The sequence below is a fragment of the Chiloscyllium punctatum genome, chromosome 26 (assembly GCF_047496795.1).
Source record: "Chiloscyllium punctatum isolate Juve2018m chromosome 26, sChiPun1.3, whole genome shotgun sequence".
NCBI lineage: Eukaryota > Metazoa > Chordata > Chondrichthyes > Orectolobiformes > Hemiscylliidae > Chiloscyllium > Chiloscyllium punctatum.
The window spans coordinates 2987820-3248038 of NC_092764.1; the positions used below are offsets into that span (position 1 = coordinate 2987820).

Genomic DNA, 260219 nt, shown 5'->3' on the forward strand with positions numbered 1-260219 from the left:
CCGCGGCAATGAATTCCACAGGCCCACCACTCTCTGGCTGAAGAAATGTCTCCGCATTTCTGTTCTGAATTTACCCCCTCTAATTCTAAGGCTGTGTCCACGGGTCCTAGTCTCCTCGCCGAACGGAAACAAGTTCCGAGCATCCACCTTTTCCAAGCCATGTATTATCTTGTAAGTTTCTATTAGATCTCCCCTTCTAAACTCCAATGATTACAATCCCAGGATCCTCAGCCGTTCCTCGTAAGTTAGACCTACCATTCCAGGGATCATCCGTGTGAATCTCCACTGGACACACTCCAGTGCCAGTATGTCCTTCCTGAGGTGTGGGCACCAAAACTGGACACAGTACTCCAAATGGGGCCTAACCAGAGCTTTATAAAGTCTCACTAGCACATCGCTGCTTTTATATTCCAACCCTCTTGAGATAAATGACAACATTGCATTCGCTTTCTTAATCACAGACTCAACCTGCATGTTTACCTTTAGAGAATCCTCGACTAGTACTCCCAGATCCCTTTGTACTTTGGCTTTACGAATTTTCTCACCGTTTAGAAAGTAGTCCATGCTTGTATTCTTTTTTCCAAAGTGCAAGACCTCGCATTTGCTCACATTGAATTCCACCAGCCATTTCCTGGACCACTCTCCCAAACTGTCTAGATCCTTCTGCAGCCTCCCCACTTCCTCAGTACCATCTGCCTGTCCACCTAACTTCATATCATCGGCAAACTTCGCTAGAATGCCTCCAGTCCCTTCATCCAGATCATTAATATATAACATGAACAGCTGCGGTCCCAACACTGAACCCTGTGGGACACTGCTTGTCACCAGCTGCCATTCTGAAAAACAACCTTTTATCCCAACTCTCTGCCTTCTGTCAGACAGCCAATCCTCAATCCATACCAGTAGCTCACCTCAAACACCATGGGCCCTCACCTTACTCAGCAGCCTCCTGTGTGGCACCTTATCAAAGGCCTTTTGGAAGTCTACATAGTTCTCATCCACTGGGTTTCCCTGGTCTAACCTACTTGTCACCTCTTCAAAGAACTCCAACAGGTTTGTCAGGCACGACCTCCCCTTACTAAATCCATGTTGACTTATTCTAATCCGACCCTGCTCTTCCAAGAATTTAGAAACCTCATCCTTAATGATGGATTTTAGAATTTTACCAACAACTGAGGTTAGGCTAATTGGCCTATAATTTTCCATCTTTGTCTTGATCCTTTCTTGAACAAGGGGGTTATAACAGCGATCTTCCAATCATCTGGGACTTTCCCTGACTCCAGTGACTTTTGAAAGATCTCAACCAACGCCTCCGCTATTTCCTCAGCCACCTCCCTCAGAACTCTAGGATGTAGCCCATCGGGGCCAGGAGATTTATCAATTTTATGACCTTTTAGCTTTTCTAGCACTTTCTCTTCTGTAATGGCAACCATACTCAAACTTAGCCCCCTGACTCCCTTTAATTGTTGGGATATTGCTCATGTCTTCCACTGTGAAGAGTGACGCAAAGTACTTATTACGTTCTCCAGCTATTTCCTTATCACCCATCACTAGCCTTCCAACATCAGTTTGAAGTGGCCTAATGTCTACTTTTGCCTGTCGTTTGTTTCTTATGTATTGAAAGAAACTTTTACTATCATTTCTAATATTACTGGCTAGCCTACCTTTATATTTGATCCTCTCCTTCCTTCTTTCTGTCTTTGTTATACTCTGTTTGCTTTTGTAGCCTTCCCAATCTTCTGATTTCCCAGTACTCTTGGTCACTTTATAGGATCTCTCTTTTTCTTTAATACATTTCCTGACTTCCTTTGTCAGCCATGACTATCTAATCCCTCCCCAGATAATCTTTCTTTTCTTGGGGATGAACCTCTGTACAGTGTCCTCAATTATACCCACAAACTCCTGCCATTTTTGCTCTACTGTCTTCCCTGCTAGGTTCTGCTTCCAGTCTATTTTCATCTGTTCCTCTCTCATGTCCTCATAATTACCTTTATTTAACTGTAACACCATTACATCCAATTTTACCTTCTCTCTTTCAAACTGCAGACTGAACTCTACCATATTATGATCGCTGCTTCCTAAGTGTTCCCTTACTTTAAGATTTTTTTTTATATAAAGTCTGGTTCATTCCATAGCACTAGGTCCAGAATAGCCTGCTCCCTTGTGGGCTCCATGACAAGCTGTTCCAAAAAGCCATCCTGTGAGCATTCCCTTTCTTTGGATCCACTGGCAACATTACTTACCCAGTCCACCTGCATATTGAAGTCTCCCACGATCACCGTGACCTTGCCTTTCTGACATGCCTTCTCTATTTCCCGGTACATGTTGCGCCCCTGGTCCTGACCACTGTTAGAAGGTCTGTACATAACTCCCATTATGGTTTTTTTGCCTTTGTGGTTCCTCAATTCCACCCACACAGACTCCACATCATCCGACGCTATGTCATTCAGTGCCATAGATTTAATTTTGTTCTGTACTAACAAGGCAACCCCACCCCCTCTGCCCACCTCCCTGTCTTTTCGATAAGTTGAAAATCCTTGGATGTTTAACTGCCAGTCCTGACTCCCCTGCAACCACGTCTCTGTGATGCCTACCACATCATAATCATTCACGATGATCTGTGCCATTAGTTCACCTGCTTTGTACGAATGCTATGAGCATTCAGGTAAAGTGCCTTAATGCTAACTTTCTTACCATTAGAGATATTGGAAGTCATAAGATGTCCTAAGTTATCCTTCCTTTTTGCTGCATTCCCTTCTTTTTGTCTGCCTCAAGTTTAAATCCGCCTGCACACATGCTATCCTTCTGCTTATCTTTCCATTTAACTCCATACTCCCTGTCGCTTTCACTTTCCCTTCCCCCCAACTCAGAAGTTTAACTCAGATGAACTGGAGCCGACAGGTTATGTGTAGATGGAACTTTGGTTGGCAACAAGAAGTTAATTGGTCAATTGATGAGTGACCATCTGTTGATAACAGAGGTCTTCTCTCTGTCAACAACCATATGATTAGCTTCCAGGTAACGGAGGCTGGGATTAAAATACAGAAAAGCCATTAGTTCTCAGCCCCCAGACAGCAGTTCTATCTCCAAACATGAAGAAAACCAACACGACATTAGGTTATTGTCCAACAGGTTTATTTGAAATCACAAGCTTTCGAAGCACTACCCCTTTGTCAGGTGAAGACATTTGGACTATAACCTGGTGTTGTGTGACTTTTGACCTTGTCCACCCCAGTTCAAACTGGCACTTCCACATTATGAAGAGAATCCATCTATCTTTCCTTCAGTAGTTGCTATAAACTGTGACCTATTAATCATTAATCAATAAGTTAGAGACCTTTCATTAAGTGAACCAGCTACCTGCAAATCTTGCAAACCAGCAGAAACCTCTGGAGAAGGATAACCGATTAGCAAAATTCCAACCAGTATGAGAATCAATACTCTTATGAACAGACACCACTGGAGTGTGTGCACGTTATTTGGGGGGGGGGGGGGTTAAGTCTATTTTAATTGGTAAGGCACAGATCTGAGATTTGTATGACCCACATCCCAAACCACAAGGCAGTTCACAACAACATTTCCCCATGGGGCACTGTACAGTGCCACACCCTCTCACCATAAGGGACCCTCTACAGTGAAATGCCTTCCTACCAGAGTGCAATGTACAATGACCCACCTCTCCCCCCAACAATGGGACAATGTAGTGACCCCTCCACCTTCCCGTGGGACACTGTAGTGACATCCCCTGCCAATATAGCACTGTACAGAGACCCGTTCCACCTTCCCATGCAACACTGTAGTGATTTGCCCCCCATTCCCATGGGACATTGTACAGTGACCTTCCCCTTTCCCATATGGCACTGAACAGTGACAATCCCTCCTCTCCATCAGACACTTTACGGAGATCCCTTTCCCCATGGCAGGTTGTACAGTGAACTCCCTGTCCATGCATCATTGTACAGAGAAACCCCCTCCCCATAGGGCATTGTACAGATCACCTCCCTTCCCATGGGGCATTGGACTGAGATCCCCCTCCTCATGGGGCGTTGTAGAGAACCTCTCTCCCTGAGGGGCACGGTACAGAAAACCCCCTCCAAATGGGGCATTGCAAGGGAGCCCCCATGGGGTACAGTATAGTGAAAACACCTTTCCATGGGTAAGGCAGTGGATGTTGTCCACATTAGTTTTAGTAAAGCTTTTAACAGGGCCTCTCATGGTAGGCTCATCCAGAAGACTAAGATGCATGGGATCTATGGTGACTTGGCTGTGTGGATTCAGAATTGGCTTGTCCATAGACAGCAGAGGGTAGAGGTGGAAATATATTTTTCAGGCTAGAGATCCACTCTTCGAGATGTTCGCAGGGACCTCTACTGTTTGTGATATATATTAATCACTTGGATGAAAACATAGGTGGGTGGGTTAGTAAGTTTGCAGATGATACAAAGATGGGTGGGGTTATGCATAGTAAAGAAGGTTGTCAAGAATACAGTGGGATATAAATCAGTTGGAGACACGGACGGATGAATGGCAGATGGAGTTTATTCCATGTGAGTGTGAGGTGCTGCATTTTGGGAGATCAACTGTTAAGGAAAAGTAAACAGTTAATGGCAGAACCCTGAATGGCATTAATGTTTAGAGGGATCTTGGGTTCATAGCTCCCTGAAAATGGCCCCACAAGTATCTAGAATCCCTACAGTGTGGAAACAGGCCCTTTGGCCCAACAAGTCCACACCAACCCTCCGACAAATAACCCACCCAGACCCATTCCCCTATCTTATTTTTCTATATTTACTAATGCACCTAACCCAAACATCCCTGAACACTATGGGCAATTTAGCATGGCCAATTCATCTGACCTGCGCATCTTTGGATTGCGGGAGGAAACCAAAGCACCCGGAGGAAACCCATGCAGACACATGGAAATTATGCAACCTCCGCACAGTTGCCAGAGGTTGGAATCAAATCCAGGTCCCTGGGACTGTGAGGTAGCAGTGCTAACCACTGCACCAACGTGCCACCCTAAGTATTTTGGGTGGTAAAGAAGGCATATGGCACGCTTGCATTTATCGGTTGGGGATTTGAGTACAAGAGGCAGGATATCACGTTGTAGCTTTGTAAGACTTTGGTTAGGTCATACTTAGAATATTGTGTTTAATTCTGGTTCCACATTACAGGAAGAGGGTGCAGGAGAGGCTAGAAAACTTGGCTTGTTTTCTCTGGAGAGGTGGAGGCTGAGGGGAGATTTAATAGAAGTCTATAAAATTAGGAGATGCCCAGATGAAGCTGGAGTAGCAGAAAGCATAGGGGACTTTCAAAGAATAGAGGAGTATATAGATAGACTGAAAAGTGTGTTGCTGGAAAAGCGCAGCAGGTCCGGCAGCATCCAAGGAGCAGAAGAATCGACGTTTTGGGCATAAACCCTTCTTCAGGCATCGAAGTTTCGGGCATAAGCCCTTCTTCAGGCCGAAACGTCAATTCTCCTGCTCCTTGGATGCTGCCTGACCTGCTGCGCTTTTCCAGCAACACATTTTCAGCTCTGATCTCCAGCATCTGCAGTCCTCACTTTCTCCTATATAGATAGACTTAAGAGTTGGGCGGAGAAGTGGCAGATGGAGTTCAGTCCAGGCAAATGTGAGCTGATGCATTTTGGGAAGTCTAATTCTAGAGCGAATTATACAGTAAACGGAAAAGCCTTGCGAAAAGTTGATGAGCAGAGAGATCTGGGAGTTCAGGTCCATTGTACCCTGAAGGTTTTTGCACAGGTGGATAGAGTGGTCAAGAAGGCATATAGTATGCTTGTCTTCATCGGACAGAGTATTGAGTATAAGAACTGGCACGTTCAGCTGCATTTAGAATACTGTGTACAGTTCTGGTCATCACATTACCAAAAGGATGTGGACGCTTTGGAGAGGGTGCAGAGAAGATTTACGAGAATGTTGCCTGGTATGGAAGGTGCTAACTATGAAGAGAGGTTGAGTAGGTTAGAATTGTTTTCATTAGAAAAAAAGAGATTGAGGGGGGAACCTGATTGAGGTCTACAAAATCAGGGTAGATAGAGATAAGCTTTTTCCCAGGGTGAAGTATTCAATAAGGAGGTTAAGCTTTCAAGATGAGAGGTGAAATGTTTAAGGGGAATACACGCGGCAAGTACTTTACACAGAGGGTGGTAGGTGCCTGGAACACGTTGCCAGCAGAGGTGGTAGAGGCAGGCAGGGTAGATTCATTTAGGATGTGTCTGAACAGATGCATGAGTAGGTGGGAACAGGGGGACACAGATGCTTAGGAATTGGGCAATAGGTTTAGACAGTGATTTGGATCAGCTCAGACTTGGAGGGCAGAAGGGCCTGTTCTTGGGCTGTAAATGTTCTTTGTTCTATGGGGTTGACAGAATCTTTTTCCTAGAGTGCAAATGTCTAATGCTAGGAGGCAGGCATTTAAGGTGAGAGGTGAATGTTCAAAGGAGATGTGAGGGGGAAGTTTTTTTTCACAAGGAGAGTGATAGGAGTCTGGAATGCATTGCCAGGGGTGGAGGAGGCAGGTACGATAGGGGTGTTTAAGTGACTTTTAGGGATATGGACCAAGGTCAGTAGTAAAGGATTAGTTTAATTTAGTGTCACATTCAACACAACATAATGGGCCAAAGGCCTGTTCCTGTGCTGTACAGTTCTATGGGGCAATGTATAGCGATACCCCTACCCCATGGGTCATTATATATGACGAAGGGCTTATGCCCGAAACGTCGATTCTTCTGCTCCTTGGATGTTTCTATAGGCACTGAACAGTGACAACAACCCCCTTCCCCCTTACCTCACATTCACTCGCTAGTCCTTGATTAACTCACTGAATGTGCCCAGTGGGCTGGTTGCAATGCCGGCCCCTGTTTGAATATTTTCCACTGACAACAATCAGTGGGCCCCCGGTGTGGGGGGGGTCAGATGGAGCCCCCAGGCCCTCGGTGTAGGGGGGTCAGGTGGGGCCCTCGGTGTGGGGGGGTCAGATGGGGCCCTCGGTGTGGGGGGGTCAGATGGGGCCCCCAGGCCCTCGGTGTGAGGGGGGGTCAGATGGGGCCCTCGGTGTGGGGGGGGGTCAGATGGGGCCCTGGGTGTGGGGGGGGGTCAGATTGGGCCCTCGGTGTGGGGGGGGGTCAGATGGGGCCCTCGGTGGGGGGGGGGGGTCAGATGGGGCCCTCGGTGGGGGGGGGGGTCAGATGGGGCCCCCAGGCCCTCGGTGTTGGGGGGTCAGATGGGGCCCCCAGGCCCTTGGTGTGGGGGGGTCAGATGGGGCCCCCAGGCCCTCGGTGTGGGGGGGTCAGATGGGGCCCTCGGTGTGGGGGGGTCAGATGGGGCCCTCGGTGTGGGGGGGTCAGATGGGGCCCCCAGGCCCTCGGTGTGGGGGGGTCAGATGGGACCCCCAGGCCCTCGGTGTGGGGGGGTCAGATGGGGCCCTCGGTGTGGGGGTGATCAGATGGGCCCTCGGTGTGGGGGGGGTCAGATGGGGCCCTCGGTGTGGGGGGGGGTCAGATGGGGCCCCCAGGCCCTCGGTGTAGGGGGGGGTCAGATGGGGCCCTCGGTGTGGGGGGGGTCAGATGGGGCCCTCGGTGTGGGGGGAGTTAGATGGGGCCCTCAGGCCCTCGGTGTGGGGGGGGGTCAGATGGGGCCCTCGGTGTGGGGGGGGTCAGATGGGGCCCCCAGGCCCTCGGGTGTGGGGGGGTCAGATGGGGCCCTCGGTGTGGGGGGGTCAGATGGGGCCCTCGGTGTGGGGGGGGTTAGATGGGGCCCTCGGTGTGGGGGGGGTCAGATGGGGCCCACGGTGTGGGGGGGTCAGATGGGGCCCTCGGTGTGGGGGGGGTTAGATGGGGCCCTCGGTGTGGGGGGGGTTAGATGGGGCCCTCGGTGTGGGGGGGGTCAGATGGGGCCCTCGGTGTGGGGGGGGTCAGATGGGGCCCCCAGGCCCTCGGTGTAGGGGGGGGTCAGATGGGGCCCTCGGTGTGGGGGGGTCAGATGGGGCCCTCGGTGTGGGGGGGGTTAGATGGGGCCCTCGGTGTGGGGGGGGGGTTAGATGGGGCCCCCAGGCCCTCGGTGTGGGGGGGTCAGATGGGGCCCTCGGTGTGGGGGGGGTCAGATGGGGCCCTCGGTGTGGGGGGGGTCAGATGGGGCCCTCGGTGTGGGGGGGGTCAGATGGGGCCCCCAGGCCCTCGGTGTAGGGGGGGGTCAGATGGGGCCCTCGGTGTGGGGGGGTCAGATGGGGCCCTCGGTGTGGGGGGGGTCAGATGGGGCCCTCGGTGTGGGGGGGGTCAGATGGGGCCCTCGGTGTGGGGGGGGGTCAGATGGGGCCCTCGGTGTGGGGGGGGTCAGATGGGGCCCTCCGTGTGGGGGGGGGTCAGATGGGGCCCTCCGTGTGGGGGGGGGTCAGATGGGGCCCTCCGTGTGGGGGGGGGTCAGATGGGGCCCTCCGTGTGGGGGGGGGGTTAGATGGGGCCCTCGGTGTGGGGGGGGGTTAGATGGGGCCCTCGGTGTGGGGGGGGTCAGATGGGGCCCTCGGTGTGGGGGGGGTCAGATGGGGCCCTCGGTGTGGGGGGGTCAGATGGGGCCCTCGGTGTGGGGGGGTCAGATGGGGCCCTCGGTGTGGGGGGGGGGTCAGATGGGGCCCTCGGTGTGGGGGGGGTCAGATGGGGCCCTCGGTGTGGGGGGGGTCAGATGGGGCCCTCGGTGTGGGGGGGTCAGATGGGGCCCTCGGTGTGGGGGGGGTCAGATGGGGCCCTCGGTGTGGGGGGGGTCAGATGGGGCCCTCGGTGTGGGGGGGGTCAGATGGGGCCCTCGGTGTGGGGGGGGGGTTAGATGGGGCCCTCGGTGTGGGGGGGGTCAGATGGGGCCCTCGGTGTGGGGGGGGTCAGATGGGGCCCTCGGTGTGGGGGGGGTCAGATGGGGCCCTCGGTGTGGAGGGGGTCAGATGGGGCCCTCGGTGTGGGGGGGGTCAGATGGGGCCCTCGGTGTGGGGGGGGTCAGATGGGGCCCTCGGTGTGGGGGGGGTCAGATGGGGCCCTCGGTGTGGGGGGGGTCAGATGGGGCCCTCGGTGTGGGGGGGTCAGATGGGGCCCCCAGGCCCTCGGTGTGGGGGGGGTCAGATGGGGCCCCCAGGCCCTCGGTGTAGGGGGGGGTTAGATGGGGCCCTCGGTGTGGGGGGGGGTTAGATGGGGCCCCCAGGCCCTCGGTGTAGGGGGGGGTTAGATGGGGCCCTCGGTGTGGGGGGGTTAGATGGGGCCCTCGGTGTGGGGGGGGTCAGATGGGGCCCTCGGTCCTGGTGGCCATTCCGCCCTCCTTTCCCTGGGTTAGTGTGGGGGGGGAAGGGGCGTGTCCTGAGTGGGGGGGGCGGAACTCGCAGGTCAGCTGACTCCTCCCGGCCAATGGACGGGCGCTAATGGCGGAGCTGCCCGGCTCGCGCTCGCTCGCTGCAGCCTCGGGCCCGGCCTCGCGCTCTCGCCGTTCCCTCGCTCAGAGCGCTCCCTCGGCCCAGCCCAGCCCCCGGCCTGGCCCGGCCCCGCTCGGCTCTTAGTGCCGCACATCGCCAACCGGAGCGCAGGTGAGTGAGTCCTCCCAGGGGGGGACAGCGGTGATCACCCTAACTCACCCCCTCCCCCTTCACACACAAATCAGAGGCCTCGGCCTCTGACTGGCGGCGGCCCCACACTCGGCCCTTAGGCCTCGGGCTCCTCATGGGCGGGAAACAGGCCCAGAAAGTGCAGTTCCCGGAGTTACCTTGATCCTGTCGGCGCTGCTGAAGGAAAGAGCGCTTCACACAGCCCGGATCCCGCTCTGCTCCGGGCAGTGACGGTAAGAGAGAGCTCGGAGCCGGCTTTATATTGTATCCGGAGCCTGAGGTTGTTGAGGCGGGTGGTTGGTGTATGCGGCCCTTTACCATCACTCTGTCCTCCCGTGCCCGTGCCCGTGCCCGTGCTGACACACAGCCTTGTGTGCAAACTGATCCCTGTAAATGGCTCTGGTCTGCAGTAAGTTGCAGCTCATGGTGTGCATCCCAGTTAATGCCGTCCACCCCCCAGTTAAAAGGTCAGTTCTTCACTGAGTCAAGTCCACAGATTTCAGTTTCTATTAATCCTGTTCGGATCGGATAATTTGGGAAACTTTACGAGGATCCCAAGGATACCTCGTTTGGAATGAAGAGTCCTTACAGGAAAGTGAGCAAGTAAAGCAACAGGTCACAGGATCCTTCCTGTCTAAAGTCATTCACCCGGAAGATTCAAATTCAGCAGAACCGTATATACATTGCTTAAATTTGAAGCACAGGCATGTATTGGCGCAAAAAAGTGAACATCGTTTTGGACTTATTTATAGATTCAAGATTATATCGGAAAAGGAGTTGGTGATTCAGGCAGGCTGCCCTGCCAGTCGATGTAATCATGGCTGGTCGAACGCCTGAATGCCTTTTTCCTACCCCATCTCCGTAATCCTGTACATTACAGGTAATCAAATCTAACAATCTCTTAAACATATTCAAAACTGAGCATGTACTGACTTCTGGAGTAGAGAATTCAAAAAGTTCACAACACTCTGTAAAAATAAATTCTCAATTTGGATCTAAATGGCATTCCCTTATTACTGGCCTTCCCTGATTTGCATACTGGTTTAATGTACTGCTTGGTGTGCAATTGCCCTGTACAAACCAGGATGATCAGGTTCAATTATCAGTCTGGGTTGAATACCTGTTCTCTTTTAGGTCAAGGTTGAGACATTTCAGTTAGCCATTAAAAGACCTTAACTGGTGGGAAACATCAGCCAGTGTTCTCGTCATTGGCTAATCTGATAACTGACCACTGACTAATACTAGTGCTTGTCTAGAGAGAGAAAATCTGGCTCAACTATAATTCTACGCAATCAGACAGCCTTTCAGTCTCAACTGTCTCGGTATAAGCATTGAAAAGTGACAATTGGACAAGATGGCAGAGGTAAACTGAAGAGAATAGAATGATTAACATCCAAGAGAGAAGGCAATCCAGGGATTTGGGGAAACGATAACGTAACTGTCCTCTGCAAAACAACCTGCAACCAAATCAGTAATGTGACATCGAGCTTACTCACGTGGATATGTTAAATCAAGCAGTTGGTTCTGCAATCATGATCTATTGTTCATTCTGATTCCAAAACTATTGCAAGTTCCAAAGCTGAATTGATCTCTTGTCCAGTATACATTTTTAGTTGTCCCCTTGCCCAGCTTGAATGTCATAACTCTGCGCTTGTCCAACAGTGTCTGTCGTCTGTGGAGCTCCTCTGCAATTATTGAGATACCTCAGAACTGTGCATCCTGATTTAAGATGATATCTGCTACCCAGAGAATGGTGTTTTTGAATTGCAATGGAAACAGTGGACTTGTAGGGCAGTAGATACAGAGGAACTAATGTATTATCATTTTGATGGACCCCACTTGATTGCATGTCTTGACTTTGGAATCTTTTTGCCTATTTTTAGCAAAGCCCCATAGTTCTTGAGTAAAACATGTTTGTTATTTCTAAATGATAGTGAGTTTCGAAAAGATTTGTAGTTCAGGTTGAGATTCTGGATGTGAGTGTAATTGCTGAACACAAAGTTTCGGTTTCAGACATTTCGTCACCATACTAGGTAGCATCATCAGTGATGAGAGTATGTTGTTGGAAAAGCACAGCAGGTCAGGCAGCATCCGAGGAGCAGGGAAATCGATGTTTTGGGCCGGAGCCCTTCATCAGAAATTCGGCTTGAAACGTCGATTTTCCTGATCATCAGATGCTGCCTGACCTACTGTGCTTTTCCAGCATCACACTCTACTCTGATCTCCAGCGTCTGCAGACCTAACTTTCTCCTAACATCATCAGTGAGCCACCGGTGAAGCGCTGGCATTATGTCCTGCTTTCTATTTACAGAGGAACCTCAATTATCTGAAGGACATGGGTAGGGAGTATTTCATTCTGTTAATTGAATGCTGGATAACGTAGTTTAACCAAGCATCGGGATCTTGCAATCTTGCCGGATAATCAAATGCCCGATAATCGAGGTTCTTCTGTACGTGTTTAGTTTTGTTTGGGTTGGTGAAATCATTTCCAGTTCTTTTTCTGAGGATGGTAGACTGGGTCTAACTCGCTGTGTTTGTTGATAGAGTTCCGGTTAGAATGCCATGCTTCTAGGAATTCTCGTGCGTGTCTCTGGCTTGTCCTAGGATGGATGTGTTGTTCCAGTCAAAGTGGCATCCTTCTTCGTCTGTATGTAAGGATACTAATGATAGTGGGTCATGTCTTTTTGTGGCTATTTGATGTTCATGAATCCTGGTGGCTAGTTTTCTGCCTGTTTGTCCAATGTAGTATTTAGTATAGTTTGCCAATTTCTCTACAACAAATCCAAACAAACAGACAAAACCTGCCTAGAAACACGAACCACTTTACCCGGCATCAAAGACATCTCTGAAATGACTGTCAGACTACTCAGACCTCTTGGCATCATGGTAACCCACAAACCAACCAACACAGTTAAACAGCAACTAATGAGCTTAAAAGACCCAATGCAGACAAGCAATACAAACATCATCTACAAAATACCTTGCAAGGACTGTAATAAACACTACATTGGACAAATAGGCAGAAAACTAGCCACCAGAATTCATGAACATCAACTAGCCGCAAAAAGATGTGACCCACTGTCAATAATATCTTTACATTATTATGTAAGGACACGATTTTGGGGACAACACATCCATCCTAGGGTGGGCCAAACAGAGACACGCATGAGAATTCCTAGAAGCGTAGCATTCCAGCTGGAACTCTATCAACAAGCACACTGATTTGGACAATATCTACCATCCACTGAGAAAAAGAACTGGAAATGACATCACCAACCCAAAGAAAACTAAACACATAAAAAGAAAGCAGGACATAATACCAGCACTTTACCGGAGGCTCACTGATGATGATAACCTAGTATGGTGACAAAACATCTGAAACTGAACCTTCCACCTCAGCATGCAAACACATCCATTTCTAAATGATCTCAAGTTAGACTGTAGTGGGGTATTGTGGACTGTTGCAGGTGTTGAACCTAGTTGAAATGTTTGAACTTTCTGTCCAAATTTGTGTAAACACTGGTACATTGTATATTTCTAATATACACTGTTGTATGTATTAATCCAATGCATGTGGTGATTCAAGTAATTTGGATATGTGTTAGGAAAGATAACAAATTTTTAAAAACATTTCCATTGAAATTGATAACTGCCACTAAAGGATCAAAACAAAAGATGTGAACAGGGTACAGGAAAGTGGAGTTGAGGCTTGAGATCGGCCATGACCTAATTGAGACTATTCTGCCATTCTGACCTGAATGGCCTACTTCTGCTGCTACATTTGTGGCTTTATCATCTACAGACTTGTTGGTTTAACATCAGTCAGAAGGAGGTTCCTAGGCTTTGTTTTTCTTACGGAACAAATGATTTGGGCAAGTGTGAGCTGATTGAAAAGAACATAAGTTTTCTGAAAGGAAGAACTAAGACTGATGAAGCTTGTTGAATTTTTTGAGACCGACATTTGAATGGGAAATACCTGTGGATGTTGTTTATATTAACATCCTAATCCAAGACATTGAGGCTGGAGCATTATGTTCAGTTTTGGACTTCATGCTTAAGGAAGAATGAAGGGTTTGAAGTGAAGGTTCACGAGATTAGTTTCTGAAATGTAAGAGTTGAGTTGTGAGTGTATATTTAAGTTTAAAGGCAACAGTATACTAGGAATCACAGTTAGGTTTTGTAAATTGTAGTGGAAAGTTATGAAAGAATATAGTTTTAATAGGTGGACAAATCTGTGCCAAATGGAGCTCAATGCAAGAGACCATGTGGTCATTCATTTGTGATTCCAGAAAGTTGACAGAGTGTTTTCTTATTGATGATAAACTAGAAATGTGAAGGGACAATGAGATTTTGATGCCTGGGTGCAAAAATTGTTAAAAGCTAGAGCTCTGGTTTGAAAGGTAAACCAGAATGGCGAATAGGAATATAAGAAGTAGGCCATTCAGCTCATTGAGTCTGCTCTGCCAGTGAGATCCTGGCTGATCTGATAATCTTCGACTCCACTTTCTTGCCTTTTCCACCTGGATTGTTGACCTTTGTATTCCAGGCCATAAATGATAAAGGACCTGAAGCTACGCTTCTGTTGCCCACACTCTTTGGGTTACAATGTTCAGCTGTAGGCACCACACCTCAGGAAAGTTCTATGAGCTTGGAGGAGCAATAGCATACTTTCACCCAAATGACACTAGAAACAGGTTTACTGTATGAAAACAGGTAGCATAGGCTTGCCATTAAAAGGTTGACAAATGATCTAATTGAAGAAACTGCTGCCCATGTCTTAACTTGCAAAAAAGTACTTGTATCCATCACCCCAATACTCACTCATCTACATTGGCTCCCGTGTAAGCAGTGCCTTCATGACAAAATTCTTAAATTCATAAGATATAGGAGCAGAATTAGGCCATTTGGCTCATCATGTCTGCTCTGCCATTTGATCATGGCTGATATACTCCTCACCCCCATTTTCCTGCCTTCTCCCCATAACCCTTCAACCCATTACTAATTTAAAATCTGTCTTAACTCCTCCTTAAATTTATTCACTATCCCAGCATCCATCGCACTTTGGGGTAGCGAATTCCAAAGATTCACAGCCCTTTGAGAGAAGTGATTTCTCCTCAACTCTGTTTTAAATTGTCTTTGTTTTCAGTTTCCGCTGTGACTTTCTTTTCCAATCTTTGTAATCCCCTCTAATCCTGTGTAGGATCATAGAATCCCGACAGTGTGGCAGCAGGCAATTCAGCCCATCAAGTTCACACCGACCCTCTGAAGAACATCTCCTCCAGATTCACACCCCCCTGCCCCACCCACCACAAACCATCCCTGAAACCCTATGTTTTCCATGGCTAATCCACCTAGCCTGCTCAATCCTGGACCTCAAGGGCAATTTAGCATGGCCAATTGGCCTAATCTGCACATCTTTGAACTCTGATATGAAACTGGAGCACCCGGAGGAAACCCGTGCAGGTATGGGTAGAATTTGCAAATTTCACACAGATAGTCACCTAGTCCTGGAATCAAAGTATGTTCAAGATGACTAAAGGATTTGATAGCAGTTAGAAAGAGAAAACAGGAACATTTCAGCATTAACTTAAAATTAGAGCTGTTAAGACCTGATGCCTTATGAGAGTGTTGCCCTATGATGAGGCTGAAGTGGTTCAGAGACACTGTGACATTTAGAAGCACAAGAGATAATTTCTGAGAAGGATGTAAGGTTTTGAGATGCTTGTGAGGGTAGATGCTGATGGGTTGTATCCACAGGCAGGAGAGTTTAGAACTAAAAGCATGGTCTCTGCTTAGGAAGTCAATTGTTTTACACAGATGCTAAATTTTTTTCAACTAGGATTGTGAATCTTTGGATTCTCAGTTATTGAGTATGTTAAAAGCTGAAATAAAATTTTGGATTCATAAGGGAATCTGGTAGTTGAGGAATCAGGTAACAAAGTGGAGTTCTAGTCAAAAATCATCCAAGATCTTATTGATGGAGTTTAGGGAGCCTTGGATGGAACAAACTGAATGTACAACTCTGGATGTAGGTTTGCTCACTGAGTTGGAAGGTTCATTCTCAGCCATTTCGTCACGAGACTAGGTAACGTCTTCAGTGAGCCTCCTTATGAAGCACTGCTGATGATTTCTGCTTTCTATTTATATATTTGGGTTTCTTTGGGTTGGTGATGTCATTTCCTGTGGTGATGTAATGTCCTGTTCCTTTTCTCAGGGACTGGTGAATGAGGTCCAAGTCAATGTGTTTGTTGATAGAGTTCTGGTTGGAAAGCCATGCTTCTAGGAATTCTTGTGCGTCTCTCTCTTTGGCTTGTCCTAGGATGGATGTAGTGTCCTTCCTTATCTGTATGTAAGGAAACTAGTGAGAGTATCCTTAAACAAAACAAATTAGAAGAGACCTTCAAGACCATCAATAATACCCTTAGTGGAATAAAATTCACTAAAGAGGATGAAAACTACAACAAACTGCCATTCTTAGATGTTCCAGTAGAGCGAACAAACAATGGGGAACTTCAAACCATCCACTAAGAAAGCTGCGTCAGAACATTATATCAACAAGTTACCACACACTGTAGCACAGAGGAACTACGCAGAGCAGAGGGAAATCACCTGTACAGTGTATTCAAGAAGAACAGGTACCCACTGAACACAGTCCACCAATTTCTCAGCAACAAACCCAAGCAAGCGGACAAAAGTCATCCAGAAACCCTAGCCACTAAAACAGCAGCTAATAAATTTGAAGGACTCTATACAGACAACAAGCAAAACAAATATCGTTTACAGAATATCGTGCAAGAACTGTAACAAACACTACATTGGACAAACCGGAAGAAACGAGCCACCAGGGTGCATGAACGTCAACTGACCACAAAACGACATGACCCTCTCTCACGAGTATCTTTACAGAGAAGGAAGGACACCACTTCGACTGGCACAAATCATCTATCCTAGGACAAGCCAAACAGAGACATGAAAGAGAATTCCTTGAAGCATGGCTTTCCAACCAGAACACTATCAACAAACACATTGACTTGGACCCCATTTACCAAGCCCTGAGAAAAAGAACAGGAAATGACATCACCAACCCAAAGAAACCCAAACACATAAATAGAAAGCAGGAATCAGCAATGCTTCATCTGGAGCCTCACTGAAGATGTTACCTGGCATGGTGACGAAACATCTGAAATTGAACCTTCCATCTCAGCGAGCAAACTTACATCTAGAACCTCAACTTGAGCTATAAATCTCCTCAAAATTCACTGAATGCACAACTGAATGTGGGATTGTAAATGTGGTCAAAGTGTTAGACAAATGCAGGGATCCCAAAGCCTGAGTTGGCAGAGGTTAAAGACAGGGCCAAATACAAGGAGTAATTTGACACTAAGAATGAGAATTAAAATCGAGTCATTGCTGGACCAAGGACCAATTTCTTTTTCATTCATACAATGTGGATGTCACTTGCTGGGCCAGCATTTGTTACCCACTTCGATTTGCCTTTGTTAGTGTGCAGTTGTGAATTATGATCTGGACTTGGTGGTGGTTATGGCATGAAGCTGTCATGAAGGCTAGTTAAACTAGTGATAATCAGAGCATGGATGAGCGATTCAGCAACCAGTGAATTGAAGCTTGTAAGATAGAGAAGTTAGCTGAAAATGTGTTGTTGGAAAAGCACAGCAGGTCAGGCAGCATCCAAGGAGCAGGAGAATCGACGTTTCGGGAATGAGCCCTTCAGGAATGAGGAAAGTGTGCCAAGCAGGCTAAGATAAAAGGTAGGGAGGAGGGATTGGGGGTGGGGCGTTGGAAATGTGATAGGTGGAAGGAGGTTAAGGTGAGGGTGATAGGCTGGAGTGGGGGTGGGGGTGGTGGCGGAGAGGTCAGGAAGAAGATTGCAGATTAGGAAGATGGTGCTGAATTCGAGGGTTGGGACTGAGACAAGGTGGGGGGAGGGGAAATGAGGAAACTGGAGAAATCGGAGTTCATCCCTTGTGGTCGGAGGGTTCCTAGGTGGAAGATGAGGCGCTCTTCCTCCAGCCGTCATGTTGCTATAGTCTCGCGATGGAGGAGTCCAAGGACCTGCATGTCCTTGGTGGAGTGGGAGGGGGAGTTGAAGTGTTGAGTCACAGGGTGGTTGGGTTGGTTGGTCCGGGTGTCCCAGAGGTGTTCTCTGAAACGTTCTGCAAGTAGGCGGCCTGTCTCCCCAATATAGAGGAGGCCACATCGGGTGCAGCGGATGCAGTAAATGATGTGTGTGGAGGTGCAGGTGAATTTGTGGCTGCACCCGATGTGGCCTCTTCTATATTGGGGAGACAGGCCGCCTACTTGCGGAACGTTTCAGAGAACACCTCTGGGACACCCAGAACAACCACCCCGTGGCTCAACACATCAACTCCCCCTCCCACTCCACCAAGGACATGCAGGTCCTTGGACTCCTCCATCGCCAGACCATAGCAACACGACGGCTGGAGGAAGAGCGCCTCACCTTCCGCCTAGGAACCCTCCAACCACAAGGGATGAACTCCGATTTCTCCAGTTTCCCCATTTCCCCTCTCCCCACCTTGTCTCAGTCCCAACCCTCGAACTCAGCACGACCTTCCTAACTTGCAATCTTCTTCCTGACCTCTCCGCCCCCACCCCCACTCCGGCCTATCACCCTCACCTTAACCTCCTTCTACCTATTGCATTTCCAACGCCCCGCCCCCAAGTCCCTCCTCCCTCCCTTTTATCTTAGCCTGCTTGGCACACCTTCCTCATTCCTGAAGAAGGGCTCATGCCCGAAACGTCGATTCTCCTGCTCCTTGGATGCTGCCTGACCTGCTGTGCTTTTCCAGCAACACATTTTCAGCACTGATCTCCAGCACCTGCAGTCCTCACTTTCTCCTAGAAGATAGAGAAGTTACCAACCTGAATGATGAGCAGTATTGGTAATGAAACAGAGTTGTGATTATTAGCTGAACATTGTTCAACAGATTATTATTAAGTAAGGCAATCCAGGAGGTGTGCATCAAAAGTAAATTTGACTTAGAGTCATAGAGATGTACAGCACAGAAACAGACCCTTTGGTCCAACTGGTCCATGCCGACTGGATATCCCAACCCAATCTAGTCCCACCTGCCAGCACCCAGCCCATATCCCTCCAAACCCTTCCTAGTCATCTACCCATCCAGATGCCTTTTAAATGTTGCAGTTGTACCAGCCTCCACCACTTCCTCTGGCAGCTCATTCCACACATGTACCACCCTGTGCATGAAAAAGTTGCCCCTTGGGTCTCTTTTATATCTTTCCCCTCTCTAAATCAATGCCCTCTCGTTCTGGACTTCCCCACCCTAAGCAAAATACTCTTTGTTTGTTTGTTTGTTTATTTATCCTATCCATGCCCCTCATGATTTTATAAATCTCTATATAGTCACCCCTCAGCCTCCGATGCTCCAGGGAAAACAGCCCTACCCTATTCACCCTTTTCCTAGAGCTCAAATCCTCCAACTTGGCAACATCTTTGGAAATCTTTTCTGAACCCTTTCAAGTTTCACAACATCTTTCCGATAGGAAGACGACCAGAATTGCACGCAGTACTCCAAGTGTGGCCTAACCAATGTCCTATACAGCCGCAACATGACCTCCCAACTCCTGTACTCAATATTCTGACCAATAAAGGAAAGCATACCAAATGCCTTCTTCACTATCTACTTGCAACTCCACTTTTAAGGAGCACTTAGCCTTTCAGAATTTAAGCTGACCTTTTAAGTAATTGTATTTGCTGTCTCTTAATGCTCTTCAGTCACTACTGTTACAGTTCCAACTGATGTTATTACTGGATAAGTCAGATCTTAGACTGAAATTTGGCTTGATAGATCAGATTTTGTTGTTTTTAGTTTTAGTGAAGTGGTCTTTCACTGAAACACAAACATCAAGTCTGTAGATTTGAATTTAATAATGAAACTGAAGCTTATTACATATAAGAAAGGAAGATAAAATAGAATAGAGCAAAAATTTACATATAATACAAGTTTATAAAAACTTGAAACACACTCCATTTGCAATCCCACTAAACCCAACAGCATCCCATTACAATACTCAAACACCAGAGAGAATGCCATTCACTTCCTCACATCGGTTTGCCTTAGCTATGGTTTTAATCCTGGTCATGAGAATCTTCCTTGATTCTTCATATAACTAAGTGTAGACTTGCACAGCTTCACATAAAATTGATCTCATTATACTCCGATAACTAATTCTTACAATTCTAAATTCTTTTTCTCCTTTCTCAGAAACAACTGCTTTACACATCCAGCTTTAGCTAAAAAATCTTGCAGAATTTCAAACTGTAATTAAAAGTAAAACCTTTTTTCTCCAAGCTATGATGTTTCTCCTAGTTAAAAGGAAAAATAAATCAATTCTTGACTTTCCAAATTTGAGCCTAATATACACTTTGTTTTGTTCTCTCTCCAAATTCTCCCAAGGTAAACAAAAAAAACCCATTATGCTCCAGGAAATCTCTGTGTTTTAAATTAAATCATCACAGCTACAGAAACACTTGCCAGTTAAATCGCTTCAGATTCACACAAAACCCATACACAGCCTGTTCACATTCAAAAAATCCAAACTTAAAATAAATGATATTAGTGTGTGTATATATGAATCACAAGCTTACATCATGCTAATCTAATTTTAGATTTGAATATCTTCTATTGATGAGATTAAGCTGACTAGCTAGTTACCAGGCTTTGTTGTAACTTTTCTTTTTCTCATCCTTTATTGAAATGTGACTTGTTACTGATTGGCACAGATTGCCTTCTTACCAACATGACCTGTTGTAGCAAATTCTAGATATCGTTAAACTAGTAAATTATCTCATAGCCATTGTGTCATATATGGTCCAGAGGAAATCACTGTTGCTTCTGAGCCCAAAGCTACAGAGTGAGTGCTGCACTGTTGACAGTGCTATTTTATGGATGAGATGTTAAACCCAGGTCCCATCTGTTTATTGTGTTAAATCTAAAGGTCCTATGACAACAATCCTTGTTCTGACTATTTTATCTCTCAACCAACACTGATAAAACAATTTAATTATCTGATATTTGTATGTTTTCAGAATTCTAAGGGGAATGGATTGTGTACATTTTGATAGTTTATTTCATCAAGTTGGAGGGCACAACTTGTGCTTACATAGTCCATTCAGATACTTGTACTTCACTCAGATCTGTTCTTACCATACTTCATATAATATCACCCTATTACTTCCTGCATTGTATATTTATCTAGCTTCCTGTTGAATGCAGTGGAGCTGTTTGCATCAATTGCTTGTGATAGCATTTTCCACATACTTGTTATTCTTGATAAAGAATGTCTCTGTTAGGTTATCAACTATTATTTTATGGGCACTATACTTGCGATATCCTTTCAAACTGCCCAATTTAATGAAGATATTTTTATTAGGTCAAAAAAACTCTGTGCACCCATGATTTGTTGATGGATTCTCTAATGCCCTGTATCATCATATATAGAGTCCTACAGCATGGAGACAGGCCCTTTGGATCAAACTGGTCCATGCCAATCAAAGCGTCCATCTACGTTAACCCCATTTCCTTGCACTTGGCCCATACCCTTCTAAACCTTTCCTATCCATGTACAGTAGCGTCTCGACATACAAACGACCCAGTTCACAAACAAATCGGTTTATGAACAGGGTTGTAAGTAAAATTTTGTTTCAAAGTACAGACGATATTCAAGGTACGAACGCAAAAAGCCCGTGGTTTCATTGTCATTGTTCTCCTTTTCTACGCACGCTTTGAACGCACAAGTTCTTGGGCCCCACGTGATCTCATTCAGTTCGTCTTTGGCGCGCACATATTGTGAACATCCAGCGTCCAAGCATTCTTATGCTTTTTTTTGTGTTTTGCATTAAATTAGCCCTCATTATGGCTCCCAAGAAAGTAAAAAGTGGTAGTGATAGTGTTGTTAAGAAGCCTAAATGTATTACTGTAGAAACGAAGGAGGAAATAATAGCTAAACACGAGAATGGTGCTCGCGTATCTAATCTCACTATGCAGTACGACATGGCGAAATAGACTATCTGTACTATCCTAAAGAACAAAGCGGCACTAAAGGCAGCTGACGTGGCTAAAGGAGTGACTATTTTAATGAAGCAAAGGTCTAAATTGTTAGATGAGGTTGAAAAATTATTATTAGTTTGGATAAATCAAAAAGAGCTTGCTGGAGATAGTGTTAACGAGACTATAATCTGCGAGAAGGCTCTACACATACACCGTGATTTGTTGGTGACACCGCCAAGTACAAGTACTGCTAGCGTTGAAGAATTTAAACGAACTGGAATCCATTGTGTAATAAGGCATGGAGAAGCAGCTAGTTCGGACAAAAGGCAGCAGAGGAATTCAATAAGTTTGTCGAAGATGTCTCACATCAAGTTTTTAACTGTGATGAAACTGGACTTTTCTGGAAAAAATTGCCCAAAAGGACCTACATAACCCAAGAGGAGAAGGCACTACCGGGCCACAAACCACAAACAGGGTAACGGTTTTATTGTGCGCGAATGCAAGTGAGGATTGCAAGATTAAGCCTCTATTAGTCTACCACTCTGAAAATCCTCGCATTTTAAACACAATAATGTGTTGAAGGCTAAACTCCCGGTAATGTGGAGGGCGAATAGCAAGGCTTGGGTCACATGAATGATTTTTTATGGAATGGTTGATGGAAGTTTTCGCACCAGCTAAACAGATAATTTGCCAATGCTCCTGCCCGTTCTCCAAATTTGGAAGAAGACTTGGACATTGAATACGACTTTATAAAAGTAAAGTTCCTTCTCCCAACACCACTCCTCTCATCCAACCCATGGACTAGAATGTCATTGCAAATTTCAAAAAATTATGTACGAAGGCTCTGTTCGGCAGGTGTTTCAAGGTCACCAATGACACAGACTTGACCTTTGGTCAGTACTGGAAGGACCACTTCAATATCCTCCACTGTATAAGCCTTATTGATAAGGCATGGAACGAGATCTCTTTCCGTATGTAGCAGTTGGCCTGGAGGAAACTTTGGCCAGATTGTGAACCTGAGAGAGACTTCAAGGGTTTTGAGGAGGAGACATTAAATGTAGTGAATGAGATTGTGACCCTGGGCCAAAATATGGGCTTGCAGGTCGATGAGGATGATGTGACGGAGCTGGTGGAGGACCACAGACAAGAACTCAGCACAGAAAGATCTTGTTGAATTGCAACAGGAGCAGGTGTAGGTTATGCAGCAGGAGCATTCTGGGGGAGGAGGAAGAAGAGAGGGAAGATATATCAAGTGTTCACATCAAAGACATTTGTAGCAAATGGAGTGACGTGCAGGCTTTTGTTGAGAGGCATCACCCTAACAAAACTGTGACCAACAGAGCAGTGAACATTTTAAATGACAATGTGATGTCCCATTTTTGGAAAAATCTGCTACAAAGAAAAAAACAAGTTTCTCTGGATCGTTTTCTTGTGGTATCACCAACCTCCAAGAGACAAAAAAGAGAAAAGACTCCGGAAATATTCGAACAATGGGAAAATTGATTCAGTTCGTGAACCGGGTCCCGGAACGGATTAAGTTCATATGTCGAGGCACTACTGTATTTATCCAAATGCCTTTTAAATGTTGTTAATGTACCCACCTCAATCACTTCCACTGGCAGCTCGTTCCACATGTGTACCACCTTCTGTGTAAAGAAGAAAAGTTGCCCATCAGTTTCCTGTTTATTCTTTTCCCTTTTACCTTAGGCTGATGCCCTCTAGTCCTCAATTCCCTGACACTGTAAAAAAAGACTAACTGCATTCACCCTATGCATCCTATTATGATCTTATGCACTTCTATAAGATCACCTCCTCAGTTTCCTATGCTGTAAAGAAAAAATGCGCAAAGTGTGGCGGAGGGAAAGCACAGCAGATCAGGCAGCATCTGAGGAGCAAGATAGTCGATGCTTCGGGGGCATAAACCCCAAAATATTTACTCTTCTGCTCCTTGGATGCTGTCTGATGTGCTGTGCTTTTCCAGCACCCCATGTTTTTACTCTGATCTCTTGCATCTGCAGTCCTCACTTTCTTTTAAAGAAAAAAGTCCTAGATTGTCTGAACTCTCCCTACAGCTCAGTCACTTGAGTCTTGGCAACGTCTTTGTAAATTTCTAATGCACTCCTCCTCGTTTAATAACACCCATACATAACATGCAGTCATTCCTGGACAAAGACATATTTTGCAAAACCTTATGTCTTGTACTCATCAAGATAATTCATAAGAATACCAATTCTAGGGGAAACTGATGTTTATGTAGCATGAAATGAATGCTGATTGGTTGGCAAGTAAACTCTGATTGGTCAGTGCGTTGCCCTGAGAAATTAACCAGTAAATGGTTGTCACTTATTTTGTTAAGTTGAAACCGATGTACTGTGTATATATGTGTTTTGTGTCTACAAAGAACAGGAAGGTGTATTATTTATATATGGCATCCAGTAAACACAAGTGTTCATTACGCTGCAAGTCCAACTTGATTGTGAGCGTAATTCCTCGTGCATTCACTTGTGGAATCGCATATAATGTTGAACATTTATTGTGGGTTTTGCAAGTGTGCGCTGGTGCCAACAGTCAGTACCATGCTCACTGCAAACAGCCACATGGGTACACTGTTTGATAGCAACCACCAGGTCTTTGTGGTGTACACGTACATGTCTGGCATCATACCCACCCTGAAATTCATATATCATGTTACTTATACATACAATAAGCAGAATGTCTTTTAGCAGCATGCTGCTGATGGCAAACACCACTCGTGCTGCTACTGCATAGTAGCAGTGTGACATAGTAGGCTTCACCTTTTGCTCAAACGATTGAGATGTGTTACCTTTCCAGGGTACTCTGAGGTACACTGGGCAGTTTTCAGGATCAAGAATGACTACCTGAGTGCCTTTCATGTGTATAGGGTTCTTAAGGGGTTTAATATGGTAATTACTGAGAGGTGTAACCCCTCATAGGACAGTCTAGGAGCAGAGGATAAGTCTTGGAATGAGAGGGTGCCATTTAAGACTAAGATGAGGAGGAATTTTCTGAGGGTTGAGAATTTTTGGATCTTCTTGCCACAGAGAGCTGTGGTGCAGAATCCTTGTGTATATTTAATGCTGCAATAGATTCTTGATCAGTAGGGCAATTATGAGTAAGTGTATCTGAGAAATTTCAGATCATTCATGATCCTATTGAATAGCAGAGCAGGCTCGAGATGCCAAGTGTTGTACGCCTGTTCCTATTTCTTATGGTCTTGAGCGATGTGCAGGGAGAAATTATCTGATTAAAATTGCCATTATGTCACAGGTTAGCTTTGATACACTATTTCAGCATCAGGTTTTCAGGATGATCAAATGGCATGAACCCTGTTTTAAGTCAAAGTTACCATAGTATTACTAGACTCTCGGGCTGCCCTCTTAGAGACACGACTGTAATTGTAACTAGGTAAAAACAAGGACTGCAGATGTTAGAAACCAGAGTCTGGATCAGAGTGGTGCTGGAAAAGCACAGCAGGTCAGACAGCATCCGAGGAGCAGGAAAATCGACATTTCGGGCAAAAGCCCTTCACCAGGAATAGAGGCAGGATGCCTGCAGAGTGGAGAGGCAAATAAGAGGGGGGTGTGGGGGTGGGGAGAAAATAGCATAGAGTACAATAGGTGAATGGGGGTGGGGATGAAAGTGATAGGTCAGAGAGGTGGGTGGAGTGGATAGGTGTAAGGAAGATAGGCAGGTAGGACAGGTCATGGGGACGGTGCTGAGCTGGAAGGTTGGAGCTGGGGTGAGTTGAGGGAAGGGGACATGAGGAAAAATCAACATTGATGCCATGGAGTTGAAGTGTTCCGAGGTGGAAGATGAGGCGTTCTTCCTCCAGGTGTCAGGTGGTGAGGGAGTGGCGGTGGAGGAGGCCCAGGACCTATATGTCCTCTGCAAAGTGGGAGGGGGAGTTGAAATGTTAGGCCACAGGGTGGTGGGGTTGATTAGTGTGGGTGTCCTGGAGATGTTGCCTAAAGCGTTCTGCTAGGAGGCATCCAGTCACCCCAATGTAGAGGAGACTGCATCAGGAGCAACGGATACAATAAATGATATTGGTGGATGTGCGGGTAAAACTTTGATGAATGTGGAAGCCTCCTTAGGGGCCTTGGATGGAGGTGAGGGAGGAGGTGTGAGCGCAGGTTTTGCAATTCCTGCGGTGGCAGGGGAGGGTGCCAGGACGGGAGGGTGGGCTGTTGGGGGGGCGTGGGCCTGACCAGGTAGTCACAGAGGGAACGGTCTTTGTGGAAAGCGGAAATGGGTGGGGAGGGAAATATATCCCTGGTGGTGGGGTCCGTTTGAAGGTGGCAGAAATGTCGTCGGATGATGTGGTTTTTGCAAAAGTTGGTAGGGTGGAAGGTGAGCACCAGGGGGGTTCTGTCTTTGTTACAGCTGGAGGGGTGGGGTTTGAGAGCGGAGGTGCGGGATGTGGACGAGCTGCGTTGGAGGGCATCTTTAACCACGTGGGAAGGGAAATTGCAGTCTCCAAAGAAGGAGGCCATCTGGTGTCGTCTATGGTGGAATTAGTCCTTGTGGGAGCAGATACGGTGGAGGCGGAGGAATTGGGAATACGGGATGGCATTTTTGCAGGAGGTAGAATGGAAAGAGGTGTAATCCAGGTAGCTGTGGGAGTCAGTGGGTTTGTAAAAAATGTCAGTGTCAAGTCGGTCGTCATTAATGGAGATGGAGAGGTCCAAGAAGGGGAGGGAGGTGTCAGAGATGGTCCAGGTGAATTTAAGGTCAGGGTGGAATGTGTTGGTAAAGTTGATGAATTGCCCAACCTCCTCGTGGGAGCACGAGGTGGCGCCAGTGCAGACATCAATGTAGCGGAGGAAGAGGTGGGGAGTGGTGCTGGTGCAACTTCAGAAGATGGACTGTTCTACATAGCCAACAAAGAGACAGGCATAACTGGGGCCCATACGGGTACCCATGGCTACCCCTTTGGTCTGGAGGAAGTGGGAGGATTCGAAGGAGAACTTGTTACGGGTGAGGACCAGTTCAGCCAAATGAATGAGTGTGTTGGTGGAAGGATACTGCTGGGGACGTCAGGAGAGGAAGAAACGGAGGGTTTCCACCTCCACCCTCATTCACCTATTGTACTCTACGCTATTTTCTCCCCACCCCCATCCCCCCCTCATTTATCTCTCCACTCTGCAGGCACCCTGCCTCTATTCATGATGAAGGGCTTTTGCCTGAAACATCGATTTTCCTACTCCTCGGATGCTGCCTGACCTGCTGTGCTTTTCCAGCATCACTCTAATCTAGACTCTGGTAATTGTAACTCTCAAGTTAAACAATGTCTCAGATGGAAGAGGTTGAGATGGAGAGTTGTTCTTGGTAACTTCAGCCAGTGCAGAAATTGAAACCACTCCGATGACATCACTAAGGGTTGTAAACCAATCATTCAACCAGCTGACCTAACCAGTCTCCAACCTATTGACAAGGTTGCAGATAAGGTCAATGTTATAATGTGGAGCTGTAGATATCCCAAGTATACACTGAAGAATGAAGTTAGGTTTGTTATAGACCTTGATCAATTTCACGTTTGAAATCAAATGAACTCCCTTTCCTTGATGCCCGAGTGAGAAGCCGTAATTTCTGTTGTTCTGTCTACAGTGGCTGAAGGTGCTGTGGGTATGGGGAGAGAATGGGAGCATGACATTGAGGTAGAGGATCAACATCAAGTTGAATGGTGGAGCAGGGTCGATTATTAGATGTGATTCTGTAATTGGACAATATCTTTAAATAATCCTGAATATGTGAGAAATTGCATTGATAGTTAATTTAGGATTTGTCAATTGTCAGTCAGACTTGAACTGTGTGCACCTGTGTTTAATGGTAGCTACATATATTAATGCACATGGCCCTGTATTTGAAGAAAGAAAGAACATACATATGCAAAATAGGGGATAACCATTTGCTGGTTCATTTCTAAGGGCAATGCCATGACTAACAGACTAGTCAAGTAATGGATAGCTTGCTTGACTTCAGATCGGAAGATTGTTGGTTTGAGTACTACCCAATAAGGCTTGAGTGAGCCGAATTGCTAATGACAAGATTAGGGAACCATGGATAATAGGTGAAATTGTGAGACTAGCTAAGAGGAAAATGGAAGCATACATAAGGTCGAGGTGACTGAAAACAGGCAAAGCTTTGGAAGAATCTCGAGAAAGTAGACTAGTCCAAAATGTGAAATTAAGAGGGCTAAAAGGAGTCATGAAAGCAAACAGGGTTAAGGAAAATCCCAAAGCCTTTTATTCATATATAAGGAACAAGAGGGTAACCAGAGAAAGGGTTAGCCCACTCATGGACAAAGGAGGAAAGTTATGCTTGGATCAGAGAAAATGGGTGAGATTCTTAATGCGTACTTTGTATCGGTATTCAACGAGGTGAGGGACATGACGGTGTTGAAGTCAGGAATAGATGTTTGATTACTCTAGGTCAAATTGGCATAAGGAGAGAGGAAGTTTTGGGTATTTTAAAAGGCATTAAGGTGGACAAGTCCCCAGATCCGGATGTGACCTATCACAGGTTTCTGAGGGAAGTGAGAGAGGAAATAGCTGAGCCTTTAACAGATAGCTTTGCAGCACCTTTGAACACAAGTGAGGCCCAGAGGACTGAAGAATTGCTAATGTTGTCCCCTTGTTTAAGAAGGGCAACAGGGATAATTCAGGTAATTATAGACTGGTCATCCTGACGTCAGTGGTAGGGAACCTGCTTGAGAAGATACTGAGGGATAGGATGTATTCTCATTTGAAAGAAAATGGGCTAATTGGTGATAGGCACAATGGGTTTATGCAGGGAAGGTTAGGCTTGCCAACTTAATAGAATTTTTTGAGGAAGTGACAAAGTTAATTGATGAGGAAAGGGCTGTAGATGTCATATACATGGACTTCAATAAGGTGTTTGATAACGTTCCTCATGGTAAGCTGATAAAGAAAAAGACATATGGGTAGAGAACAGGCTGGGCAACAGGAGACAGAGTGTAGTTGTGGAAGGGAGTTTCTCAAAATGGAGAACTGTGACACGGTACCGTGCTGGGACTATTGTTTGTGATACACAGTAATGATCTGGAGGAAGATATAGGTGGTCTGATTAGCAAGTTTGCAGATGACACTAAAATTGATGGAGTAGCAGACGGCGAGATGGACTGTCAAAGAAAGCAGCAGAATATAGATAGATTGGACAGTTGGGTGGAGAAATAGCAGGTGGAGTTCAATTTGTGCAAATGTGAGGTGATGTATTTTGGAAGATCCACTTCAAAAGCAAACTATACGGCCAATGGAAAAGCCCTGAGGGCAATTGATGTACAGAGAGATCTGGGTGTTCAGGTCCATTGTTCCCTGAAGATGGCACCACAGGTCAATAGAGTGGTCAAGAAGACATACGGCATGCTTTCCTTCTTCGGATGGGATAGTGAGTACAAGAGTTGGTAGGTCATACTACAGTTGTATAAGACTTTGGTTTGGACATATTTGGAATACTGCATACAGTTTTGGTTGCCACATTACCAAAAGGTTGTGGATGCTTTTGAGAAGGTGCAGAGGTGGTTCACCAGGATGTTGCCTGGTATGGAGGGTGCTAGCTATGAAGAGAGGTTGAGTAGATGAGGATTATTTTCATTAGAAAGATGGACGTTGAGGGGGGACTTGATTGAGGTCTCCAAAATCATGAGAGGTATAGACAGTGTGGATAGCAGGAAGCTTTTTCCCAGAGTGGGGGACTCAATTACTAGGGGTCACAGGTTGAAGGTGAGAGGGGAAAAGATTTAAGGGAGATATGCATGGAAAGTTTTTCATGCAGTGGGTGATGGGTGCCTGGAATGCGTTCCCAGCGGAGGTGGTAGACATGACCACGAATGTCATTTAAGATGTACATAGCCAAAGTTTGTGAGAAGATTTGTAACTCGGGTGCTCATTGTTGTGGTTGTGTTTGCCGAGTTGGGAATTTGTGTTGCAGACTTTTCGTCCCCTGTCTAGGTGACATCCACAGTGCTTGGGAGCCTCCTGTGAAGCGCTTCTGTGATCTTTCCTCCGGCATTTGTAGTGGTTTGAATCTGCCGCTTCCGGTTGTCGGTTCCAGCTGTCCGCTGCAGTGGCCGGTATATTGGGTCCAGGTCGATGTGCTTATTGATTGAATCTGTGGATGAGTGCCATGCCTCTAGGAATTCCCTGGCTGTTCTCTGTTTGGCTTGTCCTATAATAGTAGCGTTGTCCCAGTTGAATTCATGTTGCTTGTCATCTGCATGTGTGGCTACTAAGGATAGCTGGTCGTGTCGTTTCATGGCTAGTTGGTGTTCATGGATGCGGATCGTTAGCTGTCTTCCTGTTTGTCCTATGTAGTGTTTTGTGCAGTCCTTGCATAGGATTTTGTACACTACATTGGTTTTGCTCATGCTGGGTATCGGGTCCTTCGTTCTGGTGAGTTGTTGTCTGAGAGTGGCTGTTGGTTTGTGTGCTGTTAGGAGTCCTAGTGGTCGCAGTAGTCTGGCTGTCAGTTTGGAAATGCTCTTGATGGATGGTAGTTTGGCTAGTCCTTTGGGTTGTGACATGTCCTCATTCCGTTGTCTTTCCCTTAGGCATCTGTTGATGAAATTTCGCGGGTATCCGTTTTTGGCGAATACATTGTAGAGGTGTTCTTCCTCTTTTTGCAGTTCTGGTGTACTGCAGTGTGTTGTGGCCCTTTTGAACAGTGTCTTGATGCAACTTCTTTTGTGTGTGTTGGGGTGGTTGCTTTCGCAGTTCAGGACTTGGTCTGTGTGTGTGGCTTTCCTGTATACCTTTGCGGTGAATTCTCCGTTCGGTGTTCTCTGTACCATCACATCTAGGAATGGGAGTTGGTTATCCTTTCCTTCCTCTCTAGTGAATCGGATTCCTGTGAGTGTGGCGTTGATGATCCAGTGTGTGTTCTCTATTTCTGTGGTTTTTAATGATTACAAAGGTGTCATTCACATATCTGACCCAGAGTTTGGGTTGAATTTGCGGTAAGACTGTTCTAATCTTTGCATTACCGCTTCTGCTATGATTCCAGAGATGGGTGAGCCCATGGGTGTGCCGTTGATTTGTTCATATATTTGGTTGTTGAATGTGAAGTGTGTTGTGAGGCACAGGTCCAGTAGTTTGAGTATGCCGTCTTTGTTGATAGGTTCAATGTTCTGTTGTCTGTTCTGTATGTCCAGCAGGTTGGCTATTGTTTCTCTGGCTAGGGTTTTGTCAATAGAGGTGAACAGTGCCGTTACATCGAACGAGACCATGGTTTCTTCCTGGTCTATGTGTATATTTCTGATGATGTCCAAGAATTCCTGTGTCGATTGTATAGAGTGTCTGGATCCGCTGATCAGGTGTTTCAGTTTCTGCTGTAGTTCTTTAGCCAGTTTGTGTGATGGTGTCCCTGGTAGTGATACTATGGGTCTGATTGGGATGTCTGGTTTGTGCTCTTTAGCTCGTCCATAGAATCTGGGGGAGTTGTTGCTTTCAGGTTTCATTCTTTGTTGGTCAAACCTGGTTATCTGTCCTTTCTTTTGTAGATTCCTCAGTGTGTTGTTTATCCTATTGGTGAGCTGTGAGGTGGGGTCAAACTCCCTCTTTTGGTTGGTGTTGGTATCTGCAAGTAGTTGTTGTGCTTTTTGGATGTAGTCTGCTTTGTCCAGGATGACCGTCATTCTGCCTTTTGTCTGCTGGTAGTATGATTATGTTCTTATCGTTTCTTAGTGATTTTAGTACTTCCCTCTCCTTGGTGTTGAGGTTATGTGTTTGTCTTTTCCTTGTTATCAGAGGTACGATACTTTGTCTCACTGTTGTGTCTCTTCTGCCAGTCCATTGTTCCTGAGTGTGCATTCTAGTGCTGCTAGGAAGTCTGCTGTCTTGGCGTCCCTGTGGTTGTAGTTGAGTCCCTTGGCCAGTATTGTTCTTTCCGTGTCTGTGAGCTGTCTGTAGGAGAGGTTTCTAACCCAGGTGTGTGTTGTGGTGTCCCCTCTGTTGTGTTAGTTTGGCCATTTTTTCTTTGAGTGCTGTTTTTTTGCGGTGTGTGGTCCTGTTCTGTCCTATGGTGACGGCCTGTTCTATGGTTCGGGTCCATTCCTGATTGATGGTTTTTGAAATTAACGATTTTTGGCACGCAATTTCTTGTCTGTATTTGTGAAGTCTGTTGTGAGTGACTGTAATCATTACCTGGATCATCCGGAATCCATTCTGTCTGACTGTGTCCCTGGCTTGTGGGTTGTTGACTGGTGGTCTGTATCTGACACATGGTGGAAGGATTTGATTTTTTCAGCATTCATGCAGTAACCGGAGTTGTTCGTATGTGACGCTTAGGCGGTTGGCACATGATTCCCGTTTCCCGGCTTGTCTTAGCGTCTCTTGCCCGTAGGTGTTCAAAGTTTGTGAGAAGATTTGTAGCTCGGTTGCTCGTTGTTGTGCTTCTGTTCGCCGAGCTGGGAATTTGTGTTGCAGACGTTTCGTCCCCTGTCAAGCACATCAATCTGGACCCAATATACTGGCCACTGCAATGACCAGCTGGAACTGACAACCCGAAGTGGCAGATTCAAACCACTACAAATGCCGGAGGAAAGATCACAGAAGCGCTTCACAGGAGGCTCCCAAGCACTGAGGATGTCACCTAGACAGGGGACGAAACGTCTGCAACACAAATTCCCAGCTCGGTGAACAGAACCACAACAATGAACACACACCGGATCATCAATGCCACACTCACAGGAATCCGATTCACTAGAGAGGAAGAAAAGGACAACCAACTCCCGTTCCTAGACGTGATGGTACAGAGAACACCGAACGGAGAATTCACCACAAAGGTATACAGGAAAGCCACACACACAGACCAAGTCCTGAACTACGAAAGCAACCACCCCAACACACACAAGAAGTTGCATCAAGACACTATTCAAAAGGGCCACAACACACTGCAGCACACCAGAACTGCAAAAAGAGGAAGAAGAACACCTATACAATGTATTCGGCAAAACAGATACCGCGCAATTTCATCAACAGATGCCTAAGGGAAAGACAATGGAACGAGGACATGCCACAACCCAAAGGACTAGCCACACTACCATACATCAGGAGCATTTCTGAACTGACAGCCAGACTACTGCGACCACTAGGACTCATAACAGCACACAAACCAACAGCCACTCTCAGACAACAACTCACCAGAACGAAGGACCCGATACCCAGCCTGAGCAAAACCAATGTAGTGTACAAAATCCCATGCAAGGACTGCATAAAACACTACATAGGACAAACAGGAAGACAGCTAACGATCCGCATCCATGAACACCAACTAGCCACGAAACGACATGACCAGCTATCCTTAGTAGCCACACACGCAGATGACAAGCAACATGAATTCGACTGGGACGACACTACTATTATCGGATAAGCCAAACAGAGAACAGCCAGGGAATTCCTAGAGGCATGGCACTCATCCACAGATTCAATCAATAAGCACATCGACCTGGACCCAATATACCGGCCACTGCAGCGGACAGCTGGAACTGACAACCGGAAGCGGCAGAGACAAACCACTATAAATGCCGGAGGACAGATCACAGAAGCGCTTCACAGGAGGCTCCCAAGCACTGAGGATGTCACCTAGACAGGGGACGAAACGTCTGCAACACAAATTCCCAGCTCGGCGAACAGAACCACAACAATGTACGTAGCCAGATACATGAATGGTCAGGAAGCAAAGGGATGCAGGTTTGGAGGGCAGAAGGGCCTGTTCCTATTTTGTAATTTTCTTTGGTCGTCAGAGTTCACTTGCCAACCAGTCAGCATTCTTCTTGTTCAGTATAATAATAAACAAAAAAAAACCAAAGAACTGCGGATATTGCAAATCAGAAATTGCTTGAAGAGCTCAAAGTCTGGCAGATCTGTGGAGAAAAAGCAGAGTGAATATTTCAGGTGCAGTGACCCTTCAGAAGTTATTCCAGCAACTTCTAATTTTGTTTATGCAGTGTAAATGTTGGTTTTCCCTTTGTATAGGTATTTTTGCTTAATGTATTGATAAGTGCGAAGAGGTTTGAGGAAATATGTTTCCTCCAGCAATAATCAGGTATCACCTTCGATATTTATCATCCTCTTTTCCAGTGCCTCCATATTCATTTTTATAAAGTGGAGACCAGTAGTGAAAGCTTTTCATCTTGTATAAATCAGAACGATTAAAAAAATCCTTTATTTTCTGGCCAGGCAGTTAGATTCTTATTGGTTGGGGTGTTGCATTGGATTTATTCCTCAATTGGAATTCCTTCAGTAAATAATCCAGATTCTGCTCAGAGTCACACCGGAAACCAATTTATGATCATCAGTTAGGCTTGCAATGTGATGCATTTGCGTGTGATTGAAGCGACATGTATAAATACACAGGACCCAGGTTTATGTAGTCAAAATGAATTTTGGTTTTAAAAAAACGTCATGAAGACAATGAGTCTCTGCTGCAGCCCGAGTCACCACACTGACCAATCAAAATCTACCTGCCTGGTCTGAGAATCAAGGTTATCAGTAATCTGTTTTTTGCTATCCGTCCTAATATGACCCAGCCAGTCAGCACTCTTGTGTTGGACAAAGTGATATCCATTTTCCCAAGTTTGTTTCTTGCTATTTCATCTCATGTGTTAGCAATGTTTAATTTCTATACTGTCCAGCAATTATTAAAGTGGAGACCAAAACAATGCACAGTACTCAATGCTATTCCGTTTTTCAATTGAGAGTCTAGAAATGATGCTTAGTACTTTTTTATGGTCTTATTAACCTGTGACTACTGTATGCCAATCCCTCTGCTTATCTACTCCACCATACATAGGAACCTTGATTATGCTGTATTCAATTAACCAAATTTTGGATTATCTGAACAAGATTCCAAGGTCCTGAAGCTTGGCTAACTGTTATCCGGCACACGCTTATTTGGCATTCGATTAACCAAACGAAATACTTCCCTCCTGTGTGCTTCGGATAATCGAGGTTCCATTATATGCTCTATTTTTCCAATGAGCATTCTTCCAAAATGTACCCTCTCACTTATCTGTATTCATTTTCTTTGCCAGTTATATTTCTATTCTCTACACTTACAGCACGGCATGTCCCATCTTTGCCATCTGAGTAACTGTTTTAACTGCATAACCAAAATGATGTGGATTTCAGGAAGCTGAGGTGAAAGCAAGAATTATTGGAAATGCTTAGCAGATCAGCCATGATCCACAAAATACAAGTATACAGTTTATTTAATTCAGTTCCCTTCCTGAAAATTCTGCCTTCCCTCTGAGCATTCAAGACTTTTTGTTACCTTTAACCCCTTCTCTCTTCTGCTTTGTAGTTGGCTTGCTACTTTGTCTCCTGATTCCATCCTTAGCTATGAGTTTATTATCTGATCCCTGTCAAAGTCTTTGAAACTCTAGATACACTACATCTGTTGCATTACTCTTGTACACCCTTTGTTACTTAATTAAATGAAATTAGTTCATTCTTATTTTCCCTTTTTTGAATCCATGTTGATTTGTCATTTTTAGATTAGAGATATTTTGAAAGGCATCTATTTTAAATTAATCTGCAAGATATTATATGAGCAAAAATTGTTCGATCTATGAAACATTCTCTAGGGACACTATAGAAGCAGCAAGTTGACTGCAATATAAATTGGATAATTTATTTCAAGCAATAACACTTTAGAATTTCACTCTCGCAATGTGGACATTACTCGCAATGCAGGGGATTTATTGTTCATCTCTAGTTTTCTTTGCAGGCCATGAGGCTTCTTGTGTTGCTGCTGTCTTTGCACTGATGTTGTACCCACAGTGCCATTAGTGAGTTACAGAACTCCATAATGTAGCATGTGGGTAATTTGAGGCATGACATGTTAAACATGGCACATTTGAGACAAATAGGTTGAATTTTATGATCTGATTCCCAAAGCAGTCCACCCTAGAATTTTTCTCGTAATTTCTCGATCTGGTGTAGATTGGTGGAGATTGATTTAAGCATCTGTTATTAATAATGACTTGTATCGGGTTGTTAGAAGGCAAACAGACTGTGGACTTTTTAAGCAATTTAAAGTCCGACGTCCGCTTCATTCTCCTTCATTGCTTTCCTTCTGTCATCTAACTTGGGATGACCCTGGCTCGATTCTACTTTTAACGTGACAATGTATAACAGTAGCATTTTTCCTCATCCCTGCATTGTCACCTTATGACTTCTGGAAAGATTAATAGCTGTCTTATTTTCCACATGCCCAAGCTGTTCCTTGGACAGCCTCATTTTCCAACATAGGGTTGGAGTCCATTTAAATAAATGTAACATTAAGCTCCATTATGTCATTCTTTGATGACCTACATTTTCAATTTATTAAGCTTTGTGAACATAAAAGCCACTGTCTTTAGCTTCCATCACTAATTTCATTACCTTTGCTGATTCAAACTTGTTTCTCTCCCCTGTTCCGATGGTTTCTTCTGGACATTCTTTTCCTTCCCAAGTTGAATTTCCATCAGCATGCCCTTACCTTGTCTTTTGTAATTGCTGTACTCCAGAAACATACCCCACTTGTCCAATTTCATTCCCCCGATCTGGACTCAGTACTGTCTCAACCATCCTCTGTCATATTGTTCCAATGGTGCAACCTTCTGGATCGACACTTGTAATGCTTTCCTTTTCCCTCAATGGAGAATTGCCTCACTGTGATTGATTGGTAGGGCCCTTGACAATGTCTCCATTCCTGTTTTACTCTAATCCTTTCCTCCCAAAACCATGATAAGGTTTGCCTCATTCAACTATTAGCTTCCCTATTTGACTGCCTCTGCTATTTCTGCCAGCCCTAGCATGGCATACTCAAAACCCAAATTGCCCTTCCCCTTTTGTTGTCCCAAAGGGATTCTCCAATAACCTGGACTGTTCTCTAAACACCAACCTCTCTTTCCGTAGCACTTTTCATTATAATCAGAGATGATGCAACACCATCCTTTTTCTTCCTCCTTCCTCACTGCCCAGGCCTCAATATTTTTTCCACGTGAAACAACAATTTATGTACTCTATTTCATATGTCTGTATTCTCTGCTCAGTGTAGGTTTTCTCTACATTATGGAGACCAAATGCAGATTTAGTGAAAACATTGTGGAACACCTCTGGTAAGTTCACAAGAATTGACTCAAGCTTCTCGTTGCATGACATTTTAATTCTTTAACTTGCTCCCGCTCTGATCATTTTTGCCGTCAGCTCCTGTATTGTTCCAAGAAAGCTTGACATAAGCTTCAGCATCTCATCTTTTGATTAGGCACTTTACAGTTTTCCAAACTCAATGCTGACTTAAGCAATTTCATAAAATTAACCTCTGCTCCAGTTTTTCCTTTCTCGTGGCTGATTTTGGTTTTGCTCTCTTATTTTTCCCTTTTGCTTTCACGTAGCACCAATCTACCATTAAGGCTTTATCTCGATGCATTATTGATTTTCTTTTACTTCGGAACATGGAAACTGAAGTAGGTCATGCAGTCTGTCAAGCTTATCCAACCATTAATATGATCATGTCTGATTGAGCACTTCAATGCCTTTTACCCATCCATTCTCACAACCCTGTACACCACTGGTAGAAATTGATAGAAATCTATCAGTCTCTATCTTAAACATGTTCAGATACTGAACTTTCATAGCTGAAGATTGAATTCCAAGTGTTCACAACCCTCAGTAACATTGTGAGCACTCTTGGGGCCCATATCTTAAAGATGGATGTGCTGGCCTTGGGGATCCAGAGGTGGTTCTGGGAATGAAGGCTTGTCATATGAGGAATGGTTGAGGTCTCTGGCTCTGTACTCAATGGAATTTAGAGGAATAAGGCAAGATCTCCCTGAAACGTATAGAATACTGAGAGGCTTGGATAGAGTGAACATGGAGATGTTTCCTCTCGTAGGAGAGACTGTGAACCAAGGGCACAGCCACAGAGTGAAGAGAAACCATGGGATGAGGAATTTCTTCATCGAGAGGGCAGTGAATCTGTGGAACTCTGTGCCACAGAAGGTTGTGGCAGCCATGTCATTGAGTATCTTAAACACAAAGATTCTTGATTAGAAAGAGGATCAGAGGTCACGGGGAAGGCAGAAAAATGGGCTTGTAAAACATCAGGCACGATTGAATGATAGAGGAGACTAGCCGGGCTGTGTAGCCTCATTCTTTGCTTTATCTCATCGTCTTGTAGTCTAGAGTAAGGATTTCTCCTCGTCTCCAAACTAAGTGGCATCCTCTTATTTTTAAATTGTGCCCCCTGGTTCTAGACTACCCAACCTGGATGAACATCTTACTTGCATTTCGCTGTTTATCGCTTTAAGAATTCTGTAGTTTTCAATGAAATCGCCTGTTATTCTTAAAAACTTGAGAATACAGGCCAGTTTGCTCAACTTTTCTTTGTAGGACTGCTGTGCCTGGGGAGTGGGGACAAAGCTTGGGAACCTTCATTGCACTCTCTCGACAGCAATAATATCTGTCCTTAGATAAAGAGATCAAAATTGTTTGCATGCAGTCCTCCACGTACATTCTAACCAAGCTCCTATACAAATGAAGCAAGACATGTCTTTTTTACAACTCCCTTAAGCCTCAGTAGCAGAAATTTGGCTCTTTAGTGCAGAATTTCATGTGACCTAGGGGATTTTTTATCACACCTACTCAGTTTCCCAGCAGCACTTCTGGAATCTGTCTCCCAACTCTTGCTCAAAGGTTTCTTATAAAAGAGGAATTCACCAAGACATCTGCCTCCCTGTTTCCAATTCTGCTGACTCCCTCCTGTTCTTGAAATTAATTCATGTGCTTCTTGTTCTTTAAGCCAGTGTGGAACACCCACTTGGTTGTTAGCTAGCTAAGCTTAAAATGTCTCGTGGAGTTTGTTTCCTGGTTTGTTGTTTTAGAACTTTTTTTTTCTGTGTCTTATATTTGGTTTTAGTCTTGGCAGTTCTCATCAGATGTTGCAGGCTTTTGATTCACATATCTGGAAAACGTCATTTAAAGGTTGCTGCTGGGTTCCACTTTCCATTGAATGTGTTTTGACTTGGTAGAACATAGACCTTGAGCAGAATGTTAGTATTATCGACTTTACACTGAGGAACTTTGTGACTGAACTTGGTGTCATTGTGTGCTTAAATACATAGTGTGCACAGTATAGTGGAGAAAATGCTAGAGCACCTGTGGGTGAAATATATTCACATACTTTTCTCTTGTAACAGAATAACATTGTTCTCCGATGGATGTCTCCGATAGTCCTGATCGTGACCCTCATTCACCTGAGGACCAACTCTCTGAAGATGACCTATTGCTTGAGGGTGGACATGAAAACGATGATGAAGAGGACATAGGCAAACGTTCAGACAATGATGGAGAATGCATTGATTCTGAAGATAACGACCATTGCAGTGATGCTGAGAATCGTAGTATTGGTGAACTTGACAATGAGGGGAGCCGGGACAATGGGGAAACCCATGAATCAGAGGTGGAAGAGGAGGAGGAAAAGTTGAGAGAAGAAGGAGATTACAGCGAAGAAAGTGGAAATGAGGAGCCATCTAAAGACTTGGATGCAGGATCTGATCATGATAATGTTGCAAGTCCAAAAAGAACTTGCAATACTGAACAAACTGATAAAGCTGTTTCTGAGAAACAGGATTCCCAAATTGATGAGGACACTGCAAATGATTCCAAGGATGAAGCATCCTCTGTCATCAGGGACCTGGATGAACATGAGCTGGACTACGATGAGGAGGTCCCAGAAGAACAGCCAGGGGCTGTGACAGAAGACAGTGAAAAACAAAGCACGGAAGAGAAAAGTAGTGACTCTCCAAAGGAAGGTGAAGTGGAGAAAAGTCAACTTGAAGAGAGAATGTCTGAAAGAGACAGAAAAGATTCATTTCGTGAGAGAAAAAAGGATGAGGATGACGGTGAGCTTGATGAAGGAGAAGTTGAGGTATGATCTTAAACAATTTTATCCCAAGAAATGAGGAATTCCAACAGTAATGATAGGTGTTCAAGCTTCTGAATTGAATGCTTGCAAAGTATGTTATTGCATTTCTGTGTTTTTAAGTATTGTGGAATGGGGGATATAGATGTGTTTATACATAAATCATAAAGTTAGCATACAAATACAGCAGGTGGGACCAGTGTGGAGTAAAGAACTGGAACTAGCATATCCCATTCAAAAGAAAGACTTAATCTAAATTTATTTAATATACGATCACTACTCCATGACACTGTGACCCTTTTGCTATGAATTCTGTCTTATGATCTTATATTCCTCAACCACCTGATGAAGGAACAGCACTCCAAAAGCTAGTGCTTCCAAATAAACTTGTTGGACTATAACCTGGTGTTGTGTAATTTTTAACTTTGTACTGCCCAGTCCAACTCCAACCCCTCCAAATTATCCCTACCATAAAGGTGAACATTCCATTTGCCTTGTGATCTGTGGTTATAGTGGAGTGCAGGAAAGTGGCATTTAGGTTGCACTCAGATCGTCTGTAATCTTGCTGAATGGCAGTGCAGGCTTGAAGGATCAAATGGCCTATTTTTGCTGTTTATGTACAGATCTTGCTGTGGCTGGTATTCAATGTAGAGCTTCTATGTTCCAAAAGCAGAAAGTCATCAACAAGTGTCTCTATTTTTCACACTCATCTCCTTGCACCTTTTTACCCTCCCTCCTTCCATCCATCCAGATATTCCTTTCCTGCTGTATAAGGTGTGGCTAACTGAGCAGCACTTGTTCTTCAAAGTCAGAAGTTGTCTTTTCTGGGTCCACTCCAGTGCTGCCTGTGTACTACACTGTCAAGGGCCCTGTTTTGTGTGAGATATCCAGTTCAGGCCCTATCTGGCTTTTCAGGTGGATGCATTTTAAAGAAGATCAGGAATAGTTAATGAATTTGGTCTCTAATTAATCTTATTCTTTCCTTGGTTATTCTGTGCTCCTCTTTTGTGTATGAAATATCTCTGGGTTTTCTTGATTTTCCATCCTAATATATCTTGATATTGCCTTTTTCCTAATTTCCCTAACAATTTTACTCTACACCATCTCTACTTGTGTACATTTTCTGCAGTATCAAACTATTGTTTAGAGAGAGGCTATACATTCTGACCTTGCCAGCCATGTTCAGATCCCTAGAATGAATAAAAATACGCACATGCTTCCCCTTCACTTTTGCACCCACTTATGTGCTCATGAGCATCCAAGGTCTGGAATTGGAAATGTTATTCTTTTTTCTTAATTTGATAATTTTTCTTAGTTCTGAACAAAAATTTTTCACATTATCTCCATTTCCTTGAATACCACCTAAATTCCATATTCTTTGTTCGTAATAGCAAAGTAAAGAATTGCCCACTTGGCCCTTTTGAACCTACTCTGCTAATTAATAAAATTGTGATCTGATCAGATTTGAAAGTCAACCACATTCTTGCATTTCCCTGATAATCTTTCATTCCCTTAATAATCAAGTACTAATTCTATATCTGCTTTTAAAATACTTAATGATTCAGCATCAACTACTTTTTGAGGACAGGAATTCAGAAGACACTCAATACTCTGAGAGAAAAAATGTTTCTTCGTCTCTGTTTTAAATGGGTGTGTTATGGGTAAGTCACCACAAGTTTCCTTTAATTCAGCTACTTCAGAAATCTTTCAGACCATCAAGCATTGAAACAGTGATGTAAACCTTATTGCATGTAACAAACAAAATAGGACCCCTCAAGTAATCAAATTAAGCCTCATAACTCAACTTTGCTCTTACCTCATTTAGCTATGATCCTAACCAATGGTAACTGTCTCTGTCCAGAGTTTCATCCTCATGCAGTGTTGTTTTTGAAGTTCTGCTCCCAAGGAATCCTGAAGTTAAATTCCTTCAAGTTTGTGGTGTGACACTATTAATGGTAGTTCGTCCGACCAAATTATTGACTACTCTTCTGAAACCATTCTAAGCTACGGCTTGCCACCTTATCAGAAGTAGCTTTCCTGTTCCTTGTTACAATTGGCGTTGACTGTGTTTGAAGATACAGCTTTCCTGTGATTAACTTCTCAAATTCTCCTGCTGGGCAATTAGTTGTCCTTTTGGCATAAAGTACCAGTTATCAAGCAGCTGTTAAAACAGTTTTGCTCATGTAACTTTGACCTCTTCTTCTGTCAGACATGGCTAATTACTTTCAATTCATGTTTGAGTGTGTCCTTGTGTCTTAAAAGTTTATTCCAGCCAGAGTTATTGCTGTGCCTTTCAATCTATGAACAGTTGCAGTATCACAAGTGCTTCCTTATTTTAAACTTTGACTACTACATTATCCCAAATTCTCCATCAGTCAAGTCCCCTTGCAGTCTTACATGGTTCAATTAAGTCACCTCTGACTCTTCTAAATTCTAGAGGGTGCAGGTCTAGTTTGTCCAACCTTTCTTCATAAGCAATCTGCTCATTCCAGGTCCAGTAAATCTTCTCCAAACTGATTCTACTTAACATCCTAATGTAAATACGTGACCAGTACTATACAGACTACTCCAGATGCTGTTTCACCAATGCTCTGTTTAGCTGAAGCATAGTCTCCCAAATCTTGAATTCAATTCCCTTCGCAATAAGCCATGGAATTCATTGAGCTTTCCTGATTACTTTCTGTACCTATGTACTAACCTTCTAAGACACACGCACTTGGGCACCCAGATCTCTCTGCATCTCAGAGCTCTGCAACCTCCCACCATTTATATAATATGCTACATTTTTATTATTTAGCTAAAATTGACAATTTCCATAAGAGCAGAAGACACAGAGCAGAAATATGGCCATTCAATCATGCCTGATAGGTTTCTCAACCCCATTCTCCCGCTTTCTCCCCATAACTTTTGATCCTCAAGAACCTATCTATCTCAGTCTTAAATATAGTCAATGACCCGGCCTCCACAGCCTTCTGTGGCAGTGAACTCCATCGATTCACCACTGTCTGGCTGAAGTGGTTTCTCCTTAGCTCCATTCCAAAAGGTCTTCCCTTTACTCTAAGCTTTGCCCTCGGGCCCTAGTCTCTCCTACCAATGCAAGCATCTTCCCAATATCTACTGTGTCCAGGTCATTCAGTATTCAGTGTGTTTCAGTATGTAAGTTTGCGCGCTGAGCAGGTGGGTTTGTTCTTGGACGTTTCATCACCATGCTAGGTAACATCATCAGTGAACCTTTGGTGAAGCATTGGTGTTTTGTCCCACCTGCTATTTATCTGTCTCTGTTTGTTTTGGTAGGTGATATCATTTCCGGTTCTGCTTCTGAGAGGTTGATAAATGGGGTCCAAATCTATATGATTGTTAATGGACTTCCAGTTTGAATGCCAGACCCTTAGGAGTTCGCTGCCTCGTGCTCCCACGAGGAGGTTGAACAGTTCATCCACTTTACCAACACCTTCCACCCCAACCTCAAATTTACCTGGACCGTCTCAGACTCCTCCCTCCCCTTCCTAGACCTCTCCATTTCTATCTCGGGCGATTGAATCAACAGGGACATTTACTGTAAACCGACTGACTCCCACAGCTACCTAGACTACACCTCCTCCCACCCTGCCCCCTGTAAAAATGCCATCCCATATTACCAATTCTTTCGTCTCCGCCGCACCTGCTCCCAGGAGGACCAGTTCCAATACCGTACAACCCAGATGGCCTCCTCCTTCAAAGACCGCAATATTCCCCCCAGACGTGATCGACGATGCTATCCACCGCGTCTCCTCCGCTTCCTGCTCCTCCGCCCTTGAGCCCCACCCCTCCAATCGCCACCAGGACAGAACCCCACTGGTCCTCACCTACCACCCCACCAACCTCCATATACATCGTATCATCCGTCGTCATTTCCGGTACCTCCAAACGGACCCCACCACCAGGGATATATTTCCCTCCCCTCCCCTATCAGCGTTCCGAAAAGATCACTCCCTCTGTGACTCCCTCGTCAGGTCCACACCCCCCACCAACCCAACCTCCACTCCCGACACCTTCCCCTGCAACCGCAAGAAATGCAAAACTTGCGCCCACACCTCACCCCTTAATTCCCTCCAGGGCCCCAAGGGATCCTTCCATATCCGCCACAAATTCACCTGCACCTCCACACACATTATTTACTGCATCCGCTGCACCCGATGTGGCCTCCTCTATATTGGGGAGATAGGCCGCCTACTTGCGGAACGTTTCAGAGAACACCTCTGGGACACCCGGACCAACCAACCCAACCACCCCGTGGCTCAACACTTCAACTTCAACTCCCCCTCCCACTCCACCAAGGACATGCAGGTCCTTGGACTCCTCCATCGCCAGACCATAGCAACACAGCGGTTGGAGGAAGAGCGCCTCATCTTCCGCCTAGGAACCCTCCAACCACAAGGGATGAACTCCGATTTCTGCAGTTTCCTCATTTCCCCTCCCCCCACCTTGTCTCAGTCAAATCCCTCGAACTCAGCACCACCTTCCTAATCTGCAATCTTCTTCCTGACCTCTCTGCCCCCACCCCCACTCCGGCCTATCACCCTCACCTTAACCCCCTTCCACCTATTTCATTTTCAACGCCCTTCCCCAAGTCCCTCCTCCCTACCTTTTATCTTAGCCTGCTGGACACACTTTCCTCATTCCTGAAGAAGGGCTGATGCCCGAAACGTCGATTCTCCTGTTCCTTGGATGCTGCCTGACCTGCTGGCTTTTCCAGCAACACATTTTCAGCCTTAGGAGTTCCATATGGGATCACCAATATCAGAACTTAGAGCAGAAGCAGTTATGCATAGGTTAGAACGAACAGCCCTTCCCACAATCAAGCCCAAGCCTTGGGTCTTTTATATGTATGACACCTTTGTCATCACGAAACACAATAACCAAGAAGAAATCCACAAGCACATGAACAACAATCCTATCGGTATAAAATTCACCAAAGAGGAAGAGAAAAACAACCAACTCCCATTCCTCGATGTCACAGGAAAACGAAAAGCTAATGGAGAGCTGCAGTCCAGCATTTACAGGAAAGCTACACGCACTCACCAGATACTCAAGTACAGGAGCAGCCACCCCAGCACCCATATGTGGAGCTGCATCATTATTTAAACAGGCCACAACACACTGCAGCATCCAGGAACTGAGAAGCCAAGGAAAAACACCTACACAACGTATTCAGGAAGAACAGTTACCCGATAAGCGCAGTCTGTGGATTCCTGCACAACAGACCTAAACGGGAAGACACGGCAAGACTCTTGCCACCCTACCATACATCAAAGACATTTCAGAGATGATGACCAGACTACTCTGGCCTCTAGGTGTCATGGTGGCCCACAAACCTACCAGCACACTGAAACAGCTCCCCATGAATTTAAATGATGCCATACCCACAGCCAGCAGGACGAACATCATATACAAAATACCCTGCAAGGACTACAACAAGCATTACTTTGGACATGCAGAAAGTTAGCCATCGGGATACATGAGCACCAACCAGCCACCAAAAGACATGACCAACTATCACTGGTATCCATACACACAGACAAAGAGGGACATCACTTCGACTGGGACAATACATCCATCCTGGGACAGACCAAGCAAAGTCATGCACAGGAATTCCTAGAGGTCTGGCATTCAAACCGGAGCTCCAATAACAAACATTTCGATTTGGGCCCCATTTACCAATCAACAAAAACAGAATCAGCAATGATATCGCTCACCGCAACAAACCAAGATGCATAACTGGCAAGTGGGATGAAACATCAGTGCTTCACCGGAGGCTCACTGATGATGTTACCTAGCATGGTAATGAAATGTCTAAGAACAAACCCACCAGCTCAGCGAGCAAACTTACAACCCAAGCTACAAATCTTATCCAACATCTGTATGTTTCAATTAGCTTCCCCCATCATCCTTCTAAATTCCGAGTATAGACCCAGAGTCCTCAAAGATTCCTCATATGTTAAGCTCAAAGCTGCACACAATGCACCAAATGTGATCTGACCAGAGCCTTTTAGAGCCTCAGAAGTACATCCCTGCTTTTATAGTCAAGTCCTCTCAAATGTGATCATTACATTTGGATGTAGGTTTGCTCGCTGAGCTGGAAGGTTCATTTTCAGAAGTTTCGTCACCTTACTAGGTAACATTTTCAGTGAGCCTCTCTGGACAAAGCTTCCAGCTCAGTGAGCAAACCTACATCCAGAACCTCAACCTGAGCTACAAATCTTCTCAAAATGCGCTATCAGTACATTTGCCTTCCTAACTACTGACTCAGCCTGCAAGTTTAACTTGAGAGAATCCTGGACTACAAGTCTCTTTGCACTTCAGACTTGTGAATTTTCTCTCCATTTAGAAAATAATCCATGCTTCTATTCTTCTTATCAAAGTACATGGCCTTACATTTCCCACGTTATACTCCATCTGCCACTTTTTTGCCTGCTCTCCTGACTTGTTGAAATCCTTCTGCAGTCTCCTGAATACTACTTGTCCCTCTACCTATCTTTATGTCATCTATAAATGTAGCCAGAATGCCCTCAGTTCCTTCAACTGGATTGTTAATGTATAAAGTGAAAAGTCGCGGTCCCAACACTGAGCCTTGTGGAACACCACTTGTTACCGGCTGCCATCCTGAGAAGGGTCCTTTTATCCCCACTCTATTTTCTGCCAGACAGCCAAGCTTCTATCCTTGTCTCTAGCACTATGGACTCTTACCTTACTCGGTCGCCTCCTGTATGGCACCTTATCAAAGGCCGCCTTGAAGTTGGGGTGGATAACATCCATTTGCTCTCCTTGTTTGTCACTTCCTCAAAGACTTTTAGCAGATTTGTCAGGCATGACCTTCCCTTGATGAAACCGTGCTGACTTTGCCATATTTTACCATACACTTCCATGTATTCAGAAATCTAATCCGTCACAGTGGATTCCAGGATCTCACCCATATTCGAGGTTAAGCTGGTCGGTAATTTTCTGTCTTTTGCTTCACTCCCTTTTTAAACAGGGGTCACATTAGCGATTTTCCAGTCCTCTTAGTTCTAGTGCTTCCTGAGAGATCACCACTCATGCCTCCGCTATCTCTTCAGCGATCTCCCTTAGAACCCTGGGGTGTAGTCTATCTGGTGCAGGTGATTTATCCATATTCAGACCATTCAGGTTTTCTAGCACTTTTGCCTTGGTGATGGCCACTATACTCAGCTCTACCCTCTCACTCTCTTGAATTTTTGGGATATTACTCATATCTTCTACCGTGAAGACCAAAGCAAAGTAATTGTTCAGTACCTCAACCACTTCCATGTTCCCCACTACTGTCTCTCCAGTGTCATTTTCCAGTGGCCCTATGTCCACTTTTGCCTCTGTTGCTCTTTATATATCTAAAGAAACTCTTGCAATCTTCCTTTACATTACTGACTAGGTTACCCTCATTATTTAATCTTCCTCCTTATTGCTTTTTTTTGTTGCCCCCTGTTGGTCTTTGTAAGCTTCCAAATCCTCTAGTTTCCCTCTGCCCTTTGCAACACTATATGCTTTCTCTTTTGCTTTTATGCTATCCCTGACTACTTTCATCAGCCACGGTAGCCTCATCCTCCCTGTATCACACTTCTTTTTTCCTTGGGATGAATCTCTGCTGTGTCTCCTGAATTACTCCCAGAACCTCCTGCTATTGCTTAATCCACTGTCTCTCCTGCAGGGCTCATCTCCCGGTCAGTTCTACCCAGCTTTCCTCCCTCTTGCCTCTGCAGTTGCCTTTGTTCACCTATGAAACAATTACCTTGATTCTATCTTCTCCTTCTCAAATCGCAGAGTAAATTCAATTATGTTATGATCATTGCCTCCTAAGGGTTCCTTCATTTTAAGCTCTCTTATCAAGTCTCCCTCACAGCACAGCACTAGATCCAATATTGCTTGTTCCTTCATTGAGGAGTGATCCAAAAAGCCATCTCACAGACATTCCACAATTTTTTCTTTCATACCACTACCAGCCTGATTTTCTCAGGTAAAAACAATGACTGCAGATGCTGGAAACCAGATTCTGGATTAGTGGTGCTGGAAAAGCACAGCAGTTCAGGCAGCATCCAAACAGCAGTAAAATCGACGTTTCGGGCAAAAGCCCTTCATCAGGAATACAGGCAGAGTGCCTGAAGGGTGGACCCCAGTCCACTTGCATATTGATCACTGCAACTTTGCCTTTCCTACGCATCTTTTCTATCTCCTGGTGAATCTTGCACCCCAGCCCCTGACTATAGTTTGGAGGTCTGTACATAACTCCAATAATGGGTTTTTTTAATCTTTTGTGTTTCCTCAATTCTACCCACACAGATTCTACACCAAAGAGTCATAGAGATGTACAGCACGGAAACAGATCTTTCGGTCCAACTCGTCCATGCCGACAAGATATTCCAACCCAATCTAGTCTCACCTGCCAGTACCTGGCCCATATCCCTCCAAACTCTTCCTATTCATATACCCAGCCAGATGCTTTTTAAATGTTGCAATTGTACTAGCCTCCACCACTTTCTCTGGCAGCCCATTCCATGCATGCACCATCCTCTGCGTGAAAAAGTTCCCCCTTAGGTCTCTTTTATATCTTTCGCCTCTCACCTTAAACCTATGCCCTCTAAGTTTGGACTTGACCACCCCAGGGAAAAGACCTTGTCTATTTACCCTATCCCTGCCTCTCATGATTTTATAAACCTCTATAAGGTCACCCCTCAGCCTCCGACGCTGCAGGGAAAACAGCCCCAGCCTATTCAACCTCTTTCTTTAGCTCAAACTCTCCAACACTGGCAACATCCTTGTAAATCTTTTCTGAACTCTTTCACATTTCACAACATCCTTCCGATAGGAAAGAGACTAGAATTGCATGCAACATTCCAACAGTGGCCTAACCAATGTCCTGTACAGCCGCAACATGACCTGCCAACTCCTATTCTCAGTACTCTGACCAATAAAGGAAAGTATATCAAATGCTTTCTTCACTATCCTCTACACCTGCGACTCTAATTTCAAGGAGCTATGAACCTGCACTCCAAGGTCTCTGTAGGACCTACCATTAAGTGTATAAGTTCTGCTAAGATTTGCCTTTCCAAAATGCAGCACCTCTGATTTATCTAAATTAAACTCCATCTGCCACTCCAGCCCATTGGCCCATCTGATCAAGATCCCATTGTAATCTGCGGTAACCTTCTTTGTTGTCCACTACACCTACAATTTTGACCATACTTTATTCCTTACTATTGATTTAATTTCATTTCTTACTGATAAAGCAACCCCACCTCCTCTGCCCACCTGCCTGTCTTTTTGATAGGATGTATGTCCTTGGATATTCAGCTCCCAATCCTGATCCCCTTACAGCCACATCTCTGTGCTCTCCAAGTCATACCTGGCAATTCTGATCTGCATCACAAACTCATTTACCTTCTTTCCTTATACTGCACGCATTCAGATATAACACTTCCAGTCCTGTATTAACCATCCCTCTTATCATTTTCATTCATTTGTCCAGTATGCTTAAACTTTGATTGCCAAAGCTTTCCTTACATTCTGTCCTATTTGGGTCTGTGCTGGAGGTTTTAATAACCTTTCCTGAGTTCTGCATTCTTACCATCTCCTTTAATTTGGGTTTTCTCATTTCTCCTGTAAGTGAACCCCACCCCCTATTTATGTAATTCATGTGGTTCCAGCACAGTTCACATAAAGACAGTCCCATCAGAACAGGTTCCTTCTTCCCCAGTCCATGAATTCAAACTCATTTCTCCCACACTAATCTTTGAGCCATGCATTTATCTGCTTAATCTTATTGATCTTGTACCAGTTAGCTCATGACTCGGGTCTTAATCCAGAAATTATTAGCCTTTTGGTTCTGCTTTCTAATTTAGCTCCTATCTGTCCATACTCCCTTAGCAGGACCTCTGCCCTAGTTTTATCTACGTTGTTGATGCATATGTGGACCACAACTACTGGATCTTTATCCTCCCACTCAAAGTTCCTCTGCGGCCCAGAGACGATATCTCGAACCCGAGCATCAGGCAGGCAACACAACTTTCAGGACTCTCGATTCTGGACACAGGGTACAGTGTCTATTCCCCCAACTATAGTATCCCCAATTACAACAACATTTCTCTCCCCCACTTAAATGGCTACCTGTACCACAATGCAGTGGTCAGTCTGCCCATCCTCCCTGCAGTCATCATTCTCATTCACATGGCAGCAAAACTCTTGAAGCTGTTGGAGCAGGACAGGGGCTGAGGTTCCTGCAACTACCTCCTGGATCCCTCTCCCTGCCTCACTCACAGCCACACCCTCCTTTCCCTGAACATTGGCCAAATTAGAGTATTTAGTCTAATGAATGTGACTGTCTCCTAAAACACAGCATTCAGGTAAATTCCCTCCTCCCTGATGTGTCACAATGTTTGAAGCTCAGACTCCTGCTCATCAAATTTGAGCTGGAGTTCTTCCAGTCACCAACATTTACTACAGACATCATTTTAAGTTTTTGCACATTATACTCCATTTGCCAAATCTTTGTTCGTTGACTTAACCTATCTGTATCTTGTTATGCTCCTTAAGTCCTCTTTAGAACTCACTTTCCTATCGATGTTTGAATCATTAGCAAATTTAGCTGCCATATCTTTGATCCCGTCCTCCAAATTATTTATATAATTTGTAGAATTGAAGTCTTAGCACTGACCACTGTGGCATTCCACTCATGACATCTGCCAGCCTGAAAAAGGCTGATTTGTTCAGACTCTGTTTCCTGTTAGCAAGCGAATCTATTAACGTCAACCTGTCAATTTCCTATTAATATCCCATACAACATGAGCTTTTATTTTCTGCAATAACCTTGGTGTGACACTTATCAAAACTCCTTTGGAAATCTAAATGTAATAGATTCATTGGTTCCCTTAGTCTACAGCACAGCTTCCTTTCTCAAATAACTCCAATAAATTAGTTAAATATGATTTTCCTTTGAGAAAACCATGTTGGTGCTATCTGAATATCTTGAATGTGTCCCTAGTGTCCTGTTGTAATGTTTTAATAAAGCTTCAAATATGTAAAGCTAACTGGCCTGCAGTTTCCTGCTTTATGCCTTCCCTTTTCGAATAAAGAAGTGACATTAGCTATTTTGAAATCTATGGGAGTCTTACCTGAATCTAATGAATTTTGGAAAATTAAAGTCATTGCAACAACTATTTCACTAGTTACTTCTTTTAAAACCCTTTTAAGATGAAATCCATCAGAACCTAGGAATTTGACAACTCAGTTCCAGCAATTCACTCAGGACTACTTATTTGTTAATTATAATGACCTTGCATTCCTCCCTTTCTTTAAATTTCTGATTTGCAACTATTTTCAGGATGCTACTTGTATGCTCTGTAGTGCGGATAGACAGAAAATATCTGTTCAGTTAATCTACTGACTTGTTGTTCTCCATTACTAATTCCTCAGATGCGTTTTCTACAGGACCAACACTTTGATAACTCTGCTTCTTCAAATATGTGAAGCATCTTTTCCAATTTTTTTATATTTTCAGCTAATGTTTTTTGTATTTTAACTTCCATCTGTATTAATACTTTAGTTATTCTTTGCTGTAATTTATATTCTGCACGGTCTTCTGACCTGCCACCTGTCTTTGCAGAATAATATATGGATATAAATTTGCTCGCTGAACAAGAAGCTTAGTTTTTGGGCATTCCATCACCATACAAGGTAATATCATCAGTAAGCCTCCGGTGAAGCACTCGTGTTATGACCTGCTTTTTATTCGTGTTTAGATTTCCTTGAGTTGGTGCTGTCATTTCCTGTTCTTTTTCTCAGAGGATGGTAAATGAAGTCCAAGTCAATGTGCTTGTTGATAGAGTTCTGGTTGAAATGCCATGCTTCTAGGAATTTTCGTGTATGTCTCTGTTTGGCATCTCTTAGGATTTCTGCAGCACACTCTGTACAAACACATTGATTTGGACCCCATTTACTACCCTCTGAGAAAAAGAACAGGAAATGACATCACCATCCAAGGAAACCTAAACACAAATGGAAAGCAGGTCATAACACCAGTCCTTCACCGCAGGCTCACTGATGCTGTTACCTAGTTAAGATGAAATGTCTGAAAACAAACCTTCCAACTCAGTGAGCAAACTTACATCCAGAACCTCAACATTAGCTACAAATCTTCTCCAAGCTCACTAGGGTAATATATATTTAAGTTTGGCATCACATTTATAACATTTTTAGTTAATCGTGCATGGCAGTTTAGAAATTTTCTTATTGGAATGTATCTATCCTGTGCTTTTTGGAATATCCACTTAAATATTTGCCACTGCATCTCTATTGACCTATCCTTTAACCTAAATTGCCAGTTCATTTTCGCGAGCTTTGCTTTCATGACTTTATAACTGGCCATTAAGTTCAAAATAAGCGTTGTACCCTTTCTGAAATTGTATGGTCACTACTACCTGTGACACTTTCACGATGAGTTCAGAAAATTAATTATAACTGAAACCAAAATTGCTGGAGAACATCAGATCTGGCGCATTTTTGGGGAGAAAGTGCAATTAAAATTTCAAATCTTGTGAGCCTTCATCAAGTGACCAGGTCCTGGTATAGCCTGCTGTCTGCTTGGTGCCATAAACTTGCTGGGCTAATGATTTGGAGGAGCCAGTGTTGGACTGGGGTGGTCAAAGTTAAAAAATCTCACAACACCAGGCTATAGTCCCAACAGGCTTATGTGGAAGCACTAGCTTTGGAAGTACTGCTGCTTCAGCAGGTGGTTGTGAAACAGGACCATAAGACATAGAATTTATAGCCCATAGATTACAGTGTCATGCAGGTGAAATGGTGAATTGAACAAATGTAGATCCTTCATTGAAGGATCTATGAAGTGTCTTTGGCAAGTAAGATTAAGGAGAGTACCAAGCTATTTTATATACTAGGAACAAAAAGGTAGCTAGAGAAAGGGTAGGTCCAATAAAGGAGAAAGGAGGGAATTTATGCATGGAGCCGGAGGAAACAAACACTAAGAATGTGCAAACTCCACACAGACAGATGCCTGAGGCTGGAACTGAACCTGGCACCCTGGCACTGCGAGGCAGCAGTGCTAACCACGGAGCCATCATACCACACCTACTGGTCAACTCAGTTGGTTGGTGCATGGAGTATAGAAATTGGGAAATCATGTTGCTGTATAAAACTTTAGTTAGCTTTAAAAAATGTCCCCAATTCGTCTCATAGGAAAGATGTGAAAGCTTTAGAGAGGATGCAGAGGAGATTTACCAGAATGCTGCCTGGACTAGAGGGCATGCCTTATGAAGAAAGGTTGAGGGAGCTAGAGCTTTTCTCATTGGAGTGAAGAAGCATGAGAAGTGACTTGATAGTGGTGTACAAGATGTTGAGAGGCATACAGAGGAACCTCGATTCTCTGAATATCAATTATTTGAATTTCGGATCATCGGAAGAAGACCTCCAGGTCCTGCAAAAACGTTACTGTACTGAAGAACATGTGAAAACGCTGGTAAAAACAAAAAAAAACACAGGCACCTCAAGCATCAGCGACTGGATATTTTTTCGGTAAGGGTGAGTAGCCCTTTGCAAAAGTAAGTGCTTTACAGGGTATTTCCATTACAGAGTATTACCGGGCCATTTGTGAAAACCGTGGCCGAGAAAGTAAACACATGCATGAGGCGCTGCTTCTGTCTTTCACTTGCAACATTGAGTTCACGGAAACTGACAAGTGCTCTTGTGATTGTAGGAGCTGTTTGGGACCTTGCTTAATGCTGGGATTTCATATACTTTTGTGACAGTTCTTCACAGTTTAACCTCAATTTGCAGAATGCAAAGATTAGTTTGTTTAAATAACAGACTCATCAAAATTGTAGATTTAAACAAACTTTCCGGTAGAGCACAACGTTAGATCAGTATGCCTTCCCTTGGTTAAGGTCAGACTGATTATCCAAATAATCAATTATCTGAACAAAATAGTGCTTGCCCATCTCGTTCAGGTAATCGAGGTTTTTCTGCAGATAGAGTGGATAGCCGGAAACTTTTTCCCATGGGGGAAATGTTGATCATGAGGGGACAGAATTTCAAAGTGATTGGGAATGTTTAGGGGCAATGTCAGAGGTAGGTTCTTTACTCAGAGAGTGGTGGGTGCATGGAAGGCACTGCCAGCAGTGGCAGGAGAATCAGATATGTTAGGGACATTTAAGCACTTAGATAGGCACATGAAAATTAGTGCTGAAAAATGTGTTGCTGGAAAAACGCAGCTCTGATCTCCAGCATCTGCAGTCCTCACGTTCTCCTACATGAAAATTAGTACAAGGAAGGTTATGTAGGTTAATCTGATCTTAGAGTAGAATAGCAGACCAGCATAACGTTGAGGGCCGAAGAGCCTGTATTGTGCTATACTGTTCAACATAGTTCTAGTTCTAATTCGTAAAGAAGGGCTTGTGCCCGAAACTTCGATTCTTCTGCTCCTTGGATGCTGCCTGACCTGCTGCGCTTTTCCAGCAACACATTTTTCAGCTCTAATTCGTCAATCGCATTACACGAATTTGCGTTAATGGAAAACATGTTAGAACAGAACGACCTGTATCAAGAAGGCAGAAGTGTTGAGTGACTTGAAAAACATTAGGATCGACATGCCCCTAGCACCTGATGGGTTTTATCCCTGGGTACTAAGGGAGGCAAGGGAAGAGACTGCAGGGACTTTAACAGAGAATGTTGTAATCATGGACAAGGTCCCAGAAGACAAGAGAATAGCCACTGTTGTTCATTTGTTTAAGAAGGGCAAGAGAGATAAGCCAGGAAATTTTCAGCCGGTGAACTGTACTTCAGTAATAGGGAAATTTTGGAGAAGATTCTTCAGGACAGGATTAACTCGCATTTGGAAAAGAGTGGATTTATGAGTGACAATCAGAGTAACTTTGTGTGGAGGAAGTATTGTCTCATAAATTTGCTTGTGTTTTTTGACGAATTGACAAAGGTGATTGAGGGTAGAACAGTGGATGTAGTCTACATAGACATAAGCATTTGACAAGGTCCATCTTGGTAAATTGGTTCAGAAGATTAAGTCACACAAGATCTACGGTGAGTTGGTAAGTTGAATACAACATTGGCTTGGTTATTGAAAACAGCGTAGTTGTGAAGGGATGTTTTTCAGACTAGAGGTCTGCAACCATTAGTGTTCCATAGGATCAATGTTGGGACCTCTGTTGTTTGTAATTGATAGAAATTATTTAGATGAAAATGTTGGTGGTCTGATTAGTACATTTGTAGATGACACAAATTGGTGGAGCTTTGGATAGTGAAGAAGATTGTCAAAGGATACAACGGGATCTAGATCAGTTGGAAAGTTAGGTGGAGAAATAGCAGTTGGAGTTTAATCTGGACAAGTGTGAGGTAATACATTTTGGGAAGTCAAATGCAAGAGAAACGTAGGTAGTATATGGCAGGACCCTCAGGAAGTATTGGTATACTGAGAGATCTTGGGTTTTAAATTGAAAGTGGCAACACAAGTGGATAATGTAGTATAAGAGTTGGCAAGTCATGTTATAGCTGCATAAAACTTTAGTCACATTTGGAATGTTACATGGAGTTCTGGCTGCCACACTACAGAACGGATGTGGAGGCTTAGTAGAGGATGACTAAGAGATTAACTGGGATGTTGTCTGGATTGGAAGGTAGTAGCTATAAGGAGAGATTGGACAAACTTGGATTGTTTTCAGTATAGTGTTGGATGCTGAGGCCGCCTGATAGAATAATATATAATTATGAGAGGCATGCATCGAGTGCATAGTCAGAGTCTTTTTCTCGGGGTGGAAATAGCAAATACTGCGGGGGGGGGGGGGGGGGGGGGGCGAGGTTTAAAGTGAGAAGGTGAAAGGAGCTGTGCAAGGCAAGTTCTTTATGCAGAGGCTGGTAGGTGCCTGGAACATACTGGCAGAGAACATCGTAGAAGCAGAGGTGATAGCACCATTTCAGAGGCATTTAGACAGACACATCGACAAGCAGGGAATAGAAGGATATGGACCAAGTGCAGACAGGTGGATTAGTTTAGAATAGCATCATGTTCAATGCAGTTAGATTGAGCTGAAGGGCCAATTGCTTAGCTGTACTGTTCAGACATGTTCAACAACACATGGCATTCAAACTGATTTACATTTAAGAAACTATTTCCTGAACACTTCTGCCAGTCTCATTCGTGCTTAGTGAAAAACTGATCTTTGTCAATTTATACCTTTTACTCTTGATAGATCTTTATCTTTTTCCATAATTGCACTAAATATGACTGAATTATGCTAGTTTAGAAGAATGTGAATGGATATGCTTGAAACTTAGAATTCCATGAGGGCTGGACAGGCTAGATACAGGGAGGATATTTCCTCTGGTTTATGAGTCTAGAGGTGGTGGTCACAGGGTCAGGATACAAGGTATTCATTTGCAACTGAGATAAGGAAATAATTCTTCACTGAGGATGGTCACCTTACTACAGAAGGCCACTGAATATATTCAAAAGAAGGTTGATAACTTTTGAAATATTGAAGATATCAAGATGTATGGGGAGGAAGTAGGAATATAGCATTGAGTTAGAGAATCAGCCATGAATGGCCTCCAACTCCTAGTTGTTGTAACAGCCACAAAAATGCTCTTCCGCCAATGCCACTTCCACTTGTTCAGCTTCAGTTGATAAAATTAAGTCCAGAACTGTCTCTTCTGCGAATGTACAACCATTTTCACAGAAGTGTATTATTGTAGAAGGAGGCCAATCAGTCCATCCCGTCTGCATCAACTCTTCAAACAAGCATTATCACCAATAGGGATTTGGTTAGCTAAGTTGGCTGGACAGCTGGTTTATGATGGAGAGTGGGTTCAATTCCCATTCCATGAGATTACCGTGAAGAGGTCTTCAACCTCTCCCCTTGCCTGAGGCATGGTGACTCTCAAGTTAAACCACTAGTTGTCTCTCCCTTATAAGACAGCAGCCTTGCAGTCCTCTGGGATGATGTCAACTTTACCTATTACCTGGTGCCAATTTCCTACCTTTTTCTGATTTCCTTGCACATTATTTCTAAGCAAATAACTGTCCAATGCTGTTGTGAATGTCTCAATTGAACCCACACTTCAATACATTCCAGACCCTAACAACTGTGTGTGTGTGTGTGTGTGTGTGTGTGTGGGGGGGGGGGGGTGCTCCTTTACAAACACTTTAAATCTATCCTTTCTTGTTCTTGTAACTCAACAAGTTTTTTTTTTCCTAGCCACACTATCCATATGATTCAGAGTCTGGAGTCACATGTAGGCCAGTCCAAGTGTGGACAGCAGATTTCTTTTCCGAAAGGATCTGATCAAATCACGTAGTTTTGCGGCTTGATTGTCTCAATAATGCTGTCTGTGGAACTTAGTTTTAGTTTCGGACATTTTGTTAATTGAATTTAATTCTACCAATTGTTGTAACAGGATTTGAACCTATGTCTCCAGAGGTGTAGCCTGAGCCTCTGGATACCTGGTCTGTTGAGATTTGCACAACTTCACCATCTCTCCAGTGCCAACTTACCCATGCAAATAGTGATATTAGGTGCAGATTTTCAGTTTAATATCTGGTGCTGTAAATAACATCTGCTTGGTTTTAATTTTGGATGCATTTAACTGAAATGCAAATTGAGTATTTTCTGTAGCAAGTAATTGATGCAGTTATGCCCAAGAAAAATATTTGAAATCTACCCATGCCTTCAGTACTCAAATCCAGATTACATGCATAAGTGTTGGACAATTGTTCAACGCTGACTGGTACTACTGTTTCCTCATTTAAAAATATGTGGAAGCAGTACTTTCTGTCAACGAAACTCAGCAGGTCTGGCAACATGTGTGGGAAGAAAGCAGAGTTAATGTTTTGAATCAGGTGACTCTTGTTAACTCAATGTGATTCAATGTTAACTCTGTTTTCTTCCCACAGATGCTGCCCAACCTGAGTTTCACCAGCAATTTCAGTTTTTGTTCCAGATCTCCAATATCCACAGTTCTTTGTTTTATTTTAGTACATATCACTGTTCCTTTATCAGCAAGTATGTTGTGCAAAATATTCTGTAAATGTGTGTGTAAAACTTTTTTTTAAACTGAGAACATCTGGTTCAGTTAATGAGTTCATTTGGGTGCTTTGTGTGTGTGGGTGGGGATGAAATATTTTGTGACCTCTGGGCATCTTGAAGCATTTTGTAGACAATAAAGTACTTTTGAAGTATAGATTGTCATAATGTAAGAAATGTGGCAGCCAATCTGTGTTTAGCAACCTCTCACAAATACCAATGTGATTATGATCAGAATCTGTTGTTGCGATATGTTAACTGATTTGTTGGAGTTTTGTGAAGAGATAGTAGAGAGGGTTGATTGAGGCAGTGCTATTAATGAGGTGTGTGTGTGTTTATATCAGAAGACATTCTGATTAAGTGCCGCATATTGGACTGTTGACAAATCAGGGCTTTTTATTTAGAACTTCTGAATAGAACATAAACAACACTTGGAGAGGTGAATTGAGAACAGGTTTAGGCCATTCAGCCTGACAAGTCTGCTGTTCCATTCAACAAGACCTGACAAAGATCTCTCCCCAATAATCTTTGAATTTCTTCCTAAAAAGAATTGATCTACTACTGCCTTAAAAATGTGCCCACCTCCACTGGCTTCTGAGACAGAGCTCCAATGTGTTTCAGTCCTCTGAAAGAGAAACTTCATCTCATGTCTTAAAGAGCAGACCCTAATTGTAAAACTGTGTATGGATCACAGAATAAATTTCAGCTCAGGAACCTGCGTGTAAAGTCAAAGGCATCTGGATGGGTATATGAATAGGAAGGGTTCAGAGGGATATGGGGCAAATACTGGTAAATGGGGCTAGATCAGATTGGGATATCTGGTTGGTGCAGGCGAGTTGGACTGAAGGATCTGTTTACATGCTGTATGACTCTATGACAATAACTCGTAAGTCATTTCGGGTTACAGTAAATTGAAAGTGTAGTTCATAAAACAAACGGTATTGCACTCTTTTTAGAGAGTGGTATAGAATATAAGCAAGGGCAAGGAGTTAAACTTGTAGAAGACACACATTTGATCTCAACAGGAAGAGAGATGCAAAGATCCCAGGGAGGTTCCAGATAATATGCATCAGGCTGGTTCCTGAGATAAGGAAGTTAATTTATGAAGGTAGATTGAAAAAGTTGGGACTGTTGTCTGTGGGGACTAGAAGGTTGAATGGAGATTTGGTGGGTCCTGAAAGGAGTGGATGGGAGAAACAGTTCTCACTGGTTGAAAGATTGAGAACAAGAGGGAAAGCTTTAAGGTAATTGTCAAAAGAAGTAATGGGTTTTGTGGAGATACAGTGAGTAACTAACATCTGGGATTCACTGCCTGAGTTTGTGGTGCAGAAATATTCTTTTGAGGCATACAAGGAAGTATGGAATTGTTATCTAAAAGGAAGAATGTTAAGGGTTATGGACTGGAAGCAGGGGATTAGCATTGAGTGAATTGCCCCTTCAGTTGGAAATTGGTCCAGGCGTTATTGACCGAATAGCCTCCTTCTGTGGTGTTCTAATTCTGTGATTTGAGGAATTAAAGATCTGCCAGGAAATTGGGAATAGCTATCCTGCTTCTCAAAATACTGTTGTGGGATTGTTTACATCTACCCCTTGATCCTTCCAGCTACTTTTAACTGCACATTGAATCCTATTAACTTGCACGTTTCTGGCTCCTTTCTGCAAGTCAGGTACAGTTGAAATCATTGAGCCAGTTTTATACCCGAGCGACTGAAATTGCTTTTATAACCAAACTTAAGTTGGTTACTCCCATTAATTGTTTGTCTTGTTCAGATTCCACTGAAACTGTTCATATTCAAAATTAAGTGAACCTTATTCATATGAATTGCATAATCATTATTTCAACGTTATACTATTTATTCTATTTATCCACTACAGAAAATTGTACATAAGTAGAAACAATTTGAGGAAATAAATTAAAATGTTTATGCACATCTGTGTTTCCAAACATTAATAATTGAGATGCAGGAAGTTATCATGAAGGTCCCTTCTTCTCAACCCTACCTTTGCAGGTAGCATGGTGACCCTCAGGTTAAACTCACCACCAGTCATCTCTGTTTAATGAGGAAGCCGACCTATAGGAGGACTTCGATATTCTTCATACAAGATGACTGATTTGTTTTCTCTTCGTTACTTTTTTTTTTCCATGGTGACCTTTTCTTTAACCTCCTGTTGTTAGGATGATGATCTTGAGGAAGGTGAAGTGAAAGATCCCAATGAGAGAAAAGTCCGACCAAAGCCTATTTGCAGATTCTACATAAAAGGTAATCCCCGATTTGGGGATATATCTGAATTCTAATAGCTTCTTAAAGTGTAAGATGAAAAAGTAGTCTAAAGAGTATTCTTTCTGAGCTTGTTTCACCTGGATTTTCTTGCAGGATTTGTTATCTGTTTACGTGTAATTTTCTTTGCAACTTAATTTTTAAGCTTGCAAAAGGGGCATAATAAGCAAAGACAGTTTAAATTAATCATTTAACCAAATGCTTTTGTTCCCGGTGAAGGGTTAATGGTGTACTTTAATGTTGTTATGCTGTCTGCTCTTATATTTAAAAATGCAATAAATTTTTTTTTATATCAGAATTTGGAATGTTTAAAAAAACTCATAATCATGTTATTGTTTCTAATCTAATCTTTGCTTTAGTCACTTAACTGTATTAATACCTTCCAATTGCTTTAACATTTAACTCACCAATCAACACTTTGCTGTTGTAAACTTCTGTGACATCACAAACTTTACAAAAATATTTGCGACTCACTTATCACTGAGAGGAGTATGTGGGCATTGGATGAGCATGTGATTGTAGAATACAGAATAATGAATTAAATTAGGCCATTTGGTCCTTCAAGTCAGCTTCATCTTGACCATAATCAAGCCTTATCTGCAAAATGCCAGTTTCTCATTCTGACCCCATATTCCTTGATTCCCTCTGTGACATTAGATGAGCAAATTTGTCCGCATCTCAATCCTATTGACTAACTTCTTATTCTGAAATTATAAACTATGGCTGTTCATCTTAGGCATCAGCTAAAGGAAATAGTGTTAGAAGAAAATGGCAAACAAACAATGAAACCTTTGAATTTCTGCCCAAGTTGCTTGCACTAGAAACCAAGAGATTAATTTTTAATTCCTGGACACTCCAGGACAATCGTGAAAAGTCAGTAGTCCTATCTTTTTCATGGTATAGGGCCACAATGCTTTCTGTCTGATTTGAAATGTTTTTCTAAAATTGGGAAGGATTTCAGTTATTTATCCATCAACACACAGATTGGGTACTCCCCAGTTTTTTTCAAATCTGCCAGCGCCACAATTTTATTAGATGATATTAACTCAGCTGATCTCAAGAGTGACTGCTGTCATCATATTGTGAGGAAAATCCAGGAGAATAGCACTAACTCTTAATGCTCATTTAGAGTGATGGTGTAGATGTGATGGGCTGAATGACCCCCTTCTGCACCATAACAATTCTGTGATATTTTCTAAAGATGACCTAAACTATAGTGAGGACCAATGAGTTGGAAGCAATCACTATTCTAGAGGACACCTTTAGGCATGCAACAATCACTGTCTGAATTGGGGAACGCCAACATTTGAAAAATACTTGATGGAATCAAATGTTCATTTGAAATGTAGATGAGCTGAATAAAAGCTGGACCTATTAGTTTAAATTGTAAACATCACAATCTTCATCTGAAATTGAAACACACTTTGAAGCTGTACATACCAATGTGGTAAACATGCTGTTTTTCAAATAGCTCCATTAATCTCTTTTATCAGGTAAGGTTTTAATTTTAGCATCTGAAAGTAGGTACTGAGCATTTTTGATTTGAAAGCACAGTGAGCAAAGTTGGAATATCGAGGGAGAGTTAAGGGATATGATGCCCTCGAGGCTGTGCTGCAGCGGGTGAAGCAGTGAAAGGGAAACATGTGGTTTGTGTATAGTGATAAGAGGGTTCCAGCTGGAACATAGGACTGGAGGGTGTTGCTGCGGTGATGAAAGTAGGACATTGCATTTGTATTGCATCCTCATTTACTCAAGGCCCAAACTGCTTCACAGCGCGTAAATTCACTTTTTAATACATCATTTGGCTGCAGTGTTTAATTATGTGTCAGAGTCCCACAAGTAGTTAATTAATTTGATTTGGTGAATTGTTATTTGCAGAATGGTGTTGATCAGAACATTGGGAGAGCTGTTTGATTTCCTTCAAATGTCCCTTTTCTTTACATCAGCCCAGCAGATACTCTATTTAATGCCTGTTGAAAATGGTGACCTGTCAACAAGCCCTTGTTCAGTGACAGACAGCATTGTTAACTTAGATGATGTGTTTACGCCCTGGTATAGTGCTTGATGCCACGACTTCTTTACTGAGCTGTGAATGCTGCTCTCCCAAGCCAACATGTCCAGCATCAAGGTACTTATTGGTCAAAGTTTGTTGGGCTGAGTATGTTGGTGCCAACTCAGTTGAGCCATGCTTGGAACTACATAGATTGATAGATGAATAATTCAATTATTCCTTACTATTAGTTTGTGTTGAAACATAACTAAACATATTGAATTTTCTGTCCTCAGTATTCTTAAATCTATTGTTTTGTAGGTAACTGCACGTGGGGAAATAATTGTAGATTTATTCATCCAGGAATAAATGACAAAGGAAATTATTCACTGATAGCCAAACCAGATCCTTTTTCACCAAATGGAGGACATCACCTGGGACCTCATCCACTAATGCAGGCCAACCCTTGGGTAAGTGAACACTGGTTGTTACAATGCAAACAATTGACCATTTGGCTGAACAGTATTGTGGTAATTTCCTAAGCCACTTTATCTATCTCATTCCTGCTACTCTTTAATATTACTCCTTTTCATCTATTTTTTGAAATTCCTTTTAAAAATATATTTAGGGATTCTGTTTTAACTGTTTGACATCTATATCATCTATCTGAAGGTTTCTTTCGCTACATTCCTTTAATTTATTTTAACGTATTTATCCCATTTGTTCTATCTGGAATAATGCAATTTAAGATGATTGTTTCTGGGCTGGCAGCTTACCACTAAGTTTCTCTCCTTTATAATTCCATCTATTACCATACTTGAACTTCTCTTCTCTAGACTCTGATTCTATACTTCCTCCACTCCTGGTTGTGCCTGTATTTAGCTCCATCTACAAATTGAAGTCAGTTGTAATAAATTATAGTTTCGCTTCAACTAAATCATTTTGGTGATGGTGTTTATCATTTCTGAATTGTTTTTGGTCAAGTACCTATTCTCGTTCCAGCTCTGAAACTTTTCCTTTTATGTACGGGCACTCTAAACTTGTTGCAAAGAGATTAGAACATAAAACATAGAAAAGTACAGCACAGTACAGGCTCTTCAGCCCATGATGTTGTGCCAAGGATTATTCCTAATCTAAAATAAAATAACCTGACCTATGCTCCCCTCAATTCACTACTGACCATGTACACGTCCAGCAGTCGCTTAAATGTCCCTAATGATTCTGCTTCCACTACTACAGCTGGCAATGCATTCTATGCACTCACAACTCTGTGTAAAGAGCCTATCTCTGACCTCTCCTCTATACCTCCCTCCTGGTATCTTAAAACTATGACCCCTCATGGCAGTCAATCTTGCCATGGGGAAAAGTGTCTGGCTATTGACTTTATCCATGCCTCTCATTATCTTGTACACTCAATCAAGTCCCCTCTCTTCCTCCTCCTCTCCAGAGAGAGAATTCTGAGCTCAGTCAACCTCTCCTTGTAAGACAAACCCTCCAGTCCAGGCAGCATCCTGGTAAACCTTCTTTGCACCTTCTCCAAAGCCTCCACATCTTTCCTCTAACAGGGCGACCAGAACTGGACACAATATTCCACGTGTGGTCTCACCAGGGTTTTGTAGCTGCAGCAAAACCTCCTGGCTCTTAAACTCGATCCCCCTGTTATTGAAAGCCAAAACACCATATGCTTTCTTAACAACCCTATCCACTTGGGTGACAACTTTGAGAGATCTGTGCACTTGAACACCAAGATCCCTCTGTTCCTCCACACTGCCAAGAATCCTATTTTAATCCTATATTCAGTCTTCAAGTTCAATCTTCCAAAATGCATCACTTCGCATTTATCTAGGTTGGACTCCACCTGCCATTTCTCAGCCCAGCTCTGCATCCTGTCAAGTACAACTGGTCCACTCACAATCTAACTGAGACAGCACTGATGTCTGAACTCCCAGTTCAACAATGCAACTAACATTTTAAATGGACAATTAAATATTTCTGAGCAATATAACCTTGTGGGCTATACTAATCCTGTGAAAATTCCTTAATGGAAGATTCTAAAGAAAATCGTACTCAGTAGCAACATCATGGAATACTAATAACCCATATAATAAAAGCTGCAAGTCAGTTGCTGTGATATCACATCCTTCCAAACACACACATCTGACAGAGATCTGACTGTAAGAAACTACAGCAAGTTGTGTACATAGTCCAGTCCATCACAGAAGCCAAGCCTTCATCCATGGACTTCATTCACATTTCTCGTTGCCACAAAAAGGCTGCCAACATTATCAAAGATCCCTCCCACCCTTGTAATACTGTCTTTCAACCTCTTCCCTCAGGCGGTAGATAGAAAAGCTTGAAGGCATGCACCAACAGGTTCGAGAGCAGCTTCTTCCCAGCTATTATTAGACTGCTGAATGGACTTCTGTAACTTCAAATAATGTTGATCTTGCTTTTTTCATCTCCAATGCCTCGCTCTGTCTAAGCATCTGATGATCTGTCTGTGCTTGGTTGCAATGATGTTCCTGTTCTCGCAAAACAACACTTTTTACTGTATCTAGGCACATGTGACTACAATAAATCAAATCAAACCTTAAGTAAGCAGAAATGGAAATCACTCAATGTCAGGCTGGCAGGTATCTGAGATTGCACTATTTTCCAGGATGTCTGACGTGTCTTTTAATTTGATTAATTCTATTTGTTGGCATTGTTTGAAGATGTATTTGTGTTCCGAGAAATGGGAACATACTGAAACTGGTTTGAAGATACATTTTGTCATGTATGTTTCTGTAAATGGAAACGTATTATACAATGATTGTGCTCCTGTTCTGTCCCTCTCTGCTTATCTAAAATGGGACATGCAGCTCTGGCAGTTCTACCATTTCTGTGATCCATCTAATTTACTAATTTTATGATGAGTTTGGAGGTTAGATTGAAGATATGGAAAAGCTTGTAAAAGACAGTGTCGTTTGATCAGTTGACGAGCTCTAAATTTCTTCTTGTATGAATATCTGTAAAAACAACTGATGAGAACTTGAGCAAACTCGTGTAAGGAGTGGGTCTGGGTGGGACGCTCTTTGGAGGTTCAGTGTGGACTTGAATGGCCTGCTTCCACGTTGGGATTTTGTGATCTCCATAGTATACATCTCAGTAGCCCTCTGTTACAGAGACAATGGGCTGTTATCAGTGGGTCTAAGCATTTGATCAGGCAGTAAGTAATCTGAAGAAAACTTGCTTTCAGAGAATAGATAAAGCATTAAGTAATTAAAGCATGGCTGTTAATAGAGTAAAATCTCTCTAATTAACAATCCAGAAATTAGGCAGAACTTTTAAAATTAAATGTTAAAGGCTCTCTTTTTAATGATATGATTTTCTGTTTTCTTTCCAGGAAACACATGTTTTGGTAAGTACTGATTTAAGCTAAGTTTATAAATCTCACTTAAATGCTTTGTAGTCTAGTCATACATTTGTAAAGTTTTAGTGCCATCAAGAGCTTCCTAAACTCAGAAATTTCTTGTTAGAGGAGGACTTTTTGAGAGAGTATTAAAAGGAAAAAAGATCAAGCACTTTTTGTGAAGGTTTTGACACTGCCTCGGTACACATGATAATAAATTCAGTTCAAGTTCAATTCAATTGGTTGAAATCCTCATGTGGATTGTTAGGCATCTACAAACTGACAAAGCCCTTGAGAAGATACTGAGGGACAAGGTATAAGCACATTTGGAAGAAAATGGACTAGTTAGTGACAGGTCACATGGTTTTGTACGGAGGAAGTCATGCCCCACCAACCTGATTGAATTTTTTGAAGAGATGGCAAAAATAATTGATGGGTAAAGAGCTGTGAATGTAGTTTATGTGGACTATAGTGAAGCATTTGATAAAGTCTCACATGGCAGATTAGTTTAAAAACTAAGATCACATGAGATTCGGGGTGGACTGAGTCGATGGATACAAAATTGGCTTGGTTATAGAAGACAAAGTAGTGGTGGAGGGATGCTTTTCAGAAAGGAGACTGGAAACTAGTGGTGTTCCTCTGTGGTTTGTAGTGTATAAATAAATGATCAGGAGGAAAATATGGGTGGTCTGATTATTAAGTTTTCAGAAGATTGGTGGAGTTTCTGATAATGCCGATGATTGTAAAAGCATCCAGCAGGATATAGATAGATTGGCGAGTTGGGCACAGAAATGGCAGGTGGATTTAATCCAGACAAATGTGAGATGATGCATTTTGGATAATCAAATTTAGGTGTGAATTATTCAACAAATGGCGGAACCCTTAGAAACGCTAACATACAAGGATCTGAATGTGCAGGTCCACATTTCCCTAAAAGTGGCAACACAGGTGACCAAGATGATTAAGAAGGCATGCAGCATTCCTTCATCGGCTAGGGCACAGAATACAAGAGTTAGCAAGCTATGTTGCAGCTTTGCAAAACCCTTGTCAGGCTGCATTTGGAGTATTATGTGCAGTTTTGGTCACCACACAACCAAAAGGATGTGGAAGTTTTGGTGAGAGTGCAGAGAAGGTTCACCAGGATGTTGCCTGGTCTTGAAGGCATTGGTTACAAGGAAAGGTTAAAAAGATTAGGATTGTTTTCACCGGAAAGATGGCAGCTGATAATAGTCCAGATCGTGGTCTGTAATATTGTGAGAGGCATAGATAGGGTAGATAGTAAGAGGTGAAAATGAGAACTGCAGATGCTGGGGATCAAAGAGTATGGTGCTGGGAAAGCACAGCAGGTCAGGCAGCATCTGAGGAGCAGGAGAGTTGACGTTTTGGGCAAAAGCCCTTCACCAGGAATAAGCCAAAGTCAACTCTCCTGCTCCTTCGATCATCAGGGGATTTTTCCCCAGAGTTGAAGTTTCAGTTACAAGGATGCACAGGTTCAAAGTGAGAGGGGGAAAGTTTGAGGGAAGTTTTTCACTCAGAGTGGTAGGATCCTGGAATGCACTGCCAGAAGAGGTGGTGGCAGCAGGCACATTTGCAACATTTTAGAGCCATCTGGTTGGTCACATGAATGGGGGAGGCAATAGAGGGATACAGACCGAAGAAGGGCAGAAAGTTTATTTTTCACTTTCGTTAGGGCATGATCATTGGCACATGCTTGGGGAGCTGATGGGCCTGTTCCTGTGCTATACTGGTCTTTTGTTCTTTGCTCCAGTCCAGTGCTATAACATGAGCCATTGGTTCTCTGAGAAAATTCAAATGGAATGACAGAATGTGATCTCTCAAATATCCCAGAATCCTGAATAATAAATTTTGAATTTAACTTGTTTGGTCATATCCCTATCTCATTACATTTGTGGTGAAAAAGTTTTTTTTTTCTGTATATTTCTAAATTTCAACAAACTCGACAAAATAGAGAAAACTCCTCTCTGAGGAATTGAGAGTTTGTGTATAAATCTGCAAAATATTCACCTGAGGTAATGGGACCGCGGTACACAGTTGGGAGAGACTTCCTCTGTGAGCCTCCAATTTTAACTCTGGACCTGCAAAGTGTTATGCATCAGGTCAAACAAAATATCCTGCCAATTGCCTCCTCCTTTCCATGCCCGGTTGATGAGTCATTACTACCACATGTTGAACACCAGTTTGTAGAATTGCTGAAGATGGCAATAGCACAGAATGTACTCACTGGGGAAATTGAGCATCTATCACCAAGAGTGATTTGGTAGACGACTACTGACTGAACTACAGAGTCAAAACGTCATGGCAGCAGTCACAGTCTAGCAGCTGGTGTTGCGGGAATGGAACAGGAATGGACCCTTCAGCCCATGATATTGTGTCGAACATGACGCCAAATTAAATTAATCCCTTCAGCCTGCTCTTGGTCCATATTCCTGTATCACCTGCAAATTCATGTGCTTATCTAAAAGTCCCTTAAATGCCTCTATCAAATCTGCCTCCACCACCACCCCTGCAGCGCATTCCAGATTCCTACCACTCTGTGAAAAGCCTGGCCATCACATCACCTTTGAACTTTGCCGCTCTCATATTAAATGCCTGCTCCCTAGTATTAGACATTTCAACTCTGGGAAAAAGATTCTGACCATTAACCGCATGTGGGCATCTCATAATTTTATAGACTTCTATCAAATGTCCCCTCAGCTTTCACCATTCCAGAGAGAACAATCCATGTTTTTCTAGCCTCTCCATATACCTTATACCCTAAAATACAGGCACCATCCTGGAAAACATTTTGTGCACCCACTCCACATCCTTCCTGTAATGTAGCGAGCAGAATGAAAGCAATTTTCTAAGTATGGCCTATCCAAAATCTTTTAAAGCTGCAACATGACATCCTAACTCATGTGCTCCGTACCCCATCCAGTAAAAGCAAGCATGTCATATGCTGTCTTTACCACCTTATGTATTGCATGGCCACTTTCAGGGAATTATGGACTTGTACGCCCAGATCTCTCTGTACATCGGTGTTTCCTTACCTCTGAGCTAGGAAGCCTGAGTTCAAGACCTATCTGCACCATAGAGATGGGATAACATCTCTGAACAGGTTGATTAGAAAATATCTACTGCACAGTCAAACTATTCAGGATAAAACAGTCCTCTTGTTTGGTACCCCATCCACCTTCAATGTTCACTCCCTTCATTGTTGCAGCAGTCTGTATCATCTACAAGGTACACTGCAGTAACTCATCAAAGGTCTTCCAGTCACAACTGTCCAAACCCATAACCACTTTCATCTAGAAGGACAAGGGCAGCAGCTGCCTGGGAATGCCACCCTTGTAGTTTCCCCTCCTAGCCACACACCATCCTGACTTAGAAATAAATCACCATTCCTTCACTGTCAAATTCCCTAAATCATGGAGCTGTCTTCCTCACAGCACTCTGGGTAACCCTACACCACCAGCACTGCAGTGTTCAAAAAGGTGTCTGACCACAGCCGCCTCCAGAGAAACTGTGGATGGGCAATAATTCTACACTAGCCAGCGATAACTTCATCTCAAGATCAATTTTTTTTCAGAAGCAGTGCAGTTTGTGTTTGCTGAACTTCGCACTGTTCAAGTGAATATTTACACTTCAAATTTCTGTAAGCCAAAGTTCACACTCCTGGGGTACGATGGAGTGATTCCAAACCACGTTCAACTGCCATCAAGCCAAACAAAGCACTGCAGTTCATGGTAGCTACCTGCAGGTGACCCTGTTGAGCCAAAATAGCTGCAGTCAAACACCATAAATCTTACTAATTTCTGAGCACTTTGCAATTGCACCTGTCAGTGTTTTATTTTGTACCTATTGTAGAATTTCCGTTGATTATTGATTTTATGGTAAAGTTGGAGATCAGTTGCATTGAATTACAGAGTACAAAGATTAGTGTAACATTTTGACATGATTGTACTCATATGTACAACTTTTGTAAATCATAATTTATTTTCACATAGCGTTTAATTAGAAAAGTCATCCCCTGGCTTTTATAAAAAGTCATCAGATAAAAATTATGTTTTTGAAAGCAGGAATACTTGGAGTGATTTTGGACACTGTGATGGGCTTTGAGGAGATATTAGGAAAGGAGATTAAGGTTATGAGATTTTGAGATTGGAGTTATTCTGGAACATGAAGGGATCCAAGGGCTTTAAAGGAAGTGGCTGGAGAGATAGTGAATACATTGGCTGAAATGTCCCAGCATTTACTTGATTCTGGGAGGGATCTAGCAGACTGGAAAGTATTTAAAAGGCTATTGCACAAAGTAAGAGCTCATGGTATTGGGAGTAATATGTTAGCATGAGTTGAGGACTAGTTAAAATCCACAAGGCAGTTGGGATAATGGATCTTTTCAGGTTAGAAATATGTAACAAGTGGTGTACCACACGAATCAGTCAGAGATCCTCAATTATTTACGATTTATCTTAACGTCATAGAGTGGGGACAGAGTCCAATGTATCCAGTTTTGCTGACTTTACAAAAGTAGGTGGGGAGCATGTTGTGATGAGGACGTAAGGAGTTTAGATTGAGTGAGTGGATAGGAAGTTGACAAATGGAGTTTAATGTAGCAACATGCAATTAGGGATGGGCAATAACCTCATCCTGGGAGTGAATTTTTAAAAATGCTATCAAGAGCAGCTAAGTAGGTTAGGCCTTTATTCATTAGCATTTAAAAGAATGAGGTGTTGTGAGTGAAATACACAAGATTATTGAAAGTGTTTTGTAACAACACTGGGTAAACCCTTCTGCTAATTTGAACCAGACCCACAGAAAAGATCACCTCGCCTAGTATTTTGTTAAAGTATGAGTGACAAAGAGCTACAAAAATCCCTCTATGTAAAGAAAAAACTCCAAGAAACACGAGAACGTTAAACACCAACCATCTACACTGTAATCTCTGATCAATTTATCAACCTCCCACTCTACAACACTATACTGATCTGCTAAAACCCTCGATTACGTTTAACAAAAAAAAAATCACATTTCAAAACCAGCCAGTTGTTGCTTTTCCCTTGATATCATCATATGTACTTTCCTGGGTCTTTTTTTCGGTGTTCTACTTCACAAATTTCTTATGAAAAGATACCTTTCAGAGAGAGACTGTGCAAGCTGTATTTTCGTTGATGCTCTTTGCCATTCTGGATAACTGTTCAAAATGCCAGATTTTATATACTGCAAAACATCAGACCACCTCATTGGTTTGATATAATCCAAAACTGTAGAATTGAAACTCGATTGGATTTTGGTATCTTGGGGCATAACTTAAACTGGATTAGCCAAATTCGAATTTGTTGTGTTATGTAGCAATGCAGCTTCAGCTATTTGTATCACAACCAAATATTACATTTTAAAATTTTTCAGCACACTCTGTGCCTCTCTAGGTCCGTGCCAGCTTCCACCCTCTCTTAAAGATACAGCATACACTTACACCTTCATAACAGTTTGACAAGGTAGATGTTGAACAGATGTCTCCACTAATGGAGTCTTGGATTAGGGAACATAGCTCCAGCATAAAGGGACATTCATTTATCACTGAGCTTCAAAAGAATTTCTTCCCCTAGAGGGTAGTGAATGTCTGGAATACCCTATCCTCGAGGATTATGTAGGTTAGATCATTGAAAGTTTTTAAAAAGGAGGTAGATTGATTATTATAATATATAGAGTTGAGGACAAGGAGGAGTTGAAACGAAAGAGGAGTTGAGATTTGAGGCAGGTGGAATTCTGGGGTTTTACAGCTCAGAAAAGTTAGATGTAGGTCCAGGAAGTAATTGAAAAGGCAAATTGGAGTTTTGAGCTTTGTTGCTAGGAGACTGAAGTTTGAAAATAATCGTCAGTCCAACTTGTCAGTAACAACCAGATATCCAAAATAAATCGCATCCCATTTGCCAACATTAGCTCATATCCCTCTAAACCCTTCCTATTCATGTACCATCCAGATACCTTTTAAATGTTGTAATCCTACTAGCCTTCACCACCACCTCTGGCAACTCATTCCATACACACTGCACTCTCTGCGTGAAAATGTTGCCCCTTAGGTCCCTTTTACATCTTTTGCCTCCCACCTTAAAACTATGACCTCTAGATTTCAACTACCCTCGTCTGGGAAAAAGACCTTGGCTATTCACCCTAACTGTGCATCTTATGATTTTATCAACCTTTATAAGGTCACCCCTCAGCCTCTGATGCTCCAGGGAAAATAGCCCCAGCCTATTCAGCCTCTCCCTATAGCTTGAACCCTCCAACCCCGGCAATATCCTTGTCAATATTTTCTGAACCCTTTCAAATTTCACAACATCTTTCATGTAGCAAGGAGACCAGAATTGAGCGCAGTATTTGAAAATTGGCGTAACCAAAGTCCTGTACAGCTGCAACTTGACTGCCCAATGCCCATTCTCGATGCACTGACCAATAAAGGCAAGTGTACCAGATGATCTCTTCTCTACCCTGTCTACCTGAGACTCTGCTTTCAAGCAACTATGAAACTACACCCTCAAGGTCTCTTTGTTTGGCAACAATACCCAGAACCTTACATTAAGTGCATACATCCTGCTCTGATTTGCTTTTCCAAAATGCAACACCTCACATTCATCTAAGCTAAACTCCAACTGCTACTCTTTGGCCCATGTAATCAAGTTCCTGTTGTACTCTGAGATAACCCTCTTTGTTGTCCACTAAACCACCAATTTTGGTGTAATCTGTAAACTTTCTAACCATATGTCCTACTTTCGCAACCAAATCATTTGTATACATGACAAAAAACAGTAGGGCCAGCACCAACCCTTGTGTACACCACTGGTTACAGGCCTCCAGTCCAGAAATCAACCCTTCACAACCACCCTCTGTCTCCTACCTTCAAGCCAATTTTGTTTTCAAATAGCTAGCCCTCTTTGGGTCCCATGTGATCTAACCTTGGTAAACAGTCTACCATGCGGAAGCTTGTCGAACACCTTACTGAAGTCCAAGACTTCTTCCACTGCTTTGCTTTGCTTTCCTCAATCTTCTTTGTCACTCTTTTTAAAAATAATTCTGGTTAGTAAGACATGATTTCCTACGCACAAAGTCATGTTGACTATCCCTATTCAGTGCTTGCCTTTCCCATTACATGTAAATCCTATCGCTTAGAGTCTCCCCTCACAACTTACCCTCAATTGATGTCAGGCTCACTGGTCTATATTTCTCTGGCTTTTCCTTACCACCTTTCTTAAATAATGACACGACCTTAGCCAACTTCCAGTCTTCCTGCACCTCATCTATGGCTGTTGATGATACAAGTATCTCAGCAAGGGGCCCATCAATCACTTCCGGAGCTTCCCACAAAGGTCTATGCTACATCTGACCAGGTCCCCGGGATTTATATGTTTTAACATGTTCAGCACCACTACCGCTGTAATTTCGCCACTTAACAAGCTATCACTGTTTATTTCTCCAAGTTCTCTAGCTTCTATTTCCTTCTCCACAGTAAAAACTAATGCAAAAATATTCCTTTAGTATTTTATCCATCTCCTTCGGTTCCAGATAGAGGACCTTGTTGATCTTTAAGGGACCCAATTCTCGCCCTAGTTACTCTTTTGTCCTTAACATATTAGTAGAATCTATTTAGATACTCCCTAACCGTATTTTCCAAGGCTATCTCATGCCCCCCCTTTTGCCCTCCTGGTTTCCCTCTTGAATATATTCCTATTGCCCTTTCTCTCCTTAATGATCTTACTGACTAGAGGGCAGAATAGTCTGTTGCTTCACCTGTATCTTACAGCTAAAAGCATATCCAGTAATGTTGGAATGAGGGGAGCTGGGAAGAGTCAAGAGACTTCTCTTCTTTCAGTCCATTTTGGGCCTTATGTGTCCACCTGAGAGTGCCCAGGTTCACTTTATCACCTGGAAAGACACTCCCTGGGTACATCAGAGTGTCAGCATAAGTAATGAATCCAAGCCCTGGATTTGAACATGAGTTCCCTGAACATTTCCTGGTTTCTAGGTTGCTAGTACACTGACATGGCCACTCTGCCATCATCCTCTGAGGTGAATGTGTGTGGCTACTTGATGAGGAATGTGTTGTTTTTTAATTATTGTGTATGGAATAATTGAGGTTCACAGCATTGCTACCACCTGCAGACCCAGCGCTACCAGTAGATGGCAGCCAATATCCTTTATTTGGAGACTTTATTGTGAGACCTGCTGTATCTGCCTGTGGCTGCTGAGGATTAAGATTCCAATTATATGATTCTATATAAAGTTTAAGCTGTGACAGTATTGTTTACACAAAGGATTCTCTCTTTCCGAACCAGGGTGCTCCAGTGATTGATGAATTGATGCCACCCATTCCCTTGGAACCTCCAGCAGAGAGTGCATGGGAAAGAGGCTTACGACATGCAAAAGAGGTAAACAGTAACTTGCTTCAAATTTCAAGCACTAATTGACTATTCTCACCAAAAGGTAGTCAATCCTTCCCCCAGCCCAACATGCACTTGTCTGCCACCCTATTACCAGGATAGTGTTGCCTTGCCCAGTGCACATCGCTGAATCCCCTGTAGTGCACTGGAATGTCTGCCTGAATGATGAACATGATTGTCAGGGGTTTGATTTGAAACTATAACCTTTTGACCTAGGTGAGCATGTTATTCACTAAGCCACAGTTTTAAGTGAAGATTTTCATATGTGTTTGGCTTGGTCAAGTGACTTTTCCTTGTTCCATCTTTTTTGGAATCAGTTGACTCAAATCATTTCAGCTGGAGTTCAACATATCACTTTTAAAACATCAAATGTGATGTATGAGGCTACTGGTTACTTCTTTATTGATAGTCGCAGTGAGCCCAGGTGATACCTGGTTTTGAATAGCAAGTAAGGAGAGAAGTGCAGCAAAGATAATTGATTATTTGCTGAATTGATGTTTGGATTTGTTCTCAGTCTTTCATGCTTTTGCTTTTAGATGCTGAAAAAAGCCACCATCAGGAAGGAACAAGAACCAGACTTTGAGGAGAAACGGTTCAATGTCACCATTGGCGATGATGATTTTGACAAGGAAAATGATTTTTACCGGGACTGGAATTATCGTGTTGCAAGAGACATCAGAGAACCAGGGTGAGCATTAAAAGGCACAGATGCTAGTTTCCGTACTGACAGAATCATAGAATCCCTAGTGTGGCCCTTCAGCCCCGAAAGTCCATGCCAACCATCCGAAGAGTAACCTACCCTATATTTACCCCTGACTAATGCACCTAGACTACACATCCCTGAACACTGTGGACAATTTAGCATGGCCACCTAACCTGCACATCTTTGGACAGTGGGAGGAAACTGGAGGAAACCCACACTGACACAGGGAGAATGTGCAAACTCCACACAGACAGCCCGTGGTTAGAATCGAACCTGAGTCCCTGACGCTGTGTGGCAGCAGTGCTAACCACTGAGCCACCGTGCCGACAGTAGTTGATCAAAACCAATGTGTAGTGCCATCTTGCTAATGAGCAGGACAACGAGCATAATCGAACATAGAACATTACAGTGCAGTACAGGCCCTTCAGCCCTTGATGTTGCGCCGACCTGTCATACCAATCGGAAGCCCATCTAACCTACACTATTCCATGTACATCCATATGCCTGTCCAGTGACGACTTAAATGTACTTAAAGTTGGCAAATCTACTACCGTTGCAGGCAAAGCATCCCATACCCTTACCACTCTCTGAGTAAGGAAACTACCTCTGACATCTGTCCTATATCTATCACCCCTCAATTTAAAGCTATGCCCCCTCGTGCTTGCTGTCACCATACTTGTCCACCCTATCTAGCCCTCTGATAATCTGCTCATGCTGTCTCACTTGGCTAGGCTCAGAACTAATAGCTCATTTAGGATCTTTGTTTTCCGAAAATATTGACTGAAGGAGACTAAATTTGAGGTGGATGCTATATTCTGTTACAGGTGTTCAAAATGTGCTTTTGTATGCAGGCAGCAAGACTCTTTCTCTGAGAACACGTAAAATTTGCATCTCTATTGCAACTGTGACCCAGATATCTCAAAATTGCTGATACTAATGTATCTTGACTTTGTGATTTGGGATTCATCCATAACTACAGTAATTGCACAAAGATCAGTCCTTTTAAGTGTGTAAAATTCAAACACTGTAATTCATTGAGTGAGCAGTGTAAACATAAGTGGACAAGATAGCTGTGTTTGATAGACCTGATTGCCAAAGTGCATAGGCTGGGGCTGTAACTTCATCAGTTGGAGCATCAGTCATTGATATGACTTCACTTTGATAAACCTCTTTCGTAATTCTTCTTAACCAAATGGAAAGTATTACGGGCATTTGTGTGATTTGCAGAAACGCTCACAGTTGAGCAACAAGTCAGTAAATGATAACTCAGCATAAACTGTTTAGCATTTTGATGCTGGCCAGAAGCAGCACCAAATCCTAATCTACTTCCTGTTTGCCAAATTTTTCCAGTGTCTGACAGCAAAATATTTCCCTCCTTGGGAGAAATCCCAGTTTGCACCAGTCAGTATTCTGCACATTGCATCAAGTTAAGGAGATGTTATACTAACTTAATATTGTGCAGATCAATTGACACTCAGCTTTAGCTAGTTCCAACACCATTTATCATGTCATTTAAATGAGTTCAGAAGCTTCAGTTTTCTCATTGAAAAAAAAATGTAATTCTACCTTCTCATGCATTAAAATAGTTGCTGAATTTTGTTCCTGCCCTCATTTTATCAATTGGCTACATGTTTATGTGCACTATCTGGAGTATTTCCAAGCTGTGCCCAACTACAGGACTGCAGATCTCTCCTTGATGTGTGTTGAGTTATGCAATCCCAGCAGCCATGGAGGTGGTTGAATCAAGTATCCTTGATGCTCCCTGAGGGTGAAAGTTGATGACTGAATCAAGGTTTCTTTTTCTGATAAGAAATGTGTGTTTCTTTCTGAACCAGATCAGAACTGGCATTTGCCTCTGATTCTTCTGGCTCAACACGCTTCAATGTACTCACTGCTGACTCCATCCACCATCACTCCTCTCATATGTCAGGGGACCTCCAACTCTGTATTGAGTGTTGATGCAGCATACAATCTTCCCATCACCTGTTTTCCCAGTAAGTTTGTAATGGGAAAGCTAGTAAGCAAGATACGTCTGTATCCAAAGTCCTCCAACAGAATCAAATTTTTCAGGATGAGACCTCAAGAGTACCTTTATGATATTTTCATGCAAAAGAAACTTGATTGAATATTGCTCCCTTTCGCATTATGGACAGCAGTATTTCTAAAGTTGGTACTTTGAATGTGATCCTTCTGTTTTGAGTATTTTGGCATAAATGTTAATGGCACAACTAATATATTATTCTGGAGAGCTTTTGGAAGAAGGTTTTGCTTATTGAGGTGTTTCTATGATGCGCACTTATCCATTTGTTGAGTTAGGTAGGTTTAAATGCTGCTTTCAGTTATTGGTCACAAACAAGTGCCAACTTGTTCGATGTTTCAGTTGGAAAAAATAGAGGATGGAATTTGGTTACAGTCATTCAAACTAATAGCTTTTAAAGGCTGTTAACTTTTTGGGCTTCAGCTTCTGTTGGAAACGTGAATTAGTTTAAAATGGCAAGCCAAATAAACCCTTCTTGTACTTTCCTTCAAATGCACCAGCGACTTGGAGTACAGAGAGGCAATCAGTTACGGGTAAGGACTGTTCAGTGTGTTCTTTACGGTTGTTAATTCTTTCATTTATAAATTTACTGGTAAGCCCGTGCACCCTGCCTGAGTTGGAGCTTTGCATGAATACCATTGCTAATTTTAATACCTGTTTTTGTTTCAATGAAACAAAGGGAAGAGAAGGCTGGAAGAATTGGTTCCCTGTGAACATGAGGCACAGTAGGTAAAAATAATGACTGCAGATGCTGGTAACCAGATTCTAGATTAGAGTGGTGCTGGAAAAGCACAGCAGGTTAAGGCAGCATCCGAGGAGCAGTAAAATCGATGTTTCGGGCAAAAGCCCTTCATCAGGAATACATGAGGCAGAGTGGTGCAGCAATGTTGGAGCAAAGTTAAAGTCATTCTGAGTTGTCCGTTTGTTGATGAGTATCGATGTCTGCCTTGGGATCGTCTTCAATATGAACTATATAAAATTTCCAAGCGTCAGGGAAACGTTTTGCTCAGACTAACATCTTGGGAAGGTGGAATGCAGAGTGGGAGTGTGATCTGATTATCTTCCAAGGCGGTACTTTGAGGGGAGAGTTCAACTTTTTTTATGTTGAGTGAGTTCTGAGAGGTGGGTTTGTGCAGTTAGCAACAGTCACTGGGAGAGCATTAATTAGCTTAAACATTTAGTGATGCAAAATCACCCATACTGCTGATGCTTGTTTTCGAAGCTTGACTCCCAGTTAGTGCTAAATTCTGGACTACTAGAAAATAGTTTCGAGAACTCTAGAACTATCTTTGATAGTGTCCCCTACCTCTGATCCAATCTCATCTGCTCCAGAGAAGTAATAGCATCTCAAAACAGTTTGGTTAGAAAATAGGTAGAACCCATCCTCTAGATAACTTCATTTGCATCTGCATTTCCTCACATTGAAGTAATCACTGGCCATAAATAGCAAAACCTCAATGACATTTGTATCTTGGATGATATGTGCCACAAATGTTACTTGACACTTAAATACAAGTCACTGTCTGCCCTGACCAAGATGGATTTGTAACCACCTTGCCTTGATATTCATTGTCATTACCACCAGTGATACCCCTACCATTGGCATTCTAGGGAGCATTATTGATTAGAAACTTAATAAGAGTACCCAAAGGGATACCATGTAGTGTTATTGTCACTGGGTTAATAATCCAGAATAATGCTAATTAGTACCAGTAACTCAGACTAATACTCTGGAGACAAAAGAAAAACACTTTGAATCCTGAAAGTCTGAAATTAAAAAAAACAGCAAATGCTGGAGAAACTCAACAGGTTTGGCAGCATCTATGGAAAGAGAAGCAAGAATTAACATTTTTGAGTCCAATAAAAGTCTTTGGAATCCTGGGGACTGTAATGCTGTAGAGACTGTGATTCAAATCCCACCACAGCTGCTAGCAAAATTTCAATTCAAGTAACAAATTGATTGAGAGATACTCTGTAAAACTATCATTGATTTGTTTATTGGTTCATGGAATATGAATGTGGCTAGTTAGGCCATCATTTATTGTCCATTCCTATTGCCCTGGAGAAAATGGTGGTGAGCTGCTTTCTTGAACCACTAAAGTTCTTTGAAGTGTATTGACAGTGCAGTTAGGGAGGATGTTTCAGGATTTTGAGCCAGTGAGAATGAAGGATAAAGTTTAGTCTGGATAGGAACTTGCAGATGAATGTGTTCTCAAGCATCTGCCCTTGTCCTTCAAAGCAGTAGAGGTCACAAGTTTGGAAGGTGCTGTCGAACAAGTCTTGATGAATTATTGCATCTCGTCAATGGTGCACAGTGCATCGGTGGTGGAGGGAGTAAATTTTGAATATGTTAGAAGAGTTACCGATTAAGTGGGCTGCTTTGGATGTTTCCTCATTAACCTGTTCAGAGATATTTTTGACACCTCTGGCACAGAAGGGACTTGGCACAAGGCCCATGCCTCATTCGGGACACTACCACTGCACCACATGAGCCCTGCAAGCTGCATTTATTCTGGCTGGTGTCAAACTAGTTGTTGGAGAGTACTCCATGACACTTCTAGTATATGCCTTGTGCATGGAGAACTGCAATAAGGGAGAACAGGACGATGAGATAGTCTCTGCAGAATTCCTATGGCATTTGTTGCAGCCACAGTACTTGTATGGCTTCTCCAATTCAGTTTCTGGTCAATGGTAACCCCCCCCCCCCCCCCCCCCCCCCAGGATGTTGATTGGGAGGGTTGGTGTTGGTGTTTCACTGATGGTAATAGAATTGGACATTGGGGTGATGATTAGATTATCTCTTCATGGAGATAGTGGTTGTCTGGTATTTGTCAAGCCTGCATTTAGATATGGGCTGCTTTAGTTCTGAGGAATCACAAGTGAGACTAAATATTATGCAATCAGCAGCAAACACCCCCACTTCTGACCTTCTGAGAGGAAGGTCATTGATGAACCAGCTGAAGATGATTGGGTCTAGCACACCATCTTAAGGATTTCGAGATTTCCTGAAGTTGAGAGGACTGACCTCCAAAAACCACAACCATCTTCTGTTTGTGCTAAGTATGACTTCAAAGAGTGGGCAGTTTTCTCAGGCTTCTTGATACTATATGCTATCAAATGATACTTGTTGTTAAGGGCAGTCACACTCACTTCCTGTCTGGAGATCAGCTCTCTTGTGTACGTCTAGACCAAGGATGTGATGAGGTCAGGATTGTGCAACGCAAACTGAATATCAGTGTGCATGTTATCCCTTTTGAAAATGCTGCTTCATCGCACCATTGAAATCCCATTCAGTCATTGCTGATGATTCAGAGTAGGCTGTTACATTGGTAATTGACTAGGTTGAATTTGTTTCCTTTTTGTGAATGGGGTGAAATGGTGGCACTGTGGTTAGTACTGCTGCCACACAGCACTAGGGACTTGGGTTCAATTTCAGCCTTGAGTGACTATGGAATGTAAATGTTCTCCCTGAATCTGCATAAATTTCGTTTGGGCATTGCAGTTTCCTCCTGCAGTCCAAAGGTATGCAGGTTGGATAGATTGGCCATGCTAAATTGCCCCGTAGTGTTCAGGGATGTGCAGGCTAAGTGGATTAGCCATGGAAAATGCAGGGATTTTGAGGGGGCAGTGCTGGGTAAGTACTGGTGTTGCAATTGCACTGGAACACCTTGACAAGAGGTGTACGTAGTTCTGGAGTGTCAGTTCGGAGAAGGTGGAGAGCCTTTGTAAACCACTGCAGCATATGGTATGGGGACTCCCATAGTGCTGTTAGTGTTCCAGGGTTTTGACCTCAGGCAATGAAGGAATTACAATATAATTCCAAGTCAGGATGATGAGGTTTGGAGTGTCTGGCTTACTGTGAATCATCTACCCCCTTCTAGGTCATAGGGGTCGCTGGTTAGGAAGGTGTTGTTATAGGAGCATGGGTATGTTGGTGCAATGTATCCTCTTGGCATTACAGTAGTGTTGGAAAGAGGTGAATATTGAATATGGTGGATGGCATGCCAATCAGGTGGGCTGCTTTATCTTGCCGTTGTTGGACTTCTTGAATGTTCTGCGAGTCGCATTCATCTGGAGAAGGTGGGAGAGCATTCTATCACACAGCTGACTTCTTGAAATGTATATATGTTTTTTTTAAGAAAATTCTGTGGCTACAAGATCAAAGCAAAGGCTATGAATTACGGATACATAATGTCTACCTCCTGGCTGCCGCAAAGGTTTTCTAGTATCTACAAGGTACACGCCAGGTGTATATAGTAATAGAGATTTATGGCACAAAAGATCTTCAGTCCATCAAGTCTGCTCTGTTCAAAAGCAATCGCCTAACTATTCTAAATCCATTTTTCAGCCCATAGCCCAAAGTCTTGTACATTTTGGTATTGCAAGAGTATGTGTAAATACTACTTATATGTTATCAGGGTTTCTGCCTCTATCACCCTTACCAGCAGTATGTTCCGGATTCCCACCACTTCAAGTGAAAAAAATCTTTCCTCTCATCCTGTTTAAACCACCTGCTCCTTATTGTAAATTAATGCACCCCAGTCATTGATCTCTCTACCAAGGGGGAAATGTCCTTCTTTGTCTAGGAGCATGACTTGACCCTGCTCCACCCTTAAGTGAGATGGCTAATTTGTGGCCTAGCTCCATACCTGCCTTCAGCCTGTATCCTTTAATTCCCTTGCTGTAAACATTTATCTAACTTTGATTTAAAGTTGCCATCTGATCCAGCATCAATTACCTTTTGTGGAAGAGAGGTCCAAACCTTGATCACCCTTTCTGAGCAAAAGTGTTTCCTAACATCTGTCCTAAACAGTCTGACCCTGATTTTTAAACTGTGCCCCGTAGATCTGGAATGTCCAACCAGTGGAAATAGTTTAGCTTTAACTACCCTGTCTTTTCCTGTTGTTATCATGAAGACTTCGATCAGATCACCCCTTAATTTTATGAATTGGAGAGAAAGTAGGCCTAATTTGTGTTATCTTCCCCATAATTTAATCTCTGAAGCCCCAGTATCATTGTTGTAAACCTACATTGTAGGCTTTCCAAGGCCAGTATATCCTTCCGAAGGTGTGATGCCCAGATCAATTCACAGTATTCCAAGTGAGGTCTAACAAGAGTTTTGTATAACTGCAGCATAACTCCTATTTCATTATATTCCGGTCCTCTAGCTATAAAGTCAATATTCCATTAGCTGCCTTGATTAATCTTTGCACCTCTTTGTAGTACTTTAAAGGTCTATGCACCTGAATCCCCAGGTCTCTTTCATATATGACTTTCTATGCTATTTTCTAAGTCAATCGTAAGTAATCTGAATAATTCGTTGTGGACACCAATGTCTCATTTTGCCAATTTGAGTACTTACCCAATATCCCTACGTTCTGTTGCTTGCCACTGAAGCAATTTCCAAGCCATTTTAGTAATTTGCCCTCACTTCCATGGGCTGCTTTCTTAGTTAACAGTCCCTTATGTGGGATTTTATCAAAAGTGCTCTGCAAGTCCATATAATAAACATCCATATACATTCCCCTGTCCACTACCTTAGTCACCTCTTCAAAAAAATTCTGAGGGGTTTGTCGGGCATGACATACCTGTAATGAATCCATGACTTCTCTCTCTGATAATTGAAAATTTCGAAGGATTCAGTTGATCTGTATTTGTAACTGATCTCTTGTCCCCTGGTTTTTTCCCTTTGCCCTTCTTAAAAAGACTACCCCTCATGATTTTATACATCTTAATCATGTCCCATCCCCTCAAACACCTCTGCTTCAAGCCCAGCAACATCCTGATAAATCTCCTCTATAATCCCTCCAGTACTATTACACCCCTTATGTAATGTGGTATCCATAACTGAACACCGTACTGTAGCTATGGCTGAACCAACTTTTCTGACAGTTCCAGCGTTAACTTTCTGTTCTTAAACTCTATACGTTGGCTAATAAAGGTAAGCAACCCATATGCATTCTTAACCACTTTATCTATCTGTCCTGCTACCTTAACGGAACAGTGGACATACACACCAAAATTGCCGTGATTCTTGTGTATTTGTGATAGACCTATTGTTCTTCATGTGTTTCCTTGTGTTGTTTATGCTGCTTAAGTGCATTACCTCACACTTATCTTTAGAATTAGGTTTATTGTCACGTGTTATCAAGTACTGGAGTATAGTGAAAAGTTTATAATGTCACCCCCACATGACGCTGTCTTGGGTACAGGTTACCTAGGTACAAATCTTAGATATCAAATAGAGGAACAAAGAAAACAAGATGTTACTTTACCTCATAGTGATTAATAGTGTAAGTCAGAAAAATAAAAAAATAAAGTTTAAAAAGATAAATATTTCAGTCTTTCTATAAAGAGCCTGCAGTAGATCAGTGTAGGGTTCTTCCACACATCGTCTGACCGAGCCCTCAAACCACTGACCACCTGCACCAGTCGCCAGTCCAACTGTCCCTGCTCTGTTCCGGGCATGGGGACCATCCCCCCTTCACCTCGGCCTCTAGGCCACGGAATTCCATTTACAATTGACCAGCCCATTCATATCTTCATAATCTTAAGGCTATCCTCACTATTTACCACCCACCAATTCTATATAATTTGTGAACTTACTCATCAACTTTCCTGGTTCAAGTCTAACTTGTTTATATTGAGCACAAATGTGTAATTTCCAATTATCTGGTTACATGCAGCTTCAGCAAAACTCAAGATGTTTAATACCACTGGAACTACACATTGGAATTGGCACTCTCATTCACGATCTTAAATTCCCTCCATCACTGGTAAACAGTATATAACATTCAAGATGCACTACAGCAGCTCAGCAAGGCTTCTTCAACAGTACTTTCTTAACTTGCGAAACCTACATTGAGAAGGATGAGGACAGCATGCACATGCTGTCAGTTATCCTTTAAGCCCCATACCCTCGTGACGTGAAACTATATCATTTCTTTTTTGCGAACACTGGTTCAAGATATTAGAACTCCCTCATGAACAGCACTGTAGGTGTTCCAATACCATTAACTACAGTGATTCAAGAATATGGCTCACAACTGCCTCCAGCGCAGCTGAGAGAACATAGATCATAGTCAGTGGTGCGCATGGCCCACAGAATGTTAGATTATAAGAAAGCTCCAAATGAGGTGTCGCTTAGTGGTTATGTTCTGAGACTTGTAAACAATGTACATCATTGCTAGGGGGCGGAGTTTAAAATTAGGGAGGGTATGCTACAGCTGTATACAGTGCAAATGAGGTCATACCTGGAGTACAGTGTACAGTTTTGGTCTCCTTGAGAAAGGATGGACTGGCACTGGAGGGATTGCAGAGGATGTTCACTATGTTGATTTTTGAATTGAGAGGGTTGGCTTATGAGGAGAGATATGGCATAGGGATGCAAGTTCAAAACCCAACACAGTAATTGGGGACTTGCAATGTTTTAAATAAATGGGAAACCAAAATCTAGTTTCAGTAATGGTGGCTTTAAGATTGCCATAAAATCCGATCTAATTCCTGTCAGGAAGGCAAACTGACCCATGTGTTACTCCAGATCCATAGCAATGTGGTTACATTAGAAAATAAGTACAAGCGGGAGTGCACCATCTGGCCTGTCTAGCTTGCTTCATGAATCAAAAAGATCATGGTTGGTGTTTTCATGGACTCAGCTCCACTAACCCGCCCATTCACCATAACCCTTAATTTCTTTACGTTTCAAAAATCTATTTCCATTGCCTTAAAAACAGTCAACAAGCTAGCCTCAAGTCCTTAGCAGGGAGTCCCACAGATTCTCAAGTTTTTGACTGAAGAAGTTCTTCCTCAATTCAGTCGTGGATCTGCTCCTTTGAGACTATGCCCCCATTCTAGTTTCCCACGCTCCCTGCTTCTATCTTATGTATTCCCTTCATAATTTTATGTTCCTGTAAGATGCCTGCTCATCCTTCTAAATTCCAATGAGTATAATCCTATAATCTCTCCTCATAAGCCAACCCTCTCAATTCGAAAATCAACGTAGTGAACATCCTCTGCAATCCCTCCAGTGTCAGACGATCCTTTCTCAAGGAGACCAAACTGTACACAGTACTCCAGGTATACAGGCATAACCTCCCTAATTTTAAACTCCGTCCCTCTAGCAATGAAGTACAATATTCCGTTTACCTCAATTACCGTCTGCACTGCAAATCAACTTTGTGATTTGTTCACAAGGACACCCGGGTCTCTTTGAACAGCAACAAGCTGCAATTTGTCACCATTTAAAAATTAGTCCATTTTGCTATTATTCCGACCAAAATGAATGAACTCACATTTATCAACATTGTATTCTACCTGTCAAATCCTTGTCCAGTCACTTAGCCTACGTATATCTCTCTCATTCTAGTGTCATCTGCAAACTTTGACACACCTCACTCGGACCCCAATTCTGAACTATCTATGGAAATTGTCAAGAATTGTGGTCCCATCACTAAGTCCTGAGGCACACAGTTAGCCACTGTTCATCAGCCAGAAAAACACCCATTTATCCCCACTTTTGCTTTCTACTAGTTAAACAATCCTCTATCCATGCTAATATCTTACCTGTAACATGTTTCACTTCCCAATGCTGGCTTAGCAAATCACTCGATGATATCAAATGGGCAATTAATGTTCACGTCTATGAGTAACTAAAGAACAAACATCTTTAACAACTGGCATATGGTTTTAAGCACCAGCCTATCCCTAATGATCTCCTTTTAAGTAAGATGATTCCTTTTATTCTCTTACCCCCTCAGTTACTTTTAATCCGAAAATGTTGGAGTTGTATTAGCGAATGGTCATGCAGAGCTTGATCTCCCTTCTGCCCAGTTTCACGGTCAAAGTGTCAGTATTAGTGACATTGATTTGAAAGTGGATGTCAGTATTGGTTTGACAGGTGTGCTTATTTCAATCTTGATTATAAAGTTCTATTTTTGTTCACATAGCCAGATCCTTCCAGCCCTTCTGCTTAAAAACACGATCTGAATCACAAGTAAATGTCATATGCTTTTTGCAAATCACTATCATCCTTGATTCTTCAGAAATTAATGATCTTTCTAAGCCATGGCCATCAAGCACGCTCACACAAAAGCAAAAGACCGTGTGTGTCTGCAACAGTCTCCCTTAATGGAGTCTTTTAATAAAGATAACCCAAACATACTGAGTTTTACTGGTGAACCATCTGGTTCACTAATATCCTTTAGTGAAAGAATCTTCCATCCTTACCTGGTCTGGCCTACATGTGACTCCAGATCCACACCAACGTGGTTGACTCTTAACTGCCCTGTGAGCAATAAATGCAAGCCTAGTCAGAGATACAGACGTCTCATATGAATAAAAATAATGTTTGGATATGAGCTGTAACAATGAAATGAGTTGAAAATGTGTTGCTGGAAAAGCGCAGCAGGTCAGGCAGCATCCAAGGAACAGGAGAATCGACGTTTCGGGCATCAGCCCTTCAGGAATTCCTGAAGAAGGGCTGATGCCCGAAACGTCGATTCTCCTGTTCCTTGGATGCTGCCTGACCAGCTGCGCATTTTCAGCTCTGATCTGCAGCATCTGCAGTCCTCACTTTCTCCTCCAATGAAATGAGTTTCAGTTTCAACAGTTGGTAGCTGTTCCCCCAACCTTGTCATGATCGAAATATAAACCAAAAGAAATGCAGATGCTGTAAATCAGAAACAAAAGCAGAAGTTCCTGAAAAAGCTCAGCAGGTCTGGCAGCATCTATGAAGAGAAATCAGAGTTAATATTTCAGGTCTATCGATCTGTCCTATGAACGGTATTCTGATTTGCCAGACCTGCTAAGCTTTTCCAGCAACTTCTGTTTTTATCATGATCTAGTCACATTGAAGTCATGTTCTGACTCAGCCTCCACTGACAACTACCATTTAAAAATTACAGTAGAGCAGTATTCTTTGCAACTCAGTGAATGAAATGGAACTGTTGTTGTTTCATATAAGTTAGTGGTGATGGGAAAATAAGTTTGAAATTATCAGCCAGAATTCCCATCCCTGCTTGTTATCCAACTACCACACCTTGCCAAATAAGAAAGTATTTGTATGAAGATGGAATTGAGCCTTTATTGTACCTCGCAGTATCTGGCTGCTAGAATTCATTGGCTAGTCCGATGTGCAAAGTGTCATCGGTAGGCACTTGCATGTAACAATAGAGCAAACATATTTGCCTCGCTATAATTACATTTATAACCACTCCTGTGGTATTCATGATAGAATGGAAACTGGAGTATACAAGCTTGACCCCTTTTTTCCTTGACCCTTAGGCCTGACCCCTATATAACTCCCTACTACGAACCTGAAGTTGAACGGTACTGGCGTGGAGGGCAATACGAGAACTTCAGAGTACAATGGACAGAAGCAGACTATCATTACAGAGTAAGCATTTTGAGAAATAAAATAAAAATTTTGTCAATTTTTTTTGTCTTGTACTTATCAGGACAAATTGCAAGAAATACCAAAGTAAAGAGAAAACAACATTCACACTGTATGAGAGAAGAGTGATTTTTTTTGGCAAGCAGGCTATTTGATAGAAATGTCATTGTCTTTGGGGCAAATGACCTATATACCTCTTGTCACGCTAGTACTGAAATACATACACAACATTACTAATTTTGTGTGATAGGCCAAATAGCTTTTTGTGACCTGATGGTAATCTCTTGTTCATGGCAAACTCCACTCAGAAACATAGAGAAAAGGCAGAGAGTAGGCCATTTGGCACTCACAACCTGCTCCAACATACAGTATGATCATGGCTAATCTGCCAGTTGCAGTTCCCTGTTTTCTCTCCTGCTCTCTACTTTAATAGCGGAGTGACATTTGTTACCTTTCAATCTACAGGAATCATTATTCTGGACACAATCTTGCCATTTACACTGCACAACTGAAATTGTCGATTCAAAACTTTTAATGTTAACTTCTCTTTTTGTCATGTTATTGACATTGCTTCATGCAAGCTATTGAATAAAGAACAAAGAAACAAAGAAAATTTACAGCCCAGGAACAGGCCCTTCGGCCCTCCAAGCAAGTATACTATATGCCTTCTTGACCACTCTATCCACCTGTGCAGCAACCTTCAGGGTACAATGGACCTGCACGCCCAGATCTCTCTGCCCATCAACTTTTCCCAAGGCTCTTCCGTTCATTGTATAACTCACTTTAGAATTAGTCTTACCTAAATGCATCACCTCACATTTGTCTGGATTGAAAACCATCTGCCACTTTTCCACCCAACTCTCCAGTCTATCTATATCCTTCTGTATTCTCTGACAGTCCCTTTTGCTTTCTGCTACTCCACCAATCTTCGTGTCATCTGCAAACTTGCTGATCATACCAACAGTGCCCTCTTCCAGATCACTTATATATATTACAAACAACAGTGGCCCCAACACTGACCCGTGTGGAATACCACTGGTTATCTTTCTCCATTTCGAGAAACTCTCTTCAACTACTACTGTCTGTCTTCTGTTGCTCAACCAGTTCTTTATCCACCTAGCTAGAACACCCTATGACTTCATCTTCTCCATTAGTCTACCATGGGGAACCTTATCAAATGCCTTACTAAAGTCCATGTATATGACATCGACAGCCCTTCCTTCATCTATCAACTTGGTCACTTCCTCAAATAACTCCATTAAGTTGGTACGGCACGATCTCCCCTGCACAAACCATGTTGCCTATCACTGATAAGTCCATTCTTTTCTAAATATAAATAGATCCTATCCCTCAGTACCTTCTCCAGCAACTTTCCCACCACCGACGTCAGGCTGAATAATTCCACATTTTTCATGCATAAACATAACTTGAATGAATGAAACTATTCAGACTAAACTACTTTTAAAGGCAGCATTTTTGCATAACATTGGTGGGCCAACATGAGCAAAGAAACCTTTTTTCCTAACTGTAGGATATTAAACAGCACTAAATTAGGAATTTGAAAAATGGTGGATGGCGCGCACATACAGAGGGAATGGTTTGCCTCCTTGTTGTCAAACTGCTTTCTTTTATTATTAGGGTGTGGGGTTGTTGGAGCTTGCTTTTGCTTTGTTAATCTTTCCTGTTTTAGTTAAATTTGTTCCCCAGATGTTTAGCCATTCTCTCACTGTGTCTATATGTCTCATTTTTTTTAATCCATCAATTTGCCTCATATTAACTCATGCTTACTATAATTTCTGCCATTTAATCATCTCCTGATTTCCACTTAAGTACTTATGTTCTTATGCTCTTATAAAATAAAGTCAGACAAAATGGTTTCAGGATGATGCAGGGTGTGATTACGGACACACACAACAGATTACACAGGTACAGACAAGGAATTGCGTGTCAAAAATCGTTAATTTCAAAAACAACCAATCAGGAATGGACCGCGGTAGCGGAACAGGCCAACACCATAAGACAGAACAGAACCGTGTACAGAAAGGGAACAGCGCTGCAAGACAAAACAACTAAGCCAACGAGCAGCAGCAAAGTCAACATGCCAGACACCTGGGTTAGGAACCTCTCCAACAGATAGCTTGCAGGCTCAGAGAAGGCCGTACTAGCCCAGGGACTCAACTACAACCACGGACTTCCTAACTGCATTAGAATGTATGCTCGGAACTAACAGGCTTACCGAAGAGACACAGCAAACAGTCAAACTATTGTACCTCTATTAACAAAAAAAAGACAAGTGAACAACTTCAATACCAAAGAGAGGAAAAGCCTAAAAATACTCAAAAATGACAAGAACATAATCAAATTACCAGCAGACAAGGGCAGAATGGTAGTTATCATGGTCAAGACCGAATATATTTAGAAAGCAGAGAAACTACTTGCAGATACCGACACCTCCCTACCCCCACGCCACAGCTAACCAATAGAATAGACAACACAGTACAGAACCTTCAAAAAAGCAGACTAATAACCAGGATTGACCTTCAAAGGATGAAACTGAAAAGCAACAACACTCCAAGAGTTTATGGATTATCGAAGGTACATAAACCTTGGATCCATTGTGTCACTCCTGGGAATGCCAAATGAAAACATCTTATTAGCAGATCCAAACACTCCACACAATCATCACAAAAATTCCTAGACAGCATCAATAGCATAAACATAGACGACGACGAAGCAATGGTCTCATTTGATGTAATGGCACTGTTCACTTCAATTGACAAAACTGTAACTGTAACAAAACAATAGCCAACCTCCTAAACAGGGAGAGCAGGCAACATGACGTGGGATCGATCAGCAATGACTAATGGAGAGATGATGGCCTAGTGGTATTATCATTGGACTGTTAATCCAAACGCCCAGATAATGTTCTCTGGACTGGGTTCAAATTCCACCATGGCAGATTGTTGGAAAAATCCAACTGGTTCACTAATGTCCTTCAGGAAAGGAAACTTGCCATCCTTACCTGGTCTGGCCTACATGTGACTCCAGACCCACAGCAATGTGGTTGACTCTTAATTGCCTTTTGGGTAATTAGGGTGGCAGTAAATGCTGGCCTCGTCAGTGACGCCCTCATTCCACAAATGAATAAAAAAAATGCTCAAACTACTAGACCTGTGCTTAACGCATTTCACATTCAACAACCAAATATATGAACAGATCAATGGAACACCTATGGGTTCATAGCCTTTGCATCACTACTTCTGCTGAAACAAACAGCCCTACCACAAATCCACCCTAAACTCTGGATCAAATACATTGACAACACTTGTTATCATTACGAGAACAGAAGTCAAGACTACACATCGGTTTATCAACACCGTACTCACAGGGATTAGATTTAAGAGAGAGGAAGAAACCAATGATCAACTCCCATTCCTGGATGTGATGATACAAAAAACACAGAATGGTGCATGCACCACAAACATATATAGGAAAGCTACACACACCAACCAGACCCTGAATTACAACAGCAACCACCTAAACACACATACAAGAGAAGCTGCATTCGTACCCTGTTCAATAGGGCTACAACACACTGTAGCTCCCCCGATCTATGAAGGGAAGAACACCACCTCTACAGAGTATTCACCAATAACGGATATCCCTGCAACTTCATCCCCAGATGCCAAATAGGCAAACAATACGACAAGGACATGCCACGGCCGAACTCACTAGCCACCCCACCTTATATAAACAACTAGCTCAGAACTGACTGCCAGACTTCTCTGGGATCGATGACAGCCCATAAACTGACAGGCGCGCTCAGACACCAACTCACCAGGACAAAAGACTATACCCATCCTGTGCAAGACAAACATAATTTACATGATTCCATGCAAAAACTGCATGAAACTAATTAGGGCACACAGGCAGACAACTAGCAATCCGCAGCCACGAAACACCACGACCAGCTGTTCCTAGTAGCCATACACACACCTGACAAGAACCACAAATTCGACTGGGACAACCCAACAATCATAGGAAAAGATAAACATAGGACAACCAGCAAATTTCAAGAAGCATGGCACGCGTCCATGGACCCCATCAACAAGCACATTGACCTAGACCCAATATACCGGCCACTACAACGAGCAACTGGAACCAGCCACCAGAAACAGCAGGAATGGAACCACATAAATTCCAGAAGACACAGTACAGCAGCGTTTCAGAGGAGGCTCCAAAGCACTGAAGATGTCACCTAGGTAGGAGATGAAACGTCAGCAAATCAACTTGCCAGCTCGGCGAACATAACTAGTAGGAGCAGGTGTCGACAATTCACCCCTTGGTGACTGCTCTGTTGTTTAATGTGATCATGGCTAATTTCAGTGCAACTTCAATTGCACTTTCCTACTCGCTCTCCACAACTCTTCAACCCAATACTGATTAAAAATCTGCTTCTGTCCATATTAAATTCAGTCAGTGTTGTGGTATCCATGGCACTCTGGGGTGGTGAATTCCACAGATGCATGACCCTTTGAGAGAATTCATTTCTACTCATCTGTTTTAAATCTGCTATCCGTCATCATAAAACTATGATACCTCACTCTAGAATCATAGAGTCACAGAGCACAGAAACAGACCCTTCGGTCCAACTCATCCATGCTGACCAGCCATCCCAAGCTGACCTAGTCCCTAGACCTATGAGCCTGATGTCTGTGGTAGGGAAGCTACTGGAGAAAATACTAAGGGATAGGATATGTACCCATTTGGAAGAAAATGAGCTTATCAGTGATAGGCAGCATGGTTTTGTGCAGGGAAGATCATGTCATACAAACCTATTAGATTTCTTTGAAGAGGTGACAAAGTTGATTGATGAGGGAAGGGATGTAGATGTCATATATATGGACTTTATTTAGTAAGGCGTTTGATTAAGGTTCCCCATGGTGGGCTGATGAAGAAAATGAAGTTGCATGGGGTCCAGGGTGTTCCAGCTAGATGGATAGAGAACTGGTTGGACAGCAGGAGACAGAGTAGCAGTGAAAGGGAGCTTCTCAAAATGGAGACCTGTGACCAGTGATGTTCCACCGCTGTTTTTTGTGATATAGATAAATGATTTGGGGAAAAATGTAGGTTGCCTCATTAGCAAGTTTGCAGATGACACTAAGATTGATGGAGTAGCGAGACTGTTGGAGAATACAACAGACTATAGATCGATTGGAGAATTGGGCAGAGAAATGGCAGATGGAGTTCAATCCGGACAAATGCAAGTTGATATATTTTGGAAGTTGCCAATTTCACTTTCCTTTCCTGTACTGTTCCATCTTAATGCTAAAGGCTTTCACAGCGAGAAATCCATGACCTTGGCAATGCTGATCGATTTAATTCTGACTTTGTATGATGACCATACTCCAGCAGTGGTCAGGTGCATGATCTTTTTCTCCACTCAATAATCCACCTCCTATCAGCTAACTCAGTTAAAATAAATGCACTCAGTGCTGACTGAGAGTTGAACCTGTGCCTGTCTATTTTGTTCTGTTTTGTTGACATTGGGATGGTTGTGTTTGCAGCCCCATGTGTTAATAAGGCTGGGCGAAGGGCATGGGGGAAAATGCTAAGGCCCTAAAATTATTGAACTACATGTTGAGTTCTGAAGATTGCAGTGTCCCCAAGTGGAAAGTGAGATACTGTTCTTCCAGCTTGCAGTGAGCTTTGCTGGAGCACTACAGCTAAGCCAGAGTGCAGATGTTGGGCAGGGAACACAGTGTGTTGAATTGATAAGCAGAAGGAATCTAAAGGTCATTTTTGCAGATAGAACATAGGTGTGCTGCAAACTGGTAGCCCAGTCTGCACTTCGTCTACACACTGGAGAGGAAAGCACATCGTGAGCCGTGAATATAGTAGACTAGATTGATTGAAGTGCAGCCAAATCGCTGCTTAAAATCATTTAGATTAGATGAGATTATCTACAGTGTGAAAACTGACCCTTTAGCCCAACAAGTCCACACCAACCCTGCGAAGAGCAACCCACCCAGCCCTATCCCCTATATTTACCCCTTCACCTAACACTATGGGCAATTTAGCATGGCCAATTCACCTAACCTTCACATTTTTGGATTGTGGGAGGAAACCCATGCAGACTTGGAGAGAATGTGCAAACTCCATACAGTTGCCTGAGGAGGGAATTGAACCCGGGTCTTTGGCGCTGTGAGGCAGTAGTGCTAACCACTGTGCCAATCACTTGAAGTTTCACAATCTGCTGCTTCTGGGATTTGAGCCTACATTCCCAGAGCATTAAGGTTACTAGTCACGTGACATTGCCACTACACCACATTTCTGACTTAATAGAAATGTACAGCACGGAGACAGACCCTACGGTCTAACTCGTCCATGCGAACTGGATATCCTGACCCAATCTAGTCCCACCTGCCAGCATCTGGCCCATTCCTAGTCATCTACCCATCCAGATGCCTTTTAAATGTTGCAATTGTACCAGCCTCCACCACTTCCTTTGGCAGCTCATTCTATTCACGTACCATCCTCTGCATGAAAAAGTTCACCTGGAAGGGATGTGCAACCTCTGATAGTGAAAAGGGAAGATGTAAATGAGTGGGTATTGCACCTTATTCTATCACATGGGGTGTGTGGGAAGGTGTTGGGAATGGAGGAGGAGAGGACTGAAGAGACCTTGAGGGAATAGTCCCTGTGGAAGACTGACGACAATGAAGAGAAATATGTGTCATCCCACAGGAGGTGGTGGAGAAGGCAGTAAATGATTCTCTGGATATGAATGCTGGTGGAATATAATGTGAAGACCATAGAGATCCTACTACTGTGTGGGAGGAAAAAGAAGGGGTGAGGGCCCTGTCAGCCATGGTGGTGGGGAATCCTAGCTTGAGCAAAAAGGTGGACATTTTGGAGACCCTTGGGCCACCCCAGTAATGTGGGGTACATAGACATTTCCTTGCTGCAGTCCCACTATGGGCCCCACTGACATCGTCAGTAATGCTTCCCTCGCTTGTAGAATCATAGAATCCCTACAGTGTGGGAAGAGGCCATTCAGTCCACCAAGTCCATACTGCCCCTCCGAAGAGCATCCCATCCAAACCCATCCCTGATCCTATCTCTGGGACCTTTCATTCCGCAAGGATAATCCACCTAGCCTGCACATCTTTGTGCTGTGGGAGGAAACCGGAATACCCAGAGGAAACCCCCGCAGACACTGGGAGAATGCAATCTCCACACAAACAATCACCTGAGGTTGAAATTGAACCTGGATCCCTGGCACTGTGAGGCAGCAGTGCTAACCACTGAACCACTGTGCTGCCCCGATATACAAATCTCATCCAGGTTTGGAAAAGTTTACCTATTTTGCTTCCAATTTCCACTCTGACTCCTCCCTTCTCTTCCTTGACAACTCTTTTTCTATTTCTGGGGATAGGCTGACCCACCAAAATCCACTACTAATCCACTGACTGTCACAGTTATTTTGACGATATATCCTCATACCCTGCTTCATTGGAATCTCTTCCATTCTCTCAATTTCTCCATTTCTGTCACATTTGTTCCAATGATGCCAGCCTCTATGAAGGGGATTCCTAAATGTCCACTTCTTCCTCAACCGAGGATTCCCAGCACTATGTTGACAAGGCCTCCATCCCTGTCTGACCCATCTCTTGCACTTCAGTCTTCATCCTTTTTCTTTCTTCCCACAACAGTGATACAGTCCCCCCGTCCCTCACTTACCATCTCATCAGTATCATATCCAAAGGATAGTTGGCTGTCATTTCTGCAACCTCCAACAGGGTGCCACCACCAGACATACATTCCCCTTCCCTCCCCTGTCAGCCTTCTGCAGGGACTGTTCCCTCTAGTGTAACACCTGCCCATTTACTTAGCCCCTCTTCACTATCCAAGTCCCCAAAATATATCTCTCAACTGTTCACAATGTGGTCTCCTCTACACTGGGGAGGCAAAGTGCAGACTGGGCAACAGTTTTGTAGAACACCTACGTTCTGGCCACAACAATGACCCAGAGCTTCCTGTTGCCTGTCACTTCAACACATCACTCTGTTTCCTGGCCAACATCTCTGTCTCACCATTACTACATTGCTCTAGCAAAGCTAATGCAAACTGGAAGAAGAGTGTCACTTTTCTGTCTGGGGACTCTGCAGCTTTCGGAACTCAAATCTCGAACATTTTATTCGATATCCTTATCCCAACCCCCATACACCATGCCTTGTCATCACATGGGCTACAGTCACAACCATCCCATTGTCAGCTGCTAATTGTCCCAATTAGCAGCAATTGATTACCCCAAGCTGAACTTTATCCATTCCTTTGTCTAGGAGAAAGTGAGGACTGCAAATGCTGGAGATCAGAGTCAAAAGTGTGGTGCTGGGAAAACACAGCAGGTCAGGCAGGAGGATCGACAGTTCCAGCATAAGCCCTTCATCAGGAAAGATGATGATAATGGACTTATGCCCGAAATGTTGATTTTCCTGCTTCTCGGATGTTGCCTGACCTCCTGTGTTTTTCACGCACCACGTTTGACCCCCATTCCTTTGTCTGTCCAACTGTTGTTCTATTGCTCTCTCTGTGGGCTTCATCTTCATCTATCGTTTACTCCCCTCATCCCCCACCCCACCTTCAGTTTACCAACCCTTTCCGACCAGCTTTGACAAAGGGTTAGTTAGACTCTAAACGTCAGCTCTTTTCTCTCCGATGCTGCCAGACCTGCTGAGATTTTCCAGCATTTTCTCTTTTGCTTTCCTAGCTGCAATTAGTTCTGAAAAAGGGTCTCTAGACCCAAAGCTTTAACTCTGGTTACTCTCTACAGATGCTGGGTTTTGTGAACAATTTCTGTTTTTGTTTGATTTCCAGCATCCACCGTTCTTTGGGATTATATTTGTCTGCTAATATTAATGTTGTTATAATAATGGAAAAAACTGTAATTGCTTATCCATGCCAGGAAAGGGAGAGGGAAAGAGAACGTGAAAGAGAACGAGAAAGAGAACGAGACAGACACAGGGAACAGCGTGAGAGGGAAAGAGAACGAGAACGTGAACGAGGAAACAGGATACGTGAGAGAGAACGGGACCGAGAGCGTGAACGTGACAAAGAACGACAGCGGAGAAAAGACGAGTGGGAAAGAGAACGTGCAAAACGAGAAGAAAAAGATAGAGCACAAAAAGACAGAGAACGAGAGAAGGAGAAACCAAAACAAAGATCTCCACCTCCAGCAAGGTAAGAACAGGCATTTGAGATTTTGGACACTAAGCCCTGTAGTTTTTAAGGGGGCAGTGTTTTGAAATTGATCTGCATCAGGTTAGCAATACCAGTGATATGTCTTAACCCACTTGTATCTTCTTAGGTATATGTGACAATAAATCTTTCGTTCTTTCATTGTAATACCCTTATGTCTGATTAACAAATGTTTACTTGCGAAACCCGAGCATTTGATGGCTATGAGAGAACAATTGTCACCATCAGCAGCTACACCTTAAACACAATTTTGCTTTATTATTCTATGATACTATTATGCAAGATATGTCTTGCAGTCATTAATATTAAATTCCTTGACTCTTGATATTTTGATGGATCAATGCACATTGTGGCACGTGGGACTAAGCCAGCCTGAAGCAAGGTGTTCGTTCTCCCTTGTGTTCAGGTCAGTTTGGTTGCAACACTGCAACTGGGCTCCGCTGCCTCTGGGACAGGAGGGGTACAGTCGACCAGAGGTCCTGATTATTTTCCAGTGATCTTTGCTGGAAAATGAAGTGATAGACCAGGTGGGCATGAGCTATTTTGCATTGCCTTTTGGCCCCAGCTGCAGTTCTACTTACTCCACTCAGTCTCAGCTAATGCATGGAGTAGTCATTGAAACCCTATGGAGCTGTGGCTAACAACTAGCAGTCTTCGTTGTCATATAGTCATGGAGTCCTACGGTATGGAGACAGGCCCTTTGGCCCAAACTGTCCATGCCGACCAAAATGTCCAATCACGCTAACTCCATTTCCCTGCACTTGGCCCATATCCTTCTAATCCTTTTCTATCCATGTATTTGTCTAAATGGCTTTTAACTGTAGTTAATGTACCTGTCTCAACCACTTTAGCTGGCAGCTCATTCCATATGCATGCCACCCTCCGTGTAAAAAAAAGATTTGCCCTTCAGGTTCCCTTTGATTCTTTCCTCTCTCACCATAAACTGATGACCTTTAGTCCTCAATTTCCCAACCCTGGGAAAATGGCTGAGTGCATTCACCCTATTCATGCCTCAAGATCTTATACACCTCTATGAGATGCCCCCCTCAGTCTCCAGTGCTCTAAAGAAAAAAGTCCTAGCTTGTCCAACTTCTCCCTATAACTCAGTCACTTGAGTCCAGACAACATCCCTGTAAATTTCTTCTGCATTCTTACAGTTTATTAGCATCCTTCCTATTGCAAGGTAATCAAAACTGAACACAGTACTCTAAGTGCAGTCTCAAGAAAGTCCTATACAACTGCAACATAGCTTCCCTAATTTTATACTCGATACCCTGACTGATGAAGGCCAGTGTGCCAAAAGTCACCTTCACTGCCCTGTCTCCTGTGACTGCATTTTCACAGACCTGTGAGCCTGAACTCCAAGATCCCTCTGTTCCACTACACTCTGTAAGGCCCCACCGTGAAACTCCAACCTTGATTTGACTTTCCAAAATGCAAGACCTCACACTTGTCCATATTAATCTCCATTTGCCATTTCTCTGCCCACTTTCCCAGCTGATCAAGGTCCTGCTGCAATTTCTGAGAACTTCACTCATGATATTGCCTATTTTAGTGTCATCAGCAATCGTATTAATCATGCCTTGTATGTTCTCATCCAAATCATGGATATAGATAACAAAAGTAATGGGCGCAACACCAACTCCTGAGGCACTCCACCAATCACAGGTCTCCAGTCTGACAAGCATCCTTCCTCTATTGTCCTCTGCTCCCTACCATCAACCCAAGTTTGTATTCACTTTGCCAGCCCCCCCCCTAGATTCCATGCGATCTAACCTTCCACAGCACCCTACCATGTGGAACCTTATCAAAGGCTTAACTGAAATCCACATGGACTACGTCTACTGCCCATCCCTTGTCAACTTTCCTGGTTACTTGATCAAAGAACTCTAAAACTTTGCGAGGCATGATCTCCCACTCACAAAGTTATGCTGACTACTCCTAATCAAACCCGCTTTCCAAATGCATGTATATCTTATCTCTCAGAATCTTCTTAATTAACTTACCCAACAGAGATGTTAAATTTACTGGTCTTTAGTTCCCAGGCTTTTATTTACAGCCCTTCTTGAATAAAGGCACAACATTCGATATCTTCCAGTATTGTGGGACCTCACCTGTGGCTAACGACGATGCAAAGAATCAGCTAGGGCCCCAGAAATTTCTTCTGTAGCCTTTTGCAGTGTTCTTAGAAATATCTCATCAGACCTAGGAGGTTTATCCACCTTCATACATTCTAATACCTCCAGCACCTTCTCTACTGTGATATGGCCTTTCCCCAAGTTATCACTACTAACTTACACCAAGTTCCCAAGCCTTTGTCTTTCTCCATGGTAAACAAAGAGGAGAAATATTCATTGAGGACCTTGCCCATCCCCTACGGTTGTACACGTACATGTCCACTTTGGTCCTTGAGGGGTCCGATTCTCTCTCTAGTTATGCTTTTTCCTTTAATATACTTAAAGTACCTCTTTGGATTCACCCTAATCTTCTCAGTTGAGGCTATCTTGTGCCCCTTTTCACCCTCCTGATTTCCTTCTTCAGTAAACTCCTGTATTCTCTGTTTACCTCGAGCTGCCTGTACCTGAGCCACACCTTTTTTTCTGGTCAAAGCCTCAATATGTCTTGTCATCCAGGGTTCCCTGTTCCTACCAACCTTGTCCTTCACCTTCATAGGAACATATAGACCTTGAACTCCAGCTATCTCATTTTTAAAGGCCTCCCACTTGCCAGAGGTTCCTTTGCCCGCAAAGAAACTACTCCAGTCAAGCTCTGCAAGCTCCTGTTTAATTCGACCAAAATTCGCTTTGCCCCAATTTCGAACCTGAACCTGTGGGCCAGTTTTGGCCCTTTCCATAACTATTTTAAAGTAAAAGAACTATAGTCATTGGTCCCAGTACTTTTCCACTGTCACCTCCGTTAGCTGTCCTGTCCTATTTGCCAAGAATAGGTCAAGATTTGCTCCCTCCTGAGTAGGGCCCTCAATATACTTCTTAAGAAAACTTTCCTGAACGCACTTAACACATTCCATCCCATCTAAGCCCTTTAAAGTTCTGGTAGTCCCGTCTATGCTCGGAAAATTAAAATCCCTACTACGGCAACCCTATTGCGCCTGTAAGTCCTCCAAATCTTCCTGCATATTTGTTCCTCTGCATATTGTCTTCAGAAAAGCACTGCAAAACGAACAAAATTCTAAAAATAGTGTCCAAGTATGTATTATGTACACAAATAATTGTGTTTTTCACTAGGGTTGATGAGTTAAGTTTATTCCGTGGTTTAATTTTCATTGCTGTGTATATCTGGGTCCTGGCACGAGTGACTAATAGTTGAATTTCATTGTTTGGCATTTGAGGATCGCAATCCTTTCAATTGTTTTGATGTCTTTTAGTTCAGAGATGAAGATAAGATTGTTAATCAGCATCTTGGGTTGAGTTATAAATCGCCACATTCATTTCTGGCTGCTTTATCTTGTACTGTTATGGTGAATCCTTGTACCTAGTTTTAGTGTTATTCTGTTGAACTTGCTGTGCTATGTTTTGTTGTAAATTAGTGTCATTGAGTAACAGTGCCATTTTCTAAAGATCAGTTGCTTAATCCACACTGTAATGGCCTGGTTGAGACTTTGCCAGGTATTAAGTCATCAGTTGCAAGAATGAAGAGGAAGTGTCTTATGGTTGTCACGGAGAATATGGTGTTTGTAATCCAAGACCAAGCAAGAAGTTCAGGAATAAGCTTTCCGTGTTCAATACTGTTTTGTATGTATAGATCAGTAGACTTGAATTCCTGTGGTTATAAAATGATACCCCTTTCTCTCGAACTGAGACTGTTAACAGTGTGCACAATAGAAATGCAATGATTGTTGACTGTTTAGTGATCAGTGATTATGATTATTTCCTGTTCTATTTTTAACTACAATTGGAATTTGACCCCTCTGAATTAGTTTCCTATATAAGAGGACAGCTTGGAATGGCTGATCTGTCACTCAGTAAATTGTGATAATCCCATTGATGTTAGTCTATCATCAACAGAACTTTACAATCTGCTTGTTAGAGCTCTTCTATTCAGTTGGATGTTTCCACTGTTCCAGTTTTGGTCATCTGGATTTAATTCATGTGAGAACATTGACCTTACACCATGTATATTTCACATGTTTTGCTTAAAAAAAGCATAAACATTAAAAGGGAGATGGTGGAATAATAGCAATATCATTGGATTTGTAATTCAGAGGTCCAGGTTAATGCTTCAGTAGCAGGGGTTTAAATCTCACATCTGACTGGTCTGTAAATACCCGGCCTGACCTGCTGCCCTTCTTGAACAAAGGAACCATATTAAGCTATCCCATTCATCTGGTACTTCATCTCTGGACAATGAATTATCAAATTTCTTCAGCAGTCTCCCTTGCCTTCCATTAGCAGCCTGTTGTGCATATCATCGGGTTGCAGAGATTTATGTACCTTCATGCTAACTTAAACATCTATTACTTCCTCTTTATTAATCTTAATTTGTTCTCAAACCTTACCATTGCAAATGAAATCCCTGGCTACGATGTCTTTCTCCTTTGTGAATACAGATAAGGAATATTTATATAAGACTCAACTCCTATCCTCTCGTTCTGCACACAGGTTGCCCCTTTGGTCTCCAATAGGTCCCACTCTTTCCCTGCTAATCTTCTGACTCTTAATATAGTTATAAAACAACTTCAGGTAATCCTGTCTACCAAAAACGTTTCATTGTCCCCCTAATGTTTTTTAAAGTCACTTTCTGCACTCTGTACTTTTGAAGGGCCACCCTGTTTATAATGCACTCTACCAGATATATGCTTCCTCCTTTTTTCTTTATCAAGCTTGAGATATCCCATTACCTCCAGAGTTCCCTGGACTTGCTGCCTTATCTCTTAACTCTTAGAGAGGAACACCCTTGCCCTGAATTCACACTTTCCGACTTTTATAAAACTTGCCACTTTCCAAAAGTAAACTGAGCTGCAAGTACCTGCTCCCAGTCTATATTTACCAAATCCTGTCTAATGGTACTGAAATTAGCTTTCCCCCAATTTAGACATTAACTTTTGTACTATCCTTATCCTTTCTGTAATGTCCTTGAAACTTAGAGTTATGGTCACAATTCCCAAAACATTTGCCCGCTGACTCTTCAACCACTTGACCAGCTCCATTCCCTAGGATTCGGTCTAAGCAGTGCCCTGTCTCTAGTAGGCTTACCTCCCTACTGGCACAAAACCTCTCCTGGGTGTACTTTTAAAAATTCCACCCCATCTAATCCTTTCACACTAAGTTCATGTTAGCAGAGTTGAAATCCCATACAAATAAACCCTGCTTCTCACATCTTTGTGATGTGCTTATATATCTGCTCCTCTATCTACCTGTAACTATTGGGCGCCCTCTAGTATAATCCCAGAAATGTAATTAGTCTTTCTTATTTCCAAGCTGTACCTATCTGGTCTTATTTGAAGAACCCTCTCGGGCATCCTTCCTCATTACTGTAACACTCCCCATTTCTCTTACATTCCACTCTGTCTCAGCACAGGAAAGCACAGTGGTACAGTGCTAAGCACTGCTGGCATAGAGCGCCAGAGACCCAAGTTTGATTCCAGCGTTGGATATCTGACTACGTGGAGTTTGTATGTTCTCCCTACGTCTGTGTGAGTTTCTGACAGGTTACCTCCCGCACTCCATAAATGTGCAGGTTAGGTGGAGTGGCCATGCTAAATTGCCCCACAGTGTCCACGGATATGCAGTGGAGATGAATTAGATTCCCTACAATGTGGAAATTGGCCTTTCGGCCCAACAAGTTCACACTGACCCTCCGAAGAGTAACCCACCAAGACTCATTTCCCTCTGACTAATGCGCCTAACGCTATTGGCAATTTAGCATAGCCAGTTCACCTGAGCTGCACATGTTTGGAGTGTGGGAGGAAACCCCGCGGACACTGGGAGAATGTGCAAACTCCACACAGCTAGTCGCCTGAAGCTGTAATCGAACCTGGATCCCTTGTGCTGTGAGGCAACAGTGCTAAACACTGAGCTACTGTGGCACCCCGAATTAGACGTGGTAAGTGTGGGGTTACAGGGATAGGGTGAAAGGGATGGGTCCGAATGGGATGTTCTTTGGAGTGTTGGTGCAGACTTAATGGCCTCAACCTGTATTTTAGGGATTCTGAGATTCTATCCCACCTGAAATTCCTATACCTTGAGCTTCCAGTCTTAAGCTCCCTTCAACCATGTCTGTGGTTGCAATGATATTATGTTCCAATGTGCTGACTAACATTTTTACGTTCATCCACTTTACCATAGATCATAGAATCCCTGCAGTGTGCAAACAGGACCTTCGGGCCAACAGGTCCACGCCAACCCTTAGAAGAATAACCCAACCAGACCCATTCCCCTATCCTACTATCCTGACTAATGCACCGAACCTACACATGCCTAAAAACATTATGATCAATTTAGAATGACCAATTCACCTAACCTGCACATCTTTGGATTGTGGGAGGAAATTGGAGCACCTGAAGGAAACCCATGCAGACACTGGGAAAATGTGCAACTCCACACAGACAGTCGCCCGAGGCTGGAATCGAGCCCTGTTCCATGGCACTGTGAGGCAGCAGTGATAACCATTGAGCCACCGTGCCACTAATCAATCTCTTTGCGTTAAAATAGATGCGTTAACTTTCCAGGCATCCCACCGGCCCATGTCCTCTCCGCCTGCTAAACTGTCCTAGCATTCCTTGCTCTCAACTTTACATCTCCTTTGCCCCATCCCCCTCACCAAATCAGTTTAAAATCTCCCCTGTGCAGCACTAGCAAACTTCCCAGCAAGGATGTTGGACCATTCTGGTTCACGTGCAACCTGTCCAGCTTGTACTGGCCCTAACTACCTCTGAAACCATTGCAATGATCGAACAATCTAAAAATCTAAAATCCTCACTTGGACACCACCCCTTTAACCAGGATTGTGGTTGAGAAGTGAAGTTGAGGTTGAAGATCAGCGGTGATTGCAATGAATGACATGGAGGCTTCACATGTCTTATGGTTTACTCTTGTTTCTCTATGTTGTATCTGCTGATATTTAGTTAATTTTAGCTCACAATGTTTAGCCTATAAAGCAGCTATACATTTTCATATGTGCAGTAGGTATGCTGAGGGACCCATTTTTTAAAAATAAAAGGATCTGTGGAGAAACTGAGAAGTGGAACTGATTGAGTGGAAAAGAGGAGGATGAAGAAATGAGTGCATAGAAACGTAATATCCCTGCTGTGTAGGAAGCAGGCCATTTGCATATTGAGTCCGCCTTGACCCTCTGAAGAGCATCCCACCCAGACCCACTGCCACTACCCTATAACCCTGCATTTTCCATGATTATTCCACCTACCTAAATTGGACACAAAGCGCAAGGCCTGGCCATCCTCCTAACCTGCACATCTTTGAACTGTGGGTGGAAATCAGCGAACCAGAAGGAACCAATGCAGACATGGGAATAATGTGCAAGCTTGACACGGACAGTCACCTGAGGCTGAATTTGAACTAGGATAGCTGGCGCTGTGAGGCAACAATGCTAACCATTGTGCCATCGTGCAAGCAGAGAGTAAGTTTGAATTGGTTGAAGAGAAGCTCTTTTAGCTGACATAAACATTGTTTTGTAAGATCTCAATAGCAGCTTTTGTTTATGCAATGCCTCTTACCATAAGTAAATATTTAAATATATATCATGGGAGCATTAAACAATTTTTGACGCTAAAAAATAAATAGACTTTAAGATGTGCCTTAAAGAATGAACGTTTGTCACATGATGAGTGGCTGAGGACTTTGGATCTGTACTTGATGAAGTGGAGAAGGGTGACTTACAGGACACTTAGAGGCTTGGGGAGAGTGGATGTTGAGAAGATGTTGCCACGAGTGTGAAAGGCTAGGACCTGGAGGCACAATTTCAGAGTGAAGAGACGACTCTTTTCGAACAGAGATGAGGAATTTCTTCAAGTGGTGACTGTGGAACCCATTGCTGCTGAGGGCTGTGGAGGCCAAGTCATTGCGTGTGTTTAAGACTGGTTCTTGATTAGTAAGAAGATCGGGGTTATGGGGAAAAGGCAGGAGAATGAAGTTGAGAAGCGTTTCAGCCATTATTGAATGGTGGAGCAGACTTGATGGGCTAATTCTGCTCCTCTATCTTATAGAAAATGAAGTAGAGAGGGAAAGAAACTTGCAGACGGATTTTCAGAGCTTGGGACCAAGGCAGCTGAAGTTCTAGAAGCCATTATTGGGAATTGGGAATATGAAAAGTCTTGGAGGGTCGTTAGGGTGTAGGAGGTTACAGAACTAAGAAGTGACAAAACTAAGGATGGCCGAAATGTTAGAGGAGTAGGGTGTTCTGCCCCTTGAGCCCGCTTCGCCATTCACTAGGATCATAGCGGATCCAACATTCCTCTTGCCACTTTCCTACCTTTTTCCCATGACTCTTGATTTCTTTGGTCAATAATCTATCTAGTTCAACGTAAATATACACAAGGACTCTGCCGCCAGAACTGTCTCTGGCAAGGAGTGCCAAAGAAACTCAATCCTCAGAGAAGAAATTCTTCCTCATCTCAGTATTAAAAATGCCCCCTTATTCTAAGACTTGGTCCTCTGGTCCTGGTCTCTCCCCTGAGAGGAAACATCCTTTCTGCATTTGTTCTGTCTGCGTCCTTTAGAATCTTATATATTTCAATGCAATCACCTCCCATTCTTCTAAATCCCAGTGAGTAGATTCTCAACCTGTTTGACCTTTGCTCCTTAATCTGTCCATACTGGAGACTGATGAGGATGGGATGAGAATACTGAAATGGTAATGTTGCTGGGCCAGTGGCGAATGAAGAGCTGTTTTGCACTGGGGTGACAGACGAAGCAGAATTCGAGTGAGGTAGGGGTATGACAGCAGTTTTTGATGGGTTCAACTTTACAGAAGCAGAATGCTATCGGAAAAGCAGTGCCGTCCAGAGGGACCAAAGGTGTAGATTGGGGTTTCACAGTTGCTGTTGTGTTGAGGGCTGAGGGCAGTGTTCGTAACAAGAAGCGAATAATTTTAGATATGGAGAGAATATAGACTTAGGAATTCAGTTCAAGGTCAGATCGAGAATCATGGTTGCAAGTGAACTAGTTCAGTCTCATACAGAAACTGAACAGTGAGATTGGGTTAGTAGCTCTGAAAGAGTGTATGTGCTGGGGACTGATACCAACTCTATATTGGAGAAAATTTCTGATTATCCACTACTTGATGTTGGCAAGTAGTGAGACAAATTGGGGACAGTGGAAGGATAAGTAGCTCTGAGGCTTAGCTGGACGTTATTGGTTTACAAGCAGAACCTAATGCTGTATTTTCAAAAAATATGACCAACAGTATACGAGATGAGAAATGGTGGTAATGATCAAAAAGGTCCTTGAAGGACTCCAAAACCAATCATGAACGAGCAGAAAGACACTGCAGGCAGTTTTCTACATAGAATAAAACTGATTGGGATGGAACTAAATATGGCAATTCCATCCAACCAGACTGTGGCAGGGTGGTAGTTCTGGAGGAAGATGGTGTGGTCACTCATCTGAGGCTGCAGGTGGTTTATATAGATAAGATGGGAAAATATAGCATGTCCACAGTCATTCCCTGTGAAGACTCAGTCTAATGTGCCTATTTAAATTAGGTTTGCAGGTTGCGTTAGGAGCCAGATCCTACTTTTCAAAGGGGAATTCCTGGGAACTCTCTAATGTCACAATCTAACTCAATTGGCCATTTGCCAAAGGATCTTTTCCCACTCAGTTTATTTTTAATCTCTTCTGCATAATTTGATCATAGCTTAAAATAGCTGTTCTATTTATAGGTTGATGGGACTGTTCTTCCAACCCATTCAGTCTTGGTAACTGGATCAGGTCTAATTAAATACACATACCAATGAATCTGAGAATATCACCACAAGACACAATTGAAAATAAGATCTTTCAATTTATGAAAAAAACCTGCATGAATGTGCAAAAAAAATTCTGTCTTCCATTTTGTGAACTTCCTTACTCACAGCTAAACTGCTTTCACATATGCCTGGAACGTAGAAGAATGTCTGTCAGGTTAAAAAGAGGTGCAAGACAAAAACTGATACTGGCCCAAGCATTGGATACTAGGAAATACTTGACCACGCAAGTATTAGGAAGGACTTTGTCACAGAAGTGTTTTAAGGAAGCATTACAAGCACATTGCGTACACTATATGGATTGCATTGTTCTAAAGGCATGCCCATCTTTTCCAAAACTCCATATCTGAATCTCTCCAGTCAAGTTGCAGCCTGTACACCTTAACCAAATGTAAATTACATCCTCAGCTGTGCACTTTTTAAAAAAAATCATGAATGTGGGTGTTGCTGGCTTGGTCAGCACTTGTTGCCCATGTCTTATTGCATTAAGTGTCAGCCACATTGTTGTGGGTCTGGAGCCAGACCAGTAAGGATGGCAGGTTTCCAGATGGGTTTTTCCTGGTCATCATTAGATTCCTAACTCCAGACAGATGTTGAAATCAAATTCCATCATCTGCTGTGGCAAGCTTCGAACCCAGATCCCCAGAACATTGCCTGGTTTTCTGGATTAGTTTAGCAATACAGTAACACCACTAGGCCATCACCTCCCCACTAATGCTCCTTGTTCCTTTTTGCATCCTTCGATCAGTACACATACCCACCAGTACCTCTTTTCCATTGTTTGGTTCCCTATTCCCACTTACCTACCCGATTATAGACGAAAAAATCTCAAATGCTTCACTTCCTTTGCCCACACCATTTGGATCTATTTGTGTCCCCTTTCTGTTTCTCATCTGCAAAACTGTCTCTCATTGACATTCTGATTGAAATGTATTGTGGAAAGTTCTAGTTTTACTTCTTCTTGCATTCCTGTCCACTTCTCCACTGCCTCCATATTGTTAACTTGGCAGTCTGGACTCAAAATCCATGAGGGTTGTAGGTACATTAGATAGGTTAAAAAAAACTTTTCCTGTTAACAGCAAGTTTGAAAACCAGAGGACATGGGAACCTAGACTGTAGCTTTACGGTGCAGGACCTGGAGTGTAGGGAGGTTAGGAACATGGCATCAATCTCAAAGGAGGGTGCCTGTAAACAGGAAAGTGGCTTGAAGTGTGTATACTTCAATGCAAAAAGAGTACAAAATAAGGTAGGTGAACTTGCAGCGTGGGTTGGTACCTGGGATTTTGATGTTGTGGCTATTACGGAGACATGGGTAGGACAGGGACAGGATTGGCTGTTGCAGGTTCCAGGGTTTAAATGTTTTAGTAGGGTCAGAGGTGGGGGTAAAAGAGGGGGGGGGGGGGGTGGCATTGCTTGTCAAAGATAGTGTTACAGCGGTGGAAAGGAAGATGGACGAAGATTTGCCATCTGAGGTAGTTTGGGTTGAGGTTAGGAATAGGAAAGGTGAGGTCACCCTTTTAGGAGGCCTGTAGAAAACTCCTAATAGTCCGAGAAATGTAGAAGAAAGGATTGCGAGGATGATTCCGGAGAAGAGTGAAAGTAATAGGGTAGTTGTTATGGGGGACTTTAACTTTCCTGATATTGACTGGGAAAGCTATAGCTCGAGCTCGTTAAATGGTCAGTGTTTGTCCAATGTGTGCAGGAGGGTTTCCTGACACAATATGTAGACAGGCCAACAAGAGGTGAGGCCATACTGGATTTGGTTCTGGGTAACGAACCAGGCCAGGTGTTAGAATTGGAGGTAGGTGAGCACTTTGGGGACAGTGACCACAATTCAGTGACTTTTACTCTAGTGATGGAGAGGGAAAAGTGTGCACTGCAGGACAAGAGTTATAGCTGGGGGCAGGGAAATTATGATGCGGTGAGGCACTATTTAGGATGCATGCCTTGGAAAAGTAGGCTTCAAGGGCGCAATTGATATGTGGAGCTTGTTCAAGGAGCAACTATTCAGTGTCCTTGATAAGTATGTACCTGTCAGGCAGGGAGGAAAGGGTCGTGTGAAGGAGCCATGGTTTAATAAGGAATTGGAATCCCTTGTTAAAGGGAAGAGGGCGGTCTATGTAAAGATGAGGCGTGAAGGTTCAATTGGGGCGATTGAGAGTTATAAGATAGCCAGGAAGGATCTGAAGAGAGAGCTAAGAGCAGCAAGGAGGGGACATGAAAAGTCCTTAGTTGGTAGAATTAGGGAAAACCCAAAGGCTTTCTATAGGTATGTCAGGAATAAAAGAATGACGAGGGTAGGAATGGGTCCAGTCAAGGATAGTAGTGGGAAGTTGCGTGTGGAGGCTGAAGAGATTGGGGAGACACTGAATGAATACTTTTCGTCAGTATTCACTCAGGAACAGGGCATTGTTGCCGATGTGAATACTGAGTCACAATTAATTAGAATGGACAGCTTTGAGGTATGTAGGGAAGAGGTGTTGGAAATTCTGGCAAGGGTGAAAATAGATAAGTCCCCTGGGCCTGATGACATTTATCCTAGGATTCTCTGGGAAGCAAGGGAGGAAATTGCAGAGCCATTGGCCTTGATTTTTATATCCTCGTTGTCTGCAGGAATAGTGCCAGAAGACTGGAGGATAGCAAATGTGGTTCCCTTGGTCGAGAAGGAGAGTAGGGATAACCCTAGTAACTATAGGCCGGTGAGCCTCACTTCTGTTGTGGGCAAAGTCTTGGAGAGAATTGTAAGGGATAGGATTTATGAACATCTGGATAAGAATAATGTGATCAAGGATAGTCAGCATGGTTTTGTGAAGGGCAGATCGTGCCTCACAAACCTTATTGAATTCTTTGAGAAGGTGACTAAGGAGGTGGACGAGGGTAAAGCAGTAGATGTGGTGTATATGGATTTTAGTAAGGCATTTGATAAGGTTCCCTATGGTAGGCTACTGCAAAAAATACGGAGATATGGCATTGAGGGTGAGTTGGAGGTTTGGATTAGGAATTGGCTGGCTGGAAGAAGACAAGAGGGTAGTAGTTGATGGTAAAGGTTCATCTTGGAGTGCAGTTACTAGCGGTGCTCCGCAAGGATCTGTTTTGGGACCATTGCTGTTTGTAATTTTTATAAATGACCTGGAGGAGGGGCTTGAAGGCTGGGTGAGCAAGTTTGCGGATGATATGAAAGTCGGTGGAGTTGTTGACAGTGAGGAAGGATGTGTCAGGTTGCAGCGGGATATAGATAAACTGCAAAGCTGGGCAGAAAGGTGGCAAATGGAGTTCAAAGTGGGTAAGTGTGAGGTGATTCACTTTGGTAAGAGTAACAAGAAGATGGGGTAGTGGGCTAATGGTCGGATACTTGGTAGTGTGGATGAGCAGAGGGATCTTGGTGTCCATATACACAGATTTCTGAAAGTTGCCACCCAGGTAAATAGTGCTGTGAAGAAGGCATATGGCGTACTGGGCTTTATTGGTAGAGGAATTGAGTTCCGGAGTCCTGAGGTCATGTTGCAGTTGTATAAGACTCTGGTGCGGCCGCATCTGGAGTATTGTGTGCAGTTTTGGTCGCCATACTATAGGAAGGATGTGGAGGCACTGGAACGGGTGCAGAGGAGGTTTACCAGGATGTTGCCTGGTATGGTAGGAAGATCATATGAGGAAAGGCTGAGGCACTTGGGGCTGTTTTCATTGGAGAAAAGAAGTTTAGGGGTGACTTGATAGAGTTGTGCACGATTAGGGGTTTAGATAGGGTTGACCGTGAGAACCTTTTTCCACGTATGGAGTCAGCTATTACGAGGGGGCATAACTTTAAATTAAGGCATCACATTCCAGACACTTATCACCCTCTTTGTAAAAAAAAAAGGCTTGCCTTTCACATCATCTTTGGTCATAAACAGATGTCCCCATGTAATTGACATTGCTACCCTGGGAGAAAGACTGTGGCTATCCAGGCATCTCATAATTTTGTAAACATCTTTCAGGTCACTCCTCAACCTTTGATGTGAAAACAAGCCAAGTTTGTCCAATCTGTCCTTTTCGATAATACCCTCCCAGCCAGGCACCATTCTGGTAAACATTTTTAACACCCTGTCCAAAGCCTCCATATGCTTCTAGTAGTGTAGGGTCCGGAACTGTACGTAATATTCCAAATGTGTCGTAAGTTTCTATACCGCTGCAACATGATTTACTAAATTTTCTTACTCTGTGCCTTGATGGAGGCAAACATGAGATATGCTTTCTTGACTACCTTCTCCACTTGTATTGCCATTTTTGGGGAGCTGTGGAGAAGGTGTCGGCTTCGATCCCTCTTTATATTAATGCTTCTAAGGGTTGTTTGTGCCTTATATAAACCACTCCGCGCCCCCACCCCAAGCATTAGATCTTCCAAATTGCACCAGCTTGTATTTGTCTGGATTAAATTCCACTTGATGCTACTCCGGCCTGTCTATACCTTGCTGTAATCTCTGGCAATCCTCCTCAATCTTTGGGTCAACTGCAAATTTATTAATCGGGCCACCTAGATTTGCCTCCAAATCATTTAGATTTATTACAAATGACAGGGGTCCAAGCACTGGTCCCTGCAGAACACCACTGATCACAGATCTCCATTCTTTACTCAGCGGGTTGTGAGTTCATGGAATGCCCTGCCAGTATCAGTGGTGGACTCTCCCTCTTTATGGTCATTCAAGCAGGCATTGGATAAGCATATGGAGGTTATTGGGCTAGTGCAGGTTAGGTCGGCTTCGGTCGGCGCAACATCGAGGGCCGAAGGGCCTGTACTGCGCTGTATTTTTCTATGTTTCTATGTAGAAATACACCCTTTCAGCACTGTTGTCTTTTATGACTAAGCCAGTTCTGTATCTGTTTTATCAGCTCAATACAAAGTAATTGTTGAGGGTAAAAATGTCAGTTACAAGGGAACATACCTTTATGGTAAAGGGGAAAAGTTTAAAGGAGATGTGAGAGGAAAGATTTGCATTAATTATGTGAATTAATTTGCATAAATTCGCTCCTTTGGCCTTGAGTGAACTGACCCTTTCCTAAGCTACCCTCTTGTTCCACATCTATATATTTTTTTTTAAACTCCTTAGGGGTTTCCTAAATCCTGTTTGCCAAAGTGACTTCATGGATCCTTTTAGTCTTCTTAATTCCTTGTTTGAGTTATTTTCTGTTTTCATTGTATTCCTCTTTGAGTGCTCTCTCTGTCTTTCGTTTCCTAAACCTTACATATCCTTTTTCTTTTTGACTAAGCTCTCAATTTCTCTTTTCATTCAAGATTCCTGGATTTTGCCACCCTTATCCTTCATTTTCACAGGAACGTGCTGGTCTTTAACTTTAATGAGCTGAATTTTAAAAGATTCCTACGTGCCAGATGTGGATTTATCCTCAAACATCCCCCTTCAATCTACATTCCTCAATCCCCACCTAATATAGTGATGGCTAACCTTCCCCAAGTTTAGTTATTTCCCCTGAGAACAAGGCTTACCCTTATCCAGAAGTAACTTAAAATGCTCCCAATGAAACTCTGATCACCTGGCTGAGCCCATTCCTAGGACCCTTTTCCAGTACGACCCTTTTCCAGTTTGGGCTATTTACATATCGTCCCTGGCACTAAGCAGGTTCCAGTCAATAAAGGGAAGTTAAAGTCACCCACCTCAACAATCCTGTTGATTTCCAACCCTTGTTTTCATAATTTTCATCATTTTTCCATAATCTTTTCACATTTCTGTACCTCTGTCTCATGCTGGCTATTGGGAGACATTTAGTACAACCCATCAAAGTGATTGCACTCTTCCTATTCCTGAGCTGTACTGCATGGTCTTGCTGGATGAACTGACTGTGATATTTTCTCTAATCAGTAATGCAGCTCCCCCATCTCTTTTATGTTCCTCTCTATCACTCCTGAAGCATCAAGCTGCTGTCTTGGCCCCCTCTCAATCAAATGTCTGTAATAGGTACAACATCATGGTTATATGTATTAGTACAAGCAGCTGAGATCTCCCCTTATTCACCCGAATGAACAGCATTTTAATGTCTGAAGTATAGCATCTTCACCAGTGCAGCACATGCTCAGTACTGTACTGGAAGGTCATCAAAGAAGGATATTCAGTGTTCTAGAGTCAGCCTCAAGGTTGCTATCTTTTGACTGAAAGGTAAAAGGGTTACCGTTAACTGTACTGATATTTCAGTCAAGGTGGTGCTGGAAAAGCACAGCAGGTCAGGCAGCATCTAAGGAGCAGGAAAATCAACGTTTCGGGCAAAACCCCTTCACCAGGAATTCCTCAACTGCAGTCCTCACTTTAGACCTACCATTTCCCTACTTTGCCTTTTGCTTCTTATATACACATAAAAAGCTTTGAAATTTTCCTTAATCCCGAGTGCCAAGGACATTTCATGGCCCCCTTAGCTCTAATCTCTAGCATCTGCAGTATCCACTTCTGCCTGTACTGATATTTGGTTTGTTACAAATATTTTCTGTTTCATACTCTAATCATTAGTTTTTGAAAGCAAATTAATAGTTTTGCTCTGGTTAACTAATTAGACCCATTCCTCACTATACATTGAAGGTACTTAGACAAGGTTTTGTACCTGATATGTGACTCTTCCAATTTAAATAAAGTTATTTGCAATTTAAGCAAATAATGCTGTAATTGTCAGAAAGTTGGTATTAGGCTGCAGCCAATTTCAATATTCGAAACTAGCATTTTATAAATTCCAATCAAATCGAATAATTGAGAGTCAATAAATGAAATAATACGAGGAAAAGTTACCACAATCGAGTGTGTGGTGCTGGAAGGTCAGGCAGCATCCAAGGAGCAGAAGAATTGACGTTGCTATATTTATTTATCGAGATATATTTTTGTCCGCTATTCTATCTGCTTTGCTTTATAGCCCATTGTGGCTTGCAGACCTTGCCACAAACAGCAAGTGTCCACTTGGTTAGTTTGGGTCTCCAACTTAGTCTAATATTGCCTCTTGGCATATTGATGGAATTTAGAAGAATGATTGAAATTTACAGAATACTGAGGGGCCTGAATCAAGTGGAAGTGGAGTAGATGTTTCCACTAGTAGGACAGACTCTGACCTGAGGGCACAGTCTCAAAGTGAAGGCACAACTATTTACAACTGAGATGAGGAATTTGTTCAGCCAGAGATATTTATTACCACAGAGAGCTGTGAAGCCCAGGCCACTGAGTGTCTTTAAGATAGAAATATAGGTTCTTGATTAATAAGGGGATCAGAGATTATGGGAGATGGCAGGAGAATGGGATTGAGATACGTCAACCATGATCGAATTGCAGAGCAGACTCAGTGGGCCAAATGGCCAAATTCTGTTCTTCTGTGTTTTGGTCTTGTGATGGTGAACAAAGCCAGAATTCCCTGGATACCAAAAGAGATGGAGATTTAGATGAAGAAAAAAAAAGTGTTTGTGACAGATGTTAGGTGGATAAAACAACGAAGAACCAGACTGATTGAAGAAGGTTCAGAAAGGAAGTGTAAGAATTAATAAGAGAAGCAAAGAGATTAAAATGAAATCCCAAAGTCTATTGGAGGCATATAAATAGTAAAATGGTGGTAAAAGGGGGACCTTTTGCAACCAAAAAGGGGATTTTTATATGTAGATTTAACTGAAGTATTAAATGCTTACCTTGCGTCTGTCTTTGCCAATCAAAAATATTGTGGGCATCACTGGTTCGGCCAGCATTTATTGCCTTCCCCCAGTTACCTTTGAGAAGGTGATGGCAAGCTTCTTTCTTGAACCATTGTAGTCCATGTGGTATAGGTACATCCACAATGCTATTGTAGAGGTGAATATTAGTGTGTTAGTTCTCATATATATGCTGCTGTTGTCTGTCCAGATGGTACTGGTCATGGGTTTGGAAGGCGCTGTCCAAGGAGCCATGGTGAATGTTTGCAGTGCATCTTGTGGATAGTGTACACAGTTGCTACTGAGCATAGGTGGTATAGGGACTGGATATGGTGTCAATCAAGTGAGCTGCTTTATCCTAGATGGGTCAAGATTCTGGAATGATATTGTGGTCACACTCCTCTAGGTAAGTGGTGAATCTTCATCAAACTCCTATCTTTATGGCTTGTAGATGATAAAAGGGCTTTGGGGAGTCAGGAGCTGAAGCAATCGCAAGATCTCTACCACTGTAGCCCTGCCATTCTAGCCACATTAATTATATGGCGAGTTTAGTTTCTGGTTAATGGTAACATTCAGCGTGTTCATAGTGAGTTATTCCATGATGGTACTGCCATTGAATGCGAATGGATAATGGTTTGATTGTCCCTTATTGGAAATGATCATTGCCTGGCATTTGTGTGGTGTAAAAGTTACTTGCCACTTTCCAGCCAAAGCCTGAATATTGTCCAGGTCTTGTTGCCTTTGTTCATTGACTGCTTCAGTATCAGTCGTTACAAATAGTGCTGAATATTGTGCAGTCATCAGCGAACATCTCTGCCCTTGTGATTTAATAATGGAGATAAGTAATTGATGAAATAACTGAAGGTGGTTAGGCTAGGATACCATCCTGGCAAAAGTGAGGACTGCAGATGCTGGAGATCAGAGTCTAGATTAGAGTGGTGCTGGAAAAGCACAGCCGGTCAGGCAGCATCCGAGGAGCAAGAAAATTTCTGTCCTGATGAAGGGCTTTTGTTCGAAACGTTGATTTTCCTGCTCCTCCTGCTGCCTGAGCAGCTTTTCCAGCACCACTCTAATCTAGACTAGGATACCACCCTGACGATCTCCGGCAGTTATCTTGGAGCTGAGATAACTAATCTGCAACAACCACAATCATCTTGCTGTGTGCCAGATTTGACTCCCATCAGTAGAAAGGGTTCCCCTGATGAATTACATGTATTTTTGTATTTTAGTTCTAATGTTTTACATTGAAGTTTCTTTTTATTTGTTCACAATCATAGAATTTTGTGGCTCAGTTCTCCTGGTAAATCCCCTTGATCTCACACTTCGTCAACTTTTGAAAAGTTATTGGTCTCGATTTAGATTGTGATGTAAGTTTGATGGTCTGTGATGCCCAATGACTCCAGTTTTGCTAGGGCTGTTTGATACCACACTAGGTAAAATGTGGCCTTAATGTCAAAGGCAGTCATTCTCAACTCCTTTTTGGAATTCAGCTCTTGACTGTTTTTGAGCCAAAGCTGTAATGAGGTCAGGAGCTGAGTGGTGCTAACAAAATCCAAATTGAGCGTTACTGAGTAGGTTATTGTTAAGCAAGTGGTTCTTGACAGCACAGCTGATGACACCTTCCATCACTTTACTGAAGATCGAAAGTAAACTGATGGAGCAATAACTATCTGGATTGGATTTGTCGTGCTTTGTGTGTACATGACATACCTGGGTATTTTTCCACATTGTTGGGTAAATGCCAGTATTGTAACTATACCAGAACATCATAGTTAGGGGTGCAGCAAGGTCTGGAACACAAGTCTTCAGTACAATTGTCAGAATGATGTCAGGGCCATCGCTTTTGCAATATCCAGTGGCTCTCCAACCTTTTTTTGGTATTATGTACAATGGATCAAAATGGCTGAAGACTGACAGCTGGGACCTCTGGTGCCCGCTGAGATGGATCATCCACTTGGTCAATCCTGTGGATTGATGGTAATGGTAAAGTTGTGTATATGCCAGGTCATGAGTTTGCAGATTACATTAGCTCATAGATGCCCAGTTTTGAGTTGTGAACTAATTTAAGGTCTGCCCTTTTTAGTAACGTCATAGTTCCACACAACATGATAGAGAGTATTATAATGTGAAGATGATACTTTGTCTCCACAAGAACAGTGCGGTGATCACTCTTACTGATACTGTCATGGACAGTACAAGGTGAAAAGAGCATTTCAAATGTACAGTTGGTGAATAAAAGGGATATTAACACTAAAGCTCAAAGGCATGACATAGTTCAAGTGAAGCTAATAATACTAAAGATACTGAGGACTGTCACAATTGGAGGGAGTAGAAATGATGAGATGGATGTGTGTGAGAGAGAAAGGGCTGACAGATAATAAAACACCAAGTAGTGTTTAAAGATAAAAGTACAGTGAATTGCTTTTGACCATTCGGATAAAGAAGGACTTAGTTGTGGAGAATGAAGATCGATTTTGTATTGGAGTGGAAATGTTAATATAGACCTACCATGGTGTGTGGAATGACAAGCTCACGACAAAAGGGGGCTCTTATTTCCTAACATAATTCGATGTGAATTTGACACTGCCCTGAAGACTTGCACCTGTGACTATTAGTTTAAGTTGAGAGAGTAAAGGCTTGTCACAATTTTTCAATCTTTGTGCAATTTGCAAATTGAGCACTGGAGAGCAGCCAATGCTGCACCTTTCCTCCATGAGGAAAGAGAAGGAAAAACTGAGTAACTATTGACCAATTAAGGTATAGCTAATTGTTATCAAAATCTAACATCCATAGTTATATTTAGAAATACATGAGTAATCAAGGACGGCGAACTTGGTCATGTACAAGACACATCATGTTTGACAGATTTCATTGAGTTTATGGAGCAGTTTGGATAGAGAAGTGGAATTTATGCATAATGTATGGATCTTTAGAAGTTCAATGAAGGGGTTCAAGAAGCCAGTTTCAAAGGATACATGGCATAAGAGGTGATTAGCAGCAGGGATGGCAAATTAGTTGACAGTCAGGAAAGAGTTAAAAATCACACAACACCACGTTATAGTCCAACAGGTTTATTTGGAAACACTAGCTTTTGAGACACTAGTGCTTGCCATGTTGATGGTGGAGGGGGATTTGGTACTAATCAAGAAGGCTGCTTTCTCTTACGGAGGTCAGACATGGTGTATTCCTTGGAGTTGGTGCTTGTTTTCTCTAATGGTAGATTTACATTTGTCATGTGGGAATATTTTAAAGGCCATTTGATTAAAGTTCAGGACTAACATGTTCCTGTGAAAATGAAGAATAAGGATGATAGGTTTCAGGAACCTTGGATGACAAGTGAAATTGTGAGCTTAGTCAAAAAGACAAAGATGATATAGGTAAGGGGTTAAGTAAACTGAAAATAGACAGAGTGCTTGAAGAATATGAAGAAAGCAGGGAAGAACTTAAACAAGGAGGTGGGGGGGGGGAGCTGCTGGAGGGGATCTAAAGGGGCCATGAAATGTCCTTGGTACTCAGGATTAAGGAAAATTCCAAGGCTTTTTATGTATATATAAGAAGCAAAAGGCGAAGGAGGGAAATGGTAGGTTCAAAGTGAGGACTGCAGTTGCTGGAGATCAAGAGTCTGGAGTAGGGTGCTGGAAAAGCACAGCAAGTCAGGCAGCTTCCAAGGAGCAGGAGAATCAACATTTTGGGTAAGAACCTTTCATCAGGAATGAGATTTGTGAGCTGAGGGGGTGACGAGATAAATGAGAGGAGTGTGGGGTTGGGGGAAGGTAGCTGAGATAGGCAGAGGTAGGGGTAATGGTGAGAAGTCGGAGAGGAGGGTGGAGCAGATAGATGGGAAGGAAGATGGACAGGTAGGACAGGCCATGAGGCGGTGCCAAATTGGAAGGTTGGAACTGGGATAAGGTGGGGGCAAGGGCAATGAGGAAACTAGTAATATCCACATGGATGCTGTGTGGTTGGAGGGTCCTAAGGCAGAAGTTGAGGTGTCCTTCCTGCAGACATCGGGTGCTTAGGGTATGGAGGAGTCCCTTGGCATGTCCTTGGCAGAGAAGGAGGGGACGATGAAGTGTTCAGCCACAGGGTGGTGGGGTTGGTTGGTGCAGGTGTCTCGGAGATGTTCTTTGAAGTGCTCTGCAAGTTGGCATCCTGTCTGTCCAATTTGGAGGAGACCGCAATGGGAGTAACGGCTACAATAAATGACGTGTGGAAGTGCAGGTAAAACTCTAATGGATGTGGAAGACTCCCTTGGGGCCTTGGATGGAGGTGAGGGGGCAGATATGGGCCCACGTTTTGCAATTCCTGTGGTAGCAGCGGCAGTGCCCAGAGGGGACAGTGAGTTGGTGGGGTACATGGACCTGACCAGAGTCATGGAGGGAATGGTCTTTACAGAAAGCAGACAAGGGTGGGAAGGGAAATATACCTCTGGTGGTGGGTTTCATTTGTCAGTGGCGGATGATGCAACGTATATGGAGGTTGGTCGGCTGGAAGGTGAGGACCGGGGGAACCAAGGACAGAACACCACCCCCTCACGTCCGTTTAAGGTCCCAAAGGAACTCTCCACATCCATCAGAATTTCACCTGCATTTCCATACACGTCATTTACTGTATCCATTGCTCCTGATGCAGTCTCCTGTCCACTGGAGAGACAGGATGCCTTCTCAGAGTGCTTCAGAGAACATCTCTGGGACACCCGGACCAATCAATCCCACCACCCTGTGGCCGAACACTTCAGCTTCTCCTCCTAGTCTGCCAAGGACATGCAGGTCCTGGGTCTCCTCCATCGCCACACCCTAACGGCCCGATACCTGGAGGAAGAACGCCTCATCTTCTGCCTTTGGTCCCTCCAACCACAAGGCATCAATGTGGATTTCATCAGTTTCCTCATTTCCCCTTCTCCCCACCTTATCCCAGCTCCCCACCTTATCCCAGCTCCCCACCTTGTCCCCTTCCAACTCGGCACCACCCTCATGACCTGCCCTACTTGTCCACCTTCCTTCCTACCTAACCACTCCACCCTCCTCTCCGACCTATCACCATTAACTCTACCTCTGTCTACCTGTTGCGCTCTCAGCTACCTTCCCTCCAGCCCCACTTTTCTCTTACTTATGTCTCCGCCCCCTTGATGCACAAGCCTCATTCCTGATGAAGGGCTGTTGCTCAAAACGTCGATTCTCCTGTTCCTCGGATGCTGCCTGACTTGTGCTTATCCAGCATCCCACTCTCGACAAATGGTTGTCCACTCAAGGACAAAGGAGAGAATTCATGTCTGGAACTGGAGGAAGTGGGTGAGGTCCTTAAATTTGCATTGGTATTCAAAAAGGAGGAGGTGGATAGTGAGTCGAGAGAGGGATATGTTGATATTCTAAGGAGGTGGTGTGTGTTTTGTAAAAGCACTAAGCTGGACAGGTCTCTAGAACCTGATGGGATCTATCCCAGAATCCGGAGGGAGACGAGAGAGGACATTACTGTGGCCTTGAACAAAATCTTTGTATCTTCTTTAATCACAGGACAGGTCCCAGAAGACTGGAAAATAGCCAATGCCAGTGAGCCTTAAGTTAGTGGTAGAGAAATTATTGGACAAGATTCTTAGGTATAGGATTTACTCATGTTTGGAAAAATGTAGACTCATTAGTCATCGGCAGCATGGCCCAGTAAGGGGGAGGCTGTGTTTCATAAACTTGATGGAGTTTTTTGAGTGAGTGACAAAGATGATCGAGAGCAAAGCAGTGAATATTGTCTACATACACTTTAGCACGGCCTTTGATAAGGAATTTAATCCAACAATGCAGGATGATGAATTTTCGAAGGTGTAATGCAGGCAGGAAGTATACAGTAAATGACAGAATCCTTAGAAGCACTGAAGTACAGGTCCATAGTTTTTTGAAAGTGGTAATACAAATTGACAAGGTGGTCAAGAAGACACATGACACATTTGCCTTTATCGGTTGGACAAAGTGAGAAGTCATGCAACAACCAGGTGATAGTCCAGCAGGTTTATTCGAAATCGCAAGCTTTCAGACCGTTGCTCCTTCAACGAGTGAAGTGACTTCACACAAAGTTTATGATTTCAAATACATCTGCTGGACTACAACCTGGTGTCATTTGTCCACCCCAGTCCAACACTGGCACTTCCACATCATTGGTTAGAGCACAGAGTATAAAAATTGACAAGACATGTTGCAGCTGTACACTCTGTTCAGATATAACATGATAGTTCCATTCATGTGCAAATCCTGTATTATAAGAAAATCACATTATAAGAAAATAGCAGCACCGTTTAAACCAATGGGGCTGGAATTGTGTTATAGCCAATATAAGTAAGGAAAGTTTGCATTCTACGAATAATGGTCTAAATTCTTCAAAGGCGTTATAGCCAATTCGTGTTGAAATGCGTGTTGTAGCAGAACCGACTGTGTAGACCTCTAGTTTGGAATTACAATTTGGAATATTGTTTACAGTTCTGATCAACACGACCAGAAGAATGTGGAGGCTTCAGAGAAGCTTTACCAGGATGCCTGGTTTGGAGGGTATTAACTATGAGGACAGATTGTCAGGCAGCATCCAAGGAGGAGGAGAATCGACATTTCAGGCATAAGCTCTTTATCAGGATGATGGGCTTATACCCGAAACGTTGATTCTTCTGCTTCTTGGATGTTGCCTGACCTGCTGTGGTTTTCCAGCACCACACTCTTCACTGCTCTCCAGCATCTGCAGTCCTAACTTTCTCCATGAGGACAGATTGGCCAAACATGATTTGTTTTCACTTGAATGTCTAAGGCTGAGGTGCAACCCGATAGAAGTTTACAAATTGAGTGACATGGATAGTCGCAGTCTTTTTCCCAGGATAGAAATGTCAATTACTGGGGTGCATAGGTTTAGGATAAAATGGGGAAAGTTTAAAGGAGATAAGAAAGGCGAGTTTTATTTTACACAGAGAGTGGGTAATGTCTGGAATACAATGTCAGATGAGGTGGCAGAAACTGATACAACAGCAATGTTTAAGAGGCATCTTGACAGATACCGGTAGTTCTGGGATAATGTGTGTTTCAGCAGTACGGTTTGGATATAATGTTGCTGAAGAATTGGGGAACTTTATTTTCAAGAATGCTTGCCTCAATTTGCCATAGCACGATCCCAGGACCTGTTTCTGTGTTGTACTGTCTTTTGGATACTTTGTCTGAAGACATAGAGAACTAAATGTTAAAATCTGTTGGTAGCCAAAATAATTTAACATGGGTAAGTGAGGTAATTTATTTTGAGGAAAAAGAAACAAATGATTAATAAAATACGTTCAGGAATTCCAAACAACCAGCATAAATGTAGTAAAATGAATGGATCTTTTCTCTGTGAATTCTATTTTCGTTCTACTCCAGAGTGACTGCAAGAACTTAATGATTGAGAGGAGACTCACGCACTTATGGTGGCAGTTTGCATAGAGCTATGGACACACTCGATGACCAGAAGTGAAGCTGCAGGAGTTTGGGGACATACTAAACAAATATTCTGCATCAGTATTTACTGTGGAAAGGGACATGGAAGATATAGAATGTGGGGAAATAGATGGTGACATCTTGAAAATGTCTATATTACAGAGAAGGAAGTGCTGGATGTCTTCAAACGCATAAAAGTGGATAAATCCCCAAGACCTGATCAGGTGTATGCTAGAACTCTGTGGGAACGTAGAGAAGTGATTGCTGGGCCTCTTACTGAGATATTTGTATCATTGATTATCACAGGTGAGGTGCCAGAAGGCTGGAGGTTGGCTAACATGGTGCTACTGTTTAAGAAAGATGGTAAGGACAAGCCAGGGAACTATAGACCAGTGAGCCTGACGTCGGTGGTGGGCAAGTTGTTGGAGAGAATCCTGAGGGACAGGATGTATATGTATTTGGAAAGGCAAGGACTGATTAGGGATAATCAACATGGCTTTGTGTGTGGAAAATCATGTCTCTCAAACTTGATTGAGAAAGATGTTGTGAAACGTGAAAGGGTTCAGAAAAGATTTACGAGATAGGTGCCAAGGTTGGAGCATTTGGTCGATAGGGAGAGGTTGAATAGGCTAGATCTATGTTCCCTGGAGCATCTGACCGTATAGAGGTTTATAAAATCATGAGGGCCATGGATAGGATAAATAGACAAAGTCTTTTCCCTGGGGTAGTCAGAGCTAAAGGGTGAGAGGGGCAAGATATAAAAGAGATCTAAGGGGCAACATTTTCACGCAGAGGGTGGTGCGTGTATGGAATGAGCTACCAGAGGAAGTGGTGTTTAATACCAAGCTTGCGCTTATTCATTCATGGGATGTGGGCATTGCTGTAAGAGTGCCATTTATTGTCCATTCCTTATTGCCCTTGAGAAGACATTGGTGAGGTGTCACATGCGATCCAACTAAGTGCATTTTTCTGTACAACGAAAAACAGTAGATGTTGGAGATCTGAAACAGCAACAAAAATTTCTGAAGAAACTTGCAAACATTTGTGGAGAGAGAAACAAAATTAATGTTTTAAGTTAATGTAACTCAGAATGTTAACTGAGTGTCTTTTTTGACCATTTGAAGAAGTTCAGAAGTCAGTCACATTTCTGAGGATCTGGAAGACTTGGTGATACTGGGAGATTTCCTTCCCAGACAGATATTAGTTTCTCATGGGTTTTATGATTTCATGATCACCCTCCCTGATTCATTCTATTTTATTTCTCTTGTATCACCTCCTTGTCGCTATTCCTGTCAAACTACCTGATGTAATCGTGCTCATCTGACTTGCACTATCCTCAGCATCTACTGTAGCTCGTTGACTACTGTTTTGACGTCCATCATCCAGCTGTGCCTTGGTCAACCCTTCCACTTTGCCTGCAAGAAGTTATCTCCATAACTTTTCAGCTATGTTCAAATGGCTGAAATACTGATTTTGTGTTCCAGATTTTTTGAATTGGGTGAATTGATGGTGAGATCTGAATTCATCTCTGGATTAGTAGTCCAGGTCTCTGGATGACTTGCCAGGTATTGTAGCCACAAGCTATTGTACCCTCTGGGACATAACAGTGAAGTCTTCCATTTCAAATGTTAGCAGGCCTCATCTTGAAAAATCGAACTTCGCCTGAATGTTTGTTTACCCACATTTCTCATATGTAGGATTAGTTGCCATGACTCTGATGCTGGTGTCCAAAAAAAAAAGAAAAATGGCTCCATGATACGAGTCTGATCCAAGTGTCACTTTACATGTGCATTATAAGTCCCTGCACCAACAGCATTGGCTATCTCTTTTTTTTTGTAAAGACATATCCCTTAATTTTATTGTGCACCTGCGTCTTGTACGACACTCTTGCTGACAGCATTCACCTGTGAAAACCTGAATGCCCATCAACATATGAATATGTTAGTAGAGTGATATGGGCTTCTTGTCAGATATGGGGGTTTAAAGAGAGTTTAAGGGTTACTGCGGATTATATCTTGCAATAAATGCTATTGGTTGTGAATCTTATCAGATCGAATGGATCGGTTGGAGAGACAGTTAGAAGCAATGAGGAATTTGCAGCAGCAACTGTATGTGATGGATGGCAGTTATAGGAAGGGGGGGAAGTCTCAGATACAGTCACATAGACGGGTTGACTCAAGGAAAGGTAAGAGAGGTAGGCACCAAGTGCAGGTGTGTTCTGTGGCTTTACCCATTTCAAACAGGTATGCTATTTTGGAAAATGTAGGGGGTGATGGATTCTCAGGGGAACGTAGCGCGAACTGCCAAGTGTCTGGTATTGAGACTGTTCTAATGCAATGAGGTTCCAAGAGATCAATTTTGTTAGGGGATTCTCTAGTCCAAGCTACAGACAATGTTTCTGTGGCCAACGGTGAAAAAGCAGAAAGGTTTGTTCCTTCCCTGGAGGTCTCAGAGAGAGTGCACAATGTTCTCATGGCGGAGGGGTGGCCTGCAGGAAGTCATTGTCCACATTGGAACCGACGACATAAGAAGGGAAAAGGTTGAGATTCTGCAGGGTAATTATAGAGAGTTAGGCAGGAATTTAAAGAAGTACTTGAGAGTAGTAATATCTGGACTATTCCAGGTGCTATTAGCTAGTGAAGGCAGGAATAGGAGGATAGAGCAGATGAATATATGGCTGAGGAGCTGGTGTATGGGAGAAGGATTCACATTTTTGGATCATTGGAATCTCTTTTGGGGTAGAAGTGACATGTACAAGAAGGACGGATTGCACCTAAATTGGAAGGGGACAAATATACTGGCAGGGAGATTTGCTCCAGCTGCTTGGTAGGGTTTAAACTAGTAGGTGGAGGGGGGGTGGGACCCTGGTAGATAGTGAGGAAAGAGATCAATCTGAGACTCTGAGTGAGTCAAACAGTCAGGGACAAGGTAGGACTAATAAATTAAACTGCATTTATTTCAATGAAAGGGGCCTAACAGGGAAGGCAGATGAACTCGGGGCATGGTTAGGAACATGGGAATGGAATATTATAGCAATTACAGAAATATGGCTCAGTGATGGGCAGGACTGGCAGCTTAATGTTCCAGGATACAAATGCTACAGGAAGGATAGAAAGGGAGGCAAGAGAGGAAGGGGAGTGGTGTTTTTGATGAGGGATAGCATTACAGCTGTGTTGAGGGAGGATATTCCTGGAAATACATCCAGGGAAGTTATTTGGGTGGAACTGAGAAATAAGAAAGAGATGATCACCTTATTGGGATTGTATTATAGACCCCCCTAATAGTCAGAGGGAAATTGAGAAACAAGCTTGCAAGGAGATCTTCGCTCTCTGTAAGAATAATAGGGTGGTTATGGTAGAGGATTTTAATTTTCCAAACATAGACTGGGACTGCCATAGTGTTAAGGGTTTAGATGGAGAGGAATTTAAGTGTGTGCAAGAAAATTTTCTGATTCAATGTGTGGATGTACCTACTAGAGAAGGTGCAAAACTTGACCTACTCTTGGGAAATAAGGCAGGGCAGGTGACTGAGGTGTCAGTGGGGAGCACTTTGGGGCCAGTGACCATAATTCCCTTAGATTTAAAATAGTGGTGGAAAAGGATAGACCGGATCTAAAAATTGAAGTTCTAAATTGGAGAAAGGCTAATTTTGACGGTATTAGGCAGGGACTTTCCAAAGTTGATTGGGGAAGATGTTCGCAGGTAAAGGGACGCCTGGAAAATGGGAAGCCTTCAGAAATGAGATAATGAGAATCCAGAGAAAGTATATTACTGTCAGGGTGAAAGGAAAGGCTGGTAGGTAGAGGGAATGCTGGATGACTAAAGAAATTGAGGGTTTAGTTAAGAAAAAGAAGGAAGCATATGTCAGGTATAGACAGGATAGATCGAGTGAATCCTTCGAAGAGTATAAAGGCAGGAGGAGTATACTTAAGAGGGAAATCAGGAGGGCAAAAAGGGGACATTAGATGGCTTTGGCTAATAGAGTTAAGGAGAATCCAAAGGGTTTTTACAAATATATTAGGGACAGAAGGGTAACGAGGAAGAGAATAGGGCCCCTCAAAGATCAGCAAGGCGGCCTTTGTGTGGAGCCACAGAAAATGGGGAAGATATTAAATGAGTATTTTGCAACAGTATTTACTGTAGAAAAAGTATATGGAAGATATAGACTAGGGAAATAGATAGTGACACCTTGCAAAATGTCCATATTACAGAGGAGGAAGTGCTGGATGTCTTGAAACGGTTAAAGGTGGATAAATCCCCAGGACTTGATCAGGTGTACCCTAGAACTCTGTGGGAAGCTAGGGAAGTGATTGCTGGGCCTCCTGAGATATTTGTATCATCGATAGTCATAGGTGAGGTGCCAGTTGGCTAACGTGGTGCCACTGCTTAAGAAGTGGGGTATGGACAAGCCAGGAAACTATAGACATTGAGCCTGATGTCAGTAGTGGGCAGGTTTTTGGAGGGAATCCTGAGGGACAGGATGTACATGTATTTGGAAAGGCAAGGACTGATTAGGGATAGTCAACATGGCTTTGTGTGTGGGAAATCATGTCTCACAAACTTGATTGAGTTTTTTTTGAGGAAGTAACAAAGAGGATTGATGATGGCAGAGCAGTAGATGTGATCTATATGGACTTCAGTAAGGTGTTTGACAAGGTTCCCCATGGGAGCCTGGTTAGCAAGGTTAGATCTCACGGAATACGGGGAGAACTAGCCATTTGGATACAGAACTGGCTCAAAGGTAGAAGACAGAGGGTGGTGGTGGAGGGTTGTTTTTCAGACTGGAGGCCTGTGACCAGTGGAATACCACAAGGATCGGTGCTGGGCCCTCTACTTTTTGTCATTTACATAAATTATTTGTATCTGAGCATGAGAGGTACAGTTCGTAAGTTTGCAGATGACACCAAAATTGGAGGTGTAGTGGACAGCGAAGAAGGTTACCTCAGATTACAACAGGATCTTGACCAGATGGGCTGAGAAGTGGCAGATGGAGTTTAATTCGGATAAATGCGAGGTGCTGCATTTTGGGAAAGCAAATCTTAGCAGGACTTAAACACTTAATGGTAAGGTCCGAGGGAGTGTTGCTGAACAAAGAGACCTTGGAGTGCAGGTTCATAGCTCCTTGAAAGTGGAGTCGCAGGTAGATAGGATAGTGAAGAAGGAGTTTGGTATGCTTTCCTTTATTGCTCAGTGTATTAAGTACAGGAGTTGGGAGGTCATGTTGCGGCTGTACAGGACATTGATTAGGCCGCTGTTGGAATATTGCATGCAATTCTGGTCTCCTTCCTATTGGAAAGATGTTGTGAAACTTGAAAGGGTTCAGAAAAGATTTACAAGGATGTTGCCAGGGTTGGAGGATTTGAGCTATAGGGAGAGGCTGAACAGGCTGGGGCTGTTTTCCCTGGAGCGTCTGAGGCTGAGGGGTGACCTTACAGAGGTTTACAAAATCATGAGGGGCATGTATAGGGTAAATGGGCAAAGTATTTTCCTTGGGGGTGGGGAGTCCAGAACTAGAGGGCATAGGTTTAGGGTGAGAGGGGAAAGATATAAAAGAGACCTACAGGGCAACATCTTCACACAAAGGGTGATACGTGTATGGAATGAACTGCCAGAGGAAGTGGTGGAGGCTGGTACAATTGCAACATTTAAAAGGCATTTGGATGGACATATGAATAGGAAGGGTTTGGAAGGATATGGGCCGGGTGCTAGCAGGTGGGACTAGATTGGGTTGGGATATCCGGTCGGCATGGATGGGTTGTACCGAAGGGTGTGTTTCCATGCTGTACATCTCTATGACTCGATCATAAATAGGGGCAGAAGTTGGCCATTCAGCCTTTTGAGTCTACTGTCATTCGAAAACAGCAAAACTGACCTTAGCTCCTCTTCTAGCATTATTACTACATTCCTTGATATCCAAAAGGCATTTGATGTCTGACTTGAAAGCAAAGATAACTGAACACCCATGCCTCTTGGGTAGAGAGTTCCAAAGGAGAAGTCTCAATACAGAATCAGTGGACATCGTGTATTGTACAGTTCTCCAGATCTGGTGTTGGAAGTTTCATTTGTAACTTCCTAAATAATGCAGAAACCTCTCTAACAGTGGCTCTTCTTTCCATCCCAAATTTAACCCCAACCTGTTCATGGTTCCTCTCAGATCTATTTTCGACTGTCTCTTTTTCCTCATTTGCATACTGCTCCTCAGGAAGCTTTTTTTAACAAAAGTGGACTTAAATTTCCTATGAATGTGTTCATGCCTGACGTGGCCTCTTCTTTGCGACCATACTGCCCGGTATGGTATACTTCTGTGATATTTACTGCTGTATGAATCATGTCTTCATCCCATTCAATATTGCAACTGTTTTCTTCAGCCCCCACCAATGAGTCAGTCATTGCCTGCGGATGAACCAGACTGTTCTCTCTTTCATCTTGTCACCCCGAGTTGAATTTTGAATTTCTAAAACCCTATCTTCTCCATTGCAAAGCTCACCAATTCCCCAAAGTTTGTTCTTTAGCTGCTCCACCATTGATGTGGGTGATCCATGCCATAATCTCCTCCAAACTCAGATTTTTCCAGCACTTTGATTTCTCAATCTATTGGTATTGAACTCTGCTGCATGGAATCTTGCCCACTATGAAGCTTCTCTTGAAGGATTAAAGAATATTGAACCTTACCTGAATTGACTTCCAGTACTTTTTAATCTGCCAAGGGCTTGTTTTATCATACGTATGCCTAATTCCACATGTGGCTGCCTCAGTCACAGTTCTAATGTAGAAAACACAAAAGTCATTTTGTGCAAAGCAATAATAAGAATTTTTTTGTTTACTTGTGACCTTGGTAGCTGTGTGTAAATTGTTACGAGTTGATAAAGTGTGGAGCTGGAAAAAGCACAGCAGGTTAAGCAACATCAGAGGAGCTGGGGATTCAACATTTCAGTCCTGATGTAAGGTCCCAACCTGAAACATTGACTACCCTGCTCCCCTAATGCTGCTTGACCTTTTTTTTTTCCCAGCTCCACTCTTCATCGACTCTGACTTTCCAGCATCTACGGTCCTCACTATTTCTCCATAGAACATCACAGCACAGTACAGGCCCTTCGGCACTCGATGTTGCGCTGACCTGTGAAACAAACCAATGTTATTCCATTTTCATCATTATGTCTATCCAATGACCATTTAAATGCCCTTAAAATTGGCGAGTCTACGACTGTTGCAAGCAGGCCGTTCCACGCCCCTACTAATCTGAGTGAAGAAACTACCTCTGACATGTGTCCTACATCTATCACTCCTCAATTTAAAGTCCCACGTGCTAGCCATCACTATCTGAGGAAAAAGGCTATCACTGTCCACCCTATCTAACTCTCTAATTATCTTATATGTCTCAATTAAGTCGCCTCTCAACTTTCTTCTCTAATGAAAACAGCCTTAAAACCCTCGGCCTTTCCTCATGAGACCTCCCGTCCATACCAGGCAACATCCTTGTAACCTTTGAACCCTTTCCAAAGCTTCCACATCCTTCCTATTATGTGGTGACCAGAACTGTTTGGTTTGGATGTGACTAACTTAATTGTTCAGATTGTCTGGTTTTAGCTTTTTTTTTTGCGTTTGGGATAATTTTCCTCGTACTTTGAAATGTCAGAGAATATTATTGTGGTGCTACTGTAATTTGTTTCATGATGTAACATTGCAAATGAAGAGTAAGCAAAATGCTCTGACCACTCTGCAGTTGCATTCCCCCTTTTTCCATAATTCTCAAGGGATACAGTACAATTTAATGGCAATTTGAGAAGAGAGGCAGGCTCACAAGTCCCAGTTTCTCTTATGAAAGAATTTTGTGATTTGGGTTTAATGAGAAATTAAAGGAGAGGACTTTGGGACAATTTATACCAGTTGATTTCTCTTCGATGCTGGTTCAAAAGCATTTTAAATCACAACATGTTTGCCCTACAGACATCTTGAGAGTTATGACATCCTGGGTGTGATAGCTATACTTCAAGTGCAACACCTTTTGGACATACAATAGATATAAAAGCCTCTGTACGTAATGTGCTAAAATGTTTACACGCAACAGATGTTACCAATTTACCTCTAAAATTTCACATAACCACTTCACCCTGTCGTGCAGGCGTGTCATTTTTTAATCTGCCACTCTAGTGCCTTGATATTTGTCTAGGTTCCAATTTACATTTCCCAAGTAGTATTCTCCACTACCTTTCGTTCGTTGCCAAAGTTATGGTGCTCCAATGCTGCACAATTCTTAAAACAAAACTCAATTTCTGGCATAAAGAAATAGCGTTGCTCAGAGACAGAACCCATTTTTACACTTTTGCAAGCTGAAGGCAATCTATTCACCTTTGTCATTCACCTTCCTGATCTTTTCTGCCACGTTTCTTGTGTCACCTGGGTCCTGCTCAAGAACAAGAAAGCATGGTTTCAGGATAAGTGAATATTTAGAATTTTCTACTTCAGAAGTTTGTGAATGTGTCAGCACATTTAAGGATATGAGAGGCATATATTTGAGGTCTCAGGGAATTGGTTATGAGGAATGATTGGGAATGTAGAGTTGAAGCTTAGGCCATCGTATCAATTATGATTGTATTGAATGATAGACTGCATATGGTCATCTCTTACTCCTTCCTTTTATATTTTGCCACCATTTCTCTATCCACCATTCCTCCATCATTCTATACCCTAACCAAATGCATTATTAGGACTCCATAGTTACCTTTGATCGTTGAATTGATCATTTATTAAAAACTGATTCAAAGTTAATATTTTCAATAGCTGCTGCAGAGAATGTGATCTAAAAGGAAGTTCCATCCGAAAGTGAACTGCTGTAAATCAATAAAGCAGTAAATGGTCTACCACCAATAAATCCAGATGAGTTTAATTTTAGCCACCATGGCTTTGATTCAGGAAATGACGAATTGATATATTGCGAAATAATTGTCGTTGAAAGCATTTTCACAAGGTTGCCAAGTGCTGTTGTGCCATATAACGTAATATATCCCCAGTATACTCCAGAGCAGATGTACCAATGTTGGAACAAGTTGCATGTATCAAATCTGTGCAAGTGTGAACTTGAATTTGGATGATGAAAGCTACAAGACGTGCAGTTCTTTCCAAATTCTAAAGGAAAGTCTGTATTGACTAGTGAGTTCTGCTGTGAATAACCAAACTATCTGTTTGTACATTGGTGCAATAAAAATGTTTTGTGGAGAACTGCTGAAAGCAACAGCACCTGTTTGTTCAAGGAGATGTATAAGAGTATCCCTCAGCTCCACAACTAAGAGATTTGAGTTCAGCTGTGCAACGTCTTTTGTATGATAGGACAGCATTTCTCATGAGTGGAGCTCATCCCTCATAATCAGTCATTACACTTCAAATCTCTGTGAAGTACCAGGTTTTTAAAGAGTTTAAAACTATGACGAGAATGTGACAGTGGAAACAGTTCCAGTGCTGAAGGGGACTAGAATGGAGGAGATCATGGACTTTGAATTCAGCCAAGTATAATACAATAGCAGCATCTCAAAGGCAGTAATTAGCTCCCAGTATAATGAGCTAACGAGGTTAGAAAGAGCAAGATGGGGAAAGATCAGTGTATAGTTTGAGGCATTATGTCGGAGGAGAGCTTCAGATTTCTGAGGCATTTGAACCAGTTCTGGGGTAGAGTCACATAATGAGAGGGGACTGGTTGAATCCCAACAGAACTGTGGTTAGTGTCCCTACAAGGAGATTCACTAGAGGGGCTGGGAAAGTTCACGCTCAGTTTGTAGACACTAGCATATACAAATAGAAAGAAGAATAAGGTGAAATTAGATTAGATTCCCTACATTGTGGAAACTGGTCCTTCGGCCCAACAAGTTCATACTGACACTCCAAAGAGTAACCCACCCAGGCCCATTTCCCTCTGACTAATGCACCTAACACTATGGACAATTTAGCACAGCCAATTCACCCCACTGTGGGAGGAAACTGGAGCACCTGGAGGGAACACACGCAGACCCGGGGAGAATGTGCAAACTCCACACAGTCGCCTGTAGCTGGGATCAAACCTGGGACCCTGGTGATGAGAGGCAGCAGTGCTAACCACTGAGCCACCATGGTGCTCAGGTGCTTAAACAAGTGTGTGTGTGCTTTGGAAAATACTATTGAAGGATATGATGCCATATTAAATGGAAACAATCTAAAAGCAACGCCAAGGTTGGGAGATATGCATGTAATATATAAAGTGTCACAGAAACGTTGGTGAGCCTCAAGCACTATAGCTGTATAGAAATATGTAGTGGCAAAAGTGAAAACATAGCTTACAAATGACATAAACTGTGAACTTATATTTAAGGATATTGTGTTCAGAAAAGATAAAGAAGGTAAACGGTGAGACCGCCTGACAGTACTGATGAGGGAACCTTGTGGTTTTGGACGAAGGATGGTTTTGAGGGGACAAAAACAATTCTGTTTGGTTTGAGCTGAAAAGCAAAAATTGGTACAGAGCAACCTCGATTATCAGAACATCAATTATCCGAATTTCGGATTATCCAAACATAATCTTATGGTCCTATAAAAATGCAATCTGTTATCCGAACTCTCAGTTATTGGAACAAAATACTCCCTGCCCGTCTCTTTCGGATAATCGAGGTTATTCCGTATTCTGAACTCCTCTAAATAAATGTAGAGAGAGATAGGGGAGCATATCTGTAGGAATATTGCAGAGACTAGAGTGGTGATATTAACTTTAATTACCCAAATATGATCAAGATAATATTTGAATTAAATGGGTAGGAAGTGGGAATATTTTCTGAACCTAATTTGGAGAACCTAATTGATCAATATGGACTAAGCAGGAAGAAATCATTGTTGAATCTGATGCTGGAGACGAGGTGGGTCAAATGAACTAAGCATCGAAGGTAAAATGTAAGATTTAAGAGTAGGATTGATCATAGAAATGATGCAGAACAGAAGGGGGACATTTGGGCCACCTTGTTCATGATAACCCCAAGGTTCCTGAAGAAGGGCTTATGCCCAAAACGTCGATACTCGTGCTCCTCGGATGCTGCCTGACCTGCTGCGCTTTTCCAGCAACACATTTTTCAGCTCATGATAACCCCCAAGGTCATTTGGCTGTTTGATCTTGCTCCACCATTCACTAAGCTGATTGCTGGTCTGGTTGTGGTCTCCACTCCACTTGCATTTCTGCATCACGTAATCTTTGACTCCCTTATCTATCAAAGATTTCTCTAACTCAGCCCCGAATAAATGTATAGACCGAGCCTCCATTACTTGTAGGGAAGAGAATTCCACACCCTAGCAGCCATATGCTAGAAAAGAATTCTCCTCATCATGCCACAAGTTTTTGATTAGTAATGGAGAAGAGCAAAAAATAAATTTTAAATTGAAAGAGGTTTAACTTCAGTGGGGTGAGAGGGGATCTAGCCAAGGTAAAATGGAAACAAAGACTTGTAAAACTAATGGGACAGTTATCTAGGAATGAAATGTATCTCAAGGAAAAAAAGCATGCTAAAGGGAGAGTGAGGCAACCATGGCTGACAGGGTAAGTCAGGGACAGCATAAAAGCAAAAGAGAAAGCATATAATGCAGCAAAGGCAATGGGAAGCTGACAAAGACCAACAGAATCTAGATTAGAGTGGTGCTGGAAAAGTACAGTCGGTCAGGCAACATCTGAGGAGCAGGAAAATCGACGTTTCGGACAAAAGCTCTTCATCAGAACTCAATATCAACAGAAGAAAATGAAAAAAGAAATAAGGAGGGAGAAGATTAAACATTAGCCAGTAACACATGAGAAGATTGCAAGAGTTTCTTTAGGTGATACATAAAGGGCAAAAGTGAACATTACGCCACAGGAAAATGACACTGGAGAAATAGTAATAGGAACAAAGAAATGATGGAGGAATTGAACAAGTACTGTGGTCTGTCTTCACGGTGGAAGACATGAGTAACATTCCAAAAATTCAAGAGAATGAGGGGGCAGGTGTGAGTATGGTGGCCATCACCAAGGAGAAGATGCTAGAAAAACTGTAAGGTCTGGAAGTGGATCAATCACCTGGATTAGATGGAGTATACCCTAGAGTCATGAATGATATAGCGGAGGCACTAGTGGTGATCTTCCAGGAATCACTGAAGAGTCGCGGAGAGCCCCAGATGACTGGAAAATTGCTCATGTAACCCCATTTAAAAAGGGAGTGTGGCAAAAGATGGAAAATTACAGACCAATTTTCCTGACTCAATCATTGGTAAGATTTTGGAGTTTATTGTGAAGGATGAGATTTCTGAATACTTGGAAGTGTATAGTAAATTAGGACTAAGTCAACATGGTTTCATCAGGGGGAGGTAAGACCTGACAAATCTTCTAGAATTCTTTGAAGAGGTAACGAGCAGGTTAGATCAAGGAGAGCCAATGAATGTTATCTAACTGGATTTCAAGAAGGCCTTTGACAAGGTGCTGCACAGGAGGCTGTTAAGTAAGGTAAAAGTCCATGGTGTTAGAGGCAAGGTACTAGTATGGATAGAAAATTGGGTGTCTGGCAGAAAGTAGAGACTAGGGATAAAAGGGTCTTTCTGAGGATGGCAGCTGGTGACTAGTGGTGTACCATAAGGGTCAGTATTGGGACCATGACTTTTCACTTTATATATTAATGATCTAGATGAAGGAACTGAGGGCATTCTGGCTAGGCTTACAAATGATACAAAGATAGGTAGAGGGGCATGTAGTAATGAGGAGGTGGAAAAGGCGCAGAAGGATTCAGATAGTTTAGGAGAGTGAACAAAGAAGTGGCAGATGGACAACAATGTGGGAACATGTGAGGTCATGTACTGCAGTAGGAAGAATATAGGCATAGACTATTTTCTAAATGTGGAGAAAATTCAGAAATCTGAAGTGCAAAGGGTCTTGGGAGTTCTAGCCCAGGATTCCGTTAAAGTAAACTTGCAGTAGTTAGGAAGGCAAATGCAATGTTGGCATTTATTTCGAGAGGATTAGAATATAAAAGCATAGATGTACTTCTGAGACTTGATAAGGCTCTGGTCAGACTGCATTTAAAGTATTGTAAGCAGTTTTGGGCCCTATACCTCCAAAAGATGTACTGTTCCTGGAACGGTTCCAGAGGACGTTCAGGAGAGTGATCCTAGGAATGAAATACTTAACATATGAGGAACGTTTGAGAACTCTGGGTCTATGCTACATGAAATTTAGAAGGATGGTGGGAGCTAATTGAAACTTAGAGAATTCTGAATGACTTGGACAGAGTAGACCTTGGGAAGATGTTTCCATTATCAGTAGAGACGAGGACCCAAGGGCACAGCTTTAGAGTAAAGGGAAGATCCTTAGAATAGAGATGAAGGGTAACTTCAGCCAGACAGTGGTGAATCTATGGAATTCACTGCCAGAGAAGGCTATGGAGGCCAGGTCATTCTGTATATTTTAAGACAGAGATATATAGATTCTTGATCAAAAGTTATGGGGTTGAGAAACTTATCAGCCACAATTGAATGGCGGAGCAGACTCAATGGGCAGAATGGCCTGTTTTCTGCTCTCGTGTCTTATGGGCCTACAGCGATATCCGGGTAGTCAGTTGAGAATGCGAATGAGAAGGCTCTCTGCTGGTAAGTTTTATTTAAGGCAAAGTTGCGTCATTATTAAAGTGATTTATACTGTAAATAAAATTTAAGTAATGTGTGTACCTCCTGCATTACGTTCCTGTTACTTGGTGTGCTTTTTTACATTGATTATGTGGACCTCTTGGTTATCTGCAATACTTGGCCAACTAGCAGTCTCCTTGATCCCATAGGTGCTGGTTAATAGAAGTTTGCTGTACTTTGCATCAATATTTAATAAGAAAGGTGATAAAATATCACTTGCCTGGATAATGCAGCTGCAACTGTGGTCAAGCTTTGACACTATCCAAGGCTTCCTGAAATACTGAATGAACAAATGCAGCAAAACCTGGACATTATTCAGATTTGGGCTGACAAGTGGCAAGTAACATTCGTGCTACATGAATATAATGACAATATTAACCAGAGAGAATTTAACCATCTCCTCTTGATATTTAAAAGCATCGCAATCGCTCAATTCCCCCATTATCAACATCCTAAGGTTACCATTGACCACAAACTAAACCATCCATATAAGTACTGTGGTTACAAGAACAAGTTAGAAGCTAGGAATCTTGTAGTGAATGATATATTTCCTGATACCCCAAAGCGTTTCACCATCTACAAGGCGCAAGTCAAGAATGTGATAGAATATTCCCTATTTGCCTGGTTGAATGCAGCTCCAGCAACAATAGACAAAGTCTGTTTGACTGAAACTGCATCCATAAACTTTCACTCGTTTCATCATCAATGTTTAGTAGCAGCATTGTGTATTGCTAATAAGATATACAGCAGAAATTCATCAGGAATCTTTTGAGAGCACTTTCCAAACGCACGGCCACTACCATCTAGAAGGATGGGCGGAGATACATGGAAACATCACCATCTGCTAATTCCTTTCCAAGCCACTCACCATCAAGGCTTGGAAATATATCACCATTCCTTTAGTGTTGCTGGGTGAAAATCTGGGACCCTCTCCCTACCAGCATTGTTGCTGTAAACTACAGCAACTGGGCTGCATCACCTTCATTGTGATATGGACTGTCCCCAAGATATGACCACTAACTTCCCTAAGTTTCTAAGTCGTATTGTCTTTCTCCATGGTAAACACAGAGGAGAAATATTCATTGAGGACCTCACCCATCTCCTGTAGTTCTATACATGTTCACTTTGTTCCTTGAGGGGTCCCATTTTCTCTCTAGTTATTCTTTTTCCTTTAAAATACTTAAAGATCCTCTTTAGATTCACCTTAATCTTCTCAGCCAAGACTATCTTGTCCCCCTTTTTGCCCTCTTGATTTCTTTCTTCAGTAAACTCCTGTATCCCCTATGTACCTCCAGGGATTTTAAAGGAGGATTTAACCAAGTATCTTTAAAAAAAACTGGTTTAACAAAATTGTGAATCATGGATTATTAGTTTAGTTTAACAAAATGACTGAAAAGATAGTGAGTTGTGGTAAATTTTGTTTTAGGTTTGAGAATTGTAAACAGTGATGTTGTTTAGTTTTTCATTGCTAAGCACTGCTGCATGTTTGAGATATGTGTGACTTAGAGCAGTGAAGTGCGATCTTGGTCGACCATCTCATCTGACGTACAGCATCTGTGACAATGCCAAAGGCCTTCAGCATCGCAGTGTGATTTAAGCTGAGACCTTAAGACCTGGAGCATCAATCTAAATTATTGTGGCCTATAAAATTCATTCCTGGAGATTGATCGAAAGAAATCAAAGTGAAGCATTTTGAGTGCTTTGATTATGGTATATGCAAATTAGGAGTTATCCTCTCGTCGCAAAGATTATGATGTCAATGATTATTTGAACTAGTCGAGGAAGAAACTGCAGTGGTAACTTTCACTTAAGACATGAGCCATTAGGAATCAGCAGTAAATGTTGACCTTCCTAGCAATACCCTTACCTTATGAATGAATAAAGTAAATATGGAAGAGATAAAAGCAAAATACTGGAGATCTGAAATAAAAACAGTGCTGGAGTAATTTGCATAGAGTCAGTAGAGTCATACAGCAAGCCAGACCATGCTTGCAGTCCCACCTGCCTGCATTTGGCCCGTAACCCTCTGACTTGGAGATAGTAAGGGCTACAGATGCTGGAAAGTCAGAGTCAATACAGTATGGAGCTGGAAAAGCACACCGGGTCAAGCAGCATCAGAGATGCACAGGAGTTGATGTTTCAGGTCAAAACCTTGCATCAGGACTCAGTCAGCTCCCCTGCCGCTCTGATGCTCCTTGATCTGCTGTGTTTTTTCCAGCTCCATATTTTATCAATTACCGCGCCCCCCCCGCCCCCCGCAAAAATCCTCTAAATGTTTCTGATTCAAATACTGATCCAAATGTTTTTTAAATGTTGGAACTGAACCCACAACTACCTCATTCCACACACAAACCACACGATGTAAAAATGTTGTTATTGTGTCCTTTTTAAAACTTTCTCCTCCTCTTAAAATTATGCCCTTAGTTTTGAACTAACCCACCCTAGGGAAAAGACCCTTGCTATTCACATTATCTATTCTATCTATGGCCCTTATGATTTTATAAACTTCTACAAGGTCACCTCTCAATCTCTTATACTCCAGTGAAAAATGTCCCGGCCTATCCAACCATTATTATAACACAAACCCTCCATTTCTGGCAATATCCTGGTAAATCTTTGCTGAACTCTCTCCAATTTAATAATATCTGATAACAGGGCGCCCTGAACTGCACACAATACACCAGAAGAGGCCTCACCAACATCTTGTACAACCTCAACATGCCGTCCCAATTCAAATACTCTAAGGTCTGAGCAATTTAGGCAGCTGTGCTAAATGCCATCTGAACCACCCTATCTACCTGTGATGCAAATTTTTTAAAAAACATGCACCTGAACCCCTAGGTCTCTCTGTTCTGTAACGCTACCCAGGGTACTAAATTAATTGTATAAGTCCTGCCTTTGTTTATTTTACTAGAATACAGTACCTTTCATTTATCCAAATTAAACTCCATCTGCCACTCGTAGAACATAGAACTGTACAGCACAGGAATGGACCTCTCGGGCCACGAAGTTGTGTCAAACATGACACCAAATTAAACTAATTTAAACTTGGTTCATGCCCCTCCATTCATTGCATATTCATGTGCTTATTTAAAAGTCCCTTAAACGCCCTATCATATCTGCCTCCACTACCACCCCTGGCAGTGCGTTCCAGACTCTTACCACTGTGTTTAAAAAAAATTGCCCCTTACATCTCCTTTGAACCTCGTCCTGTCAGCTTAAAAGAATGCCCCCAGTATTAGACATTTCAACTCTGGGAAAAAGATTCTGACCTATTTATGCATCTCATAATTTTATAGACTTCTATCAAGTCTCCCCTCAACTTCAGCTGCTCCAGAGAAAACAGTCCAAGTTTTTCTAGCCTCTCCTTACAGTTGATACCCCTAATTCAGACAGCATCCTGGTAAACATCTTCTGCACCCTGTCCAAAACCTCCACGTCCATACAAAGCTGCAATGTGACTCTTGACTCTTGTACTCAGTTACCCAATCAATAAAGGCAAGCATGCCCATCTGCTTTCTTTATCATCCTATCTACTTGCATAGCAGCTTTCAGGGAGCTATGGACTTGAACCCCAAGATCCTTCTGTACCTCGAAACTGTTCAGGGTCCTGCCATTAACATTATACTTTTCCATAATATTTGATCTCCCAAGTGCAGTATTTCACATTTATCCAGATTAAATGTCATCTGCCATTTCTCCGCCAATATCTGCAACTGAACCATATACTATTCACCAAATTGACCAGGATCTCTTTGTAATCTTAGATAAGCTTCTTTACTGTCCACTATACCACCAGTTTTGATATCATCTGCAAAGTTACTAACCATGCCTCCTACATTCTCATCCAAGTAATTTATATAAATTACCAATTAAAGTGGATCCAGTACTGATCCCTGTGGAACACTGCTGGTCACAGGCCTCCAGTTGAAATAAAAACCAACCCTCTACCACCACCATCCTCTCTCCTACCATCAGGCCAAATTTGTATCCAATTGGTAAGCTTACCTTGAATCCCTGATATAACTTGATCAAAAAATATTGTTGAAAGGTGATCAACTACCCACTTGTGGCTTTAATCAAAGTTCATGATCAACAACTGAATATGATTCGTAGAGTCCCACAGAAGAAATAAATACATTGTTGTTACTCTTAACTTTCCTTGTAAACTTTTCATGTTTAAAGATAGATTTCGAAGTTTAAGAATCTGACAACATCTAAGCAAGTATTATTTTCATGAATACTCTTTCGAGACTTGAAATGCCAAGTTTAAAGTCTGAAGGTTAGTAATTATCATTTCCTTCTATCACTCAAAAACAATTACATCATTATGCATGCCATCTAGATTCATCTGATATTTCTAATACAGATTGAGGAAGTGCATCCTTAACCTCCCCCTTAATGGAATAGATGATTAACTCATCACTTATTAGCTTTCTCAATTATTTTTAGGTTCAGTTTGCACATATCAAGCTGCACCCCAAGGCAACACTGGAAGGCAACATTACTTCCAAAACTTCCTTTGGAATTAATCCCCTTGCTGTTTGCCTTTTTTCTCAATGTGATTGAATATATGATTGTTGTATATCATTGTATGATTTCAAGAAGGATTTGGATATAACACTTGGCACTAAAGGGATCAAAGGGTATGGGTCAAAGCAGGAGCAGGCTTGGAAGATTAACCATGATCAGAATGAATGGCAAAGAGACTTAAAGTACCAAATGGCCTTTTTTCACTCCTTGTTTGTTTTTATTAAACTCACTCAGGTCAAGTCATATGGTCTTGTTTCTCAAATTCTTCCTTCTTTATTAGGATAATGCAAACTCCTCCTCCTCACCTGTACTCCTTTCCAAGTTCAGATGAGTAACATGACTCTTGAAGTGAAGCAGCGGAGATTTAGGTTGCTTTTTGGACTATTGTATATTGGTGTTGTGAAAGCCTTTGCCTTCAATTCCCCATATCATAACTAAGATTAGAAACTCTACAATGATGGAAAGCAAATGACATGGCCTTCATTTCAAAGGGATTGGAGTGCATGAATGAAAGAATCCTTGTTACAATTATCCTCGGTTTTGATTTAAGCTTTATTGTCATGTGCACTCAAGTACAGGATTATGGTCAAAAATGTGTATTGGTGCCCCACATGGCGCCGTCCTAGGTATGAAGATATCTCTGTACAAAACTTAGATACAAGTAATAACATAGAGAAACAAAGTTAAGATTGAACTATTAACATTGTTTTTAGCTGAAGTTTAAATAAAATGAGATAAAGTTAAAAATTAAAGTTAAAGTCCTTCCTAGTTCTAAGTGGGGAAAAAAAAGGAATAAAGGTTTAACAGTAAAAGTTCAGCAGTCTTTCTGAAGTGCATTTCCTACAAGGGCTTGGTTTCCTCTGTTTTGGCCCACTCTCTGGGAAGCTCCAGACTTCTTGCTTCTGATGTCAACAGATGCTGGGGTTGGGTCAGGCCTACAGCCACTTCCACACACCGGACCTCCAGCCAATACTGTTCCAGGTCCACTTTGAGGAAGTGGTGGATGCAGGTACAGTTACAGTACTTAAGATAAGTACATGATAAAGACATGTTTGCGGGGGATACGTTCCAAGCACAGGCAGGTAGGACTACTTTAGTTTGGGATTGTAGTCAGCATGGACTGGTGGACCAAAGAGTCTATTTCTGTGCAGTATGTCTCTGATTCCATGATTAAGCCTCTATAACTCCAGAAGGTAAGGGAGAGGGAGAGAGGAGGAGAAGAGAAAAAGAATGCAACTGGCTTGGAGCGGACAGGCCTACTGTGCCAGTGTCCCCATCTTGAATAGCTGGCTCGCCCTCCCCTTTGTACTGTTGGGGCCTACTCTGTCCTGCTGCAGGTAGACCCTCTATCTCACCTCTGCGTGCTGACCCCACGCTCTCCTGCTGCTGCTTTCAAAAGAAAAGAGGAGGTAAAAAAACAAAGAAAGCAGACGAGCCCCAGAACAGGAGCTCAAATACAGGGCTGCTCCTCGGCCACTGCCATCTTGTTTGCATCTTGGAGAGATGTCACCTGAAATACTTTGTGCAGTTTTTGTCACTCTATTTAAGGTAGAGCATGCTCACATTGGAGGCAGTACAGTAAAAGTTAACTCAATTGGTCCCTGTCATGAAAGGATTGCACACTCTCAAAAGCTGAGTAAATTGGGCCTATATTTCTAGGAGTTGAGAAGAATGAGATGATCTAATTGAAACATTCACAAGTAAAGGGGCTTGACAGGATTGGTGCTGAGACATTGCTTCCTCTGAGTGGGTAGTCTAGATCAAGAGGAGCACGGTTTCAAGATAAAGAGTTGATCATTTAGAGCTGGGATGAGGAAACATTTCTTCACTCATGTTTTGCAATTCTCTACCTAAGAGAGCTGTGAATGAACGATCTTGAACTATACTTGAGGCTGGGATAGACGGATACTTGGTGTCTCAGAAATCAAAGGATATTGGCTGGAGGCACGAAAGTAGAGTTGAATACCAATGGCAGAGAAGGCTTGACAGGCTGTGTGGTGTACACCTACTATTTCTTGTGTTCTTATTGGGGCAAAATGTGTTTCTGACCGGTGTGAAATCATTGAAATATATAGATTTAAACCACTAAACTTTGACCAGAATTCTGACATTTTACTGAAAACGCGAATTAGGAGCCAGATTGGGAAAATCACAATCATTCCATGGATTGTTTTTTATTTTCTAGACAGAGTTGAGTATTGGTACCTGCCGGTTACTTGTTTCCACAATTCCCTATCAGTGAAATTTGTCTTTATTATTTCCATAGCTGTTTTTAAGAGTTCCAGATTCTTTTCTTTCTATTTCAGTGTTAGTGTTTCAGGTATTTTGTCTTGGTCCTAATATGATCACCTATTTCCACATTTTTCTGAAGTCAGCAAGGATTACATCTGCCCACATTTCAGGCTTTCTTCATATTTTTGTCAATGAAATGTGAACAGACATCCCATTGATTCATCAGTGCAGGGCACTCTTACATCATATGAGTTAATTCAATAATGTGGCAATCAACAACAGTCTAGGCTGTATTTTAAAAATGTTTTTTTTTCCTTTTTACAGAAGCAAAATACTGTAGATGCTGGGAGTGTTTGTAAGATCAGCCAGCATCTATGAAAAGAGCAGTTATTGTTTTGGTTCGATGATCTTTCATTAACCTGTTTCTCTCTGCACAGATGTTGCTTGACTAGCTGAATGCTTCCAGCATTTTCTGTTTGACTAACCACTTTTCCTTGCTCAGTTTCTCCTCCATTCCTGAAGGTGCTGCTTCCCTGAGGTACCACATGTACGAGCTACTCTTCATCTCCTTGCAAAAGGAATGATATTTTGCATGTGAACCTATGTGCCTAATACTAGACCATCTGAAGTGAGCTGAAAATTCCTTACAAATCAACTTTTAAACATTGTCTGAAGACCAATTTAACAAAATGAGGCATCTCAAAGGATGCATGGGAATTTAATACTTGTAACTAGAAAATGTTACAGATATGATTCACAATGATACAGTGTCATAGAGATGTACAACAGGGAAACAGACCCTTCGGTTCAACATGTCCATGCTGACCAGATATCCCAACCCAATCGAGTCACACCGGCCAGCACCAGGCCCATATCCCTCCAAACCCTTCCTATTCATATACCCATCCAAATGCCTCTTCAATGTTGCAGTTGTACCAGCCTCCACCACTTCTTCTGGCAGCTCATTCCATACACGTACCACCCTCTGCATGGAAAATGTTCCCCCTAGGTCTCTTTTATAGCTTTCCCCTCTCACCCTAAACCTGTGCCCTCCAGTTCTGGACTCTCCGACCCCAGGGAAAAGACTTTTGTCTATCCATGCCCCTCGTGATTTTATAAACCTCTACAAAGTTACTCCTCAGTCTCTGGTGCTCCAGGGAAAACAGCCCTAGCCTATTCAACCTCTCCCTGTAGCTCAAATCTTCCAACCCTGGCAACATCCTTGTAAATCTTTTCTGAACCCTTTCAAGTTTCACAACATCTTTCCGATAGGAAGGAGACCAGAATTGCATGCAATATTCCAACAGTGGCCTAACCAATGTCCTGTACAGCCACAACATGACCTCCCAACTCCTTTTTCTCAGTGCTCTACCAATAAGGGAAAGCACACTAAACGCCGCCTTCACTATCCTATCTACCTACGACTCCACTTTCAAGGAGCTATGTACCTGCACTCCAAGGCCTCTTTGTTCAGCAACACTCCCTAGGACCTTACCATTAAGTGTATTAGTCCTGCTAAGATTTGCTTTCCCAAAATGCAGTACCTCGCATTTATCTAAATTAAACCACATCTGCCACTCCTCAGCCCATTGGCCCATCTGGTCCAGATCCTGTTCTAATCTGAGGTAAACCTCTTCGTTGTCCACTACACCTCCAATTTTGGTGTCATCTGCAAACTTACTAACTCTACTTGTTATGCCCACATCCAAATTATTTATATAAATGATGAAAAGTAGTGGAACCAGCACTGATCCTTGTGGCACTCCACTGGTTACAGCCCTCCAGTCTGAAAAACAACCTTCCACCACCATCCTCTGCCTTCTACCTTTGAGCCAATTCAGTATCCAAATGGTTAGGTCTCCCTGCGTTCCGTGAGATCTAACCTTGCTAACCAGTTTCCTGGAAAGACACAGCAGGCCAGGCAGCATCCGAGGAGCAGGAGAGTCGACGCTTCGGGCATAAGCCCTTCCTCGGATGCTGCCTGTCCTGCTGTGTTTTTCCAGCACCACATTTTTCAACTCTGGTCTCCAGCATCTGCAGTCCTCACTTTCTCTTAACCAGTCTCCTGTGGGGAACCTTGTCAAATGCTTTACTGAAGTATATATAGATCATATTTATCACTCTGCCCTCATCAATCCTCTTTATTACTTCTTCAAAAAACTCTTTGTCTCTCTTTTAAATGGGCAACCCCTTACACTGAAGCATTGCCCTTGGGTCGTAGCTTCTCCCATAAGGGAAAATAACCTTTCCACATCTATCCTATCAAGCATCTTTTATGTTGCAAAGAGGTAAATTTATTTTTGTAAGTTTCATTGAGTACAGACCTAACCTATTCAACCCCTCCCCATAAGAGAGTCTCTTATACCCAAGGACCAAACGACTGAATCGTCTCTGGCATGTGTCTAGTACCCTTCCTTCGATAAGATGACAAAACTGTTCACAGTATTCAAGGTATGGTCTAACTTGTGATTTGTTCATTTTAGTAAAATCTTCTTATTTTTATACTCTCTATTCTTTTTGAAATGAGGATCAACATTCCATTTGTCCTCCCTATCACCTGCTGAACCTGAAAGCTACCTTTTATATGGATTATGAGGATTCCCAAATCATTCTATGCTGCAGATTTCTGTAGTCCTTCTTATTTTAAATGGTATTCACTCCTGAATTCTTCTGACCAAAATAAATGACCTCTCGTTTTCCCATATTCTATTCCATCTGCCAGGATTTTACATACCTATCACTGCTGTTAAGTTTAAGGTCTGGATACCTTGATACCAAGATATATTGTGCTGCTTTGAACTTGACCCTATTGTTCGTTTGAATGTGTTTTGAGTAGTTTGTTTCCAATGTCATTTTATGAGCCAGTTTTAAATACATTAAAGGTAGTGTGATTTGCAGACAATAGGGCATAAAATATTTCCAACAGCAAGGAGTCACTGTAACTTATTAAATGAAGCCACTGCACTGATATATGAAGTTTTAGTGTGGAGATGTGGAAGAACAATATAAGACTAGAGAGCTCAGTAATTGAGAGAGGGTGTAAATTCAGTTATTTTGATCAGTGTATGTCAACTCCTCAGGAATGTGTTGCATCATTTACTGTTTAGTCTCATGCCCAGCAAATTGTTTGTTTTGCTGACTTGATCGTGGTGACATCATGACAGGTATAGGGTTGGCATTATTGTGGACTCCTGCACTGCAGAGGCAAGAAATAACTAATCGCTTATGATGACCATGATTTAATGAGCTGTAATTTATTCCTTGTTCTCTTATTGTGTAATCAGGTATTTAGGGAATTTTGCAAGATTATAATTTTTGATGAGGTGAGAGACTTTGAATCTCTATCATCTGGTGTAACATAGTTAAAAATTCCCCTAGGCATTTTTTCTGGTTTGCTAAATGGCGTAGGTCTATGCCATAATTGTCCATTATCTTTATAGTCCCTGGAGTTGCCATATTTTACTTTAGCCTTTCTATGCAGACTTTGCATGAAATGTCCATTAGAGTATTTGAAGTGCTACATTACATTAAAACATGTTTAGTGTAATCTCTTGTTTAACTTATTCAACTACTCTGATCATATTTTCAATCCCACTTTATTTTAAGTGTGCAAGTGATAAGATGTATACCTTAATATATAATAAAATGTGAAGATAAAGATAAATGCACATTTGAGGAGTTGGCCTTGAAGGGAATAGTACGTCACTGTTATATTACAACAACCGAGATAACCGAGAAGCTGGCAACTGAGCTACAACAACAAACCTTTCATTAACTGGCACCCATGGGATTTCCTGAAGAAGGGCTGATGCCCGAAACATCGATTTTCCTGTTCCTTGGATGCTGCCTGACCTCCTGCGCTTTTCCAGCAAAACATTTTCAACCCATGGGATCTACAATGTGCTGATTAATCAAATATTCCAATTGATCCAGAAGTCCACATACTCAATGTTAAAGCACACACTAAGTAACAGAAGCGTAATACAGGGCTATACACAACATTGTTATATTTTATTTACAGCATATATCACTTAATAATGCAAATTTGCCTTAAATAAAGCTTACTGGTTGAGAGCCTTCTCACTTGCACCCTCAACTGACAACTTGGACATCATGGAGATCACAATAATGTAATATTCTTTCAGTTTATTGAGCTTGCCAGTTCATAAGTTAACGGTTAAAACAAAGTTTGCTGAATTCACACAGGCCTAGCACTAGAGGTTGGAACATTCTGTGCCAAATGAGGATCGGTATTGTCAGCAATAGATGTAACCTAAGCATTGAAATGAGACGTCATTCTTTGATTTCAGTGCAAGTTAATATGTTGATAATTTTTCTGCATAAGTCATGCAGAATGCTAATTGGAGGACAAACAAGATCCAGAGCTGGATTTCAGTTACTTATATAGAATCATATTGTACCTAGCCATCAAATCTGTACTGCCAAAAACAAAACTTTCCAAAACATTGGCTGAACTTCAGCTGTAGTATGTATCTGATCTATCAATTCTGATTGTTGTACTTTGAGGGTGAAGACCTTAACATAGAACAATACAGCGCAGAACAGGCCCTTGGGCTCTCGATTTTGCACCGACCTGTGAACTAATCTAAGCCCATGCCCCTACGCTATCCCATCATCATCCATGTTTGCATATCCCGAATTTGGCTGAGTTAACTACACTGGCAGGCAGGGCATTCCGTGCCCTTACACACTGTGTAAAGAACCTTCTCTGACATCTGTCTTAAATCTATCACCCCTCAATTTGTAGCTATGTCCCTTCGTACAAGCTGACATCATCATCTGAGGAAAAAGACTTTCACTGTCTACCCTATATAATCCTCTGATCATCTTGTATAGCTTTATCAAATCCTTTCTTCACCACCTTCTCTCCAATGAGAACAGATCCAAGTCTCTCAGGCTTTCCTCCAGACCAGGCATCATCCTGGTAAATCTCCTCTGCACCTTTTCCAAAGCTTCCACATCGTTCCTGTAATGGGGCAACCAGAACTGTATGCAGTATTCCAAGTGCGCCCGCTTATAGTTGCAGCATGAAATTACAGCTCCGGAACTCAATCCCCCTACAAATAAAATCTAACACACCTTATGCCTTCTTAACAGCACTATCAACCTGGATGGCAACTTTCAGGGATCTGTGTACATGGACTCCAAGATCCCTCTGCACATCCACACTACCAAGAATCTGCCTTCCTGTTATTCATCCCAAGTGAATTACCTCACATTTATCTACATTGAACTCCATTTGCCACCCCTCAGCCCAATTCTGCAGTTTGTCCAAGTCCCCCTGCAACATGTAACATTCTTCCACACTGTCCAGTACTCCACTGACTTTATTATCATCTGCAAACTTGCTAACCCATTCACCTATGCATGCGTCTATAAAAAAAGACAAACAGCTGTGGGTCCCAGAACAGATCCTTGTGGCACACCACTAGTAACCAGACTCCAGGCTGAATATTTTCCATCAACCTCCACTCGCTGCCTTCTTTCAGAAAGCCAGCTAAATCAGCCTCAGTTCCATACCTCTGCATTTTCTTCAACAGCCCACCATGTGGAGCCTTATCAAAGGCTTTGCAGAAGTCCATGTATACCACACCCTACCCTCATCCACATGCTTGGTCACCTTCTCAAAAAACTCAGTGAGATTTGTGACACATGACCTGCCCTTGACAAAACCATATTGACTATCTGCAATCAAATTGTTGCTTGCGAGATGATTATAAATCCTATCTCTTATATTCCTTTCCAAAACTTTTCAAACAACAGAAGTAAGGCTCACTGGTCTATAAGTACCTGGGTCATCTCTACTGCCCTTCTTGAACAAGGGCACAACATTTGCAATCCTCTGGTCCTAAACCTGTAGACAATGATGACTCAAATATCAAAGCCAAAGACTCCAACATCTCTCTAGCTTCCCAGAGAATCCTCAGATAAATCCCATCTGGCCGAGGGGATTGATAACACCTTTTCCTTACTAATCTCAATCCTTTCTAGTCTAATATCCAGTATCTCATTCTTCTCCTCTACAATATTCTTACTTTCCTGAGTGAAAACAGATGAGAAATATTTCTTTTAGCACCTCTCTGATCTCCATGGAGTCCACACACAACTTCCCATTTTTGTCTTTGACTGGCCATAGTCCTACCCTTGTCCTTTTGTTCTTTACATACCTATAGAAAGCTTTAGGGTTCTATTTTATTCTATTTGCTAAAGACTGCTCATGTCCTCTCTTTGCTCTTCTTAACTCTCTCTTTAAATCCTTCCTAGCTGATCTGTAACTCTCCATTGCCTCATCTGAACCATCTCGTCTCACCATCACATAAGCCTCCTTCATCCACTTAACAAGAGATGCAATTTCTTTAGTAAACCACGGTTCTCTTACCTTATCACTTCCTCTCTGCCTGACAGGGACATACCTATCAAGGACACGCAACATTGTTCTTTCAACCAGCTCCACATTTCGATTGTCCCCATCCCCTGCATTTTGCTACCCCATTCTATGCATCCTAAGTCTTGCCTAATTGCATTATAATTGCCCTTCTATAACTCTTGCCCTGTGGCATGTACCTTTCCATCACTAAGCTAAATGTAACTGAATTATGGTTACTCTCTCCAAAGTGCTCACCTACCACTAAATCAAACACCTGGCCTGGTTCATTACCAAGCACCAGATCCAGTGTGGCCTCTCGTCTTGATGGTTCTTCGACATACTGTGCACATATTGGGCAAAAGTTGATCCATCTGCCGTACTGGAGTTATAGCATTTCCAGTCAATATTGGGGAAGTTAAAGACCCCATACTGACTACCCTGTTCCTTTCATTCTTGCCCAGAATCGTTTTGTCAATCCTCTCCTCCACATCTCTGGAACTCTGCAGAGGCCTATAAAAAAAACTCCCAACAGTGTGACCTCTCCTCTCCTGTTTCTAACCTCAGCCCATACAACCTCAGTAGACAAGTCCTCGTGAAAAATTATACTGTCCTTGACTAACAAGGCCATTCCGTCTCCCTCTTTTACCATCTTGCCTGTTCTTAATGAAAGATCTAGATGCTGGAACCTGCAACATCCATTCCTGACCTTGCTCTATCCATATCTCAGAAATGGCCACAACATTGAAGTCCCAGGTACCTATCCATGCAGCAAGCTCACCTACCTTATTTCGGATACTTCTGGCATTGAAGTAGACAGACTTCAAACCAGTTTGCTATCTGCCAGCACGTTTCTGTGACTGTGAAATCCTGTCCCTGTCCTCCCTACTCTCTTCCTCTCTATACCTCAAGTTCCCATCCCCTTGCTGAGCTAGTTTAAACCCATCCAAAGAGCACCAGCAAATTTCCCACCAAGGATACTAGTACCTCTCCGGTTCAAGTGAACACCGTCCTGTTTGTAGAGATCCCACCTTCCCCAGAATGAACCCCAATTATCCATATACCTGAAACCCTCCCTCCTGCACCATCCCTGCAGCCACGTGTTCAGCTGATATCTCTCCCTATTCCTTGCCATTACGTGGTACAGGTAACAAACCAGAGATAACAATTCTGTTTGTTCTAGTTCTGAGCTTCCACCACAGCTCCCTGAAATCCTGCCTTACATCCCTATCTCTCTTTGTACCGATATCGTTGGTACCTACGCAGACCACTACTCGCGCTGGTCACCCTCTCCCTTCAGGTCCCCAAAGATACGATCTGAGACATCATAGACCCTGGCACCTGTGAGGCAACACACCAACTGTGAGTCTCGTTCATTCCCAACAATCCTTCTATCTGAGTCTCTAACAATTGAATCCCCAATGACTAACACTCCCCTTCTGTGCAACAGGGACAGACTCTGTGCCAGGGAACTGCACCCCCACTGCATGCCCCCGGTAAATCGTTTTCCCCCCCCCCAACAGTATCCAAAACAGTATATTTGTTTTTTAGGGGAACGACCACAGGGGATCCCTGCACTGGCTGTTTTTCTCCCCCCTTCGAACAGTTATCCAACTTTCTTCATGCCTCAGAGTAACTGCTTCCCTGTAACTCTTATCTATCACAGACTCTGCCTCCCAAATTATCCAAAGTTCATCCAGCTCCTGCTCCAGTTCCCTAATGCGTTCTTCGAGGAACGAGAGTTTGCACTTTCTGCAGATGTACTTGGATGGGACACTAATGACGTTCCTCACCTCAAACATCATACAGGAGAAACATTCCTCTTCCTGCACTGCTGGTCCCCTTATCATAAAGTAAAAAATAAGAGAAGCTTACCTGATGTGTCTCAGGTTTAGAAAACACTCACTTTCTAGCTGAGGGAAATTTTTAAAAAGTCCCTCCTTTCCCAGAAACCTCTGCTCTCCGATGTCAGATGTAAAAACTCAAATCAGTGACTCACCGCTCCTGACAGGCCCCTGGTCCAAGCTCCCACCCTTCGTTCTGATGCTGCTGAAAAACAGAGAAAAAAAAAGAAAAATCGTGAAAAAACAGAAAAATGTCTGTGTAGCGAACATTTAGTAGAATAATACCAGGAATAGGGCATTTTAACATGGACTGACTGACTGGAGAAACTTCTGGCGTGATTTAATAGGCACGTTCAAAATAATGAAGGATTTTGATGGCGAATAAGGAGAAACTGTTTCCAGTGGCAAAGGGTCAATAACAGGAAGAAACATTTCGGGGAATTGGCAAAAAAAATGCAAAGCAAACGCAGAAAAAGAAAAGCTTTGTACTGTGTTAATGTAGTTTGGGAAGAAGCAAAGCAGGATCAATAGCAATTTCAAAAAGACAATTGAATAACTATTTGACCAAGGGTGAAGAATGAATTAATAAGCTCTGTCAAAATTGAATTCAATGGCAATCCTTTGAGCTCCATCACTTAGATTGCCCTGAGAAAAGAAGATGTCTATAGAGCAACTTTGTGTGTTTTTTTGTATTACATGTGTTTACAGCTGTACAGGTTCAGTACTCCCTGTACTGAAGCAACTTCTGTGATTTCATTTCAGATGCTATAGTGCTAACAAAGTTAACTACCGCTATTTCATCATAGTAATTTAGTGGTATAGAATTTGAGAGTTGCTGAAAAATGTTCACATTGTTAAAGCTATTCATCTTGAACTCATCAGGATAATTTGCAAAAATGCCAATTTAAAGGGAAAACTTTATATATTATGCCAAAAAAGTGACTGCTCCTTTCTTGTTTCTGACATCCACTCATACTAACTCTGCTGACAAACCTTTCTATATGACCTCCCTTTCTGCAGCTGTGATACTATCCCTGATTAGCAACGCCATTCCTGCACCTAATTTACCTCTCCCTGCCATTCTCTTTTAAACATTTAAACCCTGGAACATCCAATAACCATTCCTCCCCTTGTGATATTCAAGTCTCCATAATGGCCGCAACATCATAGAGCATAGATCAGTACTCTGAATGAAGTTCATCATCCATGTTCCTAATGTATATACAGAGGAGAATGCTGATTGGTTGGCAGACGTAGCTTGGTACTCCTGTTTCGTGGAGAATGTACCAATTAATTGTTAGTATTTAACTTGCTTGGCTTTGATTACATTTTAAACCTGGTAGATTGACTCTAATTAGTTTTTGTGTTTATTCGTTTGTGGTGTCACTGGCTGGCCAGCACTTATTATCTGTCCTTAGTTGCCCTTGAGAAGATCTTGAACTGCTGCAGTCCATGTGCTGTAGGTTGACATCTGGAAGAACGTTCCAGGATTTTGGACCAGGGACAGTGAAGGAACAGCAATACATTTCCAAGTCAGGATGGTGAATGGCTTGGAGGGGAACTTGCAGATAGTGGTGTATCTATGTATCTGCTGCCCTTGTCCTTCTAGACGGAAGCGGTTGTGGATTTGGAAGGTGCTGGCTAAGGATGTTTGGTGAATTTCTGCGGTGCGTCTTGTAGATGTTACACAATATTGCAGCTGAATATTGACAGCGGAGGGAGTGGATGTTCGTGGATGTGGTCAGTCAAGGGGCTGCTTTGTCCTGGATGGTGTCAAGCATTTTGAGTGTTGTTGGAGCTGCACCCATCCAGGCAACTGGGGAGTATTCCTTCACATTCCTGACTTGGGTCTTATAGATGGTGGACAGGCTTTGGGGAGTCCGGAGCTGAGGTACTCACCACGTTATTTGTAAACTCTGAGCTGATCTTGTAGCCTTTGAGTTTCTATGGTAAAAGCAGTTGAGTTTCTGGTCAATGGTAACTGCAAGGATGTTGATATTGGGGGATTCAGTGATGATAGCACCACTCAACATCAAGGGGTGTTGGTTAGGTTCTCTGTTACTGGAGATGGCCATTGCCTGGTATGTGTGTGGCGCAACTGTTAATTGCCACTTGATAGTCTAAGCCTGGATATCGTCCAATGCATTGTTGAGCTCCACTCGAACGGTTTTTTACAGATTCCTCTTGTCCCAATCCTAGCCCCAGTGTTCTTCCTCCCACACCATTACTTAAGCTCAGGAGAGGAAAAACTTGTTCGTGAGACCTGCACAATATTGCACTAATTGACAAACTTTCAGCACTAAGCAGTTGTGTGAAGTCTAGAATGTAAAACATAACTAACTTTGTTGTAATTTCTAGCCGGCAAGTAGAGCCACCCAAGAAAGAAGCTGCTCCAACAACTACTGTAAAACGAGCAGATGAATGGAAAGACCCCTGGCGCCGATCCAAATCTCCCAAAAAGAGACCAGTTTCGACAGCATCACCAGGCCGTGGGCGCAAGCGACGAAGAACGTCTGGGTCCTCTGTTTCTGTCTCTGGCTCATCAAGGTATGTTAGATCCTGCAACCAACTGCTTCAGTCACCTTCCATTAAATTTGGTCAATGGTCATCAATAAAAGGGATTATAAAAAAGGGAAGGTCTAACCTCCTTAGCTTTCCTGCTCCTCTCACCAGGAATACACCATTGCCCGAGCATAAAGGTCACTGAAGAAAGAGTTGAGTCTTGGATTCCCCGCTTGAATACTTTTAAGGTCTCATTACAGGACAGGTGTTTGTAGCATTGCATATCATTTTCTAATTCTACTTTTGATTGGTCACATCTTCATAATAATGCAAAGGAAAGATAATGCTGTATTTTATCCTGGGTCTGGATTAGGCAGCAGAATTTCAGCTGAGCTGTAAATACATCAGGACCAATTGGCTCCCAGTAGAAGTTACAACCAAAGGTGCTAGTCAGCAAGACCAATAGGGTTGTTAAGAAGGTGTATGGTGTGTTGGCTTTCATTAGCAGGGGGATTGCTTTAGAGCTGAGAGGTTTGTTGCAGCTCTGTGGAGCCCTGGTTAGACCACTTTTGGAATATTGTGTTCAGTCCTCATCGCCTCATTTTATGAAGGATGTGGAAGCTTTAGAGAGGACGTAGAGGAGACTTACCAGGATGTTGCCTGGACTGGAGGGCCTGCCTTATGAAGAAAGGTTGAGGGAGCTAGGGATTTTCTTATTGGGGTAAAGGAGGATGAGAGCAGACCTAATAGAGGTGTACAAGATGATGAGAGACATAGGCATTCACCCCCCTCACCCCCACCCCCAATCAAACAGTATCCAAAATAATATCATTATTATTGAGGGGAACGGCCCCTGGGGGCTGCCTGCACTGTCTGCCTATTCCATTTCTGTCTCCTGACAGTCACCCAGCTACCTTTGTCCTGTAACTTAGGTGTGACTTCCCTATAACTCGTCTCTATCATCTCTTCAGCCTCAGGAATGATCCGAAGTTCATCCAGCTCCATCTCCAATTCCCTAACACTGTCTGTGAGGAGCTGGAGTTGGATGCACTTCTTGCTGTGAAGTCAACAGGGACACCAGTGGTGACCCTTACCTCCCACATCCTGTAAGAGGAGCATGCAACTGCCCTAGCCTCCATCCCCTCTGCTTTTAAAATACCAAGCTAGATTGAATAAATAAAAAAAAACAAAAACCTGACCAACTCTCCTCATAGGGTCTTTTTTTTTGATTAGAGGAGGAGGATGAGTGGGGGACACTACACGTGGAGTGTCTTGGGTTTTATCCACAGATCACATGCCCAGCAACCCCCATGTCTGGGTCCACTCCTGCCGAGCCTTTGCTCTGCCTATTCACAATGTAAGTCTTTAAGAGGGAAACTTACCATCCCTGTTCTATGTTGTAAACTTGCAGTACCCATCAGTTGTGTGGAAGCATTCCCTGAGGTCATGACAAGAACTGTATCAATGCATTTTTTTAAAATTGCTGATGTTAAGCCTCCATGAGGACCAAAATAAAGATCGCTATTTCCCCCACACCCTAGAGCATATGACTGTGCAAATGACAGATTAAATTCTAGTAATTCTTGAACAGAGCAGCTGGAATGTGCTGTTCTAGTCTTAAACCAGGAATGGGGAAAGGATGAAAAATGCTGTAGCACCCAATGACGTTTGATATATAATTTATAATTTTCCCTTTCTAGCTATTCCCATCCACCAACTGAACTAGTAACCGTATACCAGTACAGGTCTGCCACTTCTCCTGTACACAAGCTTCCTTTGATCTTATGCACCTTCCCCAGTATGTAGCTTAACTAAGGACGTGCAGAGTTGGCTTGCTTTGAATAGCTATATGGCTTATTGAAAAAAGAAGCAAAATTTACAACCTGATTAAAGTTCAATGATGGAACCATCAATCAGGCCCGGCTCATTTCCACTTTTTCTACATAAAGTGTTGCATTACACCAGCACCTGCTCCTGGGCATGCTTTGCGGCAAACTTACATATGCCGCCCTTCCCATGTATCTGCTGTCCTTGTCCTTCTGAAAAGTAGGAGTGGGTTTGGAAGATGCTGTGTACCATTTCTGATGAATTTCTTTTGAAGCACTGCTGCATCTGAATGTTGGTGGTGGAGGGAATGAATGTTTTGGATGAGGTGACAGTCAAGCGGGCTGCTTTGTACTGGATGGTGTCAAGCTTTTTGATCGTTGTTGGAGTTACACCCATCCAAGCAACTGGGGGAGAATTCCATGGCACTCCTGATCCCCTGGCTTGGTGGTAATAATTGAATGGCGGTACCACGAGGTTGCAGATTGTGATGGAGTACAATTCTGCTGCTGTTGATGGCCCAAAACACCTCATGGATGCCTAGTTTTATATTACTAAATTTGAAAATGATTCCATTTAGCTATTTTGTGATGGTGCCACACAACACAATGGAAGATATTCTCCGTATTATGATGGGACTTTGTTGCACTAGTGCCCTGTTATCAATTCTGTCTCAAACAGATATATCTGCAGCTGGTAGATTGCTAATGATGAGGTCACATATGCTTTTCCCACGTGTTCATTCCCTCAGCACCTGCTGCAGACCCAGTCTTGCAGCTATAAGGCATAGGAGGGGAAGTAATGCCATTCAGTCCATCGAATCCACTCTGCTATTCAATCATGACTGATGGGCATTTCAATACCACTTACCCACACTCTCGCCGTATCCCTTAATTTCTTGTGAGATTAAGAATTAATCAATCTCTGCCTTAAAGGCATTTAACGTACCGGCCTCCACTGCACTCCGTGGCAATGAATTCTACAGGCCCACCACTCTCTGGCTGAAGGAATGTCTCCTCATTTCCATTCTAAATTGACCCTTTCTAATTCTAATGCTGTGCCCACAGTTCCTAGTCTCCCTGCCTGATGGAAACAAATTCCCAGCATCCACCCTTTCTAAGCCATGCATTAACTTATAAGTTTCTATTACACCGCCCCTCAACCTTCTAAACTCTAATGAATACAATCCCAGGATCCTCAGCTGTTCATCGTATGTTAGGCCTACCATTCCAGGGATCATCCGTGTGAATCTTTGCAGTGCTTCCTGAGGTGTGGGGCCAAAACTGGGCATAGTATTCTAAATGGGGCCTAATCAGAGCTTTATGAAGTCTCAGTAGCACATTGTTGCTTTTACATTCCCACCCTCTTGAGATACATGACAACATTACATTTACTTTCTTAACCACAGACTCAACCTGCAAGTCAGCCTTTGGAGAATCCTGGACAAGCACTCCCACATTCCTTTGTACTTTGGTTTTATGAATTTTCTCACCTTTCTCACTTTTCTCAGCTATGTCCTTTAGTATCTGATTAACTCGATCAGTAGTGCTGCTGCCAAGCCATTGGGACATTGAAAGTCCCCACCCAGCATACTTCCCGCATCCTTGCCACCCTCATGTTGCTGTAAAGTGTTGGAGGAATAAGTCAGCCAAGGAAAGACTGTAAATGGTAATCAACAGCAAGTTTCCCTGCTTAATCCATGAGACTTCATGAGGCCCAGAGCCAGCATTGAGGATTTCTCAGGGGGACTCCCTCCCCATTATATACGATTGTCTGCCACCACCTTTGATTAGTAGTAGCATGATGATGATTAGATTAGATTAGACTAGATTCTCTCCGGTGTGGAAACAGGCCCTTCAGCCCAACCAGTCCACACCGACCCTCCAAAGAGTAACCCACCCAGACCCATTTCCCTCTGATTAATGTACCAAACGCTATGGGCAATTTAGCATGGCTAATTCACCTGACCTGCACATCTTTTGAATGTGGGAGGAAACCAGAGCGCCCAGAGGAAACCAATACAGAATGTGCAAACTCCACACAAACAGTCACCCGAGGTTGGAATCGAACCCAGCTCCCTGGCACTGTGAGGCAGCATCTGCAGTACCCACTTTCACCTGGTATATAATATATGCTTATTGTGATTGGTTAGGCAAATATAACAGGGCGTGGCTTTTAGAACAACATGAGCATTAGAGTACTCCTGCTGTTCACGGGCTTTCAGGGTTGACTACTCTGGACACAGCTTTTGTTTGCAATAAAGGCTTATCATCTTGAGGAATTATCTGGTCATTCCTGGCCATTCCTAAAAAGCACAGCAATATCAGAGGAAAGTTCTTTACTTAGAGAGTAGTAAGGTCTTGGAATGCCCTGCCTGCAACAGGAGTGGACTTGCCAACACTAAGGACATTTAAATGGTCATTGGATAAACATATGGATGATATTGGAATAGCGTAGGGTTAGTTTGGTTTCATAGGTGAGTGCAACATTGAGGGCTGAAGGGCCTGTACTGTGCTGTAATGTTCTATGACTGTCCCTAATTAACCTTTGTTTTTCCAAGTGGGTATTAATTCACTCCATCAGAATTTTCTCCAATAGTTTTCACAACTGCTGACATGAAATTCATCGGTCTGCAACTTCCTGTTTCCTCTTTACTACTCTTCTTAAAAAGTGGAACCACATTAGCCATCCTTCAGTCCTCTGGCACTTCCTCCATGGCCAGAAAGGAATTAAAATTTATGTCAGAGGACTTGTCTGTTTTTTTCACCTAACAACACCTCCAATATCTCCCCCTTTCCTATGTCAAGCTGTGTAAGTACTTCATAGTCCCTTTTCCTGAATTCCATATCTACATCCTCCTTTTCCACAGTGAAGACCGAAGAGAATTATTCATTCAATGCTCTTCCAATAAACTGCGGCTTCACATACGTGGACCCCTCAGTCCCTAATGGGCCCTACTCTTTCCCATGTTAACCTTCCATCTTTTATGTATTTATAAAATATCTTCGGATTTGCCTTAACCCAATTTGCATGTTCTTTTTCATGCTTCCTTTATGCTCTTCCGGTTGATTTCTTAAACTCCCTCCTGCACTTCCTGTATTCTCTAGAGTCACAGCTGAATTGTTCCTTTTGGACTTACTAAAGCCTTCCTCATCCAGTTCTGAATTGTCCTAGACACTCAGGTAATTGAGATTTGAGGATGTTCATCGATGATTGCACATGTTCAGCATCATTTGCGAAGCAGTTCATGTTCAGCTGCAACAAGATCTGGACAATATGCAGGTTTGGGCTCACAAGTGACAAGTAATATGTGAGCCACACAAATGCCAGGCTACAACCATCACCAATAAGAGATGATCCAACCACCATCCATTGGCATTCAACAGTGTTACCATTGCTAAATCCCTCATTATCAGATTCCTGGGGGTTTTCATTGACCAGAAATTCAACTGGACTCACCACATAAGTGCAGAGGCTGCAAGAGCCAGTCTGCAATTAGGAATACTGCAGCAAATAACTCACCACCTGACGACTCAAAGCTTTCCACCATCGACAAGGCACAAATCAGAAGTTTGCCTTGATGAGTGTAGCTGAAGAAGCTTGACGCCATCCAGCGCAAAGCAACCTGTTTGACTGGCACTACATCCATAAGCATGCACTCCCTCCTCCACCAGTAGCAGCAGCGTGTACCATCTATAAGATTCACTACAAAAACATCGATACCTTCAAGTTCCCTTCCAAGCCATTCACTATGGCTTGGAAATATATTCTTGTTCTTTCACTGCTGCTGGGTCAATAAGCTGGAATTCCCTCCGTCATGGCATTGTGGGTCAACCCACAGCTGGTGGACTACAGAAGTTCAAGAAGGCAGCTCACCATCACCTTCCCAAGGGCAGCGAAGGGCGCGTAATGAATGCTGGCCAGCAAACAATGTCCACGTCCCACAAATGAATTTTTAAAAACTTTATTTCTTCTACATTTCCTTCAACCGTGTTGTAATCGCTATCACGAAAGTGTTCCCCCACTGCCACATTGAACACTCATCTGGTTTCTCTCCCCAGAACCAGACCTAGCACTGGATCTCTCCATTGGGTCTTCTACATATTGATACAAACTCCCAGTATATATTCAAGAAATCCGTGCTCTCTCGACCCTTAGCACTATGTTGAGAATTTATCCCAGTTTATGTTGGGAAAGTTGAAATCCCTGGTATTATTACCTGATTATTACTCTTGCACACGTCCTGTGAACTGCCTACATATTTGCTGCTCTATTTGCTGCTGATTCTTTGGGGGTGGCCTGTAATACACTCCCAGTGAAGTGGTTGCCCCCGTGACATTCCTAAGTTCTACCACAAACCCTCGTTCAAGGATCCCTCCAAGATATCACCTCTTCTTATTGCAGTGATTGACTCCTTTATCAATAGTGCTACACCACCACCCTTTTTACACCCTCTTCTGTTTCACTTAAGGATCCTATACCCCAGAATACGGAGTTGCCAGTCCAGCTCTTCCCTCAACTATGTTTGTGCGATGGCAACAACATCATACTTCCATGTGTCGATCCACATCAGTCATAGGAATTACACTCCAAGCATTAAAGTAAAGACCATCCAGCCTTGCCTTTAGCACAGTTATTTCCAACCCAACTTTCTCACTCTGAAATGAATGCTAAATTGTACCATATTATTGTCACTGTTCCTTGGGGAATCTTTTAATGAGATTGTTTGTTAAACCAACTCATTATACAGGACCATATCTAAAATAGTTGGATCTCTGCTTGCATCCACAATATGCTCTAGGAAACTGTCCCAGGTACATTCTGTGACTTTTTTGTTCCTAATTGCTATTTCTGCCAAATTGATTTTCCCAATTTATGTGGTCTGCATTCAATAGCTGTTTTTGAATATTTCCCGTTAGGGAAGGAGGAAATTTTGTTCTATTCATTGTGCTGATGTGATTAGATATGTTCCATGTTGGCCGCCTCAGCAGGCATTTGAATCAAAGAACAGGCCTGAAAAACTTTAATAAGACCATAGGAAATAAGAACAGGAAAAGGCTATTAAGCTCATAGTGTCTGCATCACCATTTGATAAATTCATGGTTGATCTGATTATGGAATTAATCCCACTACCTTCCTCCTCACCCCCAGAATCCTTAACTTTCTTGCAAAACAAAAACCTATCCCTCTCAACCTTGAATATATTTAGTAACCCAGCCTCTACTGCTATCTGAACCTCCCTTAATTCTAGATTTCACCATGAGAGGAAAGATCCTCCTATCAACTATGTGATAAGGCCCCCTCAGAATTTTTCTTTTAATTCATTCATGGGATGTGGATGTTGTTAACTAGGTCTGTGTTTTCTGCACATTTTTAATTGCCGTCAAGAAGGTGGTGGTGAACTGCTTTCTTGGATCACTGCAATTGTTAGGTACAACCATGATGTTGTTAGGAATGCTATTCGAGCATTCTGAACTAGCGACAGTCAAGAAACAACAATTGACTCCTTAATTAATAGTGCTCCACCACCTCGCATTTTATACCCTCCTCTATCTTACTAAAGGTCCCATACCTCAGAATGTTGAGTTGCCAGTTCAGCTCTTCCCTCAACTATGTTTGTGTGATGGCAATAATATCATACTTCCATTTTGTCAATCCACACTAGTAACTCAATAATCTTACAAGTTACACTCCTAGCATTAAAGTATTTCCAAGTCACGATGATGAGTGGCTTGGAGGGAAACTTAGTGTTCCCATGTATCTGCTGCCCTTGTCCTTCTCAGTGGCTGAGGTCACAGGTTTGGAATGTGCTGTTGAAGGAACCTTGGTGAGTAAATGCAGTGCTGCTTGTAGTTGATACACAGTGCCACTCACTGCCAGTGGTCAAGAAGTGGATGTTGAAGGTGATGGATGAGGTGCCAGTCAAACAGGCTACTTTGCCCTAGGTACTTTACTGTTCTTCCACTAAAATGGTTACCCTCACATATTCTCACATGCTCCATCATTTCTTATATAACTGTATATCTGATTGTAGATTTTCTGCATCCTCTTCATGACTTGCCTTCCTACTATATATGTATCAGCAAATTTGGCTACTACACAGTCTGCCCATTCATCCATGAGGCCCAGCACTGATTACTTTGGCAGTTCACTAGTTAAAGTTTACCAACCTGTAAAAAAAACTCATTTATTCGTTCTATCTCCTATTAGTGAATCCTCTCTTCATGCTTATATATTACCTCCTTCAACACCATGACCTCTTATTTTGTATAATAATCTTTTATGTGGCACCTTATGTGGGCCGAAAGGCCTGTTCTGTGTTCTTATAGAATTTTGGAAATGCAGATAGCTTGCATGTATTAGTACTTCCCTTTTCATTAGATCCCCAAAGAACTAGATTAAAGTAGTTGATTAAGAATTCCCTTTCACGAAATTATGTTAACTCTCGCTGATTATGTTTTGTTTTCTAAATGCCCTGTGATTACTTTCTTAATAATGGATTGTAACATTTTTTCAGTGACAGATATTTGACTAACAGACCTATTGTTTTCTGCTTTCTATTTGCCCCTTTCCTGAAGAGAGTATTATAATTGCAGTTTTCCAGTCTGATGGGACCTGTACATAATCGAGGGACTTTTGGTTAAGCTATGTGCTTATCAAGCTACCTATGGTGTTTTTAAGTCAACAACGTCCTTTTTTTAATTATCTTTTTCAGGTCGTCTTCTCGTTCTTCTTCCTATTCAGGGTCTGGATCATCCAGGTCACGTTCAAGGTCGCATTCAAGATCATCCTCTTACAGCTCCTATTCCAGCCATTCCTCCAGACACAGTTCTTATTCTGGCAGCAGATCAAGGTGGGATTCAGAATCCTATTTTATCAACATGTATCAGCATAAATACAAATGCGTCTGCTCTGTACAGGTTTTAATTTGCAGTTAGTTCAACAGATTAACCTTTGCATTCTTCCCAGCCCCAGAAATAGAGTGTAAAATATCATGATTTGTTTTTGAGAGAGAACTGAATGTACACCAAATGATTGGCCACTGATAATGGGATATAAGCAGTGTCTAACATCTGCCTTCATTGAGTGCCTTTTTTCAGGAGTGAAGTCAGCAGTCTCTAGCTGTATCCACCTGACAGATTCATCTCCCAGTGTCCACAAGTGGGGCTGACCTACAAGGATTTTACTACAACTTAGAGTGCGAATAAAGAGGCAATTGGGTGTAATTATTTGGAGGTCAAATTTAGGTTATAACATTATTGCTATTAAGTTATTTTCCATTCAGAAGGACTTGTAATCTAATCACTCAAAGTGGGTAGGGAGAACTTGTGGTTCCACTGCAACTTCCTCATCTATTTTCAGATAAAGACAAATATTGCAATATGAAATATCTATTGTTGAGAATAATGTGCATATGAGGAAGTGTTTAGTTCCACTTACTTCTGAAATGAGTTTTTAACGCTGCATGTAATTAGGCAATAAGTTCTCTTAATGGAGCAACTTAATCTTTTATGATTTGAGAACTTTTGTGAAGCTGGGGGCCTCCCAGTGACTTCATGTATGTTCAGACGGTAACAGTTTTAAGGGCATTCCTGAAATATGCACAAGAGCATACTCTGGATCATGGCTATGCTTGACAAGGAAGGAAACTACTGATCTATTGCTGGAAGATGAAATAGAACAAATGCAGTGGAAAGTATTGGTGAATAATGACGAAATCAGAATACTTATGGAAAAGAGCAAGGGTAATACATGACTAAAAGAGAGCTAATTTTAGGATCTGAAAAAAGAATCTTCGCAGATAGACGAGTATTGCATCTCGTTGCATTTAACCTCACCAGAAAACTGGATGCTGCTAATTTAGCAGTGAAAGCGATAACAACGATATTGAATATGATGGAAATGAAGAATAGGCAAATGGGGGTGAATTGCATAGGTCCAACAATGAGCAAATGTGACCATAATGACCGTCATAGGTAAAAATTAGAAGTAGAAGCATATGGCACCTTGATCCTGCTCTTCAATACAATCAGGGTGATCATGTTAAGACCACTTTCCTGTGTGCTCCAGATGCCTTCATTTCCTGAGAAACCAAGAGTTTCTCTTTATCTTAGCCTTAAATATGTTCACTTTAAATATTGCAGAAGAAAGGACAGTTTGTCAAAAGATTTTTTTAATCTGAGAATAATGAGGACAATTCGCAAGAGTATCGATTCAGGGTAAAGTAGCATTTATACTTTAAGACAAGATAGTGATTGACATTGATTTTCAATTGGACCCTGACTGACAAAAGTGTTGCTACAGAGAATTCAATAAATAATGAGGATTGCGTTAAGTGCCAGCTTTGTTTAAGTTTTCAGCCAGGCAGGTTGATTGGTGTTTGGTTGAATCAGGCATTATGTGTATGCAGCTACACCACAGTGCTAACCTATCTAACAATCCTCAATTAGTTGCCATTGTAATTCTTTGTATATGCAGGATTGTTCAGTAAATATTGTCCAATTGCAAAATCTAATGTTGGACACTTCCCTGCAAGTTTCCAAGTTTAGGCTGGTTGAGAATGGTCAGTATCTTGCTTGTTGAGGACAGCCAAAGGGATGTTTTGTTTGATACTATCTGCCAGTCTTTGGGTCATATTGCCTGTGTGCCTGACATCACACCAGCAGTAGAATTCATACACGATGTTATGTATAATAGGCACAATGTCGTTTTGACTTGACAACTTCATCCTGTTAATAGCAAACATTGTTTGTGTTGCTATTACTTAGTAGTAGCATGAAAAAGTTAGATTCAGCTGTTGCTCAAGCTTTTGAGATATCCAACCCTCATAATCTGAGGTAGACTGAGCATTTTTTAGGACCAAGAGTAACCATCTCAGAACATTTCATGAGCTTGTACAATATATAATAAGAAATTATCTGGTTGAAGTTGCCATTATCTTGCAGGCACCTTGCTTTAGCGTCACATTTGCAAGGTGAGCTAACGGCTTGGCCCCTAATGAAAGATTGTTTAAAGTCAGTCTTATAGAACGTGACAGTGTAGAAATCTCAATGTGTATGCTGACCAGTGAGGGTATGTTTGCAGTATATAGTTCTTCTTCAGAATTCCTGATGAAAGGCTTATGCCCGAAACGTCAATTCCCCTGCTCCTCTGATGCTGCCTGACCTGCTGTGCTTTTCCAGCACCACACTCTTGACTCTAATCTACAGCATCTGCAGTCCTCATTTTCTCCCAGTATATAGTTCTGTCTGATTTCTCTACACCGCCACATAATTTTCTGCTTAAGCAAGTTTGAACACAGGAGGTGTTCCTCCGTATTTGCAAGACCGTAACAATGCTCTGTCTATATGTTCATTTTGACATTGCTAGCACATTCACCAATCTACTACTGAAGGAAGCCGTAGAATATGTGCTACAGCACTATATCATGGTGATTTTGTCCCACCACTATTATATGAATTAGGATTCAACAACTCATGTAATTCAGTTCCATTTTAATTTCACTATGTATGTCCAAAGAAATGCCTTGCCATGGGATCCCCAATAGATCGCGCACTCACAAAGACCTTTGTTTGGTTCTATGAGAAATGTGTCTTTGATGTAGTGACACCAAATTTCCTCATCCAAGAATATTTCTGAAGTGTAGAACAAAGAACATTACAGCACAGGAACAGGTCCTTCGGCCCTCCAAGCCTGCGCCAATCCAGATCCTCAATCTAAACCTGCACCTATTTTCGAAGGAACTGTATCCCTTTGCTCCCTGCCCATTCATGCATTTGTCTAGATACATCTTAACTGGCGCTATCGTTCCCGCTGCTACCACCTCCGCTGGCAACAGGTTCTAGGCACCTATCACCTTCTGCGTAAAGAACTTTACACCCATATCTCCCCTAAGCATTTCCCCTCTCACTTTGAACTCATGACCCCTAGTAATTGAGTCCTCCACTCTGGAGGAAAAAACTTCTTGCTATCCACCCTGTCTACACCTGTCATGATTTTATAGGCCTCAGGACCCCCTCAACCACCACCTCTCCAATGAAAATAATCCTAATCTATGTAACCACTCCTCATAGCTAGCATCCTCCATACCAGGTAACTTCCTGGTGAACCTTCTGTGCACCCTCTCCATAGCATCCACATTGTTTTGGTAATATGGCAACCAGAACTGTATGCACTATTTCAAATGTGGCCGAACCAAACCACAGATGAAATGTAGAGGAGAAAGTGAGGACTGCAGATGCTGGAGATCGGAGATGAAAATGTGTTGCTGGAAAAGCACAGCAGGTCAGGCAGCATCCAAAGAACAGGAGAATCGACGTTTCGGGCATAAGCCTGTTCCTGTTCCTTGGATGCTGCCTGACCTGCTGTGCTTTTCCAGCAACACATTTTCAGCATAGATGAAATGTATGCTACATAGGAATTGCAGCTGCATGTACAAAGTTCCTTTCATGATTTAATGGGTCCACCTTGCATATGAAATTAGACAGTTGAATGAGCTTCCTTTACTTACTGTCCTATTTGAGAAATTGACTGGAAAGTTTTATACTACTGTCTGCCACAAGCCAATCTTCAATGGTCAGTATACAGATTGAGATTCCTATGGTTCCATGCTATTTGCTTGGCCTTATCCACAACCTTTCTTCACCCATGGGTTGTGAATCTGTGGAATTCCCTGCCCAGTGAAGCAGTTGAGGCTACTTTGTGGCATGTTTTTAAGGCAAAGGTAGATAGATTTTTTGAACAGTAAAGAAGTTAAGGGTTATGGTGAACGGGTCAGTAAGTGGAGCTGAGTCCACAAAAAGATCAGCCATAATCTTACTGAATGGTGGAGCAGGCTCGAGGGACCAGATGGCCTATTCCTGCTCCTATTTCTTATGTTTTTATGATCTTAGTAAACACTCAACATTGGAGAGCAGCTGTGAATAAATCTGTTATAATGTTGATTTATATAGCCTAATAGTAAAGTACAAACCCCTGAGTACCACTGCCACACTATGTAGTGCTTTGGTCAGCTTGCTATTCTGGATTCACTTTTGGTCACTGAACCACTAAAGAGACAGCTCAGCTCTTCAAAGGATGATGAGAAAAATCTCTAGTTTTCAGTATCTATGTTATGAGAACTGTGAAAACCTGGATTTCTCAATGCTAAAATGTGGATATCTAAATGGTTAATAAAGTAGATAAGGGTATTAAGCAAAACTAAATTAATACTGAATTGAATTTGGAGAGCAAGCAGAGTTCAGCACATTTAGGATCAATATCAAGAAAGTGTTCTTCAAACAATGATTGCACAGAATAGGAATATGAATAGGGCAGCCCGGTGGCTCTGTGGTTAACACTGCTGCCTCACAGTGCCAGGGAGCCGGGTTCGATTCCGATTCCAGCCTCGGGGCGGCTGTCTATGTGGAGTATACACATTCTCCCAGTGTCTGTGTGGGTTTCCTCCAGGTGCTCCGGTTTCCTCCCACAATCCAAGGATGTACAGGTCAGGTGAATTGGCCATGCTAAATTGTCCATAGTGTTAAGTGCATTAGTCAGAGGGAAATGGGTTTGGGTGGGTTACTCTTTGGAGGGTCGAAGGGCCTGTTTCCACACTGGAGGGAATCTAATTTTTAAAAAAAGGAAGCAAATAGTGAAAGTAAATGTTGTCCCTTAAAAGGACGAAAAATGCGAGGTAATAATACTGAACTCAGAAGCGGCAGAGATACTAAACTAATATAGAACAAAGGAGAAAGAAACTTTACAGCCCAGGAACAGGCCCTTTGACCCTCCAGGCCTGAGCCAATCCAAATCCACTGTCTACACCTGATGCCCAATTCCTAATCATCTGTATCCCTCTCTCCCCACCTACTCATGCATCTGTCCAGTTGCATCTTAAATGCCTGCCTCTACTACCTCTGCTAGCACACATTCCAGGCACTTAGCACCCTCTGTGTAAAGTACTTGCTGCGAATATCCCCCTTAAACTTTTCACCACTTACCTTGAAAGCATGACTTCTCATTATTGAATCCTTCACCCTGGGAAAAAGCTTATCTCTATCTACCCTGTCTATACCCTTTATGGTTTTGTAGACCTCACTAAGGTCCCTTCTCAATCTGGATTAGTGGTGCTGGAAGAGCACAGCAGTTCAGGCAGCATCCAAGTAGCTTCGAAATCGACATTTCGGGCAAAAGCCCTTCATCAGGAATAAAGGCAGTGAGCCTGAAGCGTGGAAGGATAAGCTAGCGGAGGGTGGGGGTGGGGAGAAAGTAGCATAGAGTACAATGGGTGAGTGGGGGAGGGGATGAAGGTGATAGGTCAAGGAGGAGAGGGTGGAGTGGATAGGTGAAAAAGAAGATAGGCAGGTAGGACAAGTCCGGACAAGTCATGGGGACAGTTACTGAGCTGGAAGTTTAGAACTAGGGTGAGGTGGGGGAAGGGGAAATGAGGAAACTGTTGAAGTCCACATTGATGCCCTGGAGTTGAAGTGTTCCGAGGCGGAAGATGAGGCGTTCTTCCTCCAGGCGTCTGGTGGTGAGGGAGCAGCGGTGAAGGAGGCCCAGGACCTCCATGTCCTCCTTGGATGCTGCCTGAACTGCTGTGCTCTTCCAGCACCACTAATCCAGAATCTGGTTTCCAGCATCTGCAGTCATTGTTTTTACCTCCCTTCTCAATCTCCTTTTTTCGAATGAAAACAATCCTAACCTACTGAACCTCTCCTCTTGGCTCACACCTTCCATACCAGGCAACACGGCACGGTGGCTCAGTGGTTTGTACATTCTCCCCATGTCTGCGTAGGTTTCCTCCGGGTGCTCTGGTGTCCTCCCACAGACCAAAGATGTGAAAGTTAGGTGAATTGGCCATGTGAAATTGCCCGTAGTGTTAGCTGCATTAGTCAGAGGGAAATGGGTCTGGGTGAATTACTCTTTGGAGGATTGGTGTGGACTTGTTGGGCCGAAGGGCCTGTTTCCACACTGTAGGGAATCGAATCAAAAAAAAATCTTCGTAAGCCTTCTCTGCACCCTCTCCAAAGCATCCACATCCTTTTGGTAATGTGGCGACCAGATCTGTACACAGTATTCTAAATGCAGCCAAACCAGCTCTTATACTCAATAGCCCATCCGATGAAGTCAAGCATGCTATCTGCCGCCTTGACAACTATCCACCCGTGCAATAACCTTCAGGGTACAATGTCCCAGATCTCTCTGCTCATCAACTTTTCCCAAGGCTCTTCCGTTTACTGTATAATTCGCTCTAGAATTAGACTTCCTAAAATGCATCACCTCACATTTGCCTGGATTGAACTCCATCTGCCACTTCTCCGCCCAACTCTCCAGTCTATCTGTATTCTTCTGTATTCCTTGATAGTCCCCTATGCTTTCTGCTACTCCACCAGTCTTTGTGTCATATGCAAACTTGCTGATCATACCAACAGTGCCCTTTTCCAGATCATTTATGTATATCTTGTATTTATGTAATATCTTGTTTCTGTTATCACAGCGTGAGATAAAAAGTAAGTTAGAAATAAGATAGTTAGGAATTGACATTACAATCCCGTAAAGAATTTCAAATAGCAGCTCAGCACATGGTCTGATCACCTGTGCCAGGCACCAGTTCAACAAATGTCCCGCTCTGCTCCAAGCCTCCAGTCCGCTCCAAGCCTCCAGTCCACTCCGCGCTGGGACTCAGCTGCATAAAGGTAAGTTGCGCTGCTCTGGGATTTGCTTCCCCTCACACTACTCTGGGGCTACTAAAACAAAAAGCAAAAAAAAACGAAAAAGATAAAGGACAGGCGGAGCAGAGGAGCTCCAGCAGAGCGTTGTACTCTGCCGACATCTTGCTGGAAGGCAGGTTGGACATTGAGATCCAGTGGGTATTGGGGATCCGGTGGATGTGATATATTTAGAATTCTGCAAGGCATTTGACAAGGTGCTGCATTAAAGTCTAATCTAGAAGGTTAGATGCCTTCTGATCTAGAAGGGGGTTAAGTGAGGAGTATTGGCTTGGTCAGTGGATTGGCAGATTGATAGAAAGCTAACTGTTGGGATAAATGGGTCCTTCTCTGGATGGTGAACTGTAACTAGTGGTGTGTCACAAAGTTTAGTTCTTGGACCTCAGCTGTTTACAGTCTATATAAATAATTAGCCAGCTGGGATTGTGTAACCGAGCAATAGTCACAGATGAGACTAAAATAATGGGAAAGCAGTCTGTAATGAGGACATAAAGATTTCCGGGTGGATATTGATAGGCTTGGAGAATGGGCCTGAGTCTGGCAGATGGAGTTTAATGTGGATAAGTGCAAAGTTGTCCATTTTGGCCAGAAAATAAAAGAGCAAATTATTTAAATTGAAAGAAGATTCAAAGTGCATCTATTCACAGGGATCTGGGTGTTCTTGAAGATGAATTGCAGAAAGTGCCTATTCAAGTGCAGCATATATTTAGAAAGGCAAATGGTACCTTAGCGTTTCTTGCAAAAGGACTTGGTCAGCATGGACCAGTTGGACCACAGGGTCTGTTACCATGTTGTGTGACTCAATGATTTGAAAGGAGTATTGTTACAGTTATATAAGGTGTTGATGAGACCACACCTGGTGTATTGTGCCCAGTTTTAGTCTTGTTGTTTGAGGAAGAATGTGGTGGTACTGGAGACAGTGCAGAGGAAGTTCACTGGATTGATTCCAAGAACGAAAGGGCTGTTGTACGAGGAGCAGTTGAATAACCTGGGCCTGTACTCGTTGGAGTTCAGAAGAATGAGGGAGATCTGATTGAGGTATATAAAATGCTAATGGGGATTGGTAAAGTGAACGTTGAACAGCTTTTCCCCCTTTGGGGCAGTCTCAAACAAGAGGTCATAGATATAGAATGAGAGGAGATAGGTTCAAGACTAAGATGAGGAGAAACTACTATTTTCAGAGGGTTGTGAATCTGGAGCTGCCTCAGAGTGCAGGCAAGGCAAAATCAATCAATAGATTCAAGAAAGAAATAGATATGTTTCTGGTGAAAAATGGAATAAAGGGCTGTGGGATCAGGCAGCAAAGTGGAATTGAAACTAGGATAAGATCAGCTATGATCAAGTTAAATGGTGAAGCAGGCTTGAAGGACTGAATTGCCAACTCCAACTCCTAATTGAGCAGTGAACTCAAAAAGAAATTTTGAACCAATTGATTATTACAATAGGCTTTTTAAGGTTCTTCTGAATGTACCAAATTGCCTTCCCCACCAAATCAATCTTGAAGAAAATATACTTTGTGCCTCTACGTAATGAAAAGCAAAATCCCTACCGGTTGTTTAATAGTGAGGCATCATCGAATATAACTCTTAACACAACATGCAAAGTTCTTTGGGGATACAGGGCTTAAATGCTACCAGCATAATTGCATGACTTTTTATTTGCATTAGTAACTGAATTGGTTTGGGCAGGCAGTTTTGAAAGTTGGCAAAGATGTTTAAGAGACTCCTGGGCACAGCTGACAATCGGGCCTGTTGCATGTAATGGAGACATCTGCTCGATTTGTTGCTACATGCCACAATTTTTATCAGTGGAGCAAAAAAGGCTTGGTTTCTCAAGTTGTGATAAGGTGGAGGTGACCATCATGAAATTTATTGCGTTAGAAACTAGAAATAACACCACAAAGAGCCAGATCAGCAATACATAATAAATAGCTCTTTCTCTTCACAGAACAAAGTTAATTTGACAAATTATTATGCGAAAGATAATATTTTTAATTCAATAATCTTAATCGCTCCAACGTTGCAGTTGACCACTAGTGTTTTCAGATGTAATAATCCATTTCAAGTGAGCATATTTCTTTGCATTTTTTATTTAAAAGAAAAAGTATTTCTGATCCATTTTGAAGTCATTAATTGAGAAGGAGTTGAATAAGTCTGTGAAATCTCTTCTGATGATTGAGTACTCAAGCCTTATTTGTTTATTGCCCTCTTTAATGAAAGATTGAGTGTGGAATTCAAACAATCTTATTGGGGAGGGAATTGTAGAAAACTGCATTCAGGTTATGAAGCAACTCATTGAATGGTATGATTTCCTCAGGTCCCGGTCATTCTCATCCTCACCCTCCCCAACTCCATCACCATCCCGAGCGAAAGATGCTGCCGTTACAAAGGCCAAAGGGGGAGCACCTAGTGTTGGTGGAAGTGGAGATGCCCCTGCTCTCTCAGCAAAAAGGTAAACAGATTATCATATTTTCTCAGTACAACATTGTTCATATTTTCAGAGATCTGTTATAATTTTCATGATGTTAAAATGTCATGTACTTTGTTTTATTCAATGTAATTATTTTCATTCCTGTACCAAGGATACCATAGGTATAAAACTTAACTTCAGCGACCCTTTAATTCTCACTCCTCTCACACCTTTAATAAAATAGATAGTGATGTTCCTCCTGTAAAACAAAATAAGTCATTTTCCCTTCATATCCTGTGTATTACATGAAAATATGAACAAATAGGTTTTAACCTAGAATGCAGTGAGCTTTAAAGTGTAAATGTGAACTACTTTGGTGTGCTGCCTCTGATTGGGAATCATGATGTAGAGCTGCTGGTGTTGAATTGGGGTGGACAAAGTCAGAAGTTGCACAACACCAGCTTATAGTCCAACAGGTTTATTTGAAATCATAAGTGCTGTTCCTTTATAAGGTGAAATGGACAGAAGCACACAGGTGCAGAGATCATTGCAAGATAATTCCAGGTAATTAAGAGTGTCAAAAGATAGTGTACATGGTGTGAGTGGAGTGTCTACAGGTAGAATAACAAGTCTTTTCAGTCTTTGATGGAAAATGTCAAATGGTGTGAGTAAAGTATCAACAGCTGAATAGCAAGTAAAGGTATGACCCATGATCCAATTATTTGAGGCAGAGAGCTCATTACAAAAGTTCAAAAATAAGATGGTGCTGGACACAAACCAAATGGCTGGAATAACATGATAAGTGTAAGGTTCACATAACAAAAGTCTAGCCAAAGTAACACATAATCCAAAACTGTACAAATTAATGAAGGTGGAGAGATCATAACAAGTAATCATGGTGACGGTATCAAAATAGAACAGTAAGGAAGATTTTATAAGCGCAGAACAGTGCGGTGGAGTTTCATGCAGCACAACGTGAACCCAAGATCACGTTGAGGCAGGCTTCATGGGTACGAAGTAGTTTCTGCTCAGCAGTTCTGCTTTGTTGTGTGCCTTGAAGGCCTCCTTGGAGGACACTTACCCGAAGATTGGAGACTGAATGTCCTTGACTCCTGAAGTGTATCCCGACTGGGAGGGAATGCTCCTGACTGGGAGGGAACGCTCCTGCCTGGCAACAGTTGTACGGTATCCATACATCTGTTGTTGTCGTTGGTCTCTGTTGGTCAGGTCACGTGTCTTCTGATGAGTTTGGTGTAATGTGTTTGCTCTGTATGGTCTCGCTGATATACTATGCCTCAGGGCATCCTTTCCTGTCGTGTGTAAGGTAGACAGCATTGGCCGAATTACATGAATACCTACTGTGCACCAGGTGGATAGTGTTCCCATGTGTGATGGTAGTACCAGTGTCGATAACCTGGCATGTTTCGTAGAAGTTACCGTGGTAGGGCTGTGTGGTATTGTGGTCATTGTTCTCATTAAGGCTGGATAGTTTGCTGCAAACGATGGTCTTTTTGAGATTTAACAGTTGTTTGAAAGTGAAAAGTAAGGATGGCTATGCCAAGATGTTCGTTGTCATCAGTGACAGGTTGACTGCTGCGAAGAACATGGCATAGTTTCTCCTCTCCAGGGAAGTACTAGATGAACTACTTGGTCAGGTCACGTGTCTTTTGACAGGCTTGTTGTGACTTTTTGCTGTGACATGTTGGAACTAAGCATTATATCCCGTTCTTATGAGGGTGTCTTCCAGTGTCCATCACATTCCTCCTCATCGGAGTAGATCCTGTGTATGCACGGGCTTGTCCATAGTGGATGACATCTTTAAGGGTGTTTAGAGTGGAAGCTGGAGAAGTGAAGCATTGTGAGGTTATCCATGGGCTTGCAGTAGAGTGAAATACTGAGGTGTCCATTCTCGGCTGACGTGTGTGTTCAAAACTGAGATTGATTCAGAAGAGTAGTCCATGGTAAGTCTGATGGTGGGCTGAAACTTGTTGATCTCGTTGTTTCAGTGTTCCTCGCAATGAGTCCAAAGGAAGAAAAGTTGTTGGCATATCTGATGTATAACATTGGTTGGGGGTCCTGTGTAGCAAAGAAGTCTTGCTTGAATGAATGCGTGAAAATGTTGGCGTATTGGGAAACACATTTGGTCCCCATGGCTGTTCTATGTGACTGGATGAAGGGCAGGTTGTCGAATGTGAAGATGTTGTGGTCAACAATGAAGCAAATGAGTTGTAGGATGGCGTCTGGAAATTGGCAGTTGTTGGTGTTGAGTACTGAGACTGTTGCAGTGTTGCCATCATCATTGGGTATGCTGGTGTAGAGTGTCGAAATGTCCATTTTGATGAGGAATGTTCCTGGTTCAACTTGTCCATGGGTGCAGAGTTTCTGTAAGAAATCTGTAATGTCATGCCAGAAGCTGGGAGTTCCTTGTTCTATGGGTTTCAATATACCCTCGACACAGCCAGAGATGTTCTCACGCAAGGTTCGTTTCCTGATATGAAGGGATATCAGGGTCTGATGGCTTTGTGTATCTTCAGAAGGCAGGAGAAGTTTCCTATGCGAGAAGAACGCAGAATGAGGGTGCACCAGATACTCTGAAGGTTTGGATCAAAGGTCTTAATCAGTCCGTTGCGTTGACAAGTGTGTTCTTTGGTTGGATCAGCAGTACTTGTCTATAGGGTTTCTGGTTGTTCGTTATCAGCACGCATCTTTGCAGTAGTCCATTCTATTCTGTAAGACAGTGGCTCCTCCTCCTCCTTTGCTGGTTTGATGATGACGTTGTGATTGGTCTTGAGTGTGGATGATGTTGCAGTGTACTTGGGTGATGTTCTGGGCTATCTTGTGAGTGCGGCTGATGAATCTCTCATTGACACATTTCCAGACAGCTTGAGCATAGATGTCAAACCTCTGTTAGCGGCCTTCCAGAGGGGTCCAATTCGACTCATCTTTTGTCACTGTACTGTGGATCTCTGTTGACTGTTCCAATTTATTGGCTGTATCATTAGGCTTGCTGCTGACATATTGGGGTTTGTGGAAGAATCCCAAAAATCTCATTCATCTGATGAATTCCTCTGTGTCTGCTGTGAGACCAGTGAGGTCCATTTTGGTAGTTGGGCAAAAATTGAGCCGTCAGCTGAGAGCTTTGATTTCATCCATTTGAAGAATATGGTCAGACAAGTTGATGATTTACTTTCCTGTGGAGGTACCGGTTTCAACCATGGTACTGGGGATAGCTTGGTTACTGCTGATGGTAATACCAAGTTCCTCATATTTCCTGACGTTGGTGTGCTTGTAAGTGGCATAATTCCATCGCCTTGTGTGTCTCATAGCTGGCCAGCTAGCTTGAGTGCCAAGCTGAGAATGTGAACTGTATCTCGATTTCAAGATTGCAGTGTCTGCTGTCAAGCTAATGTACGAGATGATTGAGAAGTGCAAGAGGTGTAACAGCAGAGTCTCTCAGTGTAGTCTACGTCAACTTGAGTAGGTTTGTGATCTGTAGTCCTTTTGGGATCTTCTCTGCTTTCTTGCATCCCTGCAGAAACTTGATGTCTGTGTCGATATGTGCGATCTTCTCCACTTCGATCCAGCAGTATGTGGTGTCAATTGGTATCTATGTCGAAGGCACCGGCACTTCATATTATGGCTACCATCAACACCACATATTGCTAGCTCAGAGTGGAGAAGATCACACATATTGACACAGACATCAAGTTTCTGCAGAAATGTTTGTGGATGTGGTGCCAATCAAGTGTGCTGCTTTGTCTTGAATGATGTAAGGCTTCTTGAATGTTGTTGGAGCTGCACTAACCCAAGCAAGTGTAGAGTATTCCATCACACTCTGACTTAAGTCTTGTAGATGATGGACAGGTTTTCGGGAGCCAGGATGTGACTTGACCTGCTGCAGGATTGGTAGCCTCTACCTGCTTTTGTAACCATCGTTTATATGGCAATTCTAGTTGTGGTTCTGGTCAGTGGTAACACCCAGAATGCTAATAGTGGGGGATTCAGTGATGGTCATGTCATTGTTATGTCAAGAAGCGATGGTGACATTGTCTTTTACTGGACTTGGTCATTGCTTGGCATTTGCATGGCACGAATGTTACTTGCCAGTTTTCAGCCAAAGCCTGGATATTGTCCAAGTCTTTTCCACCTATCCATTCCACCCTCCTCCCTGACCTATCACCTTCATTCCCTCCCCCACTCACCTATTGTACTCTATGCTACTTTCACCTCACCCCCACCCTCCTCTCACTTAGCTCTCCATCCTTCAGGCACGCTGCCTGTACTCCTGATGAAGGGCTTTTGCCCAAAACGTCGATTTTACTGTTCCTCAGATACTGCCTGAACTGCTGTGTTTTTCCAGCACCACTAATCCAGAATCTGGTTTACCAAGTCTTGCTGCTTTCAAACATGGAGTGTTTCAGTATCTGAGGCGAAGTGAATGGTGCTGAACATTGTGCCATTCATTCATGCAATGTGAATGTCGCTGACCAGGTCAGCATTTGTTGCCCATCTCTACTTGCCCAGAGGGCAGTTAAGAGTCAACCATATTGCAGTGGGTCTGGTGTCACATATAGAGCAGAACAGGCAAGGATGGCAGTTTCCCTCCCTAAAGGACTGTAGTGAACCAGATGGGTTATTTTCTGACAACCAGCAATGGATTCATGGCCATTATCAGCAAACATCTCCATTCCTGACCTTATGATGGAGAGGTCATTGATGAAGCAGCTGAAGATGGTTGAGCCTAGGACATGACCCTGAGGAACTCCTGGAGCTGAGGTGACTGACCTCCAATAACCAGAACCACTTCTGTGCCAGGTATGACTGGACCCAGTAGAGACCTTTCCCCAGCTCCCTGTGTGTTGTAGAATGTGTTACTGCTCAAATGCTGTGTAGTAAAGTTTATTTTTGTTTGTTCAAAGCCATGAAATCTTGTGACTCAATTCTTCCAATAAATCCTCTTGATCTCAAACATTGTCAACCTATCAAAAAAAATTTTAAATGGAAAGAATCGTGGATGCTGTAAATCAGAAACAAAAACAGAAATTGCTGGAAAAGCTCAGCAGGCGTGGCACATGTGTGGCGAGAAATCAGAGTTAACGTTTCAGGTTAAGTGACCTTTCCTCAGAGCCGATGGTACTTAGGAAAATAGGAAAGTGATGCTCAATCTGGTCCTGGATCATAAACCAGTTTTGTATTTGTGCAGAATTTAAAATACAGATCGGAATACTGGGACTTCCTGAGGTTAAGCTCGTTAAGATTTTTAGTGAATTATACCACTCTTCTATGGATATGAAAATAGCTTTGTCAGTTACTACAACCTGAGGGATTTGCAAAAATTAACCAGTTAATAGCAGAGAAGTTAGGGTTAGATTTAAAAGCAAGAGCTAGGAATGCAAATATGGTTAAGGTTAGAATATAGTATCAGAGATTGGTAGGGGAAGAGTCTAACCCAGATAGACCACAATTTAAATTGGCTATAAGTCAGTTCCTGATGAAGGGCTTATGCCCGAAACGTCAATGCCTGACGTGCTGTGCTTTTCCAGCACCCCATACTCAACTCTGATCTCCAGCATCTACACAGTGCTCATTTTGTCCTCGAATTCAGTTCCAGATGAATCAGCATGAAATAGAAAAGGAAAATAAATGAGAAAGCTAAGTCGCGATGCTCATTTAGTAAGCTGGTACAGACATGAAATGCTGAATGGCCTCCTCCACCATAACACTTAGAGCTATAGAGATGTACAGCACGGAAACAGACCCTTTGGTCCAACCTGTCCATGCCAACCAGATATCCCAACCCAGTTTAGTCTCACCTGCCAACACCTGGCCCATATCCCTCCAAACCCTTCCTATTCATTTACCCATCCAGTTGCCTTTCAAATGTTGCAAATTGGTGTTGGAGAGACTGTTAGGTCTGAAGGTTGATAAGTCCCCGGGGCCTGATGGTTTACATCCCAGGGTACTGAAGGAGGTGGCTCGAGGAATCGTGAATGTGTTGGTGATTATTTTCCAGAGTTCGATAGATTCGGGATCAGTTCCTGCGGATTGGAGGGTGGCTAATGTTGTACCACTTTTTAAGAAAGCTGGGAGAGAGAAAGCAGGAAATTATAGACCAGTTAGTCTGACCTCAGTAGTGGGAAAGATGCTGGAGTCTATTATAAAGGATGAGATTACAACACATCTGGATTGTAGTAACCGGATAGGTCAGAGTCAGCATGGATTTATGAAGGGGAAATCATGCTTGACTAATCTTCTGGAATTTTTTGAGGATATAACTCTGAAGATGGACGAGGGAGATCCAGTAGATGTAGTGTACCTGGACTTTCAGAAAGCTTTTGATAAAGCCCCACATAGGAGGTTAGTGAGCAAAATTAGGGCACATGGTATTGGGGGCAAAGTACTGACTTGAACTGAAAATTGGTTAGCTGACAGGAAACAGAGTAGTGATAAACAGCTCCATTTTGGAATGGCAGGCAGTGACCAGTGGGGTACCGCAGGGATCAGTGCTGGGACCGCAGCTTTTTACGATATATGTTAATGATATAGAAGATGGTATTACTAATAACATTAGCAAATTTGCTGATGATACAAAGCTGGGTGGCAGGGTGAAATGTGAGGAGGATGTTAGGAGATTACAGGGTGACCTGAACAGGTTAGGTAAGTGGTCAGATGCATGGCAGATGCAGTTTAATATGGATAAATGTATGGTTATCCACTTTGGCAAGAACAGGAAGGCAGATTACTACCTAAATGGAATCAATTTAGGTAAAGGGGCAGTACAAAGAGATCTGGCTGTTCTTGTACACCAGTCAATGAAGGTAAGCATGCAGGTACAGCAGGTAGTGAAGAAGGCTAATAGCATGCTGGCCTTCATAACAAGAGGGATTGAGTATAGAAGCAAAGAGGTTCTTCTGCAGTTGTACAGGGCCCTGGTGAGGCCACACCTGGAGTATTGTGTGTAGTTCTGGTTTCCAAATTTGAGGAAAGACATTCTGGCTATTGAGGGAGTGCAGCGTAGGTTCACGAGGTCAATTCCCGGAATGGTGGGACTACCTTACACTGAAAGACTGGAGAGACTGGGCTTGTATACCCTTGAGTTTAGAAGACTTGAGAGGGGATCTGATTGAGACATATAAGATTATTAAAGGATTGGACACTCTGAGGCAAGAAATATGTTTCCGCTGATGGGTGAGTGTCAAACCATAGGATACAGCTTAAAAATACGGAGTAGACCATTTAGGACAGAGATGAGGAGAAACCTCTTCACGCAGAGAGTGGTGGCTGTGTGGAATGCTCTGCCCCAGAGGGCAGTGGAGGCCCAGTCTCTAGATTCATTTAAGAAAGAGTTGAATAGAGCTCTCAAGGGTTATGGAGATAAGGCAGGACAGGATACTGATTGAGGATGATCAGCCATGATCATATTGAATGGTGGTGCAGGCTCGAAGGGCAGAATGGCCTACTCCTGCACCTATTGTCTATTGCAATTGTACCAGCCTCCACCACTTCCTCTGGCAGCTCATTCTATACATGTACTACCCTCTGAGTGAAAAAGTTGCCCCTTAGGTCTCTTTTATACTTCTCCCTTCTCCTCTTAAACTTATGCCCTCTAGTTCTGCGCTCCCCCCCACCCCCCAGGGAAAAGACTGTCTATTTATCCTATCCATACCCCTCATGATTTTATAAAGGTCGATAAGGTCACCCCTCCGCCTCTGACGCTCCAGGGAAAACAGCCCCAGCCTGTTCAGCCTCTCTCTATAGATCAAATCCTCCAACCCTGGCAACATCCTTGTAAATCTTTTCTGAGCCCTTTCAAGTTTCACAACATCTTTCTGATAGGAAAGAGACAGAATTGCCCACAATATTCCAACAGTGGCCTAACTAATGTCCTGTGTCCTAACTAATGAGCCTCAACATGACCTCCTGACTCCTGTACTCAGTACTCTGACCAATAAAGGAAAGCATACCAAACGCCTTCTTCACTATCCTATCTACCTGCGATTCCACTTTCAAGGAGCTATGAACCTACACTCCAAGGTCTCTTTGTTCAGCAACACTCCCTAGGACCTTACCATTAAGTGTATAAGTCCTGCTAAGATTTGCTTTCCCAAAATGCAGCATCTCAGATTTATCTGAATTAAACTCCATCTGCCACTTCTCAGCCCATTGGCCCATTTAGAACATAGAACATTACAGTGCAGTACAGGCCCTTCGGCCCTCGATGTTGCGCCACCCTGTCATACTAATCTGAAGCCCATCCCACTATTCCATGTACGTCCATATGCCTGTCCAATGACGACTTAAATGCACTTAAACTTGGCGAATCTACTACCGATGCAGGCAAAGCATTCTATACCCTTACTACTTTCTGGGTAAAGAAACTACCTCTGACATCTGTCTTATACCTATCTCCCCTCACTTTAAAGTTGTGTTCCCCCGTGTTTGCCGACCCCATACTTGGAAAAAGGCTCTCCCTGTCCACCCTATCTAACCCTCTGATTATCTTGTATGTCTCTATTAAGTCACCTCTCAACCTTCTTCTCTCTAACGAGAACAGCCTCAAGGCCCTCAGCCTTTCCTCATAAGACATTCCTTCCATACCAGGCAACATCCTCTGCACCCTTTTCAAAGCTTCCACATCCTCCTTATAATGCAGTGACCAGAACTTTACACAATACTCCCAAGTGTGGCCATACCAGAGCTTTGTACAGCTGCAGCATAACCTCCTGGTTCCGGAACTCAATCCAGAAAATCAGGGATTTTGAGTAATTTGGTTGAATCTGGTAGTATTATGGGTCAAGTATCACTTCCTGAGTAGTTTGTGGCATAAGATTGGGGCTCATGTGGGATTATTTTGAAAACGAGACAACAAAGATTTGGCTGTCATATTAAAACATTTTCATACTAGTATAGCAGAGTTGTCCCTGACAGACATGGTGCGAGGGTGGGGAGGGTGGTTTGGGGGGAAGGTGCAGGAAGGGATGCAAGAGCCAGTTTAATTGAATTGGTTAGTTGGGCGTAGAATTCCCTGATGAAGCTAAGAAGGCAGATATAATCCAAATAGCACAGCTTTTGGGTTTAGCAGAAATGCAAGAGAAGCCAGATACTTCAGGTAATCAGAATATCAGAATCAGATAATGTTGAATTTAATTAAAACAACTTAAGCATGAGAAAAAAATTAAAGCAATTTGAAATGAAGAAACTGGAGATGGGATTCCAAAGCAAAGAAAAAGCCAAAGAGCAGGAAAAGGATAAAGGTGGGGGGGGAGGTGAAGATGGAAAGTGGGAATGAAAGAGAATTAGAATTGCAAAGATAAAGAGAGAGAACGCAAATATAAGCTCAAAATACTGCAGTTTTTAAAACAATAACATCACATGCTGATATCGCCTGTGATGGAGAGAATACTGGTTGTAAACTAAAGACAAGTACGGAAATGTTTAGGTTTGTAGAGGCCCTCCCAAAAATTGAGGAAGCATTATTTATGTCCTTTGAGAAAATACTGAGACAAATTGTCAAAAGAACACTGGACATTACCCATTCAAAGCATGTTGACAGATCAAATACAGGAAGTGTATGCTTCACTGTCAGAGGAACTTTTCAGAGATTGTAACACTTTAAAAAGAGCTGTACTGTATGTATATGAGTTGATGCTTTGGGCATATAGACAAAGGTTTCAGATTTTAAGGAAACCACCCTAGGAAAACCTACATTAAATTTGAAAGGATGAAGCAAAGTGATTTTGACAGATGGATGTAAGCATTAGAAGTTTAAACCATGCATGAAACCTCAAAGAACTCATAATCTTAAAATATATTTTTTTTAAATCACTACGTTCTGTATTTAGAACCCATGTTGATGACAAAAGGATACAAATGCTAAACAGGCAGGTGTGATAGCTGATGATTATGAGCTGATCCATTAAACTAAACCTTTTTTTCTGTCACCCTCATAAATTTGAAAGGGATAACACATGGGAAAGTGAAAGGAACACTAGTAGCCAGAGTAAAGAATAGATAACTACAAATGCTCCAAGATAATCTCCTGAGATCAGAAAATAAAATGCTGAGAGTAGAGGTGAAAATCCAAGGTGTAGGTATTTCCTGGCAGTTCGGGTGCATAATTCTTTCAAATTTGCATCACAGGGAGATAGGTTAAGAAGGCATTTAGCATGCTTGCCTTCTTTGCTCAGACTTTTGAGTATAGAATTGGGACATCATGCTGACGTTGTACAGGGTTGTTCGTGAGGCCTCTTCTGGAGTTACCAGTGTTGTTCTGGTAACCCTTTCATAGGAAGGATATTATTAAACTGGAGAGGATTCAGAAAAGATAACCAGATGTTACCAGGAATGGACGGTTTGAGACATTAAAAATAGATTGGATAGGTTGGGACTTTTCCCACTGGAGCATAGGAGGTTGAGGGGTGACCTTCTTGAGGTTTATAAAATTGAGAGGCATGAATGACCAGAGTCTCTTCCCTAGGATTGGGTGTTCAAAATTAGGGACATATTTTTAAGGTGAGAGTGAAAATTTAAAAAGACATGAGGGACAACATTTTTACAGAGAGTGCTTCATGTGTGTGTGGAATAAACTACCAGAGAAAGTGGTGGATACAGGTTATAACGTTTAAAAGACATTTTGATGGGTTCATGAATAGGAAAGGTTTGTCATGATATATACCAAGCGCAGGCAGGTGGGAACATAGTCAGAATGGACTGGTTGGACGAAAGGGTCTGTTTCCATGCTGTATGACTCTATGACTTTCACAGTTAATGTTAGAGCCCGGGGAAGTGTTGTTGAACAGAGGCACCTCAAGGTGCGGGTTCATAGTTGCTTGAAAGTAGTGTCACAAGTAGACAGAGTGGTGAAGGCGGCATTTGCCACAGGTGGCTTCATTGTTCAATGCATTGAGTATAGACATCAGCATGTCGTGTTGCAGCTGTACAATGCATTGATGAGGCCACTTTTGGAGTACTGTATACAGTTATAGTAGCTGTAGGAAGGATGTTACTAAACTGGAAAGGGTGCAAAAAAAGATTTCCAAGAATGTTGCCGTGACTAGAGGGTTTGAGGTGTAAGGAGAGACGCGATACAACATAAGAAATAGGAGTAGGCCATCTGGTCCTTAAAACCCACTCTGCCATTCAATAAGATTATGGCTGATCTTTTCGTGGCCTCAGCGCCACTTACCTGCCCACTCACCATAACCTTTAATTCCTTTACTGTTCAAAAAATCAGCTACCTTAGCTTTAAAAGCATTTACTGAGGTAACATCAACTACTTCATGGGGTGGGAATTCCATAGATTCACAACCCTCTGGGTGAAGAAGTTCCTTCTCAATTCAGTCCTAAGTTTGCTCCCTGTAATTTTGAGGCTATATCCTCTTGTCCTAGTTTCACCCGCTAGTGGGAACATTCTTTCTACTTCTATCTTATCTATTCCCTTCATAATTTTATATGTTTCTAAGATTTCCCCTCATTCTTCTAAATTCCAAGGAATATAATCCTAATCTACTCAGTCTCTCCTCATAAACCAACCCCCTCAACTCTGGGGTCAACCTAGTGAACCTCCTCTGTACCCCCTCTAATGCCAGAACATCCTTTCTCAAATAATTGCATACTGTGCAATTTTTTTATCATTCAAATAATAGTCCTTCCTACTGTTATTCCTACCAAAATGGATGACTTCACTATTACTAACACTGTACTCCATCTACACACCTTTGCCCACTCACTTAAACTATCTATGCTCTTCTGCACACTTTGCTCCACCACGCATCTGGGGGTCATTTGCAAACTTTGACACACTACACATTTTGGGAAACAGATTTTGGAAAGGTGCTGAAGCCACAGGGTAGTAGTCATGGGCAATTTCAACTTCCCAAATATTGATTGGAAGCTCTTTAGATCAAGTAGATTGGATGGGGCGGTGTTTGTGCAGAGTGTCCAGGAAGCTTTTCTAACTCAGTATGTAGATTGTCCGACCAGAGGGGAGGCCATATTGGATTTGGTATTCGGTAACGAACCGGGACAAGTGATGGGCTTGTTAGTGGGTGAACATTTTGGTGATGGTGACCACAATTCTGTGACTTTCACCTTGGTTATGGAGAGAGATAGGTGCGTGCAACAGGGTAGGTTTTACAATTGGGGGAAGGGTAAATACGATGCTGCAAGACAGGATCTGAGGAGCATAAATTGGGAGCATAGGCTGTCAGGGAAGGATGTCGTTGAAATGTGGAACTTTTTCAAGGAACAGATACGACGTGTCCTTGATATGTATGTACCTGTCAGGCAGGAAAGAGATGGTCGTATGAGGGAACCTTGGTTGACGAGGGAGGTTGAATGTCTTGTAAGGAGGAAGAAGGAGGCTTACATAAGGTTGAGGAAACAAGGTTCAGACAGAGCGTTGGAGGGATACAGGATAGCCAGGAGGGAGCTGAAGAAAGGGATTAGGAGAGCTAAGAGAGGGCATGAAAAATTTTTGGCAGGTAGGATCAAGGATAACCCCATGGCCTTTTACGCATATGTGAGAAACATGAGAATGACGAGAACGAGAGTAGGTCCGATCAAGGACAGTAGTGGGAGATTGTGTATTGAGTCGGAAGAGATAGGAGAGGTCTTGAATGAGTACTTTTCTTCAGTATTTACAAATGAGAGGGACCATATTGTTGAAGAGGAGAGTATGAAACAGACCGGTAAGCTAGAGGAGATACTTGTTAGGAAGGAAGATGTGTTGGGCATTTTGAAAAACTTGAGGATAGACAAGACCCCGAGCCTGACGGGATATATCCTAGGATTATGTGGGAAGCAAGAGAGGAAATTGCAGAACCGTTGGCAATGGTCTTTTCGTCTTCACTGTCAATGGGGATGGTGCCAGGGGACTGGAGAGTGGCGAATGTTGTGCTCTGTTCAAAAAAGGGAATAGGGATAACCCTGGGAATTACAGGCCAGTTAGTCTTACTTCGGTGGGAGGCAAAGTAATGGAAAGGGGACTGAGGGATAGGATTTATGAGTATCTGGAAAGACACTGCTTGATTATGGACAGCTAGCACGGATTTGTGAGGGGCAGGTCTTGCCTTACAAGTCTTACTGAATTCTTCGAGGAGGTGACCAAGCATGTGGATGAGGGTAGAGCAGTGGATGTAGTGTATATGGATTTTAGTAAGGCATTTGGTATGGTTCCCCATGGTAGGCTTATGCGGAAAGTCAGGAGGCATGGGATAGTGGGAAGTTTGGCCAGTTGGATAGAGAACTAGCTAACCGGTCAAAATCAGAGAGTGGTGGTAGATGGTAAATATTCAGCCTGGAGCCCAATTACAAGTGGAGTTCCACAGGGATCAGTTCTGTGTCCTCTGCTGTTTGTAATTTTTATTAATGACTTGAAAGAGGGAGTCGGAGGGTGGGTCAGTAAATTTGCAGACAATACGAAGATTGTTGGAATTGTGGATAGTGAGGAGGGCTGTTGTTGGCTGCAAAGGGACTTAGATATGATGCAAAGTCGGACTGAGGAGTGGCAGATGGAGTTCAACCCTGTCAAGTGTGAGGTTGTCCATTTTGGAAGGACAAATAAGAATGCGGAATACAAGGTTAACGGTAGGGTTCTTAGTAAGGTGGAGGAGCAGAGTGATCTTGGGGTCTATGTTCATAGATCTTTGAAAGTTGCCACTCAGGTGGATAGAGCTTGTAAGAAGGCCTATGGTGTATTAGCATTCATTAGCAGAGGGATTGAATTCAAGAGTCGTGAGGTGATGTTGCAGCTGTATAGGACCTTGGTAAGGCCACATTTGGAGTACTTTGTGCAGTTCTGTTCACCTCATTTTAGGAAAGATGTGGAAGCTTTGGAGAGGGTGCAGAGGAGATTTACCAGGATGTTGCCTGGAATGGAGAATAGGTCATACGAGGATAGGTTGAGAGTGCTAGGTCTTTTCTCATTGGAACGGCGAAGGATGAGGGGTGACTTGATAGAGGTTTATAAGATGATCGGGTGAATAGATAGAGTCGACAGAGAATTTTCCCCGTGTACAACAGTGTTACAAGGGGACATAAATTTAAGGTGAAGGGTAGAAGGTATAGGGGGGATATCAGGGGTAGGTTCTTTACCCAGAGTGTGGTGGGGGCATGGAATGCACTGCCTGTGGGAGTGGCAGAGATCAGAATCATTGGTGACCTTTAAGCGGCAATTGGATAGGTACATGGATTGGTGCTTAAGCTAGGACAAATGTTCGGTACAACATCGTGGGCCGAAGGGCCTGTTCTGTGCTGTATTGTTCTATGTTCTATGTTCTACACGTGGTCCCCAACTCCAAATCATCTACGTAAATTGTAAAAAAATTGCGTTCCCAACATTGATCCCTGAGGCACACCCACTAGTCACTGATTTCTAAACAGAAAAGCACTCATTTATCCCCACTCTTTGCTTCCTGTTAGTTAGCCAATCCATGCTAACACATTACCCGTACCATGATGCATCTTTTATCTTATACAGGACCCTTTTTTGTAGCACCTTGTTGAATGTCTTTTGGACTGCAGACTGGAACATTTTTCCGCTGAAGCCTCATAGGCTGAGGGGCGACCTGATAGAGGTTTATAAAATTATGAGGGGCACAGTTAAGGTGAATAGCCAAGGTCTTTTCCCCAGGTTCGGGAATTCAGAATGAGAGGGCGTAGGTTTAAGGTGAGAGGGGAAAAATTTAAAAGGGATTGATGCGCAAAGTTTTCATACAGAGGGTGGTGAGTGTATGGAGTGAGCTGCCAGAGGAAGTGGTAGAGGTGAATACAATTAAAACATTTTAAAAGACATTTGGACAGGTAAATAGATAGGAAAGGTTTAGAGGTATATGAGGCAAGTGCAGGAAAATGGGACTAGATTAATTCCGGATATCTGGTCAGCAAAGACAAATTGGATGAAAAGGTTTTTTTCTGTTCTATGCATCTCTATGACTCTATTGAAGCATTAATTGATGTTTCGAAACTCTCATCAAAATTCTATCATTTTATGTTGCTTGTTCTCCAAACAGTGAAAAAGCAATGAAGAAACTTCCATCTCCACAGCCAACAGGACACACCACAGGGGCAAAGGTTCCAAAGACCACCACAGAGGGCACAAAACCTGCTGATAACAGAGATGGAAGAAAGAAAGAACGGCAGCCCCGGACACCACCTCGGAGGTTTGGCAGACATTTGGATGGATTACTGCTTTCAGATAAGATCACTTATAACTTAATGTTGTTAAAATCAAAGCAAGTCTCTCAAATGAGGCTCTGCAATAAAATACCCTCTAAAACTGTCTCAATTTTGTTTGGTGCTGTCTCAGAACCAGCTACCAACCAATCTGTTGTTGGAGACTATCAATTAGCATCCTCTGATCAAGTTTCATTGAACTCCTCCATTAGTGCCAATCAAGTTGCTGGTATAATTCCAGGTTTTTTTTAAATTATTCCCAAAGAAGAGTCATACAGCATGGAAGCAGGCACTTGGGTGCAACTCATCCATGCTTACCAAGTTTCCTAAACAGCACTCGTCCCATTTGCCTGCATTGGGCCCGTATCCCTCCCGACATTTCCGACACATGTTCTTGTCCAAATATCTTTTAAATATTGCATCCACCTGTACCATTTCCTCTGGCAGCTCATTACATATATGCACCATCCTCTGTGTGGAAAAAGGTTACCCCTCAATTTCTATCATTTAGAAACTGCACTGGTCCCAGCACAGAACCTTCAACCCTAACGCATTCCATTCATTATCTCCATGACCTACAGTGACAACTCTATTCTTCACATATTTCTGCTCACTTCCTGGCAGAAGTGAGATGAGACAATACTCTGGCAGGAAGAATAAAAAAAAAGCATATTATCTAAATGAAAAGAGATCACTGAGCTTTGAGATGCAGAAGAATCTGCGTGTCCCAGTGAATGAATCACAAAATGTTAGCATGCACGTACAGTATGTAATTAGCAAAGTTAATAGAAAGTTATCATTTATTGCCAGGGGAATTGAATACAAAAATAGGGAGGTTATGCTTCAGGTATATGCAGCACTAACGAGACCAGTTCTTTTATCCAGGGGATAAAAGCTCCAGCCTATTCAGCCTCTCCCTATAACTCAAGCTCTCCAGTCCCAACTGCATTCTTGCAAATCTTTTCTTGTTAATGTTTCATCTTTTCCTTTGTATGTTGAATAAAATCTGCATACTCAATATCTGTGCAGGCGGACAGCAAGTGGCAGTGGAAGCGACAGTGGCAGCAGTTACAGTGGATCAAGCTCTCGCTCGCGATCACATTCTCGTTCAGCGTCTCGATCAACATCAGCATCTGGTTCTCAATCTGCATCCGGGTCCCACAGGTCAAGGTGAGATAGGGTTTCTATTCTTTTAAATGCATGTCAAATTGTATAAAAGCAGTAATGTTAGACAATGGTCCTGCCACAATCCTTGCTGTTGTTGCATATTCCTGAAGGGTGAGTCAGCAGGTGAGTGAGTCTGGGAAGCTAGGGAGGAGGTAGCGGAGCCATTGGTCTTGATTTTTATATCGTCGTTGTCTATGGGAATAGTGCCAGAAGACTGGAGGATAGTGAATATGGTCCCCTTGTTCAAGAAGGGGAGCAGGGATAGCCCGAGTAACTCCTATTCATATACCCATCCAGGTGCCTTTTAAATTTTGTAATTGTACCAGCCTCCACCACTTCCTTTGACAGTTCATTCAATGCATGCACCACCCTCTGAGTGAAAAAGTTCCCCCTCAGGTCCTTTTTAAATCTTTCCCCTCTCACCTTAAACCTATGCCCTCTGGATCCTACTCTGTGAAAAAGATCTTGAATATTTACTATATCCATGCCTGTCATGATTTTCTAAGCCTTTACACAGTCACCCCTCAGCATCTGATGCTGTTGAGGATGAAAGCTCCAGCCTATTCAGCCTCTCCCTATAACTCAAGCTCTCCAGTGGTCTCACTTCTGTTGTGGGCAAAGTCTTAGAGAGAATTGTAAGGGATAGGATTTATGAACATCTGGATAGGAATAATGTGATCAAGGATAGTCAGCATGGTTTTGTGAAGGGCAGGTCATGCCTCACAAACCTTATTGAATTCTTTGAGAAGGTGACCAAGGAAGTGGACGAGGGTAAAGCAGTAGATGTGGTGTATATGGATTTTAGCAAGGCATTCGATAAGGTACCCCATGGCAGGCTAATGCAAAAACTACGGAGGTATGGCATTGAGGGTGCATTAGAGGTTTGAACTAGGAATTGGCTGGCTGGAAGGAGACAGAGGGTAGTAGTTGATGGTATAGGTTCATCTTGGAGTGCAGTTACTAGCGGTGTTCCACAAGGATCTGTTTTGGGACCATTGCTGTTTGTCATTTTTATAAATGACCTGGAGGAGGGGCTTGAAGGCTGGGTGAGCAAGTTTGCAGATGACACGAAAGTCGGTGGAGTGGTGGACAGGGAAGAAGGATGTGGCAGGTTACAGCGGGATATAGATAAGTTGCAGAGCTGGGCAGAAAGGTGGCAAATGGAATTCAATGTAGCTAAGTGTGAAGTTTTTCACTTTGGTAGGAGTAACAAGAAGATGGATTACTGGGCTAATGGTAGACTACTTGGTAGTGTGGATGAGCAGAGGGATCTTGGTGTCCATGTACACAGATCTTTGAAAGTTGCCACCCAGGTAAATAGTGCGGTGAAGAAGGCATATGGTGTACTGGGCTTTATTGGTAGAGGAATTGAGTTCCGGAGTCCTGAGGTCATGTTGCAGTTGTATAAGACTCTGGTGCGGCCTCATCTGGAGTATTGTGTGCAGTTTTGGTCGCCATACTATAGGAAGGATGTGGAGGCATTGGAACGAGTGCAGAGGAGGTTTACCAGGATGTTGCCTGGCATGGTAGGAAGATCGTATGAGGAAAGGCTGAGGCACTTGGGACTTTTCTCATTCGAGAAAAGAAGGTTTAGGGGAGATTTGATAGAGGTGTACAAGATGATTAGGGGTTTAGATAGGTTTGACAGTGAGAACCTTTTTCCACATATGGAGTCAGCTGTTACTAGGGGACACAGCTTTAAATTAAGGGGTGGTAGGTATAGGACAGATGTTAGGGGTAGATTTTTTACTCAGCGGGTTGTGAGTTCATGGAATGCCCTGCCAGTAGCAGTGGTGGACTCTCCCTCTTTATGGTCATTTAAGCGGGCATTGGACGAGCATATGGAGGTTATTGGGCTAGTGTAGGTTAGGTAGGCTTCGGTCGGCGCAACATTGAGGGCCGAAGGGCCTGTACTGCGCTGTATTTTTTTTTCCTATGTTCTATAATAGTTTACAGCCCTAAGATTGGCCTTTACTGGTGGATTTGAGAAAAGAGAAGCAACCCAAATCCCTGTCACAGATCATTGTCCGGGATATGGTTTTGTTCTCTTGTGACACTCCACTTATTAAACGTTACTAATATTGTATGAATTGAGAGTACAGGAGGGTAGCCACTATCATGGAGGCATAGCTCAGTTGGGAAAAGGATGGGAGAAATGACGGTAAAGTTTCTGTTTAATACTACAAACAGAATTGGACAGATTATTGCTGGACAGAGTGACACAGTGCAATTTTATATGAATATACAAATGGACAGAATTATCAATATTATTCCTTTTCTGTCTTGCAGTGGACAGGTGATTTGCCTCTGCTAGTGCAATTCAAAGTGAAAGTAGGATACAAATGCTGATAAAAGAGCAGAACCACAACTGAGACTCCCTTTGGACTTTTCTCTCCAAATATTTACCCCTTTTTATCATCGAATAGAATCCCTACAGTGTGGAAACCGGTCATTCCACCAAACAAGTTCGCAACAATTCTCCAAAGAGCATCCTACCTAGACCCATCTCCATACCCTATTCCTGCATTTCCCATGGCTAACACATCTAACTTACACATCCCTGGACACTGTGGATAATTTAGTATGGCCAATCGACCTAACTTGCACATTTTTGGACTGTGGGAGGAAACCGAAGCGCCCGGAGGAAACCCATGCAGACACGGGGAGACACTACGCAAACTCCACACAGATGGTTACTCGAGGGTGGAATCGAACCCAGGTGCCTGGTGCTGTGAGGCAGCGGTGCTAATCATTGAGCCACCACACTGCCCTAATCTGTCCTCTCTCTCCGCCCCCCCCCCCCCTCCTTTTCCTTTTAAATAAGGGTGTTAAAATTGAGAAATTTCCAATCAGAGTCATGCAGCATGGAAGCAGACCCTTCTGTCCAACCATTCCATGCTGACCATAATCCCAAACTAAATTAGTCCCACCTGTCTGCACTTGGCCCATGTGTTCCCAAACATTTCTTATTCATGTACTTATCTAAATATCTTTTAAGCATTGTAACTATACCCTTGCTTTTGATTTGATTTATTGTAGTCGCAATTGCCTAAGTACAGTGAAAAGCATTGTTTTGCGAGCAGTAAAGGCAGATCACAGCAAACAAGGACACGTGTATCATAAAGTGCTGAGACAGGGCAAAGCAAAGGAGGTTACAAAGCAAGATCAATATTAGCAAGATCAGCATTATTTGAAGTTAGAGATGTCCATTCAGCAATCTAATAACGGCAGGGAAGAAGCTGTTCTTAAACCCATCAGTGCGTGTTCAAGATTCTCCTGCCTGTTGGAAGAGAGCATTACTGGGATGGGACGGGTTTTTGATGATGTTAGCAGACTTCCATGGCAACGGGAAGTATAAAGGGAGCCCATGGATGGGAGGTTGGCTTCCATGATGGTCTGGACTGTGCAGATCAGGCAACATCCAAGGGCTTGGAAAATCGATGTTTCTGGCAAAAGCTTGATAAAAGGCTTTTGCCCGAAACGTCGATTTTCCTGCTCCTCGGATGCTACCTGACCTGCTTTGCTTTTCCAGCACCACTCTAATCTTGAGTCTAATCTCCAGCATCTGCAGTATCCACTTTCGCCTCTGGATTGGACACACAATTTTCTGGAAGTTCATTCCAAACACGAACCACTCTGGTTTTTAAAAAATGAAAAAAAAATACCCCTCATGCCTTTTTTTTTAATCTTTCTCCTCTCACCTTAAAGATATGCTCCCTAGTCTTGATATCCCCCACCCTAAGGAGAAACAACACCTGCCATCCATCTTGTCTTTACCCCTCATGATTTTATAAACCTCTATCAGACCATCTGTCAACCTTGTGGACTCCAGTGAAAAGAGGACCAACCTGTCCAGTTCTCCTTATAACTCAAACCCTCCATTGTCGGCAACATCCTGGTAAATCTCTTCTGAATCCTCTCCAGCTTAATCATTTCCTTCCAATAACAGGGAGACCAAACTGGACACTATTCCAGAAGAGGCCTCCCCAACATCCTGTTCAATCCTCTGAGACTTTTGCAGGGTCAAAGAATTGATGAAAGATTACTACCAATGCATCCATTATCTCTTTATCTTATTTCTTTAATATCCTTGGATGCAATCCTTCAGGTTCAGGAGAATTACTGGCCTTTAGTTCTACTTGTTTTCCTAATACTTTTCTCCAGTAATGGAAACTGTACTTGTTCCCCTCCCATTTTGCCCCTTGATTTCTTAGCATTTTTGGAATGCTATTTTGTTGTCTTGTCACCCCATTCCTCCCTCAGTTGAAGCAAAACACTCAGAGACACAGTATAGTTTTACCTCCTTCATCTTTATTCTGGACCTTGGAGGGAGAGAGAACAATTGTCCATGTGCACAGAGAAATGAGTTCACTGTCTTCTTTGGAATAGCAGTTTCTCAATGAACTGTATACTCATTTTACAGGGAGGAGCATCCAGGTACGGCAGCATAGTATCAATAGCAGAGACCAAGCCCTTCACTGTTATACAATGAATGTTTTTAACCTTGCTAACTGGATTCATACAATTTATACTTTTCAGCTTATTAACTGACGTTACATACTGAATACTACCTCATCTTGTTAAATGGGTCTACATAATGAACATTTTTCGATCGTGTTAACCCATTACCCTTGCCTCCAGCACCCCATTGTTAATAGAACATAGAAAATATAGAAAAGTACAGCACAGAACAGGCCCTTAGGCCACGATGTTGTGCTGAGATTTATTCTAATGTAAAATATAGTAATTTTACCTACGCACCCCTCAACTCACTGCTATACATGTGCATGTCCAGCAGTCACTTAATTGTCCCCAGTGACTTTGCTTCCACCACCTCAGATAGCAACGCATTCCATGCATTCATAACTCTCTGCGTAAAGACGTCTCCTTTATACCTTCCTCCTAATATCTTCAAACTATGACTTCTCGTACCAGTCAATCCTGCCCTGGGGAAAAGTCTCTGGCTATTGACTCTATCTATTCCTCTCATTATTTTGTACACCTCGATCAGGTCTCCTCTCTTCCTCCTTCTCTCCGGACAGAAAAGTCTGAGCTTATTCAACCTTTCTTTATAAGGCAAGCCCTCCAGTCCAGGCAGCATCCTGGTAAACCTTCTTTGCACCCTCTCCAAAGCCTCTGTATCTTTCCTACAGCAGGGCGACCAGAACTGGACACAATATTCCAAGTGTGATCTCACCAGGGACTTGGAGAGCTGCAGCAAAACCTTGCGGCTCTTAAACTCGATACCCCGGTTAAAGAAAGCCAAAACACCATATGCTTTCTCAACAGCCCTATCTACTTGGGTGGCACCCTTGAGGGATCTATATACTTGCACTCCCAGATCCCTCTGTTCCTCCACACTGCCAAGAAATCCTGTCTTTAATCCTATATTCAGCATTCGAGTTCAATCTTCCAAAATGTATCACTTCACATTTATCCAGGTTGAACTCCATCTGTCATTTCTCAGCCCAGCTCTGCATCCTTTCTATGTCGCACTGCGGCTTGCAGTAGCCCTCTATCCTATCGACGACACCTGAGGGGCAACTTTTTCACGCAGAGGGTGGTATGTTTATGGAATGAGCTGCCAGACGAAGTGGTGGAGGCTGGTACAATTACAATATTTAAAAGGCATCTGGATTGGTATGTGAATAGGAAGAGTTTAGAGGGATGTGGGTCAAGTGCTGGCAATGGGACTAGATTAGGTTAGGATGTCTGGTCAGCATGGATCAGATGGTTTGTTTCCATTCTGTACGTCTCTATGACTCTTTTGTGTATGAGGGCACCCAAATCTCATTGTGCATTTCCCCCCTCAATTCTGAGCCATTCAGATAATAATCCACTTGCAGTTCTTGCCAGCAAAATGGAAATGCTCATACTTGTTCACATTATATCACATCTGCCAGGTATTTGCTCACTCACTCTCAGCTTGTCCAAATCACACGGAAGCATCTCTGCATCTTCCACCCAGCTCGCCCTCCCACTTCAGCTTTTTGTCAAGTGCAAATTTGGAAATAAAACATTTAGTTCCCTCATCTAAGTTAATAATATATATACTGTGAATAGCTGGGTTTTTTTCAAAGACCCCTGCATAACCCACTAGTCACTGCCAGTCAAAAAAAGACCTATTTAATCCCACTTTTTGTTTCCTGTCTAATAATCCGTTTTCTATCCATCTCAATACACTATCCCAACAATCCCATGTACTTGAATTTTAGACACTACTTTCTTATGTGGGACTTCTTCAAAAGCCTAATGAAATAGTAAACTGTTTCTCTAGTCTTCCTGGCAGAGTGGGAAGTTCACATTTTCCTATGTTATACTTCATCTGCCAAACTTTTGCCCATTCACTTACCGTCTCTCTATCCCTTCACAGATCCTCCAACTTCTTTTGACAACTTCCTTTCATTCCTATCTTGTTATCATCAGCAAATTTAGCTACTGTGCACTCGGTCCCCTCATCCAAATCAATGGTATAGACTAAGTTGTTGAGAACCCAGCACTGATCCCTGTAGCACTCCTACAATTACAGCTTGCCAGCCTCAGAAAAAGACCGATTTATGCCAACTTTCTGCTTACTGTTAGCGAACCAATTTATACGACACCATGGTACTACACAATGTGCTCTTTTGCCGCAGCATTTAATGTGACATCTTATTCTGGACTTAAGTGCTATGTTACGAGCCAGACTTTATAAAAGAACTTAAAGTAAGGGAACACTTAAGAGGCAGCAATCATAATATGGTAGAGTTCAGTCTGCAGTTTGAAAGAGAGAAGGCAAAATTGGATGTAATGGTGTTACAGTTAAATAAAGGTAATTACAAGGGCATGAAAGAGAAACTGATGAAAATCGATTGGAAGCAGAGCCTAGCGGGAAAGACAGTAGAGCAACAATGGCAGGAGTTTCTGGGTGTAATTGAGGTTCATCCCAAAGACTAGAAAGATTACCAGGGCAGATTAGGCAACCATGGCTGACAAAGGAAATCAGGAAATGTATCAAAAAAAAAGAGAGAGCCTATAAAGTGACCAAGAGCACTGGGAAATCAGAAGATTGGGAAGGCAACAAAAACAAACAGAGTGTAACAAAGACAGAAAGAAGGAAGGAGAGGATCAAATATGAAGGTAGGCTAGCCAGTAATATTAGAAATGATAGTAAAAGTTTCTTACAATACATAAGAAACAAACGAGAGGCAAAAGTAGACATTGGGCTACAAGAAGGCTAGTCCTGGAAGGTAAGGAAATAGCTGATGAACTTAATAAATATTTTGTCAGTCTTCACAGTGGAAGACATGAGTAATATCCCAACAATTAAGGAGAGTCGGGGCATGGTTGAGTATGGAAGCCATTACAAAAGAGAAAGTGCTTGAAGAGCTAAAAGGTCTAAAAATTGATAATTCTCCTGGCCCCAATGGGCTGCATCCTAGAGTTCTAAGGGAGGTGGCTGAAGAAATCGTGGAGGCGTTGGTTGTGATCTTTCAAAACTCACTGGGGTCAGGGAAAGTCCCAGGTGGTTGGAAAACCGCTGTTGTAACCCCTTTGTTCACGAAAGAATCAAGGCAAAAGATGGAAAATTATAGGCCAATTAACCTGACCTTGGTTGTTAGTAAAGTTCTAGAATGCATCGTTAAGGATGAGATTTCTAAATTCTTGGAAGTGCAGGGTTGTATTAGAACAAGTCAGCATGGATTTAGTAAGGGGAGGTCATGCCTGACAAACTTGTGAGAATTCTTTGAAGAGGTAACAAGTAGATTAGACCAGGGAAACCCAGTGCATGTTATCTATCTCAACTTCCAAAAGGCCTTTGACAAGGTGCCTCATGGGAGGCTGCTGAGTAAGGTGAGGACCCATAATGTTCGAGGTGAGCTACTGGCATGGATTGAGGATTGGCTGTCTGACAGAAGACGCCAAGTTGGGATAAAAGGTTCATTGTTGTGGTTCTGTTCACCGAGCTGGGAATTTGTGTTGCAGACATTTTGTCCCCTGTCTAGGTGACATCCTCAGTGCTTGGGAGCCTCCTGTGAAGCGCTTCTGTGACCTTTCCTCCGGCGTTTATAGTCACTATAAATGCCGGAGGAAATATCACAGAAGTGCTTCACAGGAGGCTCCCAAGCACTGAGGATGTCACCTAGCCAGGGGACAAAACGTCTGCAACACAAATTCCCAGCTCGGTGAACAGAACCACAACAACAAGCACCCAAGCTACAAATCTTCTTCCTAACCATAAAAGATTCATTTTCGGAATGGCCACCGATGTCAAGTGCTGTCCGGCAGTGTTCAGTGTTGGGGCCGAGGCTGTTAACTTTATATATTAATGACCTGGATGAAGGGACTGAGGGCATTCTGGTGAAGTTTGCTGATGATACGAAGTTAGGTGGGCAGGAAGGTGGGGATGCTGCAGAAAGATTTAGATGGTTTTGAAGAGTGGTCCAGGAAATTGCTGATGAAATTCAACGTGAACAAATGTGAAGTCTTGCACTTCGGAAAAATAATACCGGCATGGACTATTTTCTAAACAGTGAGAAAATTCCTAAAGCCAAAGTACAAAGGGATCTGGGAGTGCTAGTACAGGATTCTCTAAAAGTTAACTTGCAGGTTGAGTCAGTGATTAAAAAGGGCTCATGCCCGAAATGTCGATTCTCCTGCTCCTTGGATGCTGCCTGAACTGCTGCACTTTTCCAGCAACACGTTTTCAGCTCTGATCTCCACCATCGGCAATCCTCACTTCCTCCTCAGTGATTAAGAAAGCGTTGTCATTTGTCTCAAGATGGTTGGAATATAAAAGCAGCGATGTGCTACTGAGCCTTTATAAAGCTCTGGTTAGGCCCCATTTGGAGTACTGCGTCCAGTTTTGGGCCCCACACCTCAGGAAGGACAGACTGGCACTGGACCGTGTCCAGCAGAGATTCACACGGATGATCCCTGGAATGGTAGGTCTAACGTACAAGGAACAGCTGAGGATCCTGGGATCGTATTCATTAGAGTTCAGAAGGTTGAGGGGAGATCTAATAGAAATTTACAAGGTAATGCATGGCTTAGAAAGGGTGGATGCCGGGAAGTTGTGTCCGTTAGACGGGGAGACTAGGACCCATGGGCACAGCGGTAGAATTAGCGAGGGTCAGTTTAGAACGGAAATGAGGAGACATTTCTTCAGCCAGAGAGTGGTGGGCCTGTAGAATTCATTGCCGCAGAGTGTGGAGGTCAGAACGTTAAGTGTCTTCAAGGCAGAGATTGATAAATTCTTGATCTTGCAAGGAATTAAGGGATATGGGGAGAGTATGGGTAAGTGGAGTTGAATTGCCCATCAGCCATGATTAAATGGCAAAGTGGACTCAATGGGCCGAATGGCCTTCCTTCCACTTCTATACCTTATGCTCTTATTAAATACCTTTTGGAAATTCAAATATAACATATTAATTAGCATTTTCAATACACAAGTGAAACAAGAGGAATGTAACCATCACCCCTTGATATTGATTGGCATTAACATCCTTTATTCCCCCACTGTCAAGATCCCAGAGGTGACCATTGACCAACGTGGAATTAGCCACATAAATAATTTCAACAGATCTGACAGTGTTTGGACAAAGAAAAAGATTTAAGGTTTCAAGTTTGGTATGGCTGTTTGTTATTCGTACTGAGATCTCTGCTGTTTGTGCTAGATGAAAATGTAGATGGTGGGTTACTAAGTTTGCCGACAATACAAGGATTGGTGGAGTTGTAGATATTGTAGAAGATTGTCAAAGGATACAGCGGGATGTAGATCTGTTGCAGATATGGGTGGAGAAATAACAAATGGAGTTTAATCTGAGTAATTGTGAGGTGCTGTACTTTGGGAGATCAAATGTTAAGGAAAAGTATACAGTTAATGGCAGATCCTGAGTAGCATTGATATGAAGGAGTATCTTAGGATTCAACTCCATAGCTCCCTGGAAGTTGCCACAAAAGGAGATAGGGTGGTAAAGAAGGCGGGTGGCATGCTTGCCTTGGTTGGTCAGGATGCTTTAAAAGACTTTGGTTAGGCGTTCAGTTCTGGTCGCCACGTTATTGGAAGGATGTGGAGATTTTGGAGGGGGTGCAGAAGAGGTTTACCAGGATTCTGCCTTGATGAGAAGGTATGAGTTATAAGCAGAGGCAATAAAAACTCAGATTGTTTTCTCTGGAGTAGCAGAGGAGAGACTTGATTGTCCATAAAATTATGAGATGCACAAATAGGTCAGATGGTCAGAATCTTTTTCCCAGAGTTGAAGTGTCCAATATGAGGGGGCATGCATTTAAGCTGGAGGCAGATACAATAGGGCCATTTAAGGAACTTGAGATAAGCACATGAATATGGAAGGATATGGACCAAGGACTCTATTCCTATGGGTCACAAGTTCAAGGTAAGTGGGGAAAAGTTTAAGGGAGGTATGCATGGAAATTTCTTTATGCAGAGAGTGGGAGGGTGCTGGAACGTGTTGCTAGTAGAGGTGGGCACGATAGCATCATTAGAGATATATATATAAACAGATACACATGAATAGGCAGGGAGCAGAGGGATATAGATTTGTGGGCGGCACGGTGGCACAGTGGTTAGCACTGCTGCCTCACAGCGCCAGAGACCCGAGTTCAGTTCCCACCTCAGGCGACTCTCTGTGTGGAGTTTGCACATTCTCCCCGTGGCTGCGTGGGTTTCCTCCGGGTGCTTCGGTTTCCTCCCACAATCCAAAGATGTGCAGGTTAGGTGAATTGGCCATGCTAAATTGCCCGTAGTGTTAGGTGAATGTAGGGGAATGGGTCTGGGTGGGTTGCGCTTCGGCGGGTTAGTGTGGACTAGTTGGGCCGAAGGGCCTGTTTCCATACTAGGTAATGTAGTCTAATCTAATCTAAAAAAATAGGAGACAGGTTCAGATAGAGGATCTGGTTCGGTGCAGGCTTGGAGGGCCAAAGGGCCTGTTCCTGTGCTGCAATTTTCTTTGATCTTTGTCAGGACAGGCAGAAGGCATTTCATTTGCTGTCATGTTCGACACAACATCACAGACCAAAGGTCCCATTCCTGTGCTGTAAAGTTCTATGTTCTATGACTCTTAAATAAAAGTCAAATGGACTTCAAATGGTTCACATTTGCACCTTACCACCAGAGAAAAGGCAACTAGGGATGGACACTAAATGCTGTCCAGCGACTCCCACATCCTGTGAAATAATTTTTTAAAACTCTAATGTTTCTCCTTTATCCACTGTGCATGTAATATTGTCAACAGGATCTAATAGACTAGCTAAATACTGTTTGACTCTGTTCACACATTGTGATTTAGAGTCATAGCGTCAGTTAGCATGGAAACAGACCCTTTGATCCAACTTGTCCATGCCCACCAGGCTTCCCTATCTAAACTAGTCCCATTTACCTGCCTTTGGTCCATATCCCTCTTAAATTTTTCCTGTCCATGTATTCTTCCAAATGTTTTTTAATGTTGTAACTGTACTGCATCTCTCACTTCTGGCAGTTTAGTTGATATGTGTACCACCTTGTGTGTGAAAAGTTTATTCAATATATGTACCACCCTGTGAGTGAAAAGGTTCCCCTTCAAGGTTCCTTTAAAATCTTTCCCCTCTCACCTAAAATTTAGTTTTGAATTCCCCTGCCCTAGGGAAAATACCTTTGCTATTCACCATATCTATTCCCCTTGTGATTTTATAAACCTCGATAAGGTCATTCCTCAACCTCCTGCTCCCCATCGATGAAAGTGCCAGCTGATCCAGCTTCTCCTTTTAACTCAAAAACCTCCAGATCTGGGCGCATCCTTGTAACTTTTTTCTGTATCCTTTCTAATTTAATAATATCCATCCTAAAACAACACTACCAAAACTTTGTGTCCTCACCGTTTTCCTGTACAGTTGTAATGTGACGTCCCAACTCCTTTATTTGATTCTCTGACCAATGAAGGTAAGTGTGCCAAATGCCGCCACCTTTCTTATTTTCCTAAGTACCCTGCTGAAAGTTCCTTAATAACAGATTCTAACACTTTCACCATAGCAAATGTTGGACTAAATAGCCTGTCGTTTCCTACTTTATGTTTCCCTCTTCATTTTGGGATTCTCAAAGCTGAGGACTTTTGAAAGAGTACATCAGAACATCTTCCAGTTTTTTTTTGTTTCATCATCTGACTCCCACCATTCACAGTATTTTACTTGTGTTCCAGTGTTGATTACATCTTTGATCAGGAACTTGCTAGAGGCACGGTTTTTAATGTATTCAATACTGGCACACTGTAAATCATTTACTTTCAGTGTCTGACCTTAAACAGAAATGTTTCAAAGCATTAATTTTGTTCCAGGTCCCTCAGTGTGAGCAGTGTATCATCCGTGTCAAGTGCATCATCAAGCAGCAGCTCTGTAAGAAGTGCCGATTCTGAGAATATGTATGCAGACTTAGCTAGTCCAGTCTCATCTGCCAGCTCTCGATCACAAGCTCCTGCACAGAAGCAGAAGGAAAAATGTGCGTATCTCCTCTTAAAATGCTTATTGAAGTAGATTTTCCATTTTCAGAGGTGCTATTTGAGTCATCTTAAATTGTGAACACAACTGTGTGAATGTGGACAGTTGGGTTCTTCAAAGCAATGGGATACCACAGCTCAACGCCTACATACAATAAGACCTGACATCAACCCTTACCTGCATTAACTTGGCTCGGTCATCAGTGGTCATTCTGCAATTTGCCTCAGCACTCCGATAGTGGATAGTATATAATCAGCTGGGGTTTTAATTATAGCTCTGCTGGAAAGGGTGTGATTGCGCTTCCTATTGTCTCTGGGCAGGTTGATTAGATTGCAGGAAGTTAATGAAATGGATCATTTCCAGATAATGTGGTTTCTAGCTAACATAGATTCCAATATAATTTTAAAAATTCACCCATGGGATGTGAACATTGCTAGACAGATCAGCGTTTATTGCTAATTCCTGAATGCTTGGGAGAAAGAGTGGTGGTGATTTGCCACCTTGAACCGCTGCATCCTTTAAGATGTAGGAAGTTCCAGGATTTCAAACCAGTGACCAATAATATAGATCTATGTCAAACACAAAAACAGAAGCTGCTGGAAAAGCTCAGCAGATCTGGCAGCATCTGTGAAAAGAAATCATAGTTAACGTTTTGGGACCAGTGACCCTTCCTCAGAACTGATAGAAGCTAAGAAGATAGGCGGAAGTGGGTACTGCAGATGCTGGAGGTTAGAGTCAGGATTACAGTGGTGCTGGAAAATCACAGCAGGTCAAGCAGCATCCGAGGTTCAAGAAAATCAACATTTCGGGCAAAAGACCTTCATCAGGAAAATTAGGATGCTGCCTGACCTACTGTGCTTTTCCAGCACCACTCTAATCTGGAAGCTAAGAAGATGTCAGTTTATATGCATATAATAAGGTCGGGGGAGGGGTTAAGGAGTAAACAATAGGTGGGGATAGAGACTAAAGAGAGAGAAAGAAAGGTTGGACAGACAAAGGAGTGAATAACGATCTGGTTAGGAGAGTGTATAGCTGTTAATGGAGGCTGTTAGTGGCTATTAAAATTCTATTAACAGTTATCCATTCTCTTCGCCAGGTTCTTATCCACTCCTTGTACAACTGTTCTCCTTTCTTTAGGCTCTATCCCTGCCGACCACTTATTCCTTTCCCCCTTCCCCCACACCCCTATCTTATGCATATAAACCAACATTTTCCCAGCTATCGGTTATGAAGAAATGTTAACTCTGATTTCTCTGCACACATGCTGCCAGACGTGCTGAGCTTTTCCAGCAACTTCTGTTTTTGTGGTGCAGGCTCGAAGGGCCGAATGGCCTACTCCTACCAGAGTCTGTTGTCTCTGATTTACAGCATCTACAGTTGTTACAGTTTTTATTTAAATCCAAGGTTACAAAATTGTCTGAGTAATAGGAAACAGAGAGCGAAGGTCAGTGGATATTTTTCAGTCTGGAGGAGGGTTGTAATGATGTTCCCCAGGCATCAGTATTTAGAAAGAGGAGTCCTATGATCCTGGTTGGGTTCAAAGGTCAAAGGATGAAATTTGAGTTGGAATCTGTATTTGGATTCTTGTTTTGACTAATATCTGTCAATGATACAGATCGTAGCTTGTAGAAGACAATTTCAAAGTTTACAGATGATTGAAAATTTGGAAGTATTGTAAATTGTGAAGAGCCCAGTGTAGAACTTCAAAAAGACACAGTGAACAGTTGGTGCAGTGGACAGATGAGCTTCAACGGTGAGACTAAGATGACCTATTTAAGCAGGAGAGATAAACTAGTGTTTGAATTTCAAAAAGGCGTTCAGTAAGCTGTGGTACATAGGCTCTTATCTTATCACGTAGCCTTATGGTCTTGTGGTTGTATATTAACATGGATAGAGAATTAATTAATGAATAGACTGGAGCAAGCTAGGATAAGAGCATTTTCAGGTTGGCAACCTGTAACTATAAGTAACTGAGATGAGGGAAGTGAACATGCTGTTGCAAAGTTTACAGATACCACAACAAGTGGGAGGCAAGTCGTGAGGATGACATAATGTCAACAGTGAGATAGATCATTTTAGTGAATGTGCAAAACCTTGTCCTCCTTGTACAGGTCCCATCTGCCCCAGAATACATTCCAGTGATCTACATACCTGAAGCCCTCCCTTCTATACCAGCTCTTTAGCCTAGTATCTAACTACTATCTTCCTATTCCTCACCTCACCGGCCTATGGCACAGGATGTAATCCTGAGATTACAACCCGTGAGTTCTGCTTTTCAACATCCTACATAAGTCCCTAAATTCCCTTTGCAGGGCTGCATCTCTCTTTCTGCCTATGTCATTGGTACCAGTATGGACCACAACCTGTGGCTGCCTAACCTTCCTCTTCAGAATGTGACTGCTCAGAGACATCTTTGACCCTGACACTAGGGGAGACAACAGATCCTGGAATCTTGCTTGTGGCCATAGAAACACCTATCTGTGTCCCTGCCTATAGAGTCCCCTATCACAAATGCTCGCTTAGACTTTGACCCTCCCTACTGTACAACAGTACCAGACAAGGTGCCACTGATTTGGCTACTGCTGGTTTCCCTGAGTGGCCACCACCACTCCACACCAAAACAGTATTTTTTTCATTTGTGCACAGGATGAGGGCATCACTGACTGGGCCAGCATTTATTGCCCATCCATGATTACCCAGAGGGTGGTTAAGAGTCAACTACATGCTGTGGGTCTGGAGTCACATGTAGGCTAGACTAGGTAAGGATGGCAGTTTCCTTCCCTAAAGGTCATTAGTTATTCAGGTGGGTCTTTTGACAATCAACAATGGATTCATGGTCATCATTAGACTATTTAATTCCAGATAATTATTGAATTCAAATTCCATCATCTGCCGTGACAGAGTTCAAACATGGCTTCCCAGAACATTACCTGGATCTTGGGTTTAATAGTCCAGTGATAATACTGCTCAGCCATCACCCCCCAAACTGTTTTAGAGGGGAATAGCCACAGGAGATTCTTGCCCATGCTTACTAATCATCTTGGTGGTCACCCAACTCTTCTATATCTGTGTAGCCCTGACTGGTGGCATGACTAGCTCACTAAACATGTTAGCCATGGCATTCTCAGCCTCATGGGTCCTCCATGGTAAGTCCATCTGCAGCTCCAGGAATCGCAGCTGAACATAATTCCTGCATATGTGATCACTATGGACACTGGAAGTATCCCTGGTTTCCCTCATATTGCAGGAGGAGCATTCCAAGGGGCCGAGTTATCATGCCATTTCAAACTTTATCAACTGCAGACAATAACATAGCAACTGATTACACAAATTTACCCATTCATCTCCAAACTCTGATCTCTCTCTCTCACTCTCTCTCCGTCTAACTTCAGAAAATGTATAAGTATGCTCTTTGATAAGACGAAAACAGGAGCAAACATTAGTTAAATACAAAAGGCTGCAGGAAAGTATGATTTGGGGGTCCTTGTGCTTTCATTTTGTTCAATCATTGGATGTAAACATCACTCACTGTGCCAGCATTTATTGCCAGTGAGAAGGAACTGCTGTTGTGTGTTTGCTGTAAATAGACCCACATTCTGTTGGGGGGGAGGGGGGGCAGTTCCAGGATTTTGACCCAGCAACACTGAAGGAATGGTGATATATTTCCAAGACAGGATGTTATGTGACTTGGAGGGGGGCTTGCAGTTTATATTCCGGTGTATCTGTTGCCCTTGTCCTTCAAGACGGTAAGGCTAATGAGTTTCTTTGGTGCTGTTGAAGAAGCTTTGGTGGGTATGGGTAGAAAGGTTGAATGGACCAGCTGAGTTGGATGGTAAGTTATGATTTTGTTGAATGGCGAAGCAGGCTTCAAAGACTTTAATGGTCTCCTCCTGTTTTCCGTGTTTCTATGAATTTCTGCAATGCATCTTAAAGGTGGTACTGCATTGCTGCTGCCAGTGTCTCACTGATGGAGTAAGTTCACTCAAGTGGACTGTTTTGTCCTAGATGACATCAGGCTTGAGTGTTTTTGGAACTGTGGACAGGCACATGGAGAGTAATTAGTCACTTTAGGGTGGCTTTAGGGTGTCAGGAAGTGAATTACTCACTGCAGGACTCCAAACTTCTGATGTGATCCTGTAGTCACAGGATTTAAAGATTTTTTTAAATCAATCTTTCAGAAATGTAATTACATACCTCTCAGACATGTGGGACTTATATCTGGACCAGGAGGATGGGATCTAGGAACACTAACGTGTCCCCACAAGAGACTTCCACACGATTTATGGATTGTCCAGTTCATTTTCTGGTGAATGGTAACCCCTGGATATTGATGATAGGAGATTCAGCATTGGTATTGCCAATTAAGCTCAAGGGACAATTATTGGATTCTCTCTCTTGTTGGAGATAATCATTTGTCAAAAAGCAACTCAGACGTTATTGTCAGCCATCAGCCCAAACCTGGATCTGGTCATATCTTATTGCATTCATACATGGACTGCTTCGGTGTCTGAGGAGTTGCGAGTGGTTGAATATTGTGCAATCGTTGGTAAATATCCCCACTTCTGACCTTATGATGGAGGAGAAGTCATTCATGAAGCAGCTGAAGATGTTTGGGCCGAGGACACTATCCTGAGAAACCCCTGCAGAGATGTCCTGGAGCTGAGATAACCAACCTCCAACAACCACAACCATTTTCCCATGTGTCAAATATGATTCCACCACGAGAGAGATTCCTATTCACTCCAGCTTTGTTAGGCAAATAGTGCCTTAATCTCAAGGCAGTCACCCTCATCTCATCTCTGGAATTCAGCACTTTTGTTCATATTGAAACAAAGCTGCAATGAGGTTACAAGTGAGTGGTCAAAGTAAGCTTTGCTGAGTAAGTTATTGCTGAGCAGGTGCTGCTTGATCGCACTGTTGATAACCCTTCCATCTAGTTACTGCTGATTTGAGAGCAGTCTGATGAAGCTGTAATTGGCCGGGTTAGATTTGACCTGTTTTTTGTATACAGGACATACCTGGGCAATTTTCTGCATTGTTGGCTAGAGTGCCATTGCTGTAGCTGTATTGGAACAGCTTGGATAGCAGAGCTAGAGAAAGTGGGGACTGTAGATGCCGGAAATCGGAGTCAATAGTGTGGTGCTAGAAAAGCACAGCAGGTCAGGCTGCATCTGAGGAGCAGGAGAATCGACGTTTTGGGCAAGACCCCTTCATCAGCCATTCCATGGCATTTACATGGTCAAAATGCTATACAGCACAATGTAAGACATCATCAGTATGATGACAAGAATTCATCTCCACAAGAACAGTGTTTTGATGACTCCTACCTAAAATTGTCAGGAATAGATACATCTATCACAGGCAGATTAGTGAGTTTTAGTAAGTTGATTCCCTCACCACCTATCACACAGTCTAGTTGCTAACGAAAACAAAAAGTTGCTGAAAAAGCTCAGCAGGTCCAGCAGCATCTGTGAAGGGAAATCAGAGTTAACATTTCAAGTTTGGTGACCATTTCTCAGAACCAGGTGAATTTAAGCCATAGGCAGTCACTGAGGAATGTGATGTGGCTGTGGAAACTGGTTTTGGCAACTGCCTGGTCAAACATCAGGAGACACAGAAGTTGTGTTTGGTGAGGTGAGTTACTTGACACAGTATTCCTAGCCTCCCACCTGCTGTTGTGGTCAGTGTGTTTATATGGCTGAGTTCAGTTGAGTTTCTGGTCAATGGTAACCCCAAAAATGTTGATTGTGGGGGACTCAGCAATGGTAATACCATTGAGTGTCAAAGGGCAGTGGTTAGACTATGTCTTACTGGAGATAGTCATTGCCTGGCATTTATGCAGCGCACACGTTACTTGCCACTTGTCAGCCCAAGACTGGATATTGTCTAGCTCCTGTTGCATTTGAACATGGACTACTTCAGTATCTGAGGAATTGTGAATCATGCTGAACATTGTGCAATTATCTGCAAGCATTCCAACCTTACAATGGAGGGTATTTCATTGATTAAGCAGTTGAAGACGGTTGGACCAAGGCTGTGTATAGTGTGCCTGTGTGAGAAATGCATTGATGGTTCCCTGGGTTTGAGAGAAATTACTGTAGTATCCTGTCTGTAGAGGGTCTTCAATAAATTGGAGTGCACTTTTTTTTATTGCAGTGAACAAGGTTACTGTTAAAAATGTTTGGAAATGTACTTCCTGATGATGCTTTGTATTTCACGCCTGTATATTCTGTCTGTATATTATAATCTCAGATTTTAGTTTTCTGTTTAGCAAAATCACAAAAGGTGATCGTACCTTCAGTCTTGGTCTGTTAGAATCATTGTTGACCTGGACCCAAACTCCCATTTACCAGTCATCGCTCCATTACAGTAAGGCTTTTCATCTTCAAGAAGCCTCAGCGTTTTGGGAGAAAGGGTTCATAGAACATAGAACAATACAGCACAGTACAGGCCCTTCAGCCCTCGATGTTGCGTCAACCTGTGAACTAATCTAAGCCCATCCCCTACACTATCCCATCATCATCCATGTGCTTATCCAAGGATTGTTTAAATCTCCCTAATGTGCTGAGTTAACTGCATTGGCAGGTAGGGCATTCCACGCCCTTACCACTCTGAGTCAAAAACCTGCCTCTGACATCTGTTTTAAATCTATCACCCCTCAATTTGTAGCTATGCCACTTGTACAGGCTGACATCATCATCCTAGGAAAACGACTTTCACTGTCTACCCTATCTAATCCTCTGATCATCTTGTATATCTCCATCAAATCCCTTCTTAACCGCCTTCTCTCCAATGAGAACAGACCCAAGTGTCTCAACCTTTCATCATAAGACCTTCTCTCCAGACCAGGCAACAACCTGGTAAATCTCCTCTGCACCTTTTCCAATGCTTCCACGTCCTGTAATGGGCTGACCAGAAGTGTACGCAATATTCCAAGTACGGCCTCACAAGCGGTTTTGTATAGTTGCAGCATGACATTACGGCTCCGGAACTCAATCCTTCTACCAATAAAATCTAACGCACCGTATGCCTTCTTAATAGCACTATCAACCTGGATGGCAACTTTTCAGAGATCTATGTACATGGACTCCAAGATCCCTCAGCACATCCACACTATGAAGAATCTTTAGAGTATAGGTTTACTCGCTGAACTGTAGGTTTGATATCTAGACGTTTCATTACCTGGCTAGGTAACACCATCAGTGGCGACCTCCAAGTGAAGCGAAGCTATTGTCTCCTGCTTTCTATTTATATGTTTGTACTGGATGGGGTTTCTGGGGTTTGTGGTGATGTCATTTCCGGTTCATTTTCTGAGGGGTTGATAGATGGTATCTAGATCTATGTGTTTGTTTATGGCGTTGTGGTTGGAGTGCCAGGCCTCAGGGAATTCTCTGGCATGTCTTTGCTTAGCCTATCCCAGGATAGATGTGTTGTCAACAGGGACAGCACATCTATCCTGGGACAGGCTAAGCAAAGACATGCCAGAGAATTCCTAGAGGCCTGGCACTCCAACCACAACGCCATAAACAAACACATAGATCTAGATACCATCTATCAACCCCTCAGAAAATGAACTGGAAATGACATCACCACAAACCCCAGAAACCCCATCCAGTACAAACATATAAATAGAAAGCAGGAGACAATAGCTTCGCTTCACTTGGAGGTCGCCACTGATGGTGTTACCTAGCCAGGTAATGAAACGTCTAGATATCAAACCTACAGTTCAGCGAGTAAACCTACACCCTAAACCTCAACCTGAGCTACAAACCTTGCATGAAGAATCTTATCATTGACTCAGTATTCTACTTTCCTGTTATTCTTCCCAAAGGGAATCACCTCACACTTATCTGCATTGAACTCCATTTGCCACCTCTCAGCCCAATTCTGCAGTTTATCCAAGTCCCCCTACGACCTGCAACGTTCTTCCACAATGTACGCTATCCACCAACTTTAGTGTCATCTGCAAACTTACTAACCCATCCACCTATGCCTGCATCCCAAGTTGGTTATGAAAAAGACAAACAGCTGTGGGTCCCAAAACAGATCCTAGTGGCACACCACTAGTAACCAGACTCCAGGCTGAATATTTTCCATCAACCACCACTTGCTGCCTTCTTACAGAAAGCCAGTTTCTAATCCAAACTGCTAAATCACCCTCAATTCCATGCCTCTGCATTTTCTCCATCAACCTTATCAAAGGCTTTACTGAAGTCCATTTACACCCCGTCTACTGCCCTACCCTCATCCACTTGCTTGGTCATCTTCTCCACAAACTCAAATGAGGTTTGTGAGACACAATCTGCTCTTGACAAAATCATGTTGACTATGGGCGGCACAGTGGTTAGCGCTGTTGCCTCACAGCGCCAGAGACCCGGGTTTAATTCCCTCCTCAGGCGACTGTGTGGAGTTTGCACATTCTCCCTGTGTCTGCGTGGGTTTCCACCTGGTGCTCCGGTTTCCTCCCACAGTCCAAAAATGTGCAGGTTAGGTGAATTGACCATGCTAAATTGCCCGTAGCGGTAGATGAAGGGGTGAAATGTAGGGGAATGGGTCTGGGTGGATTGCACTTCGGCGGGTCGGTGTGGACTTGTTGGGCCGAAGGGCCAGCTTCCACACTGTAAGTAATCTAATCTAATATCCAATCAAATTATTGTTTGCCAGATGATTATAAGTCCTATCTATTGTAAGCCATTCCAAAGCCTGCCTTACAACAGACGTAAGGCTCACTGGTCTATAATTACCTGAGTCATCTCCACTGCCCTTCTCGAACAAGGGCACAACAATTGCAATCCTCCAGTCCTCTGGTACTAAACCTCTAGACAATGACAACTCAAAGATCAAGGCCAAAGGGTCCAACATCTCCTCCCTATCTTCTCAGAGAATCCTCGGATAAATCCCATCCAGCCCAGAGGACTTGTCCTTCTAGAATTGATAACATCTCTTCCTTACTAACCTCAATCCTTTCTAGTCTAATCACCCATATCTCATTCTTCTCTACAACATTCTCCTTTTCTTGAGTGAAAACAGATGAGAAATATTCGTTTAGCACCTCTCCAATCTCTACAGGATCGACACACAACTTCCCACTTCTGTTTTTGACTGGCCCTATTCCCACCCTAATCATCCTTTTATTCCTCACATACCTATAGAAAGCTTTCAGGTTCTCCTCTATTCTATTTGCTAAAGACTGCTCGTGTCCTCTCCTTTCTTAACTCTCTCTTTAAATCCTTCCTAGCTGATCTGTAACTCTCCATCACCTCATCTGAACCATCTCGTCTCAACGTCACATAAGCCTCCTTCTTCAGCTTAACAAGAGATGCAATTTCTTTAGTAAACCACAGGTCCCTTACCTTATCACTTTCTTCCTGCCTGACAGGGACATACCTATCAAGGACATGCAATATCTGTTCCTTAAACTAGCTCCACGTTTCGATTGTCCCCATCCCCTGCATTTTGCTACCCTATTCTATGCATCCTAAGTCTTGCCTAATTACATTATAATTGCTCTTGCGCTGTGGCATGTACCTATCCTTTCCATCGATAAACTAAACATAACTGAATTATGGTCACTCTCTCCAAAGTGCTCACCTACCACTAAATCAAACATCTGGCCTGGTTCATTACCAAGCACCAGATCCAGTGTGGCCTCCCCTCTTGTCAGCCCTTCGACGTACTGTGTCAGGAAACCCTCCTGTTCTAAATCCATATCGTTTGTATGAAGAAGCACTTCCTGATGTCACAATAGGGGCAATTTCCGTTACCTTGAACAGGTACTCAGTCACCAGTGCTAGTTTCCTACATGATGAAAATACCTAAACTCGTGAGATCCATTCTGTATGGTTAATACCACACTGCATTGGAATGTTGTAAGAAACTGGTGGGAGGAGAATACTGGCTGTGGTTGCTTTCTATTTTGTTTCCTGCTGTTATCTTATATAAAATATTGTGTAATCAGAATGTTTGTGGTATGGTGAGATGCAGATTCGATTTTTCAACCTGCATTTAAATCTTATCCCTTATGTATCATGGTGTGAAGGTAAGCCAATGGATATTGTTTATATAGACTTCCAGAAAGCTTTTCATAAAGTCCCACACAAGAGAATGTTAGCTAAGGGGCAAACCCACAGAATTGAGGGCAAATTACTGGCATGGATTGGAAATTGTTTGAGTGAGAGGAAACAGAGTTGGAATAACATGTAAATACTCAAATTGGCAGGACTAGTCCTCTGTGTTAGGGCTTTAATTATTCACTTGGATAATGGCATAAAACGCTAAAAATTTAATTCGCTACTGACACAAAGTTGGGCAGCATTGTCAACACTTTGACAGCGTAAAGTTACAACAGGATATTAGAACATAGAACATTACAGCTCGGTACAGACCCTTCAGCCCTTTGCACTGACCTGTGAAACCAATCTGTAGCCCATCTAACCTACACTATTCTATTTACATCCATATGTCTGTCCGATAACCGTTTAAATGCACGTAATGTTGGCGAGTCTAATACTGTTGCAGGCAGTGCGTTCCAAGCCCCTGCTACTCTGAGTAAAGAAACTACCTCTGACATCTGATCTGTATCTATCACCCCTCAATTTAAAGCTATGTCCCTCATGCTAGCCATTGCCATCTGAGGAAAAAGGTTCTCACTATCCATCCTATTCAACCTTCTGATTATCTTATATGTTTCATCTCTCTGACGAAAAGAGCCTCAAGTCCCTCAGCCTTTCCTCATAACACCTTCCCTCCATACCAGGCAACATTCTAGTAAATCTCCTCTGAACCCTTTCCAAAGCTTCCACATCCTTCATACAATGCAGTGACCAGCACTGTACACAATACTGCAAAAATGTGGCCGCACCAGAGTTTTGTACAGCTGCAGCGTGACCTCATGGCTCCAAAACTCAATCCCTCTACCCATAAAAGCTAACACACCATATGTCTTCTTAACCACCCTACCAACCTGGGTGGCAACTCTCAGGGACCTATGCATCTGGACACCAAGATCTCTCTGTTCATCTACACTGCCAAGAATCTTGCCATTAGCCCAGTACTCTGTATTCCCATTACTACTTGCGAAGTGAACTACCTCACACTTTTCCACATTAAACTCCATTTGCCACCTCTCAGCCCAACTCTGCAGCTTATCTATTTCCTCTGTAACCTACAATGTCCTTCGGCACTATCCACAACTCTACTAATCTTAGTGTCATCCACAAATTTATTAACCCATCCTCCTACACCCCTCGTACAGGTCATTTATAAAAATGACAAACCGCAATGGCCCCAAAACAAATCCTTGCTGTACACCTCTAGTAACAGAACTATAGGATGAGCATTTCCCATCAACCATCACCTTTTGTCTTCTTTCAGCTAGCCAATTTCTGATCCAAACGGCTAAATCACCTTCAATTCCCTGCCCCCAGATTTGGTGCAATAGCCTACCATGGGGAAGATAAGGCCTTAGGGAGTGTTGCTGAACAAAGAGACCTTGGAGTGCAGGTTCATAGCTCCTTGAAAGTGGAGTCACAGGTATATAGGATAGTGAAGAAGGCGTTTGGTATGCTTTCCTTTATCAGTCAGAGTATTGAGTACAGGAGTTGGGAGGTCATGTTGAGGCTGTACAGGACATTGGTTAGGCCACTGTTGGAATATTGCGTGTAATTCTGGTCTCCTTCCTATCGGAAAGATGTGGCAAAACTTGAAAGGGTTCAGAAAAGATTTACAAGGATGTTGCCAGGGTTAGAGGATTTGAGCTACAGGGAAAGGCTGAACAGGTTAGGGCTGTTTTTCCTGGAGCATCGGGGGGCTGAGGGGTGACCTTATAGAGGTTTACAAAATGATGAGGGGCATGGATTGGGTACATAGGCAAAGTCTTTTCCCTGGGGTCTGGGAGCCCAGAACTAGAGGGCATAGGTTTAGGGTGAGAGGGGAAAGATATAAAAAGAGACCTAAGGGGCAACTTTTTCACACAGAGGGTGGTATGTGTATGGAATGAGCTGCCAGAAGATGTAGTGGAGGCTGGTACAATTGCAACATTTAAGAGGCATTTGGATGGGTATTTGAATAGGAAGGGTTTGGAGGGATACGGGGAAAATGCTGGCAGGTGGGACTAGATTGGGTTGGGATATCTGGTCGGCATTGACGGGTTGGACGAAAGGGTCTGTTTCCATGCTGTACCTCTCTATGACTAAATGCCTTACTGAAATCTATATATGCCACATCAACCACTTCAGCGTCATCCACCTGTTTGGTCACCATCTCAAAGAACTCAGTAAGGTTTGTGAGGCACGACCGACCCCCCACAAACTGTGTTGACTCTCTCTAATCAACTTATTCTGTGGAATTCATTGTCATGGAGTGCAGTGGAGGCCAAGACATTAAATATCTTAAAGGCAGGGATGGATAAATTCTTGATCTTGCAAGGAATTAAGGGATTCAGGGAGATGGCGGGTAAGTGGAGTTTTTGAAATGCCCATCGGCCATGATTAAATGGCAGAGTGAACTGGATGGGACAAATGGCCTTACTTCCACTCCTATGTCTTATTCCTTTCTGGATGATTATAAGTACTATCTCTTCTAACCTTTTCCAACACTTTACCCACAACTGACAGAAGGTTCACTGGTCTATAATCACAGGATTGTCCCTTCTCCCCTTCTTGAACAAGGGGACAACTTCTGCTATCCTCCAGTCTTCTGACACTATTCCTGTAGACAATCACAACATAAAGGTCAAAGCCAAACAGAGTGCAATCATCTGGCTTCCCAGAGAACCCGAGGATAAATCCCATCTGGCCCAGGGGACTTACCTATTTTCACACTTTCCAGAATTGCTAACTCATCCTCCTTGTGAACCTCAATCCCGTCTATTCTAGTAGCCTGTACCTCCGTATTCTCTTCGGCAACATTGTCTTTTTCCAATGTGAATACTGATGAAAAATATTCATTTAGTGCTTCCCCTATCTCCTCTGACTCCATGCACAACTTCCCACTATTGTCCTTGATTGGCCCTAATCTTACTCTAGTCATTCTTTTATTCCAGACATACCTCTAGAAAACCTTAGCATTTCCCTTGATCCTATCTGCCTGCGACTTCTCATATCCCCTCCACTCTCTTCTTAGCTCTCTCTTTAGGCATTTCCTGGCTAACTTGTAACACTCAAGTGCTCTAAATGAGCCTTCACATCTCATCCTAACATAAGCCGCCGCCTTCCTCTCGACAAGAGATTCAACTTCTTTAGTAAACCACGGCTCCCTCACTCAACCACTTCCTCCTTGCCTGACAGGTTCTTACTCAACAGCAGTAGCTGTTCCTTAAATAAGCTCCACATTTCTATTGTGTCCATTCCCTGCAGTTTTCTTCCCCATCCTATGCATCCTCAACCTTGCCTAATCTTAAAATAATTGCCTTTCCCCCAGCTACAACACTTGACCTGCAGTATATACCTATCCCTGTCCATTGCTAAAGTAAAGATAACCAGATTGTGGTCACTCTCACCAAAGTGCTCAACTTACCTCCAAATCTAACACCTGGCCAGTTTCCTTATCCAGTACCAAATCCAATATGGCGTCTCCCCTTGTTGACCTGTCTATATACTGTGTCAGGAAACCCTCTTGCACACATTGGACAAAAACTGACCCATCTAAACTACTTGAACTATATTGCATTCCCAGTCAATATTTGGAAAGTTAAAGACTCCCATAACAATGACCCTGTCACTCTGGCTCTTATTGAGAATCATCTTTGCTATTCTTTCCTCTATATCCGTGGAACTATTTGGAGGTCTCAATCTCTCTCTCTCTCTCTCTCTCTCTCTCTCTCTCTCTCTCTCTCTCTTCCTTGCTTTGTTCTAGCTCGAAGCTTCCACCTTTCTCCTCCTCTTCCCCTTCCCTTCTGAGCAACAGGGACAGACTCTGCCAGAGACCTGTGCCCCATTCCTTACCCCTGGTAAGTTGTTGCCCCCAACAGTTTCCAAATAGTATACTTGTTGAGGGGAATGGCCACAGGGTATCCCTGCACTGCCTGCTGGTTCCCTTTGTGTCCCTTGACGGTAACCCATCTACCTTCTTGTACCTGAGATGTAACTACCTCCCTGTAATTCCTCTCATAACCCCCACGCCACCTCCTGAATGACCCAAAGTTTATCTAGCTCCAGCTCCAGTTCCCTGACTTGGTATTCAAGGATCTGGAGCTGGGCGCATTTCCTGCAGATGCAGTTAGCAGGGACACCAGTGGTGAACCTTAACCTCCCACATTCTGCAGGAGGAGCATTCAACGGCCCTAACCTCCATTCCCACTATTCTAAATTCCCAATGAGACTACTGAAAACTTTAAAAAAAACAATAAAAACTAGTCACCTTACCAATCTGGCACACAGAACCTTTTTCTTTGGTAAGAGAAGGAGGATAGGCGGGAGACAGTATCCAAGCAGTGTGTCAGGTAAAGCAACTGCCCAAATATACAACCTCACTTACCCAGAAGTTCCTTGTGCCTTCCACCTATACCCAAGGTAAGTTTTTTATACTTTAAATTTACCTTCCCGTCAGGCCCCTGTTCCTCGCTGTCGCTCCTCCCAGTGCAACTGCCACCGAACATAGAACATTATAGCACAGTGCAGGTCCTCCTCCCCTCAATGTTGTGCCGACCTGTGGAACCAATCTGAAGCCCATCTAACCTACACATTTCCATTTTTATCTGTATGTTTATCCATTGACCATTTAAATACCCTTAAATTTGGCGAATCTGCTCCTGTTGCAGGCAGTGTGTCCCACGCCCCTACTGCTCTCTGAATAAACAAACTACCTCTGATATCCATCCTATGTCTATTATCCCTCAAGTTAAAGCTATGTCCCCTTGTGCTAGCCATCACCATCTGAGGAAAAAGGCTTTTACTGTCCACCCTGTCAAACCCTCTGATTATATTATGTCTCAATTAAGTCACCTCTCAACCTTCTTCTCTTGAATGAAAACAGCATCAAGTTCCTCAGCCTTCCCTCATAAGACTTTCCCTCCATGCCAGTCAACATCCTAGTAAATCTCCTCTGCACCTTTTCCAAAGCTTCCACAGACCACCTATAATGCGGTGACCTGAACTGTACGTAATATTCCAAGTGTGACCACACCAAGGTTTTGTACAGATACAGCACGATCTTGTGGCTCCAAAACTCAATCCCCCTACCAATAAAAGCTAACACACCATATGCCTTCTTAACAACCCTATCAACCTAGGTGGATCCCATTCAGGGATCTATGTATATGGACTCCAAGATATCTCTGTTCATCTATGCTACCAAGAATCTTACCATCAGCCCAGTACTCTTTATTCCTGTTGCTCCTTCCAAAGTGAATCACCTCACATTTTTCTGCATTAAATTCCATTTAATGTGTGAGGTAGTTTATCTATGCCCCTGTGTAACCTATAACATCCTTCTGCACTGTCCACAACTGACCTTCGTATCAACCTCAAATTTACTAACTCATCCTTCTATGCCCCTCATCCAGGTCATTTATAAAAATGACAAATAGCCGTGGCCCCAAAACAGATCCTTGCAGTACCTCACTAGTAACTGAACTACAGGATAAATGTTTCCCATCAAACTTCTGTCTTCTTTCACCTAGCCAATTTCTGATCCAAACTGCTAAATCACCTTCAATCCCCTGCCCCCAGATTTGATGCAATTGCCTACCGTAGGGCACCTTATCAAATGTTTTGCTGAAATCCATATACACCACATCAACCGCTTTACCCCCTTCTTCCTGTTTAGTCACCATCTCAAAGAATTTAGTAAGGTTTGTGAGGCACCCTTCACAAAACTGTGTTGTGTATCCCTAATCAATGTATTCCTCCCTAGATGATTCTAAATCCTATCTCTTACAACCTTTTCCAACTTTTTACCCACAACTGAAGTAAGGCTCACTGGTCTATAATTACCAGGGCTTTCTCTATTCCCCTTCTTCACCAAGGGGACAACATTTGCTATCCTGCAGTCTTCTGCCATTATTCCTGTAGACAATGATGACTTAAAGACCAAAGCCAAAGGCTCTGCAAACCCCTCCCTGGCTTCCTCGAGAATCCTAGGATAAATCTCATCTGGTCCAGGGGACTTATCTATTTTCACGGTTTACAGAATTGCTAATATTTCCTCCTTGTGAACGTCAAATCAGTCTAGTCCAGTTGCCTGTTTCTCAGTATTCACCTCGACAACTTTGTTTTGCCAGTGTGCATATTGATCTGTTAGATGAATGGGCAAAGTTCTGGCAGATGGATCTTTAGATTAGATTTCCTACAGTGTAGAACCAGGCCCTTTGGCCCAACCAGTCCACACCAACCCTCCAAAGAGTAACCCATCCCAGACCCATTTCCCTCTGACTAATGCACCTAGCACTATGTTAGTTTAGCATGGTCAATTCACCTGACCTGCATATCTTTGGACTATGGGAGGAAACCCACGCAAACACGGGGAAAATGTGCAAACTCCACACTGACAGACACCCAAGGCTGGAATCGAACCCAGGACCCTGTTGCTGTGAGGCAGCAGTGCTAACCACTGAGCCACTGTGCCGCCCTGAAATATAAAATAATTTAATATAAGAAAGTGTGAAGTTATCCGTTTCAGACCATAAAAGGATTGATCAAGAGTTTTCTTTAGAAGACGCCAAGTTAAATACAGTGGGTGTACAAAGAGATTTGGGGGTTCAGCTGTGTAGTTCTTTAATATACCATGACCAGGTGCAGAAAATAGTCAAGGAGGGTCATACAAAACCCTAGTTCAACCGCAGTTAGAGTACTATGAGCATATCTGGGCATCACACCTTAGGGAGGATTCTTTGTCCTTGGAAGGAGTACAGTGCAGTTTACAAGGATGTTACCTGGATTTCAAGGATTAAGTTATAAGAGATGATACAAATGAGGCCTTTATTCTTTAGAATTTAGAAAGTTATGGGGTGATCTAATAGAGGTCTTCATGATATTAACAGGGAAGGGTGGAGTAGGGTAAAGTTGAACTATTTCTGTTGGTTGAAGATTCTAGAACGGGGTGGGTGGGGTAGCCTGGTCGAAAAATTGGGGGGGGGGGGGGGGGGGGGGGGGTGTTAGAAAGCATGCCTTCGTGCAGAATCGTGGAGGTTTGTAGTTTTCTTCCTCAAACAGGAGTCAATGCTAATTCAATTGTTAAATTTAAATCTGAGTTGGACAAACTTTAATTAAGCAAGGGTGTCAAGGCATGTGGAGTTAGGCTGTAGATTAGCCATGATCTTATTGAATGGCACACCAGGCTTGAGCTGAGTGGCCTACTCCTGTTTCTATATTCCTAAAAGGATGTGGCATGAAAGACAAATTCCTAATTGAAAAGTGTAACATTTCGGTATGCAGTCAGGCACCGGGTGACATCTTATTCAAAAACCTAAGAGGTCTTTTGTGGAGGAAAGTTCAAATGTAGTTGCAGACTGTTTCACCTGGTGATAACAGTTGGGTAGTTTGTTGAAGAAAGAAATGTGAAGCATTTATGTGACATATTCCACGTCCTCTGATCTCCCAAACTGTTTTACAATGTATTAGTTACTTTTCTTCAGAACAGAATAACTACAAAAGACCATTGACACATTGGTGGAGTGGGCACACAGGTGGCAGCCGAGATTCAGTGCAGAGAAGTTTGAGGTAATACTTTGGCACCAGAGCATGAAAATACAGCATAACGAGTATTGTTCTAAACTGTATGCAAATTTCTGCATGTATATATACTAAATCATTGAAGGAGACAGGACAATTTAAGGGAGCAGTTAGTAAAGTGTACAGTGTACTAGACTTCATGAGTCTTCACTGGGGACATAGAAGCCATAGAAATGAAACAGCACAGAAAGGGGCTGTTCAAAACATCTTGTCCATGTCAACCGAAAGACACCCAGATTCACTTTCTAATCCCATCTCCCTGCATATAGCCCATCGTCCTGCAGATTACAGCATTTAAAGTGCAGATCCAGGTACTTTTAAAGAGTTTAGGATCGCTGCCTCCACCGCCAACTCCAGGCACCTGCCCGGCACTGTGCATTTTTTAAAAAAATTCCTAATGTCCCGTCTAATCCTACTGCCACTTACCTTGAATCTATGACACTTGGCTTTTAGACTCTGTCAAGGGAAACTGCTTCCTCCTGTCTCTATCTCTACCCCTCAGAATTTTGGAAACCTCAAACATGTCACCCCCTCAGCCTTCTCTGTTCCAAGGAAAACAACCCCGACTTCTCCAGTCTCTCCCCATAGCTGCAATTCTCCAGCCTTGGCAACATTCCAATAAATCTTCATTGGACTCACTCCAGAGCCATTATGTCCTTCCAATAATGTGGTAACTAGAACTCTACACAGTGCTCCAGTTGTGCCCTCACTAGTGACTTGTGCAGTTTCGTCATTATATCCCTCCTTTTGTATTCAATATCTCTGCCAAAGAAGGAGAACTTTCCATAGTTTTTTTTTAACAACCTAGGGTGCAAGAGCAGGTAAGTTGCAAAAAAACGTATGCAAATATTGTGTACAATCCTGGGCACCATACTATACAAAGATATAAATGCACTGGGGAGAGTGAAAAGGCTTTTGAAAATGATTTCAGAGATGACAAACTTTGGTTGTTTGGATTGGGAGATGTTGGGATGATTTTCCTTGTCGTGGAGGAAGCTAAGAGGAGGTTTGATAGAAGTTTTCAAACCATGAGATTTCTGGACAGCATAAATAGGGAGAAACTGTTCCCATTCGTGGATTAAGAACCAGAGAGCAATATGAGGAGAGGGATAAAAACTTTTCACACGGCAAATATCTAGATCTGGGATATATTGCCTAGACATGAGGAAAAGACAGTCGGCGAGCACTTAGTTAAAATGCTCAGAGTCAGTGTAGACACAGTGGGCCGAATGGCAGTAACAGTGAGCTGAAACAATTCTGTGATTTGTTTTTTCCCTACTGTAGTTTGGAATGTGCAACGTGTTGGTTAATTTCTACACTCTTGTAAATCAATCCTGCCAAGTCCACATTTCCTTCATAGGAGTAAGAACTAAAATTTCCTTTTCCAGTCTCACTCTCATTCCTTCCCATTCGGTCACTAAGGAAGCAATATTTAAAACACTTCGATCCATTTTCAGTGAAACCCAAAAGAGAGGAGGCACCAAGAGACAAGGAGCGAGAGGAGAGGCGGAAACGTGAGGTTCCACCACAACCACAGAAATCTAGCTCCACACCAAAACCCACTCAGATCAGCAAACCCCCACAGCTTGTCTACAGTGCACATAAGGACATTAAATTAACCCTGCTAAACAAGGTAACTCACCTCGTTGTATGCTAACATTTTCAATTCTTTTTTGTGTACCTTTTGAGTGAAATAGGAATGATGATACTGAAAATGTTGTTTTCTATATGCTGTTCAGAAGAAGAAAACTCATTGGACTTGAAGTGTTAACTCTGTTTCTCTTACCACAGATGCTGTTAAAGCTGCTGAGTTTCTCCAGCATTTTCTGTATTTATTTCAAATCTCCAGCGTTTGCAGTATTTTGGTTTTATATGTGCTCACTATACCAGGGATTTTAAGATAACAGCAGATTCAATGTCAGCAGCAATTTCTGCCAGTAAGTGGCTCCCATCATACTACTACTAGAACATAGAGCAGGAAAGGCTCTTCAGCCCTCAATGTTGTGCTACTCTAAGATCAAACTAACCTACATACCCTTCATTATGCTATCTTCAATGTGCCTATCCAAGAGTCACTTAAACAGCCCAAATGTATCTGACGCCTCTACCACCACTGGCAGTGCATTCCAGGCACCCACCACTCTCTGAGTAAAGAACCTACCTTTGACATCTCCCCTAAACCTTGCTCCAGTCACCTTACAGTTGCGTCCCCTTGTGATAGCCATTTCACCTCTGGGAAAATGTCTCTGGCTATCCACTCTATCTCTGCCTCTCATCATCTTGTACACATCTATCATCTTTCTTCACTCCAATGAGAAAAGCCCTGGTTGCCTCACCCTTACTTCGTAAGACATGCTCTCCAGTCCAGGTAGCATCCTGGTAAATCTCCTCTGCACCCTCTCTAATGCTTCCACATCCTTCCTATAATGAGGTGACCACAACAGAACACAGTTTTCCACAATCGGTCCAATCAAGGCTGTATAGAGCTGCAGCATAACCTCGTGGCTCTTAAGTTCAATTGCCCAGCTAATGAAAGCCAACACACCACATGTCGTCTTAACAACTCTGTCAACCTGGATGGCACCTTTAAGGGATCTGTGTACATGGACACCAAGATCCCTCTGTTCCTCCACACTGCCAAGAATCTTGCCTTTAACCCTGTATTCTACATTCAAATTCAACCTTCCAAAGTGAATCACTTCACACTTTTCCAGGTTAAATTCCATCTGTCACTTCTCAGTCCAGCTCTGCATCCTGTCAATGTCCCGTTGCAACCTACAACAGCCCTCCTTACTATCCACCACTCCACCAACCTCCGTGTCATCAGCAAACTTATTAACCCATCATTCCACTTCCTCGTCCAGTTCATTTATAAAAGTCACAAAGAGCAGAGGTCCCAGAATCGATCCCTGCAGAACACCATTGGTCACCCAAGTTCCAGTCTAAATACTTTCCATCTACTACTACCTTCCATCTTCTTTGGCCCAACCAATTCTGTATCCAGACAGCCAGATTTCCTTGTATCCCATGCCTCCTTACTGTGAACCTACCGTGGGGAACCTTATCAAATGCCTTGCTAAAATCCATGGTATACCACATCCACTGCTCTATCTTCATCAATATGTTTGGTCACATCCTTAAATAATTCAATAAGGTTGGTGGGGTATGACCTGCCCCCCTCAAAACTATGCTGACTATCTCTAATCAAGCTATGGTTTTCCAAATAATCATAAATCCTGTCGATGAGAATCCCTGACCTTTTGGGCAAAAGCTCTTCGTCAGGAATGTTTTTCAAAAAGACTTTATCAACTTAATTTGTTGTAGAGCTCGCTACTTCACATTAATTTAAGAAACTGGTATGCCCTGATTTCCTAAGTTTGCACAAGTGTGGAGAGTGTTCTATATTGGTGTCTGATTCAGTAGTGGTTGGTGATTGGGAATAGCCATAATTCACTTCATTACAGGCACTTTTCTTCTTAAGTCACTGATAGGGCAGCTTCATACGATTGAAGCAAGATTTCACTATTGTACTCAAATCCTATTGCAGTAAAATTTGACATTCCATTAGCCTGCTAAAAACTTCTTGCACCTGCATATTAGCATTCATTGACTTATTGACAAGGACACCACGATCCTTTTAAGCCTTTAAAAATAGGAATAGGCCCCTTGAGCCTGCTCTGCTATTACGGCAGATACGGCATTTGTCATGTCCAGTTTGCTGCCCTTGCCCCAGAACCCTTGATTGCCTGACTGATTAAGAATCTATCTATCTAAGCCTTAAATATACACAAGGACTCTTTCTGTACAGCGAGGTAAAAACAATGATGCAGATGCTGGAAACCAGATTCTGGATTAGAGTGGTGCTGGAAGAGCACAGCAGTTCAGGCAGCATCAGAGGAGCAGGAAAATCAATGTTTCGGGCAAAAGCCCTTCATCGGGAATGCTGCCTGAACTGCTGTGCTCATCCAGCACCACTTTCTGTACAGCTGTCAATGGATGGCAAGGAGTTCCAAAGACACTCAACCCTCTGAGGGAAGAACTTCTTTATCTGTCTTAAATCTGTGCCCCTTTGTTGTGCAACAAGATCCTCTAGTCTTAGACTCTCACAAGAGGGGAAACATCCTCTCAGCATTTACCATGTCAAGCCCCTTAAGAATCCTGTATGTTTCAATGAGATCACCTCTCATTCTTCTAAACTCCAGTGAATAGAATCCCAACCTGTTTCATCATAGAGTCCCTGCAGTGTGAAAGCAGGCCATTCAACCGATCAAGCCCACATTGATCCTCTGAAGAGCATCCCACCCAGACCCACGCCACTATCCTGCCAGGAAACCCATGCAGACATGGAGAATGTGCAAATTCCATGCAGGTGGTCGCCCAAACCTGGATCCCTAGCCATTGAGCCACCATGCCACTGTTTATCCTTTGTTCACATGTCAGTCCCTCCATACCAGGTATCATTCCAGTGAACCTTCTCTGAACTGCCTCTAACGATATATCTTTTCTTAAATCAGGGGACTGCTTAAAATTGTGCACAGTACTCCAGATGTGGTCTCCTCAACACCTAGCACAGTTGCAGTGCTCTTATAGGTGAAAGTGAGGACTGCAGATGCTGGAAATCAGAGTCGAGAGAGTGGTGCTGGAAAAGCACAGCAGGTCAGGCTGCATCCAAGGAGTATGAAAATCGACATTTCGGGCAAAAGCCCTTCATCAGGAATGAGGCTGGGAGCGTCAGGTGGAGAGATGAAAAGTGCTGTTAAACTCCCACGCTCTTGAAATAAGGGCCAAAATTCCGTTAGCCTTTCTGATTACCTGCTGGACCTGAATGCTCTGTCTTTGTTGCAGCTTTCTGAAGTTTTTCTTATTTGAATAAAATTCTGTTCTTTTGCACTTCCTTCCAAAATAAAAAACTCTACATTTTCCCTACATTGCACTCCGCCAATTTTTTACCCACATTAACCTATCATTATCTCTCTAAACCATTTGGTTTGCTCTCTCAACCTGGCTTTCCACCTATTTTTGCATCTAATCTTAGTACATTTACAATCTGTTACCATAAAGGAAATATTCTGCATATTTGTTTCTCCGACCAAAGTGCATGACCTCTCATTTTTCCACATTTATATTCCATGTGCTTTATGCTTGCCCACCCATTAAGCTTGTCCAAATCCTCCTGAAGCCACTTTTCACCTTCCGAACAACACATTCCCACTTAGCTTGTATCATCTGCACATTTAGAAATATTACATTTGGTGTCCACCTCCAAATTATTAATAAATATTATGAAAAACTGGGGCCCAAGTAGTGGGCGGCACAGTGGTTAGCACTGCTGTCTCGCAGCGCCAAGAGACCCAGGTTCAATTCCCTCCTCAGGCGACTCTCTGTGTGGAGTTTGCACATTCTCCCCGTGTCTGCGTGAGTTTCCTCCGGTGCTCCGGTTGCCTCCAACAATCCAAAAATGTGCAGGTTAGGTGAATTGGCCATGCTAAATTGACCGTAGAGTTAGGTGGAGGGGTAAAGGTAGGAGAATGGGTTTGGGTGGGTTACGCTTCAGTGAGTCGGTGTGGACTTGTTGGGCCGAAGGGCCTGTTTCCACACCATAAGTAATCTAATCTGATCCATGCAGTACCCCATCAAATACAGCCTGCCAATATGAGAATGACTCCTTTATTCCTACACTGTTTTTTGTCTGTTAGCCAATCATTAATCTATTGCCAGTACATTCCCTCCTATCCCATGCCTTTAATCTTTCTTACCAGCCTCCTGTGGGCCACTTTATCAAAAGTCTTCAGAAAGTCTTAAATATATGTGCATCAGCTTGGCTGTATCAATTTTATTCATAACATTTTCAAAAAGAAAAATCCAACAGAATCTGTTAATTTTAAAATAGCTTTGGAGAAGGACAAAACTGGTTCACAGTTTGGAATTCTAAATTGGGGCACAGCAAATTTTGATGGAATTAGACAGGAGCTTGCAGTGGTTGATTGGAATAGTTTGCAGGCAAAGGGGCCTCGGGCCTTTAAAAGTGAGATAGCTAGAGTTCAAAGTCTGTACATTCCTTGAGAGTGAGGGGCAAAGTTGACAGGATTGGGAACTTGATGACGAAATATTGAGGCTTTGACTAGAAAAAAGGAGGCATGGCTCAGGTACAAACAGATAGAATCAAGGGGATCCCCTGGAGGTATATAGGAGATACAGGAATTTACTGAAGAAGAAAATCAGCAAGGCGAAAAGGGGGCACAAGATAGCCTCAGCTGAGAATATTAGGCTGAATCCAAAGAGATTCTTTAAAGTATATTAAAGAAAAAAGAATACTAGAAAGTGAATAGGACCCCTCGAGGCCCAAAGTGGACATGTACGTGTATAACTGCAGGAGATAGGCGAGGTCCTCAATGAATCTTTCTTCTGTGTTTACCATGGAGAAAGACCTGAAGACTTGGGAACTTGGGGAGTTAGTGAGGATATCTTGGGCATAGTCCATATCACAGTAGAGGAGAGCTTGGAGGTATTAGAATGTACGATGGTGGATAAATCTCCTGGTCCTGACCAGATATACCCAAGAACACTGCAAGAAGCCAGAGAAGAAATTGCAGGGGCCCTGGCTGACAGTTTTGCATCATCATTAGCCACAGGTGAGGTTCTGGAAGACTGGAGAGTAGTGAATGTTGTGCCCTTGTTCAAAAAAGGTTGCAAAGAAAAGCCTGGGAACTATAGACCAGTAAGCCTAACACCTGTGGTGGGTAGGTTACTTGAGAAGATTCTGAGAGATAAGATGTACATTCATTTGGAAAGACAGGACTTAATAAGAGTAGTCAGCATGGCTTTGTGAGTGAGAGATCATGCCTCACAATTTTGTTGGTGTTCTTTGATGAAGTGACCAGGAAGGTTGATGAGCGCAGGGCGATAGACATAGTCTAATTGAATTTCTGTAAGGTATTTGATAAAGTTCCACATGTCAGCTGCTCTGGAAGGTTAGATTGCATGGAATCCAGGGGGAGCAGGCAAGTTGAATACTCAATTGGCTTGATGGTAGGAAGCAGAGGGTAATAGCAGAGGGATACTTATTGGACTGGGAGGCCTGTGACCAGTGGAGTGCCACAGGGGTCGGTGCTGGGCCCATTGCTGTTTGTTATCTATATCAATGATTTGGATGAAAACGTACAAGACAAAATTAGTAACTTTGCAGATGACACTAAAATAGATGGTATCGTGAACAGTGAGAAAGGTTATCAGAAATTGCAGCAGAACCTTGACCAGCTGGGGAAGTGGGGTGAGAAGTGGCAAATGGAGTTTAATATAGACAATTGTGAGGGGCGTTTTGGAAAGCCAAATCAAGGTAGGAGTTTCATGGTGAATCGTAAGCCCTTAAAGGAGTGTAGTAGAACAGAGAGACCTTGGAGTTCAGATGCACGGTTCTCTGAATCACAGGTAGACAGGGCAATGAAGAAGGAGTTTTTTGGCACACTGGCCCTCATCAGTCAGGGCATTGAGTGTAGAAGTTGAGAAGTTATATTCCACTGTACAGGATGTTGGTGAGGCCACACTTGGAGTATTGTGTTCAGTTTTGGTCACCTTGTTATAGGAAGGGTGTTATTAAACTGGAAAGAGTGCAGAAGAAATTTACAAGAATGTGCCAGGACTCAAAGGTCTGAGTTAGAGGGAGAGGTTGGCGAAGCTAGTTTTTTTTCTTTAGAGTATCATTCTCATTGGAGAGAAGAAGGCTAAGAGGGGATTTAATAGGGACATACAAGATGATCAGAGGATTAGATAAGGTAGACAGTGTGAGTCTTTTTCCTAGGATGATGACGTCAGCTTGTATGGGGGAGCATGGAATGCCTGACTGTCAATGTAGTTAACTCAGCCTCATTAGGGGCATTTAAACAGTCCTTGGATAAGCACATGGATAATGATGGGATGGTGTAGGGTGATGGGCTAAGACTCGTTCACAGGTCGGTGCAACATCGAGGGCTGAAGGGCCTGTTCTGCGCTGTATTGTTCTATGGGCTGTAGGAGACTGAGGAGGATCTTAAAGAATTGTATAAGATCCTGAGAGACATGGATAGAGTGAATGCATTCATTCTTTATCCTAGGGTTGGGGAATTGAGGACTAGAGGTCATCAATTTAAGGTTAGTGAGGAAAGAATAAAAGGGAAACTGGGGCAACTTCTTTATACAGAGGGTGATACGCATAAGGAATGAGCTGGCAGTGGAAGTGGTTGAGGCAGGTATATTAACAACATTTAAAAGGCATTTGGACAAATACATGGATAGGAAAGGATTCAAAGGATATGGGCCAAGTGCAGGGAAACAGGGTTAGCGTGGATGGACATTATTGGTTGGCATGGACCAGTTGGGCCAAAGGACCTGTCTCTGTGCTTTGCAACTCTATGAATCTCACAGTCGTAAAACACAATCTGCCATTTACAAATCTAGTCTGACTCTGCCCAATCAACAAGGTATCTATTTATCCATCTTTTATGACGGATGTATACCTAAAAGATTGTAGTTTTTAGTTTTCTCTCTCTCACCTTCAATAGCATGGAGTGACATTTGTTACATTCTAATCCACAGAAATCATTCCAGAATATTGAGAATTTTGGAAGATAATCATTAATGCATCAACTATCTTTATAGCTACAGCCTTCTACAGTCGGATGTAGAATGTTATACCCTGGAGTTTTATCATCTTGCAGTTTTTTTAATTTTTCCAATACAATCATCTTACTATTGCTAATTTCTTTCCAATTCTCATTCTCTCTATCCATTTGGATTTGTACTTAAAGTCATAGAGTTTTACAGCACGGAAAATGACCCTTTGGTCCAACTGACCAGACCCATGCTGACCAGATCTGGTAACCTAACCTAGCTCCATTTGCCAGCACTTGGCCCATATCCTCCTTAACCCTTCCTACACATATACCCATCCAGATGCCTTTTAAATGTTGCAATTGTATTAGCCTCCACCACTTCCTCTGGCAGCTCATTCCATACATGTAGCACCCTTCTGGGAGATCTTTTCCTCAGTGAAAACTGCCACAAAATAATCATTTCACTTCTCCATCATTTCTCTACTCCTAATTTAAAAATTCTTTTTCCTATAATGGACCTACATTCATTTTAGCCAAACATTTCCTTTTTGTATAACCGTGGAAGCTATTAGATAGAAACATAGAAAATAAGGGTCAGCCATTTTATCATATTATGATCACCTATCCCAAAAGATTCTTTTCCAACAATATTGTTAATTAGCCCTTCTTCATTACGTAATACTAAATATAAAATAGCATGTCCTCCAGTCAGCTCCTCAGTATACCGTTCTAGGTAACCACCTCTAACAAACTCCAGAAATTCACTCTCCGCAGCTTTAGTGCTCATTTGGTTTGCCCAATGTATATGCAGATTGAGGTCACCTGTGGTAACTGTTGCCCATGCTACTCCAAGTTTTTCTTGTCTCCTGATTAATATGCCCCACACCAGCGCTTTTGTGGTTTATAAATAACTCCAACTAATATCTGCTGTCGCTTAGTATTTTAGTTCAACCCAAACAGATTTCGCACATTCTTCTTCTGATCTGAGATCCTTCCTTATATACTTGTCCCATCCGTTCTTACCAGCAAAACTGCATCTACTTTGTTTTTTTTTGCTTATCCTTCATAGAGTATTCAGTCCTGGTCACCATGGAGCCATGTTTCTGTCATGGCTATTGCATTATACTCATGTATCTCTATTTGGACCTTGGAAATTTCTCCATGGTTGTGAATGTTACATGCATTCAGGTGTAGTGCCCTTTAACTTTATCTATTTAACATTGTTCCACTTTCAAAGCATGCTCAGTCCTTTGCTTCTCCCATCTTCTTGTCTCCCTAGCATCTTCTCAACTTCCTGTAATCAACTTTACTTCCAATTTGGGTTACCCAACAGGTTATAAATGCCTGACAGGATAGTTTAAAAACAACCCAACAGCATGAGCAAAGATATCAGCCCTAGTCATGTCCAGATTTACAAGTCCCACCTGCCCAGAACTGGTCATTAAGTTCTCAAACATCTGATGCTGTCCTTCTAGATCAGTTCTCCAGTCTCTTATCCAACTGATCAGTCCTCCTGCTCCTCGGATGCTGCTGTGCTTTTCCAGCACCACTCTAATCTAGCCTCATGTTTTTATGCTCATCGATATTAGCATCGGGAGTAATCCTGACATTATCGCTCTTGAGATTTTTTTAATTTCCTTCCTAATTCCTTGAAAACTGTTTTCAAGACCTCATCCCACTTCCAACCTATGTTGTCAGTGCCAGTGTGGTCTAAGACTCTCTGGCTGATCTCCCTACACCAGATGGATGTCTTGCAGTCACTGCTCATTTTTTACTCTGACACTGGGGAGGCAACACATAACCTAAAGTCACATTTACTGCCACTGAAATATCCCACTGATCCCCTGGCCACTGAATCCTCTATAACTATTGCTCTTAAGATCCTCTTCCCCGTCCAGTGGAATTGCCCATGATGCCATGGGTCTAGCCCTGGCTACACTCCCCTGTGGAATCATTACTGTCACCAGTTTCTGTGATGAAATACTGATTAGCAAACATAGTTGATTGAGGAGGCTCTTGATCTTGATCAATAAATGTACCGTTGAGATTTTGACACTGACTATCTTTCTATTTCAGCCTGCTGATAAGGGCACCAGAAAACGGTATGAACCTTCTGATAAGGAAAGGCCATCCTCTCCACCATCCAAACGGGTCACAGTTTCTCCAGAAAGAGGTTGGTAATTTCACATGAACCACAGGCTAGATTTTCCTGTAACATTTTTCAGCAGAGAGTTGAAATACAGAGGCAGGTACATGCAATGGGAACAAAATGAAAAGCACTAGAGAATCTTAAGAACAAAGGTTGGTCGTTTGGCCCATTCTGCTTGTAGCTAGTGTCCTATATGATCTTTGTTGAGCCCTTAACCTTGAACATTGGGATAGAGAGCCACAGTTGCAGTTGACTATGACATAATAGCAGTATTGTGGACAATAAAATGGCTAGCATAAAATTACAAATATTACATCACTTAAATGTTCAAAACTGTAAAATATGAAGTTCCATAAAAATGTTTAAAAGACCAGGTGGAGGTCACTCAACCCCTCCAGCCTGCTTTACCATTCAGTAAGATTGTAGCTGATCTAAATGTGGTACAGCTCCACTTTTCTGCCCTCATTAACAATGGACTTGCAGATCAAAATCTGTATAACTTACTACAGGGAGTAGGCCATTCATCTATAAATTGCAGGTTTATAATGGAAGGTGGTAGAAACTGGAGTTAAGGCCTGTTCTTTAGGATCTTGTGGATGGTTGACAGGAACATTGGGTTTTAGATCCTATTTCTTATGTGCTACACTGCTACATTGCAAAGATTTTAAAGTTAAAAATCTCACAACACCAGCTTATAGTCCAACGGGTTTATTTGGAAGTACTGCTCCTTCATCAGGTGGTTGCATGAAGGAGCAGCACTCCAAAAGCAAGTGCTGCCAAATAAACTGGTGTTATGTGATTTTTAACTTTGTACACCCCAGTCCAATACCAGTACCTTCAAATAAAGATCTTAAAGGCACTGGTTTAGCCACATCTGATGATTTCTCAAACAATAGTTCTATATTTTACTGTGATATTGCTGTTTGTTTTTCGGAGCTAGTGTGCAATGTTGCTGTCTGTTTTTCTTGGTTGCTATGTGATGTACCAAGTGTTTTTTTGTGTTTATGTCAAATGTTGCTCTATATAGCTACAGTGGAATGGTGCTCTGTGCATAAATGTGTGGTCTTGCTCTGACCTAGTCTCAAGTTCCAGATTGTCTTGTTTTCAGGGCATCGTGATCGGAAGGCATTTGGAAGGCCACCGTCACCAAAAGGTGATCGTCAGAGTAGCCGAGCTCCAGCAATGGTTAGGTCATCTCCTGCCCAAGCAGAGCGGTAAGTAGATGCACAAGTGACATCATCAGTGGGTTAACTTGAGGATGACTTCACAAAGTATTTTCCATAATCTCTGGATGCAGGTGAAGGAGATGCAAGTGCTTCTGATTAGGTCAGGTGAACAGTGTGAGAAAACACGTGCCAGTGAAGGGGTTCATTTCTAGCCCACATTAATTGGTTTGACATATTTGAACTCTCTTGAAAGTAATGAGTCAGTTTAGAAATGACACAGTAGTAGTCTGTAAGTATGCTGTATGTGATAATGTGCTCAGTTACTGTATTGCACCATATCACAGCACTTTATTGCATTAATGGATCTGAATTATTCCTGCCTTAACCAAGTTTTAATGTGTGTGATGAGTCCGAACCATAGATTTATTTCTCCATTATTTTCGCCCTTATTTTGTGGAGATTCTTAGTGAATCAGGTGCTGTAGTCTCCAGCCTCTGCCAGTGCTGTTGCAGAGTGAACCTTGCAGTGAGTGAGGAGGCTAGGCAGTTTGGTACCACCATTGTTTCCCATTTTCTTTTTTCTGCTCCATCTCCCCAGTGCACATCCTCATGAAAAGGTCTTTGCCTTTTTGTAACCTCCTCCCTGCTTTGACTTTATAGGGATTGGTAGCCAGTTGTTTCCTACCAGCTATTATTTTGGCTACACTTTTGAGTGTCACAATCTTGCTAATATTTGAAGAAAATGTGATTTAATGTCCATTTTGCAAGATGGAGTTTTTCACAGTCAGTGCAACATTTGGGTGTAGTTCCTCAGTAAATCTCAAGAGTGCTTGTCTTTGACACACAACATTCTAAAATCATTGTGTTACTTTACAAGTAACCAATCTAGTAAGTGAATACAGAGATGAAGAATGAATCGGAATTGACATAAGTAAGGAGACATATAGCAGAGGTTTGGATAATATTCAGTTTACGTAGGAGAGAATAACAATTAAGACAGAAACTCATTGGTAGTCAAGAGTGATAACAAGGATGAGGGTTATAGCAGAAGCTGAAATGTTGCAGGGTCTGAGTCAGGCCATGTTACAGAGGAGGAATAGGCAATCTTAGTGATGGTAGAGATATGTGGCCAGGAGCTGATTTCAAGATCAAGCCTGACACCATGTTGTGAACAACCTTGGATAGTTGGCAGGCAGAGAAATAAAGTAGGTTAGAGGGGTGCTGGAAAAGCACTCTCAGCTACCTTCTCCCCAGCCCCACACCCCTCCCATTTATCTGTCTACCCCAGAGGCTCCCTGCCTCATTCCTGATAAAGGGCTTTTACCTGAAACGTCGATTTTCCTGCTCCTCGGATGCTGCCTGACCTGCTGTGCTTTTCCAGCACCACTCTAATCTAGACTCTCATCTCCAGCATCTGCAGTCCTCACTTTTGCCGAGAGAAATAAAGTAGGTAACTATGGGGTGGCAATGACATAGTGGTGTTTTGCTCGACTAGTAACCAGAGACCCAGGTAATGTTCACAGCAGATGTTGGAATTTGTATTCACAAATCTGGAAATATAAATCCAATGATGACCATAAAGCCATTATTGACTGTCATAAAAACCCATCTGGTTCACTTATGTCCTTCAGGGAAATAATTGCCGTCCTTACCTGGTCAGGCCTACATCTGACTCCAGATTTACAGTGATGTCGTGACTCTTAACTACCCTCTGAAAAGACCAAACCATTCAGTTGTAACAGTTTATTCAAAAGTTTCAAATCAGACCAAGCCCTTGACATTGACCAAGACACCGAAAACAACAACTAAAAATTCAGCCCTGTCGACTCTGCGAAGTACCCTGCTAATATTTGGGTGCTGGTGTCAATATTAGGAGAGTTGTCTCGCAGATAAACAACAGCCTCACATTGTTATATTCTATATCATAGAATATTGCAAGTTATATTTCTAGGTTTCAAAAAGGACTAGACAGGGTAAATGCAGAAAGGGCTTTCCTGTTGACCAGGGAGTCCAGAACCAGAAGTCACAGTTAAGGATATAGGATAAGTCATTTGTGTGATTACCATCAAGCCAGGGAGTCAATTCCTGATGAAAGGTTTTTGCCCATCGATTTTCCTGCTCCTCAAATGCTGCCTAACCTGCTGTGCCTTTCCAGCACCACTCTAATCTAAACCCAGGGAGTCAAACCTAGTTCAGTGAAAAATGCAGGAAGACATCCCAAAAGCAACAGCCTTCAGCTGTTTCATTTTATTGGGTGGAGTGAATTAAACTGGCTGAAAACTGGAATCACTTGTAACACCAGGCACTTGTGGTGCCAACCTGGTGAATACATGACTGCATACCAAAGAGCATAACTGGAAGTGATATCAATTTTCAAAATCCAGTAACTCCCTCCCTGATAGCATTATTGCTCTACCTATAGCAGCTGGCCTGCAAGAAAGTAGCTCACCATCCCCATCTCAAAACAGCATCCACATCCTATGAGTGAATGTAAGAAAAAAAACTACAATACTAGCATAGAAATGTACAGCACAGAACAGGCCCTTAGGCCCACAATGTTGTGCCGAGACTTAATCCTAATGTAATATATAGTAACTTAACCTACGCTCCACTCAACTCACTGCTATCCATGTGCATGTCCAGCAGTCGCTTAAATGTCCCCAGTGACTTCACTTCCACCACCTCAGCTGGCAACGCATTCCATGCATTCACAACTCTCTGATGTATAGAACCTACCTCTGATATCTCCTTTATACCTTCCTCCTAATATCTTCAAACTATGACTTCTCGTACCAGTCAATCCTGCCCTGGGGAAAAGTCTCTGGCTATTGACTCTATCTATTCCTTTCATTATTTTAAAAATCACATAACACCAGGTTATAGTCCAATAGGTTTAATTGGAAGCACACTAGCTTTCGGAGCGATGCTCCTTCATCAGGTGGTAGTGGAGGGCTCAATCCTAACTACCACCTGATGAAGGAGCATCGCTCCGAAAGCTAGTCTGCTTCCAATTAAACCTGTTGGACTATAACATGGTGTTGTGTGATTTTTAACTTTGTATATCGCAGTCCAACACCGGCATCTCATTATTTTGTACACCTCGATCAGGTCACCTCTCTTCCTCCTTCTCTCTCGAGAGAGAAAAGTCTGAGCTTATTCAACCTTTCTTCATAAGGCAAGCCCTCCAGTCCAGGCAGCATCCTGGTAAACCTTCTTTGCACCCTCTTCAAAGTCTCTGTATCTTTCGTATAGTAGGGAGACCAAAACTGGACACAATATTCCAAGTGTGGTCTCACCAGGGACTTGTAGAGCTGCAGCAAAACCTTGCGGCTCTTAAACTCGATACCCCTGTTAATGAAAGCCAAAACACTATATGCTTTCTTAACAACCCTATCCACTTGGGTGGCAACTTTGAGGGATCTATGTACTTGCACACCCAGATCCCTCTATTCCTCCACACCGCCAAGAATCCTGTCTTTAATCCTATATTCAGCATTCGAGTTCGACCTTCCAAATACATCACTTCACATTTATCCAGGTTGAACTCCATCTGCCATTTCTCAGCCCAGCTCTGCATCCTGTCTATGTCACGCTGCAGCCTGCAATAGTCCTCTATACTATCGACGACCCCTCCAACTTTTGTGTCATCGGCAAATTTACTAACCCACCCCTCAACCTCTTCATCCAAGTCATTTATAAAAACTACAAATAGCAGAGGTCCAAGAACAGAGCCCTGCAGGACCCCACTCAACACTGACCTCAAGGCAGAATACTTTCCATCTACAAGCACTCTCTGTCTTCTGTCAGCCAGCCAATTCTGAATCCAGATCGCCAAATCTCCCTGTATCCCATACATCCTGACTTTATGAATGAGCCTACCATGGGGAACCCTATCAAATGCCTTGCTGAAATCCATATACACCACATCCACTGCTCAACCGTCATTGACCTGTCTTGACACCACCTCAAAGAACTCCATAAGATTTGTGAGGCATGACCTGCTCCACACAAAGCCATGCTGACTGCCTATAATCACACTACGCTTTACCAAATAGTCATAAATCCTATCCCTCAGAATTCTTTCCACAACTTTGCTGACCACAGACGAGAGACTGACTGGTCTGTAATTGCCTGGGATTTCCCTATTAGCCGCCTTGAAAAGTGGAACAACACTCACCTCGTTCCAATCCTCCGATACGACTCTCGTGGAGAGTGAGGAGGCAAATATCCTCACCAGCGGCTCAGCAACCTCCTTTCTCGCTTCCCAGAGCAGCTCAGGATAAATCTGGTCTGGCCCTGGGGACTTATCAATCTTAATGTTTTCTAAAATTTCTAGCACATCATCTTCATCAACCATGATCTGGTCAAGACTGTATCCCAACTCCTCTAAGTTTTCATTTACAACAAGTTCCCTTTCCTTGGTGAAAACTGAAGCAAAAATACTCATTTAGGGCTTCCCCTATCTACTCAGACTCCACGCGCAAGTTCTCTCCGCTTTCCCTAATCGGCCCTACCTTCTCCCTGATAGTTCTCTTATTCCTCACATATGAGTAAAACGCCTTTGGGTTCTCCTTAATCCTTCTTGCCAAGCCTTTTTTGTGCCCACTCCTGGCTCTTCTCAGTCCATTTCTGAGCTCCTTTCTAGTAAGCCTGTAATCCTCTAAAGCTGTGCTAGATCCTTGCTTCCTCCATCTTACGTAAGCTGCCTTCTTCCTTTTGACGAGAAGCTCCTCTGTTCTTGTCATCCAAAGTTCCTTAATCTTACCCCTTCTTACCTGTCTCAGAGGAACAAATTTGTACATCACTCGCAACAACTGCTCCTTAAATAGTCTCCTGCTAATGTGGAAAATTGCCTAAGCATGGTTATGCAAATATGTCACTTTCAACCTAGTCAATTGCTGCACTTGTTCAGCAATAACATGCTCTGTGATGCCCAAGTGGGTTCCACCAGGACTACTCAGCTCCTGACCTCATCTACAGCCTCCGTTCAAACGTGGACAAAGGAGCTGAATTCCAGAGCGGAGGTTAGAGTCATAGCCCTTCACATCAAAGCTGCATTTAATAAAGAATGACGTCAAGGACCCCAAGCAAAACTACAATTATTGGGAATTGAGGGTTTTTCTTCTGCTGAATGGGGGCATATCTGGCACATAGGAAGATGCTTGTGATTATTTTAGTCTGAGATCTCCGTTCCAGGACATCTCGGCAGACGTTCCACAGGGTCGCATTGTGAGCCCAACTACCCTCAGCTGCTTCATTGATTACCTTCCCTTTATTGTAATGTCAGATGTTAACTGCTGATTGCAAGATATTCAGTACCATTGAGATTCCTCAGATACTGAAGCAGCCCATATCCAAAAACAACAAATCCTAGACAGTATCCTGGCAATGACATCTCCAATACTCTCCTCGAGTATCTAACTATCACCCATAACATTCAATCACTTAATCCCTCATCCCACATTACCATCACTTTAATCCCTCACTAACAACATTCTGCGGTTTACTATTGATCAGAAATTGAACTGCACCAGCATATAAATACAGTGGCTATCAAAGGCTAGAAATTCTGCATCAAATAACTCAGCCCATGACTTCCTAAAGCCAGTCCAGCATCTACAAAGCACAAATCAGGAAAATGATGGAATGCTCGCTACTTGTCTGGATGAGTGCATCTCCAACAACACTCAAGAAGCTTGACAGGAACCAGAACAAAGTTACCCGCTTGATTGGTACCACAGCCACAAGTGTTCAGCCCCTCCACCACAGATGTTTGGTAGCAGCAGTGTGTACTATCTACAAGATGCACTGCAGAAATTCACCAAGTCGTCTTCTACAGCACCTTCCAAACCCATGACCATTGCCAGCTGGAAGGGCAAGGGCAGCATTTGCATGGTATTGCCACTACCCACATGTTCTCCTTCAGACCATTCACCATTCTGCCTTAGAAATATATCACTGTTTTCTCAGAGTCTCTGGGTGGACATGTTGGAATTCCCTTCCTAATAGCACCGTGAGTCTATCTGCAACAGAAGAACTGCAGCGGTTCAAGAGGACAACTCACGACCATCATCTTTTCCTCCGATGGTGACGGCCAGCCCGAGGGGACATAGCTTTAAACTTGGGGGGTGATAGATATAGGACAGATGTCAGAGGGAGTTTCTTTACTCGGAGAGTAGTAGGGGCGTGGAATGCACTGCCTGCAACAGTAGTAGACTCACTGATGTTAAGGGCATTTAAATGGTCATTGGATAAACATATGGACGAAAATGGAATTGTCTAGGTTAGATGGGCTCCAGATTGGTTTCACAGGTCAGCGCAACATCGAGGGCTGAAGAGCCTGTACTGTGCTGGAATATTCTATGCTCTCAAGGGCAACTGGTGATGGGCAATAAATTCAGGCCAGCCAGTGAAGCCCACATCCCCTATTGAATGTTTAAAAATTAAGGAACGGACGTGTGGTGGTACCAAAAACAACATATTTAGTTTTTGCATTTGGAGGAACCTTCAGCTCATTCATGCCTGAATATTAATTAAGCCGTCTGATCATTTTTTTCAAGAACAGGGAGTCAAAGGAGGTGATTCTGAGCTCTAGCTGTGTACGGCTGGGTGTCGTCACTATACCTATGAAAACTAAAATTGTTTTATTAGATGATGTTGCTAAGGGGAAGCATGTAGGTAAGGTGATAATGCAAGACTAGGAAGAGAAGCTGTTGCAAGTCATTTTCTGGCTAAAGAATGCAATCAGGTGAGAGAAGTGTTGTGAGGTTAATGTTTCAGAGACTTCTGACAAATTGTGAAGGATGAGGATGAATGATTCATCTTTTTCAGAGATACATGATAGGCAGTTTTTGGCTTTGAACATTTTTGGCACTTTGCCAGGGACAGAAACCTGACTGGAGAAATTCAGACATAAAGCTGCAGAAAATTGGGTATACATTTAGGAAGTAATAACACATTCAAGAAGTTTGGAAAGAAAAGTGAGTTTAGAGATGGGATGGAATTTGCAAGGACAGTGAAATTGGGTTGATTTTTTTTGAGAATGGCAGATTGTAAGTGTATAGAATTATACAACATGGAAACAGATTCTTTGTGTCCATCTCATCCACAGTGATGTTTAAAGGAGAGGGAGACAGCATGTGAAGGGAGAAGGAACCATTAACATTATCAGCAGACATATGGAGGTCAGGTCTGATGGTTCTGCAGCCTGTAGTTTAGTGGGAAAAAGTTCAATTAGTAGAATGAGTCTTATGGACAGGTTGAGCTTAAAAGGGGCATGAGGGGAGATGGGGCAGAGCTTAGAGAAAGATGAGAGTTTGAGCTGGGGCAGGGGAAGCATTAGAGAGCCCTGGCCCAGTGGGACAGAGGAAAGGAAGAGAGGAAGCTCACAGCCAATGGTGTTAAACCTCGTGACAAAGTCATGATCGTCCATGTGCTTATTGTTGGAGGTGCTGGAAGGACAACAGAGGGGAAAGGATTTGAGGTTGGTGCTGGAGAAGTCTGGCTGTGTGAATATAAACCATTTTTTTTCCCTCCCCTTTTAGAAAACGGCCACCATCCCCCCAATCAAAGGTCTCAAGCAAAGTGACAAGTGTGTCTTCAAGTTCCAGCAAATCACATGACACAACAGCTTCTACCACTGCTACATCCTCTGCAAAGTCGAGCAAATCCAGCACATTATCACGCAGGGAGGAGCTACTGAAACAACTGAAAGCTGTAGAGGATGCCATTGCCCGCAAACGAGCAAAGATTCCTGGCAAGGTCCAGTAGCTGTGAACCAATCAACGTGGGACCGCAGTCTGTTGATTAGAGACAGCTGTCAGTATTTTCAATGATTAAATCTGAGATTTTTTCAGGAAGTAGCCATGTTGAGGGGCTCCTTGGGTACCTCACTGCCATCCTCTGAACCTCCTGACAACCCAGCGGGTGAAGGCTGCAATTTAACTCCAGATCTGTCGTCATTTTTTAAAAAAGAAATGGAGAGACCGCTGCAGACTGTGAACTCTATTACGTAATTAACACAAACTGATGCTGCAGTGGTAATCGGTTGAAACCTAGTCAATGACTGGACATGGACATGTGAAATCTGACCCTCAAGAAAGCCACACCTTTTACACAGCTTTAGAAGTTCTTAGTGTGTGTGTGTGTGTGTGTGTGTGTGTATGTGTGTTGTCTGAAGGAATTCCCAAATATACATACTGTGTTACCAGAGAGCAGGTGAATGTGCTGTCAAACGCTGCTTTCTTGTTCTCCCTCCATTTTTTTGGGTAAACTTGTTCTTCTGGCTTCCCAAATAAATATTCTTTCTTTTATTTTACACTTTTCAGATTTTTAATCTTGTGTGCACACCTTATGGTTGTGTTGGATGTGTAGGTTGAAGACTGAAAACTCTGAAAAGATCATTCTGTTAACACATAGCTGAGTTATTGCAGTAAAACTGGTTTTTATATAAATGCTGATAACATCTGCAGAAGCTGGAAGTTCAGTAATTGCATTGAATGGGCAGATAAATGTTCAGGATTGACTTTTTTTTTACATGACTTTAATAAAGGATTTACTAGTTGTAAAGATTCAGAACCATTTTAATTAGTAACCTAGCCTTAAGTTAATGGAAGTGAGTCTGCGTCAATATTTGCACTTGGAGAGACCCTGTCCACAGGTCAGTCAGCTCCCTCACTGTTCTCGGGTTTCACGTGTCACATTTAGGAGATGTGAGATGAAAAGTTGCCTCAACCTTCAGCATCAAACTTTGCTGACCCTCAGCTTGTATCTGTCTAAATTACAACCCTCAGGCATGGTTCACACGAACATTCTGAGACTGAATCACAGCATTGTTACAGCATATGAAGAGGCTCTTTGGCCCATCGTATCTATGCTGGCTCTCTGAGCATCTTATGTACTGCCATCCGCCTGCCTTCTCCTCATAATTCTGCACATTCTTCCCTTTCAGAGCTGCCATCAATTCCTTTATGAAAATCTGGAATGAACCTGCCTCCTGCACAATCTAAAGCAACACAATTCAGACCCTCATCTTTGATAAAGCTTTTCCTCACATCGCGTTTTTTCTTATTTTGTAAATTACTTTAAATCTGCAACTTCTTGTCATCAATCGTTTCACTTTTGGAATTTTTTTTTTTACAAACGTGTCTCTTGCCTGCCCTGTCCACATTCCCTGCCTCTTCCCTGTGACTGGCTTGGGATGCAGTAAAGCTCTTCACACTGTTCATGTGCAGGAAGTGTCATCTCTCGTCCACCTTATAGCTGAAACTGAAGCTTCTTGCCTTGTAAAGTTGCCTGGTCCCTATCCTGTGGGATATTATACATGCATTTAAGATTTTCTCATCTGCGTATTTACAAACCTCACTTCCCGTCAATGTTTATTTCTGATGATGATAAATGGCTTCAGGCAAGCCTTAACCTGAAGTTTGCACATTCTCCCCGTGTCTGCGTGGGTTTCCTCCGGGTGCTCCGGTTTCCTCCCACAGTCCAAAAATGTGCAGGTCAGGTGAATTGACCATGCTAAATTGCCCGTAGTGTTAGGTGAAGAGGTAAATGTAGGGGAATGGGTCCGGGTGGGTTGCGCTTCGGCGGATCCGTGTGGACTTGTTGGGCCAAAGGGCCTGTTTCCACACTGTAAGTAATCTAATCTAATCTAATCTAACCTATAATTATAATTAACAGATTGAATAAACATACTGCAGACTCAGGCTTTTTTCTTGGTTTAAAAACTACACATCATCCATTTTTGTTTTCCCATCTGGGAAAATGTAAATTTCTCGCAATATTCTGAAGTCTTGAGTATAATGCTGCAGAAAATAATGTACATTCGTAGAATTCTTGGAGTAGACTGCACATGCTGATCCTTGGTAACTTTAGAGGCAGATTACTTTTGGTCACCAGAAGAGCAAACCAAAATAATTTGAAACCAAGTTTTAAGGACATTTTAAACCAAATCGTTTGGGAATGTGGCAGATAATCAAGCTGCCTAACACATCTTTAATTATACAATGCAAGCATTGTCTTTCAGCTCAGTTCTTGAACTTTCAGGTAAATTCTTCTGCAGCCAGAGAAACTGCTTTGTATTTTCTTATCCACGTAAAATCAAAATTGTCAGCATTCAATTTGGAACCAGGTGCCAATGAGCTAAGACACCTTCCCACTGTATTTGACAAGCCAGCCTGATAGAAACAGATCCTAGTAATGTAACAAGTTAATCTCTCAGGGCCAAGCTTCATTGAGCAGCTTGGAGCAGTGCCCAATCTAACATCCTTCGCTCAGGGTGACCCTGAGTGGCTGCTGAGTGGAAATCACAGAATTGGAATCCCATTCGAAGAACTGAAGTGGCGCAATTAAAGTCTGAGACACTGTAGCTGTAATCCTTGTCCTGTTAAATTGTGCACATGTACAATATACTTCTGCATTTTGTTCTTATTTATATGTAGTAGGTCTTTAAATCTTTTATGTTGAAGCTTGGATCAGTGTCTCTCTTAGGGGCTCTGAGTAACAGTTTAGGATACATTAAATGCAATGTATGTACTCTGGGATTTCATTGGTGCAGGAGTTTGTCTTGCTGATCATGCTATCATTAACTCAAATCAGGAGAATATTTGAATACACTTTCCAAAACCTCTGCCTGGCGGCTGTGCAGGATATGGTCAAAGGGATCAAGGTGGGGCTGTTGACAAGATTGCCCAGTGTTGCGTCACCTGCTGACAGGTTCCATAGCAACCGGGCAATGTTTGATGCAATGTTTTTTTTCTAAACTGGAATGTTGCCTTTTGCCTGGTGAGTTTTTATAAACATTCTTGTCAGTCAACCAGTTAGATCTGAAGGGATGATGGTGCTGGTCACAGAGAGATGGGAGCTGCAGACTGAATCAGTCTGTACCCTGCAGTGCTAAACCTGAGAGGCATCAGTGAGAGAGCAAATGCACTGTTCCAGTATTGGCTGCAGCAAACTACTACAATGGGTTTGCTGGTTGTCTACAATGGTTTACGATTATTTGCACCTTGGCATGTTCCTCCAGGCATTTTCTACTGCTGAAATTCCGGGGACATCAGGTGGCTTTGAATTCCTTTGCCAGGATATTCATTGAGTGTTAGCCGGGACAGTGGTGCTCGGAGACTATTTAAATCTAGTGACAAATCCTCATTCAACATTTACTGTTGATCAAGACTTCTTGAGCTCAGTGGATCAGAGGCTGAAATTAAATATACAGAACATTCCAGCATTAAACTGCACCTTGATCCATAGAGAGCAGCTGCCAATGCATTTTGCACCATAGAGCCATATGGAATGTATCTCTGGTCTTCATTGGTTATCTGTGTTTCATCCCTGATTAACAGAGCTGGATAGAGGCAGTATTGTACTGCAGATTGAGTGTCATATTCTAATGTGTGTGGACTCTTCCCCTATCTCTCGCACTCTCTCTTCCCCCTGCCTCCCGGTCGTTCTTTTATTAGTATATTTATAAGTCTGGCCTTTTTCATAATGATTATCAGAAATCAGGACTGTGCTTTTGATTAAAGGTATCTTGCAAAGGAAGGCACAGGATCAGTTAAGAACCATAAGAAATAGGAGTGGAAGTAAGGGCTTCCAGTAGAGTGGTTACTAGGGTGGGGGTCCACATTATCTCTATCTATCTCTTGCCCATTGAGTCCACTCTGCCATTTAATCAGGAGTGATGGGCATTTCAACGCCACTTACCCACATTCTCCCCGTATCTCTTAATTCCTTGCAAGATTAGGAATTTATCAATCTCTGCCTTAAAGACATTTAACATCCTGGCATCCACTGCGCTCCATGGCAATGAATTCCAGAGGCCCACCACTCTGGCTGAAGAAAAGTTTGGAAATTCTTTGCCTGTTATTCAACACAAAGATTTGATAGAACTGAATAGTACATTTGTTATCAACGTTTTGAAAATGACCAGTGTGGGAGATTGTACTGTGGCCGTATTTGGGGTTGCATTAATGGTTGTCTAATGTGCGATTAATAACATGGTTTATACAGATATTGGGATCCAGCACAAGCTCCAAACCCTACATGCTCAAGTTGTGTCTTATTTGAGTGAGGCTCCCTTAGTAGTGGGTCAAATCAACTAAAGTAACTAGGTTAATGAGAAACACTAGCTCAAGGTGAGAAAGAAAATTGATTTATCAGAAATGAATGTTAATAGAAGTTTCTGGATGCTGCTTCATCGGTTTGCTTCATTTATACTCCTTTATACACTGGGCACCATCTTTAATTTACTGATATAGTTTCTTTATTGCTGTTTGTGGGCAGTATCTTACTCCCTTAAGCAACTGAGTCATGAGGCAAACTCAAGTTCTGTAACTGTGCTGTTCTTACATCTCTAAGTACAGTATCCAGCACCAAGGTATTTGTAAATAATTGTTCCCAAACATATTGTTAACTAACATGAGTCATCACATGATACAAGATTGTTGAAATCCCATGGCTCCCAGCCCTATTAGTAGGTTCTACTATTCCCTCCTTCCATCAGTGGATCCATAAGGAGCTGGTCTCTGTCTGACTGTTCAGTCACTCCAAGACTAATAGCCCTCCTCACCCAATCTCCACGTGTGGACTTCCAGTAGAATGGTTACTGGATAGTACTAGGGTGGGGATCCTGTACACTACCCTCCAACCCCATTGTCTCTATCTATCTATATTCTTCCAACACCAGCCCCCCCCCCTCCGCTGCTGCCACTGTTTCTCTTTCCCTTCTGTGTCTCTGACCTCCTTCTCCCCCATAAATGTTTGACCAATTCTCACGTGTCTCTCATCCTCCAGGGATCAACAAACCTCCCCAGCAAGTGAATATGCGTCTTTACTAAATTGGCTTTTAAAGAACTTCTTAAATTGTGATTTCACGATGAATCTAAGTATGCACATTGTGGTGACTATTTGAAGAGAAAGGCCCAGTAAATTCCTCAGTCTGATGCAGTTAAATACTGTGAATCATTCATTGAGTTAAAGTCTGTGTGTACAGTCGCTGTGTTTTACAGTGTCTGTGAATGTCGTAATGTCCATACTTGCAACCTGCAATATTCGGTATTGTCCCTGGGGACAACCTGCAAATTTCTTTGGTTCCTGTACGTTCTGCTTTAACATACGATCTCTGATGATCATCAGTCCTTGTGGACTTTCGGCACTCCTGGGCAACCTGCAGTATCCATTTTAATCAGAATCAGAGGAAGCAGTACCAGATGTGGCAGAGATCAGATTGACCGCTGGAAATACAGCAATTCTGTTAGGTAAGGTATCTCCATTCCAGGTTTACACCTCCGTTTCATCTCTACCAGAGCTGGTGGACTATTTAAAGCAATTGGTGTTTTTCTAAATGTGTGTGAATGGAGATTTGTCAGTGGATTGCTGATGGTGCGATTTGTTGTGGTGGGAGCTAACAGGCTGAATGTTACTTTGAAATTGGCTAACTGGGGGTAACTTGCTGAAACCTGGCCTCAGGCCCTGGGGAAGCTGAGCTAGACAGAGCATTGTAGCTGAGAACAAAGTCCAGCTTTTTCTTCTTGCGTCAGTGAAGAATTTCAAATATTACAGCACAATGAATGTCTTGGAGTTTAAAAACCCTGAGTATTTCAGTTATTGTAGTAAAAGGTAAAACAAAACTCCCAATATGCTTGACACAAAGGCTAAATACTGTGAATAGTGGGAAATCCAAAATAAAAACAGAAAATGCTGGAAATACAGTTTTGATAAAAAGTTTTTTTTTCTCTCAACCTAGTTGCCATATTCTTGTTTTGACTTTTTAAAAATCTATTTATTATTTACACCCTCCTCAGACCTTCTAAATCCACCAGCAGACCTTTCTTAATTCTACTTGGTGGGAATGAAGAAGAGTGGTCTGTAGGGACTGGTACTTGAGTTTTGTATGCACCCAATCTCCTCAGCTGTTTGAAAATCTGAGTGTACTGTGCAGAGATCCTTGCATTACTTTGTCTTTTATTGCAGGGCCAGAGAATTCCAGCAATTTCATGATAGATCACATTGTGACAGAGATCACAATGGCCGAGTCTAAATGGGTAACCACTTTGTGAAGTTTCCAAAGGTATCCAAGGTGAAGCAGAAAGTGTTAATTTCAAAAGATGTTTCCTAGTTACTCAGGATAGTCTTTCCTGCATCCAAAATCCACTGTCCGAGCTCTACCCAAAGCCTGCTGAACATTTCTGAGCTCCTCCCCATATGTCTGTGTGAGATAAATGTTCTGTTTGGATTAAATCCCAGAGGAATGAGCAGTGCACAGACTGATTTTACTGGGAGTCGGAATTCCAAATAAAAATGCTGTTTTGCTTGGAGATTCTGCCAATTAAACTGGTCTGTACAGAACCACATGGAAGGCAGCCATGATTAATATTTCTCTGCTAGTTGCATTAATGCTCATTGTTTCTTTCTATGAAGAGTTTTGTATTAATTGTAGTGATTGTATAAAATCTAACCTTTTTGTATTTTTTGCTCCCTGTAATGGATGTTCCAAACCCCAATCCCATAAAATAAACTCTGTATCTCTTGTCTAACCCGGGTGTATTTTTATTCAATCTGGAATGAGCTGCCAGAGAAAGTGGTGGAGGCTGGTACAATTACAGCATTTACAAGGCATCTGGATGGGTATATGAACAGGAAGGGTTTAGAGGGATATGGGCCGGGTGCTGGCAGGTGGGACTAGATTGGGTAGGATATCTGGTCGGTATGGACCAAAGGATCTGTTTCCGTGCTGTACGTCTCTATGAACCTATGAAACTCCACCTTGTGACTTGATGTGAATGGAATATTTTCATTCGTGTGTAACCCTGTGTTTCTGAAGCAGGGAAACTCCCATTTTATGCTGTAAGTATGATGTTATTTCAAAAAGAATTGACTCAGATTGTATTGCTGATTCTGGCAAACTGCCAATGTTTGAACAAGGGACAGGTTATGCAACAAACCAGTAATAAATGGACGATTACCCATTGTTATTGCACTTCCTATACAACTGTCAGTGGCTTCATGAGATTCGAGTGAGAATAACAGCACCTTGCTCAGAACAGTAGGATGGACTGTGACAATTTGGGAAATTTGTAGCTGAAGGATGGAAGAAACAGCATGGAAGCTTTGTTTTTAATTAGCAATACAGCCATGTGCTTATTGGTACACATTGAATGAGGTGGAAAATAGTTGTGCAAGCCTTTCTCAATCCCAGTGACCTGTCTTCTTTCTGTCCCACCTACTCTCTTCTCTGTATCTCTCAATCCCACTTTGCTTGAGAAGTTGAAAGACTAAGATTGAACTATGTTGTTAATGTTAATTCCTGAGGAAGTAGAGAGCATTATTTGCAACTCAGTTAGCCAATAGAATATTGTATTATCCAATAAGGAAAAATAAACAAGGTTTTATGAAGGTTAATTTTTCAAAACTAATGACTAGATGCATCAAATTTCACCTTCTGATGCTGCTGCCCAAAATATAGGAAATATCAGTACATATGTAATCTCTGTAGGAGTAAATGATAAAAAAGGAAAGTGTGACCTGGCAGAAAATACTTCTGTGCTGTTAAAACTAATCATTGTACACACATTCCCCTCAATTTGCATGATTCCCCTCCCTCAACTGAGATCAGGGAGTTAGGGGAATATCGAAGGAAAGGTTTAATAAACTGATCCTGTATCAATTGAAGTTTAGAAGAAGATTCTGAACAAATATTTTCCCCTTTTTGTGAGAAAGTAGAGTTAGAGGATATAGTGTTACTCGTGATTTTATTCAAGGGCTGTTTAACCTCCTAATTCTTATGGTCAAATATTTGCTCATTCCAACAAGCAGCAGCTCCCCTTGATATTGAAAACTGCTGCAGTTAACACTGTAGAAACAATCTGCCTTATTTGAAGTTAACTTTTTTTTCAAATAAATCTTCAGCTTTATCTGAATATTTAATTCTCTACATAATAACTATCTCTTTTCATCCCTCATCAATTTTAGAATCCTCATTGGGAGATAATTCAGGATTAAAATTCTAATTCAGGTGTTTGCATCAACACTCCCAGGGTCAGGTACAGCTTAAGGTCAGACACAAAATAAAACTCACTCTTCCCTATCCCCCATGAAAATTCCCAGGACAGGGACAGAATAGGGTTAGATACTGAGTAAAGTTTTCTCTACATTGTCCTCATGAAACACTCCCAGACAGGGTCAACACAAGGTTAGATAAAAATAAAACTTCCTTTACATTCTCCCTATCAGCAACATGTTGCCAGCTGGATCTTGTACACAACCTGTGTTGCCAAGCAATTTTCAACAGCGTAAATATGACTTATAATCAGTATCAGGTAACTTGCTTTAAAAAAGTGCAGCAATCCCAAATGCAATCCATTTTTAAATTAGAGAGAAATACAAAGCTCTGTCTACACTATCCTATTGGAGGTTCCTGCATCACAGTGAAACATTTTGGATGGCATTGAAACAAACTCAAAAAAAGTCCCAGATAATAATCCTAGTACCAGATGATTTAATTCCCAGAGTTCCTATTCTGACTGAGAATGCAGCTGGACTGGTTTTATTGCTGCTTTCGTTTTGATTTTTTACTGTATTGTTGTGTTCACCAGGACAGAGCAGCTTTACTGTCATTTTTATTGATTCAAATTTATTTTACTGACTAAATATCTGACCCTGGAAAATTTACCACTGTGCTTCTGTCTCCAAATCAAGAATTTCATTAACATATTGCCATTTATCCACTGATGCATCTCACTTTACTTTTTCAGTGAATAGTTACTATCTGCAAGCTTGAGGCAAGGTTAAGATTCTCTAAACATCTGCTAGTCCTTTCATAGAACATAAAACATTACAGCACAGTACAGGCCCTTCGGGCCCTCAATGGTTTCACAGGTCAGCGCAACAATCTGAAGCCCACCTAACCTACACTGTTCCATTCTTGTCCATATGCCTATCCAATGACCATTTCAATGCCCTTAAGATTGGCAAGCCTCCTACTGTTGTAGGCAGTGCATTCCACACCCTTACTACTCTCTGAGTAAAGAAACTACCCCTGACCTCTGTCCTATATCTATCACCCCTCAATTTAAAGCAACGTCCCCTCATGCTAGCCATCACCATCTGAGGTAATCTTTGTGAGCCAATCAATATAACCACCAGGCCTGAAACAAACAAAGTGTTTATTCTCAGGTCAAGTTCTCCAGCATCTGGTATGAGTTCATTTATCAACCTTATGTACAGTTTGGCCTCCATCTTACAATGAGGATGTTCAGGCACTGGAGACAGAACTGTTCAACTTGGGACTAGACAATGCCTACTAAACCCCTTTCATCTTCTTTCTGATTACAACATGGTCATAACAGAGACAGGCTCTAGATGTATCTCAGACTTGTATGTTGTAGAGTTTAGAGATCCACAAGGCATGTTTTTGTATTCACTCTCCTGACACCTCATCGTAACTGGCCTCAATTTCATTGTTTCTTCATGTATCTCCTTTCTGCCAGGAGGGAACTTCAGATCTATCCCCGTTTTAGATTAGATTCCCCACAGTGTGGAAACAGGCCCTTCGACCCAATAAGTCCACACCGACCCTCCGAAGAGCAACCCACCCAGACCCATTCCCCTACATTTACCCCTTCACCTCACACTACGGGCAATTTACCATGGCCAATCCACCTGACCTGCACATCTTTGGACTGTGGGAGGAAACCCACACAGACACAGGAAGAATGTGCAAACTCCACACAGTCAGTCGCCTGAGGCGGGAATTGAACCCAGGTCTCTGGCGCTGTGAGGTAGCTGTGCTAACCACTGTGCCACCCTTTAAGGTTTTTTTAGATCAGATTCCCTCCAGTGTGGAAACAGGCCCACCCAGACCCATTTCCCTCTGACTAACGCACCTAATTAGCATGGCCAATTCACCTGGCCTGCATATCTTTGGATGGTGGGAGGAAACCGGAGCACCCAGAGGAAACCCACACAAACACGGGGAGAACGTGCAAACTCCACACAGCCAGTCACCCGAGGCTGGAATCGAACCTGGGACCCTGGTACTATGAGGCAGCAGTGTTTACCACTGAGCCACTACTGCAATGTTTCAAATTTAAATATTTCTATTCCAGTATATATGTAGGACCATACAGCACTTAAAGGTACCATTCCCTTGTGCCTCTGACGGAGCTGCCAATTAATTGCACCCTTTGGAACAGAGTTAGGGCTTTCTCATTCCACAGCTGATCCAATGTAATGATCAGAAATAAGGTCAGCAACCTATTGCTCTGGAGACAGATAATACGAATTTCGGCTCAAACTGCAACTCCTGATCTTGACCTGATCAAAAACACACTTTGGCACTTACATGGTTTGGTTTGTTTTCAAACCATACTAACTTTGTGAGAAAGAATCATTCAATAAACAACTTGTTCACCTTTAAAATGTGTTTGTGTCTTGTTTTTAATGTCATTAGCATTTCAGTTATACATTGAAGTCTAAAGAGATTGCATTTTAATGGCTTTTATAAAAAAAACTCTTCTACTATGGATGTCAACCCCTGATATAACTATTAAGGGAACCAAAATACTGGCACGTGAGATTTTTTAAATGGATTTAGGAATTACTGGCAAGAGTTGCATTTTACTAATTGCTCTGTGATCTATGAAGGGAGTGCAACAAAGGCTAACCTGACACATGCTGGGATTACCTTATAAGGAGGTACTGGAGAGGCTGGGCCTGTATTTCCTAAAGTTTAAAAGATAAGAGACAATTCATTGAAACTGTCCAGATTCTTAAGAGGAGAGACAGAGCAGATAATGATATGACGCAGATAGAACAGATAATACCAGCAAATAAAAAACCAAGGTCATTAACACTGAGATGAGGAAAAGCATCTGTACGCAGAAAATCTCTAAATCTGTAATCCAGAGGACAGCGGTGGCTCAGTTATTTAATACATTCAAGACTGATATTGATTTATAGATACTAAAGATATCAAGGAATAATGCACTGTGGTAAAAGATCACTGTGATCTCGTGTGGTGGGGCAGAACGAAGGGACTGAATGACCAAGCCCTAATTTCTTGTGTTCCATATGAAAAGGTGGTGGTGAGCTATCTTAAACCACTGCAGGACATTTGGTGCTTGTTTGAAAGTTTCAACCCCTTGACCACTTCATCTGGAAGGACAAGGGTAGTAGATACATGGGAACACCATCCATAAGAAATAGGAACAGGAGTAGGCCCCCACAGCTCCCTGTGGGAAGGAGTTCCAAAGACTCTCAGCCCTCTAGGAGAAGAAATTCCTCAACATGATCTTAAATTTTCATCCCCTTTATTCTGAGCCTCTGGTCCTGGATTGTCCTGTAAAGGAAAACACTCAAACAGCACTAACCCTATTATACCCTTTAGAATCACCTTTCATGCTTCTTAACCCCAGGGTGAGTAGAATCCCAACCTGTTTAACCTTTTCTCATAAAACAGTCCATCCATCCAAGAATCATTCTTGTGGACCTTCTGTGAACAGCTTTCAATGAAACTGCTTCCAAAATAAAACCCACAAGAATTGCCAATGCTGGAAATCAGAAACAAAAATGGAAATTTCTGAAAAAGCTCAGCAGGTCTGGCAGCAGAACTGTTCTGAGGAAAAGTCACTGGACCCAAATGTTATCCTTAATTTCTATCCATAGATGCTCCCACACCTTCTGAGCTTTTCCAGCATTTCAGTTTTTGATCCCATGAGCCTTCCTGATGACCTGCTGCCTGTGTGCTAGCTTTCTGTCTTTTGTGCACAAGTCCTCCATGTCCCTTTGTGTTGCAGCTTTCTGCAGTTTTTCTTGATTTAGATAATATTCTGTTCTTTTGTTCTCTCTTTCAAAATGAGCACTTCACATTTTCCACCTTATTGTTGGTGTGCCAAGTTAATTGCACTTATCTAACCTATCACTATCTCTCTGTAAACTGTTTGTATCCCTCTCACAACTGCCTTTCCACTTGTTTTTGTGTCATCAGTGAATTTGCCTCCAGGACATTCACTTGCTTCCTCCACATCATTAATATTTATTATAAATAGTTGTGGTCTCAATAGTTGTTGATCCCTGTGGAACCCCATTGGTCAAGGGTCACCAATCTGAAGAAGAGTCCCTTATCCCCACTCACTCTTTCCTGCCCATGAGCCAATTCTCTATCCATTCCAATAAACCACCCCCCAACATTACAATAACTTTCTGAGGTATCTTCTTGAACACCTTCTGGAAGTCGAAATGCAACTCAGCTACTGGTTCTGTCCTCATTCACTCTAGTTGAGGCTTCCTTGAAAAACTCTAAAAAAATTAGTCAGACATGATTTACCTTTCATGAAGCCATTCTAACTCTGCTTAATTAGGTTATGATTTGCCAAATGTTCTACTATCACCACCTGTAAGTTCCCCTTCAAGCACTCACTATCCAGACTTTGGAAATATATCACTGTTCCTTCACTGTAGTAGATTCATAGTCCTGGAGTTCAATAAATGAAATCACATCACTAACCAAGGAAACTTAAACACATAAATAGAAAGTGGGATATAATACCCGTGCTTCAACCGGAGGTTCCCTGAAGATGTTACCTGGTATGGAGATGTAACGTTTGAAAATAAACATTCCAGCTCAGTGATCAAACTCACATCCAGAAACCTCAACCTGAGCTACACAGTTTCTGAAAACTTACTAATTCTAATAAGGCCTATAACAGGGGATGAAATGTTTGCAACACAAATTCCCAGCTCAGCGAACAGAACCACAACAACGAGCACCCGAGCTACAAATCTTCTCCCAAACTCTGAACAGCTATAACATTCTCACAGGACTAGACAGGGTGAATGCAGAAAGGATGTTCTCAATGTCTGGAGAGTCCAGAACCATGGGCTGTAGTTTAAGCATATGGGGTGGGACATTTAGGACTGAGATGAGGAGAAATGTCTTCACCCAGAGAGTGATGAAGCTGTGGAATTCTCTACCACAGAAAGTAGTTGAGGGCAGAACATTGAAGGTTTTCAAGAAGGAGTTATATATAATTCTTAGGGACAAAGGGATCAAAGGCTATGGGATGGAAAGTGTGAATAGGGACTGAGTTGGATGGTCAACCATTAGCATATTGAATGATGGAGCAGGTTGGAAGGGCCAAATGGCCTACTCCTGCTCCTATACTCTGTGTTTCTAAGACTTGGAAAAATACTTGTGCATCTGTGTATCTGCTACCCATGTCATTTGAAGTGGTAGAGGTCTCAGGTTTGGAAGGTGCTGTCTAAGGACCTTTGGTGAATTTTTGCAGTGCATCGTGTAAATGGTAAGCATTGCTGCTATTGAGTGTTAGTAAGAGGAGTGGATGTTTGTGAATATGATGGTGTCAAGCTTCCTGAGTGTTATTGGAGCTGCACCCACCCAGACAAGTGGGGAATATTCCATCAAACTCCTGACTTGTGCCTTGTCGATGTTGTAGACAGTGGAAAGATTTTGGGAGAGAGAGGCAAGCATTGTTAACCAAACCTGTGTATTTGTCGTTCCAGTGATAACATTGACTGATGCTTCTCAGATCCTGAAACAACCTACAGCCAAGGATGATAGTGTCGAGGAAGTGATTTCAGGGGCAAACAGGTACCACATATGAGTGTTCTATAATTGGCAGAGTGCACACAAAGTAGGGATGGTATTTCTTGTGAATGAGTGTATTGGAGAGAGTGCAGAAGTGACTTATAAGAATGTTTCCAGGACTGAAAAGCTTCAACCATGAGGACAGATTGAAGACATTGGGACAGTTCTGTTTGGAGAGAAGATGGCTGAGGATTGAGGTTTCAAAATCGGAAGGGGGCTGGACAGAGAAAGACAAGTTGTTGTCAATTGTAAAAGGAACAAGAACGGGAGGGAATTGATTTAAAGACACATGAAATAGATCAAGGGTGACCCTTTTAACCCAGTGAGTGGTTAGGGTCTGGAACACACTGCCTGGAAATGTGATGTGGGGAGGTTCAACTGAAACATTCAAGAGGGAATCGGATGATTGGACAGAAATTGAGAGAGAGATATAGAGAAAAAGTAGGTGATTTGTTCAGGGAGTAGAATGCTGTAGATATGATGGGCCGAATATCCTCATCCTGCGACACAACAATTAGGTAATTGTGTGCAGTGCCTCCTCCCCCTGCTCTCAGACGGGGCAGTATAGCTCCGGTCTCAGGTTGCTGGGGTTAAAGCCAGTCTCCCGGCTGCGCCCCGGGGGCAGGGTTGTGTGAGGGCTCTCTGTGTGTCTCACTAACACATTGTTTGCTGCTGACAATAACACGGAAGCTGCGAGCAATTCCCTGCTCGGGATTTCCACAGGATTCTGCTCTATAAAAGAAATGGGAGGAAACTGGCAACCATCAGAAACCAGGAGCGCAGGATCCTGACACAGAGACACAGAGAGAGAGAGAGAGAGAGAAACAGGGAAATGCAGCCAGATCCACAGGTAAGCTCCAGGCTCCGGGGGGAGCTCAGCTGCTGCCAGCATCAGAGAATCTCACCCAGACATCCCGCTCAGCTCCTTCCCCAGAGTCCAGGAAATCTGACCACCCAGAGACAGAGGGAGAGGGAGGAGGGGGAGAGAGGGGGGAGAGAGAGGGAGGGGAGAGGGGGAGAGAGAGAAGAGGGAGAGGGAGAGAGAGGGAGAGAAAGAGAGGAGGGGGAGAGAGTGGGAGAGAGAGGAGGGGGAGAGGGAGAGAGAGAGGAGGGGAAGAGGGAGAGAGAGAGAGGTGGGGGAAAGGGAGAGAGAGAGGTGGGGGAGAGAGAGAGCGAGGAGGGGGAGAGAGAGAGTGAGGAGAGGGAGAGAGAGAGAGAGGAGGGGGTGAGAGAGAGCGAGGAGGGGGAGAGAGAGAGAGAGGAGGGGGAGAGAGAGAGAGAGGAGGAGGAGAGAGAGAGAGAGAGGAGGAGGAGAGAGAGAGAGAGAGGAGGGGGAGAGAGAGAGAGAGAGGAGGGGGAGAGAGAGAGAGAGGAGGGGGAGAGAGAGAGAGAGAGGAGGGGGAGAGAGAGAGAGGAGGGGGAGAGAGACAGAGAGCGAGGAGGGGGAGAGAGAGAGAGCGGGGGGAGAGAGGGGGAGAGAGGAGGGGGAGAGGGGGAGAGAGGAGGGGGAGAGGGCGAGAGGGGGAGAGAGGAGGGGGAGAGAGGGAGAGAGGAGGGGGAGAGAGGAGGGGGAGAGGGGGAGAGAGGAGGGGGAGAGAGGAGGGGGAGAGAGGGAGAGAGGAGGGGGAGAGAGGGAGAGAGGAGGGGGAGAGAGGAGGGTGAGAGAGAGAGAGAGCGAGGAGAGGGAGAGAGAGATAGAGAGAGCGAGGAGGGGGAGGGGGAGAGAGAGAGAGAGAGCGAGGAGGGGGAGAGAGAGAGAGAGCGAGGAGGGGGAGAGAGAGAGAGAGCGAGGAGGGGGAGAGAGAGAGAGAGCGAGGAGGGGGAGAGAGAGAGAGAGCGAGGAGGGGGAGAGAGAGAGAGAGCGAGGAGGGGGAGAGAGAGAGAGAGCGAGGAGGGGGAGAGAGAGAGAGAGCGAGGAGGGGGGGAGAGAGAGAGAGCGAGGAGGGGGAGAGAGAGAGAGAGCGAGGAGGGGGAGAGAGAGAGAAAGTGCGAGGATGGGGAGAGAGAGAGAGCGAGGAGGGGGAGAGAGAGAGAGAGCGAGGAGGGGGAGAGAGGAGGGGGGGAGGGGGAGAGAGGAGGGGGGGAGGGGGAGAGAGGAGGGGGAGAGAGGGAGAGAGGAGGGGGAGAGAGGAGGGGGAGAGAGGGAGAGAGGAGGGGGAGAGAGGAGGGGGAGAGAGGGAGAGAGGAGGGGGAGAGAGGGAGAGAGGAGGGGGATAGAGGAGGGGGAGAGAGGGAGAGAGGAGGGGGAGAGAGGAGGGGGAGAGGGGGAGAGAGGGAGAGAGGAGGGGGAGAGGGAGAGAGCGAGGAGGGGGAGAGAGAGAGAGAGCGAGGAGGGGGGAGAGAGAGAGAGCGAGGAGGGGGGAGAGAGAGAGAGCGAGGAGGGGGGGAGAGAGAGAGAGCGAGGAGGGGGAGAGAGAGAGAGAGCGAGGAGGGGGAGAGAGAGAGAGAGCGAGGAGGGGGAGAGAGAGAGAGAGCGAGGAGGGGGAGAGAGAGAGAGAGCGAGGAGGGGGAGAGAGAGAGAGAGCGAGGGAGGGGGAGAGAGAGAGAGAGCGAGGGCGGGGGAGAGAGAGAGAGAGAGAGAGCGAGGAGGGGGAGAGAGAGAGAGCGAGGAGAGGGAGAGAGAGAGAGCGAGGAGGGGGGGAGAGGGAGAGAGAGAGAGCGAGGAGGGGGGGAGAGGGAGAGAGAGAGAGCGAGGAGGGGGGGAGAGGGAGAGAGAGAGAGCGAGGAGGGGGGGAGAGAGAGAGAGAGAGATCGAGGAGGGGGGGAGAGAGAGAGCGAGGAGGGGGAGAGAGAGAGAGCGGGGGGAGAGAGAGAGCGAGGAGAGAGGAGGGGGATGGGGGAGAGAGGCGGGGGAGAGGGGGAGAGAGGAGGGGGAGAGGGGGAGAGAGGAGGGGGAGAGAGGGAGAGAGGAGGGGGAGAGAGGGAGAGAGGAGGGGGAGAGAGGTGGGGAGAGAGGGAGAGAGGAGGGGGAGAGAGGAGGGGAAGAGAGGGAGAGAGGAGGGGGAGAGAGGAGGGGGAGAGAGGGAGAGAGGAGGGGGAGAGAGAGAGAGAGCGAGGAGGGGGAGAGAGAGAGAGAGCGAGGAGGGGGAGAGAAAGAGAGAGAGAGCGAGGAGGGGGAGAGAAAGAGAGAGAGAGCGAGGAGGGGGAGAGAGAGAGAGAGAGAGCGAGGAGGGGGAGAGAGAGAGAGAGCGAGGAGGGGGAGAGAGAGAGAGAGCGAGGAGGGGGAGAGAGAGAGAGAGCGAGGAGGGGGAGAGAGAGAGAGAGCGAGGAGGGGGAGAGAGAGAGAGAGCGAGGAGGGGGAGAGAGAGAGAGAGCGAGGAGGGGGAGAGAGAGAGAGAGCGAGGAGGGGGAGAGAGAGAGAGAGCGAGGAGGGGGGAGAGAGAGAGAGCGAGGAGGGGGATAGAGAGAGAGAGTGCGACGATGGGGAGAGAGAGAGAGCGAGGGCGGGGGAGAGAGAGAGAGAGCGAGGAGGGGGAGAGAGGAGGGGGAGAGAGGAGGGGGAGAGAGGGAGAGAGGAGGGGGAGAGAGGAGGGGGAGAGGGAGAGAGCAAGGAGGGGGAGAGAGAGAGAGAGCGAGGAGGGGGAGAGAGAGAGAGAGCGAGGGCGGGGGAGAGAGAGAGAGAGCGAGGAGGGGGAGAGAGAGAGAGCGAGGAGGGGGATAGAGAGAGAGAGTGCGACGATGGGGAGAGAGAGAGAGCGAGGAGGGGGAGAGAGAGAGAGCGAGGGCGGGGGGGAGAGAGAGAGAGCGAGGGCGGGGGAGAGAGAGAGAGAGCGAGGAGGGGGAGAGAGAGAGAGCGAGGAGGGGGGGAGAGAGAGAGAGAGAGAGAGAGCGAGGAGGGGGGGAGAGAGAGAGAGAGCGAGGAGGGGGAAAGAGAGAGAGAGAGCGAGGAGGGGGAAAGAGAGAGAGAGAGCGAGGAGGGGGAAAGAGAGAGAGAGAGCGAGGAGGGGGAGAGAGAGAGAGCGAGGAGGGGGATAGAGAGAGAGAGTGCGACGATGGGGAGAGAGAGAGAGCGAGGAGGGGGAGAGAGAGAGAGCGAGGGCGGGGGGGAGAGAGAGAGAGCGAGGGCGGGGGAGAGAGAGAGAGAGCGAGGAGGGGGAGAGAGAGAGAGCGAGGAGGGGGGAGAGAGAGAGAGAGAGAGAGAGCGAGGAGGGGGGGAGAGAGAGAGAGAGCGAGGAGGGGGAAAGAGAGAGAGAGAGCGAGGAGGGGGAAAGAGAGAGAGAGAGCGAGGAGGGGGAAAGAGAGAGAGAGAGCGAGGAGGGGGAGAGAGAGAGAGAGCGAGGAGGGGGAGAGAGAGAGAGAGCGAGGAGGGGGAGAGAGAGAGAGAGCGAGGAGGGGGAGAGAGAGAGAGCGAGGAGGGGGAGAGAGAGAGAGCGAGGAGGGGGATAGAGAGAGAGAGTGCGAGGATGGGGAGAGAGAGAGCGAGGAGGGGGAGAGAGAGAGAGAGCAAGGAGGGGGAGAGAGAGAGAGAGCGAGGAGGGGGAGAGAGGAGGGGGTGAGAGGGAGAGAGCGAGGAGGGGGAGAGAGAGAGAGCGAGGAGGGGGGGAGAGAGAGAGAGCGAGGAGGGGGGGAGAGAGAGAGAGCGAGGAGGGGGGGAGAGAGAGAGAGCGAGGAGGGGGGAGAGAGAGAGAGAGCGAGGAGGGGGGGAGAGAGAGAGAGAGCGAGGAGGGGGGGAGAGAGAGAGAGAGCGAGGAGGGGGAAAGAGAGAGAGAGAGCGAGGAGGGGGAAGAGAGGGAGAGATCGAGGAGGGGGGGGAGAGAGAGAGCGGGGGGAGAGAGAGAGAGCGAGGAGAGAGGATGGGGAGAGGGGGAGAGAGGAGGGGGAGAGGGGGAGAGAGGAGGGGGAGAGGGGGAGAGAGGAGGGGGAGAGAGGGAGAGAGGAGGGGGAGAGAGGAGGGGAAGAGAGGGAGAGAGGAGGGGGAGAGAGGAGGGGAAGAGAGGGAGAGAGGAGGGGGAGAGAGGAGGGGGAGAGAGGGAGAGAGGAGGGGGAGAGAGGAGGGGGAGAGAGGAGGGGGAGAGAGGGAGAGAGGAGGGGGAGAGAGGGGGGGAGAGAGGGGGAGAGAGGGAGAGACGAGGGGGAGAGAGGAGGGGGAGAGAGAGAGAGAGAGAGAGCGAGGAGAGGGAGAGAGAGAGAGAGAGAGGAGGGGGAGAGAGAGAGAGAGCGAGGAGGGGGAGAGAGAGAGAGAGCGAGGAGGGGGGGAGAGAGAGAGAGCGAGGAGGGGGAGAGAGAGAGAGAGCGAGGAGGGGGGGAGAGAGAGAGAGAGCGAGGAGGGGGGGAGAGAGAGAGAGAGCGAGGAGGGGGGGAGAGAGAGAGAGAGCGAGGAGGGGGAAAGAGAGAGAGAGAGCGAGGAGGGGGAAGAGAGGGAGAGATCGAGGAGGGGGGGGGAGAGAGAGAGCGGGGGGAGAGAGAGAGAGCGAGGAGAGAGGATGGGGAGAGGGGGAGAGAGGAGGGGGAGAGGGGGAGAGAGGAGGGGGAGAGGGGGAGAGAGGAGGGGGAGAGAGGGAGAGAGGAGGGGGAGAGAGGAGGGGAAGAGAGAGAGAGAGCGAGGAGGGGGAGAGAGAGAGAGAGCGAGGAGGGGGAGAGAGAGAGAGAGCGAGGAGGGGGAGAGAGAGAGAGAGCGAGGAGGGGGAGAGAGAGAGAGAGCGAGGAGGGGGAGAGAGAGAGAGAGAGCGAGGAGGGGGAGAGAGAGAGAGAGCGAGGAGGGGGAGAGAGAGAGAGAGAGAGCGAGGAGGGGGAGAGAGAGAGAGAGAGAGCGAGGAGGGGGAGAGAGAGAGAGAGAGCGAGGAGGGGGGAGAGAGAGAGAGAGAGCGAGGAGGGGGAGAGAGAGAGAGAGCGAGGAGGGGGAGAGAGAGAGAGAGCGAGGAGGGGGAGAGAGAGAGAGAGCGAGGAGGGGGAGAGAGAGAGAGAGCGAGGAGGGGGAGAGAGAGAGAGCGAGGAGGGGGAGAGAGAGAGAGCGAGGAGGGGGAGAGAGAGAGAGCGAGGAGGGGGAGAGAGAGAGAGCGAGGAGGGGGAGAGAGAGAGAGAGCGAGGAGGGGGGGGAGTGAGAGAGAGAGCGAGGAGGGGGGGGAGAGAGAGAGAGCGAGGAGGGGGAGAGAGAGAGAGAGCGAGGAGGGGGAGAGAGAGAGCGAGGAGGGGGAGAGAGAGAGCGAGGAGGGGGAGAGAGAGAGCGAGGAGGGGGAGAGAGAGAGAGAGCGAGGAGGGGGAGAGAGAGAGAGAGCGAGGAGGGGGAGAGAGAGAGCGAGGAGGGGGAGAGAGAGAGAGAGCGAGGAGGGGGAGAGAGAGAGAGAGCGAGGAGGGGGAGAGAGAGAGAGAGCGAGGAGGGGGAGAGAGAGAGAGAGCGAGGAGGGGAGAGAGAGAGAGAGCGAGGAGGGGGAGAGAGAGAGAGAGCGAGGAGGGGGAGAGAGAGAGAGAGCGAGGAGGGGAGAGAGAGAGAGAGAGCGAGGAGGGGGAGAGAGAGAGCGAGGAGGGGGAGAGAGAGAGAGCGAGGAGGGGGATAGAGAGAGAGAGTGCGACGATGGGGAGAGAGAGAGAGCGAGGAGGGGGAGAGAGAGAGAGAGAGCAAGGAGGGGGAGAGAGAGAGAGAGAGAGCGAGGAGGGGGAGAGAGGAGGGGGAGAGAGGGAGAGATGAGGGGGAGAGAGGAGGGGGAGAGGGAGAGAGCGAGGAGGGGGAGAGAGAGAGAGCGAGGAGGGGGAGAGAGAGAGAGAGCGAGGGCGGGGAGAGAGAGAGAGAGCGAGGAGGGGGAGAGAGAGAGAGCGAGGAGGGGGGAGAGAGAGAGAGCGAGGAGGGGGAGAGAGAGAGAGAGCGAGGAGGGGGAGACAGAGAGAGCGAGGGCGGGGGAGAGAGAGAGAGAGCGAGGAGGGGGAGAGAGAGAGAGGAGCGAGGAGGGGGAGAGAGAGAGAGCGAGGAGGGGGGGAGAGAGAGAGAGAGAGCGAGGAGGGGGGGAGAGAGAGAGAGAGAGCGAGGAGGGGGGGAGAGAGAGAGAGAGCGAGGAGGGGGAAAGAGAGAGAGAGAGCGAGGAGGGGGAAAGAGAGAGAGAGAGCGAGGAGGGGGAAAGAGAGAGAGAGAGCGAGGAGGGGGAAAGAGAGAGAGAGAGCGAGGAGGGGGAAAGAGAGAGAGAGAGCGAGGAGGGGGAAAGAGAGAGAGAGAGCGAGGAGGGGGAAAGAGAGAGAGAGAGCGAGGAGGGGGAGAGAGAGAGAGAGCGAGGAGGGGGGAGAGAGAGAGAGCGAGGAGGGGGAGAGAGAGAGAGCGAGGGCGGGGGAGAGAGAGAGAGAGCGAGGAGGGGGGGAGAGAGAGAGAGCGAGGAGGGGGAGAGAGAGAGAGAGCGAGGAGGGGGAGAGAGAGAGAGAGCGAGGAGGGGGAGAGAGAGAGAGCGAGGAGGGGGGAGAGAGAGAGAGCGAGGAGGGGGATAGAGAGAGAGTGCGAGGATGGGGAGAGAGAGAGAGCGAGGAGGGGGAGAGAGAGAGAGAGCAAGGAGGGGGAGAGAGAGAGAGAGCGAGGAGGGGGAGAGAGAGAGAGCGAGGAGGGGGATAGAGAGAGAGAGTGCGAGGATGGGGAGAGAGAGAGAGCGAGGAGGGGGAGAGAGAGAGAGCGAGGAGGGGGATAGAGAGAGAGAGTGCGAGGATGGGGAGAGAGAGAGAGCGAGGAGGGGGAGAGAGAGAGAGAGAGAGCAAGGAGGGGGAGAGAGAGAGAGAGCGAGGGGAGAGAGAGAGCGAGGAGAGAGGAGGGGGAGAGGGGGAGAGAGGAGGGGGAGAGAGGGAGAGAGGAGGGGGAGAGAGGGAGAGAGGAGGGGGAGAGAGGTGGGGGAGAGAGGGGAGAGAGGAGGGGAGGGGAGAGAGGAGGGGAAGAGAGGGAGAGAGGAGGGGGAGAGAGGAGGGGGAGAGAGGGAGAGAGGAGGGGGAGAGAGAGAGAGAGCGAGGAGGGGGAGAGAGAGAGAGAGCGAGGAGGGGGAGAGAGAGAGAGAGCGAGGAGGGGGAGAGAGAGAGAGAGCGAGGAGGGGGAGAGAAAGAGAGAGAGAGCGAGGAGGGGGAGAGAAAGAGAGAGAGAGCGAGGAGGGGGAGAGAGAGAGAGAGAGAGCGAGGAGGGGGAGAGAGAGAGAGAGCGAGGAGGGGGAGAGAGAGAGAGAGCGAGGAGGGGGAGAGAGAGAGAGAGCGAGGAGGGGGAGAGAGAGAGAGAGCGAGGAGGGGGAGAGAGAGAGAGAGCGAGGAGGGGGAGAGAGAGAGAGAGCGAGGAGGGGGAGCGAGAGAGAGAGCGAGGAGGGGGAGCGAGAGAGAGAGCGAGGAGGGGGAGAGAGAGAGAGAGCGAGGAGGGGGAGAGAGAGAGAGAGCGAGGAGGGGGAGAGAGAGAGAGAGCGAGGAGGGGGAGAGAGAGAGAGCGAGGAGGGGGATAGAGAGAGAGAGTGCGACGATGGGGAGAGAGAGAGAGCGAGGGCGGGGGAGAGAGAGAGAGAGCGAGGAGGGGGAGAGAGGAGGGGGAGAGAGGAGGGGGAGAGAGGGAGAGAGGAGGGGGAGAGAGGAGGGGGAGAGGGAGAGAGCAAGGAGGGGGAGAGAGAGAGAGAGCGAGGAGGGGGAGAGAGAGAGAGAGCGAGGGCGGGGGAGAGAGAGAGAGAGCGAGGAGGGGGAGAGAGAGAGAGCGAGGAGGGGGATAGAGAGAGAGAGTGCGACGATGGGGAGAGAGAGAGAGCGAGGAGGGGGAGAGAGAGAGAGCGAGGGCGGGGGGGAGAGAGAGAGAGCGAGGGCGGGGGAGAGAGAGAGAGAGCGAGGAGGGGGAGAGAGAGAGAGCGAGGAGGGGGGGAGAGAGAGAGAGAGAGAGAGAGAGCGAGGAGGGGGGAGAGAGAGAGAGAGCGAGGAGGGGGAAAGAGAGAGAGAGAGCGAGGAGGGGGAAAGAGAGAGAGAGAGCGAGGAGGGGGAAAGAGAGAGAGAGAGCGAGGAGGGGGAAAGAGAGAGAGAGAGCGAGGAGGGGGAGAGAGAGAGAGCGAGGAGGGGGATAGAGAGAGAGAGTGCGACGATGGGGAGAGAGAGAGAGCGAGGAGGGGGAGAGAGAGAGAGCGAGGGCGGGGGGGAGAGAGAGAGAGCGAGGGCGGGGAGAGAGAGAGAGAGCGAGGAGGGGGAGAGAGAGAGAGCGAGGAGGGGGGGAGAGAGAGAGAGAGAGAGAGAGCGAGGAGGGGGGGAGAGAGAGAGAGAGCGAGGAGGGGGAAAGAGAGAGAGAGAGCGAGGAGGGGGAAAGAGAGAGAGAGAGCGAGGAGGGGGAAAGAGAGAGAGAGAGCGAGGAGGGGGAGAGAGAGAGAGAGAGCGAGGAGGGGGAGAGAGAGAGAGAGCGAGGAGGGGGAGAGAGAGAGAGAGCGAGGAGGGGGAGAGAGAGAGAGCGAGGAGGGGGAGAGAGAGAGAGCGAGGAGGGGGATAGAGAGAGAGAGTGCGAGGATGGGGAGAGAGAGAGCGAGGAGGGGGAGAGAGAGAGAGAGCAAGGAGGGGGAGAGAGAGAGAGAGCGAGGAGGGGGAGAGAGGAGGGGGTGAGAGGGAGAGAGCGAGGAGGGGGAGAGAGAGAGAGAGCGAGGAGGGGGGGAGAGAGAGAGAGCGAGGAGGGGGGGAGAGAGAGAGAGCAAGGAGGGGGAGAGAGAGAGAGAGCGAGGAGGGGGGAGAGAGAGAGAGAGCGAGGAGGGGGGGAGAGAGAGAGAGAGCGAGGAGGGGGGAGAGAGAGAGAGAGCGAGGAGGGGGGGAGAGAGAGAGAGAGCGAGGAGGGGGGGAGAGAGAGAGAGAGCGAGGAGGGGGGAAAGAGAGAGAGAGAGCGAGGAGGGGGAAGAGAGGGAGAGATCGAGGAGGGGGGGGAGAGAGAGAGCGGGGGGAGAGAGAGAGAGCGAGGAGAGAGGATGGGGAGAGGGGGAGAGAGGAGGGGGAGAGGGGGAGAGAGGAGGGGGAGAGGGGGAGAGAGGAGGGGGAGAGAGGGAGAGAGGAGGGGGAG

At 43.5% G+C, this 260219-nt stretch overlaps 1 protein-coding gene across 5 annotated transcripts; it reads left to right on the forward strand.

Moving 5' to 3' along the window:
* Positions 1-9401: 9401 nt before the first annotated feature.
* zc3h18 (zinc finger CCCH-type containing 18) lies at positions 9402-243197 on the forward strand. Of its 5 annotated transcripts, XM_072595766.1 has the most exons (20): positions 9408-9579; positions 10350-10477; positions 38869-39599; positions 59856-59940; positions 62270-62418; positions 65334-65348; positions 73673-73765; positions 74314-74465; positions 86800-86911; positions 95877-96151; positions 152192-152380; positions 160875-161012; positions 170188-170322; positions 185292-185441; positions 186484-186624; positions 198930-199090; positions 218216-218391; positions 227423-227519; positions 228604-228709; positions 236205-243197. In XM_072595766.1, the coding sequence occupies exons 3-20, from the start codon at positions 38886-38888 to the stop codon at positions 236428-236430; spliced, it is 3114 nt and encodes a 1037-aa protein (XP_072451867.1). In that variant the 5' UTR covers positions 9408-9579; positions 10350-10477; positions 38869-38885; the 3' UTR covers positions 236431-243197. The 5 variants fall into 5 exon arrangements, with proteins under 5 accessions (XP_072451866.1, XP_072451869.1, XP_072451870.1 ...); XM_072595765.1 differs by lacking the exon at positions 10350-10477 and having other exon boundaries at positions 9402-9579; XM_072595767.1 differs by lacking the exons at positions 9408-9579; positions 10350-10477 and adding an exon at positions 9594-9830.
* Positions 243198-260219: the final 17022 nt, after the last annotated feature.

Excerpts from the sequence above, each read along its gene's own strand:
- zc3h18 (XM_072595765.1), top strand. The coding sequence starts at position 38,886 with ATGGATGTCTCCGATAGTCCTGATCGTGACCCTCATTCACCTGAGGAC. Across the intron at positions 74,466-86,799 it reads AGAGACATCAGAGAACCAGG|GCCTGACCCCTATATAACTC; the intron begins GTGAGCATTAAA and ends CTTGACCCTTAG. Across the intron at positions 228,710-236,204 it reads TCTCCTGCCCAAGCAGAGCG|AAAACGGCCACCATCCCCCC; the intron begins GTAAGTAGATGC and ends CTCCCCTTTTAG.